At 38.5% G+C, this 288,358-nt stretch overlaps 7 protein-coding genes and 1 long non-coding RNA gene across 13 annotated transcripts; 2 read left to right on the top strand and 6 right to left on the bottom strand.

The window, feature by feature from the left end:
* Positions 1 to 5,423: 5,423 nt before the first annotated feature.
* Positions 5,424 to 40,194, bottom strand: SLC17A9 (solute carrier family 17 member 9). 2 transcript variants are annotated; one of them, XR_013484700.1, is made up of 14 exons: positions 38,961 to 40,194; positions 27,889 to 28,086; positions 26,339 to 26,478; positions 21,592 to 21,691; positions 16,878 to 17,008; positions 15,752 to 15,848; positions 15,197 to 15,293; positions 12,188 to 12,275; positions 10,184 to 10,218; positions 9,482 to 9,597; positions 8,541 to 8,596; positions 8,190 to 8,219; positions 6,617 to 6,881; positions 5,424 to 5,875 (listed from the first exon to the last, which is right to left on the bottom strand). XR_013484700.1 is itself a non-coding variant. In XM_020981555.2 (13 exons), exons 1-13 carry the CDS (start codon positions 39,116 to 39,118, stop codon positions 6,718 to 6,720), a joined length of 1,410 nt encoding a protein of 469 aa, XP_020837214.1. In that variant the 5' UTR covers positions 39,119 to 40,194; the 3' UTR covers positions 5,424 to 6,717. The 2 variants fall into 2 exon arrangements, 1 of the variants encoding a protein (XP_020837214.1); XM_020981555.2 differs by having other exon boundaries at positions 5,424 to 6,881.
* Positions 40,195 to 45,217: 5,023 nt separating this feature from the next.
* GID8 (GID complex subunit 8 homolog) lies at positions 45,218 to 58,961 on the bottom strand. Of its 2 annotated transcripts, none has more exons than XM_020981553.2 (5): positions 58,859 to 58,961; positions 56,954 to 57,083; positions 53,977 to 54,173; positions 53,624 to 53,821; positions 45,218 to 50,282 (listed from the first exon to the last, which is right to left on the bottom strand). In XM_020981553.2, the coding sequence occupies exons 2-5, from the start codon at positions 57,069 to 57,071 to the stop codon at positions 50,109 to 50,111; spliced, it is 687 nt and encodes a 228-aa protein (XP_020837212.1). In that variant the 5' UTR covers positions 57,072 to 57,083; positions 58,859 to 58,961; the 3' UTR covers positions 45,218 to 50,108. The 2 variants fall into 2 exon arrangements, with proteins under 2 accessions (XP_020837212.1, XP_020837213.1); XM_020981554.2 differs by lacking the exon at positions 58,859 to 58,961 and adding an exon at positions 58,476 to 58,767.
* Positions 58,962 to 59,082: 121 nt separating this feature from the next.
* On the top strand, positions 59,083 to 129,441 carry DIDO1 (death inducer-obliterator 1). The gene is given in 18 exon segments (XM_078149893.1): positions 59,083 to 59,429; positions 67,100 to 67,312; positions 87,914 to 88,766; positions 89,009 to 89,327; positions 90,189 to 90,401; positions 91,677 to 91,890; positions 106,782 to 107,265; positions 107,581 to 107,740; positions 110,010 to 110,126; positions 110,493 to 110,597; positions 111,062 to 111,194; positions 111,355 to 111,655; positions 111,657 to 111,896; positions 113,395 to 113,548; positions 114,333 to 114,422; positions 114,940 to 115,135; positions 124,047 to 125,491; positions 125,494 to 129,441. Coding segments are annotated over 17 exon segments (7,455 nt in total). The 5' UTR covers positions 59,083 to 59,429; positions 67,100 to 67,137; the 3' UTR covers positions 127,750 to 129,441.
* Positions 66,538 to 70,723, bottom strand: LOC144455875 (uncharacterized). Its single transcript, XR_013484701.1, has 2 exons — positions 69,979 to 70,723; positions 66,538 to 69,146 (listed from the first exon to the last, which is right to left on the bottom strand). It is a non-coding gene; the product is annotated as an uncharacterized LOC144455875 (long non-coding RNA).
* A 6,151-nt stretch (positions 129,442 to 135,592) lies between the features above and the next one.
* TCFL5 (transcription factor like 5) lies at positions 135,593 to 156,240 on the top strand. Its single transcript, XM_020981551.2, is given in 7 exon segments — positions 135,593 to 136,951; positions 139,466 to 139,652; positions 140,210 to 140,372; positions 142,382 to 142,491; positions 142,494 to 142,633; positions 149,856 to 149,997; positions 155,388 to 156,240. Coding segments are annotated over 7 exon segments (1,647 nt in total). The 5' UTR covers positions 135,593 to 136,169; the 3' UTR covers positions 155,511 to 156,240.
* COL9A3 (collagen type IX alpha 3 chain) lies at positions 156,241 to 209,882 on the bottom strand. The gene is made up of 32 exons (XM_020981548.2): positions 209,592 to 209,882; positions 208,037 to 208,105; positions 204,381 to 204,416; positions 202,916 to 202,987; positions 201,898 to 201,951; positions 197,940 to 197,975; positions 197,489 to 197,512; positions 195,836 to 195,889; positions 195,190 to 195,243; positions 193,897 to 193,938; positions 188,430 to 188,486; positions 186,795 to 186,848; positions 186,323 to 186,376; positions 185,433 to 185,486; positions 183,543 to 183,596; positions 181,939 to 181,992; positions 181,094 to 181,147; positions 179,444 to 179,497; positions 178,742 to 178,795; positions 177,880 to 177,924; positions 176,593 to 176,646; positions 175,985 to 176,038; positions 174,369 to 174,422; positions 172,762 to 172,833; positions 170,186 to 170,221; positions 168,305 to 168,349; positions 166,492 to 166,524; positions 165,581 to 165,727; positions 165,260 to 165,314; positions 164,163 to 164,345; positions 157,859 to 157,936; positions 156,241 to 157,242 (listed from the first exon to the last, which is right to left on the bottom strand). The coding sequence occupies exons 1-32, from the start codon at positions 209,655 to 209,657 to the stop codon at positions 157,052 to 157,054; spliced, it is 2,043 nt and encodes a 680-aa protein (XP_020837207.1). The 5' UTR covers positions 209,658 to 209,882; the 3' UTR covers positions 156,241 to 157,051.
* Positions 209,883 to 220,633: 10,751 nt separating this feature from the next.
* On the bottom strand, positions 220,634 to 240,727 carry OGFR (opioid growth factor receptor). 2 transcript variants are annotated; one of them, XM_020981546.2, is made up of 8 exons: positions 240,411 to 240,727; positions 235,177 to 235,314; positions 231,533 to 231,601; positions 229,905 to 229,983; positions 228,949 to 229,027; positions 227,233 to 227,299; positions 225,325 to 225,473; positions 220,634 to 224,073 (listed from the first exon to the last, which is right to left on the bottom strand). In XM_020981546.2, the coding sequence occupies exons 1-8, from the start codon at positions 240,543 to 240,545 to the stop codon at positions 222,858 to 222,860; spliced, it is 1,932 nt and encodes a 643-aa protein (XP_020837205.1). In that variant the 5' UTR covers positions 240,546 to 240,727; the 3' UTR covers positions 220,634 to 222,857. The 2 variants fall into 2 exon arrangements, with proteins under 2 accessions (XP_020837205.1, XP_020837206.1); XM_020981547.2 differs by lacking the exon at positions 235,177 to 235,314 and having other exon boundaries at positions 240,411 to 240,726.
* A 15,244-nt stretch (positions 240,728 to 255,971) lies between these two features.
* MRGBP (MRG domain binding protein) lies at positions 255,972 to 263,872 on the bottom strand. Of its 3 annotated transcripts, none has more exons than XM_078149892.1 (6): positions 263,300 to 263,872; positions 262,003 to 262,124; positions 261,252 to 261,329; positions 259,034 to 259,115; positions 258,469 to 258,543; positions 255,972 to 257,396 (listed from the first exon to the last, which is right to left on the bottom strand). In XM_078149892.1, exons 1-6 carry the CDS (start codon positions 263,562 to 263,564, stop codon positions 257,206 to 257,208), a joined length of 813 nt encoding a protein of 270 aa, XP_078006018.1. In that variant the 5' UTR covers positions 263,565 to 263,872; the 3' UTR covers positions 255,972 to 257,205. The 3 variants fall into 3 exon arrangements, with proteins under 3 accessions (XP_078006018.1, XP_078006017.1, XP_020837204.1); XM_078149891.1 differs by having other exon boundaries at positions 258,481 to 258,543; positions 263,300 to 263,627; XM_020981545.1 differs by lacking the exon at positions 261,252 to 261,329 and having other exon boundaries at positions 263,300 to 263,579.
* Positions 263,873 to 288,358: the final 24,486 nt, after the last annotated feature.

Raw genomic sequence — 288,358 nt, 5'->3', positions numbered from 1 at the left:
GAGGCTAGAAAGATAGATCAGGGCCAAGTTGTGAGTGGCTTTAAAGTGAAAACAGAGTAGGTCAGCTAAGTGGCACAGCAGATAGAGCATCCTCCCTGGAGTCAGGAGGACCTGAAGTCAAATCCGGCCTCAAACATATAACACTAGCTGTGTGACCCTGGGCAAGTCATTTAACCTCAACTGCCTCACCAAAAAAAAGGTGAAAACATAGGAATTTATATCTTATTCTATAAGTAATAGGGAACAGTGGTATTTAATTAGTAAAGGAGCATCACAGTCTGATCTATATTTAAGGAAAATCAATTTGGTAGCAATGTGGAGAATGGACTGGAATTAATAGAGATTTGAGACTAATATCAATTAAGAGGCCACTGCAATAGTCTAGGACAGAGGTGATTAGGGCCTGAACTAAGGTGGTGGCTATGTGAGCAGAGAGGAATCAGTTTCGAGAGATGCAAAGGTAGAAACACAAAGATTTGAAAATTGCTTAGGTTTGTGGGGTAGGTGCCATCCTTAAATGGAGGTTTGGGGAGTAGCTCTCCACTCCTGCCTTCCAATCAGATAGATCCCAGTGGCAGAAGGGATTGATTAGGTATGAGTACTAAGGCTGATGTGATCTTGCTTGACAGTGAGGTTATTGGTAGCAAGATGGAGAAATACAAAGGAGAGCAGGTGGGTGGGAAATGAGGAAACTGACATATCCTCTACTTCTTTTTATTAGGGCTGCCCTGATTAACATAGAATTGACTCTGTGAGGTCAACATTCTAAAAAAAGAAGTCCAAAATATAATGAAACAAGACTGAGAAAACCACACAAATAGAGCAAAAATTATTTGTCGATAGTTTTTAGATTTGGCCCATCCAAATAGAGATACCTAGAGGACATGTAAGAACCCTAAGAGATGATAGACAGGGTGGTAACAGTGATAAAGAGTCTATCAGTCAACAAGCCTTTACTAGGGACTTACCATATGGCAGGCACTGTGCTAAGAAAATCAAAAACAGTTATTTCCCTGAAGGATCTATATTCTAATGGAGGAGACAACATGTAAATAACCGTATACAAACAAGATAAATAAAAGGCAAATTGGAGTTAATCTCAGAAGAAAGGCACTAGCATTTAATGGGACCAGGAAAGGCTTCTCCCAGAAGGTGGGATTTTAGCTGAAACTTGAAGGAAGGAGGAAGCAAGTAGGTGGAGATGAGGAGGGATAAGATTACAGGAATGGGGGATAGCTAGTAAAAATGCCTGGTCAGGAGGTAAAGTGCCTTGTGTGAGGAATTGCCAGGAGGCCAGCATCACAGGACTTAGCATATGTGCGAGGGAGTAAAGTATATGAAATATAAGAAAAGGGCAGGTTATGAAAGGCCTTAGGAATGAGGGAACCACTGGGGTTTATTGAAGGGGAGAAATGATATAGTGAGACTTGAACTTTGAGATCACTCTGAGAGCTTAGTGGGGGATGAACGGGAGTGGAAAAACACTTGAGGCAGGGAGACCAACTAGCAATAAATAGTTGAAATAAATAGTTCGGGCATCAAGTAATGGAGGCCGGTATCAAGGTGGTAGTAGTGTCAGAGGAGAAAAGGTGGGGGCAAGGAGGTGGGTACAAGAGACATGTTATGAAAAGTAGAATTGACAAGTTTTGGCATTGATTATGAGGGAGGTGAGGTGAGCTCTGAGCTTGGAAGTAGAGGACGTGGGCTCAAGTCTTAACCCTGATATTTACTACCTGTTGCCATAAGCATGTCACTTAGCCTCTCTGACCCCAATTTCCTCATCTGTAAAGTGAATGTATTGGACTAGATGATGCCTGCCCTCATCTAGCTCTTATTCTATGAGAATATGAAATAACCTTTTCACAACATCAAATATAATTGAAAGAGCACTGAATTTGGAGCCAGGGAAATTGGGTTTATATTCAGGCTCTGTCTCAGCAGTGTGATCTTGAGCAAGTCATTAAACCTCTGTTTTCTGAACTGTAAAATGGGGATAATACTGCCTACCATAAGGGGAAGTTTCGAAAATCAAATAAGAAAAATATATGTAAGGTGCTTTTTAAATTTAAGTGCTATATAAATGCTATCATCATTATTATTAGTCCAATTATTTTACAGATGAAGAATTGAACCCCAGGAAAGGGAGGGGACTTTTCTCAGATCACATAGCCTAGATAGGAACAAAGGTCTCCTGGATCTCAGGTCAGTGCTCTTTTCCTTCTGTATCCAGCAGCTCAAATCCATTTCTATAAAACTTTCATCACTGATGGAGAATAAATACTAGTTGTATGCATGAGGAGTGGAATTGAAAGGACTTGGAAGAGGTGAGATCCTACTTCTGGCTGAGACCAAGAGAAAGAAACAGAAAAAGCTGGGGAAGAGGGAGGGGGAGAAACAGAGACAGAGAGTGTGTGTACATATGTTTACAGGTACTCTTCAGGGTACGATTCCAGAAGTAAGAAAAATACTCTAGGGAGAAGACAACATGGCAGAGGAGCAGTGGCTCAATCGTGTCCCTATTCACAGATTATCCATATTAGAGATTTGGGGGAATTTCCCCTCAAAAGAAATTGAAGACTCTCTCTCTCTCTCTCTCTCTCTCTCTCTCTCTCTCTCTCTCTCTCTCTCTCTCTCTCTCTCTCTCTCTCTCTCTCTCTCTCTCTCTCCCCCTTCCTCCCTCCCTCCCCCTCTCCTCACCCCACCTTGAGCTAACTCACTCCCAGAGGGAGAACTCACTTACCCTGAGTATCCTCTGATGTATTCTAATCCACATAACTTCTGTTGACTTCTGTTTACTATCAGCTCGGATAAAGAGGTGTATTTGCTAGTTACTATGTGTGACGGTATTTGTGGAGCTGGCCTTTGGTAGGGAGTCAAACCTTTGACTGTGTAGCTTAGGGCACCACTTCTTCACTAGAGATACTGACCAGGATCACAGCTTAAACCTAAAAATTATTCCCCTTAGACTAGAAATAATTAGTAAGGTAGATTTAAGTCCCCATCTCAGAGCAGAGCAGCTAGCTCCAAAGACCCAGTCCCCTGCTACCCTCCTGGCAGATAAGTGTGTGGAAGTTACAAACTAAGTTTCTAGGGAAGTTCCTGACACCCATTAGCTATTGAAAATCTCTTCATAAGAGGGGGTGGAATTTTGTTTTTCGTGAAATGTAGATAACTGAGAGGAGGGATGGAGTCAACTTCATTTAATGTCAAGGTTCTTCTCACCAGCAAGCCTCATTCATTGCACCCTTTTCTCCCCACCTCCCCCCGCCCAAAAAAAAAGCTCTAGAAAATGACAGTACTTTGAGAAAACAAAGCTTCACTCTAGTGGATCCAGAGGGAGAAATTTGGACTAAAAATTTAGGGTGCAGCCCCCTTTCTCATGCCTGGGTGCACTGGTAGGTTAGATTTAGTTAGAATCGTTACAACCATTACAAACGGAAGCATTCCACAAGTCAGTGCAATTACAAGCTACCAACTTATAAATCAATGGTACATCACAGCTAGAAGCAATCTGAGAAATTATTGCTTCCAACACCGTTTTAGGTAAGAAAACTGATGCCCAGAAGGAGGGCATTTACCCAAATCCTGTATAAAGTAAATGGCAGAGCTGGGGCTTTAACTTTGTTCTGTGCTCTTTCTGATATAATATGTAAAACCTGGTCATCTTCCCAAAGCACATGTGCATAACTGGATTTCTTTATAATTTAAAAAGTGACAAAATTTGTCTTTGGCTATTTCACAGATCCTTTCTTCACCTCCACCTTTCATCAAAGTGGAGTCTCTAACAAACTCACTGGCAATGAAGCGTTCCCTAACATCAGGGATATGCTGGAGGCAGCTCAAACCAGCTCATTAGAGCCAACCCTTAAACTTCCAGCTTTACACCTCAGAAATCAGCAAATCTTACAAACCAGGGCTTGATTTGTGTAGGGGTTTTTTGTCTAGATGTAAGAAAGTGATGGAGAAAATGTTAATAATGTGGATTAAATTTTAAAGTCTGTCATGCATTCTTCCCCCCTCCCCTCCCCGCCAAAGCTAGTTGTTAAATATTTACTAATATACCACTGCCTACCGGGGACTTTACTTTTTTAATGTGAGAGAGGACTCTAGAGAAGGTAACGTTTACCCTCAAGAAATAACACTCTAATGGTAGAACTTCATGCCCGTGGACCAATCAAAGAAATTAGGAATCCTTACGGTATAGTGGAAAGAACACTGGGGGCATCTAGGCGGCACAGTGGATAGAGCACCGAACCTGAAGTCAGGAGGACCTGAGTTCAAATCCAGCCTCAGACCAAACACTTGACACTCACTATCTGTGTGACTCTGAGCAAGTCACTGAACTCCAACTGCCTAAAAAAAAAAAAAAGAAAAAAAAGAATACTGGACTTCAATCAGAAATGAAATGACCAGAGTTCAAACCCTGCATCTAACATTTACTAGCTATGCAACCATGAGCAAATTAACAACTCTACACATCAGTTCTCTCATCTGTAAAATGGAGATGATAATAACCATAGTACCTACTTTACAGAGCTGCCTTGAAGATTAAATGAGAATTTATGTGAAGTGCTTTATATAAACATCAGCTATCATTATTCCTCAGGTCCCATAACATTGATGGTCATCTCTTTCTCATTTTGGTCCCACACAACCATCACACGTCACTAACAGAGGAACTCCAGACACCAGGACAGGTATATAGAGAAGGGAGATGGTATGGAGATAGATTTGGGAGCCTTCATAGTATCCTTCACATCATATTAGGTAAACAGTTTCTAGCACATCTCCATACACATAATAACTGTCTACATTCAAGAAGCAGTTTTAAAAAACTTTAGACAATACCCACTTTTGCCTAGGAACCACCTGGTCCTATAAGGGAACATGGGAGACTTGACAGTCTTTCGGAAAGGCTAAAGTCTAAAAAGCAAGCCCAGGACACCTCTCTGAAACAACTTTGAACCCTAAATCTTCAATCCAACTTTCTTCCACTGGATCTGCTAGAGTGAAGTTTTGTTCTCTCAGAGTATAATGGATCTCCTGTCATTCTCTAAAATTCTTTTTTGGGGGGGCAAAGAAGGGAAAGGTCTCTACTGGTGAGAAGGGTACATGCCCAAGACATCCACCTTAAGTGAAACTGAGTTCCTTCTGCTCCCAATCTTGTCCTCAGGACAGTATTCCACTCCTCCTCTAGGTTGTCCATATTTCATGAAAAGCAAATTTCTATCCCCTGCTATGAAGAGGAGACTTTCAATGGCTAATGGGTCCTAAATAGGAACCTCTCTAGAAACTTAGTTTATAACTTCTTCACACACTTAATGAAGTTTAGAAGTGATCTTTCTTCCTATGAAAAAATTAATTTGCAATTAGCCAAATGAATTAAAACACAGAGAGAGAGACATGAATAAATGAAGACAGCCTTGATTTTTACTGGAGTCTTTTAATGGCCACCATTTAAATAAAATTCTGTCTGCTTTATTGTTCTATGGCATTAATATATTGCTTTTTTTCTTCAAAGGAGGCTCAGCGAACATCTTCTGGAAAAATGTCATGGGTTCCCCAGTCATGAGGTTAGCCAGCATAATAGTCAGTTAACAAGAGACCCGTTAATAAAAGCCACATCATTTGAAACCACCTTTATTCTAAGGAGCTTAAAGCACACCTCCCTCAATGATCTTGGTAACCTCATAATGGCCTTTTGAGGTAGGAATGGGCAGCATGGTTATTATTCCCATTTTACAGATGGGTTAACTGTGGCACAGAGATAAGGAATGTCCTTCCCAAGGCCTTGTGGCAATCTGAATTTCCATTGAGGTGTCTTGGACTCCTTAAACAACATTGTTTCTCAGGGCCACAGATGGTTAGCTTTCCCCTGAAATGAAGAAAAAAAAACCATACAACTACAAAAAATTGATGTCTAGTTGGGTAGTACTCAAAGGACTATGGAGCCCCTATTGCAGAGGAATCCCATAGCCAGCTGCCATCTAGCCATGGCTTATCTGGAATGTCTCCTGCATTCTCAGAATGCAAAGTAAGAACACACACAGAGCCGCTGAGAGTGAGCGAGCAACAATGTGTGTATGTGTGTGTGTTGAATCCACAGGATCAAATGGGACTCACAGCTGACGCTTTTCTATTGACTGCATGGAACACAACTGGTCCAACTAGATCCGAACTGCCCTGGAAGCAGTGGAAAAGGTCCCCGGAGATCCTTATCTCTGGGGATTTCACACCTGGCTTTGACAGGCCAAAGTACTGCCGTTGGGGAAGGAGATCTGAGTAACCTAAAAAGGTCCGCTGTCCAAAAGGAAAAGGCATTTGGGGCAGCAGGAGAGATCAGTCTCCAATGTCAATGCACAAACTCTCTAAGGCCTGAGAATTCAACCCAAAAGTAAATTTTCCTTATAGGTCAATGGACTAGTCAAGGCCATACCTCCCCAAAGGTATCCTGAAAGATAACTTCACCTCAATCTGCATAGAGCAGGCTCTTACTGTGATCAGGTAAGACCTGAGGGTAGCAAATGACTGCAGTTAATATCTGAGCAGGTCTTTGCCTCTTCCCCATTTTCCTCAAGCCCACAATGTTTTTTCTTTCCCTCTGGAAAAAACCAACCTTTCCCCTTAGAAAACTGGATATTTTCCCCCATGAACAATCAAATGGGAATGCAACTCTTTGTTGTCCGAGTAGTCAGCTTCCAGCATGAGGTTGGGGACTTAAAGGTCTTCATAAGCAGAGCTGAAATCCACCCTCTGGGCTTCTCCAAATACCAGGAACATGCAGAGTCCTAGATTACTAATGATGGCCACAAGATTGAAAACTGAAGTCCAGGAGCCAGTAGCTTCAATCAGATATCCTCCTAGGCATACCCCAATAACACCTGAATCCAGGAGAGAAAGGAAGAAAGGATTTACAACTAAAATGACTCATGTCATCCTGGATCAAATACCTGCAAGGTTAACAGTGGGATGTGGAATCAGGTATCTGGGATGGTCCTCTCAGGGGTTTGAGATACGTTCCAAACAACTCTTAACTTCTGACATCTTCTATTCAGATCTGGGCACCAATGCTTTAGGGGGTACGTTGGCAAGCAGATCCAAGAAAAGGTGACTAGGATGGAGAGGTTTCTTGGAATTATGTCACGTGAGGAAAACCTGAAGGACCTGGGGATGTTAAGTTTGGAAAAGAGAAGACTGGGGGAGAGGGAGGAGAGACAGGACATGACAGCTATCTTCAAATATTAAAAGGCCTATAATGTGCAAAAGGGAGCCATGTTCTGTATGCTCTTCTGGAAAAGAGAACTAAAGCAAATGGATAGAAATTACATGATAGATATGTAAGAAAATACTTTCTAACAGCTAAAGCTATCACTTGCTTTAAAAATAATAAAGTATTCAAGCAGGAGTTGGATGATCCCCTGTGAGGGATTGCAGAGAAAACCCTTGCTCTACACGAGAAGTCACAGATAACTTCTAAGGTCCTTTCCAACCAAGGGTATGTTAAAGCCAGCTCAAACAGTTCATAAGAGCCCATTGGTCATTTCAGTTTAATCATTTACACCTCAGAAAATCAGCAAAACTATAAATCAGGACCCAATGCATTGATTTGTTGATTGTCTAGACTTAATAAAATGATGGAGAAATTTTGAATAATACATATTAAATTTAGAAATGTGCCATGGGTACCTTTTTCCCCCTAGAGAACTGATTGTTAAATATTGACCAGCACAATCCTGCTTCTAACTGAAATTCTAGGATAACAACCCATTGTAAGATGTTACCTGTGGTTCTCTCTTAACTTTGCTAGAACAAATGTCTATTTTTAGCTGATAAACAACCTTTCAGGGCAACAAGTCCCATGTGTTCACTGCCTGCTCCAACATTTGGATAAACATATAATTTATGCCAATGTCTGTGCCTCAGTCTGCAGTGCAAACGGTTCCTGCATCATAAGGCTTTCTGGGGTCCTCCAGAGGTCACCTTGTACATGAAAGTATTAACCTTAACCACATAAATGAAACAAAATGGACTGTGTTCACTCTGAGGATGAGGTCTCCAGACTGATTTCCCAGATAGGTTTGGTTCTAGAAGGTACAGTCACTTACAGCATAACTTTCATCAGTAAGTTAGGAAGGTCAGAACTCTGGCTGAGCTCAGGATTTAATTCTCTGAGCTGTGTACTTACTTACCTGCCAAAGCTCCAGCTGTGTTTGCTACGCCTGTGAGCAAGACAGAAAGAAAAGAAAAGTGATGGCAAACCTTTCTTTTGATAGTTATGGGAGTGTGCCCTATGTTGATGACCTCCCTGTTTGTGCTTCCCGTGCCCCCCCCCCCGGGTAGAGCAGCAGGGGGCTTGAATCCTTAGACACTGCCCCCCCCCCTCCGGTGGCCTTGCCTTCTGGGGACAGGCTGGGAAACAACATGGGAAAGGCCTCCTAGCCAAGGAATGATTATAAGGCTGGCTCCTTTGGGATGAATTCCTTCCCAGGGCTGGGGGAAACAACCATCTTCTCTATTCAGAATCAAAAATGCATCCTCACCAAATAAAAAGCCAGCACAAGATGGGGCCAGGTCCTGAATGTTAACTGAAATTCCACTATTGTAAAACAGAAAAGAAAATGAAGGTGAGTTCTGGCAGAATCGGAACAGTACATGCAGCAGGTGAGATCCCTTCACTTGACTAAACTTTCCAAGAATGATAAAGAAGAAAAATCAAAGGAAAGAGTGATATTAATTCAGTGAGGGAAAAATAACTAAAACAACCCAAAAAGACTTTGGCCACCCCAGGTATTATTATAACCTTAAATTTATTAGCAAGGCTCCTAGCTAGGTATATGTAGACCCTGAGCTCTAGTATAGCCTTTGACATTAATCTTCTTTGTGATCATGCGCAACCCATCGCATTTCTTGGTGCCTCCGTTTTCTCATCTACAAAATGGGCACAGTAGCTCTCAGTACAGCGGTGAAAAATTATGAGTGGAAATGACAGGAAAAAAATAGCAAATCATGTAAATGCCAACTGTAATGTTTGCATTGCAATTTAGTAGTCATTCACTTAAAAAGCAATGCTAAGTGGTTAATTCAAAAGAAATTATCTGAGCAAGGAAAAGAGAAAAAAAGGAAGAGAGAAGTCAGATGATGATGCATTAAATTATCTTTCAAAGATGCGATTCAACCAGAATATTATGGAATATAAATGTAAAAAAATCAAACCAGCCACATGGACAGTTTTCCCTTTCAAAACCCTCGTTTCAGTATTCATAATCTGCTCAGTGGCACATCTTAGAATTGAAAGACAAGTCACAACACCTAGAGATACATGGATGACTTTAAAATTCATCTGCAAAGTGCAATACACAGGTTGAGCACCAATCTATTGAGTACCTACTATGTGCTGATCACTGTTCTAGATGATGGGGGTAAACGTGAGCATGACGCAGAATAGATGACCATCTAGTAGGTAGAGAGAGAAGGCTCTTACCTGTGGTTAAAAGTCTGGAGTCCGATTGAAGCTGATGCAAATATAATAGATTTACAAAAGCTCCTTGTGTGACCCAGAAACAAGGCAAACACACTGGACAGGCCTAACCCCATTACCTGTTAGAGAAACAGAAAAGTTACTAGCACTGGCTCGGAGAACCCAGCTTCAGAGTATGAAAGAACTCTCCATCTTGGCAAGAGGGGCGGGAATAGGTCATCCTTAATTCTCTGAAACAACCTTCATGAGGAAAGCCAAAATTTCTCTGAATAGCAGGACTGCTCTCCTCTTGAGTAACTTCTCCATTTAGCAGCCGCTAGTGCCTCAGCAGACAGTTCCAGCTGCTGATCTCAGATGAGGAAAGAGGCAAATGAGCCTCATAGTTTGGTCACGAGGAAATTAAGTAGGAATTGCTCCCATTTTATAAGTAAACTCACTTATAGAGAAAAGATTGCTCAACAAGCCAGAATAGAAAGAAGGCCTTGAGTCAAAGCCTGTCACCTCATGTGTTAACCTCTCTACCACCCTTTATATAGAACCATAGGTGAACAAGACATCTGACTTATGCCAGATGTGCTACATGTTGACCTCATTCAAAAAGAGAAGCAACATTAGAAGAACGGATCCAACTATCAGGGAAATTCCCTGGGCCGTGAAAAGTGAGACAGGAAGAATCTGAGATAAAAGTCAAACTTTATTTCATACCTGCATCAATTTGCGCACAGTGATGGTTCTATAACCTGAAATTGGGAAAATGAGACTGTTACTTCATACTATATGCTACTACTAAGAATCTTTGATAAAAGGGAAAAAAAACAAAAAGGTATATCAGTGATCAATCAGGTCCTGACCTTTCTGAGGCCCCAGGGTATTCTGCTGGGAAATACAAAGCTGGCTGTTCAAGAAATTTTATGTCAGTATTGGTTTACACCTCTCCAAAAAAATGTAAACTCCTTGGAGGGCAGGTATTATTTATCTTTTGTTTTTGTATCCCCAGACCCTATCATAGTGCCTAGAACACAATAAGCACTTAAATGCTTTTTTTCATTCGTTCATTGCTGATTTGAATTGAGTTATACAAGTATATACATGTATGTACATATACACATGAGCTTATAAATATGGATGCATATGTCTGTTCAAGTTAACATGTCTGCAAATGCTTACATGCATGAATGTAAATATTTGATATGTCAAAGGGTCATGGGGATATGTGTGTATGTGTACCTCCACATGTCTGTTTACCATCATCTAGGAGTACCAGGATAACACAGTTCAGTATGACATAGATTTGGATTAAATGAGATGAGAGACTTGAAAGGGCTTAGAAAAGTTCCAATGTACAGTATTATTTTCATATGCCACAGGTCAAATCATGACAACTGATCAACACCCAGATGTAATATGATCAACCCACAAAGGTTAATGATGTCCTTTAATCCAGAGTTAGAAGAATTTACAACTTGTGGGGTTTTTTGTTTGTTTTGTTTTGTTCAGTCTGTCTAAGTCTTCATGACCCCATTTGGGGTTTTCTTGGCAAAGATCCTGGAGTGACTTACCATTTCCTCCTCCAGCTCATTTGACAGATCAGGAAATTGAGACAAATTTAGTGTTAGGGTGAGAGTCAGAGTCACTTGACCTGAGTCAGAGCTATTAAGTGTCTAAGGTCATATTTGAACTCAGGTCTTCCTGACTCCAAGCTCAGAACTCTATCCACTGTGCCATCTAGCTGCCCCAAGTTTGCAACATCAAGGATTTCCTTTAAAAAAAAAATCAGCTAGGAGAATCATAATCTTAAATTCATAGGGTCTTCCTGCTACCCATGTTTTTAATGACCTAGTCTAACCCTTATTTTACAGAAGAGACTGAGGTCAAAGAGAAGAGAAGTGACTCACCCAAAGCTTAAGCAATTGGTACTTAGTGGTTGGGCTAGGACTAGAATCAATATTTCCTAATACTTAATCAAGTCATTTTCCTGCTTCATCCTCCTCCTCCTGTCTTCAATATTTATGTGAGGATTTAAAGGTGAGGTGGAAACCACCCCCACTTGGCTCTGGTACCTTGACTAGGGAGGAACACTCTGTGATTAAATCCATAGCTCTCTCTTTTTCTATTAGAGCTAAATGGAGTGGTTTCCACCCTAGCCTTACAAAGGAAAAGCTTTTGTTTGCCTTCTCAACGAGTGGATGAGGGACGGGAAAGAAGGAAATTCACAACTCAAAATTTTTGAAAAATGAATGTGAAAAATAAAGAAATAATAAATGTTTTTAAGCCCAAATTGCACATAATAGAGATTCACGGTTTTGTATGATACACAGTATTCTCTTTATGCTCTTCTTCGTATGTGAAAATTTTCTTGTTTACTGATGTTCCTAATAAGAAAAAAAGACTTAAAAAAAAAAGGAAAAGCCTGTACTGCAGGCAGTATCTCTAGAAACTACTGGACAATCCTGTCCCTTTATTGCTGATGAGGGGTATGGCATGTCAAAGTGAAAGAGGTGCAGTCCAATTCTCTATGCTCTTCAACCAACAACTTTTCCTCAGCCCCAGCCTCTAGCTTTCAACACAACTGGGGAGAGAGGAGGCCTCGGAGAAAAGAAGATGCACAGAGGGGCTTAAGGGGAGGGTATATTTATCCATGATTGCTCTATCTCAGGAACTGGGGACCAAGCTAGCAGGAAGCAGGAGGGAGCAGCAGACAGTCCTTACCCTGACTGATGAGGTGATCCGAAAGAAACCCACTAAACACGCTGGTAGGGATTGCAATCAGCCAGGGGACGACATTGAACACCCAGCCCTGAAAAAGATAAAATAACCCCAGAGGGAAAATTAAGCAACCTTCTGGGAAGTCAGGAAGTCAGGCTACTAGATCAAATATTCAGAGCTTAGGCCATAGGCCTTTGCTACTGACTCCCCCTAGGTTTTATACAACAGGCCCTTTCCAGACTCCTCTGATCTTTTGAGTATTTTTTCCTACAAAAAAAAAAAAGCAGTCTGGGCATGGAATTGCAAGTTACAACAATGAGGTTAATGATGGATGGCCATGGCATTACCACAATGGTGTAAAAATACACAAGGCTGGTATTTAAAGGTGGGGGGTGGGGGTGGACAGGGTTAGCAGTGGGGTTATTTCGTCAGCACAGAGATTTAAGGAGAGGGTCCACATCAGAATTTGTATGAAAAAATACCCCAATAAAATTATGTTGTTGGTGGTCACACAGAAGAAAAGAGAGAGAGCTAGGTAGGACCCTGCAGCAGCAGATCAATGCAGTTGGAAAGGTGGAGGGTTGGAGGTTGGCATTTTCCTTATATTTGTGTCTGTGTACTTTCATGATTAACAACCCTTTGGGGAAGATGGCCAGGATGACAAGAGAGAGGGGGTGTGTGTGTGTGTGTGTGTGTGTGTGTGTGTGTGTGTGTGTGTGTGTGTTGTGTGTGCACGCCCCCTTATGGGTGATTTGTTGTCAACAGCCATGCTTATTTTAACACCCTGGAATCTGGGGACCACAGAGGAAGGTCTGTTTTAAGTTCAGCAGAAATGTTACGGCATACAGAAAAGTCTGAGATCCCTCCCCTCCCTTTCAGGGGACTGCCTGATCAGGTCTATCACTGTGGGGTAATACTCAGACAAACAAATTGTGTCCATCATCTGTGAGCAACTCAAAATAGGAAAGGAAGAATATAAGGGACCTTGAAGAATCACCAGCCCCCTGGGAAACACAAATAGAAGCTGGTTCCTGAACCAAGAGGACAGGGGTGCTGCAGGAGAGCTCTGCAGGGAGCCCACCGATCAGCAGGAGATACAGATTTCTTCTCTCATTGATCCAACTCTACTCTTCATCTAGAAGTCTCATCCTAATGCAGCTGCAGAAACAGGAGCTGTCACAAAGACGGCTACAAAGCCCAGTGGAAAAAGTTTTGATAGCAAATGTTCAACAATGAAATTCCCAAGTAGCTGCTACAAGAGTATAAGGTTTAGTTGCTTCGGTATCTATTCTGAGAATTAACATATCTTTGGACCTCACATTCCAAAATGATGGCATTGATGGTGACTGAGAGGGTATTAAAGTAGCCATAATAAGAACAGAAGCAATGGTTATAACAGGCTTAGATGTAGTACATAATGTTAGCTAAAGAAAGGGACTGGGATAAGGACTAGACCTGTGATTTCATTTTTATAGGGAACTTCCAGGTGAGAAAATTCCCTCTAATAAGGCAGGTTGGTACCTTCTCTGAAACGTATAGTCTTAGAGCACTGTTTGGAGCTTCACAGAAGCCAAAATACTTATAGAAGCATATTTTGTAATGGCAAAAAAAAAAAAACTGGAAGCAGAGTAGATGCCCCTCAATAGGGAATTAGCTAAACAAATTGTGACAAATGGATGTAATGGAATATTACTGCACTACTGCAAAAAAACCAAGAATGATGAATAACAAAGAGAAAAAATGAAACTGCTTACACGAACTGATTTGATGTGAAGCAAAACCAAGAAAACAATACACAATGACTACAGCAACATAAATGGGGAAAAAAACTACCATAAAACAATTGAAAATAAATGTATAAAATTATAAAGAACAAGTCTGTCCTCAAAGAAGATATATAATAAGACACCTCTCCACTCATCTGCAAAAGTGTGGGATCTCGGGGCAGCTAGGTGGCACAGTGGATAGAGCACTGGCCCTGAAGTCAGGAGGCCCTGTGTTCAAATCTGGCCTCAGATCAAACACTTGACACTTCCTAGCTGTGTGACCCTAGGCAAGTCACTTAACCCCAATTGCCTAAAAAAAAAAAGTGTGGGATCTATGGGGTGGGAGTGAGCACTGCATTTGATGTCGGATTTTTACAATGTGTTGTTCAATTTTGTTGGGGGGAGGGCAACTTCTCTTCTTCCTCTTTTTCTCTAAAAAAATAATCTTTGAGGGGCAGCTAGGTGGTGCAGTAGATAGAGCACCAGTTCTGGAATCAGGAGGACCTGAGTTAAAATGTGGCCTCGGATGCTTACTGCTTACTAGCTGTGTGACCCTGGGCAAGTCACTTAACCCCATTGCCTAGCCACAAAAAAAAAATCTTTGTTAAAGGGAATGACTTTCTGAGAAAGATACAGAAAACCTAGCTGAGTATAAAAACAAAAAATAACAGTACAATCTACTTTACAAGTGATATAAGAAAAAAACCTCTCCCCATTCCTTTGCAGAGGTATGGGGAGCTATGAGTGTGGCATATGATGCCAGACTTTGCTGTTTTGATCAGTTTTGCCGAATTATTTTTCTCTTTTTCTTATTTTAAAAAATATTTATTATTAGGCTGGCTCAATGGGAAGTGAAGAGAAATCTAGGCAACATAAAAATAAAAGAGTAATAAAAACAAATTTCTTAAGGGACGATGTCAGAAGCACTGAGAGGTTAAGTAATTTGCCTAGGTTACACAACAAGTATGGATCAGAGGCAATTTTCTTGGATTCAAGGCTGGCTCTCTAACCATTACACCACACTGCCTCAATGTAAGGTATATAAAGCACACATCATATAGTATAATAATAGACTGTTGGCCAAATACAACCATTGATCTGCGTGATGCCAGAATCAAAAGCAATTCCTTCTAATCCAAACATTTTGAATGTATCTATGTGTGTATTCCAGCTTCAGTTGACTGCTCTCCCAGCAAGTGGTAATTTTAATCCTTTCACCCACCCCTTAAGGAACAGGTCAACCTACCTTAGAGTTGGGGAAAGTTTCCTTAAAAAACGTTGGCAGCCAGGAAAGGAGGATGAAGAATGAGCTAGCAGAAGATAGCTGAGCAAATATGACTGCCCTGTAAGAGAAGAAACAAAAAGGGAATTGACAGGTCCAGAGGGCTCTAGGGGAAAAAAAGAGTGAATCCAACCGTACACCAAACAAACTGGCAGGTCCATTAAGTAACCAAAGAAAGGAGGTAGCAGTAGTGTGTTGGAGTTTGCCTAAAGTAACAGCCCACAAAGTTTCTGAAATATGTGTCCTTTGTATATAAATATATAACTACTGACTATCACCAGGACCTGAACTTTGAGTTATTTCTTCAATAGCAGGCATTTGCCCTGAGCCATGTATATATGCTCTGAACGCAGTTTCCCTTTTACCTGGTAGCACACCTTTTCAAAATGGCATACTCAGGCCAGAGACAGTCTGTAGCTTTGGTGCACAGAAAAGCTAACGGACTCTCCAAGGGACTGAACCCAGAACCCCAGTCCCCTTACCACTATATTCTAACCAACCATGCAAATGTTTACTCACCACACAGGAGGTCTCCGAAATAACTGTCTCCAGGGAATTTTTTTCTGCTTGGAAATGGAAAAGGCTTTTGCCAAAATTTCCAAGGATATTGCAAGTTCTGGAGGAAAGAAACATTTAAAAGTAAATCTTCATTCAGTACCATTAAATATACCATGTTTACTTGGAATTAATGGAGGTCATTTCCAATGAGGACAGTTATCATATATAATTGTGCAACCCCCAATGCACAGGAATAAGTCAATTCATGCAGGACATCTATACGCATTTAGTGGAAATGAATGCTCTTATTCACTTATTCAGGATGTATTTGCTGAGAACCTATTAAGAAACAGTAAACAGTCCTATCATTGAATTCATATTTGTGCCTAACTCCAGACCACTCGCAAGAAAAAAAATTGAGAAAAGTGAAACCAGCCACTTTATTAAAAATATCTCTTCCCCTAAGACCATGGAGAATAGGGCTGGTCCTTGGTTATTAATCTTTAACTACCCTTTTCACAGCAAATGCAATCTGATTTGGTTTTGCGATCCCCTAGAAATATTTCTTTTGTCCAGAGTCTTATAAGTGAACTTCCTATTCTAGATTTGGTAAATTTACAGGATAGGAACCGAACCCATGATTTAATTTATATAGGAAATGTCCTCTACCGAAAGGCCGGTACCTTTTCTGCAACTTAGAATGTTAGAGAGTTACTCATAGCACTAAGTAGTGAAGGGACTGTCTTAGGACTACACAGCTAGGATGTGTCAGAAGCAGGACTTGAACCCAGGTCTTCTGGCCCTAAGGACTTGAGCCTAAGTCTTTTGGGCTTCAAAGTCAAATCTCTCAGTTATGACAACTCAACTAAAGTTAACTTTTTGCTGACAGCTCCAAAAAGGCTCTTTTGTAAGACAACCTGAGCATCTGACCCCAGATGAAAGTTATCTTGTTGCAAAGCCAAAAGCACACTTGTCAGCAACCTCTCTTAGGAGCTCTTCCCACAAGAGGAAGGCACTCTGTTGCTTCAATTTATTTCCCTTCAGGAGCTTACCAACTCTGATGGGAAGATAGTAGCTGGTCCACAAGGTACCACCCTAAGAGACAGCATCAGAACTGTTTCTGGGGAAGGGCCATCTTGGGAATTACCTTTTTCCCTCAGCAGGTATCTGTACATAAAATAGACCCAAATCAAAGTGAGCACACCAGAGAAGTAGAAGACGCTCTGCCAGCCATACCAGTCCAAGAGGAGAGAGCCAGCTCCTCCTATCACCAACGTCCTAAAACAAGAAAAGGAAAAGAGATGGTTGTAAAAGTCACTAAATTGTTCATACCCATTGACCCAATAATTCTGCTACTGTATATATACCCCAATGAGGGCAAAGACATTAAGAAAAACTCATTATGTAGATCAAAAATCATAAATGACTTCTTATGGTTACCAAAAAAAAATGCTCTAGAAACAAAGCAGGTACCCATGGATTATGGAATGGCTGACTAAATTGAGGTATATGGAGGTAATGGAATATTATTGCATTTATGAGACATGATGATTATAAGGAATTCAGAAAAACATGGAAAGATCTGTAGGATTTCACCAGAGTCAGAAGGACTGTATATGCATTGACTAAAATAATGTAGTGGGTAGCTAGGTGGCACAGAGTGATAGAGCACCAGGCCTGGAGTCAGGAAGACCTGAATTCAAATCCAGCTTCAGACACTAGCTATGTGATCCCGGGCAAATCACTTAACCCTGCTTGCCTCAGTTTCCTCATCTATCAAATGAGCTGAAGAAGGAAATGGCAAACCACTCCAGTATCTTTGTAAAGAAAACCCCAAATGGGGTTTTTAGTCAGACATGACTGAAACAGCTGAACAAAAAATAACATAAAACACAAAAGAAACTAAACTTCAATCAAATTCCATGACCAACATTGGTCCAAGGAAACAGATCATAAAATAATCTTCCCTCTTCTCACTAGAAATGTGTTGGACTACGGGGGCTGAATGTCAGATATTTCAACTTAAGGCTATCACAAAAGGACATTTTACTGACTAGTTTTATTTAAATGATTCCCTTTGTATGAGAGGATACTATGTTGGGAAGCATGATATATCAGGAAATTACTGTGATGTAAAAGAAAATAATAAAACAAAGTATATCAATAAAACTTTTCTTAATAAAATAAAGAGGCTGCTATTAAATTTGACTTCCCTGTCAAAGTTGGTGGGACATTTGGATTTTCATTGTATTTCTATTCTCTATTTCTCTTGAGGTCCATGTTGAAAGAGATGATCAAATTTATATTTGTCACCTAAAGTCTCCTCAACTTCATCATCTCCATGTATACTTCAATATGGCTTTACATAGCTCCTTCAGTGACAAACAGAACACAGACATTCAGGGCATTTGAAAAATGAGGCTGGGAGGAGAACAATTTTTGGTATATTTAAAATCATAGATCACAACATTTAAAACGAGAAGCCCTTAAAGGTCATTCAGTCCAAACCTATCATTTTATAGATAAAGAAACTAAGACTCAGATTGGTTAAGTGTCTTGCATAAGGTCACAGACCTAGTAGATAGCAGAACCAGGATTCAAACTCGGGTTCTCTAACTCTAGATCCCTGTTCCTCTGCGATACCAAGGGGCCTGGGTCATTATCTGGCCCAAGGGGAAAAGAACTAGTTAATTCAAAAGGTGATGGTGTGCTCTGCACCCAACATGATCTATGCCTCTTGGAAGACTACAAAGTCTATACCGAGGGCTTAAAGGTGAAAACTGGTTTTCAAATCTTGTTTAAAAAAAAAAAGTGACTTTCAGACTTGGCTGACACCTTGGATGAGAATCAAGGTTTCAAAAAGTTCTGTCAGGCTAAAATGTTGGGCCAAATCAAAAGTCTTATTCTTGAGTTCAAAAAATTGAATTTGTAAGTATAAGATGGTAGAGGCATATAGGCATCAGTTTGTGTCATCAAGCATTTATTACATTTTTACTATGTGTGAGGTGCCATGCTAAGTAAAAAGATACATAGTAGGGCAAAAACACAATCCCTGCTTCAGGAAGTTCACATTCTAATGGAGGAAACAACAGGCAAACAACCATATACATACAAGACACATACAGTGTAATGGAAAATAATCTCTCAGAGGGAAAAGCTCTAACATTTAAGGAGATACGGAAAAGGCTTCTCATAGAAGGTAGGACTTTAGGAGAGACTTAAACAGAGCTAGGGAAGCTAGGAGGTAATAATGAGGAGGGAGAGTATTCTAGGAATAAGGGACAGCCAGTAAAAATGCATGGAGTCAGAAAACGGAGAATGGTGAGAAACAGCAAGAACACCAATGCCACTGGATCATAGAGTGTTTGGAGGAGTGTCAACTCCAAGGAGACTGGCAAGGCAGAACTGGGCCGGTTTATGCAAGAAACAGCAGAAAGGGAAAGACTGAAGATTAGTAAGAGAATGGGGATGATGAGGGAGAGAAGACAGAGATCTTGAGAAGATGGGATGTAATAGGATCAAAGGTGCACAAAGAAAGGTTTGCCTGAGCACGGAAAAGGGCTAACTCACTCTTCATGTGACATAGAAATGAAGGAAGAGAGAAGAGGGAAAGACATCTAAGTGATGTGAGATGAGGAGGAGGGGAGAAGAGGAAGCTTTTGGTGAATTGCCTTAATATTTTTCAGTGATCTATAAAGCAAGGTCTTCACCTGAGAGCATGAAAGAAGGAGATGTCCTAGAAAGCTTAAGAGCAGAATGAAAAGGTTTGGAATAACTGCTGTGGAGAGTGGGATGGTAATCAATTAGGGAGGTGTTACAAGGATTGCCTTAGAGCAATGAGGACCCCCAGCTGAGATTATGTAATATAAATTTATAGCGGACATAGCTCGGTTTTGCAATTTTCTCTAGCTCCATTCAGAAGCACATGAATAGAGTCAAAGGAAGTAGAAGGTGAGAGTAACCCAAGGTTGAGGCTTTATATAGAATCAGGGATAGGGAAGAGCTGATGACCTGGGGTGGACCTGAGGAGCAGAGGGAGTAGAGGGAAAGGTGAGGATAAAGAACAGGAATATGAGGAAGAGAGAAATCTGGAATGTCAGAACTCACGAATATGGAAATAAAAGATCTAAAGCTTTTAGTGGAATGCAAACTCAATATGCATCAGTGGTGTGACATGCAAGCTGAAAAATCTGATGCACTATTAAATTGCATTAAGAAACGTAGCTTTCAGGAATGAAAGGGGATAATAGTACAGCTATCCTTTGTCCCTGTTTAACTATATCTTCAGTATTGTGTTCGGATGGGGTGGGGGGGAAGAGTTGGGAGGTGGGCATGACATCGATAAACTGGAGAATGTCCAGAGGATAGGTGTCACCAGTCTCTTCAGTAAGTGTCCTGTGAGGATGGTTTGAGGGAATTCTGAATGTTTCATGTGAAGAAGAGAAAACTGAGAGAGGATATGGTCTCTTCCTTCAGGTACGTATGGACCTATCACGTGAAAGAAAGATTAACCTGTTCAGTGTTCTGCCAGAGAGCAGAGTTATGAGCACTGGGTAGAAGGCACAAAGAGGTAAATTTTACTAATTAGAGCAATCCTAAAGCAGGTAGTAGAGGTCTTCAAACAAAGACTGCAAGACCAACCATTGGGTAATTTGGGAAGGGGATTCTTTGTTCAATGTAGATTGGACTAGATGTCAGGTGTGTTCTCTTTCCAGCTACCAAATTCCACAAAATTTAGAATTTAGAATGCTGAATCTGGAAAGCATCTCAGCATCCAAACCCTTATCAACAGGTGAGGCAACTCAAGCCCAGAGATAGAAAGTTACTTGTTCAAAGTGAATTCATCACAGAACTCACAGTAGAACCCTGACCCCCAACTCCCAAGCCAGTGCTCAATCCACTGGGCCACCTTGGTGTGAGTTGTCTTAGGTTCTAATGCAAATGTAAGAAAAATCTCAATCCAAAAGAAAAATTTTGAAGTCTTAGCCAAAGGTCTGTTCAACCAATATCAAATACTACAAAATTTTAACACAGCAAACACCCCTGTAGTTTTCCTATAACACATTCCTTCTGTTTCTTCAGAACAAAGTATCTTAAGAAGCAAAATGATGCTGATATGACCTCCCCTCCCCCAACCAACCTGTCTTTCTCCAACTGCCCCCACACATGGTTGGGGCGGGGGGGTTTGTTTGTGCTTAAAAGAAGACAGAGGCTGAGACATTATACAGTCAAACAAATTAAACTCTAACTAGAAACCATGTGAAGCCCTTATGTCTGTCTATCTTCCATGCCCTATGGTCCTGCTGCCTCATCTATGCCGCAACACCTGCTGTCCAAAATCACATCAGGACAACTATAGAGGGAATTTGAAAAGAAGAAAGGGAGCAGGGAATGACCTACCTCATCTCACTTGGCACAGATGAAAAAGAGACAGATGAAGTGACGGTCCCCCCTCTGCCATTTGCCAACCAAAAACCCCCAAACCCTCCTGACACCAAGAGAGGGAAATGTGCATAAAGGAACTGCATTTCAAAGGGCATGAATAGTTTCAGGAACAAGTCTCTGTTTGTCTCCTGGAGCAACAGCCTCAGGCTTCCACATCTAAAAATGATGCCCTCCAGGATGCCTGTCATCCAGAGATGCAGATGTGCCCTGTGTTGATGTCCTTTGCTGCCACAAACAGTTCCTGGTATTTCTTCCCATGTGTCATTCTTGGGAGGCTGAATCGTTTGTGGCTCAAATTCAACAGCAGCTCTCTTGGCTTGAGGAGCATGACATGATTGCATGAACTCATCCTTCCTTTTTTCCTTTTGCCCTTCCCCCTAACCCCAGTATCTCATTACTATGCAAGTGGAACCTACCCAAACTGGGAACCTGCACCCACAGTGCTATAGGTGAACGCTCGCTCATTCTCTCGGACTTTCTGAGACAACAGGCTTGTCAAGGCAGGGAAATAAACCCCTGGAACGAAAAAGACAGACTAATCAAACCAAAGGGAAAGACTAATGCCTTCCCAAATCCTTCATTCTTTCATTCATTCATTCAACAAACATACATATTCATTTAATGTGGTTAGATGATTTGTCCTAGAGAGTACCTGGATGGGTTTAACCAGCTCCCCATTTTAAGGACGATTAAAATCATCATCATCACCATCACCACCCACCACCACCACCACCACCACCACCACCACCACACCACCACACAACAACAGAAATTAACATAGCACAAACACTGTTTCCCTCACAAAAAAGCTGCAAAGTAAGTACTATATGTGTTGTTATACCTATTTTACAGATGAGGAAACTCAGTCTCAGAGTAGTTAAAAGACTTGCCAATGGCCACAAAGCCAGGTAGAAGATTTCAACCCTGTCCTGAGAAAAGTAGGAAAAATTAATGAAGATCAGAGGACTTTCTAGCACCTGGAAACACAGAATTACTAACCTTTAAGGTGTTGTGGCCTTCAAGTGACTGCAAAACTATCAAGAATGTCACAGAAGGACTCAGCAAGACTGTGTGAGGAGTCTGAATGAATACCTGTTCTGCCTCCCTCCTGAGGCTGTTGTGAGACTCAAAACAATATAGGGACAGTTCTTTGTAAACTGCAAAATGTTACACATAGAGATCATTACCTCTAGTCACCAGAATGTTTGATAATAATAATTCCTCATAGGAGATGGAGCCAAGATGAAGAGTAAAAGCAGGGATTCGCCTGAGCTTTCCTAAATTCCCCTACAAACATTAAAATAACAGCTCAAAACAAATTCTGGAGTGGCAAAAACCAACAAAAGGATGGGATGAAACAATTTTCCAGCCCAAGACAACTTAGAAGATTGGCAGGAAAGGTCTGTTTCATTGGGGTGAGAGTAGAGTGCAGGCCAGCCAAGGCTGTACCTAGCAAGCCAGCAACAGGCTTTGGCAGTGTGTACATTTTGGCTTCCCAAGTTCTCAGTCCACAGAGTGTAAAGGGGTCGTACAATTGGTCAAAAGGAGATTACAGGGGACCTTCTGCTGGCATTGGGAGCAGGATTCTGTTGTATTGCCCATACATGGTTCCAGATCACAGTTCTAGGGCAAAGAAAAGCATGAGCAAGAGTGGGGACTCTGGTCATAGTTCCAGAGTGGAGGAGAATGTTTGTGGTCACTCACAGACCAGAGCACAGGCCAGGAAAGCAGTGACCACACCTCTCCTTAGATCATACCACCTTGGAAGAACTGAAACCTTATAGACCTCTAGAACTGGCTCTGAGAATGGCTCAGGACAGTGGCCCCTCCATTCTGGGAGCAGAGCATGACTTTAACATAAAGTTAAAGTCAAAATATAGGTTGGAAAAAATGAACAAACAAAAAAAAACTAGAAAAAGAACAAATCAAAAATCCCCAATTAAACACCAAATTGGAAATCCTGAAAATCTAAAGTGAGATTAATAAAATTTAAAGTAAGGAAACCATTGAACTAATAAATAAAACTAGGAGTTGGTTTTATGAAAAAACAACAAAATAGACAAACCACTGGTTAATTTGATTTAAAAGAAGAAAACCAGTAACTAAAATGAAAAGGGTAAATTTACCACCAATGTACATGAAATTAAAGCAATTATTAAGAGATATTTTGTCCAATTATATGCCAATAAACCTGATAATCTAAGTGAAATGGAGGAATATTTTAAAAATATAAACTGCTCTGATTAACAGAAGAGGGAAACAAATACTTAAATAACTTACTATCTTAGAAAAAAAAAACTGAAGAAGTGATCAATGAGCTCCCTAAGAAAAAATCCCCAGAACCAGATGGATCCACAAGACAATTCCACCAAACATTTAAAGAACAATTAATTCCAATACTATATAAACTATTTGAAAAAATAGGCAAAGAAAGGGTCCTACAAAATTCTTTCATGAAACAAATATTGTGCTGGTACCTAAACCAGGAAGAGCAAAAACAGAGAAAGAAAACTATAGACCAATTTCCCTAAAGAGTATTGATCCCAAAATTTTAAACAAAATACTAGCAAAGACATTACAGCAATATATCACAAAGATCATACACTATGATTAGGTGGGATTTATACCAGGAAAGCAAGGCTGGTTCAATATTAAGAAAACTATCAGCACAATTGACCACATCAATAACAAAACCATTAGCAAGCATTATCTGTAATGGGGATAAGCTAGAAGCATTTCCAATAAGATCAGAGGTGAAAACAAGGATGTCCATTATCACCACTGTTGCACAATATAGTACTTACAAATGTTAGCTTTAGCAATAAGAGAAGAAAAAGAAATTGAAGGAATTATAATAGACAATGAGGAAACAAAACTATCACTCTGCAGATGATATGATGGAACACTTAGAGAATCCTAGTTGAAATAATTAACAATCTTAGTAAAGTTGCAGGATATAAAATAAACCCATATAAATCATCAGCATTTCTATATATTGTCAACAAAGTCTAGCTGGAAGAGATCAAAAAAGAAATTTCTTCTAAAATAACTACAGACAACACAGAATACTTGGCAGTCTACCTGCCAAGACAAATCCAAGAGCTATATGAACACAATTTCAGAATACTTTTCACACAAATAAAGCCAAATATAAACAATTGGAAAAATATTAATTGCTCATGGGTAGGATGAGCCAATCCAATAAAAATGACAATTCTACCTAAATTAAGTTACTTATTCAGTACCATACCAATTAAACTACCAAAAAAGTATTTTATAAAGCCAGAAAAAAATAATAACAACATTCATCTGGAAGAATAAAAGTCAAGAATATCAAGGCAATCAGTGGGGAAAAAATGTGAAGGAAGGTGGCCTGGCTGTACCAGATCTTAAATTATATTACAAAAGGCAGTGATAATCAAAATAATCTGTTACTGGCTAAAAAACAGAATGGTGAATCAGTGGCATAGATTAACTACACAATACATGGTAGTAAATGATCATAATAATCTAGTGTTTGATAAATCCAAAGATCCAAGTTTTTGGGACAAGAACTCACTATTTCACAAAAACTGCTGGGAAAATTGGAAAGCAGTTTGACAGAAACTAGATATAGACCAACATCTCACGCCATATATCAAGATAAGGCCAAAGATAAGGAAAGAATTTGTGACCAAACAAAACATAAAGAGCATTGCAGGGTGTAAAATGGATAATTTTGATTATGTTATATTCAAAATTTTTTGCACAAACAAAATCAATGCAGACATGATAAGAAGGAAAGCAGAAAACTGGAAGGAAATTTTTACAGCAGTTTCTCTGGCAAAGGCCTCATTTCACAACTATATAGAGAACTGACTCAAATTTATAAGAATACCAATCATTCCCAATTGATAAATGATCAAAAGATATGAACAGGAAGGTTTTAGATAAAGAAATCAAAGCTACCTGTAGTCATCTTGAAAAATGCTCTGCTACTCTTGATTAGAGAAATGCAAATTAAAATAACTCTGAGATACCACCTCACACCTATCAGATTGGCTAATATGATAGAAAAGGAAAATGATAAATGTTGGTGGGGATATGGGAAAATTGAGACACTAATGCACTACTGGTAGAGTTGTGAACTGATACAACTATTCAGGAGAGCAATTTGGAACTATGTCCAAAGGGCTATAAAATCATGCATACCCTTTGACCCACATACTGTTACTAGGTCTGAATCCCAAAAAACTTTTTAAAAAAGGAAAAAGACTTATATGTATAAAAATATTTATAACAGCTCTTTTTGTGGTAGCAAAGAATTGGAAATTGAGGGGATGTCCAATTGGGAAATGCTGAACGAGTTGTGATTATAATTATGATTGTGATGGACTACTATTGTTCTATAAGAAGTGATGAACAGGATGCTTTCAGAAAAACCAGGCAAGACTTACATGAACTGATGCAAAATGAAGTGGGCAGAACCAGGAGAACACTGTACACAGTAACAGCGATACTGTATGATAATCAACTGTGAATGACTTATCTATTCTCAGCAATACAATGACCTAAGACAATTCTGAATGACTTACGATGAAAAATGTTATCCACTGCCAGAGAAAGAACTGATGGTGCCTGAATGCAGATCAAAGCATACTTTTTCTTTTTACTTTTTAAATTTTTCTTGGGGGGGTTTTTTTGGGGAGCAGAGTCTGTGTTTTCTTTCAGAACATGACTAATGTTTTGCATGATTGCACATGTATAACCTATATCAAATTGCTTGCCTTCTCAATGAGGGAGGAAGGAAAAAAGGAAGGAAGAAAATTTGGCATTCACAATTTTTTAAAAAACTATTTAAAATTGTTTTTACAAATTTTATAAAATTGGAAAATAAATATTTTTTTAAAATAATAATAATTTCTTATATTTAGGCAGCACTTCATAATTTTCAAAGCAATTACTATGTGTTTTCTCATTTGCTTACCAGTACACATCTATTTCCCATTTGTGCACAACAGTACAGAGTTTACTACGAAAACAATAGATTGACAGGTGTGATATAGTCACCTACATACATATTCTTTGTCTGGGTTTTGCTGGTTGTTTGGGTCAAAGCAGTTTATTAAAAAAGAAACAAATGGAAAAAAAAGTTTAAAAAAAAGCTACCTCTTAGAGACTCACCTTGAAACAACCCCATAAGTATTCGGGAAAGAGTCATAAAGACCAAGTGGGCACTGCTGATGTGGGAAAGCAATGGGGTGACAGCCGTGATGAAACCCCAGGCTGAGGCCGAGATCAAAATGACCTTGTCTCCTCCAATCCTGGAAGGGAGAGGAGATGGAATTTACATGGGAGGAAAAAGAGGGTGGCACAATCAAAGAAAGAGTAAGAAATGGAAGGAGACTACTCTCTTTTTTCCTCTCTTCTCTCTCAATCTCTCCTTTCTTCTCTCTCTCCACTCCTTTTTTCTCTTTCTTGTCTCCTTCACTCTCCTGTTCTTCTCTCTGATGTCCATCTTTCTGTCCATCTCTGTCTTTCTGTCTCTCCCTTCTCTCTCCTCCCTCCCTTCTACTTTCTGCCCATCTTCTCTCCTCTCTCTTGCTTTTCTCTTTCACTTCTGTCTCTTTCTCCCTCTCCTTCTTCCCTTTCCCCTCTCTTTTTTCTCTCTCTTCCCACTCTTTATTGTTTTTCTCTTTCTTACTCTTACTCTCTTCTACTTCTCTCTACCTTCTCTCACCTCCCTTTCCGCTTCTCCTCCTCTTTCTCCCTTTCCCCTCTTCCCTCCTTCTGCCCTGTGGTATCCTGTGGTTGAAATGACAAACGAGGAAATCTCAGATATATTGGGAACACTTGAATAAAGTGAGGCCATCTGAAGAAACTACCAAGACAATCATATACAACATGAATACAATAATGTAAGTAATAATGACATTAAAAGCATTTGAAATCTGATGAATTGTGATTCTCTCAGTCTTAGAAAAGTAGGAAAAGCACCTTCCTTCTCTTGGTTCCTCCTCTGTCCACCAGCATATATATACATGTATACATACATACATACATACATACATACATACATACATACATATATTTCCTTTACTACAAGGAAGGGGTTTAATATTCAGGGCAGGATTAAGGAATTAAGAGAAAATGACTGCAGCATAAAGAGAAGAGGTGACAATAAAACTTTTTTTTAAAGAGGAGCTGGAAGGGGGTACACAGTTGAAATGTTATAGCAGGTGAAGCCATCTTTTGTTCAGTCAATACCTCTAAACATCTAAACAAATCAGGTCAATCAGGAAATGAGAAAGCCTACAACTCTTCTGCCCTTTTATGTATTTAGGTCACTTCATGCATCCTTCCCTAACAAGATCTAAGAAACTATCTTTGGTCCCTTAACCTATAATTGCTCTAAATTATGAGGATAGCCTCTCTAATATGTCTTTATCTAGAATCCTTTCTTTCATTACAGTTTAAAAGGAAAATGACTACTTTTATTCTTAAAAAAAAAACCTTCCTGTCAAAACTTCCTTTCCTCTCCTGTTATATACTTCTGTTCCCTACCCCTTTTTTCCAACTTGATAAACATAAACCCAACTAAGACAAAGCTTCAGATGTCCTCATTCCCTAAAAAAATGTGGGGGAAATGGGGATTGGGTGAAAGAGAACCAGAATGAGGGAAGTCATCTCATGCCAAGCAATGGAACACCCAAAATGGGAAAATGTAAACTCACCGATCTCCAAGGTGGCCTCCCATGATCTGAGTTAGGCAGTAACCCCAGAAGAAGCTACTTAGCAAGATCCCAGACTGCTTCTTGTTCCATCCAAAATCTTCATTCATGGAGACAGCACAGATGGGCATAGTGACCCGGGCACAGTAAAGGAGACATGTTCCCAACAATAACATCACAGTCCAAACCTGGCATTCAGGCCTAGGAGAAGCAACAAGAAAATCAAGTCAGATTATTAGGACACCTCATCCAATTAAAAACAACTTGAATTGTTTTCTCTTTCACAAAGTAAGACATAAAAGATTAAAGTCACCTGATTTTTTTTCTTTAAAATAATGAAAAAAACAAACAAGAACCATCTCTATGGCACATAAAAATAAGACAAAGTGTATCTTCTGGGATTGCCTATTGGTTTATGTTGTTTCACAGGTTCTGTTGGCAGATCCAATTTCTAAAATATGAGCTGTGAGCTTTATCATCAATCACAAACAGATCAGGCAAATAGTAAAAGTCAGGGTAAACAGTTAATTGTCTGTAAGCAAACTATTAAACATACCATTTGAAGAAACCCTTTGAGAAAAGGAAAACTAGAGATTTATGTCTTTGTTAGGTCAAGAATGCATCATAAATCAAGTAGACATTATTTCTGGAACAAACACTCATTGGATCCTCCCCCTCACTGCTGAAAATCCAGAGTTTGCTATATTTAATTTCCATTTTAAGGAAGGTGACAGAAGCCAGAAAAATATAAAATTCTGGAAATCCATAAAGCAAAAAAAGAGAGAATGTATCCATGTAAAGAAACCTTAAAGGCACTAGTGGTTCCCAGGGGAAAAGGGTTCATTGCTTATGGAAAAAGGGAAATTGTTCAAGAAGTTTGCAAAGGTTAGTCACATGAAACTCATATGATCCTTGATTTGCACAACTTGGGGAATCAGAAGGGAATTCATAATAACCTAAAGGAACTGTCAGTGGGAAAAAGGAAGAACTGTCTCTGACAGAGGAAGGAGAGAGAACGCCATAACTATATTAAATTCTTAGTTATCACCATGGCAGAAAGAGAATTGAAATAGGAGTTAGGAGGCCTGCCTTTGCCACTAACTTACTATATTACATCAAATAACTGCTGTGTGTCTCAATTTATTTATCAACACAATGATGATAATGCTGCCTGCCTGCCTTAATCTTCCCAGGGGTTTTGTGAAGATTAGATATAATCATAGGACCACAGGATTTAGAGCTGGAAGGGACCTAAGCAACTGGAAAGGCAGCAGCACACAGTGAATAGATAAGGATGCTGGACTTGAGAGGCAAGAAGACCATGTTCGTTGACAGCCATTCCAATCTCTGAATCTGAAAAGCTGAGGAAGATGGGACATCTTGCTTTTTGAAGATAGAGGCTGGCTCTGTTTCATCTTTGTATTGTAATCCCAACACCCAACACCCAAAAAGCCCACTTAGAAAAATGTTTGCTAAATTAATATTTAATTTGGAAAAAATGGACTCAAATATTAGTCATACCTAACATTGCCACGGGTTACACAATTAGATATTTGCTTCAGAAAGATTACTTTGCCAGCTTGTTAGAGGATGGACTGGACTGGGGACAGACATGTGGCAAGCAGACCAGTGCAGCAGACCAAGCATGAGGTGATGAGGGCCTAGTGGTTGCCATTAAAAAAAATCATAACCTTTATTTATTTTGCACATATGTGGATATAATACAAATGTGTGTATATATATATAGTGTATACTTATACGTGTACATGTTGTCTCCCTTGATAGAATGTAAGTTTATTAACAGCAGAGACCATTTTTTTTGTCCTTGCATCCTCAGAGTATAGCACATGACTTAGTATATAGCAGATATTTATTAAGTGTTTGCTGAGTGATTATATTGCATATACAGGGTGGGTTTATTTTACAAAACAATAGGCACCTATGTTTTTAGACAACATGGTATTTTCTCAGGGGTCTCTCCTCTTCCAAAAGAGTCACCACCAAGTCTTCCTCAAGCTGTCCCTTTATATAAGTGGATGAAAACTTTCACATAACTGCTACTGAGTCTCAACAGCTCCCTTCTTACCCCACTTTTACCCTCCTTTCTGCTGTGCCCACTTTGAAGCCCAGATAGTTTGACTAGAACATTTCAGCTCTTTAGTAAATGCATTCCACTGTGAGTACTAGGTAAATATCTAAATATGAAGTGACACAGTAAGGATTGTTAGGTTAAAAAAAAAAAAGCTGGCCAGTTGAATACAAATCCTATGTGTCTGTGTAAAGTAGCAAACTGTTTCCAGCCCATCAAGTCTGGCTGGGAACTATAAGTTTACATGCACATTGTACCTTTATTTTCATCTACAAAATGCCCCCTCTCCCCATTGTGCGAGGTTCTGTTCAGAGGTGATCATTTGGTTTTCATCTGAGCTAAGCAGAATCTGGTTCAAATGAGGGCACCTGTTTAAAATTATTTGCCACACAGGCAAATATTCTACAGGCTAGAAGTACTATATGCTCAATAAAGAAAGAGTGAAAGTACAAACAAAAGCATATATTTTAGGAACCAGTTACTCTCATAGGATTTTATATCATAAAGAAAGCCGATGACACAAAGTTACAGGCTGTCATCAGCTATGAAGAGAAGTCGGTCTGGAATAATACTTTGTTTCTACCCTATTCCACCTCATCCTCCTAAAATTTAAGCCTAGAAACACCTTTGATAACTATAAAATAATAAAAATATATATAGATAAATAGAAACACAGAAAAGAAGGAAGGAAGGAAGGAAGGAAGGAAGGAAGGAAGGAAGGAAGGAAGGAAGGAAGGAAGGAAGGAAGGAAGGAAGGAAGGAAAGAAAGAAGGAAGGAAAGAAGAAAGGAAAGAAAAAAGGAAGGAAGAAAAATGTACTCCACTTAAAAAGGGGGGGGGAACCTTTTCAAATTCATGGCTATGTGATGAATTGATTATACCTACGATACAGATTCAAAAATCATGCTAGAATATTGGGCTTCAACATATATAATATAGGCACTCCGGAAAGGTCAATGAGAAAAAAAATATGAAAAAAGTAGATGTTTATCTATTTATGGCAGAGTGGAAAGAGTATTGGATTTGAAATCAGAGGACCAGTGTTCAAATTCTGGCTCTGCTTCTTATTTACCTTGATGACTTGGGCAAGTCACTTTGCTCTCTGGGCCTTTGTTTCCTCATCTGTAAAATAAGGAGATTGGACTAGATGATCTCTGAGATGCCTTTCAGATCTAAATATTTGGGTGAGGAGTCAGATTAGATTATCACAAAGGCTCAGAGAGTCACCTCAAGGCTGGAATCCTTGAGAGAGCCAGGAAGAATATTGGAAAATGAATTAGATTGAGAGTGAGGAGACCTGCCATTTACCAGCTCTGTGACTTTGAGAAGGTTGTTTAGCATCTTTGGACCTGAGTTTCCCCATTTGTAAAATGTGCTCATTGAACTAGTTGATATCTAATATTCTTTTCATCTCTGAAATTCAATAATATGTATACAATAAATGGCATTAAGAAATCAGTCCATTCAGAGGTGCTTTTAAGCAAAAGCCACACGGGTGAAAAAAGAGATGCCAATTTGAAATTCCTTTTGGAAAAATCACCAAAAAAAAAGGTCAGAAAAGTAGATCCATGGAACACATTGCACAAACAAAATATGGAAATAAAGACAGTGGCTCAATGTTTAGTAAGTTCAAGAACATAAACTAAAGGGCTCCCTATCTGACAAAAACTCCTTCATAAAATGGAAAGTAGTTTGACAGAAAATAGTATTAAACTATCATCTTACATCATATTCCAGAATAAGCTCCAAATAAATAAGATCTAAGCATAAAAGGTAACAGAATTCAAAATTAAAAGAGAATTGAAATAGTTATCCTTCACAACTATAGTTAAGGTAAGGCTTCATAGGCAAAGAAGGGTTAGAAGATATCAAAAAAGACAAAAGACAATTCCAAGCATATAAAATGTAAAAGCACTGCATGAAGTCGATGCTACTCAAATAAGAAGAGAACTTATTGAGTGAGAAAAAATTTTTGCATCAAATAACTATTTTATTGGATTGAGATTGAACCTGTTATTTCATAAATAAAGGGAACTGAAGGATGAGGAAACTCCCTTGGCCCCTGTAAGTTGCTATCTTCCCTATTTACAATCTTATCAAGTTGCCTAGAGTGTGTGACTTCGCCAGTGTCACACGGTCAGAGTCAAGGACAGAACTTGAACTCAGATCTTCCTGACTCCCAGGCTAGATCTCTGTTTACTAGTCCATGCTGCCTCTAGTAAGTCTGATATGCAAGATATACAAGAAATTGACACAAACGTATAAGCATTCCCCTAATCTAATCCACTAATCTTAGTTATCAAAGGAAAAAAGTTTTAAAAATAAGAAATTCAAATAAACAATTATAAGACACGATTCTCCAAATTATTAATAAGAAGTATATAAATTAAAACAACTCTGAGTTTTCACCTCACACCCTTCAAACTGTCAAAGGTGATAAATAGTAGAAAACTAGTCAGGGCAGCTAGGTGGCACAGTGGATAGAGCACCAGCCCTGAAGTGAGGAATACCTGAGTTCAAATTGGTCTCAGACCAAACATTTGACACTTACCAGCTGTGTGACCCTGGGCAAGTCACTTAACCCCAACTGCCTTAAAAAAAGGAAAAAGGAAAGAAAACTAGTCTATGTTGAACTATGGTATAAAAACAAGAAGCTGCAATAAAACTTTTTAAAAGAAATGAGTGAAAATTATTTTTGAATAGAAAAGATAGCTTCACAACCCCAATCTCACCATCCCTATCACAGAGAGATACTTTAGTCTACTAAGAAAACCTTGAAAACCAGAATAGTCCAATATTGTTCAGAACTCAAAAGTTCCATTTCTTAAACAGGATGGGTAGTTCAATTCCAAATCCAAACCAAACAAACAAAGCCGAAAGCATATAATCTCTATGCTCCACTCCCAAAGTTAATTGAGAGACTAGAGAAGAAAGTTAAGGAAGAAAGAGGTAGAATGCAGATTGCTGTTAACAGTGACTGGGCCTTCTCTCTATTTACAAGTCTTCCTCAATGGTGTACCTAGCTCCCAGTTTCTCCCACCATGAGGGGCCATCTTTACCTAGCTACGAAAATAACATTCTTAAAACACAGATATGATCATGTTATTCCTCTACTAAAAAAAAAAAGTGGTTCCCTATTACCTATAGGATTACAATGCAAACTCTTTAGCCTAACATTCAAGTTTCTCCACCATGTGACTCCAACTTACTTGTCCAGCTTTATTTCTTATTATTTCCCCATCATGTACTTATTCCTAGTAAATTGGACTATTTCCTAAACATTCCATTGGCAGTTTCCATGAATTTGCCCGAGTTATTTTGCAAACTGGAATGTACTCTTTCTTCATCAATACCTGTCAGAATTCTTTAAGGTTCAGCTCAGTGTTCTATTTCTTTAGCAAAAATCTCTGTGGTCCCCTCCAATTGTTACTAGTCCCAATCTCCCCAAGTAACTCTGCATTATATTTATCTGTGTATGTTTTATATCCCACCTTGTAGAACAGAAGTTCTTTGAGGGCAGAGCCTGTGTAATTTTTAGTTTTGTATCCCTAGTGCCTACCTATAAATATTTGTTGAATCTATTTTAACTTTTGGAATTGAGGTTCCAATTTTCTTTCTCTTGAGGACTGATTGGCTAAGGAAGTTCAAGGTTGTAAATGTAATAACAGAGTCCAAATGATCCAAGTAAAACATTTCCTTTTGCTTGAATATTCCAATACAAAAAAAAAACTTTCTTTCAGGGCTGGCTAGAACCTAAAATTCAGCCATGCAACTGGTCAGAGATTTCTGTTCTCTTTTATCTACAGCACTGTTGTTTCCTGGACCTTGCACTTTCTGTCAACAGCATGATTGGAAGAGAACATGACAACTGCCAGAGAATACTATGGTCAATTTAAGTCCTGCTCCACAAACAAGTAAAGTGGTGATACAGTGAGGGCAGTAAATGCAAAACTGCTGGCCAACCCAGGTGAAGTCAGGTGAAGTTGCAGGTGAAGTCAATTTCATTCACTAGAGTGAGCTCGTCACAGGACACACCTTCCACCATTTACTTTGGTCCTAGATTAACGACCTCAGTCTACAGGGTATTCTCTTCCTTCATCCTCCTTCATCAATTCTCCTTTCGGATAGTAGCCTCCTGATCTCACTTCAATGTCAAAGAAAAAAAAGTAATACTGTACTCTGAATTTTAGGCATGTCTGCTAGAAAAAATTTCATTTAATTTAACATTTATCTACTATCCAAGCTATGTCTAGCCAAACTGATACAGTCTCCCCATGCCCTTGGATATGCCCCTCCTCCAAGAGGGTTTGAGGTAACATTTATAGGAACTCAAAAAAGAAAAATTCATTGTATATTAAAATACAGTTTGGGGTTAATATTTCTGAACAGTTCCTCATACAGGTAGAACAATTATTCATTATTCCAATTCCTTCTTTTTTATATATAAATTAATTTATTTTTAGTTTTTAACATTTACTTCCATAAGATTTGAGTTTTAAATTTTCTCCCCCAACCTCCCCTCTTCTCTCCCCAAGACAGCATACCTATACATTAAACATATTTTCACATTAGTCATGTTGTAAAGAAGAATTGGAATTCCAAAACTTTCTTTAGGCACTCCCTTCAAGGAATGAATGGAGAAGGATGGATCATAGCACCATTACTTCAGGGGATGGGAAAAGACAATGACATGAATCAGACAAGAGGTATTCTTTGCTAAGAGTTTGGTTTCTCCTCTTTATCTATTTCCCTAAGCAAGGCTGTTTATTCTCAACCTCTTACCCACCTTTAGAGGAAGAGAGGAAGTGTGGAAAGGGCTATTAGATTAGAGAAATATCATTTCTTAATATTGTTAGAAAAGTTGAAAAGGAGGTTTTTAATAAGCTTTCACACCAAGGAATTCTGCACTGGGAATGGAATTATCAAAGGTCCCACCACAGCTTCCTCTAAACTAGAGAATAACATTCTGTTATCCTTGATTGCTATGACTAGTGAGTTGGCACCAAGGCCTGCTGCTCCTTTCTCAATCTCCTCCGACCACAGAGACGATGAGAGATAGCTGCCTCAAGTAATAGGTGGTTCAATTGTCTTGGAGTTAAAGATTGTGACCTTAAGTGAGGGGCAAGCCTACTACTTCTACTCTCCTTTGGATCCCTTTTTGCCCTGCCAGTAGCAGGCACTCAGGAAGTACAATTGACTCTTTTTGTAAATAACCTGAAAAGGATTGAAGAACTTCTAATATTTTCACATTTGGTTGGCTGTAAACAATTAGGACAACAAAAGCTGCTGCCTTCACGGTGTCAAAGTGGAAAGCATACACAATGGGGACCTGGGTCCTAAATCTGTCACTAACAACCTGAATGACCATAAGTTAATCATTTCTCTGCAGGCTACAGTTACTTCACCTGTAAAATGAGCATAATAGTGTTTACCCTAACTAGCTCAGAGGGGTGTTATAATGATCAAACAGCAATACCAGATGTTGAAGCAGCTTGAATCAATTAATCAATCATCAAGCATTTATTAAGTGACTACCACGTGCCAGGGATAGGTGGTAGAGATACAATGACAAAAATAAAATACTTACCCTCAAGTACCTTAAATTAAATAACATGTACTTATTTAATAAGATATAAAACTCATTCAAAGTAATACAAAGTCATACCTACCTCTTCCCCCCAGAACACTAGCAGCCTCATACAGGAGGTGATGCTTGGAGCCAAGCATGGAAGGAAACCAAGGATTTTAACAGGTGGAGGTAAGGAAGGGGCATATTCCAGGCACGAAGGACAGTCTGTCCAAAAGTACAGAGAAGGTAGAATGTTGTGTGTGAGGCACAGAAAATAGGCCAGTTAGGTGTGACTACCTGGTATAAACTTGGGCCAGCAATGTGTAGTAAATGTGGAAAGGTAAGCTACATACAGCCAGATTTTGAAGAGTTTTAAATGCCAAACAGAGAAGTTTGAATTTTAGTCTAGAGGTAATGGGGAGTCAGTGGAGCTGTTTGAGCAGAAGAGTGGCATGGTCAGACTTGCACTTTACACATATAATTTTTTGGCAACTGTGTTAGGTTGATGAGACGAAGAGGTGAGAGCCTTGAGAAAGGGAGGCCAAGCTACTGAAACAGTCCAGACAAGAGATGATTGAAGTCTCAAACTAGGATCCTGGGAGTAGAGAAAAAGGATGGATGCAGGAGATATTGTGCTGGTAGAATTTATAATACTTGGCAGCTGACTAGATGTGTGGGGTGAGAGAGGAGTCAAGGGTGACTCTTAGACTGTGAATCTGGGTGACTAGAAGGATAGTAGTGCCCTCAACAGAAATAGGAAAGTTAGGAAGAAGAGCAGGTTTAGGGGGAAATGTAATGAGTTCTGTTTTAGACAAATTAAGTTTGTGATTCCTAGGGGCCATTCATTTTGGGTGATGCAGTACTAAAGTTCAGAAAAGAGCCTAGGGCTGGATATGTAGATCTGGGAGTCATTTGCATATAGATGATAATTGAATCCACAGAAGTTGATGAAACCTATAAGCTGCTATACAAATGCATTGTGGTACTGGCATCACAAGATCATAGATTTAAATCTGGAGTGGACATCAAAGGCCATCTAATCCAACTCCCTTCTTTTACGGATGAGGAAATGTGCCCAAAGTAATTAAATGACTTGCTCAAAATCTCATATAGCAAGTGATAATGCTGGGATTTGAATAGAGGTTTCTAACTCCAAATCCAATGTTCCTTCCCCTTTATGATGCTGCTTTTTTTTTAACAAATATTTATAATTTACTAAATAAAGCAAATCTTTTTTTTTAAATAAAGCAAATCTTAAAGACAATACTTAGGACAGAATTAAATGTTTCATTCACACTTTGTGCATGAAACACCCAGGACCTATGAGATGAAATGAACGATTTACAGGGATTATCACAAAGCCCTGTAAACTGTCATATACTACTGCTTCAGGAATAAGCTATGTCACGTTCCACCTTGGGAACCCTACAATTGTGAAACAAAAGTGGTGAAATGAAGACAGTGGATAATCTGCCCAGAATCTAAATTATGCCTCAAAATACAACTCCACTGCCTTTAATTGGTTACTGGAAGAGAAAAGTCTGCCTCAGTTATGATGTGTAAACAGCAGCTGCCCATTCATTCTTCAACTGTCATTCTTTTTCCTCCCAATATACCTTTATTGCTCTTTCATAATTCATGTGTACTTTACTCATTTATGCTTTGTCACTTGTTTTGCCATTTTAATTTTATTTTGAGGGCTTTTCTTTAATGTATTGTCTGCTTTTCATTTCTGTATCAGTCTTCTAGAACCATTCCTACCCTCATCACTATCCTAATTAAAACGTGAATGTTGCATCTAACTCAATTTTCTAAAACTCATTTTTGTGAGTCTTGGGTTTGTTTGTTTAGAGTGTGTGTGTTTTGGGAAGGATGATTTGTAACTCATTTTGAAAACCCCCTCTGTAAAGCTTCTCTTTACCCACAGTGCCTGGTGTGTGGTAGGCACTTAAAAATGCTTGAATTGGATTGAATTGGTTCTTTTTACTATATAAAGTCTTCATTTTTCTGACACACAGAGAAGTTAAACAACTTTCTGTGGTTATAGCTAGATCAGTACAATTCCCAGGATCTGTCTTGGAACCTAAGTGTCTCTTCACAGAGAAAGTATTTAGAGTGTAGCAAGGTGCTGAGGGCTCTTCAGTGGAATTCAACACCAAACATTTCATCTAGAATTCATAGACTCTAAAAGGGCCAGAAAAGACCCTTAGAGATCAATCTCCCTCATTTCACAGGTGAGGAATCTAAGGTAAAGGGAGGAAAAATAACTTGGTGAAGGTCTCACAGTAAACTGCAAAGACTAGATTTGTATCCAGGTCAATCCACTACTCCTTTCAATAACTTTCTGCAATTTAACTTTTTAGTCTTATCTCTCACAGCTTACTTAACCCTCTGTAAAATGAGAGTATATATAAATGTTATATATATATTATATATACATATATATAATTTCTCAGGGTTGTGAGAATCTAATGACATAACAACATGAAAAGGACTTAGCAAATCTTTTTTTTAAGGCAGTTGGGGTTAAGTAACTTGCCCAGGGTTACACAGCTAGTAAATGTCAAATGTTTGGTCTGAGGTCAAATTTGAACTCAGGTCCTGTGCTCTATCCACTGCACCACCTAACTGCCCGCCCTCCCTCCCCCACTTAGAAGATCTGAAAGGTTATTCTTTCACTCACACTATCCGAAACTCGCTCAGAGTAGTGTTTTATCTGTACCAGCAAAGCCCCTTTCTACACTAAGTACTAAAAACTGTTTTTTAAAAAAAATTCGTTTACATATTTACACATATAATGCATACATGTATAAATGTGTATAGTACACATATAACATATGTGTGTATATACGTGTATCTATGCATATACGTGTGTTTACATATATACATATATGCACATATATAGAATTCAAGTTAAGTCATTCTCCAGAAATGTCTGCCCCTCACCCCTTCTACCTATCTATCTTTCAGAGGTTTGGGGTCCCAGAAGGTTTAAGCCTAGTAATTTTGCCCTCTCCCATTTTCTGCTATTTGCTTATCCCAAAAGGAGTGTACCAAGCCCCCAGGGTCATCTGGGAATAAAGGCCAGTTTGAGGAGCTGTCTGCATATAAATCTGTTGGGAGAGTAATTTTTGTAGGGTGAAAACAAACAAACAAACAAACAAACAAAACCCTCTACAAAACAAAGTTAAAGGAATTACTCCCCAGGGTTAATAATTGCCCAGGGCTCACACCTGTAGCTTTGCCACTATTTACATATTAATACCCTACTCTCTCCCAACGCGCACACACACTCTTTCTCTTCTAAAACTGTTACCCAGAAAACCATGACTTTTAAAACTACAGGGAAGAGAGGGCCTCAAAGGTCGGAAGGAGGCCAAGAGATAAACACTTCAGGCACTGGGCTGGTTCTTCCTACCTGGACCAATAAGTCTCCGCGCTGACATCTCTCTTCATCTTTTCAGGACAAGGTGCTTTGGACCCTAGCGGCGGTTGGAGCGACAACTGATGTTGGTGCTGATGGTGACAGTGGTGATGGACCGGTGAGGCCCCCAGTTTGCAATGCCCTGAGGCCATAGTCCCCTGGGGGAATGGAAGCAAGCTGGAGAAGCTCCTCTACGGATCTGCAGGGATGACTCGGGGGCGTTGTCCCATGACAGCAAAGCTGTATGTTGGCATAGCCAAGTCCAGCGAGCGTCCCAGGTAGTTTGCGGAGGACCAGTATATCTCCCGGGAGGCTGGGGCGGGGGGGGGGGGGAAGAAAGGTTGGGGACGGGCCGGCCAGTGCCCGGAGGTGCCAGCCCAGGACCAGCTCGGCCGCCGAACCGTCTCGTCCGCCTTCTGACACTCCCCCAGAATCTCGCGGGTCCGGTCCGGAAAGTGAGCCAGACTCCAGGGGAGCGCCGCGTCAAGTCCACGTGTCAGTCAGAGCCGCTCTTCCTGTCCGGGCGTTTCCAGGACGTGTCTCCCCCTGAACTGCCACAGCTGCAAAGTCCGGTTGGGCGGGGCTCCCTGCCAACTGGCTGCCTGGCTCACTCCAGCTTCTCAGCATCCACCTTCGGGGACAGCCAGCTCCAATGCGTTCCTGGGCTGAGCTGGGGAGCAATGAAGGGGCAGAGAGGACTGGGCCGTTTGGGGGGGAGGGGGAGGAATACGAGGAAGAGGCGTTCTATCCGCTGGCTGGCACGTTGCTGCAATTTCATAACTTGAAATATTCAAGAGCCCAAGCTGGTCTGTTTGCTTCCCCTCTGAAAGATGAGTTCGGGGACCGGGCCAGTAGGCTTGTAGCTGTAAGTGCCTAGCTCTAGATCTTCGGTGAGTGGGTTGCTTGTTTTAACTCAGTTTCTGTTACACGGTATTTGTTGAGGAGTTCAGGAAACAGCCTGGGGTGGGGAGGTGGGGGTGGAGGGCGAACAAAGTGGGGAAAGCAGGAGTTGCTGCAGAGAGGACTTCTAAGTCACCGAGTGACAGGAACATCCCTCATTTACCAGTGCCAGTATGGGAACTTGAGACGAGGAAAAACGGTGGAGAGAATCTAAAGGTCTTTCCTTCTAAGAAAGGGCTACTTTTTTTTTTTAATGTGATTTCACCGCTGTAGAGAGCCGCCTTTTTCTTTGGGCTTACCTAGTGCTTTCTAAAGTTCATTAAGATAGTCACATTTTTGCATTATGAGATTTTTTAAATGGCACAAGAACAATTTCCTCTTTTATTAGATATCACTAAATACTGAAAAAGAGGTCCGCTTTTGCTGAGGTTCTCTCTCCGCCCTCCGGGGTGGGGCGGGGGCAAGACGAGGACCTGTTACTTCATTGGTGCCGGGAGCTCCAGATGAGGACGTCCCTCCATCAATCTAGATCAGCACCTTCTCTGAAACTTCAGGTCTCGGAGTGGTTAAGGGATTTGCCCTGAGTCACAAAACCAGTGTGCACTCATATTTGAATCCAGGTCTGCCTAACTACCCACATTATACTGCCTCTTCCCCTTAAAAAAAAAGAAAAAAGCAAATATTTGCATTGTACTGTCGTCTGCCTCTGTGGATCCTTAAGCCACTGAATATTGAACTTTCCTGGAAGATTTATGCTGGGAGAGAAAAGCAATTCCCATTGTCCTTAACTAATCGCATGGCTTATAGCTAATAAAGTTTTACAAACACCTGTATGTTTTTAAGATAGCTAGTTTCATGGGCAGCTCAGATGTCAGCAACAGAAAAACTGCCAGACCTCAGGCAAAAATGTGAAGTTTCCCATGTCAGTCACCTACTCCAGTTTTCCAACCATTTCAATTATCCCTCCAAAGATATTCGGTATAAGATCTGTAGAAGTTGATAATGAATGAAAATGACATTCCAAAACCATTATCAATGCAACATAACATCTGAATTATTTCTCCACCTTTATCTATCAGCTCCTTGTGGCAAATGTTGCCACAGCTTGGAAGGTTGAGTTATTTTAATCCAACGAGTAGCAGTTATATAGACAGAAGTTCTCGAGTTGCAGTTCATAGTTGGTTTCCAAATATTAACATTAACATACCATTTGTACTGAGAACTGATACAAAATTTCTTTAAAAAATACAAGTATAAGGTAAAAATGGGTTTCTTGCAATGTGTTATTAGTGATTATTTAGCAAAACCAGTTATCAGCTAATTAGGGTTTATTTGAAAACAACATCATCCCTCTCTTTAGTTCTGTTCTTTGCTCCTTCCTATTGTTTGCCTATAATTTGTCAAAAATGGGTCTCTGTACAGAAATTTATTTAGGAAGGTGGTGCTAATATAAAAATTAGAAGTACCTGCTGATTACACCTTAATCATGCACTTTCCTCATGTTATCATTCATTTCAAAAACCTCTACCCTTTTAAAAATCCGTAACAATAGGCATAATTATTAAGATCTATCATGGTGGGGTTTTCTCAGAAAGAATAAAAACAAAAACCTTTGTAAGTGCCTTATTTTCTGTATACTCATTTATCACTCCCTCTAGGCTATACGGATAGATGTTCAATAAACAGAAAAATGCTCAATAACTATTTACTAAGTTACAACTGCCTCTGTTGTTATTAACAGTAATAAATTATAAGTTGTCAGATTAAAGCAGCAAAATTAACTTTTGGGAACTAGGTAATTATTTTGTTCTTACACAACTATCCAGTTTTGACAAGCTGAGTAGAAGAAAATGAATATAGGGTGCAGGAGACCAGAAATAAAAGGATTATAATGAAATGCCATCATAAAATAACACTGAAATTCAGAAAAGAAAAAAAAAGATCAGATCATATAAATTCGGTACAATTAATGTGATCTGTACACAGAACAAACTCCTGTTTTTGCACTAACTATGGATAGTATTTTACTTTTCAAAATAGTTTCATATGCATTATTTCAACCACCACCAATGGCTGGGTATTGCCTGTTTTAAAGATTAAACCTAGAATCTAATCACAATTCCAAGCACCCAATGTCAGACTCAAGTTAGTGGTAGAGCTGAAATTCAAATCTTTCTCCAGCAGTACCTAGATTTTGCTACTGGACTAGAAAGACTACTACAAAATGAATATAATGCCTTTCCTTACCCCTGATGGAGACATACATTTCTATATAAGGATTTGTTTTTTCCTGTAGATTGGTTTATAAAAAGTTCCCAAAGTCTTTATCAATTTTTTTTTAAACTGAAAGCTACTTCATAGAAAAAGTTTATTCAGATTGAGCTCAGGCAGATTCACAAATATAAATCAGTCCAGTGTTTTATTGATAGCCTAATCAGCTACAGTTCCTAATTAAGTTCTTTATGCCTAATTTTAACCATAAAAAACATTTTACTTCCATGAATTCTGAATTTGGAATAGAGGATCTTGGAAAATAAAAGGGACAATTTTGATTACATAAAATTTAAAAAAGGTTTTATACAAACAAATCTAATGCAGATAAGATTAGAAAGTTAACTGGGGACTAAAATCTTTGCAGCAAAATTTCTCAGATAAAGGCCTAATTTCAAGGATATATAAGGAACTAATTTAAATTTATAACAATGAGTCATTCTCCAGTTGGTAAATGGTCCAGAGATATGAACAGGCAGCTCTCAGGGAAAGAAACAGAAACTGTTTCAACATACTCATTCATAAGAGGTAAGAGGTAATGCTCCAAATCCCTATTAGAAAAATACAAATTAAGACTACTTTGAGGTTCCACCTCATGCCTATCAGATTGGTTAGCTGACAAAAAGGGAAAACGACAAATATTTAGGAGTCTGGGGAAAAAAAGGCACATTGATGCAATGTTGGTGGAGCAATGAAATTGGTACAGCTATCCTGGAAAGTAGTTTGGAACTATGCCCCAAAAGTTACTAAACTGATCCAGTTATACCACTGCTAGACCTATGCCTCAAAGAGATCAAAGATGAAAAGGACCTGTTTGTACAAAAACATTTACAGCAGTTCTTTTTGTAGAAGCAAAGAATCAGGAACTAAGGTGGTGCCCATCAACTGAAGAATGAATCAACAAAATATGGCATATGAATATAATGGAATATTGTACTTTGAGAAATTATGAAAGTTCCAGAGAAACATGAGAAGATGTAAAAGTTGATTCTGAGTGAAATGAGAATCAAAACAATTTATATAATATCACTGCAAAAATGAACAGCTTTAAAAGATTTAAGAACTCTAATTAGTGCAATGACCAACTACAATTCCAGGAAATTCCAGTAATGATGCATGCTATACATACATCTTGACAGAGAGGTGATACACTAAATATTGAGAATGATACATTTTTGGGTATGACCAACACAGAAACTTGTATTGCTTGATTATGTACTGTTGTTACAAGGGCTTTCTTTTTCATTCTTCTCCCCCCCCCCCCGCCGCCCCCCCCACCTCCCCACACCAAGGTGGGGAGAAAAAAAAAAGCTTGATAATTTGAAAAGTATTGGTCATGAAAGTGTTGTAGCATAAACTACTTACTGTACCTATGTCGAGACCTCATTCTAAGAAACAAAATGCAGTTGTGGTACAATAGCCTAGAGTACTGCATTTGCAGTAGGACGGCATGGGACAAATCCTAGCTCTGCTGACCCCAATATAAAATGAATTCCTTGAGTGCAGGATCTATTTTCTTTGTTATTGTATACCTAGCCCCTAGTATGCCTTTTCCATAGTAGGTGCTTAATAAATATTTGAACTTAAAATTTGTGATAGCATGAATATTTGAATGACTTTGGATAAGTCACTTTGTCTCACAGTCTAGTAACTTGTAAAATGAGGGTACTTAGAAACAATAAATAACATTTAAAATGGTTTATAAACATAAATTGATATATAAACCTATTGCTTTATGTCAGCTATCTTACTTTAGTCTTCAAATCACCCTTTAGCAGAAGTATTAACAGCCACTTGAGAGAGATACTGGTATGGAACTCCTGATTTCAAAGATTTGTGATTGAAGGGAACCTGGGAGGAAGTGGGTAGTTGTCTAAAAGACTCAACCTTCTACCTCTCAGTCAGCATCCCCAACAATTGATCATCCATTCCACTACTTGAAGACCTTTACAGAGGGAAAACTACTTCCCTCTAAACAGCCCATTCCACTCCTAAACAACTGTAATTATTATGTTATTCTTTTATCAAGGACAAATTTACCTCTCCAACATGTGTCCCTGTTAGTATTTTCTTGGGGCCTGGAACTTAGTCTTGGTTGTCAGTAAGGTAGTTTATTTTATAGGAGTCACCTTTAGGTCCTTCAAGCTTTCTTTCCTAATAGGTGCTATAGCCAAATGATTTTCATGCTGTTCACAGCCATTCATTGGTTTTTATGAATTATTCAATATTGTGACCGATAAATCCCATTTGATTGTCAAAGTGTCTAAAGTCCCAGTGGGATAGTTTATTTCTATTTCGTGAGCAAAGACTGGATCTTTAAAACCAAAAATCTACAAAAAAATTAAACAAGTTTTAAAAGCATGTTTCTAAATTTCAAAAAATGGGCAAGAATACATAGAATAACCAGTACACATATATTATTGCTACTGGATAAAGTAGCAATACTGGGTCAGGAATATCATCTTTGTAGATGAAATGCAGTGCATATTTTCTATTGCTTCCCTCCCCACTCCTAAATTAATTTTGCTTTGCCCTCTATAAAGTGATTTTTTTCATCTGGATTTCCCCACCCTTGCAGCACATCAGGTCTACTGCCCTATTTACAACAGAGATTCTTAACATAGTGTTCATATAGTTTTTAAAGTATTTTTATAACTACATCAGTATAATTTGGTTGTCTTTGTAATCCTATGTATTTTAATTCATGCATTTGAAAACATTATTCTGAGAAGAGATCCACAGGCTTCCCCAGACTACCAAGGGGATTCATGTACAAAAAAAGGTTAGGAACCCTTAATTTACAACCATAGTCTTTAAAAAAAAAACTTTTAAGCTACTGATATAACCTTAAGACAAACTTGTCTTACAACTAACTCAAAAGGAATTATATACTTAAAAGGTTAAGAATTGCCATACTGGGTCAGAAAAACAGTCCATATAGTCTAGGATTCTATTGTTACATAAGCAAAAAATCCACATCATAATCCAAAGTTTGGATATGATTATCAGTAACAATAAGTTACACTTATTGGAATAACAAAATTATACAGCAATATGCAATGAGAGAAATTATCAAAAGATAAAATTCAAAAAGGCAAGGGATTCTTTATTCCATTTAAATGCAGATTTGTTGTTTAACAACTAACAACATCTGCCACCTTATTTTCTTGAGAAGTAATCATAAAGAACAGTTAACTATCTTTAAGAAATACTAAACAGGTACAAAAACTATAGAATCGAAAAACAAAGGCTTAAAATCAAAGGGACAGATTTTAAATGTTAATTCCCACATAAAGGTCTACTGATAAGGAGTCCCAAATTTTCCTTTATACTCCAAGAGTCTTCTTTAAAAACAAATCTGGTTCATTTTGTAATCTACATGTTTTTACTCATCTTCAGCAGGACAGGACTTAAAAAAAATAGATATGTGCATTTCTCCCACAAGTAAATCTCATTACTTTACAAAATTTTCACATGCACAATTATCCTTCCAAGACCCTCAGTGCCCATTATTTGAACTTGTTTTTCCCCCTCTGTGGGAGTGCAGAGATTACAGGTGTCTAAACTGCCCTCTCAATCTCTCCATGAATGAAAGTTATCCTAATATTTAAAAAAAACCAGTGACATCTGGACACAAGGAATATGACATCTAGATGAAAAAACAAAGCATGTTCAAGTTATCCTACTATTATCTAACAGATATGGTCATTTAAAAAAAATAATCAATTATTAAATTACCACAGCTCAGTACATTGCCTCATTTTTATACTTTTGTTAAATTAAAAAAAATTTTTTAAAGAATCATAGGATTACAAAGGACTATATTAAAATGGTACAAAGATTTAAAAAACAAAAAGAGGGTGAGAAGACAAGATGAATGCTACTGAATAGCATCAATTTCCAAGTTGGAAGGGACCCCAATGGCCTTTAAGCCTAAACACAATCCATTCTACATTTCCCAAAGTGGTTAGCCAGTCTTTGATAATTTCAAGTGATGGGGAAAATACTACTTACACTTTTGTACTGCTGTAATTGTTTATCAACTTTTCCTTATATCAAGACTAAATTTGAAAATATCTTTCTTCTATCTCTTGAACTCCAGTATATTAATTTTTTTAACGTTAATTTTTCTTTGCTATTAGCAAAATATCTTTTTACAGAAGCAAAAACTGTATCCAAATGATTATTCCAACAAAGATGTGCAGCCTTACTATCAAATTAGAACTAGCAGTAAAGGAAATGAAACACTTAGCAAGGATATTAAAGGTGAAAAAATGGAGTAAAAAACTCCCACTGAAACAAAAATCACTAGAGCAAATTATAATCTTATATAGAATATAAAATTTATATGGTTTACATTATTAATTTAACAATACACTTCTAAAACATCAATTACAGTAATCATGTCAATGACATCAATCCACAGGGCATATTTAGCCATCGAAATAAATATTTCAACGAAGCAACAACTGACTTTGGACTTTTATCAAGGTTGAGACACTGCTAAAACTGAGTCTACTTGCTACATTAAGTGTCACCTAAATTTTCAAACCCCATTGCTTGTTACCTAGCTCAATTGTCTTAAAGATAAATAAATGCCCAGCAGACCACTCAATTCTCTCTTTTAATTTAGTCTTCTGTTTGTACTAAGACTTGATAGTGACAACCCAGCAGGGACACCCTAACCTATTTGCAAAAAGGTAATTAACATAGCACTTTAACAAAAACAATTAGTTCCCTCAGCTTCCCAAAATCAACAGCTTATAGATGTCATAGGAAAATAATGATACCAAACCATTGTATCTAAAGGCTTTCAGGTACTGCTTTGTATTTACAGTCAAAGATCATAAATTCTCAAGGAAAAGAATGAATATAAAATAAGTTTGCCTCTCAAAGGCTTAAAATGAAATCTCATTCCTAGGTTCTGTTAACTATTCTTATAACTATTCTTCGTTGGTATGTTATAAGTTTAAAAGTGGGGAGAAAGTAGCCTGATGAAACTAGTTTGAAGATTAGCTTTTCCTTCATATTTTTAAAACTGGAAACCATGTCATTCAAATGCAATAATGCTTTACTAATCTGGTTTGAAAGGATTTTAAAGCAGGGAAAGGAGTAAAGATTACTCTTCCTATAACTTCACAGTATCAGGAATATAACAAGCCCTAGAACACTTAGGAATTTTAACTTCAAAGGCACTTTCCACAAGCATATAAAGCCAAAATAAATGCACTGTAAACACTGCTACATTATCTAATCAGAACAGTGAGATCCAAATATAGAATTTTCAGTTGTTTGTACTATGAAAAAACTAAGATGGTCATAAAGAGTCAGGTATTCTATCAATGAGAACTATTAGTTTAAGATTAATTCAGAAAGATGCTTCCAATTCATTAATGGTAAAAATACAATTTTTTGTATTTTAAAAATGGAAAAAATAAAAGTCCAGGTTTCTAATTTTCATTAATGTCTAAAAATCAATGGATTTTTAATATAACTCATTAAATGGGACCACAAAATCCCAACAATTTGTCCATAAACACCTATTACACATTTCATGCATATGATTAAATCCACTCATGTACTGATGTCAAGAATATTTCCTGTGTGTATTTCTGTAACTATACATTTCATAGCCCCTACCATTTAAGCATATTTCAAATTGATTATATATATATATATTATTTATATACATAAGCTATCTTATATACACTAATAATAAAAGATACCTAAAGACTATACTTAACTATCTTGGTGGTTGCTTAAAGACTATGCAGCCCTTATCTTCACTCCTATCCTAATTTTTTCTTTCTCCTCCTAAAATTTTCATTTGGAAATTAAAATTGTCTTTCCATCCTAATTTATCTGGGTACAAAATCCTCAAATGAAATAATCCTATAATAAAGAAATGTAATGTTAAAAATACGAAAATGTTTTCAGGTATAAGTTGGTGGAATCAAACAGGTGAATGAAGATTCAAGAAATGAATGAACTTCACCTGACTGCAGCATTTATTCTACTGTGGTACAACCATGGCTGAAACACAGGGTGCAAAGTAAGAAAGCACCCTGGTACTTCATACCAACAAAATATAGAAGTTCAGCTTGTAAAAATTCAGGCTAGAGGAAAAACTTGACTTAACGCTGGTGAAGAATTACAGTTGTTTCATCTTTGCAACCTGCTATTACATAACATAAAACACACAAATAACTGAACACTAAACATTGCCAGATTTAGGTACTCCATAAAAACTGAATGTGGCAGCTTGGAAAACAATGTGAATACAATCCAAGTGAAACAGCAAAAAAATTGTAGATGATAGCAATACCAGAGATACTTAATTACAAATACTCTTGTCAAATATAAACCTTCACAAGTTAACCAAATAATCCAATTAAAAGGCAAAATAAGGAAAACAAGATTCCAAAGAATGCAATGTAACTATTAATGGCCACTACTTTCCATTAAACCTTAAGTGCCAATACAAATTTTTCCACAATGAATATTCAAAGGGAAGTTAAATCATTCTAATCTATAAGAAGACTTACATCTATTATGATATGCTAGTACACTGTAATGTTACTTTTCACTGCTCTCATCAAATTCATTCTGATTACTTAGCAGTCTAGAATACTTCGTGTAGTTTCTTATTAGCATTAATTTAGGAAAGTCAGTGCTCAAAGTACACTCAAACATATATTTATATGTCACAAATATATTAGCTAACTCATGTGTATAATTATGCTTATAGAAATTATACATACACAAAACACTGTGAAATTGAGCCATTATGCACTTCTAAAAGACTGCAATTCTATAAATGAATAAGAATGGGAAATCTATAGAGCTGATCAAAGAACAAAGAGGACTGGTACTCTGCAAAACTCTGTAGTACAACAGTTCCATAGATGCTAATCATTAGTTTAGGAAAGTTTCAGAACAAGTGAACTTCCTAAAAAGCCTCGTACCACTTTCATAAAAACACAAATGTTTTAAAAAATTCACCACCAGCACAAGGACTACTATCATCCCCACAAGAGGATTCCTGATGCATATGGAAAGAAGAGACAGATATGGTCATTTTTAAGGCTGCAGTTAACACTGTTGGTGTCACTGCAAAAATTCCATTGTGACAAAACTGTTATTAAAGAGATTAGAACGTCTCTCTTTAGAAGCCATTTTGGTCATTCTTCAAATCAAATAGAAACCTTTATTTTCAGCAAGACTGACTGCAAAAAAGATGGTTCATTGATCCATTGTGAATAAGTCTCTCACCATATAAAACACCAAAATATATATATATATATATATATATATATATAAAATTAAAACATACAACCCCTGCCCCCATACACACTCCCTTAGAAACCATACAACCCAAAAGAACAATACCAAAGAGAAATCAAACACAACGCCCTCACAAAAGAAGTCCTTGAATTACAATTTACAAGTCTATATATACATTTTTTTCCTATGCAAAAAAGAAAAGGGGGGGACCCAGAAGAAAAATGCTTGATGAAAACTTGACAGAACTTTGTGGTTGAGAAAATGCATTATCTGGCTAACATAACTTAACATAAAGCAAATAATCAGTGCTCTACAAATATTTTAAGTGTGAGGCATTCAGTTGAACTGATATTCTTTACTAATGCAGCACTTGAATGGCTACTAAACTAAAATCCTTCAGTGGCCAATCAGAAAAGCACTGGGATGTTAAAATGCAAAATGCAATTTATCTAATTCTTAAAAATGTATCATAGTGCATAGCCTAAATCAGACTTTCAAAGAGATAACAGCGCCTTTCAATGCAACATGTTTTTCCAGCATTTAAAAGGATCATTTCTCCCTTTAAGATGTTTGCTCAAAAAAAAAAATCAAGTCCTGTACTGTAGTAAAAATCTTTCAGTCACAGACTGATATAAATGAAGAATAATGTGCAGTAGTAAAATTGCTTGCTGTCCTTCTGCACATGTTTTACTTGGGTTCCTCAATTGTCCCCTTGCTGAGGTCTGTCATTTTGGGATATTTTACTTTCTTCTGGTCCAGCTCATTCTGAGCCCATAGTAGTAGCTTCAGTAACTTTGCCAACTTAGGTGTTGACTCACGATTTTCATAGTCTAGGACAGCTTGATTAACTTCACTCCATACCTAGAATAAAGAAGATTAGAACATAATAATTATACCATTAAGAACAAGCAAATACACTAACATAAACTTCACACTTCTTCCAAAAAACACCTTTAAAAAAGCCATTTGTTGAATAACAGCAAAAATTGAATGGGCATCTACTATATACAAAGCTGTGAGTCATACATAGATAGCCACAGTTTCTGACCAAAAAGAGCTTACAATTTAAAAAAAAGAAGTTAACACATAGGCACAAATAATAATAAAAGGAAAAGAGGGGTAAAATGGCAATTTGATAGACATAAACAAAGTGCTATAAGAGTTCAGAGAAGATAAAAATCACTTTTGGCTGATGTAGAAATCAGAGGGTTGATGAGGATGTGGCATCTAACCTGGGCCTAAAAAACAAGTTCATGATCTAGAGTAGAAAGGGACAAATAATCCAACCCCATCATTGTAAGGATGCAAATATTATATCTCAAAGAAGTTAACATCTAGGCTTTTAATATTCAGATATCTAAGACAGCATCATAAGCAGAGATTATAGCATGAGCAAAGCCCTAACGTGTAAAAGTGTGGGTTCTAATCAGGGAACTATTAACCTATTGTAGCTGGAATGTAATGCTCATGTAAGAAAGCATTAGGAGGTTGGACTGAAAAGGAAGTTGGGATCAGACTGTAAATGGATTTAAGTACCAAGTTAACAAATTTGGTTTTTATGCTGTGGGCAATACAGACGTGCTACAGGTTTTTGAGTACTAGAGTAACAGATAACAATTTCACATAAAAAATAATATTGTAGGGGAAGCTAGGTGGCACAGTGGATAGGGTCCCGGCCTTGGAGTCAGGAGGACCTGAGTTCAAATTCGACCTCAGACACTCGACACTTTATTAGTTGTGTGACCAAGGGCAAGTCACTTAACCCCAACTGCTCTACAAAAAAAATAAATAATTTTAAAAGTTCCAAAAATTAAAAAAATAAAGTGAATCATCTATTCAGATGATGAGCCTTTAATAAAAAGAGCTAAAGAAGTCTATAAAAAACAAACTTCTGGCCAATGCTAGCTTAGAGGAAGTCACAGTGAACAGATTTGCAATGAGGTTTATTAAAACTGTCCTGGCTTATGACTTCTCTGAAAGAAAAGATTTCATCAAAAAGACTATCAAGACAGAGAGAACTTATAAAGGCTGCTGACTGGTTTGTTCCAGTAAATTCAAAGATATGAAAAACATCAGCAAAAAGAATGTATTTCCTTTTCTAAATCTTTGTTATTTAAGTACTGTGTTAAGCAGAATTGACTGCTAACGTCGTGCCTTAAGTATTATGTAAAAATTTAAGTTCACCCTTTTAAATTGCATTTCTATGCAATTTTTATTAGTTGAAATTTTTGCATGCCAATGAATGTTTCCTGTTTTACAGTTATATATTTTGTACATTTTTGGTTTCTTTATATAAGGTAATGGACTTTTAAGATTGTTGTAGCTTTTACTGTGTTTAATACTAGTAGTTTGATAATAAAATATGTTTAATAATCAAGGAGAACAATCTGGCATCTTATGCATGCAGGATTTGGGTCACTGCACTATTGCTGGGAGAAGGGTAACTGACAAGTGACAGACAGAATTGAAGAGTTAAGAACAATAAGGACAGCTTCAATTTTTTCAATAACCTAAGAATTAAGGTCCTACGAGAAAGGGTCTTGTGGGAAGTTTTATGAAAGAAATGAGATAGAAAATCAATTAAGAACAAAAGAATTGCTCTGGCACAGAGTAGTTAGGTAACATAAATTAGTTATGTACTCAGCCAGCATGACTGGGAATTCCTCCTGCTCCATCAAGTGCCACATGAACAAGAGCAAAGGCAAATAGTGAGAGCTCCTGGGATGCAGCTTAGCAAGTATTGTAATTAAGGAGTCTACAATGTTTTTAAGTACTATGCTAGGTGCTGGTAACAGAAATATAAAATCTTTTTGCCCTCAAGGAACTTATAATTCTACTGAAATCAACTGGGTGGTTTAAAAAATAAAGTGGAGGCAGTGAGTTTAGGCTACTCTTTCGAGAACTCTGATGCTGAAATGAAATCTATCATTCATGGGAGCAGCAAGATCAAGGCAAATGTGTTTTGGATGTTTTTGTCTTTTAAAGTTTGGAAGACACAAATATATTTGTAAGCAGATTTTAAAAGCCAATGTCCAGAAAGAAAGGGATAAACAAAACAAAATGGAAGTGAGATAAATGTTAAAATAAAGTCTTTTGGGAAACAGGAAAAGGTTGGCTCAAGAACAAAGAAAAAGAGATTGATTCGACTGAGGGAACTGCAAAGTAAAGGACAAGACATCTGAGATGGAGAAAAGTTTAAAAAACTATCATCAAACGATTGCTTGATAAAGCTGGAGGCAAGACAATTTGTTCAGAATGAGTTTGCAGAGCTTGAGAAGAATGCACAAGAGTTAGAATACTCGTTATGAGAAATTCAATGGAAAGAAATGAATAAAAGACTATCAGGGAGCAATAAAGGGTCAACTGAGGATAACTGAAATACAATATATATTTTTTAAAAAACCCAATCAGTACTGTTTTGTGACTTTCTCTAGTAAGACTTTTTAAAGATAAAAGAGCAGGAAAAAATAAAGCACGTGGTGGAACAGGTTTATACAATCCTGGAAAAAGGCAAGACTGGTACAAAAGCAGATTAGATATAGTAATCCAAAAGGTTGGGGAGGTGTTAGAGGGAGTGGGAAGGAGGGAAGGAATGGAATAAAAGGAATTAAACGATGATGGCACATTCCAAAATAACTTCTATACAAATATGGTGCTCAATTTAAGAAACAAGAAAAAGGAATATATGATTCTTCTACAGAAAAGATAGAAAACCCCTAGTGATATAGAATTACAATATATATAATTCAATGAGAATTTTGCAATGAGGATAAAAATGTTCAGGGATTATGGAAGGAAAGCATTCCGCACAACATCAAACTGATATATTCTGGATTTCTTTTTTAATTTTTGAAAATTTTTTTCCAATTATATGTAATTTTTTTTAACATTTGTATTTAAAATTCCAAGTTCCAAATTCTCTCCCTCTCTTTCTGCCCTAATTGAGAAGGCAAGCAATGTGATATAGGTTATATATGTACAGTCATTACTCTGGGTTTCTTGAAGTTTAAAAAGCTAGGAAAAAAAGACTAGAGAAGGTATTACCACTGTCTAATCAAATAGTGTTGCAAGTAGAATTCTATATACTGTATTAACAAGGAATATCTGAAAAAACTGCTTTCAGAAATGTCTTCAAACAAAAAATTCACAAATCTCCTTTTTAATTAAAAAAAAAATCCCAAACTCATTTCACTCTTTATTACCTTTTGCCGTTGCATCATATTAAGCAAATCTCCAAAGGGTGATTCTTCAGGATTATCAAAGGCAAGCAAAGCCAAAGTGCGTTCCATTTCTGTCAGACATTCTCTACTTTCTTCTCCTTGTTCTGCCAACTGTGTCTGTGCAAATTCCAATGCTGCTTCTGTTTCACGCTGCCTAATCAGTTCAATCAAATGTTGTTGCTATACAAAGAAGGTTAAAAAAATCAGCTAAAGACAATATCCAGTAGTGACGCATTTTTAGAAGTAACAAGTTAGTTCTCACATATAATTTTACATACTGTCAGCAACTCTCACTAAATATCTTCAAGCTCAAGATGCTCTCTACTTAAACTTACCTGTAAATGAAAATAAAGATACCGATTTGTGTCTAAGAGCTCTGGATGTAGGCTATTTATCAATGCAATAGCTTCCTGAATCTGACCTTTCAATATCATCTCTCGGATTTTGATTCGTTCATCTAGTGTTTCTAGATCAACACTGGGCTCAATTCCAGATTCCATCCGAAACTTTTCTGCAGCTTCTTTAAACCCCTCTGAAATAGAAAAATATGGGTGTTAGTAAATTAATTAAAATTAATACTATAAAGAACTTTATCAGTTTAACACTCTCTCTCTCTTTTTTTTTTAGGCAATTGGGGTTAAGTGACTTGCCCAAGGTCACACAGCTAGTAAGCATCAAGTGTTTGGTCTGAGGCTGGATTTGAACTCAGGTCCTCCTGATTTCAGGGCTAGTGATCTATACACTGTACCACCTAGCTGCCCCTATAAAGAACTTTATCACTAGAGGCCCTTTTGCTTTGACTAAATGCTCTAACATCAACTAGTTACTTGATATAAAACTTTCATCTGTATTATTTCATAAGAATAATTTGCTTCCCCTAACTATTCCCTTCCTATTCCTCAAAAAAAATTCTATAAAAACAATTTGGAATTATTCTAAAAAAGTAAGTAAAATGGCCAAACTCTTTGACCCAGAAATCCCACTGCTAAGCCAAAGACAGAAAGAAAGGTCCCATACAAACTAAAATATTCAAAGTAGTAATTCTGTGGAAGCAAAAAATAGGGGTATTATTACTATTGAATGGGGATTGGTGAAACAAATTATGGCACATGAATATAATGAACTATTTCATTATAACAGCTGACAAACGTGAAAAATTCACCAAAACATGGGAAAACTTATACAAAATGAAGAACTTGGAAAGTAACACATAACTACAGCAATGTAAATACAAAGAGATCCATGTGCAATTATAATCAACTCCCCCCCCCAAAAAAATCTAGCCTTGGAGAATAGGAAAAAAAAATACATCTCTTTCCTTTCTTTGCAAAGGTCAGGGACCATGGGTCGGAAAACTTTTATGTATTGTTAGACTTGGCTGTTAATATTTTAGTTGGTTTTGCAGAACTTTGCCCCGCCCCTTTTTAATTTTGTTACAAAGGATGCTAATCAGATTGGGAAGGCAGAGGGAAGGAGTAGGAGGTTGGAGGAGATATATTCAGAAACTATTGTAATATAAAACAAAAGCTGTCAAAAAATATTTACAAGAAAAAATAAAAAGTTCTTTATGTGAAATACCATGACTTTCACAAAGCCAACATTGCATCCAAAGAATTGTAAAACTGGAAGAAATCTTAGAGATCATCTAGTCCTATCTAATTTTTATAGGCTAGCACAATTCTGAGCAGTTAAGTGACTTTCCCAAAGCCACATTATCTTAATAATCAGAGATTTCACAGCTTGTAAATGATACATATTTGCTTCACTGTACACTACTTTAAAAAAAAATCTTAGTTCATTGGCAAAGATCCAGAGAAGCCACAGATCTGGTTTCAGGTGATTAACACAAATTGGCTAAGTTATAGAAGTGTTTGCTCTCTCTCTAATAAGTTTTGCAGTAGTCATGAACAGGGGTGTTATTATCTGCTAACACCCCTACTTCTCAACATGCTTCAACAAATCATTGTAGCATCAAAGGTCAATTTCATTTTTTTTCTCTTTACTGTATTGGATAGCTTCAGGAAAGAGGTCAGACTAATTTAACAGACTAGAATAGGTAAGAGGCATTCAACATGTTTAATTTCCACATTAACTACATCAAGTCATCTTCCTTAAAAAAAAAAATCCCATGGGCTTACCAAGCTCAATTCAAACCTGCAAAGAATGTGGGAAATATTCTTTGGAAAGTAGACAGTGATCACATTTAGATTTTATGTCATGCCTTACCATAAGACTGGTCTATTACTGAAATGTTTTGGTCACACCAACTGCCAAGAAGACATAAAGAGATAGGGACTTATACTGATATAAGTACCCATACCACTAAAATCACTAGTTTTTAAAAAAATTTTTTTTAAAGTTTTATTTCTATGTAGTCAGACTGCATGTGTGATGAAGAAAAAATATTTTGAATGCTGTTCCAAAGTCAAGATTACACTCTCAGCAATGTATGCTTGAAGTTACTGTGTATTTATTTCCTGTGTATATGCTCCCATTCCCCACCCCCCCCATACCAAATACAATATAAGCTCCTTGAGAGAAGAAACTGTTTCATTTTGGTCTTTTCATCCCTAGGGCCTACTACATAATAGTTGCCTAGTAAGTACCTGTTGAACTGAAATGATTCTTTATTGAATTTCTAAAGTGTAATTACACAATAAGTGTCCTATATTTTATAAATAAAATAAACATCAGGATCCATGAGACCATGGAAAAATAGCAAAGATCAGGGCAAGTTTCTTTTTTAAAGAGTGAAACAGATTTGAAAAACAAACAAAAAGAATGAAACAGATTTGAATCATTTTAGGGGAAATATGCTTTCTGTATTGGCTGTTGACAAACTAACAATTTTAAAATAAAAAAATAATGAACCAGCATAGTAGTCTGCCTTTGCTCACAGAACTGAATTAAGGACATCAATAAATGGCTTTCAAATAAGGAAATAATTACAAGTTACATTTAGCATAAAACCAATTTTTTTTAGGGGGGGGTCTAGGGCTTTAATTTCATCTACATAGGGAAACTTTAGATTGCCTCCGCTCAGGCAACCTGTTTGTGACCAACAGGCTTAGAAAGCTAACTAAGGCACAAAGAGGTGAAGTGACTTATCCAAGCTAAGATCGGTAGTACTTGTCTCAAACAGGTGTCTTCCTAAATCCAAAACGGGCCACCTCACCATATAGAAACTGCCCATTTCCACAGGACCACTATAAAATTCTAAAATTTCACTACTAAATGATAAAGTTCTGCTTTTGTTTAAGAAAAAATGAAGAAAATTTTCAAGAATTTATGAAATGTCATTCTCCAAATTACCTGTAACAAGATAGTTCATAATGAGGCGGTTCATATCAGCTCTTTGTATATGCAAATTATTGAGTTTTTCCATCCACTCATCTTTAGTGATTTCATCGGGTTTTTCTGCATAACTCATTCTGAACTATTTCTATAAATAAAAAAAAATTAAGAAATTTGGTCATGAGTAACATGCATAAACTGGTAAAAAAACCAAACAACTTTACCATCTGGCACACACAGGAATAACAGATGTTATTTATTTACAGACAGATTAATGAAAGTTCTTATTCAAAAAAAAAACACAACACTAATACTTCTGATGAAAACTGTAAGTACCCAGAATTTATATGACCTTTACTGTGCAAGAAGTTTTTAAAAATTTCTGAAATTTATTCTACTTTCTTCAGTGTTAAGCACATTAACAGTTAAATCCAAAAGGACTAAATTAGGATCTAAAAATTCATATATTCAAATTAGAATTTTCCAAATATTTTGTAACTGCAGTATGGTTTTTTAAAAATTTTATACTGAAATTTGCATACTTAGATGCCTGGGAATTTTTACATCAAAGTTTCTTTTAAAATATATTTTAAAATTTTAAGTTCCATTTTCCAGAGATCCAAGCTCAGTGTTTAAAAATTAAACATTTAATTACTATTATGGTAACCATAATTTAAGAGTAAAAATTGCATTTAAACTGTTATATCTATTCTGAATAAAGAACTTTCAGTAGAGACATCATCTGAATTGTAACTACGGCATGACACCTTTCCCACACAAAATCTATTCATTTTTACATTTCCCAAATACCTTAAGATTAGTCCAACCAAAGGCATTACCACTAAGCAATTATAAAAACCACATACTCAATCTTGGACCAAAAACCTAAAGCTTAATTAGTTGGTACAAAAGTGAAGGACAAATAATTTCCTAGCCACCTTTCCTCGGCAATATTTATCTATCATCTTATAATTGAGTTAACTGCCTATACGTCCTGTCAATCTACGGGAACAGTAATCTTTGTAAGGAGTAAGAAGAGAGTTTCATCTAAACTCTGTATTTCCTCCAAGCAAAGTTTCTAATATAACATTTTAAGGCTTATTACAAAACTCTCCTCACAACAGCCCTTGAGTACAATTGTTAATGCTCCCATTTCACAGATGAAGAAACTAAGACTTAGTCACTAATCACGATTAGACAAGTAGTAAATGTCATAGGACCATAGATTGAGAGCTAGAAAGGACCTAAGGGACATTTAGGTCCAACTCCCTCAGTTTACAGATGAAGAAACGGAGAGTTGACTGGCCCAAAATCATCACATAGATACTAAGTGGCAGACCCAGGATTCTAACCCAAGTCCTTCGACTCCAAACCCTAGAAATTCAAGTCTCCTGTGTCTCCGATCACAATTTTTTACCCCAATAGACCAAGCCACCTTGCCAAAGATGAAGGATAAAAACGGAGATTCTCCCACCCCTTCTGGACTGGGATTCTGCCCACCCTAAACGTTAACACAGAGAAACACAGGAGGCTGCCTTACTTGGCTCCAGAGGCGCCTCCAGACATGCAGACTTCCTACCAGCAGGCGCCACTACCTTCGCAGCCATTGAGACCAAGCAGGCTCTGAGTGCAGCCGATAAGACTGCCCGGCCCGCCCGCCGCCGCTTCTCTTCGCCGCCCTCCTTCCTCCTCCTTCTTCTCATTTTAACTGCAAGGCCGGAGGCCCCGCAAGGCCCAGACCAGCCGCTCTCCCGAGACCAAAACAAACTGCGTCCTACAGCCCCAGCCCCGCCCACCGCGGAGGGCAGCGTCGGACTCTGTGAGCCCGAGGGCGGGAGGGACGAAGGGAGGCTGAGAGGAGGCCACCCTCGGGCCCGGCTTGCTGGGCCCCCCGCGGCCCCCTCCCCGCCGACGCCATCTTACCGTGAGGATCCCGCCTCCTTGGCTGCGCGGTGTCGGCGACGGCCCCTTCTCCACGGCCGATTCGAGGGAGGGGGTCGGGGAAGGGGGAGGGGGAGAGAGGTGGCGGCAGAAGCGCCTGAGGAGGAGGAGGCGGAGGCCGTAAAGGAGGGAAGATGGGCCGCCCGCCCCCTCCCGTTCAACGATCTCTCGCGAGAGTTCCGAATTGGCGACCAATGAAATCTTCCCATGAAGGGTTGGGGGAGGGAAGGACACCGGAAAGACAAAACCGTCGCTTCCGCCTTTACGTAGAAACTTTTTCTTCCTGCCCCCTTTACAACTCTCTCCCAGTATCTTCCCCAGAGGATCTATGGGAAGGGAAGCGAGCCAATCAGAGGACACTTCCGGAGGCCAAAATGGGCGCTGTGGATGGGCGTCGCGTAGTGATTGCGTCACCCAGTTTGTCTGGGTATGGAACGTCCCGGGGCCGGTAACGCTGTTAACTCCTCCCACTAACACAATGGTTTAGAGCCTGGAATTGGAGAGGAGGTCCGTGGGCCTGTGCTTGTGGCCTAAAACGTTGAGGAAAGAGCAGGTGGGAAGCCAAGGGATGTGGATTAATATCCCATCGTTCTGCTCAGCCGAAGAACGGGCCGTGGGTGGTAGGACCATGTCAGAGATCAGTGGCCCTTATCGGTCAATAACTGGGTTACAACCGAGTGGACAATCATTTCCTTCCCCCCCCCTTTTGTTTGGTAGAGGAGGGGGGGAAGAGTAGTTTCGTTTTTCTTCACAGCTCACGAATTGGCTCAACGCTTGGACAGAAGCTTCTTTCAAAGTCTGTTTAAATACTACCGATGCTACGTCTAGCCTGACCTTCCCCTCTCCTTCCCTCCCAATAGTCAGTGCCAATTCCTCGAAAGTACCATTATTTACTTTGCATATATTTTGTATCTACCTAAAACTTTTACCTCTCGCTTCCCTTCCCCCTCCCCCCCATTTCCAATGAAAACATCTAGATGGTTGGATCTGATATGTTTCTTTGTATCCTCTGTAGAACACTTTGCTCTTAAATACTCTTAAATACAAATGGCTCTGTTAACCCATTGGCTGAGAAATTCCCTTCCAATAATGTAGGTAGAAACGCATCCATGTCTTCTGTCCACTCCGTGTGACTCTTGTCCATATCTTCCCAGAAGACTTCCAGAGGTAAGGTCCATCAGCGTTGGAAGCCTTCCTACCTTCCTGGCTCCTAAAAATGGGACGGATGGTACCAATGGAACACTCTGATTGTCCATGTGTTCTTGCCTCTTTCTTACCAAGCAACTAGTCTGTCTTCTCTTCCTGCAACACAATTCCTTGATACCGTCTTTTACTCCAGATCTAAATTAGAGTTTCCTTGAATCCTACATTACTCCCTCTCACACCATCCAAACAGGTTGTCCTAGTTACTGGTCCCAAGGACATTCCCCTCTCCTGCCTTTGCATTGTCAATCCCCCATGCCTGGAACCCACTCCCTATGTTCCCTCTCTACTACTTAAAATCTCCTAGCTTCTATCAAAGTTCACTTTAACTAATACCTCTATGCGACCTTTCTTGATCAATCCAGCCTAAGTTGTGTTTCCCCTGTCCCATTTTTTTTTGTCTTTGTATCCCCAGTACCCAGCACAGTGTCAAAAATATGGTAGGAGTTTCATACTTTATTGATTGGTTTATAGAGAACATAAAAACCTAGATGTCATTCTTGACTCGTCACTTTCACTCCATACCCAATCTGTTACAAGGACTTCGGATTTTACTTTTGCAACATCTTTCAGATTTGCCCCCTTCTCTCCTAATACTGCCACCACCACCCTGGTGCAGGCCCTCATCTCCTCAGGCCTGGCCTATTGCAATAGCCTGCTAGTGGGTCTGCCTGCCACAGCTTTTTTCCTACTCCAGTTCATAATCCATTCAGCTGCCAAAATGATTTTCCTAAAGCACAGGTCCTACCAAGTCACATATGGCTTTTAAAAAGGTTTCAGATGGGCAACTAGGTGGTGGAGTGGATAGAGCACCAGCCCTGGAGTCAGGAGGACCTGAGTTCAAATCTGCTCTCACATACAACACGGGCAAGTTGCTTAACCCCATTGCCTAGCAAATAATAATAATAATAATAAAAGGTTTGGGAGACATACTTTCTGAGTAATTTAATAATTTTATTAGTAATGCCAGCATATTTATTAATAGGAGGGTAGTCATTTGGCTGCCTCTCTTAAACCAAAGATCTGCATGGTGGTGGGTTCGCAGTTTGAATGATCTTGGAAGAGTAGGTCACCTGTTCCTGAGGGTGGCAATGACCTTTGATTGATTAACAATTAATGAGAAAATTAATATTACAACAAGAAGCTTGGCTATATTATATTGAGTATCTTAGGGTATATGACTTGGTTCACCCAAATCTTGGTCAAAGAGACATAACAATTTCCATGTCACCTGTCTGACAAAAGAGATAATGAACACTCACAGACCTGAGTAAAAACAATGAGCAGGAATGCACCCATTAGCCTAAACTTAGAATTTCTTTTACTGTCTGATTAGATCTTGGCCTGGGTAAATCCTTGAAAGAGATTTCCCACACTGGCTGATTTCTGGATGAGAAAGTATAAAACATTGGTTCTGATTGAATAATTAGTTATTAATATAAGAGAGAAATAGTCATTTCCTCACACACATCTCTCCCTACCCACAACTCAATATATTCTAATGGTTCCTGATTTCTTAAAGATCAAATACAAAATCCTCTGGCATTCAAAGCCATTCATAACCTAACCTACTCCCGCACCTTTCCATCCATCCAATAAATAATTGCTTATGGTCTCTTCTATGTGTTTCTTAAATGCTCTAATCTTGTTTTCCTCTTCTTAAATGGCATCATCACTTGCCTTCCCATTCACCCTTCCCCCATTAAAAACAACCAACCAACCTTTTGACAAGTAAGCCATACTGAAATGAAACAATGCTGCATAATGTCCCTGGTTAAAAATACCTATTTCATTATGCATCTAAAATCTATCATCTCTGTCCGGCATTGGGTTCCATGCTTCATCTTCTGACTTCTGTAGTCTGTAGTTGAATTGATCAGAGTTCTTAAGACTCATATTTTTTCCCCTTTTTGATGTGGTTACTGTATAATTGTTCTGCTTCTGTTTATTTCACTTCAGTTCAGTACCATTTCTTTTGTCATTTCTTGGTAGCAATAATATATTCTATTGCATTCATACATTGAGAAGTATTGAAGCAAAATGACTAAAGAACTGGCCTCATTCAGAAAGTCCTTGTTTCTAGCACCAACTCCAACACAGCTTCTTAAGTAACCCTGGGCAAATAACTTAATTTCTTAGTTCTCTAAGCAGCTCTAAGACTGTACCTAGCAGAGAAGGTCACAATCTGCATCAGTAGAGGGGTTTTCTTTATCTAGAAGTTCCCTCTACCAAGAAAATCACAGGTTCAGTCCCTATCTTTAAATATACCATAAACTCCCTTGTTTTCCAGTTCTTTGCTACATTAAAATGTGTGTCTGTAAATATGGATCCTTTCCCTTTCCCTTTGATCACTTTGGGTCATAAATTTACTAAGTGGTATCAATGTATCAAATGTGGTACTCATTTCTTCTGAAGCAGTTGTATTCCATAAGTTATTGCCATATAGCGACATTGTTAACATGGTAGTCTTGAGAAGATGGGCCTTTTTTTTTTCATTGGAAATGAAAAGAAAGAAAATAAGCTTTTACACGGCACCTACTATGTGCCAAGCACTGTGCTAATTTTTTTTATTTTTACAAATATTATTTGATTCTCAAAAAAATCCTGTGATATGGGTACTATTATTATTCCCATTTTACAATTGAGGAAACTCAAGTGACTTTCCAAGGGAAAATTAATAAGTGTCTGAATCTGGACTTGAATTCAAGTTTTCCTGACTCCAGGCCTAGTGCTCTGTTATACCGCCATGAGATGCTCAAGATCAAGCTTGAAGCTTAAGGTCAGTAAAAGAGCTTTGCAATTTCCCAAAAGCAATCCAGCTTACCTCCTTATCTTGTTCATCTCAGGGACCAACTCATGGTTTCTCTTTATAGAATGTCCCAGATATACCCAATGATGGAAAAGGGTATCAATCCAAATGCAAGTTGAAGTCTAGCCAATAGATATTCTTCATCCAATTTGTCTGACTTGTGTGGATGGACAATCCAAACTCCTTTAAGTGATTACAGAGTGATTCCAGGCAGCACTGCAGTGCTCTGGTATTTGATGCTGATCATCGTAAGGACATCTACAAATAGCAATATCTGGAAGACCTCACCATCCACTGGGGATCCTTCTGTGGTCTAGACCCTACCCTGGATTTCCTCCATCGTAGCAGCAAATACCTCTGACAAATGTGTATCTTTTTGTACCTCTTCTAATGTTTGTCATCATAGGGTCATTGAATGGAAGTGTTTTCTACTGCATATATTCCAAGGAATTTTAAACGGTTTTGATGTATAAATAGAGATAGTTTCTAAGAGAGCACATTAGGTGACATTTTGGCTTATGAAATCAAATATCTTTTTTTTAAACAGACTATAAACAAGTTTAAGTTGTCCAAGCAAACACAATGGCACCTTTACTTTGCTATATGATTTACTTAAATGTGAAATGGTAAAAATGTGATCCATTAATGAATATTGCTTTTGAAAGGCCTATTGTTCCTTACCAGGACACTAATCAAAAATACCTTCAAATCATGTGTACATGATTTTCATAAATATTTTGTAATAGATGGGAGAATAGATAGGTTGGTAGTTACTGTTGTTCTCTTGGTTATGAATAAGTTGTACAAATATTATTGGCCCTTGTTTTCACCGTCTCTTAAGAGTATAGGATTATATGATATGTACAGATAGCTATAATATACAATAATATGTGATAAATGCACTGGAGAAGTACAAAACAATGTTATTTGAGGTTTGAGGAGAAGATTGTCATCAGTGGGCATCAGGGTAAATAAGTATAATCTTCAGAGTGGAGAGAAAAAACCCTCAGTTTCATAGTTGATCATAGATATATGATACAGATAGATATAGATATAGATATATAGAAAGAACCTCAGAGGTCATCTAGTTCAGAGATGGGAACCCTATCACATGTGGCCCTCTACGTCCTCAAGTATGGCCCTTTGACTGAATCCAAACTTCACAGAAACTCAGAGAGAAAAGTAACATTCTCAAAGTCACACAGGTAGTAAATGGTAGATCAAGAATTTGATCCTGTTTGCTCTGCTTTCAGAGCCTGCACACGGTTAACATTGGACCACATCACCTTTCATGTCAGAGGAACCTGAATTCCAAGTGTGAGTCTGTGCTCCTTACTATCAGTGTGGCTTTGATGAAGTCATTTCCTCTCTCTGGGATTCAGCATCCTCATTTATAGAATGAAAGAAAGTCTGTAAAAGTCACGTAGCTCCAAATCCTAAGAACCTATGAACTTCTGGCTAAGGGGATCAGGGAATTTTTCAAGGAGAAAGTTGTATTTCAAATGAGCTTTGAACATATATAGGTTGTCATCAAGCCAAAGCCAGAATACCCCAAACAACAGGCCAATATCATAAATTAATTCACTGAGATATAAATGGCTGATATTTGGAAACAAAACTTGAACCTATAGAAACTAGTCCCATTATTGGAATTTCAGGCTTCAAGAAAAAGATGTTCCAAAGTCATAGTATCAGAAATTTAGACCTAGAAGGGACATTGGGAGCCATATAATATGGTCCAATCCCTTCTCATTTTATGTATAGTCCATGTAAACCCAAAATTAGCCTTATCCCAACATTCTATTCTCACAAATAACTCTCTCCTGATGGTGTAGACACTGTCACTAGCTGATGTGCAATACCACTTAGGTCACAGATGAGAAGAAGGATTGAATGGTTGCTGTCCTGAGGGTATAAATTTAGTGCAAAATAATATGAACATGGGGGGGGTTCCACCATCCTCTACCAGGGGTGGGGAACTTGCACCCTCGAGACCACATGTGGCCTTCTAGGTCCTTGGGCACAGCATTTTAACTGAGTCCAAGTTGTACAGAACAAATCCTTTTATTAAGGGGATTTGTTCTGTGAAGTTTGGATTCAGTCAGAGGGCCACACTTGAGGACCTAGAGAGCTACATGTGGCCTCGAGGATGTAGGTTCCCCACCCCTGTGTCTAAACACTTCAAAGGAGGAAATCTCTGATTTAGATATGCTTGGATTTAGAATAATGATAAATTAATCTCTTTTTTTGGTAGACAATGCCTAAAACTCAAGAGTACAGTGTTATACTGACCTTTATCTTAGTTTAGACCCTTATTATATCTCTCAGGCTATTACAGTCCTCTGTAACAGTCTCTTACAAACCTACTTGGTTTCCCTACCTCTGTTCTTCTTTCCAATATGTTCTTTAATCATCCTGAACTATAAAATAACTTTCCCAGTTGCCTTTCTCAGAAACTTTCACTAGCTCTTCACTACCTGTAGGATAAGACACAAAAGCCTTAACCTCAGCCACCTGGCATTACTCTTCTTTATCTCTCTTCTAGTCAAACTGTCATACTAGATGGTCCACCTTTCAGACTGTTCCCATCAAAGTACATTACTCCCTCTAAATCTCTTGTTGAAACCCTTCCCTTCCTTTATGGAGGTGCTACCTCTCACCTACTCCATGAAAAGTAATATACTCCCAGCTGAAAGTAATCTATCTTCAAGTTTCTTTTTGCTGGTTTGCTTTTATCTTTTCTTTCTACCACATTATACCTTTCACTGTACATTTTTGTGTGTGTCTGTATATATAGAGATAGATATAGATATATAATCTCACATACAGAAATAGGTACCATGATTGCAGGGGTTCTTGTCATTTTGTATCCTGAAAAAAATGCAATTTCTTACACATAACCGAAAATCAGGTTTGATCCTAGAAGGGGTTAATTGCAGAAATTGTTTCTATAGGATTGCTTGGCTTCCTTTAAAAAATGTTTTATTGATGCTTTTTAAAAACGGGTCACTTCTTAATGACTCCCAACTTCTCCCTCCCTGCCAAAAAGAATCTTTTTGAAACAAAGTATATCTAAGCAAAGTAACCTAAAGCATGTGCCATATCTGGCAAAGTATGCCTAATTCTTTCAGCTGTATTTCACCTCTGCTAAAAAAAAGGGGGGGGGGAAGCATGCTTCCTTATCTGAAATCAGTGCATTAGAGTTTTGATGTTTTTCAGTGTTTTCTTTACATTATTGTGATCATGGTGTAATAGATTGTTCTCTTGGCTCTGCTTATTTCTCTCTACATCTGTGCATGCAAGTCTTTGCAAGTGTCTCTGAAATTTTCATATTCCTTTCTAATAATGGTATGTGAATATCACCCATTATCCCAAATACCACAGTCTTTTCAAAGTTTCCCTTCCCCCACAGTTCCTGTCTTGTGATTTCCAGTCAACAAAAGTGGACTTTACCCATGTCCAAGTACACAGTCCAAGTTCACTGATGAAAAACTATTACATGCACCACCTTCTACAGGAAGCCTTTCCCCAAATCGCACATAATTCTATTAACCCTCTTATTTTGTATTTATCATATATATGTGTCTGTGTGTATACATACATACATACACAGTGTTTGCATGTAGTTTTTTGCAAGTTGTCTCTCCCATTAGACGTTGATTTCTTTGGGGGCAGGGACTCTTTAATATTTCTTTGTATCCCCAGTGCTTAGCACAGTCCTTGCAACATATTAGGTTCTCGGTAAGTAACCACTTATTATGGGTCATTAGGTGGCTAAGTGAATAAAGCTCGGGGCCTGGAGTCAGGAGGATCTGAGTTCAAATGCGATCTCACACACAACACACAATACTTACTAGCTGTATGACCCTGGGCAAGTCACTTAACCCCGATTGCCTAGCAAAAAGCAAAAGAAAAAACAAAAAACAAAAAAACCCCAATGGAGTCAGGAAGAGTCGGACACGACTGAACATCAAGTGCTTATTGGCTGCGTGCCTGCCTTAAATACTACTTTCAAGATTTGATTAGGTAAGGCTTAAAAATCAATCTTTAATGAGCATAGAGTTTATGGAATGGACAGGAAAGGGCAGTATCCACAAACTACCACCAACTCTCTCCAGGCCACTAGATTGATTTTTTTTTATCTTCCTCATTCACAACCAATTCGGGTCTCATTGTAAAATGAAGGCTATTATTTTGATTCCTCGCTAAAGTGCGATAGGTTTGAGCGGCCAAGCCGCGCCCACAAAAGATGGCGTTTCCCGGAAAGGCGTCGTTCTGGGAGGAGAGGCGACCTTGGCTGGTACCGCTGCCGCTTCTGCTTCCGCCGCCGCCGCTTCTTCAGCCTGCGCTGCTGCTGGACATAGGCCGCTGCGGAGTCCGGAGGAGGAAAAGCCTGCAGCACAGTACCTGGAAGGATCCTGCAGGTAAAGAGCTGTGCTCCCCAGAAGGACAACAGGGGGAATTTTAAAAGTTTTAAACTCCCCCCCCGAAAAAAAAAATTTTAAACGGTCAGTGGTGGAGAAAAGGAAGGGGCCCCAAAGAGAGAAGGTTTTGAAATCCTGGAGGAGCCTCCCGTCTTTGCTTGGTTTCAGGGCCCCGGGGCAGGCGCCTCGAGCGGGCAGTCTCGCAACCACCCCGTCTGCGGAGGCCTTCCCTCGGCTTGTTTAGCTTTAATTTTTTTGACAAGTGAAAGGGAAAGAACAATAATCAGAATTCCGCAGAAAGGATCGTTGGGCTAGTCTTAAGCAATAAAAGATGAGATTCAATTTCGACCTTTCCTGTCTTTCAGAACTAACCCAAATGTGAAAAGAGCTACTTTTAGAACTTGACGTATCCCGTGATTTGGGGAGGGAGATCTTATGGAAACATTAGCCGATGTTTGTATAGCCGTACAAGGAGCCCCAAAATTAAACCTGTATTTTCCCCTCACTTCCTGAGATCCTGGCAATTAAATGAAAATAAAATAGGCATTTTGTTGCCTAGTTCACCTGTTTTTTTTTTCTGATGGTATTTTGGAATCTGCATATAGCTTTTGACAGTACCAGAGGTTTCTGTAAAGGTTTTTTTTTTTTAGAACTGGATTTTTATAAGGCTGATGTTCTGCTGCTACTTTGAAATTTTGCTAATTACCTTATTCCTTTCGTTTAAAAGAATCTCTGGATAAAGTACTCTTCTTACATGGACACAGTGTATGTAATAAATGTACACATCTTACAGATGGCCACTACAGAAAACCTGATGTCTCCTTGTCTGGGTTTCCTACCTTTGCCATACAATCCTGCTGACTACATTTTTAACGTCCCTCACCTTCTCTTATAGATGTTTGCATGGTGTGTATCTAATCTATGCATATTTAACATGGGTATGTATAGTAAAAGTATTGATAAAAAATTATTTTTACTTAATCTTTAAACTGTCTTGATACTCTGGGAATCACCCGTTTGGACCGCCTTTGTTGTGTATTTTATAAAATTTGTGCCTATGCTAACATCTCTTTAAAGGGCTTTTAAAATTAAACTAACAATAGCCACTAACTAACTATAGCTTTGTAATTTTCTGAGCCCTTTTTCTTGGGAAGGAGGGGTGTGTGAGAGGAGGGGTGTGTGAGAGGAGAGTTGTAGCTAGCCACACTCCTGGTGGGAGGAGTAAAATCTGGAAGAAACTGGAGCCTGGAGCTGAAAGTTTTTGCACCTAGGGCTCCTTTTAATTTGTATTTAAGGCCCACGCTTCTGCTCCAAACCTATTCTGGAGCCTTTGGAATAATCCATTGTTTTTTAAATGAAGGCTTGACTCTTCTAGCTAAATTTGAATGGCTAACACTTGCATGAGAACAGTTGGCTAATGTGGGTCCCCCCCAAGAAATCATTTACTTTTAGATGTCCACTTAACTCTGTTAAATCATTTGTATTTATTTGTGGATGGGGGGGGCCGGTTGTGCCCAGCAGGCATTCTTTTATGTATCTCTATACATTTCCCCTGATTCTACACCCCAAGAAGAAATCATCACTGAAGTCCATGGTACTAAGTTTTTAGCAATTCAGCAACTGTGTTCCTCACACGTTATTTAACTAAACATTTTCAGGCCTTTGACCATACCTTCTGTATAGATGCTAGGTAAGCTATTAAATATTTTGTTAAATATGAATGAAAAATGCATTCAGCAAAGTTAATTGACTTCACTTCCTGGCTGCCTTCCACTCCCAGTACTTTGTCCTAAGTATGTTCTGCCTCTTCTCTCGTAATTTCCATGATCCTTACCTGTGGGTGGAACATATTTTAAAGTGTAAGTTGTTCCTTGCATTACTTACCCTTGTAAAAGTTCCCAATTCTCATTCTTATATTCTGTTCACACCTTGTGGTCATCTGAGGACCTGAGTTGAAATCGAGACTTTGGGTACAATCATTTAACGTCTTTTGGGCTTTTCAGTGCCCAGTTTGTAAAATGATGAGTTGGACTTTTGTTCAATCTGTCCCATTCTTTCTAACCCTATTTGGGGTTTTCTTGGCAAAGATTCTGGAGTGGTTTGCCATTTCCTTCTCCAGCTCATTTTACACGTGAGGAAACTGAGGCAAACGTGGGGGGGGGTGTCACACAGCTACTAAGTGTCTGAGGTCAGATTTGAACTTAAGAAGATGAGTCTTCCTGACACCAAGTATATCACTCTATCCACTGCACCATCTAGCTGCTCCATGGGTTGGACTAGACGGCCTCTAAAGCCCCTTTCATCTCTAAAGCTGTACTTGTCATGTTTGATACTAGGGTGGGAACAGGAATCTAGAAGGAAGTCCAAAGGTACAAAAGGTTCAACAAGCTATGTGCTGTGCACTACCCAGGTTTGGAGGTAGATGAGGAGTGTTTTCATGAAAAACATTTAAAGTTAACAGAAAAAAAAATCTGCAATAATGTAGCAGGCCCTAGGAATCAACAATATCTTCTTGGGCTGGGAAGCAGCATGACGAGCAGGATTTTAGAAACATTAGTCTAGGAGTGGTTTACTGCCACTAGTCTAGGGAGATTTGTAAACTAGGTACCGACATGCCACAGAAGTGATTAAATTTGCAATTTACTACTGAATAACATCCCACCCACCTCCTACGGGATCCTGTTCTCCAGAGCTCTCCCATAATCCGAAATAGCCGATTTGGGGTTCACTCTTCTTTCCGGTCTTCCTTGGGGCGGGGGCTTCGCAGCGCCTGCAGTAGCTCCTCCTCCTAGGCAGGGGTCGCCGTGGTTCCGTTCCCCAATGGCTCCCGAAACGCATGCCTCGGCGCCGCTACCCCTCTTGCCGTCGCGCCTCGTTGGGCGGCGTAGTAGGCAGCCGCCCAGACTGCCCCCCCGGCCCATTAGCTGCATTCGGTAGGAAATGGCTGCGAGACCTGGGAGGCCTTGAGGCCCGCCGGTAAGTCACGACCCCGGAGCCCCGGGAGGAGGGCCCCAGCCCTCGCTGTGTGTGGCCGTCACAAAGGGAAGGAGGGAAGCGAAGACTCGGCTTCATCGGCCCCCTTACACAGGGGGCCTGCGCGGGCCTCGCCTCTCGGCCTTCGAGCTCGGGGCCCGCGGAGAAAATGGCGGCCGCCGCCTGCTCCCGGGCGGGGTAGCGGGCTGCAGGGCGCCCCCTTCTTGCCTGGGCCAGGGACCCTGGGGGATTGGCGGGAGTCGGACGCTTTCTGCACTCCACGCCCCTAACGTAGGGCTTCTCTGTCCCGCCCGGGCTTTCCCTGCTCAGCCTCCCCCCGCGCCCTTTTTTCTCCTACCTCCACCCAGCGTTTTCAGGCTTCTTCCTTCCGTGACCGCATCTGGCTTTCTAATAACATCATTATACCTAAGTAATGGGATTTGGTCCGTACGGAGCGGCAGCTTCTCGTGAAGCCCCAGCTTCCCACCAGCCCGCTGTACTGAGCCGCACCCACTTACCCCCGTCCAAGCTTTCTCCTGGACTCATTTTCCTGGCCTGATCGTGCGTGGGATTTGGGGATGGAAGGGTGGTCCTTGACCAGCTAGGTAGCCACACTGATTGTTAGAGGAGACATGAGTGCAGCTGTCCGATATTCAAACCTCTCACTTTTTGACGGGGAAGCTCTGTTTCTTTGTATGAGCAATTAAGAGGTTGTAACCCCACTGAGGATTTTCCCAGTCAACAAATCAACACAGCACCCTTGGGCTCTCTGGAAATACACTTGAATTATAAAATAGTTTCTGCCCTCTGATCTTTAGAGGGAAGACTTTTGGAATACTTGAGTTTGAATGGAGCAAGTTTCCACTGATTTTTTTTAAAAATGTTTAGAGAGAAAAGAATCAAAATTTGCTATATTGCAGTTACCCGCAACATGTTCTTGCGGAGAGTTTTGTTTTAATTTCCAACTTACAAAATTACCCAGAGTAAATAAAATCTTCATCCTTTACCATTTATTTGTCTTTTTTGGGTCTGTTGAATTGCCATAGAATTATGGGATTAGAAATAAAGAGCCTAGTAATATGTAATGGCCATAATAACCTAAGACCTTATGATAACTTTATGGGGCTAGTGTGTATTTTTTAAAATCTCTGAAATGTTCATTTCATGTTTCTAGTAAAACTTTAGACTAGGTCTAAAAGTGGTACATGCATTGCTAATCAGAATCACGGCTTTATTGCTCACTTTTCATAGCCTTTGCTAAATGACTGAACATTTGTTAATTTAGCCCCTGGATACAAATGAATTATGGTAATGAACCTTACTGGGAGAGGGAGATTGGAAAACTACTTTTTAGTAAAAAGTGAGCATACATATTTGTTATTTATAGTTTTCCATGAGTTTTGTTAATTTCATTGCTGCTGTCTTACGTATTTTAAATTATCTTGTAGATTGTGGGCTCAACACAATATTTAATTCCATCAGCTGTGCAGATGACAGTATAAACCTATATAACCAGTAACCTGTGGAAATCAATGTGTCTTAGTCCAAGAAGCAAGCAGTGTCAATACATGTTGTTAATAATTGTTTTCAAAATAAAATAAGTGAAGCCTTGATCTTCTTTACCTGCCCCCTTTTCCCCCTTCTTTCCCCAGGGTGTAGGCTACAGATAACCTGTTAACTTTTAATACTCTTTTTAAAATAATCTCATGAAAATCCAAAACCTGCTTCTGACTGCCTTTATTTGACTTTAGTCGATTTAAAAAAAATTCCTTTTATTTTCTGTATTGTAATAGCCCCATGATTTAGAATTCTTTTTTATTAGGAAGGCTAGAAATAAAACTGCTTCTGGTCTTTTTATAAGATTTGTCTGGAATTTTAATATGAATTTGTGGTTTTGAAGAATTCTTTATCCCCAATGTCCTTGTTTCAGGGCTTTGTTTTTTATGTGATGTTCCATTTAATCACCTAGACCTAATATAGCTATATCTAAATTGTCTATGCTCTCATATCTTTTCTGTTTTGTTTACTCCTAGAGGCCTGAACATGTTTTATTTGTAGGCAAATAATTTTATACTACTCTTTGGTTTTTCCCTACATCACCTTACTTCTTGTGAATACATCATATCCGAACCCTTTTGCTGCAGTTCAATCAAAATGCTTAGTGCATTAGGACACAGTAGGAACTCCCAACTTTTTCATCATTCTTCTGCTTGATAACTGTATTCTGAATTAGGTTTAAACATACAGTGGCATATCATAAACGAATTATCATGTATTGTATAGAATACATTCACAGAATTTCCTATTTTGTAATGATTTTTACTAAAGTATAGAAGTCAGAAGTTCGTTAACTGAACTCTGACTTTTCCCCCAGCCCAGACATGTTGTTCTAGGAAAAATAATTTAGTCATTCAAATTATGGAAACAATATTGGCATGTTAAGATGGAAGGAACTCTAGAAGTTTAACAAGTTCAGCTCTCTAATTTTAGAAATAAAGTAACCCCCCAAGAATATAAGTCAGTGTTAAGGGGGTCAGTTGATGGGTTCCTAAGTTGTTTATCAGGAGATCCTAGAAGAGACTAGCATCTAAGGTGGTGCTTTTTAGGGGTGGTCCATTTCCTGGATGTATGTTTTAAGGACAATCAATAATTGGGTGCCTATTATAAGTTGTAGCTGCATGTCATATGTACATATTTACTAAAATTGTTCATTTCAACAACTGTTAGTTGAGGTCAGAACCATTAGGTGTCCTGGGAGATAGAATTAGAAGGTAATAAGAAAAGTGCAAGGCTGCCATATGAATGCCAGAAGGAATGGTTCATATGAGAAGTGCTGTTATAGGAGTTTATGAAACAAATATCAGTGTTGGCTGGAGTGACCAGAACGGCATCTGTGGAGAAAATGAGGTTGGATTTGGATAAGTTTGTCAGGATGAGTCAGGAGGCAGAATTGGGAATGAGTGTGACCTGTTAAAACTCCATGGAGAATTTTGGGGACTAGTTATGCAGATGTCCTAATTCTAATAGAATTGCAGTATACAGTATTCCATTCTTTGGTAGTTATGCCAACCAAAATATAGTAATTATTATTATAGGTGAATCGCTTCACTCTGTAGTCCTATAGAATTACAGTTAACATTCAGCATCAGTTATTAGTTATTAGATAGAACATGAAAGCACTAAAAGAAACACATGAACGCACCAAAAGGTATGTTTATTCTTTATCACAACAGATAATCACAACAGATCTTATTTTATAAAGTTTATTCAGTATTTCTTTGCTACATATGTTTGGTGTATTTTGGCTGTTTTGGAGAAATTGCAAAAAATGGTTTTTCATACTGCCTAAATTTGCTTCATACTGCCTGACTTTTTGTGATACTTAGAAGTTAGTGTGGTACCTTTTGATAGGTGCAAGTACAGACTGGTTATAGTAAACATAGCATTTTTCAATCCATACATTTATTGAACACCCACAGTGTCTTCCAGGCATTTCGATAGTCTGATGATGACAAGACAAAACTAAAACAGTCTTGGCCCACAAGGAGTTTACATTAAACTTTCATGACCGTATATAGATGAAATTTACTAAATCTTGGTCTTGGTTATGAAAGAAATGACTGACTTTCTATAATTTAAATCCTTATCCAGTACTTTGAATGATGGTTTTGTAACACCTGGAGACCTTTCAGTGGATCTTGAAATAACATGTGCAGTATTATTTCCTCGGATAGAATGTAAGCTCTTTGAAGATAGGGATTTGGGGAGGGTTTTCTCTTTGCATTCCCAGGACTTAGCACAGTACTTGGTATTTAGTAGGGATTTAATAAATGCTTATTATTATTAGGCTAGGATGAGGGAGTTCTCCATCTAATACCATATTGTTAATTACCATATTTTTCTTGGAAATTTCATAATTGGGAGATAATCAGAATGAAAGTATATTCCAGGATTCAGCCCTCTATTTTAGTAGACTTTTAAAAACTTTTAAGTGGTATGCTAAATTAAAAGAAAAGTGTTAATTAACTTGGAATTTAATTGTTTAATTGGAACAATGGTAGCTAAAATAACATCATTTGTTGATAAGTACTAATTACCTTGAACTGTGAATTGGAGAGTAAAATTTCATAGCATGCAAATTGTGCTGTGGTCAGTCATAAGCATAGTGGCTCACCAGTTTTAATGCTTTTCATTTAGATATATAAGAATATTACCATTGATAAATATATGCTGTAACTGGGAGTTCAGGAAGATCTTCCAAATTTAAAGTGTTTACATACTTGTTCTTGATTCAGCTTTCACATTCTGGGTTTAAATTGAGTACACTTTGAATAAAGACAATTTTGGTCACTCTTACAAAGTGTTTTTGTGACAGTTAATTGGGAGTTGAATACTTCACTTCGGAAGGCAGAGAGCAAATTCAGAAGAATTTCTGAATGACCAAAAACCTGGTAGAGGAACCAGAAAAGTGGAAAAATAGTTACTGGAGCATTTCTTCTCTTATGTCTTATGTTAGTGAAAGAAGCAAATAGTAAAATACGGTGAAAAGTGGATTTTTGTATCATTAACTACTCTAAACCTTTTGTGAAAAATTACATGTTATAGTTTGAGAACCGATTTCTCAGTTCAAATAAAATTTGCTTTGAACTAAACCCTAACTTGTTATTAGGTTAAATCGGGGAAAACGTTTAAAACATTCTAATATTGATATAATCCTTCTCTCTCTGTCTGATAGTCCTTCCTCTTTCTCCTCTCCAGTCTTTTTTTCCTGACTCATAGTAGTCAGGAGGAGCAGCATCCATTTCAGGAGTTTTCCAAGAAGAATTTCCTCAGTGTTTACTTGAGAAAAATTGTATCAGGTAAAGAGCTTTAATGCACATAACTGTTAGGACACTCATTTGCATATTGCTAATCTGACCTTTTCTCATTTTGAGGGAGGGTTTCCTTAATTACAGACCATTGATTTTCCTTGATTGTGGAAAAGGACCCAGTGCTATGGATAAATCTCTTTAATTTGGCTTTGAAATGAAATACGTATTCTCTTGTACCTTTTAAATTGTTTTTCTGGTAGTAAAATTTTGTTTTTTAAACTTATCCAAGCAGAAATTTAAACAGTGATTCCACAATATGTTGAATGGTCAAAGGTAGATAGCCTAGGTTTAAACAAACTTGCTATAGATTTGACACAAGATGAATAATACTTAAAGCTTAAGGTTTTTTATACATAATAGTATTTTTGGACTAGGATTACTTTAGTATTTAAAACCATTTCAATATAATTCTGCATTCTGAAAAGGTCTTATCTTGGAAAATTGTCTTAAGTTTTTTATACGTGGAATTAAAATTGTTGGCATTTGTATCAAAGGATACATTTTATTTAAAAAGTAGCAACTTCATCAACACATTTGAAAGTAGACTTGATTTCATAATTTGGAAAGATAATCTCAACATATCAGTAAAGAAGTAGGGAGAAAAGACAGCATAAGGGAGCAATATAAAAAGCAAGCTTGTAAATTAGATTTTTATTCCTCACCTTACCTGCATGATTCATTCTCTTATCTCATGCCTCCCAGTCCAAAGGGTGTAGTGAAAGGTGCTAATGTTGTACAGCCACCCTCAACTAACCTAGGCTCTTAGCCTGGTAGAAGGCTGTTGTAGAGTAATAAGATGAGCATCTCTGAAACTCCCCTCTTTCCAACACGCAGGCTTACATAATGAGAAAGACAGTACCTGGCCAGGCCACCCAGTGAATTTAAGAAACACTTGGAAAAACTGAAGTTTCTGTTTTTCAGGTGTTTGCCCAAGGTCTAAATGCTGTCGGCGGAGTAGAGCTTGGGAAATGGCTTTGAACTTTGTGACAGCAGGATCATACAATATGGAGCCCGTTTTTTGTGGTTCCTGATTGACCTATTCATTATCCTTGTTTTAGTCTGCTAATTTGACCCTTCTTAATCCTGATATTTAGCATGCTATTGCATAATTTAAATGGCTTTTAAATATCATAATTAAATGCATTATTTCAAGTGTTAATTTTAATGGTTTGATATTAAATATAAACTTTGGCTCGTTTGTTCATCAAAGGTTGTATAAATATAGTTGGCATAGTTTCATTTTAAATTTTATAATAGAACTAAATGCATGTTTCCAATTAGCAGCAGGCTTTTGTTGAGTAATAAAAATATTTGAATTGATTGTAAACTAACAGGTTATTTTTGGGTGGTAGACAGTTTCTAGGAATGATCTTAAATTGATGTAATCATCCTCTTTTAAAAGTTTTATTGATGGTTTTGTTTTGTTTTTTTACATCATATTCACTTCCAGCTAGACTCCTTCCCAGCAGTCCCTCTCGTTACAAAAATAACGTGGATAGATATATATATATCTATATAGATATATAGATATATATATATTGTGTGTGTGTATATATATATATATATATATATATATATATATATGAGGGAAGGGTACTGGAGGAGGACCACTTCAGTAAAACCAGCCAATAATAGTTGACTACATCTAATAGCTTATGCAGCTTTCTACATCTGTTCTCCATCACCTCTCCAATGAAAGGAGCAAGGAGGAGACATTCTTTTCCAGAGCCCATCTTCATCATTATTATTACATAGTATTCACTTTGTTTTATTTTGTTTTTATTTACATTGTTGTAGTCATTGTATATATTGTTTCTTTGATTCAGCTTCATTCTGCCTCAATATATGTGTCTTGAATTCTACCCACTGGCCTTTTCTTAGAGAAGAGCAATATTCTGTTATATTCACATACCACAATTTGTTTAGCTATTCCTCAACTAATAACCCATTTCTTTGCTACCACAAAAGTGCTGTTATTAATATATTGGCATATATGGGATCTTTCTCTGTCATTGATAGTGGCAGGATTTCTGGGTCAAAGCACAATAATTTTTTAAAATCTTTTTATAGTATCTGTTTTCATATAGCCAAGTTTCCCCCTGTATCCTGCCCCTGCCAAAGAGCCATCACTTTTAACAAAATTTAAAAAGATGTGATGTGCAGTATTCTACCCGTGGACCCCATCCCCATCCACCTTTATCTTTTCATATCTCTTGTTTGGAGGCATGCATATTTTTTCATAATTTCACAACATTTAGCTTTGTTTTGTGGTGGTGGTTCCTTCCACTTACAATAATGTAAATGGAGTCATTGATTATATACTTTTCCTGGCTCTGCTGAATTTCACTTGCATCAGTTGATGTCTTTCCGTGCTTCATATTAGTTGTTTCTTATAGCTCATTTCATAACAGTTATGTAGCATGATTTGGTTAGCCATGGATGATTGACATCTACTTTTATTCAAGTTCCTTGTCACCAAAAAATGTGCTTCTACAAATGGTGTGGTGCCTTTATATATGGAGTCTTTCTTTTTTCACCTTTGACTTCCTTGGAATATATGCATAGCAGTGGAATGTCTGAGTCAAAGAGTATGGACATTTTAGCCACTTTATTTGCATGATTCCAAATTGCTTTCCAAAATGGCACCATAATGTTTCATTGATGATGCTTGATGTTTAAATATCCCCTTCAGTTTTTTGTTCTAGCTATTGATGAATTGGGTTGGGAGGGTACCTAGCAGATGGAGACAGAGGTAAAGCTTTCAATATTAAAATATAAATGAGGAGGTCCTAAAATTTTTAAACACTAAAATATTGGGGTTACCTTTAAGGAGGTTACTTTTAATGTGTAATTTTTGAATGTGTATATCACAGATAAGATTAAATATATCCAGGTTGGGAGGGGGAAGAATTGATCCAGAATTGGTCTTAAAACTCTTTCTACTTAACCATTTCCAGCCACACCCTCTCCTTTTACAGAGAATCTGGTAGTTCAAATATAGAGAGAATTTACCCTAGAGGGTCAGCTGAGGGAGGATTTACACAGACGGAAGCCAGAGAGAAAGTTGCTAGGGTCAGAGCCAAAGTGATAACAGGTAAGTTGGGGTAGCTAGTAGTTACTCTCTCTGCTACAACTTAAAACCAGCAGTCAACTGGGAGATACTTGTAGACCAAACAGAAAAGAACGTGATCTTTCAGAGGTCAAAAGTGGGGCTAAAAGCAACAGCCCAAAATGTAGATTATACTATACTAAAGAATTACAACTCCTAAAGTTCCGCAGCTTGATGAAAGGGCCTGCTGACTAAAGGGAGAGTAGTGACTAGTCGTGTATGAAAAGGGTAGTTTGAACCAAGTAACAAACTTATGTAAATCTGTACGCTTTTGAAACAACTTGTGCTGGACTATGTAGTATACAAGTAAAAGAGGAAGGGCAATATTGTGGAGGGTATACGGAAATGCCTAAGGGCATATCTCTTTGACTTTGAATAATGACTAATTGAGCTTCCTTATTATTACAAAGGAAAAAAAATATTCCCTGGTGGTGGGCTAAGTACCTTTTACTGCTGCAAAAGTGAGAACTAGTATAACAAAAAGGTTTGTTCTACCTCTTGAAATTCATAAGCGATTTTAAATGCATCCTTAAGTGCTGTGTGGGTTTTTTTTTTGGGGGGGGTTGTTGGTTTCAGAGCACAAGGCAGAATTAGTCTTGAGGGGCAAGTTAGCCATTTGAACCAGTGGGTTGAATATGGATTTGGAATGTGTGGTTTTCTTTGTCTCATTTTTTAAGTACTTGAAAAAAATACCGTTTTCAGTGTTTTAATGTATAACCTTTGTTTAGCATCATTTGGGTTTTCATTTTAGTATTATCTTTTCCTTTTGCACCTTAAAAATTGAAGCAAAGACACTCGTCACAGACATTTTCTATACCTAAAACTGCAGTCACTATTGGAAAAAATGCCTCAAAATCCCAGATAACTAAACATAATGCTGCATTAAAGTTTACCACTGACTAGCTGGAAAGGAGAATGGAAATAACACTGGATTGGTTTCTAGCTGTGCCACTAACTAGCTGTGTCCTTGGGCAAAACACCATATTTTTCTTGGCTTTTACTTGTATACCTATAAAAGTTGTGCTATATGACCTATAAGATCTCCTTCAGCTTTAAAATTTCATGAAAGTATGCTTGGAGTAGAAGTCTCCAAACTTTTCACACATTATTCCTCTCAAGGAAGAAGTCCAGCCCAAATTATCTACTTAACTGTTTCTTCCACTTAACACTCCAACTCCTATCTCCTGGCTCTTTGCCTAGGTGTCCCTCATTTTGGGATATACTCCCTGCTCACCTCTAGAATTCCTAATTTCCTTTCTGGCTTAGAGCTTCCACTGCCACCTTTAATTGGAAGCCTCTGTTCTCTCCACCCCCCCCCAAAAAAAAAACTATTAATGAATTCCCCTTTTAAATGATCTATTTTGTCTACACATATTTTTGTACATATTTTCTCTCACTGCTAGAAAGTAAGCCCTTTGAGGGTAGGGACTGTTTGAGTTTTGTTTCCTTATACCTACCTAACACAGCACAGCATCTGGCACATCACATGGTTAGGTTGAAGATACCTTAATAGGTGCTTGTTGATGGACTGAAATGTTTCACAACTTAAAAATAAGCTGTCTGGTCATAACAGTATCTGGCTTCTGGTTTAGGAAAGTTTTTTGAAAGTGAAAGTAAATTACATTTCTGGTATTTCTTATTGTAGTTTATGTGCTGAGTATGACCCTGGTGTATGATTCTGAATTTCCTGTCCCAATTATTTACCATAATAATTTTACATGATTTTTTTACTACAAATTTGATCATAGGTGAGTTCCCTTTAGTATCCAAAGAGAATTTGAACACCTGTCCCCCAGAATTAAGGTCTGACAAGCTCTAAGAATTAAGGAAACTAGTATTATTCCTGATTTAGGCACCTAAGTTATTCATTTACATGTGACTGTTCAAGTGTCATCCATAGCTGCAGTAGAATCGGGTTTGGTTAATCATGAAGCATCCTTTTTAAGGTTTAGTTTTAGAAAACATGTAGTAGAGCCACGAGAAAGCTACTGAAAGTATAAAACTAGTTTCAAGGCATCAATCAGTCCCTTTGCCTGCTCATTTGAACATTTTTGAAGGCAATTTTGAAAATGGGCAGCCACCAATGTTATGCTGATATAAAAATTGAAAATTTGAGATTTTGGTCAAATGTTTCTAGGTGTTTTGTTTCTTTCCACATTCCAGTACTTATTAATAAATTACGTGTGAACAGTCAGTTTTTTGCTTTTTTGTGGGTGACTGATAATAGCAAATAATTTAAAAAATTAAAAATTGAATTACTAGTCTTGACCCCAACCAAATTTATAAAAAGATTTTTTTAACCTGAGATCCACAGACCCCCAATAGATCATGGATAGATTTGGGGAGATTTATGTACTTTTATGGGCAAAACAATTAGATCTTTTTTTTCACTGGACTCTAACTGAAATTTAGCACTTTTAAATTAAGATTATGTAGGCAACAAACTTGATTCTGATAAGGGTGTAAGTTTCACCAGACTACCAAAGAGCTCCATGACAAAAAAAATTAATATCTGATCTAAAATATGATGTGCAGTACACTCAGTTTCCATTTGTCTGTCATTTGTGTCAGTCTATAAATGTATTCTCTTCAGGGCTTATGCCCTGTTATGATGTTTTTGTAGCTGTTACCTCTTTTTTATGTGGGTTTATAAAGAGGCTATTGATGGGGACCACATCAATAAGTAGAAAAAAACTGTTTTGGCCCTCCTCAGTAAGGTGGTGACAGAACCTATTTTTCTGCAGTTCCTCAGCTAAGATATCTGTAATGAATGACTTTTGGAGAAGTACTTTCTGTCTGAATGAAATTTTTTCTGATATGTGACTTGACGGTTTCTCACGTAGCACTTTGTTCATCAGATGTTTAGTGCACTTAACATGTCATATTTTATGATTATTTAATTGTGCCTCATCTTTTACTAGCCTGTAAGTTCCATGAGGAAAAGGTTAGTATTATCTAATATCTGTTAAGTGAATAAATAATTATAGATTGTGAGGGGGGGAAACTATTGCTAGTTTATGTTGAATTTTCTGAGATATTAGTGCATTAGTATGAGTTGTATTAAAGAGAAAAATGAGTGAATAATACACAGGTTAAATCACAATTTGATAATAACTACAAGTATTCTTTTTCATCTTGTCCTTGGCCTTCTTTACTCTGTCTCTCCCTCCCCTCTTGTAGTGTTGCTTGGGGTACCTTGTTTTTGGAAGAAAAATGGATGAGAATGATAAAAGATGGTAAGCCATTAAGAATTCAGTACACAATTTTGCCACCAGATGGGGCAAAATAATTTTTTTTCATTGTATCTTCAATAAGAAGTAGTAGTGTTTTGTTGCTGTAAAAATAAATGAAATTAATCAACCGTGTACAAACATACTTCAAGGGACTTTTTTTTAAAGCAGGTAAATATAATAGTGTCACAATTCAATTCTGCAAGTATTTATGAAGTACTTACTAAGTTTTGGCACTGTGCTGGGCACTGGGGATATAAAGAACAAAACATTTTTTTCATCAAAAGTGAGGTACTAATTTCCTTAGCTAACTAGGCCTCTGTGCAAACTATTTTGAGAATTAGGATGGACCTTCTGGTGGGGAATCTCAAAGACTAATTAGAATGAGTCCTACTTAATGACTGGCCATTGAGCAAATGGAATTGAAAACACTATTGTTTTTACAAATTTGTTGTAACTGTTGATTTGTGAAGTCAGCCAAAATTTATTTTCAAAATACTAGAGTCACATGGAATTATTTTTCCTTTTCTGATAGCTAGCTTGTCTGGTGAGTTGGAGATTCTGAACAGACAATTTGATAAGATAGTAGTTATTTCATGGAAGGAAAGAAGTAAAATTGTTAATAGCAATCAACCCCCTTAATTTTCATAGTTGATATTTTGTTACAGGAAGTGAAGTACAATTCATATTCTTTGCACAGGTATCCAGTGATCTAATGGGAATTTGACAAGAACTTGGGAGGAGATTGATGCTAATAATAATTGTTTTGGAGCATAGTGAGATCAGCTATACTTGATCAATAATTTGATTTAATTGTGACTGTAGTTCTAGGAGGAGCTGTGGATCAGTGATGCCTCAGGATGTTGTGCAGGTAGAGAAATTTGAGGGAGGAGGGGACTGAAATGCTTTGATTTTAAACTGCATAAAAATTGAATGTGTTTCTGAAAGAAATATTAGAAAAATGGTGTTCAATTTGTATGTTGATCATTTTATTTTAGGTTGATAGGGAAAGAAGGAATAAGCATTTATATAATACCTATTGTGTGTCAAGCACTGTAGTGCTTAAAAATGTTATTTAATCCTCAATAATCCTTTGAGGGAGGTGCTGCTATTTTCCCCATTTTACAGTTGAGACAAACACATTCTGTGACTTGCCCAGTGTCAGCTAGTATAAGTGTCTGAGGAGGGATTTGAACTCAGTTCTTCTTGATTGTAGGCCCATGTTTTATCTACTGTGCCACCTACCTACCAATGGATGTGATGCTGTTCGTTTTTGTGAAATGGTTTTCTCTTGCTTTATATCTTATGTTGTAATTTTTTCTAGTCGTTCAAAGCTTACTTAAGTTTAGCATAGTTGGCATAATCAAGAAAGAGATGGTCATAGGATTGTCAGATTTAGAGCTGTAAGGAGCATTTGACATAATTTTATTTATCTCCTCATCTTACAGATAAGGAAACTGAGATCCTGACAGGTTAAGTGATTTGTCCAAGGTCATATAGCTAATAAAATAGGAAACTCTGGCTATGAACTCTGTCAAGCCTGTAATTTGATGTTGTTCCATGATTTTACAAATTCTTAGATATTCTTTGTTTATAAGTTCCTTATTTTTAACCATAATGAATATAATTTTGTATAGTCCTTTACTGTAAGTAAAGTAACCTAAAATAATAGTGGCTATCTTAATTTATCTGTAATTTGTCCAAAGTAAAGCTACAGAGAAGTACACGAGATTGCAAAAGAGTAATATTTACTGTGTCTTTAAAAAGAATGATTTAGAATGTTACATAGTAGGTTCTAGAGTAACTAGGGGAGACAGCAGTTAAGGAGAAGGCAGTTGGAGTGAATCTGAGTAATAGGTAAGATGTGTGAGACCTGAGCTCCAGATAGCACTTAGTAACAGGGAAAGATATTGGTGGATTAAATAAGTTAAAAGGGTTTTTAAAGATTTGGGACTATTTTAGTAAGTAATTACTAATTTTCATGTTGGCTCTGTATTGTTCTTTAGAGTTTTGTGATCAAGTAGTTAGGGATATGTGGAAGAAAATACAGAAGGTAAATAGTGTAATGTTAATTTAATTGTGTTTAGGCAATCTTTTTCATAATAATCATGGGCATACTTTTTATTTCCATGATTAAAGTTATTTTAAAAATAATTTGGGTCTCTTCAAAACAAAGATTACAATTCTGAAAAGATTTGAGATGACAAATTACCAATTTCTTTGAAAATAGTAATATTTGACATTTTGATGATCATTAGATTTAAATTTGCAGTGTTGATGACTCACTCCACTTTGATGAAGAAACATTTTTATAATCACCCCAAATTAACTCCTTTTAAGCTTGTAATTTGGTCCTAACAAAAGTACCTTTCAAACTACCATGCTTGCAGAAATAAAGGAATGCTTGTTTATGTTGAGTATTGATACTTTACCATTGTGGATGACAACTTTGTTCCAGTCTCGAATTATTCATTTCTTTAAACATTTAACAGTTTTCAAACTTTTTGGTCATGGGACCCCTTACACTCTTAAAAATTATTGAGGAGCCCTGAAGAGCTTTTGTTTATATCAGTTACCTTTATTAAGAGGTGATATTAATTAAGTATTCATATTTATAGCTAAATATTTAATTTACAGGTCTTGTAATCTCTGGGGAAAATCCACTGTATGCTTGTGAGAGAAAAAGAAGGGAAAAGGCAAATAATTAATGTCTTGGTATTATTATGAAAATAGATTTTGTTTCATAGACCCCCCCTGAAAGGGTCTTGGGGGAACTTCTCAGGGGTCCCCAGACCATACTTTGAGAATGAGAACCACTGCCCTAACTTCCATCGTTTGTTGTCATTTCTCAAACTTACCATGTGCCCAGGAAAACTCTTGAGTAGGGGGTATTGGTGGTATGTAAGGTAATCAGAACAATGGAGTATCAATTTTTAGCCAGAGAAAGAGAAGACTTGATCGGGAAGAGGGGTCTTCAAGTATTAGGGATAAGGATTAGACTTGCTCTGCTTGGCTGCAAACCGTTAACATTTGAGAGAAACAGATTTAGGCTTTTTTAACAGTTGTAGTCTTTTGCAAATTGGGGAAGTAGTAGGTTAGCCTTCATTCTGGAACTTCAAGGAAAGACTAAGGGACCTTTTTCCTTATGTGTTTGTAGACAGAATTGTTTCATATGCAGATTTGACTAGATTACCTGAGTTACCTCTCAGTTCTTGAGTTTCTTGTAATCCCTTGTCTGTGAACCAGAGCTACATTTACCTTCTAATCTATCTGGTCTAGCGTTTCCAGATTAATCTTTTATCATGTCACGAGAACCTATAGTGAATTCCCTATTGCTTATCATAAATAAAAGGGATTCTGGCTTTCAAAATCCTTAATTTGGACCTATCCAACCTTATCTTCAACATGTATATTCTAGTCTTGTCAGTCTTTTTCTCTTTTCTCCCCCTCTCTTCTAGGTTATACTCATTCCTGTCTCTAAGGTATTATCCACTCTTTTACTGCTACTCCCAGTGAATACAAAAGGCCTTTCTTGGGGCAGCTAGATGACGCACTGGATAGAGTGCTGGCCCTGAAGGCAGGAGGACCTGAGTTCAAATATGACCTCAGACCAAACACTTGACATTTACTAGCTGTGTGACCCTGGGCAAGTCACTTAACCTCAATTGCCTTTACAAAAAAAAAAAAAGGCCTTTCTTTCCCTAATCTATATCCTCCATGTCCCTTTAAAATTCATTCTTCCTTTCCACTTACTCCAACCTATTTTTGATCTTTCCTTTCTCTTAACAGCTGGTGTACTCAGAACCAATCCTTTTGCATTTAATTTTTGAAATTATATTCTATTTTTGTTTCTTAACAATTTTGTAAACTTTTTGAGGATGAGTATGATGCTTTTATTTCCCCCTTCCATCACCAGCACCACAACCTCACACAAAGACACGCATATAACACTTGATTACATTGGTTACAGTTTTTATTGTGGTGGAAAATTATGTTTAACTTCATGAATACAAGGTTCAGAAGATTTTAAGTGATTCTAAAGGTGCTGTGTGGCTATTAAATGCCTATGGTGGAAGAATAGTTTTTGTAAACCTATTTTGATTTCTTTCAGGAGCTTACTTCAAGTGAAACTTTGGTTGATAGACCTAGATGCTTTGAGTTGACATCAAGACGAATCCTGTTTTGTTTGGGGTTTGGCTTTTTTTGTTGTTTAATTCTAGATTTGGGTGTGTGTTTTTCTAAGTCTTTCAGACTGTAAACATTTTGTAAATTTTGCTGTGTGGTTTTCCGCTTCTTTCGTCACTCTATTCCATTTTATTTAGAACTGCAGGAAGATATCCAGCTATGATGTTGAGTCAGATAAAGTGTGAAATGATAACGGTTCTAGTTTCCTATACCTAGAGGTCTTTATTTATTTATTTAGGCTGTTACCTTTTGTTAAGGAAATAAGTATTCCTATTTGGCTTTGAAATTTTTTGAATATCCCAGACCACAAGGATGTATTAATGTGGATTTTTCTCTTTTATGTAACTACTTTAGGCTGACCCTTATACTAATACTTTTTATGACTAAATAGATCTCTTCTAACAATTTACAACATACTTAGCAGAAATGAAAAAGTCTGCACATAAGCTTTGATTTTTATTTGCAATTATTTACAAAAATTGTCCAGATGCAGTTTATAGAATTAGAGAAATAATGTTAATTGATATACAAGATTCCTTTCTACAAAGGCTAGATGAACCGATTGCAAATAATTGTAGAGTGAGTTAACTTTAAAGAAGGATCATACTGTGATTATTTGGTTGACATGGGTAACTTAAATTAAGAGAATACTAGGGAATTAAATTTTTAATGTGTAATAGAGCACTGTGATTCACGTATTGGTGGAGATTAAAAAAAACACACCTTAATTAAGGCAGGCTCTCTAGTGGCTGTGGGTCCTGACTCACCCACAGTTTAAGAAGTGCTGAATGGTTCTAGAGTAGGAAAAGTTTAAGAAGCCCTGAGTAGGGTGATAATGACACATTCATAAATAACTTACAAAGTAATGCTTGATGAATTCATAAAGGAGTATGAACAAAGTCTTATCAATCAAGCATTTACTAAGCATCTACTACTGTGTGTCAGGGACTGTACTAGCCACTGGGAATAAAAAGATTTAAAAAAAAAATTAAATCTCCTCAAGGAACTTATGCTTGAAGAGACCACGTGTGCCTATAAGTATATGCAGAGGAAAGAAAAAGTTAATGGCTAGGATCAGGAAGATGAGCTTAAGTTGCAAATAGTGTCACAATGTGTGTGAAAGCTTTGAGTAGTGGGGATCAAGAGAGGCTTCCACTAGAAAAGAGTGGACATTTGAATTCGGTTTTAATAAATGTGTAGGAATTTAATACCGGTTCTGAGAAGTTAATATAATGATCATTTGCTATTAGCATTAAACTTAATGGATACTGAGTTGAAGTGAAAACCTAAAGAATTGAAATATCTAGAGTGTCTGTATGTTTATCACTGGAATGACTAACATTTATGAAGACCTACTCTGTACAAGGATAAGTGCTGAGGGGGAAAAGATAGATTGGGATCTCTTTCCTCAATAAAACTGCAGTTTTGGTGGGGAAGATAGGACACTTACACATAACTACAATAGAAATTTGGATGCAAATGCATAAGTACACAGTAAGAGACTATAGATACTCTGTTGCCTTCATCCCTTAAAACAGTTCTTGAACATGAGCAGAACAGTCAAATGTGAAGTGGTAATGGCTTGTGTTTTCATTATCAAGTATTTACATATACTATTTGTGGTGGACGGTTCAAAGCAAAATAACCCATCATCACAAATAAAGTTAATTTTGTATATTTTTAGGGTTACACTTATAGAACTCTGGTATTCCTGTGATGGAACATGCTGTAAATCCAGAATCATCAGTGGCATTTAAATCTGAGTCAAGCTTGGACAATATGGAAAGTAATTCCCAAGGTATTTACTTTTATTTAAAGTAGAAAAATATTTTCCTGTAATCCTCAAAATCCTATTGGAAAAACCTGAAAGCCAACTTCTGAACTCTAAAGTATGAGTTTAATGTAAAGATTCACTTTTCCGTGGATGAAAACTTGTGTTTCTTTTTTGGTTGCCTTTTGCACAAATGCTCATACATAGAAAATATTGTTCAGGATGTAATTTGGTACAAAGAAATATATCTAAATCCTGGCTTTGCCATTTACTGCATGACCAGCAGGCAATGCATATCATTTCTTTGGGCCTTGGTTTCCTCATCTGTAAAATAAGGGAACTAGACTAGATCACCTGGAGGTTCCTTTCCAGCCCTCTACCTGTTGTGTGCATGACATACTTATTAGAAACAAATCATTTTAAAAGATTAACAAATTCATAATTTTCGGGTTTTTTTTTTAGGTTTGGATGACAAAGGTGACCCAAGCAATGATGAGGCTCCAAAAGCAATTAAACCCACAAGTAAAGAGTTTAGGAAAACATGGGGTTTTCGCAGAACTACCATTGCTAAACGTGAGGGTGCAGGAGATGCTGAAATAGAGTCCCTTGATCAGCAACCACAACAGCAGCAACAAAGCCTCTCCCTTCGTCGAAGTGGGCGGCAGCCCAAGCGTACAGAAAGAGTAGAAGAATTTCTTACAACAGTTAGAAGGAAAGGAAGAAAAAATGTTCCTGTTACCCTGGAAGATTCAAGTGAACCAGCCTCCTGTCCAGTTACTGATGTTGAAACTGCTTCCGAAGGAAGTGTGGAAAGCACTCCTGAAACTAAAACTGGTCAGAAATCTGACTCCAGGAATGTTAAGGGTCAGCCCACTGCAGTTACAAAAGGAACAAAAGATGATGATGAAGATGAAGATGATGACACCTCTGATAGTGACAGTGATGGATTGACATTGAAAGAGCTTCAAAATCGTCTTAGAAGGAAGCGTGAACAAGAACCCTCTGAATTGACCCTGAAAGGCATACAAAATCGCCTAAGGAAGAAACGTCGTGAAGAAGATCCCACAGAAACGGTTGATGTTGAGGCAGGTAATACAGTGGAAACTGAGGTGCCCAGTAAGCAAGAACCTGAGACAGTGGACCAAATAGCTGTGCCCCAGGAGTCTAAAGAAGACCAGGATAGTAAGTTGGAGGGGAAAGCTCCTCAGGGAATCAAAGATGAAGAACCTGAAGAGTTAGTGAAGCGGAAACCTGAATGTGAGGTTTATGACCCTAATGCATTATATTGCATATGTCGACAACCTCACAACAACAGGTAGGTAATTGGTAGTTGGAAAAATGTATGTTTTTGCCTTTAAGTTTATTCAAGTGATAGAAAATTTCAAAGAGGCAGTCCTTATTGATAAATTCTGCCAGTTATAGGATGGTGATTTTAATTGAAAGTTAATTGATCTCTAAATGAGATTTTTTTTACCTTAATATTTCATTTCCATAAATTGATGCTCGTATTTGATTCTGGTTTTCCATATCTGATATATTTAAAAAAATTTTTTTCAGATTTATGATTTGCTGTGACCGATGCGAAGAATGGTTTCATGGTGATTGTGTAGGGATTTCTGAAGCTCGTGGGAGACTTTTGGAAAGGAATGGAGAAGATTATATCTGTCCAAATTGCACCATCCTGCAAGTACAGGATGAGACTACTTCAGAATCTGATCAGCAGGAAACTAAGTTTAGACATGAAAATGCTGATGGTACAGAACTGACAAGTATAGGAACAATAGAGCAAAAATCCAGTGAAGATCAAGGAATCAAGGGTAGAATTGAAAAAGCCGCCAACCCAAGTGGCAAGAAAAAGCTCAAAATATTTCAGCCTGTGAGTATTTTGCCTTAAGATTTTTAAAAGCTGGATTTTAAAGAAATGTGGTGTCAATTTCAGACTTATTAAAGCCTTCAGACTTACTAAAACTTATTAAAACCTTTATTATTAAGACCATTAGAATTAATCTTCATGAAACTGATTATCTGAAACTATTACTGATAAGTAAATGTAATATGGCTTAAATATAGCTCATTTCTTATTTAATGTTTTTATTAAACCCGTAGAAAAATGGGTATGCCACTGTTGCTGCTACTTTGTGACCATACTTGTCTCTGAGTAATTCTTATGACTTGTAATCTGCTTTGTCACAAAATGTCTTAGAGATGGGAGGACCACATTTTATTGTAGTTCCAGAAATAAGCTAAAATCATCATGGCTGTTAAGAATTAAAGCCACCTGGAATACAATTTTATATGTTCGCAAAAAAAGTCATAGTTTCATTATGATCTATGGCTTCCTTTTTTCTTTAAAGGATTTTCACATAAAATTTTCTTATTTTGAGGCCTAAAACACATAGTTTAAGCTATCAAAAGTGAAAAATAGGTTTTATTTGAATGAATTAGCTAAAACTATAAAATGATAAATGAATTTCTCTAGAAATTGCATGTGATTTTGTTTTTGGCTATTTGTGTATTTGCAAAAGTAAGTGCCAGAAAATGGGTAGGAGTATGAATAATTCAGATTGATAAGTAATAACTAAATGAAGATAAAGTTTAGTGATTATGATGTTGATGATATATACTTATGTGCTACTAGTATCACTTGACTGAAACAGAATAGTGCAAACATGATTTATAAAGTTCTTTAATAATTCTAATTATGCTATTCAAATATATTGTACGTTTCAATCTGCAGGTTATTGAGACTCCTGGTGCCTCAAAATGTATTGGTCCTGGTTGTTCCAGTGTGGCTCAGCCTGACTCAGTATATTGTAGTAATGATTGTATCCTCAAACATGCTGCAGCCACCATGAAATTTCTGTCCGTTGGCAAAGAACCAAAACCAAAAGTAAAAGAAAAGCCAAAATTGAAACCTGAAAAGTGCAGTCTTCCAAAATCTGGTGTTCAGGTAAGCTAGCTACTTTGGACAAACAAAAAAATGAAGTATGGTTTTTATTTTGAAGGAAAAGAAAAGCATACCTAAATTATTCACAGCTAATATTGTTTTAGCTAATAGTTTGACCTTCTCTACCAAGCTTCTCATCAGAGCCATCAATAAGGAACAGATACTAACTACATTTTAGTAGTTCCTTCCCCTGTCTGCCTTGTAGTCAAGGTGCTAATGCACTGGAGAAGAAGGAGGCAAAATATAGGCTCGGTAATATGTAGCTAATTAATCATCCCTCAGAGAATTGAAAATTATTATTTAATATACACAATGGATGGGTAGCAGATAATAAGCCATAAATTGTTGCTAGTTTACACAAGTTTGTCTAAATTCCTATTTATTTACTAATTACAAAAGTGAGACTTGGGGGGCAGCTAGGTGGTGCAATGGATAGAGCACTGGCCCTGAAGTCAGGAGGACCTGAGTTCAAATCTGGCCTCAGACCAAACACCTGACACTTAGTAGCTGTGTGACCCTGGGCAAGTCACTTAACCCCAGTTGCCTTTAAAAAAAAAAGTGAGACTTAACCATGTGATTTTAAAATAGGAAATTTAGAATTGTAAGGAATCCTCAAAGGTGTGTTTGCAAAGGTAGGAAGATGGATGGGTGGATGGATGGATGGATGTGGATATATATCTATGTATCCTAAAATCACAAGTCCTATATATATTAAATGGTCACTTAGCCTGTATTTGAACACTTCCAATAACCTCTGGGGGCATCCATTCTAATTTTGGACAGCTTTCATTTTGAGGAAATTTGTCCTCATGTTAAGCTGATCTACCTTTCTATTGCTTCTAGTACTACTCCCTTTTAGGGCCAAGCAGAAAGTTCTAATCCTTTCACATGGTGACCCCACAGATACTTAAAAACTTCAGTCGTCCCCTTTAAAATAGTTTTGATCTTCACCATCTTTGGCTTGTTCCAGTTTGTGACTGTTCTTTCTAAAATGTGGCATCCAAAATTGAACCATATTACTTTATATTTGGTTTGATCAGGGTACAGAAGGGCTGCCACTTCATTCTTCTGTACTTGATACTTCTGTTAATTGCAACCTAAGAGCATATAGCTTTTTTGGTTATTATATCACACTATTACATGGTGGTTTTACCTGATTGACATACCCACAGGAACAGTATAATAACAAACACTAATTGTAATGAAAAATTGAAATCAAGTATGTCATATAACTTTTAGCCATTTTACAAATAGTGATTGAGATTTTACATTATACAGGCAGGTATTAAAATTTCTTCTGTCCAGAAGAGGCCAGCTCCTGACAAAAAAGAAAACATTGCAAAGAAAACTGTGGTGACGACACCTAGGAATGAAGGACTTGTTAAGGAAACAGCTTCAGAAAGCAGCACACCATCCTGGGCAAGCGATCACAATTACAATGCAGTAAAGCCAGAAAAGACTGCTGCCATTTCATCATCACTGTTATATAAATGTATGTATCACACAGGGATTTGTCTCATCAATCCTTTACATTCTATTCTAAATAGCCACCCAGTTTTGGCTTGTCCAAGATTTGGAAGTTTAATCGTGTTTTTATTCTGCTCTTAAACACTTTCTTCACCTTCAACAATTCACATATATTTATGCATCTAAGGAGATTTTCAAGGTCCAATCCACTTCTTAGTCTTTTGTGACTTATTTGTTTTGAGAAAAAGAAAATGTGAACACACCGCACCCCCCCCACACACACCCACCTACACACACATACCCCACTCACAAAACATAGTTGTCCATACATGGTTGCTGAATGTTTGTCCTTGATGATTGAGTTCTTAAAACTATTTTCAGTAGGTGGTAAGTATAGTAATGTCAGCACATTTTGCCTTAATAGGTTCAACACATCATCCATGTTCATCAATGCTCAATACCAATAATAATTTTCTTGCTGTACTATTAGCTTTCTTCCACAAAAGTCCTCTAACACTTCATCGTGGTGTGGAGGTGACCTTGAGTTCTTGAAGGTTATGCCATTCAGTGGTGGAGTGCAAGCTCTGGCAGCCCCTACCAAGCTGGAAAGGCTTCGAGAGTGTGGGCCCAGCGACGGACGGACTGTATGTCTGCTGTCTAAGGACCAGCCTAGCTAAATTCGGAGAGGTTCTTCGCCAGATTGGCCATAGGCTGATGAGTTTTTCGGCCACAGTCACTTGCAGACCATCTACCAAGTCCTAGAGGGGTTGGGATCTGTGTCGGGGAAGAAAGCACTCAGACCAACAAAATCACAGATCTTTAAAATTACATTTAGCTTTTTTATTTTTATTTTATTTTTTGCACGTGTCAGCAGTACATAATCATCAGTTCTAATGATTTATACATTTTGGAAACTTTCTGCAAATAACCTGAAATGATATTCTGCTTATATTAGAGGTTTTCAGGTTTAACTTTTTATTTCTTACTGGGCAGATAAGAAGGTTTTATTTTTGAGTGTCTAATTCATATACTACATTTATTCACATAAACACTCAATTTTACAGAAGATTGATTATAGTATATATAAAGGTAAGTGAGTAATAGTGTTTTCTGAGTTGTAGCAAATATTAATGAAAGTTAAGGAAAAAAACTAGCTTTCTATTTTCAAGTATTTCTGGATTTCTGGCCCCTGCTTTTCTAATTCACAGCTTTTGGAATGTAAGAATTAAGTTCATCCTTACCTTACCTTCTGTTCCAGAATAACAAAATTACGACATTCAAATTCATTCTTAAAACTATTGCATCTTACATCTGTTCTGTCAACAGATGATATATACCTGTATTAGTTTACAATCTGACAGTTATTTTGGAAATTAAAAGAGGCTAGGCAAAGGGAAATAAAAGCACAATACACATCCACCTTGTTTTTGATGACAGACTCTGAAATTGCATCTGGTTCTGCTGGAATTTCATATCTGAATCCCTGAAAACCTGCCTGTGTTTTATTAACTGTTTATAATGTCAGGAAGCCATCTGCAGAGAGGGGAAAATACATCTTAGCTCTCCTTATTCCTTTGTTGTCTGTTCCCCATTTACCCTCATTCTAAATTCCTCTAAAATTGAGAGGGCAAATTCTCTGTTAAAAATTTGGAATCGTAAGGGACATTAGAGACCATCAGAATTCAGTAAGAGGAGAATTATGAGATGAGGTCCATCTCTACTTCTCTACAACCTCTTTAATCCGTCTTACCTATCCAAAACAAAAATTTTGGGGGGAAGGAGGGGGTTATATACTTAGACTGAGGCACATCTCACCTACATATGTTGTTTTCAGTTACCATAAATGAGTAGGAAAGTTCAGATAACCAGTAGGTTGAATTCTTAAGAAATATATGTACTGAAGACTATGAAATTACTAGAATTGGGGGAGAGTGGAGCATCTGAGGTGGGTTTTGAGGAGGAAAGGGTCAATGGAGAAGGGAGAGTGGGGCAAAAAGGGAGTGGGGTGGGAAAGGGAAGGTTGGTTATTATGTTTCTTGTTACTCCAGGCAGCATTGGATTTGAAGCTAGAAGACCTGGATTTGAATCTTTGTTCTGCTACTTCCTGTGTGACCTTGGTCAAGTCACCCTCACACCTCTGGGCCTCACTTTTTCCTCAAGTGTAACATGAAAGGGGGTGGACTAGATGATCTCTTAAATTCCCTTTCAGCCCTACATTTATATGAACCTACAAGACCATACCAGGGAGTAAAATACATAAAATCACTCATTGTGTGACTGCTACTAAACCCTTCTGCTCTTCCTTACATATTGGTGACCACCCATGACTTTTCTTTCCTTTTACTAAAACTATGAGATCTAGTGTGTTCTTTGGGATAACAGAACTATGGATTAGATCATCTTCAGTGTAGAATGTCTCCTATACATACAAGAGGGAGGAGGGGAGAGGGTATAGAATAATACCTCTATAATTATCAAGAGTATTTCCACTATTTACAGATTTTCCACCTTTATAGTTGACTAGCTCTCAATGCATATATTATAAAATTAGTAAGCATTTGAAAGCACTTTTTGGGGGGGGTTTGAAAAATGCCTCGATTTACTTGCTTCCCTAAACGGTGTTGAATGTGGGTTATCATGGCTGCTGCAACTATGAGTTCTGGGCCGCACATAGATGAGAAATTTATTCTTCTGGTGAAGAGGAACAATGATTCCATAAATTGAAACTTCTAATTCTACTGTCTATTTTAAAATTACTGTCAGAAGCAGTATGGCAAGTAGATAGAGAACTGGAAGATCTGGGTTCAAGTCTCATCTGACTGAAGCATATTGTGCCCCCTGTGGGAACTCTCTAAGACTTAAGTTACAGAGAAGTTCCCACCTGCATTGATAGGAGTTATCTGAGGGGGAGTTATCTAGTCTAATGAAATAACTAATATAGTCAAGAATATTACAATATTAAACAGTTAACATGAATAGTTTTTAAGTTTAGGATTTTGGTGGTAACTAATCCAAATGGCTGATGTGGGTCTTTTTTCCCTCATTTATGTGAAGTTGGTTTCTGTTTGTGTATCCCTTTTTGTTTCTTTCTCCACTTCTCTTATCCCATCATTTTGTAAGTCATAGAGTTGAAAACAATTTTCTTAAATTCTTGATACCTACATCCCCTCTGTAGGTAGTTTAGAACTTTAAAATCTCAAAGGCACATTTCTTTCCAACTTTTTTTTTTCTTTTTCCCAGTTTCATTGAGCTTATTCATATTGCTGGCATGGTGAACACACTGTTTAACACAAAAATGTACTTTAGACCACCTTCCAAAATTTTGCTTTGAATCTATGAGCTATCCTCAAAATGTAGGAGCCAGATGAATTTCTTTGCTTCTAAGAACGAAAAATGGGGGTAGGTGGGAAAGCTGCATGTTTGACAGAGGACATTGGACCCCACATTTACCCACGATCTACAGAAATGCTTCAAAGAATCATCTGGAAAGGTTCAAAGAGTGAGTTGTTCACGTCTGACCAGAACACATCTGGGCCCTGTATGTGGGGGTGGGAGGGAGTGCTAGAGGCCAGCCCTACCCTCCCTCTTGCCCAGTCTCTACCTCTGGTTACAGGGAGTGGAGCACAAGTTGGAGCAGGTACAGTGGTAGCAGAGGGCTCTGAGAAGCCCTAATGGGTTGGCCGCTGCTGCTGTCCATTGCCCCAAGGACTTCTTTTCAAGTTGCTGAGCTAGTAAAAGTGAATCTGCATGAGCTGGAAGAGTGAAGTGCGCTTCTGTAGTTGGGGTAAGATTTCGCTGAAAAGAGTAGGTGCCAGTGTGACTTGGCACATGGAATTTTCCCAGCCCTGATCTACGGTAACATTTTACATTTTTTTTTTTGAAAAATTTAAAAGCTTTACATACCATATTCAGATTACTTCTATTTAACTTAAGATAGTATTCCTTTTTTTTTTTTAATGTAGGCTGCTAAAAAACTACTGGAGGCAAAGCAATAAGGAAAAATAGATTTCCAGTGCCTCATTTCTGGTTGTCCCACTAAACTGAGGTGTGTCAATGAATCTTTCCCTTTTTTGCATTTTAGGGGACATGTTAAGTAGCCTGTATAAAACATTTATTCCACTGTTGAAATCTATTAAGTGGACAGCCTCCATTCGAAAACATAACTAGGGGGGTAGGGAAGTCTTTAAACAGGTTTCACTGAAAATGAAACTTATGTAATAAGTGATATCATATAAAAAATAATTTGTGGAAACGCAAGCATGATAAATAAACCTGATTGGTTTATTCGGGGTCTCATTTGGGCATATGGGTTGGTTGGTGGCAGCAACAAAATAAAGGTAATTTTGCTATTTGTGTGGAGTGGGAGGTTGGCTAGAAAGAGACTTTGGGGTTTATTGGCTTGGGCAGTGTATTGTAGTTGGGAAAAAAAAAACTAGACTTGGGTAGCCTGAGCACAGGAGACTGTGAACAAATCACTTCTGGGACCACCAAGTTTCATCTCTAAAATGAGGGAGATTAAACCAGATTCTAAAGCATTCTTCTAGCATCAGCATTTTTTTCTATTCAACAATCAGGCACCTCTGCACATGAAGTGCTGTATCTAGAACACTAAGGTAGTAGAATGCATGAGAAGTTCATAAACAATCTCATTGAGTTGACTATATATGGGATAAGTTAGGGCAGGATATGTATGAGAGGCACACAAAGTAGTATGTGAGTGTATTAGGAATTCATGGAGGTTGATGGGGGGAGGGCATTCAGGGAAAATTTTAATGGAAGAGATAGCATTTGAGCAGGTCTTTAAAAGATGGGTAAGAATTGAGCAAGTGAAGTAGATGAGGACATATTAGTTAAAAGAGGTAGGGAACAGAGGGAAAGGCAGGAAAACGGTAGACCAGTTTGGCCAAAATTGGAGGGAATGAAGGAATAGCCAAGAAAGGGGAGTGGCATGATACACTGGGTCTTTAATGCTGGGCATGGAACTTTTTAGACTTAAGATTTTCTTTAGTCCTGCCATGCCCCTAAATAATCATTGAATTTTTCTATTGGTAGATTATTTTTTTTTTCTGATAGAAGATTTAAGACCTTAAATATTTTCAGGTGGTAATTTTATATGATATACAAGAAATACTATAAAAATTGGCATTCTATGTAGAAAAAGGTAAAATAAGGCAAATTCACCAGTAACTGTAACAAATTGAAATCAGCACATTTAACCTATTTATGCCTCTCCTTAAATCATTTTTCTTTTTAATTCCTGAGGAGAGGGCGGTCTATACTGTACCTGTTTTGAGTCTTATGCTTCTTAAAAAGTAAGGTGATAACGTGTTTGCTTTAGGAATATTTAAAGATTAATACTTTAAAAACATTTTGATAAGTGTTCACAGAAATCTAGTAACTAGTAGTTCATGTTTTCTTGCATAAATGGGCTATTTACACTTTAAAGTAGTATCAACAGGAAGGCAGTTATATCCCTCAATTACAGCTTCTAAACTCATAGAAGCTAGAAGCAAACTTCTAAGTCTGAATTGTTGCCCCTTTCATTTACTTAAATGGAAGGTTGAGGGGCTTTCAGGAGGAATGAACCAGAAAGGGATTCAGGAGGAAGAAAAGGTAAATTATAGCATATTTTACTTAGTATCTATATAATATACATTAAGATGACATCTGGGTTTTTGTAGACTATCTCTTTTAGAGGGTGAATCATGCTATTTTAAAAACCCTAATTGTAGATGGTGACTCAATTTGAAACGATCAGTTAACTACATTTTATTAAAATATTACATTGTTTTGAACTTGGTGATGCTAAAATTGGCTAAAAATTGAAAATACTCAGATTAGCAATCAGTTTGCATCCCTGGCTTTAGACCTCTAAAGCATACAACCAATTAAAGAGGAGACCAGTCTGGGACCTTTATTTAGAAGATAAAATGATCAGGTTTTATTTCCATATTGTATTTGAAATAAAAATAGGTTGAAATCATCTGTATTAATTGGATATTTGTCCCAGTGACAGCAGATTTCAAAACATGACAGATTTAGAACTGAAAGGGAGAATGAAATTTATCTGGTCCAAATCCAAATCCCTAATTGTATAAGTAATAGTAATGACTAAGATTGACAAAAAAACAATGTGTTTTATGAGAGTTCATTTGATTATTTCTGGCACATAAGTAGGCCCTTAATAAATACTTGCTAATTGACCATCACAACAGTCCTCTGAGGAAGGTACTATTTTCCCTATTTTACAAATTGAGACATCCTAGTCCCAAAAGAGTTTAAGTGACCCAAGATTTTACAGGATAGTGAACAGAGCTAGGATTTAAATATCCAGGTTATCTGACTCCAGATGCTCTTTCACTAAAGCCTACTTTGATATGTAGTTATTTTTTTCCCCAAAAATACTGTATGGTAGAATTATAAAGAGATTGGAAACAGTGAATGGAGAATTTATTTGAGTTCCCTTCCATTTGTGAAGAGTGCCCATGTCACAGATTTTTAATCTGTGTTCAGATATTAGTTTATCCATGCATTCCTTGAATCTACTTTAGAATAGCTAATAAATAGTCAAATTTTTAAAAGAAAAGTTAACAGGGGCAGTATCGGGTAATGAAGAGAATAGGTCTGGAATTTAGAAAAACGTAGGAGTGCTGCCTCTCACATGCTGGCTATTGTATTCATCATAGTCCACTGCACAGAGTAGGAGTTTAACAAAGACTGATTAATTGACATACTGACTCTCTCAGTGCCCTAGGCAAGTCTTTTAAGACCAAAAATTACAGCATAGTTCGAAGTTCCCATTTTGCTTTTGGTAAGGTTTCTTCCCTAGGAGTTACACAAACTAAATCACTAATTCTGCCTTTTTATATGCAGGAGTTCGTTTAACATTTTATTTCCACGTAGGGTTTTAAGATTTTGAAACTTAGGATCTTAGTTGTCACAGAATATTTCAGCTTGAAGTCTTCTTAGAAATCACCTCATTTTATTTATGAAGAAACTGAGATTCAGAGAAATTAATTTCCTTCAGGTCACACAGGTAATTCCAGAAGTCACACTAAGGTCTGTCCCTATCCAGGGCTCTTACCACTTTACCATCTGATTTGGTATTTAACCAAAGAAATATACAGCCCTGATGCATGGACTATCATGTACTTCAGAGTTGATACAAATTATGTAAATTAGCACATTAAAAATAAAAAGTTTCTCATGGGTGGTTTTAAAATACAATAATTTACACTATATAGACTGATAGATTTGAAGGCTGTGAGTAGATCCAAGTTCACATCCTTGCTTTACCAGTTAACTTTGGCATCATGCTCAAGTGACTAGACTTCTTTGGGCCAGTTTCTTCATTTCTAAAGTAGAGAGGTTAAAGTTTTATGTTTAAAACCACTATACCAGAACTAATAATTCTAATTGATCTTTTTTCCTATTTGTAACTACCAATTAAGATGCTAAAGAAAGACCTGAATGAATATTGTAGTAGTAATTACTAAGATGTGGTTATTTTCCATTAAAATTGTTAATGTACTTGTTCCTCTCCACCCTGCCTTCATTGAATAAATTTTACAACAGATCTAAAAATCTTGTTGCACTGGTGCCACTTTAAATTAGTTGTTAGAATACAAGTTCTACATAATGCAGTCTGAGATATTGTAGTATAGCAATATGTAGAGCTGAATTTGGAGTAAGAGGTCTTAGGTTCAAATAGTTTAATTTGCTACCTGTTGAAACATGGATAAAACACACACTAGGACTCAAGAGTTAGATTAGATCTCTCAGGTCCCTTTTAAATATGATTTTTTTCCCCCTACTCACAATCCTTCAATTATTCCATGTATTCCCAAAAGTTGCTGATCTTTAATTATGAAGTAGTTACTTTGGGTGTGTTTCTTCTGGTGTTTGAAAAATTACTGAAACTTGAATTCTGTAATGCTCTTAACTTGAATTTTCTCTGTAGTGCTTTTAACATAAATACTATATCCCTTTCTAAAAATAATTATGTTTCATTGTCAGGAATATCAACTGTTGGTACTTAACTGTATACACGTACACCAAAGTCCTGGTATGACCTTATGGTATGGAGGTGACCTTGAGTTCTCTCAAACTATGCCAGCATAATGTAAACTCTAGTAGTTTTCTAACATGCTGGAAAACTTTCCAGTATGATACTGTATGTCCAATTACACCTAAGTTCTGAAGAAACTGGTCACAAGAATTTTGGCCACCCAAGTGTTTTTTGTCTTTGTTTTTAGCTTCTAACACATGAAGATTTTCTATTTAAGTGCAGAGTAACTTGTGATCTGCATTTGTGATAATAGGTTGGGGAATTGCTATTACATTAAACAGCTGAGATCATGAGGGTCATTTGAATTTTCTTTACAGAATGGCTATTGCCTTATTCAAGGGTTTTATTTTTTCCTTTTAAAAACTGAAATTGTAGTGGGAACCCTTTTTATTGAGACTTGAATCTGCTCCCAAAGGGATCTCATCTCAAGCTGAGACAAGTCTCCAATTCTGAGTGTTTTCCACCCTCTTAGTCACTGCTGGCTTTCTTCATTCCTATGAGGTAGACAGGTGACGAGCAAGTGAGAAGAGCTAACTAAAGGAGACATATTAAGACCACTATATAGAAACAACTACAACAAATCATTAACCTTCAAGATGGGTGGATCAAGAGACTACTAATTAGTAGAATTATTACATTTCACTTATATTTTCAATTCATTCTCTAGCCTTGATTCTTATAGCTTTTATAGTATACAAATAAAGGCAAAAGATTTTGAAATTCATGTTGTAAACCATTGCTACACTTAGGTCAACATTGATAAAAGATTGGTGAACAAGTGGGGACACCTGAATGAATGTTACATTTACTTAGTAAATTAATTGATCATGAATTTTCTAGCCCCCTACGAAAGAAACATTGATTGTGGATTGGGGGAGAGAAGGATTTAACTCAATTTTTTATCTATGCCTGTTTGGTTGGGATGGAAATTCTTAAAATTGTTTTGCTTTAAAAATTATTTAACATAAGATAAAAGTGAAAGTTTTTTACCAGATTTTCTGTTGAGTACTTTATTAATTTGGTTTTGTCTGCCTCTGAACTATCGTAACTATTCAAATGAATGTTAACTTTAAATTTGGCACAGTGCCAGAAATATTCTGCAGCAAGTGATTTTAACCTTAATTCTGCTGCAGTGGGGATAAGAAAAAAAAATCTAAGTACACATTTTTGCTTTGAAACAAAAACAGAGCTAAAATCCTTAATGCAGATCTTCATACAGTATTGAAATTTGTACAACCGATACTCATTTTTCAGTGATAATGTAGCATTGTAACAGAAAAATCTAATCTTTAGGGCTTACCTTCGTATTTTATCACCAAACTTAATTCCCTAAAGTTTGTTTCATTTTCCTCATATGCTTTCTAAGGAGTTGCTAGGGAGCTAAATTGGCAGTAAAGGTCTGAATAGTTGGCCTATTTCCACTGCCTTGTGAGGCTCAAATGAATAAACACTTTGTAAACTTCTATGTGCTATATAATAGTCTGTTACAGCTAATTTACCTTGTCACTTGAAATATAAAAAGCAGATTTTTGATAAAAGCCTGTTAAAAGTATACTTGACCTAGACACAGGAAGAGAAGACTTGGGTGAAAATCTCGTCTAAGACTTGTGTTGAAATACTGGGCATGTCACTTAACTTCTCTTTATCTCAAGTTTTGTCTGCAAAATGAGGTCAATAATAGCATTTACCTCCCAGGGTTTATTGTGAAAACACATTAAGATTTTTAAAGCTCTTTGCAAACTTTAAAGCACTATGTAATTGTTAGCTATTTGTAATTTTATTCAAAAAATAGTTTTCCTGTATTAATGGAAAGTAAACTGATTATAACATAAAATCCATGAAGCATATATTTAAAGCCGTCACAATGTGATGTAGAATGTTAAAGCTGCAAGATCCCGTCTTTATTCCCGCCTCTTCAAGCTTCTAGATGAGGAAACCAAGATCTGGAAAGTGAAGTGACTAATAGGTCAACACAGCTAGTCAATAGCAGACTGGACTAGTACCAGATTTGTAGACTCCTGGTATTCTTGCCTTTTTGCCCCCTAATTTTGCCTTCTTGCATCCAAAAATTAAAACTATTGGAATAAAGTTTTATTACACTTATTTAGGGAGAGGTTTATTTAGAGCTTTTAAAAACTTTATGTTACAGGGGACTTTGAATACTTTTTCTAAGGGATCAGAACTTTTTTCTAACCTTAAATATCACTCTATAAAGAATTTAAGACTGAAGGCCTCTTTTCTAATCATATCAATAATACTTTTAAGTCCTATGTGTTGTATTTGTGTTTGAAAGGGGTTTATGACAGCTTTGTTTGCAAAGTGGTATTCAGAAATTACAAGTCCATGAAATTTTTATCACATTAGTTAATGTTATTGATTGAAGTAAGTCAATAATACAATTAAGATCAGGTTGGTGATTTTATTATTTTTTTTTAAAGAATGTACTTTAAATTATTCATGGAGCTATTTTGTATTTTCAGATTCCAACTTAGTTATACATCTGAATCATGGCAGACTTACTCTTTCATAATGGAAGCCCATCAAAAGTATTGTTTTGTGGTATTTGAATATTCTAAGAATACTTTATTATAAAAATAACTCATCCATGGACATTTTCTTTCTACCTAATCTACCATTGTCTACATCACCATTTATTTAGCATCTTTTAAAATTTTAAACCCAGTATAAGGGTACCCACAACGTTTCATTATTTTACTTAAATCTGTAGTACCACATTACAGTACAGTCTTCCCCCATTTAGTAAAGACTGATTTAAATGTTTATAAGTAAACTTAAAGTATGGCATGGCACTTTCTTTTTTTTGGTTTTGTTTTGTTTTTGCTAGGCAATGGGGGTAAGTGACTTGATCAGGGTCACACAGCTAGTAAGTGTTGTGTCTGAGGCCGGATTTGACCTCGGGTCCTCCTGAATCCAGAGCTGGTGCTCTATCCACTGTGCCACCTAGCTGCCCATTTTAAAAGTCCACTCTCTTTTCTTTTTTCTTTCTTTTTTTTTTTTTTGGTGAGGCAATTGGGGGTAAGTGACTTGCCTAGGGTCACATAGCTAGTAAGTGTCAAGTGTCTGAGGCTGAATTTGAACTCGGGTCCTCCTGAATCCAAGGCTGGAGCTTTATCCACTGCACCATCTAGCTGTCCCCAGCATGGCACTTTCTCATTTGAGGAAGGTAGAGTTAATTAATTTTCAGAGTGGTGCCTTCATCTTTCTTTTTGTGGGTGGGATGAAGGGTGATAATTTTACACATTTTATATTTTTTAAGTCATCCATGAAAAAGTAATGTCAGTATTTCAGAGTGACATTGCTAAAATTCATAGATATAAAATGGAGAAAGGAATAATCAAATGAAATGAATTGGAAGATATTTGGATGCAGGTTAAGATGTTAGACTATAGTGTTATGTTTATGTTCGATGTTAGATGATTCTGATTTTTGATAAGTTGCACATTTAGTTCATAAAGTACTTTAATACTATATTCAAGAATAAAGAATCTTGAAAACATCATTGTCAAGATTGGAAGATAAAATTGCTGTTATTAATGAATAACCCCTCCTTCAGCTACTAAACTGAGCCAAAAGATGTCAAGTAAAAATTTTAAAGAAATTGGGTGTGAGGCACCTGTAGCTTCACACTTCAGCATGTGGACACAAGTGCCTGCCACCCCAACAATTTACAGATAAGGAAATTTTCATTATACACATAGATATTATTCTGTACATTTATAAGCAATTGTGAATTTAGTAAAAATTTGTTAATTTCCCCCCATTCTCTTCTCCTTCCTCCGCCCCCACTAGAAATCATCTCTTCCTCCAATCTGTTTTACCTTATGTATGGTTTTAAGCACATTCAGGGCAGAGGTAGTCACTTAATGGCTAGCACAATTACTGCCTGTTGAAATCTCATCCTGTGTTTAAAGATCAACTCTTTTTAATTAAAATATCACTTTTTTTTAGTTAAGCCTTACTGCCCCTCGCACTGTCTCCTCTCCAACCCCATCAGTAGCACTTTAATTTTCACCTTTTGTGGACACAGATTTCATTCATGTTTTATCTGAATTTTTGGTCATAAGACAGTGTTCTGCATGAAGTAGACAGCAATACTTTCAGTTGAATTTATTAGTGCTTGCTTTGTGCAGAGCATTGTGAATAAACATAATTTCTCTAAACCAAGGTACCTTGAAGATTACTGGAAATAATCTGAGTGAATGTGATTAAATATAGGAAGAAGGGTCTTTTAAACTGAATAGACAGTGTTGGAAAGTAGATTTCCTGGCACATTTTTGGTATGATTTCCAGTCTTTCTAGATGTTAGAGTAGTTTTGGAAACACGTACAGGCTACACCATGCTATGCAGGATGTTCTCTAATTTTATGTTGAAATCTTGAAATAGCTGTAATATGAAATGAAGTTTCTCAAATTAGAAATATCACTGTGCTATGGATTAGACTGCCCTCACATTCTTACAGGCTGTTAAAGTAGAAAGCAGGGCAGCATAATAATAATCTAAAAGTTGTTTGCATCAGGAAGAACTGAGGTCAACTCCCACCTCAAGCCCTTGACATGTGACCTTCAGCAAATTACTCATAATCCTCCAGACAACTTTTTATTCAGACTAAAGTTGCACAATCAGTGTTCCATATTGACAGAAGGATTCTTCCTCATCAAGGGTTCCCTATACCAGTGAAATACTTCCTCTATAACATAGATGCAAAGTTGGCTAGGTATGGTATGTGACTGGAGCATCCTAAGTGCCTTTTAAAAATTCATATTACTATGCCCATTTCAACCTATTTAATATCCAGCTTAACTTGAAGTAAGCCATTCCCCTCTGGATAAGATAGCAAAGCGCCCAAGAATTCCTATCTTCCTATGTAGCTTCCTTTCTGTGAAGCTGATACCAACTGAGAATTCACTGTTCACTGTCTGATTACTGATAGAATCAGCTTGCAGTTTCACCCATTATTTGAACTATGGGCTTCAGTTTCTTCATAAAATGAAGAGGTTCTCCTGGATGATAGGTAATATTCTTTGTAGCTGTGAATTAGGTTTTATTAGCCCATCCTCCCAAGTGTAAGCAAGCACCGATTTTACCTGGGTGCTATTTGGTCTGAAGTTGAAAATCCTTTCCACTATTTCCATTTCCCACTATTGTTTCCTTCTACCAATTGGCTCATTAAATGTATTCATTAAGACTGAAAGTATGAATATATTGCTGTATTTCACATAAGCTTTTCTGGTCAAGTCCTACTAGCAGCTATTTCACCAAGGATAAGACCATTTAGATTACACAAAACCTATGCAACTAATAGTATTTTGATTTGTATGATTTGTTCAGGAATATCCTGGATATATGCTTTTACAAGAAAAAAGTTGTTGCAGTAAAGCTAGATTTAATACAGTTGTTTAAATTGACAGTTCTGGCCCTATTTTGCTATAATCTTTGTTATAAAATTTAAAATGCTAGTTTCAAGGACAATTACCCACTTTCACTCCTCCCTATAATTTCATCTGCACTTAGAGATACTATATGGTGTATTGTATGCATAATATAGCAGACAATGGAGAGTTCATTTAAACAGCCCAGATTTCTCATCAATAAAATGGGGAAAGCATTATTTGCAATATCAAGCTAATTGAATTGTGAGGAAATGTCATAAACATCTTCAGAAGACTACATTTTAATTTTGATGTACTACAGGAAGACAGTAAATTTGGATAAATTATGTTCCCTAATATATAAGTAACATCTTAGATCTGAGTTTTTGATTCTGACACGTACTTTAAAAAAAGCTTTCCTTATGTGATACCTAATTCCCATATGTGGTTTATTGCACACTTGAATTTTTTAAGTTATATTGTAATTAAGATAACTAATATACTAATTTCCTTCTGTGGTAAAGAATCAAATCATCACATATGTAAAATATCCTTTTAAAAGTGGAATTGTAATAGAGAATTTTTCAGAAAGTGTTTTCACCTGTCCCATTAGCCTTTTTTGAATAAACTGATTAAAAATCAGAATTAGGAATTTATATATGTAAAAGGCTTTCAAAATGAGCTCTTGATTTTCTTAAATCCATATCTATGGAATTAAATTATTATATATATTCTGATAATGTGAAGTTTTTAATTTTAGAATTCCCTGGGGATTCTGATGAAGGTTATGCTTTTCTGTCTCATTAACTATATAAGATGGATAACATGTCAGCCTCAGAATAAAATAGAAAACATAGCATTTCTGACAGCCCCAAAGAGAAAGTGGTTACATTCGTGATTATTACAACCATTTAATTACATTATTTGTTACTGTTCATTTTAAAGTAGTGTACAATTATCCATAACTAAATAGGAATAATACATAATTGTTTCATACTACCATAGTTGTTAAATGTTATAACAATTTTCCACAACCTGTGAGAGATTTGAAAATTACTGGAACAAAATGTATTGGTCCAGTGTCCATATTTTAAGTGATTGGTATCTTTATATGGTAGCAGTTTGAAATCATTAGAGGTCATCAATTTCATGAAATGTCTATCTTCATACTACTTTTATACTCAGAATTGAATTTTTTCTTACAATTCTATCTGTAGCAGTACTAATGAAAAATGTAGATTTTGAAACTTTTCCCTTCCTCACATTTCCAGAGTTCTTTGCTGAATACTTATTGTTTAGTGTTACTTGATTGTCATTCTATGGTAATGGAGAAAAAAATTATAAAAAAAGTATTTTTTATAATTTTTTTCTCCATTACCATAGAAGAAATACATATTTTTAGTGATGTTCAATTTATTTGGTATGTTACTGCTTACCATGTTTTTTTTCTTTTGTAGCCATGAAAGAAGAGAAAAGGATGGAAGATAAAATGACCACACCCCTTCCTGTGACAAAGAAAGTCATTCCTTCAACTTCTGCTTCTGTTATTGGCAAACAGACCTCTACTTTGCCTAGAAACACAGTCCCAAAGAAGTCCCCTTCTTTTACTAATGCTTCAGTTACTAAGCAAGCCATTAAAAATTCACCTGGAGGCTTCAAAGGTGTCATCCCCAAAAAGTCATGGTTGTCTGGTAATCTGTCAGGCAGTGTTTCAAGTACCAAACAATCAGTATTGGCTTCTGCTTCTGCAGCATCCACTTCTAAAAAATTAAATGTTTCTTCCACATTAGCTGGAGGGCCTAGAAAACCAGTGCCATCTTCTGCTAGTCCTGCTTCCTCGTCTACTCCAGGAAAATCGGGAGCTAGTCCTTCCCAGTCACAACCTAATTCTCAAATTCGACAAAATATAAGACGATCCTTAAAGGAGATTTTGTGGAAAAGGTGGGATGTTTTGCTTTTTTTGTGTACATAACTTCAACTTATACTTGTACTCAATTGTGCTATTACCTAATAAGGTGGAAATATTGGAGAAATATTTTTTCAGTTCCAAATTAGTCAATTTTGTGTATCATGTATACTTTAATTTGCTGATAGCTTCTTGCCATGAAGCTAAATAAACTTAATATTCCATATGTTAACATTGAACAGATAGAAATTTTTTTGGCACTTAGTCCTTGGCAATTCCAAGTGTAAACCAGTCTAATTATGCTAAACTCAGTGTTTTATGTAGTCTATCTTTTGATTATTCCATCACAGAGTCAATGATAGTGATGACTTAATCATGACAGAAAACGAAGTAGGAAAAATTGCTCTGCATATTGAAAAGGAGATGTTCAACTTATTTCAAGTTACAGATAATCGGTACAAGAGTAAATATCGCAGCATCATGTTTAATCTCAAGGATCCAAAAAATCAGGTTTGTGTGTGCTCTTTGACTGTTAAAATATATTCAGTCATTTTTCAGTCATGCCCGACTCTTCATGACCCCATTTGGGGTTTTCTTGGCAAAGATATTGGAGTAGCTTGCTGTTTCCTTCTCCAGCTCATTTTACAGATGAGGAAACTGGGGTAAACAGGGTTGAGTGACTTACCTGGGGTCACACAGCTAGTAAGTTTCTGAGGCCTGATTTGAACTCAGGAAGATGAGTCCCCATCTCCAGGCATAGCACTATAACCACTGTGCCGCCTAGCTGCTCCACCTATTGGGATAATACTAAAGCAAAAATAAACCTTAATTTTTTGTTGTATTTTAGCTGAAAAAGTAGTAGGAAAGGTCCCAGAGCACTCAAAAAACACTAAGTGCTTAATAGGTGCTTAGAATAAAAAAATTGAAAAAGTACACTGCTTCTGCTTTCAGGGAGTTTACAAAGAATACTGTAGTACCTCTACACAGATAACTAGGGTACAAGGTAGTGTGTGATGGGGGCAAAGGAGACATCACTTTTTTTGGAGCATATGAGGAAGTATTTCAGAGATGTGATGGCAGTTAAATTGGGCCTCCATGAAGAAAATAATTTCAGCAAGCATAGATGGAGAAATACAGAACTATACAACCTTGAGTCTGGAAATGCATAGAGGCAAAAGGGCAAAGTAAGGTGGAGGAAATACTAAGACTCCACTTTGGAGCATGGAGTACACGAAATAAGGTGTGAAATTAGGTTGGAAAGATTCCTTGGAGTTAGATTGTGGAAAGCCTTAAGTTCCAGGGTAATTAGTTGGTATTTTGAACCATAGGGAAAAGGCAACCATTGAAAAGATTTTTAATGAGAGTAGAATGGTTACTTTGATTAAGGCATGTTAATTAAGATTAATTTGACAGTTGTGTGAAAGATGAATTGGCAAGATGAGAGATAGGAAACAGTCAAGAGGCAATTATAATAATCTAGGCAAGTGGGTAGTAGTAGTGAGAGTCTTAACTAGGTGATGAGAGTAGATAGGATAGACACAGAAGGATGTAGGAGTAACAAGATTTGGCGGTTGCCTAGAGTCACAAAGTCTGAATTTTTTAATCTGATTGAGGTGTTGGTAAGATAAAGTGTGAGGTAGAGAAATTGGTACGAAGGTCAGAGTTGGGTTTTGGTGGGGATGAGGGGCAGTCTGAGTCCAGCATGACGTTCAAGTCCAAGTGGAGATGTTTAACAGGTAGTTGCAAAATAGGGTTAAGAGATTAGGGGCATATCATGTATATTTCTGAATGACTTATATACAGATGTGGGAATAAATGAAATAATCAGAATAGTATGTAGAGAAGAGGACCAATGACAGCTTTTGCAGAAACAACTACTCTTGGAAGCAAGAATTACATAAATCAGTGAAAGAGGCCAAGAAGGAACAATCAGGCAACTAAAAAACTAAACAGGAGAACAAATATCTGCAGTAAGTATAACAGTGGTAGCTGTTATCACATAAAAGCAGTATATCAATGTTGCTCCTGTTAAGAACTTTACAGCCTAGTTGGATTTGTTATATAAATAACATAAACTTAGTCAATAAATAAGTAAATAATGAAAATTAATAACACATTTGTTATATAAGTAATAGAAATAATTGACAAGACCTGTTCATTTTAACACCTTTTCATTCTCGTTGCTACCGTAGTTCAGGTTCCTTACAATATCATTCAGTGGATATCACAATAGTGTCTTTTTTTTTTCTCTCACATTAGTTTTTCTCTGTCCAAATCATCCTTTACACTTGTCAAATTTATCTTTGTAAAGGACCACCATAATTAGAGCATTGTGCTGTTCAGAAATATTTTGTAGCTTCACATTGTGTATTCAATAAAGCAACCCCTTAGCCTGTCATTCAAGGCTTTCTTTGCCTTAGCCCCACTGCTGAACCCTACATCTCAGCCAACCTGGATCCAAGGATATATGTTACACCTTTCCATTTTGATGTTATTCTCCCCTGTTTTCACCATTGATCAATCAATATCCTCTCCCTTTAATAGCCATAATAATAAGTGCTATTTCTAACATGCTGCCTTCTTTGATCATCCTTTCCTGAAAGAATCTCCTATTATTTTGTCCAGGTTAGGACATGTATTGCTTTGCGCATCATTTGTTTACTTCTCCTACTAGAATTTTCTTCAGGGAAGTAATCATATTCTATCTTAGTATTGGTTTGTACAGTACTTTAAACATACTACCTCAAATATTTGATTAATATAAGACATTTCTTTATAGGGACTTTTCCATCGGGTTCTTCGTGAAGAAATCTCTCTGGCAAAACTTGTGAGAATGAAACCTGAAGAACTTGTATCTAAAGAGTTGTCAATGTGGAAAGAGAAGCCAACAAAATCCGTAAGTATGAATTTAAAATTTTAAAACTAATATTAGATATTTAACTATTATGTGTGATTGTAATATAATATACTTTAAATATTTTATCCTGTAACCAATGAAAACTTCTTGGTGTACTGTAAGGAGAAGTATACTGAGCTTGAAGTCAGAATACCCAGATTTGAATATTGTCTCTGCTACTTAATTAATTACTTGTTGTAACTTTTGGCAAGTCATTTAGCTTAAGATTCACTTTCTTCATTTAAAAGGAGAAGGGGAAGGTCATAATACTTATCCTCAGTACCTTTCAGGTTGTTGCAAGGATTAAATAATATAATTGAAAGTTCTATATGAACAATAGTTTTTTGTGTAATTTTTTCCTTTTAGATGATAGAATCCAGAAATAAATTACCGACTGAAAGCAAGAAGTCTGCCATGAAACAGGAAGCCATACCAGATATGGAAGATTCTCCTCCAGTGTCAGACTCAGATGTAAGTGTACCAAGTCTTTGTCTTATATTTAAAGAATTCATAATTTCTCTAGTGTGGACAGTTGAAACCCCTTCATACATAAGAAGACATTCATCACACAGTGTAAGTTATTATTAAATATTAAGGCAGGCTTCCTTCCAGATAGTGGTATTATAATAATGACAACAATAATAAAAATAAGCATTTATATAGCACTTTAAGTTTTCGAAAGCACTTTACAAATACCTCATTTGATCCTTACAACAACCCTAGGAGACAGGTGTTATTATTAATCTCTGTTTTGTAGATGAAGGAGCTAAAGCAGACAGAGGTTAAATATCCAGTATCACACATCCTCCAGAATGCTATCCACTGCACCCCCTAGGCACTAGGCACTGTACTGCCTCCTATTGGATGAAGTACTAGATTTTCATATTTAAACATGTAAGAATGGTTCAATTTATATTTTTGTTGTTATTTTTTAGGAACAAGAATTAGCACGAGCTGTGCCTGAAAAAAGTAGTGCTCCTCTTCTTGATGTTTTTAGTAGTATGTTGAAAGATACGACAAGTCAACATCGGGCTCATCTTTTTGATTTGAACTGCAAAATTTGTACAGGTAAATAAAATTTGGTGATCAGCTTTACATGTATGGAAAATTTTGATGGTTGTTAACTTCTTTTTCACTTCTTTGAAAAACTGTTATAGATTAAAATAATTTCACTTGGTTAGCATTTCGGTAGGTATCAAAAATTAAAGTTTTTTATTTAATTTTTCAGGTCAAGTCCCATCATCTGAAGATGAACCAGCTCCAAAGAAACCAAAATTGTCAGCTTCTGTTAAGAAGGTGGAATCAAAATCAAAATTTGACAGCTCTGGTTCTGGGTCTGTTTCTAGTCCTGCTGATGAATTAGTATCTGAAGCCATAGCTGAAAGTACTTCTGAACCAGAAGTTGAAAGTATTTCTCAGATGAATTTAGAAAGAAATTATTTTCCTGTACCACTGGGGCATGGTAATGCAGAACCATCTTCAGTGGAAGAAAGTTCATTATACCCAAACTCCTGCTCTGCTGGGGTTGTCTACTGTAACGGTATCTGGTAGGGACCCCAGAACAGCACTAAGCGGTTCAGCTGCTATCAATACCTCATCCACCCGTCCAAGCTCTGGCCCTCTGACTGACAAACTTCTGACTGGAGAAACAAAACAAGAAATACTCAAACCTGTTTTGACACCCACAGCAGTTCCAAAATCTATATTGGCCAAGCCATCATCTTTGCCAGACCCAAGATACTTACCAGTTCCTCCATCACCAAACATTAAGTATGTACTTCAGATAAAATCTTCAGTTATTAGCATTCTCAAATATTTGGTTTATACATATATACTTTGTATCTGTGTTTTAAGATTGGCTTAGTAGAATAAATGAAAAACTAGAAATTTGATAGTATAAAGTTTTGATGCTTGTGTAATTTTTTTTAAACCTAAATACAGAAGTTAAAGATTTGGTTAGAGAACAGTTGATGTGGAAAAAAGACAAATATTTCATACTGAGTCTGTAAAGCAACAATTTAGTTTCTGTTAAAAAAAACTCTTGCAGTCATATTTTATTCGTAGTAGTATAATGTCTAGGTCCTTGTACTTTGTATTGAATGAACAATATGTGTATTGAGGGCTATAGTTTTTAAAGGGATATTGACTAACTAGAACATCCAAAACACCCTGAGGCAATCAGGGTGGCCTTCGAAGCCAGATGTGGCTTATACCTGTAATCCCTACTGCTAGGGTAGGTTGAGACTATTGCAAAGCTGAGGCTTTTGAGTTGGTGTAACTTCCCATAGAGCTAAAGCCAGTCTGGTATCCACACTAAATTCAGTACCAATATGATTAGCCTCCAGGAGCAGGAGCTACTAGGCTATGTAAAGATGGATGAACTGGCACAGGGTTGACATAGAGCTGGTGAAAGCTCCTGTGCTGATAAGTACTGTGATCTTTTTTGTAAGTTGCCACCATATATCCAGCCTGCTCCACTTAGAGATACCTAGTCTCAAAAAAAAAAAAAAAGGTTGGCCTCCAAAACATGTCTTAAGAGAAACTGAAGACAATTTTTTTTCTGCTTTTTTTGACGAGGCAGTTAGGGTTAAGTGACTTGTTGTCAAGTGTCTGAGGCCACATTTGAACTCAGGCCTTCCTGACTCCAAGGCTGGGGCTCTATCCGTTGCGTCACCTACCTGCCCCTTGAAGACACTTTGATGTTTAACTTAGAAAATAAGATTGAGAAGATTGAGAATAATAGTTTTCAGATGTTTGAAATGCTGTTGTATGGAAGGACTAGATTGATTTTTGTGTAGCTACAGAGGGCAGAATTAGGACTGAAGTTTGGAAGTTCTAGAGGGGTACATTTCAATTTAATAAAAGAAAATAGTTTTGAAAAATTAGCAGTTACGAAGTGGAATGGCTTGCCTTGAAAGTTAATAAGTTTCCTTTCAATGAGAGTATTTGATCAAACTTGAATGACTGCTTATCCAATTTCTTATAGACATTATTCCTAGTTTGTGTAAGAGGTTGAGCTAGATGACCTTCTGTGTGCCTTAAACTCAGATTCTCTGATTCTATACATTCTTTAAAAATTTAATGTGATTTATTAGAAATTGGAACTGAAAAATAAAGAGTATATTTAATATAGCAAGGCTAAAGTATATTCATGCCTAGATTGCACCATGTAAGTTAGGTTTTTGATTTTTAAATTATCTTTAAAATCAAATAAGCCAGGGAGATGTATTAAATTGAGATTTTTTTTTCTTATGGTTTTGTTTTGCAGTATTCCAGAGTCACGATCCCCTCAAGAAGGAGATACTTCCCTCTTTCTCTCTCGTCTCAGCACCATTTGGAAAGGATTTATTAACATGCAAAGTGTAGCGAAGTTTGTCACCAAGGCATATCCCGTGTCTGGGTGTTTTGATTATCTCAGTGAGGTTAGAACAGACTGTACACTTATTTCTTTTTTGTGAAAACTTGTTCATATTGATATTAAAAAAAACCACACTCTTAGCTGAATAAAATGTAGAATAAATTCTTCAGTACTTCTGAGGAACCGTGATTTTATTAGTGTGGGCATTTCTTCTGCCAATGCAGATCATAACCCTCCACAATGTAAAATATTCCTTCATTTGCTGTGCTCACAATGGGTCTTCTCTTTATGGCAACTTTTTGGTAATAAGCCTATCTATTTTAACTTGTCTAGTCATAGTTCTCTTATTGGTATGGTAGGACCTGCCACCATTCTGCTGGAATGCCTTTTAGGTCTCAGGGTCACATCCATATCACATCAAAGCATTTAAGAAGGTTACTTGAGATATGCATCTTATATAAGATAAAAATTTAGAGGTATTACTAATATAAGCAATGAAGTAAAATGAAGTAAAAATAATTTCATTCACAGATTAAGAATTTGGTCACTAGAATTGTCCATCTTCTTTAAAGACAAAATCATATTTATTCCCATCTAGTCAATTCAGTAGGTATTTATATACCTGCTGTATGCCATTATTTAGGTACTATGTATCCAGTGGCAAGTTCTTCATCTTATTACTTTATCAAAAAATGCTAATGTTTATATTCCTTGCATGGAGCAAAGTTTTAAGTCAGTCTTCACTTTGCCTTAATGCTAAATAGTGATAGTTGCATGTAATAATTAAAGTACTGAGTAATTTTTTTATTTCTGTTTTAACTTAATTTTTCAAAATACTTCTCATTTAGGACCTGCCAGATACAATTCACATTGGTGGAAGGATCTCACCCAAGACTGTTTGGGATTATGTTGGCAAACTCAAATCTTCTGTATCAAAGGTATTCACTTGAAATCCATTCTGTGCAGCAGTAGCAAAAGTAGTATTTGTTAAACATGTTGTCTATTTTTTTACCTCTGATTTGGTTCATGTTTTGAGACCTCCCAAAGACTTACGCATGAAATACACATGAATTTTCAAGTCAGTCTTTTTAAAAATACCTTTTAAAAAAAATAGGCAATTTGTGTATGTTAAATGGCTTAACTGTTTTGTAGGGCATAGTGAAGTCATTATCAGCTCTAATGTGTTAGCAATACATAAGGTATTTCTCCCCCTCCATTGTGGGGGAGGAAGAAACTCTTTGAGACTTAACTCTTGGGCAATTTTAGCATTCCTACTTAATGAAATGTAAGGTCAACATAATTTTATAAACCAAAATCTGAGAATTGGTGATTGATGCTATATAAAAATATAGCACTTTTTAAAAGTGCAAAAATGTTGAACTATATATTTCCTTTCCAATTTTTTTAGAGTAGCACTAGGTCAACATTTTTTCCCTTATACTTTTTAAATTACAGGAGCTGTGCTTGATTCGTTTTCATCCTGCAACAGAAGAAGAAGAAGTTGCCTATATTTCTCTCTACTCCTATTTTAGCAGCCGTGGTCGTTTTGGGGTGGTAGCTAATAACAACAGGCACATCAAGGATCTCTACTTGATTCCACTGAGTGCTAAGGATCCCATTCCATCAAAACTCTTGCCCTTTGAGGGACCAGGTAAGCACAGAACTTCTGGGTGGCTAATAGGTACACTTAACAGCTCAAGAACTCCCCTACTCATTTTTAATAAGTTTGAGAGAAGGTAACATTAAAGTCCTCAAAATAGTAGTCCTCTAAAATTACTTTAAGAAAAAGAATGAAAAAAGACTCAATTGAGAACCTTGAAATGAAGTAAACATTAAAACTAAACACAAAGTACTTAGTGTTCCACCTGTAGGCACATCTTTATCATTAGCTTAAATAATGCTAGGAAAATGGTTAGAAAACAAATTAAAACAAAACAATCTTATCTGAATACTTTGTCATCAAGTCAGTGAAAATAAATCAAGGTTTTTCAAGCACGAGAGCCAGTGGAGCTGCTGAAGAAGAAAGGTAATGTTTTATATTAGTTTGTAGCTTATTGCGTCAGACTCATTCTAAATAGAACTTTCCTTTTTTTCTTGATATATTTGACTCAGGAATGAGCAAACTCCACAGTCTTTTTCAAAACCCCTTGAGGTAAGTTCTTTCAAAGTATTATCTATTTTCTGGAAAAAAAAAATTGGAATATCCAAAACAGCTTACAATTCCTGGCAATTACTTCTCAGTTGTTTTGATATAATAGTTTTTATCCTGTTAGACTAGTTGGAGTTTGCTCATCCCTTACAGGAATGTGAACCTGTGGAGGATTATTTGTGAATTAATCTCTGAACAGCTGTTAAGAGGGTATTAGAAAGGATTTTTACATTAGTTCTATGTACCCAACTTCATTTCCTCAAACACCAAATAATTAAAGAAACTAAAGTTAAGTAAGTAGCTAACTAAATAAAAGAAGACTAAATTAGGATCAGAGCATTACATAGAGAAGGCTCATAGACGTAAGAGGGTTAGAAGGGTCCTTACAGATGGTGAGAATCATTATACAGATGGTTAAACCATGTGGAAATACATACACATTAAAAATTTTCAGATGATTTTGTTTTTGGAAAAGGAATGCCTACAATTTTTCCTGAATTCTTAATGGCTGGTGCCAAAAAGTATATTACTATGATCAAAGTCAGCATTACAACCCAACCTACCTCTGGCCCCTAACAGCTTTTCCAATCCCCACCCCTCTATTTTTCCTGATTTCACACCCTCACTTTTTCTGGAAACTCTTACAGAAGGCCAATAAAATGGGTCCCATTACCATCCCCATTCAGTTGGTGGTGGCAGTAAAAATCCATCACTGTAGTGCTTAGGAGATATGTTCTGATCCTGCACAGTGAAAACAGTATATAGTAGGATTGCAGAAGAGAACTGAAATTGTATAATCTATTCAGTTCCCCTGTTTCTGAGTTCCCAGATTACATTCATCAGTGGAGACCTGATCAGAGATACCAAAGAACAAAAACTTGTGTGCCCTCATTCATATTTGGTTGGTTGGGGTTGTTTTTTTTTTTTCTTATTTGGGGAGCCATGTCCAAATATGAGTTATTGGTATGGTCATATCCAGGGATAAGTACTTACAGCTAGTGTTTATATTAGTTCTAAAGAATCACTCAAATGCTGTGGTTCTTTAAGTAAAATATATTTTAAAAGCAAAACACTTGGTGGCTTTATCTCTGCTAATATAAGGCGAAGAAATGCCATCTGACTGGTGAGTCAGAACCTGTGCTTCAGGTTCCCCAGAGTCTGATTCTAATGAAGAATGCTGGCTTTCCCGCTAGCCCATAAAAAGGAAAATACCTGCTTTCCAGTCCTGAAGTGTGAAGAAGAAGAAGCTGAGGGCTCATTTACCAACCATCTTTGAAGAACTTCTGGTCAGTCAGTAGGCTAGAGACAGCTTCCTTTAGATAGAATACAGTTTAATTTGTAAGTTTTTCTTTCCCCTTGGTCTCCGTAGTCTAGACATTTTCTCATATAATTAAGGTATGCTTAAATTGTAAAGGAAAATCTTTTGTATTTTTTTTTAAAAAAAACGTATCTTTGGGAGATAATAGGTTTTTGGTAAAGTTGCTAAACGTGTATTTCCCATATTTTTACAATTTTTTTTGACTGTAGATTCCCATGTACATTATTATTCACAGATTAATGATATATTTGTCTAAAAACATGAGTGGTTTTTTCTTCTAATGGGGAACAAAGAATTTTGTATCTGTAATCATATATGAACTTATGGAATCATTTTAAGATACTGATAGAAAATTCTTAAATTTTTTTTTCTCTTTTGGCTCTAAGAACTTCTTTGGAGGTCATTTTTCGCCCTCTCAGTTTTTGAGATGTAAGCTTTATGTGAGTGTCTAGGCACTGTTGCCTAGAAAAGCTGAAACTAGAGGAAGCTTCTAAAAATTGAGGTTGTGAAAACTAAAATAATGTTCATACATTTAAACTCCCCCTCCCTTTTTTTTTTAATTCTTAAAAATTAAGCTTGCCAGTTTCCTTACCTTCACTTCCACTATGATTTTTGGACTAAACCTGTGATTTCCATTAGTATAGGTAGCTCCCAGTGAGAAAACTTCTTCTATCAATATAGATTGCCAGCTGCTCTGCAATTATAATCTTAAAGAGTTGCGTGAGGCATTGAGAGAGAAAGTGATTTGCCCAGTCAGTATGTGTCACAGGCTAGACTTAAACCCAAATCCTTCTGATGCTGAAGCTAGTTTTCTGTCTACTACATTATGTCACCTTTTATAGTATACACATAAGTTTTATATATTAGCTTTATGCCTTTTATCCCAGGCCCAGCTATGTCTGCTAGACCCACCACTTAACCACGTTGTATTTGACTTTAGGGTTGTATAGAACTTATGGCACTCTTGTCGTACAAGAATAACAAATAGAGTTTTTAAAATATTTTATTAAATGAACCCTTTTTTGAGAATATTATTGGTGAGTGGTAGCTTTTGGAGGAGGTTTACCTCCACCGATAAAGTACTCTTACAGATACTTTTAAGGGTACTTTATCTGTGGAATATATTGTTTGTGTTTTTTTAATCAAAGGCTAGCTTTAGCTCCTTTAAAAGTGTGTTTCTATGCTGTGGTACTGTCAGATTTATTTAAAGATGGGTTTATAAAATATAGTTTTAGGAAATAGTTTAAAAAACATATTCTCTAGAAATTTGTCCTTTATTTTAAAAAGCTCACTCAAGTGAATTGGTAACTGAATAAAATTTTCCTTGACACTTGCTCATCCTCACTTTCTCTAGCATTCCCATGATCTCCATTTCAGATATAAGCACTGGTAGTCAACATAAGTTCCCTCTTCAAAAGAGTACCCTAAAAGCCAGGCAGTTACAAATCAGTGAGCCAGAGGATGTTGTTAATTCTTTTAGGTCACTCTTGTATTGGTGCTTATTTCCATGGCTTTTTTAATGCAAATGCAGCAATCACCTTGAGTCAGCTTGATCTTTCTAAAATGACTTGTACTACTTTTGGAAAATTTGAAAAACAACTTGAAAATATAACTTTTTTAATCAGATGAGTATGTTCTATAGAATTGGTCAAAGTATATAGTAAAGTTCACATTTTAATAAATGAAATTCTCTTAAAGTTTGCTTATATTTGACCAATATTCCTTGAATGGGACACTCCAGTGCACTGATTTCATTTTCCACAGTCTTAAGCTTCAATTTAATCCAATTTGACCTGAAATTGAAAAGGACACACTAGTTTAACACAGTATGCCAAACCAATACGTTGATATTCTGAATGTACAATGATAATGAGGCAATATAATGACTTAGGTTTTCAATCAGGATGTCAAAAGTTACAGTAACTTCTTGATGGGTAAGATGTGGTTAATGAATGGATCCCTCATCTAAATGTATATCTAAATTAGTGGAGAGAATTTTTTTTTTTTGTATTCTGACATTAGCTAAAAGATTCTGTGAGTGAAACTTTTTTCAGGTAAGCAATTTTTTTCAGGTCTTATGTATATGTATTAATGTGTCTGCACAAAGATTGTAACCAGACTTTTCAAATAGCATTAAATGGAATTTTTTGCTCTTTCTCACTCTTCAAAATCAATAAAAGTGTTTTATGGAAAGTGGTCACTGTCTCCTTAAATTTACATAAAGTAGGTCTTGGGTAGCATACATCCATGGCCTTACTATCAACAAAGTTTCTTGTTTCACACTCAGACTTTTTAATAAGCAACAAAAATTACTTTTCATATTAGCACATCTTAGTTATCAGAGTATAGAAGATGATAAATTGAGATTAAGCACACTTGGAGGCATTTAGGCATTGGACCTCTCCGGCATTCTGGTGGACTGACGTCTGAATGAAGACCACAACTTCTGTACTTTACCTGAACAGCACAGTGGGTCACATTGATTCCTTACATATCTTGGGACTTAAGAACTGAAGGTGACTGGAGGGAGGGGAGGAGACAAGTTCCACTGTCTGTTTTGCCATTTCCCTTTACCTTTCCATGTCATACTTGATATTACATGTAACTTTCCCACTCAATTTTTGTTTCAGCAGTGCAAATATTTTGTTTTGATGGGGTTCAGAATTACAAGTAGCGTAGTTATTTATGCAGTTATCCAATGGCAGAAGACAACCAATTAGACTTTGGGAGGACTGGGGACAGGGGGACAGAAAGAAGAAACCTTCATATCATTGTGATCACTTTAAATGAAGGAGAGTCAGTTATAAATGTATAAAACATATTAGGAGAATTAAATGCACAATCTTGTCCTTTTTAAGTATTTAGAACATACAGTAACCACCTTCAAAACTCGGGGGTTTCCCCTACCCCCTTTCAGTATGCCTCTCAGTAAGAATGATACCTGTTGCTTTGCTGCATAGGCCTGGTACTCCTACTTACCTTCACTTTAACTAATGAAATTAATCCATCCATGCCTTTGAAATAACCTGTGTTCAGATTGAGACTTCCTTACCTTGAACATCCTCAGTTTTCTTAATCTATACAATTCTCGTTTTTAAAATTGCTTGTTATTTTAAACTAGAAACATCCTCAGTGCAAACCTAAGTGAAACATCCATTAGATCTAAAATGAAAAGGTTTATACACATGATACATGAGTATTAGTCCTCTGATTTTCAAAGGGTTTAAGTAGGTGGGAAATAATAGCACCGACCAGTCTTATTTCAAAAGGCTTCTCAATCTTTTGTCCAGGAATAAGGAGTGTTACTTTATAGCTACAACAAGTTTGTGGGACAATTCTTCCCACTCCATAGCTTCATTTCACCTGCTTTTTGAATAATTCATAACAGTCCTCAAAAGGGAGGTGGTAAGTAGCATTCCTCATTTATATATGGAGAAAGCAAGTTTTAATTTTATAAATCCAAAGGGGAACATGACTTACCTGGCACTATACCAACTGAAGTTTTGGCTCCTGAGTCCTGGGGTTTAGGTTTCATCTTTTAAAAATAATTAGAATGTTAAAACTTTTTGTACCCAACTTCTATAACCTTTCAAAATATAAAACACTTAGTTCTCCCAAAATGCATAGGAGCAACAAATTGGAGGGGTGAGTGGAAAAGGCTATTAGAATTTAGTAAGGAAATTTGTCTAGCTAAATTAATTGAAGCCAAAATTAAATTCTCAGTTGTTTATCATATCTTCAAGGCTAAATCATTAACAGTAATTTGGAAAATGCTTTTGCATATCCTTTTGATCAGTTTGGAAAGTTATTGTTTTTATGAGTAGGACAAAAAGACTTGAATTAAAAGCTGTTAATGTAGATAATGAATCAACTATGTTTAGAGCATTTCATTTGCCTAAATGAGTCCAAAACATGAGGGGGGAAATGTTGAAGATGATTTCTTCTGTTGGTGTATTTTAAAGCATCTTCAATTTCTAGAACTAACTAGTAACTAAGTTGTAGCTTTTCAGAATTTTACATCTGGATATGATCTGTGTTAATAATAGAGGGAAAACTAGTGAATGCTGTGGATCTCCAAACTATTACAGTGAATATAATTTAAGGCTTAAAAAGTTTTGTTGTAGTAAGTGAAAACTTCCTAAGTATTCATTTAAAAGTTTAGTAAGTTTTGGGGATATCTCATTAAGTTTTAAGCTGAACACATTTAAATTGTATTTAAATGGATAAAAGGAGACCATATTTCAAGGGATTAAGGTCGAAGCTATTCTTAAATCTAGCATTAAATGAAAGAGCATGATCTAGAAATCACTAGTTTGAGGGTTTGTAATAATAGTTACTTCACCTGCTTAAGAACAGGTGACAGGTCATAAAAATAATTTTAATTACAAAGTTAAAATGCATAATAGCTTTTAAGTACATTCTTGTTATTCTAAAGTGATAATTTAGGAAGTAATCAAGTCATTCAATAGTATTACTCAACCATCATAGTTCTGGTAGGATGAGGATTCAAGCTAATTGGGAATGTGTAGCCAGGTTACCTTAAATTTTTGGTGTTTGGCCAAATGTTAATCTACAGAAAAATTGATTAAACAACTCCATTAATAATGGATGAGGATGTTATTACATCTAAAATAGAGTTTTTAACTTGCTAGGTAAAGTCCCTTTAGTTCTCAGTTCAGCATACTACTAAATTTTGTGTTTCCAGCTTGCTGTGAATGACTTATCTAGGCTTCAGTACACACATTTTGGACCTTTATGCTACCTAAAAATTACTCAAAATTTTTTTAGATTTCCTCTCTTTTGTCCTAGTCTAAGTAAAGTATTTGAGAGCAAGATTTACCTGTAATGTTTTCACTAAGGCTTATACTTGTGTACAGTGAGTGCCCATGTAATTACAATTTTTGTTTTGTTTTGTTTTTGTTTTGTTTTTCTTCTTAGGCAATTGGGGTTAAGTGACTTGCCCAGGGTCACACAGCTAGTAAGTGTCAAGTGTTTGGTCTGAGGCCGGATTTGAACTTAGGTCGTCTTGACTTCAGGGCTGGTGTTCTATCCACTGCTTCACCTAGCTGCCCCACCCACATAATTATAATTTGATTATTTTATGGATACCCGACTTTCTGATAAGCATTAGAATATGGAAGTATAGAAAACCTTCAGCTTCCTCATGGTAGATTTGAAGGACAGTTTGCTCTCTTCCCATTGTGTATTAACTTTAGTCTCTTAAAAGTGGGGAAATACACTAGGCTAAAACAAAATTTTCAGTTAGTATCAGATGTTAAGCATTTTTTAAGTGTCAAATTTTGACAGTACTAGTGTTTTAAAAAGAAAAAAAGAAATTAAAGCAAAAACACACAGCCCTCACCTCTTCATGTCTTAGCTAAAAAAAAGGAAAAGTTTAGTGATTTTGCACAATTCATTCTGAATTTTACCCAAAAGTAAATGCAAAATATATAGAGTATGATATTTGGTAAGTAGAGCCTGATTATCTAGTGTATCATGTATACTTACTCCTCCCTCTATATTCTGTTCCTTTTGACAAATTTGCAACACCATTAAAACTTCCATCAAAGAGTAGGCAGAGGAACATTTCAAAGATTTTTGTCTGTTGCACTGAAAATTCTGGTGAAGAGTTAGATGGGTAAAATTAAAATGGCTAAAAGTTGGTGCTTCTGTGTGTATAAATTTTATCTAACTTGACTATTCCTATAATATAGCATTTGTCCCCAGGAAAAGAGGTCTTATATGCATAGGATAGCATTTAGCTGAGAGAAACAATTTTTTGGTTCATCTATGATGATGATGCTACAGACCCACCACCGGACATGCCTTTTTGAGGGTTCCTCACCCCTATTTCCTATAATGAGGATTATTTACCAATCTAGTCATGTTTTTCCCCCTTATAAAACTAACTTATTTGAGAGTTATTTAGATTTAGGGATCATTTAGTATCCATGAAAGAATTTTCCATATGTCATCATTACTAAGATCATTGATCCATATTAGATTCAAATTCACCACCTTGAGTTCATTATTACCATTTTCTGAGATAATCAGCAAAGACTAAGACAATTATAAGTTTTTATGAAATTACAAAATGCTATCTGAAAAGCACAAAATGCTATCTGAAAAATATTAAGAATATTTCTTCAAACATAAAACATCTTGTCAATACTGAATTCAAGAAATCAACACTTTTACCTCACTTTATACACTATAGCATGTTTTCTATACATATATCTAATTGGCTATCAGTGTACTTTCAAAAAACAACTTTCTCCTGTACTGAGGAGTTAAGCTATTGCTTACCACTGAAACAAATAATTTTTTGCATATTTTTCCACCATTGCCCAATTTTTTAAATGCTTAAAGATTATTGAAGACAGATGGGAAAACCATTCACTGTAAATATTTATCTTAATTTGTAAGTACCATGTATTTTATTAGCCAAGTGGCAAATTTTAAAGTACTATATACATGGTAGCTATTATTACTATTATTGCTATGCCCTGGTTTAGGAAAGAAATTCATAATACAAGTGTATATTTTCAAGGAAGTTACTCAAGTATATTGGAGAAAGCTTTTTTGCTTTGCTTAATGAACAGATGCTATACAGTTGATTGAGAAGATATTCTATGTGATTTTTAAAATATACATTATTTTTACTTTTTAAACACTTTTATTGTATCACTTATTTTTTAAAAAAAATAAATATCAAGGGCATGACAAAGCATTAATTTAAGAAGACACTTGAGTATTGGAAATGTTTTGTGGTTATGACTTTTTTCTTATCCTAATGTGAATTGTTAACGTTTTGAGGCTTATGTTGACTAGTGACTACTTTAATGTGTTTTGTGTGCCAGAATATTCCTGTGATTTACTTTCCTTCAAGTTCTGCAAATATTACTTTAGTTTTCCTTTTGCCAGTATTAAACAATAAAAAGAGTGCTTTGTAATGTAAAACTGTAGAACTTTTCATGTGCCCACTAATAGTTTATAGGTAGAAATTTTACTAAGGCTCTCTACAAGAAGATATTATTATTAAATAATAAAACTTATTTTCCTGCATTCTAAAACATATTAACTTTTCTCCCCTAGGTCTTGAGTCACCACGTCCAAATATAATACTGGGATTAGTAATTTGTCAAAAAGTAAAGCGACCTTCAAATGCTGGAGAGTTGGATAAGATGGAAGAAAAACGAAGCAAACTTCAAACACAGGAAGAAACTGAGGTGTCAGTCTATCCCAAAGGAGTTACATCTTCTCAGTCTGAAAAGAAACAGTCAAAGTATCAGATTTATTCTGCAGATACTGGTGTCAGTACCACACCACCTGGATCGCCACCTCCACCACCACCACCTCCTCCACCACCACCACCACTCCCAGATCCCCCAGCGTCACCATCAGTATTAAAAATATTGTCATCACTTAAAACAGGAACTACAAACACCACAACTCTATCAGTTTCATCAGCAGCTATTACAACTACAACTTCCTCCCCTGGTAACTCATCTAGTTCAAAAACAGCTTCACCCCTAGAACACATCTTGCAAACTCTTTTTGGAAAGAAGAAATCATTTGACTCAGCTGCTAAGGACTCTGAACTTACTTCATCCTTAAACCAAGAGTCTAAGATAACTGTGGATGAAGGAGTACCAGCAACTCCTTTATTAGATCCAATTGTTCAGCAGTTTGGCAAAATGTCAAAAGATAAAACTCTAGAGGAGGAAGAGGATGATAGACCATATGATCCTGAGGAAGAATATGATCCAGAGAAAGCTTTTGAAACTCAAGTTACTGAAAGTGAAAAACGGTATGACCTTGAAAAACCTTCTGAAGTATCAGAGAGGGAAGATGTGGCTTATGACCCAGAAGATGAAACTATTTTAGAAGAAGCTAAAGTTACTATTGATGACCTACCTAATAAAATGTGTACAGATAGTAAAAATTCCACAGAAAGGACATCTGAATATGTGACTGATATCTCTGCTCCCTCTTCCTTAGTAGAACAACAAAAGATGCTTGAAGAATTGAATAAACAAATAGAGGAGCAGAAGAGGCAACTAGAAGAACAAGAAGAAGCACTTAGACAGCAAAGGGCTGCAGTTGGTGTTTCAATGGCTCACTTTTCAGTGTCAGATGCATTGATGTCACCACCTCCAAAATCATCTTTAACAAAGACTGAGTTATTTCAGCAAGAGCAACAAACTGCAGATAAATCAGATTTATCTTCAACATCAAATCAGTTAAGTCATGCAGGAAGCCAAAGTTTAGATCTAAGACAAAGTAGAGATCCACGACAGGCTAGACGAATAGCTACGGAAAATAATGAAAGTGAAAATTTGTTAAAGCCACTGTCCGGTTCCTCACATAGTGGGACACCTGTGAGAGAACCTCCTGCAGCTGTTAATATGGGTCAGTTGCCTACACCACCACAAGAAGAAAAAGAATTGAATCCAGTTACTCAGTTGGTATACAGTAATGATAAGTGGGTTCCAAGTGAAAAAGCTACTGTTATTCTTGATCAGGATGGACAAAATGATAAAGTGAAAATTCAGAAAATACATCCAAACCTCACTTAGAAAATGCACATCCATCAGTATCAGAAGTTTCATCTAAACCTTTACGAAAAGTACTCCTTCCAACACCTCCCAATACATCTTTTCAGACAAATTTCCCAGTGCAGAATGATGGGCAGACTTTTAGTTCACCAAGTGGAGCAAGCAGTCCTTTCTCAAATACGGTATTTACATCTCAGGAAAAATCTCTTAGTTCATCCCAATATGAAGACAGACGAAATCTTCAGTTTGCAGAAAAAAATGATTCTTCAGCTGCTCAGGATGAGGGAGAAAGAGGTTCACAATCCAAACACGATGATAACAGAGGAGTGCTATCATTTTCTTCATCTGGACAAAAAGGAGGCCCACCTCAATCACAGTTTCAGGGACAAAATGAACCTTCATCAAGGAATTATGGAGCAGCTTCAGGACCTCATGGACCCAACTTTCCAGGACCAAGGGGACCAACACCTCAGTTTTCAGAAGAAAATAATTCTAGTACGGAGGGACAAAGAGCACCTTCATCTACCAGGTTTGGGGGACAGAAGGCATCTATTCCTTCATTATTCTCTGGACAACATGGACCACCTCCTTTTGGTGACAACAGAGGTCCTTCTCCTTCTTATCTTGGTGGGCCTAGAGGAGTGGCACCATCCCAATTTGAAGATCGTAGGGATCCCCATGGAGAAAAAAGGGAATTCCAAGATTCCCAGTATAGTGAGATGACCAACCCTCCTTCACAGTTTGAAGGGCCAGAACAGTCTCAGTTTATGGGAAATAGAGGCCCAGCACCTTTCCCATTTGGAGGACAAAGAAGACCTCTACTATCTCAGTTTAAGGGACCCCGAGGAGGCCCTCCTCCCACTCAGTTTGGAGGTCAAAGGGGACCACCACCTGGCCATTTTGTGGGTCCAAGAGGCCCCCATCCCAACCAGTTTGAAGGGCCCCGGGGTCCCCATCCCAACCAGTTTGAAGGGCCCCGGGGACCCCATCCCAACCAGTTTGAAGGGCCCCGGGGACCCCATCCCAACCAGTTTGAAGGGCCCCGGGGTCCCCATCCCAACCAGTTTGAAGGGCCCCGGGGTCCCCATCCTAATCAGTTTGAAGGCCCCCGGGGTCCCCATCCCAACCAGTTTGAAGGTCCGCGGGGTCCCCATCCCAACCAGTTTGAAGGTCCGCGGGGTCCCCATCCCAACCAGTTTGAAGGTCCCCGGGGTCCTCATCCCAACCAGTTTGAAGGTCCTCGAGGCCCTGCACCAAACTTTATGCCAGGACCAAGGGTTATTCAACCACAGCAATTTGAAGAACAAAGAGTAAATTCACCACCAAGATTTGCAAATCAGAGGGGCCCAACACCCCTTCAGTTTGGGCCAAGGGGATCTGCTCCATTTTCAGAAAAAAATGAACAGCCCCCTTCAAGATTTCACTTTCAAGGACAATCTCCACAGGGTATGAAACCTGCTCCAAGACCACTACTTGAACTTCCAAGCCATCCACCACAACACAGGAAGGAGAGATGGGAAGAAGCTGGTCCATCTGCTTCTCTGCCAACAAATGTATCTGGACAGACCTCAGAATCAGACTCACAGTGGCCAGCAGCTGATTTCCGAGATGGCAAAAGTCATGAATATAGAAATCAAACTTTTGAAGGGAGACAGCGAGAAAGATTTGAAGGAAGCACTAAAGAAAAGTCATCAGATGAACCTGAAACCCAGCTCTCAGAAAACAGACAAAGCAGAGGTTTTGAAGATAGAAGAAGGGACCGAGATCATGGGAAACCTTGGGAAAGAGAGCGTGGCCGAAATTGGAGTAGAGACAGGGAAAGAGATTGGGATAGAAATAGAGATTGGGAAAGACACAGAGAAAAAGACTGTAATCGAGATTGGGACAAAAATAAAGAGAGGAATCAAAATAGGGATAAGGATAGGGAATCAGAACGCAACAAGGAATGGGATAGGAACAGAGAGAGAAGCAGAAATAGAGATCGGGACCGTGAAAGGGACCGGGACAGGAGACGGGATCGAGACAGGTCAAGAAGTAGAGACAGAGATCGAGATCGAACAAGAGAAAGGGACAGAGAACGAGACAGGGACCGAGAAAAAGACAGAGAAAGAGATAGAGGAAAAGACCGTAAAGACAGAAGTAAAAGTAAAGAGAGTAGTAGGGATTCAAAACCAGAAGAACAGAAAGAAGCTCAAAAACCAGCTGAAACAGAAGGTTCATCAACTTCTATTCAAACATAAATGTTTGAGAATAATTATACCCTGTTCTTATGACTTGTGTGTGTAAATATATGTACATATATATGGGGGGGAAAGACTTTACATGGGGTTTGGTTGTATATACTCAATGTTGCAAAAAAAAAAATCCCTTTTAAAGCCAGCCTTACAAAACGTGTTCAAGGAAAATAGTTTTTGAAACTGCTATGAAATTAGATGGAGTGGAACCATTCTGGACTTCAACTTAACTGTAATTTTGTGTACAATATGTTTTCTTACAAAATTTCACATCTTTACAATTCTGAAATGATTTTTTTACTTAACTCTTAAAATTTCCATTTAAAATTAATACAGAAATGGGAAAAAAGTCTATAAAAAGCATATTGCTTTTTTTCAGATTAAAAAGTTATGTTTTCCAATAACTTGACTGTATTGTAAACTTTTAAGGGAACTTCATTGGACCTTAGGAGCCATACCTTTACTTACATCTCATGTGTAGTATTTCTGCATAAAAAAATTTTTTTATAGGTTTCTTAGTATGTGCTTTACAAGAGGGTCATGTATTTCTGTCCTGTGCTGATTTTACTCTAGGTGGACTGCATGTATTTACGAAGTGATTGTGAAAGAACACAGTATTAGTAGTTTGTAATTAATGGAGTATTAAGAAATACAAAGCTTATATTAATGACTATCTTTTTTATGTAAAGGATAGCGTTCAACCAGGAAACAAACTAAAAAGAAAAATCTGACTTTTCCCCCTGATTTTTCTGTTGCCTTATAAAAATGCTGTTTAAAAAATCTTTGATAAAAGTAACATCTATGTGTCCAAGTAGAAATCTGTCAAGCTTTTAAATGTCAGTTCATTGGAAAATGTTTAAATGCTACAAACACAAGCAAAAAAAAAGAAATAAGCCAATTAAGGATATTTTTTAAGCTGTTTCTTTGGTTTGAATAATCAGGAACATTTTGTTTGTAGAATAGTGCTATTCAAGCAGTTCTTCAGTAATTTCTAAGCAAAATGTACCTAGCTTAGAATTGCTGATATTTGTCAGTCTACAGTATGGATGGTGTATTTAAAAGTTTACCACTGAAAATAGAAAAATATTTGCATAACGTTTATGAAAGTAAAAGTGATATAAGTTGAAGTACTACAAACTAAGTGGAAAGTTTTTCACTGTGAAATACAGTATACTGCTTCTTTTCATCTATTTTTCAATTACTAAAGTGTGAAATAGAGAAAATCTTGCTAATTTATTTGACTGTACAAATACACTTTGATAATTTTTTTATATTTTCATAAACTACTTTTGCAAATATAAATTAGAAAATATTATCATTTGCTTCTTGGAGTCTACTACTCCACTATACATCACTACAGATTTTACAATTTATATAGGCACAAATTTTTAAGTTCTGAAGCCATCAGCAACTTAGTAATTTGGATGATTTGTATTATAAACTAAGAGTTAGAATGTTAAATTACAAATAGGTGTAAAGCTCAAACATCTAATATGGTGTAAGTTTTTTTTAAAAAAAACTAAAATGTTTCTAATTTAAATATACAAATGTAAAAAAAAATCAAGTGTGTTTGTTTAGGTTTACTTGATAGAAATTCTGTAAATTGTATTTTATATTGCAAAGTATATCACTGTACATTAAAACATGGAACTTCATAGGTTTTGTTACTGTAAGTAGAATAAACATCTACAAAATGTTTATGAATCTGTTATCATTACCTTATCTCTACCACTTTTTCTAGAAAAAATTGGAGTAGAATGTAGTAATTTATTGAATCTTATTTTCTGGACACCTTTTCTAAATTTAAGCTTAGAATAGTGCTTCAGAATGCGAATTAACTTGAATATAAGACATAATTAAAATTTTGCTATATAGAAGTAGCTTATACAACAAAAAGTTTCAACTAGAATTTGACCAATCAGAGCTCTCACCCATAATAATCTGAAATTTACTCCATTGTTTAAAGTACAAGTAAAGGAGTACAAACTCATGTCATAATTAAACATAATTAAAAGAAACAATTTTAATCTGTTCTGGAAACAACATGGAATGGTGAAAAGAGCATTCACTTTGGAATTGGAGGACCTGTCTGGTCTCTTGTGCTTATTAAGTATGTCACTTAACCCTCCTCCTGGGCCTTACTTTGCAAATCTGTATTAGGGGATCCCTTCTATACAGCTAGGATATAATGATATGGTCTCCTACACCCACATTCCCTAGCCCCAGATACCTTACAAGATCCTTAATCATTGAAAAAAGCTTTATTAGTTTGAGCATAATAGGTTTTTTGTGGCAGGAAAGTGGACTAGTAGAGTCTAAGCAGACTTTGAAGAATAACATTTGATTCCCTAATTTTTTGCTTGGTTCATAAGATCATCAGTCTAGAGCTGGAAGGGACCTCAAGAGGCCTTCTTGTCTAACCCCATTTGATAGAGAAGCATACTAGTTTCTGTGGGATGTGAAAGTAGACAGTAATAATAGCTAACAGCAGTTTAAGGTTTGCAAAGCACTTTATGCAAATCATTTTTGATCCTCACAACAACCCTGTGAGGTAGGTACTGTTACATCAGTTTTACAGATGAGAAAACTGGTGATAACTTTCTTGTTGTTGGTGGCTGGTAAGACAGTCCTGGCTGCCTATGTAGTCCCCACCTCAGTAGCTTAAATTTTAGTAGAGGAAACCAAAAACAAGCCTGTTATACCTATTATATCTTATCAAGGAATCTCACCTCCGAAATCCAACTGAGAGCAAAATAAGGCCCACTTAAAAAAAATAGCAACTATTATAAATGTCAAAATCTACAGATCAAGCAACTTATATTTAGTTTGAGCTAATATATATATATATATATATATATATATATATATATATATGTATATATTTCAAATGGTTAAATTTATTTTATTAAGAGGGTTGACCCTCAGCAATATGGAAGATTAAGCCAGGATGACACATGACAAGGATTTTGGGTAATTGTGATTTGACAGGACTGGATTAATGATTTCATTGGCAATAAGGAACTCGGTGATAAGAAAACTATCAGCACCTCTGCAATTTAAAGTTTTAGTCTTATAGCCACTATATGTCAGAGATAGGACTTGGATCCAGGTTGGTCTTTTGGCAAGTTTTTTGGTCTCTTGATTTCTTTGCCATCTTAAAACATTATTGAGGAGACCCCTTCCCCAGAGAGCTTTGCTTATGTGGGTTGTATTAATATTTACTGTATTAGAAATAAAATGCTTTAATATTATAAAAATAGTTTTGACCTCAAGGACCCCCCTGCAGAAGTCTTAGGTACCACTTGGTGTCTTTGGATCACACTTTGAGAACCATTGCATGCTGCTTCACACACATATACATATATGTGCATATATATTCACATATATCCACACAGAAAATCAGCATTTTGTACTGAATTATGCAGTAGAAAATAGTGAAAAAGAAAGAAGCAATCAGTATGGTCTAGATAGAATAATCTAAGAGGCTTTACAAAGGAGGCTAGCCTAGAACTGGTCTGGGAACCAGAAGAGAGGATGAGTGGCTTTCAGGAAAGGCAAAAAAGCAAAGAAACATTGTAGGTATGTAAAGCAGCAGTGACTGAAACGGCTCACTGTTGGGCTCATCAGTGTCCCAAGCTCATCCCAAACTCCTTATGCACTCACTCCACCTATCCAGTTTTTGTAAAATCTTTTAATTTCTACTTCCCCCAACAGCTCACACGTCACACCCCTTTTCTCAATTCAGGCCCTCATCACCTCTTCTAATTTTCCGGAATAGGGATCATGTCCAAAAAAATACATATCTTAATTGGTACTCTGGGTCCATCACCTCTTGGTCTGGAGGTGGGTAACATGTTTTATCATGAATCCTCTGGAACTGAGGTTGATGGTTGCATTGATGACAGTTCTTAAATTTTTCAATGTCTTTATAGTGTTGGTATTGTATAAATTGTTCTCATTTAGATATCCATCAGTTCCTACAAGTCTTCCTAGCTTTCTTAGAAACTGGCCCTTTCCTTTCTTACAGCATAATAGGATTCCATTACATTCACATACCATAATTTGTTCACCCATTCCTCCAATTAATAGGTACCCCCATTGGTTTCTAATTATTTGCCACCAAGAAAAAAAAACCTTATGGTTGGTTGTCATCCTTCGTTCTCAAAGAGGACCAAAATGACATCACCATGTTACAGTCAAGTTGCAGTGTGTCTGACTGTGGCTAATCAGGGCAATATGAGCTCAGAATGCCTAACCACAGGTTGGGCACAAATAGTCCATATTAACATTTAGGGTGGATTCTCTAAATTTGTGCATCTCCAGTTTGTTGTTGTTGGGGGTTTTTTTTGAGCTACTACAGTTCTGTTATGTTAACAGCACAGCACCTTCTTTGATGCAGGTACACCATGCTGGGTAGTCCTTTGCCAGCATCTCCCATGTCATCTAATCAATTCCAGGTTTTTCAGAGAGACCTTGAGAGTGTCCTTGTATCGCTTCTAATGACCACCATGTGAACGCTTGCCTTGCGCGAGTTCTCTGTAAGATAGTCTTTTAGGTATAGGTACCTTTGGCATTCAAACAACATGTGGGCAGCTAAATGGAGTTGTGCTCTTCACAGTAGAGTTTGAATGCTTGGCCGTTTAGTTCAAGAAGAGACTTCAGTGTCTGGTACCTTATCCTGCCAGGTGATCTTCAGAATCTTCCTAACAATTCAGATAGAAGTGATTCAGTTTCTTGGCATGGCACTGGTATGCTGTCCAAGTTTCACAGGCATACAACGAGGTCAGCACAATGGCTCTGTAGACCTTCAGTTTTGTGGGCAGTCTTTTCTCTCACATACTCCTTCAGAGGCTCCCAAACACTGAGCTAGCTCTGGCAGTGGATGTGTCATTTTCATTATCAGTGGGTACATCCCTGGAAAGTATACTGCCAAGGTAAATGACCATCCACGGTATTTAAAACTTCTCCATTTGCTATAACCGAAGGTTCCATGTATGGATAGTTACAAATAGTTTTGTACATATGGGTCCTTTTGCTCTTTGATCTATTTGGGATACAGACCTAGTAGTTGTGTCAGTGGGTTAAAGGGTAAGGATAATTTAGTAACTTTGAGGTCATAGTTCCAAATTGCTTTCTAGCATATTGGAAATACTTTGAGTTGTCTAGACCAGGTTCCAACAATGGACCACAGCCTATTTGGTCAACTTTTTGCCAATTTGATGGGTGTGATGTGGAACTTCACAGTTGCTTTGATTTACATTTCTCTATTAGTGAAATGGGCATTTTTCATATGGCTGTTGATAGTTTGGGTTTCTTCCTCTGAAAACTGCTTCATCCATCACCTTTTCCCTCTAACTCCAGTCCAAACTCAGTTGCCAGGGTGATTTTGCAAAAGTTCAGGTGTGACCATGTCATATTACCTTCCCCCAATTGCACTCCAGGCTACTACTGCTCCCCCCATCATTCCAGCACCCCAAAAGGGTGTTATCACCCACTTTAGGAAATTCTGATCCAAGTCCTCATTTTACATATGAGGAAACTAAGACCCAGGGTGGTGAAGTGATTTGCCTAAAGTCACATAGACAGTAAATGACAGTGGTGAGATTCAAACCAGACCCTCTGATTCCAAAACCAGAGCTCTCTCTATTATACTAGGCTGAATTCTTCTTTTGCTGTCTTTACTCCCTTCCCTCCCCATGTATTTGGCTATAATTAAAAGGGTAGATATGAGTATCCTGGGCTTTATACTTGAGATTCCCTCCAGATTTTAGGAGAAAACTAAGAAGCCAAGAAAATGTATGTGTGTATACATGTGTGTGTGTGTATATAATTTTGGGGTTTTTTTTTTTTTTGGTGAGGCAATTGAGGTTAAGTGACTTGCTCAGAGTCACACAGCTAGGAAGTATTATGTGTCTGAGGCCACATTTGAACTCAGGTCCTCCTGACTCCAGGACAAGTGCTTTATCCAGTGTGCCACCTAGCTGCCCCTGGGTGTATCATTTTGGCATCTTTCTTTTAAGCTTTGTTAGGCAATTACATGAATTTGTAATCATGCTAGCTTTGTGCCTGAAAATTCAAAAGGAGTCTCTACAGAAGTGTCATAATATGATGATCAAATGGTAATGAGGTGCTTATAAAATTGAAAAAAATATTTCATAAAATCTAGGAACAAATTACTATTATTAACTTTGTTATCCTTAGATTGGAATAAAATACCTTCATGTTGCCACTTAAAAACCTTGTATGGGTGGGCATTAACACAATAAAACTGATGATGCAAGCTCCTAAGTAGTATGAAAGGGGAATGAAGTCAGTCAGTCAATAAACATTAAGTGCCTACTATGCACTAGGCACTGTATTAAGCTCTAGGAACACACACACACACACAGGCACTCGAGCTCGAAGGTAAAAGACAGTCTCTCAAGAAGTTCACAATCTAATAGCGGAGACAACATATAAAGATGTATGTATAAACAAGGTATATAGGTGTTAAATTGGAAATAATCAATCAACAGAGGGAAGGCATCAGAATTAAAAGCATCCTGCAAAGCCTTCATGCAGAAAGCACAATTTTAGCTGGTACTTGAAGGAAGCCAGAAAAGAGGAAATACATATCAGATAAAAATGAATCCAAAAGATTTGAATTTCTTTGAGAAAGAGTAGAAAGGGAAATTTACAAAAGAAAAGAAGGTTAAGTAATGAGTTTACCAGGACTTTAAAACAACTGAAACCCTCCCAGAGAAAGGCGACATGACTGTAAGACCAATGCTCTCTCTCCACACAACACAGACTGAAATTCATGTGCTGCACGTAAAACGTGTCGTCCCTCCGAGATGTCAACTAAATCTTTTTTGGGGGGGGGCGGGAGGGTGTCAGGTATGAAAACTTGGCTCTGCTGCTAAACAAAGTAACGGGGGAAACAACTTGTTTCTCCGCTTGGGGAGGGGGTGAGGGCGGAGGAAGGGGATGGGCTTTTCCAGGAATGAGGCTACGAGGTAGGAACCCTAAACTTTCCAAATGTGACCTTACGTCAGTAGAGGCTGGAATGCTGCTGCTGCTATTAATGTCAAGTTGGGGTTTGGGTTTTCTTGTTGTAGCTGTTTTTTCCTGCCAACTGGGCAGAAACCACACCGGTTGGCAAAGGCCAGAAGACCTTCCTAGGCCACCTCGCCCCCAGTCACTGGCTCCCCCAGCCCCCTCACTCCCCCGTGTCTGGAACAAAACGATAGCCCTCATCTCAAAGAAACCAGGGTCCCCGGCAGCCACTGCACGTGAGGCTTTCCGCTGTCCAGCCACGTGGCGTGGGGTAGCGTGATGTGACGTGCAGATCCGCTTTGCAGGCCTCCGGCCCTCCCGCACCACGCGCAGAAGCGTTTTCCCATCCAGTGCTCGTTTGCACCCACGCTCAGCAGCGGCGACCTGTGCGCGCGCGCTCGCCTCCCTTAGCAACCCGGACCTGCGGGCGCGCCCCCGCTCCCTCCCCGCTCCCACAGCGCCGATCCGTAGTGGGGCGGAGGACGCGCGCGCACGATCCATGCCCTATTTATCCCCGCCCCTATACCTCCCAGTCCCTTATCCCGGTCTCCTCCTCGGCTTTTCAATACTTCTTCCAGTCTCTCTAGTCATAAATCCCTGTCCCCCTCCCCCTTCCTTTTGCTGTCCCCTGAAACGGTGGCGGTCGCGGGCTGGTGGGTCGGGCGGTTGATCACTCCAGGGTGGGCGGGAAATGGAAAAAGCTAGGTTAGCCCCGCCCCCCCGGGCCACTCAGGCGGCGGGTAACGCGGGTGAGAGGGAAGGCATTGCTAGGGTCGAGGGGGAGGGGTTACCGTTAGTTAGAGGGGCGGGGCAGAATGGCGTGCGCACGCGTGCTGAGCTCTGCGAAGGGTGAGCGGTTTTCCCTCCCCCAACGGGAGCTTTTGCTCGCCTCAGGGGGCTTCCCGCGCGCGGCTCGCCGCCGCTGCCGTCCCGGGGTTTCTGGTGCGCGCCGTCCCTCCCTCCCTCGTTTTCTTTCTCCCCCCAGGCGCGAGCCGCCGCTCCTCCCTCCCTCCCTCTACTTTCCCTCCCCCTCCCTGACCTCCTCCTCTTCCTAGTGAGTCCCGACGCGGGGAACGGGGCCCCCCGGGCCGCCCCGCGCAGGCTCCTCCCCCACCCCCTCGCTCCCGTTGCTGCTGCAGCCGCCGCCGCTGTTGCTTCTGCCGCGGCCACGCCTTGTGGTTGGGGGACGTCCAGGTGACCAAACCAGGGGCGGGGCGGGGCGCCCTTGTCGGCTGGGGGGGCGGGGGGTTGGGACGAGCCCCGCCCCTCTCCCCGCCTCCAATCGCGGGGTGAATCTCATCCCCAGGCCGGGTGGGCTTGCTATTGTCCTCTGCTGAAGGTGACCCGGTGGAAGCCCCGCAACCCCCAGGTCGGCTCGGTGTTTGGAAGTCATGTCGGGTCCGGCCCCCCGAGAGCCCCAGACGTCTACCCCTCAGGCGGCTGCGGCTGCTGCTGCTTCGGCCGGGGCTGCTGCAGTCGGCGGCGCTGCTGCTTCCGACCCCGCCCCCGCGGCCGAGGGCCCTTCCAATGACACTTCGTTCGGGGAGCAGGGCCTGAGTTTCACCACCACAGACCTCAACCTGGTGGAGATGACGGAGATCGAGTACACCCAACTGCAGCACATCCTCTACTCGCACATGGAGGCCCAGGCCAACGAAGGGGAACTGGAAACCCGGCTAAATTCTGCCTTTTTCTCTGCGAGCAATCCCTCGAGCCAGGCTCAGTACCAATCCTCCAGCAGCACCAGCCAGCCCAGCTACTCCTCCAACAGCACGGGGAGCCAGTCAGTGTATCCGGTCATCTGCCAGTCAGGCCTGACTTCTGATGGCAGCTTTGTGGGCTCAAACCAGTGTCTGGGACACATTGATTTCCAAGAGCTGAGAATGATGCTGCTCAGTGAATCCAATTTACCTGTGACAGTTGCCAACCAGGTAGAGAAAACACCCAACAGTAGCTCTGTAGAGGTCACTGGCCACAGTGTGGTAAGAGTTAAGCATGGAGAAAATGTTGGTGGACCAAATAAAGAAAATATAGCTGTTGAAAATCTGGCTCCCCTGCCAGAAACTAGATCTAAATCTGCAGTCCGAGTTCGGCTGGAAGACAGATTCAACAGTATCCAGACAGAAATTCCCAGGTGCCAAGAGCCTCAGGAATCTGGAGTTACTCTTAACAAGTGTGTTTCAGATCTTTTTTTATTTTATAGATTTTTAAAAGTTGCTTCAAAATATATTTTCATGAATTTGAGTACAAAAATGTCAAGAACAATAATTATACCATAACATTTTAAAATCACTTATCCTTACATTGTGCTTTACAGTTTACAGAGTGCCTTCCTTGAATTCTGTGAGGTAGAGAGTGCAAGTATTATTATCTCCATTTTAAAGTTCCCTTCCCCATACCTGTAGGGGATGGGAAATTCTCCCTGTTTATTTAAAGAAAATTTAAAATTGATGATGCAGAAACTGAGAAGAGAGGTGAAGTGACTTGCCTAGGTTCACATCAATAGATAATAATAGAGGTGTATAATATTTTTAAGTTTTGCAAAATGCTTTACTCTTATTCAATCCTCAGACAGTCCTGTGAGGTGGATAGTATAGGTATTATTGTCCCCATTTTATAGATGAAGAAAAAGAAAAAGAACTGAGATGATTTACCTAGGTTCACAGGCCTGGGAAGTGGCTAGAGTTGTCATTTAGACGTAAGCTTTCTCACTCCTAGTCCCATGTTCTTTCCGGTACGCCACTGAAGCCTCACATAAATGTGTGAGTATGTATACACTTAATTTTTTAAAATCTTGTTTTTGTTAATATCATCTGTTTTTGCATCACCTTCATTTCCAAATACATCCCTTCCATACTGTCCTTCAGGGAGCCAGCCCTTGTAACAAAAAAATTGAAAAAGAAGGGAGAAAAAGAGTAGTTTTAAAAAGTCAACACAATAATTATGTCCAACAGTACATGCAAATTATAGTCTCTCATCTCTGCAAAGAGAGGAAGAATATTAATTTTTTCAACCTTGTTGGGGTGACGTTGGTCATTACAGTCACACGGCACTAAATTGGTGTCACTGTTTTGCTTTTTCTAGTTCTGCGTACTTCACTCTGTATTAGTTCATTGAGTTCCCCTACTCAGAATTCTTTATAGTCACCATTTAATATTAGAGTTTCATAATAGACCATTACATTCATATACCGTAATTTATCGACAAACTTTTTTTTTTTTTTTGGCAAGGAAATTGGGGTTAAGTGACTTGCTCAGGGTCACACAACTAGTGAGGATCATGTGTCTGAGGCTGGATTTGAGCTCAGGTCTTTCTGACTATAGGGCCAGTGCTTTGTCCTCTGCTGCCATCTAGCTGCCCCTATGTCATTATGTGTGTAGCCATTCTTTAATCAGTAGGTGTTTACTTTGTTTTTAGACAGGCACACTTAATTAAAATTTGTCATAACAGCTTCAAAGCAATGTTTTACTTAGTTTACTTAGTTTTAACAGATAATTCTGTTAAAGATAAAATCAAAAGAGGTAGTTTTGTGTTATTGTGATGTTAAAATGTTTTGTATATTCAGATTCTAGTACTTTTTAAAAAATTGTAAGGTTACATAAAACATCATATCATTTGTAGTTTGAACCTTTAGTCTATGGCAATACACAAAGGGAAACAAATGATTGAGGTAATTAGGTGATCTTGGCAAAAAATTATTTGCCTGAAAATATTTGGATATGTCAATAGAGTTACTATTTTGATGAGTCTTTCTCTTAACCCAAATAATTGCCTCAATTCTTACTCATTTTACATGGGCAAAAACAGCCATATAGACCCATTCAAACAATATTGAGGAACTTACTGTATAAAATTAAGTGTAAATGAACTATGAAATTATTCCTCATTGCATATATAAATATACATATGTGTGTATAACATATGTGTATATTACATGTGTATATGTATATGTATTTCAAACAGGTGATGATATAGTAGATGAAGGACCAACAAGCCTTGGAAAAGGAAAACTTAATTCAAGTCCTTCCTCTTAATGCATGCAAGGTGACCATGGGCAAGTCACATGAACTCTATCTTAGGCAAAACCCTAAGACTATTATAAACTGCTGATTTGTATCAGTGGAGAGTGTTTTCCACACTTTTGAAATCACAGATTAAAATAATCCAAAATCTATTAAGTTCAAATTGTCCAATTTATTTCTTGTATTTAACAAATTCAGTTAAACATTTGTTAAGTATCTATTACATGTAAGTTACTATTTCTAATAGTACTTTGGTCTACCTGCTGGGGTAGGATTTGTAATCAGCAGGGGTTCTCCAAACAGTTAACCTTGTCACTGCCCATTTTCACTTAAGCCTGGCCTTGTTCACTTCAGCCCTTCTTCAGTGGTTTGAGTGAAGATATAGAGCAAATGAAGGTAACAGATATGCCTTGAGTTGTTTGCACTGACTCAGAAGAGAAGAATAATGGAAACCTTTAAAATAAGGAATTAGAATGTCATGTCCCTTTTAGTGAAGAGTAAGGAGAGAGCACAGTCACTGAGCTAACTATGGTCAGTAACACTAACTGACCTGTAATTAGAAAATCAAATGTGATCTGTCAGTCAGTGGCTAAAATATGTCTGGAAGAGTATCAGTTGCATATTCTTGATTTGTTTTTTCTGGGTTGTCCTTTTTGTTTTGGCAGTTTGGTAACCCTTATTCGACATCCATCTGAACTAATGAATGTTCCTCTTCATCAGCAGCAAAACAAATGTACCACATTAGTGAAAAATAAAACTGCTGCTGCTACTACTGCTTTGCAATTTACATACCCATTATTTACTGCAAATGCCTGTTCTACTGCTGGGAATTCTAATCTTTCACAAACACAGGTAGGGAAAATGATTAGTGAAGCACTGAAGTACTAAGTTTTGCCATGGCCAAAGAATTCACCTAAGGTGGCCAACCTACTAGTGATGAGCCTTTCCATATTTAACCAGGCTGTTCCTTGGACAGCAGACACACTCTATTGCTAGGATCGTGTTCCAAGCCTTTCCAGCTTGGTAGAAACTGCCAGAGCTTGTGCTCCATTCATGTACTCCTTTAAGTACCCACAGTCATGTCTATACCAGAATAAGGCATTAGAATAGGATTTTTGTGAAGGAACTTTTGATAGATTTTATTAATCATTGCCTTAATTAGGCCTTATGGATTGTGTTCTTTTCATTGGATCTGATAAGTAACTTTTTAATAAAGGTATTTGGGGAATATTTTAGACTCCACAATATTTAGTTTGCAAATTTAAAGTTTCAAAGTTGTATATCCATAGATGTTGTTATTAGTATTTACTTCATGTTAAAGTACATTTTACTTGTGGCAGCAGAGAGGAGATTAAGATGCATATTGATAATAAAATTAATTACATTGCTATTCCTTCATTATATTCCAGAGTTCTAGTAACTCATGTTCTATACTTGAAGCTGCCAAACATCAAGATATTGGGTTACCCAGAGCATTTTCTTTCTGTTACCAGCAAGAAATTGAATCTACTAAACAGACTTTAGGCAGTAGAAACAAGCCTTTACCTGAGCAGGTTTGGATTAAAGTAGGAGGTAAGATATATGACATAAGATAACAGTCTCTTTCTTTGGCTAGGCTATGCAGTAGACAGTGTAAAAATTGCATTAGATGTTGGTTTTGTCACACAACGATTTCCCATTACTGGGAAGCCTTTTTAGAATTTTATCAGTGATTCCTATTCCTCTTTTTCCTACCTTTCCCATGTCCCTAAAGCGATCATTTTTCATATTTTGAGCATTCCTTCTCAAGCTTGAACGTTTGAATTGTGCTTACCTAGTATAGCAGTGTATTGACCTGTTGGGCTTTTTTTCTTTTTAATAGTGAATTTAGTAAACAGCTAATGATTTTTTGTAATAATAATTTTTATCTTCAAGTTGCTTAAAGCACATCATAGCTCTTTCTTTTTAGTTTTCTCTCCATCTCTAATTGAGGAGTCTGAAATCCTCTACAGGTAAATTGTCATTATAGCAGATATTGCAATGAGGTACTTAGTATAAAAAAAAGCTTTTTTCCAAATCATAAGTGATAGACCTTTAATAATAGTTTGGGGCTCTATTTCCAACAAGTTTTCTATGACAACTAATTCAGTAGAAGTACTTTCTTCTCTCGTAGAGTAATTGGGCTCCATACAATGAAAGTATGAGTGAATGTTCTTTGAATTATAGTTAAGAGCTACTGAGTTATAGCTGAATTCTTTGCAGCTCTTCTTTTGCCACTTTGCAGCATTTGTACTAGTAAAGAAGCCCTTTTGATGGGGACCTGTCTTCTAAAATTATGACCCTGAGATTTTTTACTTCATTTTGCCACATGGCATGAAAGTCTACCACTTAGAGATTCATTTGTGCTTTGACTTATGAAATATAAATCCCTATGAGATGCTTAAGTGGTTATCAGTCTTTCAAATCTTAGTGTGAATGAGGTTGATCAGATTGCTTTCTTCCTAATAAGAAATTGAGATTCATACTAAGAGAAAGGGAATTGTTATTGGGGATAAGTTAAAGAAATTTTATAGCTTGATATAGGTATAAACCTAATGCCAGAGTTTGGATATGCAGACATGGAACACTTAAGAGCCATGGTGGGAAAAAGCTCAGAAAGGGACATAAGATGATGCCAACACAAATTTGGCCTATTTAAAGTTTTGTCCAAAGTCAGTCTTATTTTTCAACCCTTGATGCTTCAAACATTTTTCATCAAGTCGGGGTGGAGGAGGGAGAGGCGGAGCTTAAACTTTAAAAACCATCTAATAAAACAAAGTTTCTAGAGCTTTAAAGAAAAGGGATATGATATAGGTGTTTGCCATACCACCTCTTGCTCTTACTATATCAAATAAGAACCAGGGAAAGACTGAGTTTGTTATAGTGGGAGGGAAATAATCCTATGGAATTCATTATATGAGACTTTTCTGGTTTCTAAAGAATAAGTGCAGATTCAATGTTAGTGTTTCTAATTAGTTTGTAGTAAGATTTTCTTTAGGGTAAGAAGGTATTATGTCTCATGCCCTTTAGGTTTTTGTTCTCTTTTCTAAAAATTGCAGGAAGAATAACAATTGTAGTAATATTATATTGTGCCTTAATAAAGGGGAGAGAAGGTGTTTTTCTTGTTTGGAGAAAGCAATTCTGTGTATTAGTTCTTCAGTTTTTATTTACTCTGAATACTAGCAAATGTGAACAGTTCCAACTTATGTACAATAAATACCTAAAGATTCTTTTAAAAATAGAAACTGGGATACAAAGGTATTTCATTATTAGTAGAGACATTTCAAATATAGTATTATAAAATAGACTTCAGATTTATGCTAGGCAGCCAACTAATTTCATTGCTAAAAGGGAGTTTTTACTACAGAAGTACAGTAGTTAACTTTTAAGTTAATTTATTAGTTTTGCATTGAGTTATATTCAAGCTACAAAATGTAAATTTTTTCTATTTTGTACTTAATACAGAATCTAATAATGCAGAAAAATCAAGGATTAATGTGTTAGGGATTCATTTTAAAAGAGAATAAAAAATTAAAGTACTACTTTTTTCTTGTTTTGCAAAGAAGAAGCGTTATGTAAACAAGCAATAAATAAAAGAAATCGCAGTCGAATGCGTCAGTTGGACACAAATGTAGAAAGAAGAACTCTTGGTGAAATTCAAAATGTAGGGAAAGCCAGAGCACCACAACTTCACAGGGTGCTTGGCAGTCTACAGAATCTGCACAATCAAGCCTAGGCGACCAGACACAAAGTGGGCAGCAAGGTGGACGCTCTCAACGCAGGGAGAGGCACAATCGAATGGAAAGAGATAGAAGGTGAGTAATATGATTTAGTAGATTTTGTTCACAAAATTATTTTAAAAGCATTGGTTCTCATAATTAAAGAGCTTTTGAATCATTTTCTGTTTATTAGGACCTTACCTAAAGGGTAGGCAATAATATATTTTTTTATTTAATAGTAGTTTTGGTAAAATGGTAAGAGATAAGGTTGAAAGTAATGGCTAGAATATTAGTAAAGTAAATTCATAGATTAAATAAACCCGTCTGTATTATTCATATTCCTAATCTCTTTCATCTTCCTTATGACCCTCTTCCTCCCATAATCAAGAGTTGGCCATTTTAATTAATTTTTAAAATTGTACTTATATTCTTCACTGAAGTTTGATTTCAGTGCATCATTCTAAAATGGCAGTGGCTCTGAGTTCTCAAAGGCTATGCAAGTCCTTCACACAGCTCTGGCAAATTCTTCAAAACCTGAAAGACTTTGGGTCTGGTTCTGATGACCATTTCTTGTCTGAGGACAAGCCAAGCTAAGTCTGGAGAATTCATCACCATAGTTCACTTCATATGCCACATTCTTCATTATGATCTACTCCCACTCTGCCTCCAACTGCTAGTGCCCTCTCTAACTCCCAACTTAACTTTGTACTTATTGTGTGTATTTTTTGTATATACTTATATATATACATGCTGTCTTCCTCTGTAGAATATAAGTTCCTTGAGGGCAAGGACTATTTAATGCTTGCTACATAATAAGAGCTTATTAAGTGCTTTTTGATTTATAGCAACTCATAGACTTCCCATGATATTGCTCTCTTGGTTCTCCTCCTACTTGTCTTAATCTCATCTTCTCAGTCTCCTTTGCTGGTTCAGTATCCATATCATGCCTCCTTACTGGTGGGTATACCTCAACTATTTGTCCTGGACTCTCACTTGGTGACCATATTAGCAGCCCTGGGTTTAAATATCCTTTTTATGCAGCTGTCCCTCAGAATTGTAAATCCACTCCCACTCTCTCTTGAGTTCTAGTCCCACATCTCCAACTGCCTCAAACTCAACCTGTCCCAAAACCTACCTATCTTCTGAAACTCCTTGTTTATGTCAAAAGTGCCACCATCTTTTCAGTCATCCAAGTTCAAAACACTGGAATTATACTTTCTAGACTTCTTACTCTCTCATCCCACATATCCATTAAATTGTCGCTTTTGTTTTCACAACATCTCTTACATCCATCCCATCATTCACATAGCTGCCATTCTGATTCATACCTCTTGCCTGTACTCTTGCAATAATCTTCTTAATTGGTCCCTCCCTCAAATCTTTCATCCGTTGGCCACAGAGATGCCAAAGTATAGATCTTATCTACATATGGAATAAATTTCATTAGCTCCCTGTTGCCTTTAAGGTAACATGTGAACTGCTCCAGTTTTAAAACCCTTCATGGCTTTGCCTCAACTTACTTTTCCAGTCTTAATATACATTAATCCCTCTCCCCAAATAGTCCAGCTAATAGTTCTTTTACAGTTCTTCACATATGATATTAAATCTTCAGTGTGTTTGTACTGTCCCCATGCCTGGAATGCATTTCCTTCTTTTCTTCTTAAAATCACTTGATTCCTTCAAAGGTCAACTCAAACACTACCTTCTATATGAAACTATCCTAATCTGTCCAATTGCTAGTGCTGACTTCTTTCAAATCTTGTATTTATCTTGTATGTACTTATATGTATACATATTGTGTCCCTTGGTAGAATGTAAGCTCCTTATGGGCAGATACTGTTTCACTTTTGTCTTTGTATCCCCAGTCATATAGAAGGGGCTTAATAAATGTTTGTTGACTGATTGATTGGTAGAGAGATTGCAGTCTGCGTTGGTGGAGGCAGTAGCCACATTGATGAAATCACAGATCCTTCAAGTACTGTCTTGTTTAATATTTGAACATATGATAATAGTTGCCTGCTGATGGCACTTAAAGGTTTACAGAGGACATATATTATCTCATTTGATTCTCACAACAATCCTGTGAGTTGGTACTACAATTATTATCATCATTGTTTTACTGATGAGGAAACTGATATTCAAAAAGATTGTGTCTTACTTAGGTTTACACAGCCAGTAAGTGTTGGAGGTGGGATTTGAACCTAGTTTATTCCTGGTGTCAAGTCTACTCTCCCCTCCATCACATTGCCATCTCTGGGTCTACTCTCCCCTCCATCACATTGCCATCTCTGGGTCTACTCTCCCCTCCATCACATTGCCATCTCTATATAAAGATATAGATGTATAAAAATTGTCACAAATTCAAAGCTGAATCTTCTTGTTCTAATGCTTAATTGAAGTAAGTTACATTATAAAGGGAGCTATATCAGGTTCATATAAGCTATAATTATTTTCATGGTAGTCATTGTACTTTTGCTTTCACAAGGACACCAAGTGTCTCGTGACATGTTTCTTCTTGCCTATGAGTATGCAGTGAAGCTGTCTCCAATTCCTCTGTATGGAGAGCTGTGAACCATAATTTCATTTAGCTTCAACTTCTTATATCTTCTGGTTTTATTACAGTTTTAATGGCAGTGTGGATGTGTTTCCTTCCTGCAGTCTTATATCAATTCAGTTGATTAACAAAGATCTTGTACTTATGATACCAGTAGTTAAGTTGATGTTTGTAGATGGCATGAAAATCGTGTGATTCTTAGTACCCTGTAGTCCCTTTTCTGTCATTTGGCTACCCTTACACTGTGGAATTGGGAGGAGGCTGCCTAGGACTGAGGACTATTTTGCTTTTTCTTTGTTTCATGGCTTGTCATGGCTGAAGAATTAATGAACTAATGGTCAGTCAGCTGGTGGTGAGCCTTTTGTGTCCTTAGCTAAACTGGTCCTTTGACAGTAGGAGTGATCTGTCATAGGATCGTATTTGAAACCTTTCCAGCCTGGTAGAATCTGCCAGAGTTTGTACTTCACTGATATACTCTTTAAGAACTCAGAATGTCCTTGAATCTTGATAAGGCATTGGATAAAGAGTTTTCCAGAGGATGAAGAAGAACATAACAAGAGACTTCTAAACCAAGTCAATATATGTATGTGTATACAAAGATATAAATATACACATATGTTCAGATGTATGTGGATAAATATGTATGTCATGATGCTCAGTGACTTCGTTATGAAGATGGGCATGGGGAAAGGGTTGCAAAATGTTTTGCAACAAATCGTTTGGAATTAAGAGAGTCTGAAGTCTCAAAGATAATTCCAAAGCATTAAGTCTATATTTCAACAAATACTTTCTTATAGGGAAAGATTTTTGAGAGGTGCAGTACACCAAAGAACTTCACAGAAAATGAAATTGACCAATATCTTATAGCAGTGACTGAGTCGTTTCTGAATTTGCATTCTTTGTAGAGTTGAACCATCAATTACCACAAAGATCAAAATCAACATCAAATTGAAAAAAAGGATAAAGCTAAGACAGCACCACATGCAGTTACAGCAACTGAAACCCAACCTATTTAAACAAGCTTTTGACTCTTAAAAATGGGAAATGACTAAAGATAAAGATATTGACTCTGATTATCATCATTTCTTAGAGAAAGACCAAACGCTATAAATATATTAAGAAGTTTGGATTTTTTTTTAAGTCCTAAAATTGCCTCATCTAGTGAACATGTTTAATGACCTAGTGAAGCAGAATGAAAACAGCCACCTTCAACATGAATTTTCAGTACAAGCTCACCTACAAAACATTATATACAAAGCAAAGGGGAAGTTACCTATAATATTGCCTCACAAAACTGTTAAATGTAGCAAAAGGGAAAATTAGTCTTCAGAAAGCTGTGCATGAGATCCAGTTGCACCAGTTCATCCCAAAAGCATTTATAGATGAAACTAGAAGGAAGATAAATAAAATTTTAAAAAGCAACAGATTTGCCAGCCATTTTATTGTGATCTAGGATTTTCATTGATTGCAGTAGAACCCAGTACATTTGGACTTGTTTCATCTCAGTACCTGATGAAGATGGAGAATTGGCACTTGAGAAACTGACATTGAGAAGAGTGGCTGGGTCTGCTGAAGCATACACAGAAGAACTCTTCTTGAGGCAACACAATTTTGGAGGCAACTGAAGAATTTTCAAGATTCATAAAATGGGAAAAATAACAGAAGAGTGGGGAAAAATCATTTATGGTACTATTACCAAGAAAAGACAATAGTATCAACAGTTACTGACTGACCCATTTCCCTACTTTATTATTCTGATGAAACTTTAATGAGAATGAAACCTATTAAGGGTATCCTTGATAAATCAAGTTTGAAAAGGGACAGGAAGACTCACAGACCATTTTCTAGGATATTGCTTCTTCATTCACACAACTGACCGAACAGTGTAGAGAATACGAGGTCCAACTGTATCTTATTACAAAAATAATTTGACTTGGTAGAGCAAAACACAGATTTTAAAATTCCATGTGAACAATGCATGTATTAAGATCATTTGCAATTCCTTTATAGATGTAACCACTGAGGTAATTTTGTTCAGTGAAATAATGATTATCAAGTGCAGTATAAAACAAGGGAAATGCCCTTGCCAAAGATTTCTTACTACCATCATTGAGGATGTCCTGAACAAACTCCAAAAGGAAAATTGAATCCCTGTGGATATTAAACTGATTGCACCAAGCTCCAGAATATTATAGGCTTTCCATAATGAGATTCATAGCTACAAAGGAGATTGGCAAAGAAATCTCCCTAGGATAAGCCAAGTGGATAAAGAATACATATTGCCCAGGTTATGACGTATAGGTGGATGGTCAGCCTGTTAAGTTAGTCACTACTTATATCCTGGATAAGGCACTACATGGACAATTTTTTGGGTCCAGAACTGAATAGAAGGAAGAGCATGTGCTTTACTGCATTTGGGAAATTATACACTGTCTTCCATGATCCCAAGCTGTTCCCTGACACACAAACCCACTTTTAATACCAATATTCTCCAGGTGATGCTGTGTGACTGTGAATGATGGCATACCTCAATGTCTGAAGAATAGTACTTGTGGGTGATCCAGAGAGCATTGGAGAGATTCATAGTGGGCGTGTTGTAAGTAGGCTGTGCATATTACCAATGATGACTTGCCTGCGAGAAGTACAATAAAATATCATCTAGAAAATGTATGCTTGGAAAAGGAGATAGGATTGTCATATAGCAAAAGTGAGTTATCCAGTTGGTTGGTTCATGTACAACACTGGTACCCATAAGAAGTTAAGGCCTAGGGTCAGCTAAGTGGCACAGTGAATAGGCCCCAGAGTCAGGAGGACCTGAGCTCAAATCTGGCCTCAGACACTTGACATTTACTAGCTTTGTGACCCTGGGCAAATCACTTAACTCCATGGCCTAGCAAAAATAAAAAAAGAAGTTAAGACCTAGAAGACCTCTTTTTGTTTTGTGCAAATCTTTCATGGTGGATTTACAGAAGGATATATGAACAAGAATCACCCAAACATGAGACATTTCAATATGCCACTGGTGGAAGGAGTACCCACGTTGATGACATCATGAAGACATAAAGGGCACAAGCATATATTAATCACTTCAGTTGTGTATAAGTAATTACAAATGTATCCTTTGAGAGGCAATGTGTCATAGTGGATAGAGGGCTGGCCTTGGACTCAGGAAGACCTGGGTTCAAGTCTTCTCTTTGGCCTTCACAGCTGGTGTCACTAGTGGGCAAGTCATTTAACCTCTCAGTGCCCCAGACAATTTTATTATACAGTAAGTTGCAAAAAAGTTGTTGACCTATATCAGTGGAAGGAATTTTCACACTGGGAGTGCTATGCACTAATGAAATCACAGGTCCAGACTTGAAAAAACAAAAACAAAACCCTTTTCCTACCTGGGTATCCAATTGAACCTCAGTTATATAGTTGTGCCTCTAGACCTAGTGAATTGCTCACTTGCTTTATGGATGTGTTTAGGAATATGCAGATTTGCAAATGGGGCCATGTTGTATCCATTTTCACAGTGCCAGCATCCTTAAGACTCTGGATACTGATGAACCAAAAATTTGGAAGTTACATTGTAGTCTAGAGATACAGTGCAAGTTAATTAAACTTTGCTTTTACTAAGTGATACTATAAATAAATATATTTCTGTAGACTGTGGATATCCTACATTCCTCATAGTTTTGTAATGTGGAATAATCTTTAGAGAGAAACTAATACTTCAGGTCTGCATTTAGCATAGTTGGGTTGCTGTGTAGTACCTTAGTACCATTATATATTCCATCCACCTGAAAAGCATTAATTAACCTCTAAAAAGTGGACGATTTTGGAAGTACTTTATTAATCCACAAATTCTACTTTCTTCAAATTTTATATGGATTAATCTAACCCTATCCAACAAACATTTATTAAGTGCCTCTTCTTTGCTGAGTTCGGATGAAGTAATCCATTATTTAAATATCAGTCTTTGAAAACTATAGTTTATAAATTGTTTAAAAGTTTAGAATGTTAGAAGAATCAACTTCTGTAATATCAGAGAAATACAAATTAATGCAGCTTTAAAATACTAACTTACAACTAGCACTATGTCAAAAATAATTGAAAATGCAATGTTGGTGGGTTTTAGGGAGACAGGCACTCTGCTGCATTGTTGGTGGGACTGTAGATTGGTATAGTTTTTTGGAAGGAGCAATTTGGCAAAATATAGAGTCGCAAAAGTAATCTTTGAGACAACTGGTCCTCAGCATTTCCATTCCTGAGACATATCCTAAAGATGCCATTAAAAGAAAAAATAATCTGTCTGTACAAAAAATATATTTGTAGATGGTTTATTTGTAATCATATATATGCAACAAATGGAGAATGTCTAACTAAATCATGCAATGTTAATGCAGCTGAGCATTATTGTGCTATAAAAATAAGTTTGAAGAATAAAAAGAAATGGAAATATTTATATAAAGTGATGCAAAGCAAGGTCAACACAATAAGAACAACAACATACACATTGATCTCATCTAAAAACAATAAAGACAACAACTTAAGTATACAAATAGATTGAGAAGGGGCTATAGAATACATTATTGGTTTTTTTTAAATTATGTTTTTTCAGTGAAAAATGTATATAGTTTTGACTTTAAGGCTTCAAATGATTTGTTTGTATTTGTTGAGAGTGTTAAGTTTATAATAAAGTTTTTTAAAAAGAAACATCATTTTAGATGGCTAGTTTTATTTAGTTTCTTTCATGACTACTTTGGGTTTTGAATGCAGGCGCAGAATTCGGATTTGTTGTGATGAATTGAATCTTCTAGTTCCATTCTGCAATGCTGAGACTGATAAGGCAACAACTTTACAGTGGACAACAGCATTCCTGAAATATATTCAGGAAAGACATGGAGATTCTCTGAAGAAGGTTAGTAATTAGGCCGAAGTAAATTTTCAGAATTTCACTCTGAAAGCCCACAAATAATTAAAAGTACTTGGCCTTCTTTATTTTACCAATTATTTTCAAATTGGGGTCCTTTATTATTTTCTGAAATATTGCCATCAGGATATTAGCTATAATATCAGGGAATAAATACACATTGTTACTTAACATTTGTTAAAAGTGAAATGAGAACTGTAGCTAGCTAACAATATGTAGCTAACAATACATCAAATTTACAAATAAAAACAAATTTAGAGTATGTTATCAGAGTTAATTGGTTATTAAAAACTACAAATTTTTGAATGCCTACTATGTGTAAGCTACTGTTAGGTACTCAGGGGATGATACAGAAAAATAAGTCAGGGCATTGCCCTAAGAGAGTTTGAAACCTAAATGGATGTGAGACATAAATACATAGAAAAAATTAACAAAAGAAGGTGGTAATTGTTAAGTATCAAACGATTGTTAAATATCAAAATAGTACAGACAGTAAATTTTCCCCAGGGGATCTCTTTTAAGAGTAATCTGGAAAGGCTTCAATGAAGTATGAGTCACAAATGTACATATTAAATGTGCTTGAGTTGTAGCATTTATCATGTAGATGGTATTTTCACTTACTACTGAATTTAGATACTAAAAAACAGTGTTTGAATGCTAAAGTTTGTATTTGGCAGTTTTGTCAACTCCTTTGTATTTTATACTGAAATTATTTTTGCTGAAGTGGTTTTATTTCAACTGTGCCATGTTTTGTGATGGTTATGTTTGCTGGAGATTTTGATTCTTTGCTTCTGCTACTCTGAGAATATGGTTGTCACTCATGCTAAGAATGATGAGCCCTGGCAGACCACACCTATGGGACAGTGATTTGTAAAATAGAATATAAACTTATTACTTTACATTGAAGGAAATACTAGTTTAATTACTACTGGACAATGCACCCCACTTTTGCATAGGAATTTGATTTGGTAACTAAAATTAGACATTTATTTAGCAAATATGAAATTGAAAGTATTAGAGATACATCTGACTAGATCATGGTAAAGCCTGATAGATCCCCCTCTTCCACTACAGGGTCTATACAGGCTACAGAGAAACCACCAACAGATAGGGCATCCTCTCTTGGACAGTGCTTGCTTGGGGTGATACCAACAGTTTGTTTCTTCTTCATCTTCCTTTTTATGTTGTCCATATTACTGTACAAATCTCATGAATCACACCATTTCATCCATTTCCTGGTTTTCATCTTTATAGTTGGCACACTTAACCATATTGTATGTTAGTTGTGTCGGATTTATGTCTATATAAAGTGTTATACTTATAACTTATAATTTATAATGTGTCTTGTCTTATGCTGTAGCATATTGATTCATGTTTATTTTTGATTAAGTGAAGTTTTTAATCCTTTTGAAACTTATCTTTCATTGGTTTAATAAACATTTTGGTGGTCAGTTTTACAAATCTACCAGATGTCCTTAATACCTATATAAGGGATATGGGATTCTTGCCTACTTTTAATAAAAATGGGAACTAGGTCATTACTAGCATTATAATTTGGTAATATGTATAATGCTTGCCAAACATCTGAAATTGGACACATATATCCACCTCTTCATAGCTTGTTTAAGAAAAGTTTTATTTTTGCCTCTTTTTTTTAAACAGTTGTTTCTTTATTCTCCTTCCACTGAACCTTTCCTTTTTAAAAGAAAACAGTTAAACAAAATCAACTGACACCGCAATAGCATTTCACAACATATACCACATTATTTATCTGTAGTCCCTACCTCTCCACTGAAGAGGAAGTCGAATTTCCTTATCAATTTTCTTTGTCCCAGATTATTCATTATAGTTCATCATAGATTAAGTACTTTTTAGTGCTATTTACATTGTTGTAGTCATTGTATGTATTATTCTCTTGGTTTTTCACTGTATCACTTTATATAATGCCTACCATATTTTTCATACTTAAGTTTCTCATACTTGTTTGTTACTCTTATTCCGATACATTCGTATACTACAGTGTAGGCATCTGTTCCCAATTAACGGGCAACCATTTTTCTTTCAGTTTTTTGCTACTAAATTGTGCTGTTAGGAATATTTTGTTTTATATTGTAGGACCTTTTTTCTGTCATCAACTTCCTTAGAGTATACTCAGTAGGGTGATCACTTGGTCAAAGGTTTAAACAGTTTCCTTAGAGAGTGTTCAGTAGGGGGATCACTTGGTCAAAGGTTTAAACAGTTTAGTGACTATACTTTCATAAATTCTAAATTAATTTGCAGAAAGATTTTTTTTTTTGGTGAGGCAGTTGGGGTTAAGTGACTTTCACAGAGTCACACAGCTAGTAAGTGTTATGTGTGTGATCCCAGATTTGAACTCAAGTCCTGACTCCAGTGCTGGCGCTCTATCCGCTGCACCACCTAGCTACCCCTGCAGAAAAATTTTGACAAATTCTTAGCTCTACCAATAATATATTAGTAAACCTCTTCAACATTGACTATTTCTGTTTTTTTTTTTATCATTTTTGCTAATTTGGTAGATATAAACTTTAAGCTTACATTTCCCCCCCTTTCAATTAGTGATATGAAACAGTCTTTCATATGGTTTTTGCCATTTGCATTTCTTCTGAACACTGTTCACATCTTTTGTCTACCTTTCTATTGGAATCCTCATATTGGGGCTTCTAGGTAAAATTATCTCTAAATTTGACCAGCAAAAATGATTAGCCATTTAGTGATGGTTCTTTAGGAATTAAAACACAAATAAAAATACATGTGTCTTTGGTCACAATCTTAATGACCATTCCATCTCACTACTCTTCCATGGAATTCAAAGGGATTTGCATGAATTAAGACTAGGAAATGTCACATGGCCAAAGATCATATTTGACCCAATTCTCATAATTATTCAAAGTATTACCAACAATTGAGGTTAAACTTCTAAATAGACTCAGAAGCTAGAAACTAAGAATAATAATGGGATTCTTATAATACTTCAGCCTAACTGTATAATTCTGGAAAGAACACTTAATTCTGTAGTTTAGTTTCTTTAATAAAATAAAGATGGCTTAGTTTATTTGTCTCCTACATATGAAGCAAGGTATTGTCAAAGTAGGGATAAATATTCTACATTTACATTTTCTACTATATAGAGATGTATGGGCATGGTGACAGACTTTGTATGTGTTGTCTGAGGACCATACCAGCTAAATTTGTAGAGGTTCATCACCAGAAGGTGGACAACCAGGTGATGATTTTTTTTGACCACACATGAAATTCTCTCCTAAAGCATGGAGAGGTTTCAGTTTGTTATCAATGAAAAGAGTACTTACTACATTGATGAAATAACATGCCATTTATACTACTAAGTCGTAGATATGTATTATTCCTGTTTACATGTATGAAGAACACTGCATTAATGTCATATCAGGTTCAGTCTAAATAAGAAATCCCATCTAATATGTGGGCCATTTAATTGACAGAATAAAAGCATAATTATAAAAATTAAGGCATGTTTGTACTTCAAGTGATTGATTTATGGCATTTTGGTTTACAGTGAACATTAGTACATTAGGGCAAATATACTTTGTTAACATGGGATTGTACATAAGCCATAGCTAATCTGTTTGCTAGTTTTTTGTATTGATAATATAAGGTAATAATATTTGCTTACTTGGAATTCAGCTTTAGTTGTGGGAATGAGTCTCATAATTACAAAATGTGAATATCAGCTTTAGTCACATGGCATCTTTCTTAAAGAATTAAAATAAGTTATTAAAAACCCTTCCATTAATTGTATTTTTTCTGCGTATAAGGTTACAATTATTAGAGAAAGAGAAAGAGGGAAATTAAATGGGGAAAACATTAGTAAACATCCATAGTCATATGCTTGGTTCATACTGTTGGTTAGGGTTTATGAGATCTTTTAGCTTTGCTCTGGCCTACATGCCCTAACCTGTATTGTAAAAATGCATGACTTTTTCCATCATGGTAGGTTGGGGTTGGGTAGAGTGCAGTACAAGTATGCGTAGATTGCTGCTCATCATCACCACTGAAAAAACATTTAGGATGCATGCTTTTTTGAGAGTAGATCAACAACAGCCTTTTCATGGATTTCATTCATTTCATCCAAGTTTCATTTTTCATTTTATTTTGTAGTAGTTTGTCATATTTAGAAGAAATTACCATTTCACTTTATCTGATATTTTCATTTAATACTAAGCACTGTACTGTCTTTGCAGAATATACATCTATAGACCAGATTTAGTGGTCCATTTATGTGTTTTGGTCTCCTGTTTTTTATTTGTTTGTTTGTTTGTTTGTTTTTAAGTACTTGTCAAGCAGTTCAAATAAGGTAAAAGCCCCTTACCATTTTAGAATTTTAATACTAAGACAAAATGTTTGGGATACCATCTGTCTAGTCCAACCTTCATATTTCACAGATGGGTAAATTAAGACTCATCCAAACTAAGGACTTATCCAAGGGCCAAATGACTTAATGATAGAGTAGAGACTTGAACCCAGGTCTTTTGAATCTCAGTCCAGGATTCTTTCATAATATCTCCTTGCAAATTCTCCCACACTTTCCCCAGCAGTGTTCAGTTTTGTTCATTAGCTGCCATTTCAACTTTCTAACATATATCATTTTACATGAAGGAATAATTCTAGTATCTTGTCTTAGAAGATAAAGTGTGAAATAATATGCCTTATCTTCAATTTCAGCAAGCTTCTGAAGCACTTTACATCAAGAGAAAAATGTAAAAAGAGTTCATACTTGGAGTATAAGATGTAATAAATATGTTTGGGGATGGGTAGGTAATTGGTGTCTAGTTTTTTGAAAGAAGATGGATTTTAAAAATAAAAAGTGCCTTCTGAAATACGAAACAGTGGTACATATAATCTATGTTAATTGTATTAACTAAGAATTTTGTACCAGTGTTTAACAGTGCTACTATAATCCTGCCTGTCAGTGTTATTAAGTGATTATAGTAATTGCATAGTGAAGTAGTAATGTGATACCTTTCCTAAAAACCAGTAACGAATAAATAGAAAAACTCCTATACTTTTAAGAATATAAATTACTTTTTCTAAATAGACAAAATGGCTTTAATTTTTATTCTTTCTAAGATTTGAACTAAAAACTAATCATAGTTTGAGAATTATAATTTACTTCTCATTTATGTGAGCATTTATTTGAAAAACTGTTTAATAAGCTCTGTTAACAGAGAATTTCATGTGTAATTTATATTAATATTAAAATGGCATTTTGTAAACAGCCTAAATGTTCATACTATTATTAATTTGAAGCTTAGTGGTTTTATATGTGAATGCTACTTGCATAAATTCAGTATATTAAATTAATTATCATTTCTTGACTTTAGGAATTTGAAAGTGTATTTTGTGGTAAAACGGGCAGAAGGCTAAAGCTGACCAGACCAGACTCATTAGTAACATGTCCAGTGCAGGAAAATCTACAGAATAGCCCCGCCATGGAGATCAAGTAGTTTGAACTGAATACTTAGTATTTTTACTAAATATATGGCTATCCAGGGATGATCCATATCTGTTTTCTACAATTCTGGAATTCTACTCTGATGGTCTAATTTTATATTGACAACATTTGTTAATGGGATTCCAGTAGTAGTGTGACTTACTGGCAAAATACATTTTGTAAAAATACATACCTAGAACATGAAATATTTGTTCATCAGTGTCCTCTTAGATCTTTGGGGGACCAGCAGCAACAAGAAAGCATCTTGACAATAATTAGTAAGTAATTCTTCAATTATCAATGAAATCCATCATGTTTTTCTAACATGATATGTTATAAAAATATCTGAACAATCTATTTGATTTGTGTTCATCCTTATTATAAGGTACATTGCTTTTATTTTATTTATATTTCAAATATGCCCACTTAGCAATTGGAACAAAGTTAAATTGTTCTTGACTATAAGTAGTTTGGAAATGATACTGTATTTGAGTTAATTTGCCAATTATCTATCCCCCTTGGAATTATATTTTCAGTCATACAGTACTGTTTGTTTGCATTGTTTGCAAACTACAGTACTGTTTTAAACTATTTTATCACAAGCTTTCCAAAAGTTTCTTTTAAAGCTGCTTTTGACCATAAATGATATACTGTAAACAATGGATTACTTATATGCACAGAATATTTTCATATTGAGAGTAATTGCTCTATGTGATAATAAACTACAGTGTTTTGAACTAAAATTCTTTCAGATTTGAGTGGCTTTATTTATTACAACAGATGACACCAACAGGCTTTAAAGTACATACAAAGTGACCTAAAATAAATACTGTAAAATCACAGATATTCATAAATTTGTAGCAATTTATTTTCAGGCAAAAATAAGTATTAGAGAGGTAAATCTGGCTAGAACTTTGTGTGTATAGGACATCACAAAAATTTTTTAAATTTCCTTTTATTTTTTAATAATACTGTGTCACCAGCTTAATATTACTGGATACAATGAGCTTCCTTTTTTTACTGGGCTTCCATTATAATCTTTGGCTATGTGCACAGTATTTGTGAAAAATTGAAGTTTGCTATGAACATGTTGCTGAATATCCTTTGTCATCTTATGGAAATATACAAAAATTCTCCCCTGAAAATTTTATTTACATACATTAAACCCCATTAGAAGTGTTTTAGATTTATTTCTTATGGCAAGTTGAGGTATGAAATCAAGTTTAATTCTTGTACACAAATAGACAATTATTATTATAGGGAGAAAAGATACTAAAAAGAATAGAGCCCTTCTACAAGTAGGGGGGGGTTTTGTTGCCATTAAAAGGTGTTGAAGACAATAGGTTAAGCTTTTTTTTTTCTTTTTAAGAAGGGCATATGTAAGGTATTGAAAATGTTTTCGTCATAGTGCTTCATTGAGCTGAATTATCATGTACAACTTTGAGCTCATTAAAATTAATAAGGGAGTACTGTCTATCTGTGGGACAATTTGTCTTTTCATAATTCAATGTTTACTCAAATATTCAGTCACTGGTCCATTTCCTTAAATTACATTTATGCACTTCTAGGGCCAGATTTTTCCCCTCCTCCTCCTATAACAGCTCCTTGACAGGCTGAGGTATCACAAATCCCTGGAGTTCCCTGAGCACCAATTGCACCAGGAATGCCAGGATCACCTGGAAACCCAGGTTCACCAGGGGCACCATCTCGACCATCTTTACTAGTTCCGGGAACGCCTTGAGGTCCTTAAGAAAGATTGCAAGGAGAAAAAGTTAGGTAGAGTTTGGATACAGTTCTTGCATTATCATTTAAGAAGTACTTAGCTTTTTTTTTAAACATAGCTCAGTAAGTGGTTATTTTGTTCCTGCTGTTGAGCCTTTCTATTTACCCTTTGCCTTGTTCACATCTTATTCAGAACTGACTACAACCACTCCATAGATAAAAGACATGTTTACTTATTGAAATTTAAATGCCAATTCAGACTCTAGGGTCAGTAGAAGGATTCCCAGGTTTGAAGAAGTTCTTTGGTAAGGACCTATGTAGTTAGATAATTGTTTCATAGTGTTAAAAATGCTTTCATAGTATTTCATAAAAATGTTTCATAGTATTAAAATCTAATAATTGTTTATTTTTATCAAACTTTTCAAAATGGTAAAGAGGAAAGTCAAGGGAGTTAAGATTTTAATCTAGGAATCATTTTATTTTTGCCTTTAAGAATTCTACCTATGCTTTGCCAAAGACAAAATTTTCCTCATAAATAACTACATTTCAAACAAATGTTTCATTTAAATATTCTGTCAGGAAACTGGAATGCTGACAGTAAAGCAATATAGCCTGTATATAGATGCAGTGTTGTCATACCTTGAGGTCCTTGATCTCCATCAGGACCATCAATGCCTACACCAATAGCTCCTTTGTCTCCTCTGTCACCCTGATTACCTGTATGGAGGTATTGTGACATAAAAATGATTTAAAATAATTTAACAAGATCTCAATAAATTTTAAATTTCCATAGTACAGTATTATAATGCCAATTACAGTTACTACCTCGGAGTGTTTGTTTTTACAGTGCATCTAATTTTCATAGCATTTTATATTTGCTGTCACTCAGAAGTCCTCCTCTAATGCGTCATTATGGTGTGGAGGTGACCCTGGGTTCTCTGAGACTATGCCAGTGAAGCATAAGCTCTGTCTGGAAAAGCATTGAATAGGGGACCAGCCTACTTAAGTTCAGAGAGGCTCATCACAAGAAGTTTGACCACCAGGTAGTGATTTTTTTCTGACCTAAGCAACTCATGAAAATGTCTGCTGTGGCATGGAGGTGCTATGATCTGTGTTGGTGAAGGAATATCCTCTCTGATGAAATCACAGATCTCTTAAAGTATTTAAATATTTAAACAGTATTGCAGACAACTTCACTTAGAGGAATAATTGTGGAATCCCACAAAATAAGATATTTGTTTAGTGTAATTTTAAGACATTTATTCCTATTCAGTGCCAGGGACCTGTTAATGGCACCTAATTGAAAATTCAGTGAAATGAGCAATACTATAAGTGACCCACTGCTGTAAAAAGAGAGAGTGATAAATAAAAAGCTCTTTGGTTTTAGTGGTGGTGTTTTTGGGTGGTTTTTGAGTATTCTGTGTCTAGAGGAAAGATGGAAGAATATACAAGTGAAGTAAAATATGAAGCACAGAGAACAAAGAGGCACTGAGACTTCAACAGAAGGTTTTGGGATATCCTCTCAATTGCCTTGGCATTGTGATTCAATTCACACATTTATTGTGATTCCTGGCACTATACTATAATAGCAGCTATAATAGCTATTATTTATAGCACACTTACCATGCTCCATAAATGCTATATGTGCTGGATGCCATACAATAATCTCATTTAGTCCTTAACAACATCCCTGGGAGGTAGGTGTTATTATTATCCCCATTTTACAGGTGAGGAAACTGAGATAAACAGCTTAAGTGACTTGCCCAGGGTCACACAGGTAGTAAATGTCTGTGGTAAAACTTAAACTCAGGTCTTCCTGAGTCCAGGCTCAGTGATTTATCCACTGTGGATACAAAGGGGAAAAAAATAACAATTCCTGCCCTCAAGGAACTTACATTTTAGTGAGGAGAAAGTATACTTACATACATACATATGCACACATAGTACAAAATAAATGGAAGGTACCTCATACGGGAAAGCACTAGCATCTGCAAGGGCTGAGAAAGGAATCTTGGAGGAGAAAGCACTTGGGCTGAGTCTTAAAGGGATCCAGATTCTAAGAATCTGAGGTTAGGAGGTAGAATATTCCTCATGGGGACAGGTAGTGCAAAGGCACAGAGATAGAAAACAGAGCTCTGTGCTTAACGAACAGAAAGTAGCCCAGTGTGGCTGGACCATAGAGTATGTGGAGTAGTAATATGTTAAAAGACTGCAAAGAAAAAGGTTGTAAGAAATTTAAATGCCAAACAAAAGTTTATACAGGGTGTCCCAAAAATCTTAGTCTCTGTTTTAAGTATTAATTTAGCTTTATTAATTTTTAATAAGTTTTAATAGCTTAACACTGCACAGAATTTTAGGACACCTTGTGTTTAATTCTAAAGGCAAGGGGGCAGGGGGAGGAGAGAGACAGGCACCACAAGAGTGTTAGTGAGGTGGGCAGGGGGAGGGTCATATTGGTCAAACCTACATTTTAGAAAAATCATTTTGGCAGCTGCATGGAGAATGGAATGGAGTGAGGAGAGAGATAAAGCAGAGAATCCAATTTAGAAAACTATTGTAGTAGTCTAGGCAAAAGGTAGTAAATGCCTAAATTAAGGTAGTGACTGTTGGTGGAGAGAGGGTGACATTTGCAAGAGATGTTGTAGAGAAAAGAAATTTGAACTTGGCAACAGAGTGGATATGTAATGTGAAGGAGAAAAGAGTCAAGGAAGACACTGAGATTGTGAACCTGGGTGACTGGAAAGACGGAAGTACCCTTAATAGTAATAGGGAAGTTTGGAAGAGGGGTAGGTTTTGGGGAAAAGATGAGTTCTATTTTGGAAATTTGGGTTTGAGATACTTAGGGGACATCTAGTTCTAAATGCCCAATTTGGCAGTTGGTGATGTGGGTCTGTAGCTCAGGAGAGAAACTAGGACTGGATAAATAGATCTAGGAATCATCTCCATTAATCATCATTGAACCCATAGGATCTGATGAAATCATCAAGTGAAAGCATTATGGAAAGAGAAGAATCTAAGATGGTCTTAAAGGACAGCCACAGTGACATAAATGAAGATCCAACAAAAAGATACTGCAAAAGAATAGTCAGATGTGGAGAACCAAGAAAACAGAATCTTAAAAACCAAGAGAGGAAAGAATGTCAAATGCTGCAGAGAATTCAAAAAGGAATAGGATTAAGAAAAAGTCATTAAGAGATCATTGGTGATCTCTGGGGGAAAGAATTTCATAGAATGCTGAGGTCAAGAGACATTGCAGAGGGTTGGAAGGGTGAAAAGAGATGGCATGGAGGTACTGAGTACAGATAGGTTCCCAGAGTTTAGCTGAAAAGAGGAGGAAAGATATAGGATAATATGTAGCAGGCATGGTAGGATCTACTGAGGGTTTTTTTTTAAGGATGGAGGAGACAGGCATATTTGTAGACAGCAGAGAAGAACCAGTAGTTGGGGAAGGACTAAGAGTGGGAATTATGGTTGGGACAATCTGCCAGAGAAGATGTAAGGGGGTGGGATCAAGGGTACATGTAGAGGAGTTCGCTCTAGCAAGTAGAAGGGCACCTGATCATAGATCAGATTGAAGGAGGAGATAGTAAGGGATGATGTCAGAATGTGTGAGGACAAAAGAAAGAAAATAATCCATGTCCCCAAGGATTTGTACACTACTGGATCATACATAGTACCCAACACTGAGAACCATTAAAGATTAGTGTTATCTTTCAACTGTACTTTTCAAAACCTTGCTGGAATAGTGATAGACAATTATCACTTAAGGCATCCTGCTAAGCCAAGGGTTTTTAATCTCTTTTGTGTCTTAGACCTCTTTGTCAGTCTGGTGAGGTCTCTGGCCCCTCTTCTTTGATTAATGTTTCTAAATGCATAACATAAAATACATAGGATTACAAAGGAAGCCATCTCACATCACTAAAATGCCATCACTGAAATGTCTTCTGCCACTTTCTCCTCCACCCTTCTCACATGAAGAAGTGATTCTTCTCCTTACTAAGGCAAACTCCTTTGTATACTCAAGTGACCCCATACTATCCTGTGGTGTCTAGTAGATTACTCCCTCAATCCTGTCTACTGGCTTCTTGCTTACTGCCTACAAACATGCCCACATTTCCCTCATCCTCAATGAAACCTTCACTTGATTTCTCCATCTGTGCTAGCTATCATCCTATATCTTTTCTCCCTTTTATGGCTAAACACCTTGAGAAGACTGTACACTATGTCTTCACTTCCCTGTCACTTTCTTCTCAACTCTCTGCAGTCTGGCTTCCACCCTCATTATTCTATTGAAATTGCTCTTTCCAAAGTTACCAACAATCATTTAATTGCTGCATGTAATGCTTTTTTTCCCCTTAATACTTATCCTTCTTGATCTCTGCATTCTTTGATGCTGTCAATCACCCTCTTCTCCTTGATACTCTTTTCGTCTAGTTTTTGTGACACTGCTCTCCCCTGGTTTCCTACCTAATGGTTAAGCTATCATAGCTTAAAACTGCTATGGAAGTGATTGTTGATAAATCAAAATAAATTAATTAAAAAAACTGCACTAAGATTTTTGAGACACCCTGTACAATTTCACTTGTTGATCTCTTCAACTTCTATGGATTCAAATATCTCTGCAGATGATTCTCAGATTTATTTGTCCAGCTCTAACCTCTTTTCTGACCTTCAGTCTCACATCTCTAATCACCTATTGGACATCTCTAACTAGATATCTTGTAGACATCTTAAGCTCAACATGTCCAAAACTGAACTTGTTATCTTTCCCCCCAAGCCCTCTTCTTTTACATCCTTCCAGTCATCAAGCTCAAAACTTAGATGTCATTCTCTCTCTCTCATCCCCCATACTCAATCAATTGCCAAGTCTTGCCATTTCTGCCTTTGTAATATCTCTGTACACCCCCTTCTCCATTCACACTGACACCATCCTGGTGCAGACCCTCATCACTTCATACCTGGACTACTGTAGTAGGGAAATTTTTTGGAAAGTAATTCTGTATTTTCTAATCCCGAAAATTTATGCCTTTGAAAAAATTATATAAATACATTTCCATAATAAATCAGAGTTATGCTGCCTGGAGCCATGTTTTTAAATGAAAATGTCCTTTAAATTAACTGTGAGTTTAATTTATGTATACTACTGACTTTGCAGTGATAAAATGAGGTAAATTTTAAAGACCATTTTAAAATGGGGAATTCAGAAATTCCAATAGTTTGGGGCAGTTAGGTGGCACAGTGGATAGAACACCAGCACTGGAGTCGGGAGAACGTGAGTACAAATCCAGTCTCAGACACTTGACACTAGCTTTGTGACCCTGGGCAAGTCACTTAATCCCAATTGCCCCCACCAAAAAAAAAATTTCAGTAGTTCAAATTATATTGCATTGTTATATTTTCCCTGTGTTAAGATCTCCTATATTGAGAGTTCTGCTAAGAAAAAGCAGCTCCAAATCATATTCTTTGGACTACACATCAGTGGTAGCATTCAGTGTTAGTTTTCTTTCCTACTCAGAACTTATGTTAAAAACAACAACAACCACAACAACAAAGTACCACCACCAAGACCTGAGTTCAAGTGCCACCTCAGATATTTACTAGATGTGTAAATCTGGGCAAGTCACTTAACTTTCCTCAACTGTAAAATGAAGCACCTACCTCCCAGCATTGGTGTAAGGATCAAATAAAATAATATTTGTAAAGCACTTTACACAGTGCTTGGCACCCAACAGGATCTATATAAATGCTAGCTATTATTATTACTATATATGTATGTATGTACATATATATTCTAATTTCATGTGTTTTTTTTGTTTGAATTAAAATTTCCTTAGTTCATCACAATCCTTAGTGTGTGTTAGGAAATTCAATATCATTTCTAAATATAGTTTACATGTGAATTTCCTAGTCTTACTTTATCTGGCAAGGATTTAGGCTTATTCAGTATTCAATATTCAGTTGTAACTAAGACATAAACTAATCAGTGATTGACCTTCAAAATAGGGATAGGGTGTGGGACTGTGATTGTACCAGTATAGGGAATTCCTGGGAGGAAATTCCCTCTATGAATGCAGATTGGCACCTTCTCTTCATGTCTTAGCTACTTAACCAGAGCACTGTGAAGTTAAGTGACAATGTGTGTCAGAGCCAGGACCAAAACCCATGATTTTCTGGCTTTGAAACTGTCTCTCTACCCACTGTGCCATGATGGTTCTGGTCTTCAAAATAGGAATTCATGTCAAGATTCTTCAAAGAATGTCTTAATTATTCTTCCCTATTTTGTGGAACTTTGTCTTTGTTTTATTATTAATTCATCTTTTATATTTTTCCCCAGATGATTTCCCCACAAAATATTCTGATGTGGTTTTGCAATTATTTAATTTTCCCCCAGTGCTTAAGATGCTGTAAAATTTGTTGTATTCAGGGGAAATAGAAAAGAATATAAGACATGGTCTCTTCCCTCAAGGAATTTACAAACTAGGTGGCATGTTTTTCTCATTTTATGTACATGTTAAATTAGTTCTATAAGTACTTGAGCTAAACCTTGAAAGAAATGGGTTAGCAGAGAAGAATGAAAAAGGCACTTCGGGCAGGAGAGCCTTCTGAGTAAAGGTCAGAAATCAGAAACATGGTTGTTTGGTTTGACTAGAATTATTCCAAACCACTAATTTACAAGAAATCATGATTTCTTCCTCCATGTTTTTCATCACTTCTAACAAATTCTTGGTTCCCTTGTTTATGGATTATTCAGACCCCTAATCTCCCTTTCGGGCCTCTTTTGTTTTTTAGTACCTTTATCTGAGAATATATCTAGGGTCCAAGAAGTGAGTGAAATGAAATATAGAACAATCCAACAATTTAGTGCAATTCTGATTTCAGGGGAACAGTTAAAGTTGGGAGGGTCCACAACGGAATTCACAGTATCAGCAGAGCTACAACTCACCTCTGGGACCTGGATCTCCTAGCTCTCCAGTTGGACCTCGATACCCAGGTGGCCCACGAGCACCAGGATGGCCAATAGATCCTGCTGGACCTGGAGGGCCTGGGGGACCAGCTGGACCAGGTCGGCCAATTGATCCGGGAGTTAGAGGCTTCCTTAAGGTAGCAGCTAACTGTGCAATTTGTTCTTTTTTTTGGGGGGGGAGATAGAAAACAGGAAAAGTGTCAACTTTTGTTTATGTACACCATATAGAAGAGAATTCATGTATATATTATCACAGATATTTTTAGAAAAACCATAAAAACCTTGTCCAGAGCCAGAATCAGTGTTATATTAAGAAATTAATCCTTTAAAGAAGGAAATGTTTTATGTTCTGTCTTTGAATCACACAGCCAAAACTAGTTTCCTTTTATGAATAGCATGAACACCTTTCAATAGAATTAGTGACAAGACTAAAAAAGACTTTGACTGGTTGTCTAATTCATCCTCAGCTAAATTATGTCAGCGCCACACATAAAATAGTATTGTCTTAAACAATTCATTTAAATTCAACTAAGACAACCTCTGGGAACTAGAGCAGAGATACACAAGTGAAACTAATTTTCTACTGTTTCTTTTATATCAGGACCTGAGTATTTTTTGAGGTCTCCCATTGAAACACTGCAACTAGTTACGCTCCCAGCAGCCACATTCCTGCCTAGGGTTCAATCACTATGATAAAAATAGCGATAACGATGGTGGTGGTGGTGATGCCACTATTACTACCACCTTACCTTTGTTTAACAGTTTACAGTTTTCAAAGCACTTGCATGTACATTATCTCATTTGATAAATACAATACCCCAAGGTAAGAAAGAGCAAGGCAGTAGTTATTCCTCACCTCACCTTACCCTTCTTCCTATCTCTGTCCCCACCAATAGTGCTAGCAAAGTTACCTTCCCTTCATTCTTCTCAGTTACCAGCTTCTACGTGAGCAGAAGCAGGAGGATGGGGAGTAAGGTTTTCTTGATTCCCAGTTATTCTGTATTTTGTTAAATAGGTGAAAAGAAGTGTAGATGGAAATCTGTACTTTACATAATTGTTCAGATCCTGGTACTCACCAATAATCATTCCTCCACACAGTTCCCTTATATGTTGTTCACTGGCTTCTTTACCCTGAAATCACCAATTTTTTTTAAAGCAAATAAGATCACAGATAATCGTTTCGGTACCCAGTGCACAATTCAACTGGATATATAACCTTTGGTCCTTGCAAAGGGACCCTTGTGTGTGTGTGTATGGGAAGGGGATGTGTGTAGGGGAGTGTTTAATCCTATTCCTCACAGGTCCAGGCCCTGATCTCCACACCTCATCTGTAAAGTCAATGAACATTCAGATTCCAATATGTACCTATTTTAAGAAAGAACAAAAAGAATACTTACAGGAACCCCAGGTTTTCCAGTAATTCCAGGGACACCTTGCACTCCTTGGAAGCCTGCTGGACCAGGATGGCCGGGGAGCCCTTGGACACCAGTGGTACCATTAGGACCCTGAATACCTTTAGGGCCCAGCTCTCCTCTACTACCTGACTGAAAAAAAAAGGTGGGGGGACAACAAAAACCCAGAAGGGGAGGGTCAGAATTAGAATATGAAAACTATTTCTTAATGTTTGCATACCTGTTTGTGAAGTACTCCTTTGCAGGCTTAATGCTTTTCTGAATATCAAACAAAAGCTTGGAAAATGTCTTTCATATCAATCACTCATAAAGCATGCTTACTAATTATCAGAAATTGTTCTCATCATGGACACTGACAACTGTTTGCTGAGCACATGCCATGTGTTGCATATTCTGAGCCTCACACATTTTTTGTTTTTTAATTTTAATTTTAAAAAGTTATTTTTAGTTCCAAATTCTCTCCCTCCCTCCATTCTTCCTTTTGAGAGGACAAGAAATATGACACCTGTTATACATATGAAGATATGACAAAGTTAAGAGCAGTCAGTGGTTTAATCCCAATCACTCCTATTTCCCTAAATAATTTCCCATCTTGGCTTTGTTTATTCTGGATTGGTTTATATTCAAGCAGTCATTTAACTCCTACATTTGGAACCCAATAAACCAAAGGTTCCTGTCCACAGGAGAATTAATCAAAAGGCAGGTAGCTGGTTAAGTGCAATCTCTCCCTCCACTCAGAACTACTCTTTAAAGAAAGAAAAAAGAACCATCATAAAATTCAGGAGATGATAGAATCCTTGGATCAAATCCTATAATCGAATCAGAAGTTCCCCAGAAATATGATTAACATGTGTACTCTGAAACTTTCCAAGTTCAAATCTTTGACAATCGCTTACCTCTCCTTTTTGTCCAACAGGACCATTAGGACCCTGGGGAAATAAAAAAAGGAGTGTGGGGATTAAGGGAGGAAGGAGAGGAGTTAATGTTTAAAAGGTTGCCTTTTTGTTGTGAGCTAAAAGCCACTGATGTGCCAATGTAGTAGAAACACATGAACCTAGTAATGGGCATATTGTCTTTTTAAAAACTACATTTAATTGATGCTTTTGCCTATATACCCCAGCCATTTCATGATATGAGGATATTCTTAAAAGCCACACTAGACTCCCTAGCACTTCAAGACTGTGTGGTTTGGGGGCATATTCCCATTTCTGATAGAGCATTGTAAAAAATGTTTGTTAGGTAGTTATTTGATTTTAAAAATGGATTTAGAAGTCAAACTAACAGTAGACTTGGTCCCTACAACAGCCGAGAGTGAAAAAGGCATGACTTGTTTGCGATAGACTTATCTTTCAAATGTAACCATCACTTTCATCATTAATACAGTTCAACAAAGGTAAGGTTTCCTAATTTACAATCAGTGATTTTCTCACTAGTCTCCCTTTTCTCTGTCCTCAGCAGCCAAAGGGGATTCAAGCTCAAATCTTCAAGTGCTATGAAGAATCTTTATGTATCTAATTCCTTAGCCTTGAAAAAGTAATTAATAATTATAGGGTGTGGGCCCAAGATCTTGAAAATTCATTGAGTTGTGATGAGGCTACAGCAAGTGCATGAAGGTAAAGAAACTTATCTATTTCATCCAAAGACACAGAGGAAATTTAATTACTATCTTTGAAATACTAATTACTTTAAAGTTGGATAGATTTTCTGAAATCCATTTTAGGCCCATAGTTGTTAACTTTGGGAGCACTGGTATGGATGAATTACTGTCCTCATGGCCAGAAACAGATCAGCTGAATTCCTCTTGGCTGTACAGTAACCAGTGGGGTTTATGTACCTTTTAATCTTCACAATGGGCCAACAAAGCACGTGCAAGAAATGTTTCTTTTATTTCATGGAACACTTAGCCAGAATTGATGGATTTTTGCCCATAACAAGAGAATCTTTTCTTACAATTAAAACTTCTTGCTTGAGTTAACTTAGCTAAGAACATCATTGACCCCTCTACATTGAATAGTTATTTCTATAGTGAAAAGAAATATATAGTCTATCTCAGGCATTTCACTTTGGATAAATTTATGCCATCAGGAAAACATCATTTCAGTGTTGTAATCATTTAGTAAAGTTCTTCTATTATGTGATTTATCATAATGTGCTTCTCAAAGGTAACATTTGCCACAAAAGCAAAGGCTACACCAGGTCCTGTCATACTGTAAAGGCTTCAGGTATAGCTTCACCACTCTCTGTCTCAGGACTAGCCTTGCCAAAAGAATCATCATCAGAAGATTGACCACTATTTGGTGGATTTTTTTTTTGGTCGCCACAATTTAAGAAGCCACCCACTAAGGCATGACAAAGTTATTTTATACATGAGTGGATGGAGCATCTCCACTGATGGAATCACAGGTCTTTTGAAAGATTAAAAATATATTCACCAAGAATAGCTTGAAACCTACTGGATCCTCTACTTTCTATTCCTAGGACATGTTCCACTATACCTAGACATTGGGTACAGTTGTCCAGTAAAGAGAAATGGTGTTGCTTATCATGATTCATTGTTACTACCCATTGTGAATTTCTGTGTTCTTACACTCAGATCTCTTTCTTTTGAATTCTCATCTACAAATTCCAAATTTCCTGTTTGAAGTTCCAGTTGGACTTGGATTGCTTCTACTGCTATTGGATTTTAAAGATGAATTTAATCAAACGTACCAGTTCTCCTTTGTCCCCAGGAAGACCATCAGCTCCAGCAATACCCTGAAAATGACATACCTCAATATTAACAGACCAAACTATGTGGAAGGATGGTCATCACTCTCATCCCAACTCTCTGATGTTAAGGAATTGAATGGTTTTCGTGAAACAAATTTAATACAAACTAAGGTCAATAACAACTCAGTCTCCGTAATGCATGAACATAGATTATTTGACAATACATATCCTCTATCATGATCCCATTTTACCAGGCCATTTTCTAGCTAAATTAGTTGGCGACCAGTTAGCTTAGACTTATATTGTTTCAGATTTGGTATAATCTGAGTTACAGCCAGTACATCTATTATTGCTATCGCCACCTAACTAGTTGGGAGTGAGGTAGGATTTCAAATCCAAATCTCCTAATCTTTTGCATATACGAAGGTGAAGGATCTGAGTTTTGGTCAGGTAGTCTGAAGGCAGGATTGGCAAATTGCAGCTAAGGACCTGGAGAGACAAGCACAAAACTTTCCCACAAAGGAATGAAGGGAGAAAAAGCTCTATGCATTCAAAGCAACTCGGTTCTTCCCTCCCTGTGTCTACTGTATTCTCCCAATCTGTCCTTTAGAGCTAAGTGGAGATGACCTAGAAATCTCTAATCACAATGGAAGTGTTAAACTTAAAAAAACCAAACCAAACCACTTCTACCTCTGCCCCCACATCAATGGCTGTGTGTATCATTGTGGATTTTTTTTCTGGGAATGGTTTGGACTAGCTGACCACTGAGGTCATTCCCAACTCTGAAATTCTGTGGTTCTGTGAACATTTATTTTAATTTACCAAAATGAAAATCAAATCTCTAGCTTAAGAGATAAGGATCCTTAATAATTCTCCATCAGTCACAACCTTCCTCTTTCCTTGCCCTCTCTCCCAAATCATCATTTTGGACACTGAACATTCAGTTCTATTTGTCAGCTATACCTTGTAAATTGGAATACAACCTAATTGGCTGTCTTACCAATTCTTTATTGGTCATTCTAGAAATAAAGAAGGCCCCTTTTTCAGTGAGCAGTAAGCCCAAAGATGGAGCCAGAAAGTGGACCGCAGGAAGAGAGGGAAAAAGAAAGCCCACCAAGCACACAAGTTGATAAAAATGTCCACAGTCATTCATTATCTGTCCTTATAAAATGTCTCTCCTATTCAACTAAACTAATTGCCCAAAATCGAGTCTGAATTAAGTCATGGATTTTGTTAAGAAAGAGCCAATACATTCTAATTCTCATGAAAATTTTCCTCAAACTTAGGAAACTCAGTTACATGAACTACAAAAAGGAATGGCAAAGTGTTTTGGGAGAGTAGTCATCTAGGAAAACCAGTCCAGTGATTATACTGAGTAAGGATGAGGCATGGTTTGCTGCAATGGTCTCAATTCCATATGGGTTGTATTATAGAATTATTGGAATGTTATAGGTTTGCTCAGTAGTTAAAACCTGGAGATGATGAAGCCAGAGCTGTAGTTTAAATTTGCATAAGGGAACGGCTAAATCAGTCTTTCTCCCCTGCTGGAGGATCACTATCCTAGAGGATCACTATCCTGTCAACAATGGTTCATCATCTTTGCCTACAAAGGACAGCTCCTTTATTAGGTGAATGAAAGTTTCCTCTTCATACCATGAGAGGGCGTCTGCCACTAAGTTGCAACTATAGAAACCCTAAGTACATAGTACCTAGCTTGCATCATCATCAATTACGATATTATTCTATTATATGAGATTGCAGCAACTGATGTCAATATGGCTATTTCCACTGAAGCTGAAGCGTGAAGTCCCTTTTAAAATATGATCAGCACTCTTTGCCTCCTGAGTGAAGACAAACAGGGATCTCAGCTCCTCCACTCACCTGGTTTCCTTTGGGACCCATAGCTCCTCCGGGGCCCTGTGGAAGGGAAGGAAAAGCAGCTGAGCTGAGGAATAACATCAGTTCCTAGTGTGGTAAGGGCATGGTCACTGAGCCAGGAGCCAAACTCACAGTCAGTGAGGTAGCCTCAGACCACAGAGCCCTGAGACCTTGCTGTTCTACATGCAGTTTGTGTTCCTAGGGGATTACAATAAGATTGAAGAAAATGTTTGACAGTTATTGGCGATGATTTCTTCCTTTTCCCTTTTTAATACAAAGACCAAACATATTCAGATTTTTCCCTGTAAATAAAAAATAAAGACAAAAAATTGTGTTTAATGATCATTAGCGTGAAGTTGAATAAATATGTCTTTTCCTTTAGCTAAACCTACCAGGAGAACTTGGCTCATATTGCTGTGCCTTCTTGAATGAAAGCAGTTATTGATATGTTCCTAAGCTTAGCAACCATCCTGCTTCTCTGGGCTTCTATGTCATCTCAGGGGCCCCTAGAGCTTTTGGGTAGTTTTTCCCAACCTCTGGAATGTCTAGCTTTTAGGTTAACAAAGGGCCCACTGTCCTAACTCCACAGGGCATTGATTTATACTGAACTTCCACCTTCAAGAATGAATCAAGGTCTGAAGCATGAATTTCCCTCCATCTCCCCACTTGTCTGCTACAATGTACTGGGAAATAGGTGTGTCTAAGTTTAGAGTGGGTCCATCGTGTCCCCAAAAGACATTCTTTTAAGAGAAAGGGACATTTTGTTCAGTGGGGGAAGGAGGAAATTAAGGTGTCTGAATTATTCTGAAATGCTTGTGAGATAACTCAGATTCATAATTTTTTTGTGTTACAATAATATTCCATTGTATTCCACTATACAGTTTGTTAAGGTATATCCCAATCAGTCAGAATTCACTTTATTTCCAGTTTCTAGCTGTTACAAACACTTTTTGTGAATGCAAAGAAATGGAAACAAAGTAGATGCCCAGTGATTGGGGAATGGCTAAATAAGTTATTGTACACGAATAGAATAGAATAGTAGTGTGCAAAAAGAAAGAAATGGATGTGCTAAATAGAGAGAAGCCTGGTAAGACACAGGAACTGATATGCAGTGAAGGAAGCGATACATATATGACTAAACCAATGGGATGGAAAGAAAACAACCAAACAATTGAAACTGAATGCTGTGAACTTAGAATGACAAAGTTGGTCCCAAAGAAGAGATATGAGAAGCTATCTTTTGGCCTTCTCTGTAGAGGCAGAAGACTACAGATGTGGAATACTTCATGTTGTGTCATTTTTTTAAACATGTTGGTAAGTTTTGATAAACATTTTCCCTCATTTTAAATTCTTTGTTATAAGCAAAGGGTGGTTCTGGGGGAGAAAGGTTATATCGAGAAATATGTATGATGTAAGAACAAAATATATCAGTATAAAGTTTTTTTTCTTCTTTTTATTAAGTGCTGCTATGTTGAAAGACTTAAGAACTCTGATCAGTGCAATGAACAGCCATGATTCTAAGGGACATGTGATGAAACATACTGCCCACCTCCTGACAGAGAAGTGAGAGACTCATGCATGTGTTTTTTGGATATAGCCAATGTAAGAATTAGTTTTGCTTGACTTATTTGTAGTGAGGGCTTTGTTGTTCTTTCTTTTTCAGTTAGGTAGGAGGAGAGAAAGAGAAAGTAAGTTTGTAGTTAATTGAAAAAAAATTAATTTTTTAAAAGTAGTACTTTAATTATTTTAGTATATATTTGCTATATATTAACATATAGTAAATTATATTTAGTATATTAGTATATAATATTTTAGTATATTCTGTCTCTTAATTTGGGTGTGTGTGTGTGTGTGTGTGTGTATGCTCTGAAATTGAATCTCCATATCAAAGGATATGAAGAGTTTAGTAACTTTTCTCTAATAATTCCAAATTGCTTCTGGAATGTGGGACACTAGTTTGGTCTTTTTCCCTAAGAGAAGTAAGTTGATCTGCCACAGTTATGATTGCCCTCAAAGTCCCTAACTATCATTGAAAGGGCTTTTGGAACACTGTGGTGTAGTAGAAAGTGAATATACAGGATTACAAGTCAAAAAGATTTAGGTTGGGGCAGCTAGGTGGCACAGTGGATAAAGCACCGGCCCTGAAGTCAGGAGAACCTGAGTTCAAATCCAATCTCAGACCAAACACTTGACACTTACTAGCTGTGTGACCCTGGGCAAGTCACTTAACCCCAATGGCCTAAAAACAAACAAAAAACAAAAAGATTTAGGTTCCAATCCTAGCACTGCCACTAACTTCTTGTGTGACCTTAGGCAAGTCATTTCCCCCTCAGATTGAGGAGTGGGTTTTTTTTTTTACTATAAAAAGAAGTTGTATTAGATGAGCTCTAATGCCCTTTCTACCTCTAATATTTCTATAACATCTCTAACATGTTGAATGTAAATATAAGGCAAAGAATTCACTCTCCAGTGCCTGTAAACTTCTCAAAAAAGGTGGCACAGAAGAAACAATTCATTGATCTCAGGGAAAATCACAATATCTCATTGCCTCTCTTATCCCAGAAGATTATTTCACCTACCCTGTCTCCAATACCACCTCTAAGGCCCTGAGGGCCAGGTAAGCCAGGATCTCCAATGCTGCCCTTCTGACCCTGTAAGCAATACAGCAGAGGGGAAGTTGGTTATAGACATTTCTGAAAAATAACTCCAGGGTAACAAAAGTTCCTTCCTAGATGGAGCTTATTCTCTACGTTCAGATTCATAACTCTAAAGGTAATTAACATAGGCACAAGGGAACACAGGGAGGGGAGGGTTGACCAACAATCCAAGTCTTTTTTTGTGTCATTTTATGAGTAACAAGGTTATATCCTCTTGGGAAGAAAATTTCATCTCTTAATGCTTCTGGATCTGGCATTTCTCCACTCTTACTAGACTGCAAGCCTCTGAGGATAGGCACAATGTCAGTTTTCATCTATTCATCCCCTGTGTTAAGCACACGACAAGGTGCTATCATAGATGCATAATAAATTTTTTATTTGAATTAGAAGCTATTATCCATTAAACCCACCACAAAATGAATTCCTTTGCCCTTCTCACCTGCCCCATTTATCTTACTACACAGGCAATTTTTGATTATACACGGAAATGTTGGAATGTTGGGGAGGGGACAGAGAATGTGACTGTTCTTCAAGTGCAAGTATGAAGGAGCAATTATAAATGACAGCATTCTTGCAAACAGCACATTTAATCCAAAAGATTAGATAATCCACAATAGTGGATAATTAGGAATAGCAAAACCAAAAAAAAATCATTTCTACTTGAACGCTGGGATACATTAAGTAGTATTCCCCTGGCTTCCTAATTATATTTCTCAGCCTCTGGAATCACCCCAGGCTCTGGTAAGTGGGCTTTACCTTATGTTGGTGGGATCCAGGCCTTTACCTCACTTCCTGGTCATCTCCAAACAAATCCACCTGCTCTCCAGTCATTATCCCTACCTCCTCCCCACTGGAAACTGAGATTCATCCCTGGAATCACTCTGGGCTCTGAAAGGTGAGCCCTTAAGTTTCCTGGACTGAGACTTCTCAGCCACCTCCAAACAGTGCCATTGTGTGCACACCCCTTGACTTACTCTCACTTCTTTCTAGCTTCCCTTTCAGTATTGTCTTCCCTCACTAGAATATAAGCTCTATGAGGGCAGGGATTGTTTTCTTTCCTTATATTTGTATCCCTGAAGCTTAGTGAAGTGCCTAGTACATAGTAAGTGCTTAATGAATGTTTTACCTATTCATTTAGCTATCTAAAATCAAGCTGCATTTCCAGAACACCCAATGCCAGGTGACTAGGGTGACTATATAGATTGGTCAAGGAAAATACATCTATTTGATATGAGGAGTTGATTGTGGTTACCATTTCTAGGAGTAGCCTGATCCATTGGCTCCTACCCTCCCTGACTTGCATCAGACTCCAGCCAGGAGTAGCCCAAAGCTCCAGCCCACTACTCATTCTTCCACATGCTAGGACAGAGCCAACAGGAAGGGGTCCCCCATACATTTTTGCCCTCCTCCCTTGACACCCAGCCCCCTTTTTTCCCACATAGGAATGAATGGTCCTTCCCAAATATTACTCCCAATATTAGGCCCAAATTCCCTACCTCATCCTTTGCTGACCTAATGACTTTACTGACCTGAAAGCCTCTGACTCCAGGGGGTCCTGGTGGGCCCTGTGGACCAAGCGCCCCCTGAAAGACACAAGCAAGAAAAAAACATTGTTAATGAAAGTGGTTCAGAAGCAGCCATTGAGAATGTAATGCAGAACATTATTTTACCATTTAGGTAGTAGAACCCTTTAGGCCATGGAAACCTCCAAATTCCTTAGCAAGACCCTTATCTGGTTGCTCAGGCCACAGCCCTCAGATCATATCTCTGGAAGCCTCCATTATGAGAAAGTTTGCAGATCATTATCATATCTAGATAGAGGGAGAGGGGTGTCCTTGACCAGCTCAAAAAAAAAAAAACCTCTTTCTCTTGCCTGACTTCTAAGATCCATCCCCCTCCCTGTCCTGTATACTCCCTATATAAACCCTGGCTCGACCCCTGATGTGTGCTGCTTGATTTGGATGTGAATATCCCTGGCAGCCGCGCGCTAATATAATAAAGTCCACAATTTAAAATTAGCCTGGGTGGTCAACTGGCTAATTTCTCGGTATAACAAGAAGAAACATAACAAATAAAGAACTTAATTGGAAAGAGGTGGGTCTCACCAGGGTGAAATCAAAGGGACATAGCAAAGGACCATTGCATAAAGGAGGAAGAGGTTGTTTCTTTACCCCTCCACTCCTAATTTGTTTAAAGATTCCTCGTAATGGTTCTCTGGGGTAATAACCTTTAACCCTGAGCCCCAAGAATATCAAATAGCTGGAGGACCATAAAATGGTGAAATAAATGACAGGTTGAAAGATGAGATTTCTTCAGGCTGAAAGAAGCTGAGATTGAGGTCTATAGTCAAAGAGGAAGAATGTAATACTACTTACCAAATCCTTGTGTGGATTTGGCAGATGTAATGACCCTTCTTAGAACTCAAAAGTTATTTTAGAACAAATTAAAGGCCATCTACTTGACACAGATGAAAGCAAATAGATAAGACTTAACACTTACTCCCCAACAGCAGGTATAAGCTGTAAATACAATGAGTTCAGGAAGGACTTTTGACAAAAAAAAAAGGAAATGAAAGAAATCCAGGGCCACTGAAGGGAAAATTGAGGGTAACTGGGACCTTTTTGACCTTTGAAATTATGAAAGAGAAGACAAGCTTAGTCTACCTGAACCACACAGTCAGAGCTGGAATGTTGGGCTCCCCATAGAAGGCTGTAGGTTGATCCAGGAGAAATGGTCACCAGGTAAGACCTTTCCCTAGGATCTTAACTGAAATGAGACAAGACAGCTTCTTAAGTGGTACTGGTTTCCTGGGATCAGAATGTAGGATAATGTGGGAATCCATGACTTAAAGACAATGACATCTCTTTACCCTAACACAAAGGTCAAAAGGAGGTGAGTCCACAGCCATTCAGAGGCAAGACAAGAAAAGAAAATAGCCTTTTTTTTTACTCCATGGTATTTCCTGGTCTTTTCAGTCTCCACATTTCCAACATGGAACCTGGGAAAAACTATCTAGGGGCCATGCTGAAAAGCCTAGATGCCTTCAGTGTGGTAGGCAAAGCGTCTTTGTTGTGGCTGCATGACTCAATGCTACTTGATTTGGCTTATATTTGTGAAGGTTAAAACTGAGTCACTTGTTACTCACTGATGATCCCCTGTGTCCAGCTTCTCCTCTCTCTCCAGGAACTCCAACATCTCCCTATAAATACACATAAAGGAGAGAATCAGTGGGGGTAGTTAACAACATGGAAATTACATAGCTGTAAGAATGTCAAAATTCCTTGCTTCCATTTCCCACCCCTCTGCCATTTCCCCCATCCATGTACCTCACCAGAATTAAGCAGGGAGGCAGACCAGCTATTTTCATTACCTCCTGCCAATGGGACCATCCAAGGTTGGCTGAGTTAGCCAGAGAAGTGGGTAAAAAAGGGATTGGAATAATAATAAAATAATAGCTAACATTTACATAATGCTTGAAGGTTTGCAAAGCATTTTACAAATATTACCCCATCCTCATAACAATCTTGGGGAAATGGGTACTATTATTGTACCCATATTACTGATGTGGAAACTGAGGCCAAGAGGTTAAGTAACTAGTCCAGGGCCACACAGCTAGTAAATGTCAGAGGCAGTCTTTGAATTCAAATCTTCCTGACTCTAACTCCAGTGTTCTATCTACTATACCACTTAGCTGCCTAAAAATAAATTATGTTAAGAAGTTCCAGAAGGGGAAGAAACAGTAAATATACTTACAGGCATACCAGGTTCTCCTGAAGGGCCAGCTTCACCTAGCTCTCCTTGCTTGCCCTACAAAGAGGAAAGAAATCTCAGCAATAGTCTATAGCTTCCTTTCTCCGTCTAGAGAGATGGTCCTCCCCTCCCAAATCTTTGTCTGATGGAGTTATATCAACGAGAATCATTAAATAACTCCAAAACTAGAAGTGACTTTAGCTAATTATAGCTAGCATCTATGAAGCACTTTAAGATTTGCCAAGTGCTTTACCAAGATTCTCTCATTTCATCTTCACAACAATCCTGAGAGGGAAATGCTATTATTGTCTCCATTTTACAGATGGGGGAACTGAGGCAGACAGGTTGTGACTTACCCAGGGTCACATAGTAAGTGTCTGAGTTCACGTTTGAACTCAGGTCTTCTTGACCATTCATCCAATGCTCTATTCACAGTGCGACCTAGGGATCATCTAATCTAAACCCCTCATTTTGCAAATGAGAAAGCTGAACCTCAGGATGGGGAAATGAGTGTTCAGGTTTACTTAGTTAGTAGGTGATGAAGTTGGAACTGAGATGAGACTTCTAGATTCTGAGCCCAGGGCTCTTTCTCCTATACCAGCAGTCCTCAAACTTTTGGTCTCAGGGCCCCCTGATATTCTTAACATTTTTTGAGGATTCCTTTATGATCCTAAAAATTACTGAGGACACCTAAAGAGTTTTTGGTTGTATGGTATTTACTGCATTAGAAATCAAAATGGATAATTAAAAATATATATTAATGTATTTAATGAATAATAAACTCATTACATGTTAACACAAATAACATTTTAAATTAAAAATAACCATATTTTCCAAAACAAAAAAATAGAAGAGTGGGATTGTTTGATGTATTTTTACAAATCTCTTTACTGTCTGGCTTAATAGAAGACAAATGGATTCTCATATCTGCTTCTGCATTCAATCTGTTGTGATATTGTTTTGAAGTAAACAAAGAAAATACAGTCTTACACAGATATGTAGTTGGAAAAGGATGAAACATTTTAATAGGCAAATAATATCTTATAATTATTATGGAAGTAGTTTTGACCTCTTGGAGCCTGCTGAAAGGGTTTCTGGAATCTTTTGGTCCCCCCGGTACCGACCACTGCTGTATACCATGCTGCCTTTAGGCAGTGGGAGAGACAGCACAAAATGGAATTTGGAGACAGCCTTCTTCCTTCATAAATGACAACTGGAAGCTTTGGTCATGATAACAAGCTTCCTCAAGATACAACCTTCCCATGACCATGGGAGAAAGGAACCACTTACCAGCTCCCCCTTTTCACCTTTGGCCCCAGTTCGTCCAGGCAGCCCCTGGACAGACAGAAAGGAATGCCAGCTGGTCAAAGAGTGAATGGGAACTGCTTTTACTAGTACTATCACACACCATTCTGAGCCCACATACATCACACACACTTCTGGTATTCGACTTTATACATATATATCTTGCCTCTTCAAATAAATTGTAGGATACTTGAGGGCAAGGACTCTTTATTTTCCCCACAGTGACTAGTACAGGACTGGGCACAGAGTAGCTGCTCAAATGACCAGCTGTTTATGGGACTTTAAATCAAAAACTCCCAAATCCTTCAAATTCTTCTCTTTGCCTAGTTAGCTGGGCACAGTGCCTGGCACATAGTAGGCACTTAATAAATGTTTGTTGGATTTAGCCTTAGGAGGGAAAAATCCCTCTATGGAACACATATCTCAAAGAAAGAGTGGTCATTAAAGAGTTGGTAATTTCTCCTATACATACCCCCCACCCTCACCTACCCCACCACATTATACACATATACTCAATGCCAGATATAAGAAGTCAATCAGGAAGGAAGATGAGTGTACACAGGGCTTACACTGCCCACCCCACCTTGTGCATGTACACATACATACATGCATATATACATTCTCCAGTCCTGCTACTAGTGACATGACAAGGTTCCAGAGATCTTGTCTGCCCTCTTGGCTTCCCACAAAAAAGACCCCGTAAATCTATGAAGCTTTTCTCAATGGCACCTGCCCATACCACTTACTTTACTGCAGGTCCCTGGAATAGTCAACATAGACACTCTTGGCCTTTCTTCTAACCCCCCCTCCAAACACTCCAATCCCTGAAGAGCTTGTGTATACTCACAGGGAGTCCATTGGGACCCTTCTCCCCAGGAGCACCAAATCGAGCTGCCTCACCCTATGAAAACAGAACAATTAGGAGAGAATATGAAGGTGGAGGGTAGGAAGGGGAGAGTTGAAAAAGCTCAGACTATGGAAGGGCTCACAACTGCAAGCAGGTAATAGCACTTAAAGTTTATCTGAGGGGTGGGGAACCTGCATGTGGCCTTGAGGCCACAGGTTTCCCATCCCAGGTTTATCTTATCTTATTCTTTTCAAAGGTGTGAGTCTCGAAGTCCCAGGTCAACCGTGAGCCCATTGAGGACAGGGAGTTTCTTTTCTACCTTTACCTAGCTCCCCCACAAAGGTGCTAAACATAGCCCTGGCTCCTCAGGCTATGCCAACAAACACTGGCTGAGCTGAATGGAGTGCTTCATAGTTCCTGCTTGCCCTGGTTCCTTTTCTGACCATTGCCAGGTTCAGACTCAACAGCCTCTCATCAGTCACCCACAGTTATCTGACCACACCATATAGCACATGCCACTGCCACAGCCTGGCACTTTATGAGTCTGTCCATTAAACATCTGGCTAATTCCTGGATTCTCTCCAGGGCTAGTCACCATCCCTCAGGACTAAAGCCAAATTTCAAGGCTGCTACTTGGCATGGTCCGAGGGAAGATATGCAATGGAAATGATTCAAGAGGAAGCATGGATGTTGACTACAGACCTTCTCACCGTCATATCCAGGGATCCCATCTCTGCCATCTTTGCCAGGCATACCCTGCAGAAAAGAACAAATAGCTGTCCTTACTCCCCTTCATTGCAGGGGTGGGGGTGGGGGACTGTGGATGGGGGATGTCTCTTATACTGTCAGTCATGGTTGATGCATTTTGATGAACTGCTATTCTTCTTTCTTTCAAAAATCTTGGTTGAAAGGGAGGTTTTATTGGTTAGAGGAAGAGGATAGATGAATATTTGGAAAGAAGGATAGATACCGGACCTGTCATTTTATTGGTAGAAGGAATTCTCTGGAGGTGAAATACCTTCTGTGAATGTAGGTCAGCATCTTCACTGCAACTGAGAGCCTCAGAGAATTTCTTGCTTAGAGAATTGAAATGTTAAGCGACTTTATCAGGACCACACAACCAGTGTGTCTCACAGTAGGGACTCTATCCACCATGTCATGTTGCCTTTCAGTATTTGGAAAGAGATGTGATGTAAAAAAAGAAAGGAAGGAAGGGAGGGAGAAAGTACCAAAAACAAGATTAATATTGTTAAAGAAAAATAAAAGGAACCAGCAGGTTCCAGACTTTAAAGTATGTACACTTCTCCCCTACATCTTTGCTTATGAAAATCTTGCCCAGCTCAAGGTCTATCTCCCTCCTCCACCTCAAAGCCTTTCCTGACTACCCCTGCTTTCACTGACCTCTCCTTTCTCAAATTTATCTGTATACCACATGCTTCGGTTCTTAATCATGTCCTATCCTCTAGTGTTCCACATATATCTTAGTTACTGAGGTAGGCTGTAAGTTTCCTGAGGTCAAGGACCACAACTTATTTTGTTTCCTCCATGGTAGAACTAAGTAGTGCCACCTCCCTACCCCAATTAACAGCTCACTGAATTGAATAAAACAGCTGTAAATACTAGTTATTTATAATCAGAGGGAAAGGTCCAGAAATCTGAGGATATCTAGCTCCTTAAGGGAGAATTAGGAATGCATCCAAGCATTTGTACCAACAGATGGGAACATAATGAGAGCAAAGCTTCTATTCCCATCCAGGAATTCTCAGTCTTCCTCATTCTACTCTCTTCACGCCTGCTACCATCCCATAGTAAAAAAAAGACACAGCCAAGAGTGTGCCTTCATAGGCTAAAGCTTAAGGAGACGTTTGGAGTAGCAGCAAGGGAAGAAGATGAGTAAGAGAACAGGGGGGAAAAAGAACAGGAGGGAGAGCAAAGAGAAAGAATGGTGGAGTTGGTAGCATTGACGATTCTAGAGAGGAGGTAACCCAGTTCCATGGCTCTCTCCTCCTCTGAATTACTCTGATGAGCATTCCCCATCTCTACCCCTCAACCCATGTTCAAGAAATACTACTCTGAAAGTCCCAAGAACATTTTTTTCATTGTGATTTCTGAGCTCAAAATACAATAAAATGGCTAAGTCCAAAACAGGCCTAATTTACATTCCTATTTTAAAGATATTTTGAAAGGGTATTGCTTACAGAAGATAAAATAATTATGCTGATACCAAAACCCACAGCCCAGCCAAAAGAATAAAATGTGCAAATATCTATTGTCTCTCTCTACATGGGCTGCCATTGCTACCAGGATATAGAGCAAGACTGTGACTATTTTACTGAAATAAAAGAGACTTACAGGCTCTCCAATAGGCCCAGCTACTCCAGGTAATCCTTTGGGACCAGGCCTGCCCTAAAAAAACATACAGCAAATTACCAACCACTTGGTACCCAATGAATAGTCAAACAAGCAAAGAAGATTCATACATTAGGGGAATACTGAGTCTCTGGCCAGAGCAACTTTGTGCATCTGTAGGATCTTCACTTACACCGACTTGGGAACCAGTTCAGGCCTATACTTTCTCTATAAATCTCCCACGGGTGAGGAGGGCATTCTGGCATATTCTGCAATACGATTGGCGCTAAATAACTCTCCCTCTCCTAATAATAATATATAATAGAATAACATATAATATGATCACTACCTTTGGAAACATTAGCACTGCTTTGCCTTTAATGAAGCCCCATGTTAGCTCAGGGGTCAGAGTACAAACCGAATGAGGCCAAGGTCATGAATCCAGTTCCTTCCCAGGAAAACGAGTCCTACTCTGTCTTCTGGCTACCATGCACTTCCTTACTCAGAGGTTCATGGTAAACCAAGACTTAATGAGTCTTACTGTCTTATGAGGATTACCAGGTTCAGAGAGTGTGTACAATATTGCATGCCATCCTTCTCAGCTATTGGGGACGAAGTTGGGGTGGGGGAAACCCAATCACTCAGAGTGAATGTTATACTGATGGGTCAGAAGCATCATCTTTAGAACAAAGCATTATTGCATTACTCAGTAAAGAGTTTTGATACCTTTTTTTTTAAGAGTCTGCAAAGAACTTTTGAGGAGTCAGTGGCAAAATTCAGCTGGTGAGAAATCACAAATTCTGAGGCCTGTCATGACACTGGAAAAATGGATGTCTCATTTAACTTACAAGGTCACCCTTGGGTCCACGGAATCCCTCTGGTCCCCTCTCTCCTCGATCTCCCTGAAAGTTGAGACACAGACCAAGATTATTTTCTAGGAATTGAAATATAGAGGAGAATGGCATAATTTTGCTAGCATCCTGGGAGCTACAACTGAGGTTTTTATGAGTCCCTCATAATTCTCAGTCTATAGTCAGCAATCAATACATTATTAGCAGTGATAACAACATTACCGTGAGTTCCAATAGGAGTCAGTAGTAACAGTAACACTATTACTGTGAGTATTAATGATAAGCTTGTATAATATTCTGATATTTCAAGGACCACTGTTTTCATCAGCATGGAAATTAATCCTCTCCACCAACTCAGATCTCCCAAACCTTTATAGATGGTTTTAAATTTCTATGCTGAAAAATGCATCGCTCTGCATCTAATTAAGTGCATTTAGTTATGCTGGTCATCAGAGCAAAGAAGACATAGAGTTTGTCACCCAGCCCAGATTGGAAGTTTTTCTATCCCAGGAAGACCTGTCAGAACTTGTGATTCCCTGGCATGGCCTTTGAGAACTCTAGGTCACCGCCAGACCGTGATAAAAGAGTAGAGGAGGACTGGAAGGGAAGGGAAAGGAAGGGAAGGGAAAAGAATTTTTTTTTAATGGAAAAAACAGTAATGATATTAACATAACCAGGCATTGTAATCCTAGGTAGTACTGATACTTAATAACAATATTACTCATAATAACATTTTTATTAAATGTGAATTATTTTGATGATAATTTATATTAATCATGTTAATAACAATAGCCACCAGTTAAACATTTTTTACAAAATTTGCAGATTCATTACACAACATTATCAATTGAGAAGGTGCCCTTTACTTCTGGTCACATCACCAGAGAATCTGAAAAGGTGATAATGGTATGTTGGAAAATGGTATTTGTGTGTGTGTGTGTGTGTGTGTGTGTGTGTGTGTGTGTGTGTGTTCAGGCCACATTAAGCTGAGCAATATTCTACAACTACATCTGTCATTTAAGCAGGAATTCTTTAATTCAATGTAGCCTATTTGGCTACTGTTATACTTTATAAAGGCCAGAATGAATATGAATAAAAATAGTCACCATAACATTATTCTGTCTTATTGGAATAACCAGCTTGGGGCAGTGTTTGGGTTTGTTTCTGCATGGGGATGAGAAAGGAAAGGAAGAACAGGAAAGAGAAGAAGAATGGGAACTGACCTTATAGTTCCCTCCTCATAATACTATGATAGGGTATGTAGCTAGGACTCCTGAGGAACTCTTACCCAGCTCAGGGACGATTTCCATCAAAACCTACCGGTCTGGAATCAACCATCAGACAGGGAGAGAGCTCTGATAACACTCAATTCTATCTCTGTCCCCAGGATGAACTATTGATGCTAATCCCCACATCCACGATACCCAGTTTGGATCCAAATTTTGTGTAGAAGTTTCCAGGACAGGCTGATGATTCTAACCTTACTTTTGATGGGGGAAGGGAGGGATTGTTAAAGCACTGGAAGCAAATCCTGGAGTTTGAGAACATGAGGTAGAAGAAGCAGAGTGAGATAGCCCTGTGATATGTAGAATGATACGTACAACTTTCCCAGGCGGTCCTGGAACTCCTGGGGGCCCTCGGAAGCCAATTGGTCCCTGTAAAGAAGATCCACACATTAGGGGGATACTGAGTCTCTGGCCAGAGCAACATTGTACAACTGGGAGACCTTCACTCACACAAAATCTCCCCAATAAGGGACCCAGTTCAGGCCCATACCCTCACTATAACTCTCCAGGGAGTGGAAAGGGCATTCCTGGTATATTTTGCACTATAACTGGCTCTAATTAGCTCTCCCCCTCCTAATACTAAATTAGCTAGTACTTAAGTAGCACTTCATGTTTTTAAGGTATTCCTTAATAAGCGCCGGACCTGAAGTCAGGAAGATCTGAGTTCAAATCCAAGCTCAGACATTTACAAGTCTGGACAAGTCACTTAACTTTTCTCTGTCTCAGTTTCCTCATCTGTAAAATGAGGATAATAATAGCACCTACCTCCCAGGGTTGTTGTGGAGATGAAATGACATGATCATTGTAAAGCACTTAACACAGTGCCTGGTACATAATGAGCCCTTTATGAATGTTGTTGTTGTTATTGTTTTCCTTAATCTATATTCAAGAATCAAATCTAGAACAAGTACTAGCTCTGGAATCAGAGGATCTAGGTTGAAATCCCAACCTTGATACTTACCACCTGGGTATAATTGGGTAAGTCACCTAACTTCCCTGGATTTCTGTCTCCCACCCTCTAAAATGAGAGGGCTGGAATAGATGGCCTCTGGGGTCCTTACCTATTCTTCTAGATCTATGATCCTTTAAGTCCTACCTCCTCTACAAAGCTAAGGTCTAGCCTTCTTGTAATCATTACCTATTTATCTTGTATATAGCTATTTATATGTATTTGTTTCCTTGTCATCTTCCCCCATTAGATTGTAAGCTCCTTGAGGGCAGAGACTGTCTTTTGGCTCTTTTTGAATCCCGAGTACTTAGCACAGTGTCTGGAACGTTGTAGATGCTTTATAGATGCTTAATGACTGACTAATCCATCCTACATTGATAAAGCATGACTACAAGCATAACATGTTCCTTCTCAAAAACCTTTGGTGACTCCCTATCACCCAATCAATATTGCATACAGTTCTGGGTGCTACATTTTAGCAATGACATTGACAAGTTGGAGCATTTCCAGAGGCAGGTGACCAGAATGCTGAAAAATCAGGAAAACATGCCCCATGAAGATCAGTTGCAGGAAATGGAGATTTTTAGCCTAGAGAAGAGAAGATGTTTAGGCTGGAGGGAGGTGGGAAAACATGATCATTTTCTTCAAGTATTTGCAGGCTACCACTGTGGAGAAGGAAATAGCTGTGTTCTCCTTGGCCTCAGAGGCCAGAAACAAGAACAATGGATAGAAATCAGAAACATTGATGTAGGCTTGACACATGGAAAAATTTACTGACAGCTGGAGTTGTCCAAAAGTGGAATGGGCATTTCAGGAGGTTATAGGTTCTCCATCGCTGGAAGCCTTCAAGTGGATTCTGGATGACCATTTGTTGAGGCTGTTGTTGAGAAGTGGCCTGTTTAGATGTACTTTTGTCAAATGACTTCTGAGCTACCCTCCAACTTTGAGATTCAGGGATGATTCTGTAAAGCTGTGCCGTGGCATCCAAGGCCTACCATAAGATGGCCTCAACTTGTCTTTCTAACCTTATTTCCTTCCAGTCTTTTAATGAATCCAATATTCCAGACAAATTAAACAACTTGCCATTCGCCAATCATATCAAAAAGGAGAATCCTGCACTAGGTGAGTGGGAAACTGGGCTTTCTTCATATTCTGAGACCATTCTTTGATATTACACATATGGAAAGAGAGTCAAAGGTATAAAGCAGGGTACCATCAGCCCAGTGCTGATGAAATAGGAAATAGGCAGTACTTACACGATCTCCAGGTGGCCCCAGTGCACCAGTCAGTCCCCTTAAGCCCCTAGGGCCCTGTAGGAAAAAGGAAGTAGATGAGACTGAAGGGACCAAGTTAAATGGAGAGGACATAGTGAAGAGCTAGGGAAGAAACAGTTGCAATAGATTGTGATGTTTGTGTTGTTTTAAACAAGGAAACTTTGAGGGGAAGACATCTTGCATGGGGCCATCTTGAATAAACCGTTGATTTTGCAGCTGCAAGATTGAAGATTATACAAAGGCCACTTGGCTCAGGGCCATGTGCAGAGTTTTGAAAGCATGGAATTCTTCTCAGGCTGGGAAAACAGGGTTTTCGTATCCAGGAAAGAAGCCAAGTGATTGAGGGAACTCTTTTGGTTAGGGATTGTCCAAAAAAGCATACACTCCCTAACACTGTCTAATAACCATGGTGGAGGAAGAAGGTCATCATGAATTGTGATTCTTTTTAGTCTTCAATTCCTGAGACTATCTGTTAAATAAAAGCTTTTGCCTTGATTGTAACAACTAGAAAATGAAAGTATCTTTGAATTTCCATAAATCTCATTTTTCACACTGGGCATCAGAACACAGGAAATACATTTTCGTGTGCCAATAAATCTAACTGATGCAGAGATGTTGTTCATGCAATCATTCTCTGAAATAAAAGGCTAAACAACAACACAATTCAAAAATAGATTACTTGTTCCTTCTTTGATGCAATGTTTGATACATTTTACAAATTACTATATTTGGCTAAAATGGCAGTCAAGGCTAGAGGGAGCCTTGGGAGGTGGAGAGTAGAAGGACCTGAAAGATCTAATTTTGAGCCCAGCTTAAGCTGTGTTACATCCCACCCTTCAGGTCATCTCATTTGAACCTTTCCCAGTTCTTACCTGTAGACCAATGGTTCCAGGAATACCAGCAGGCCCTGGGGGACCAGGATCACCCTGCAATGGAGATCACTGCTGGCTTAGAAAGGGCATAGTCACATGTCTATCTGACACATCTGCATCCCTTCATGAATAACTTCAATCCTTTTGTGAATGTTCTGCCTCATCCCACCCCAAAAGCACACCTCAATGTCCCCTTCCATACCAAAATGTACTCACCCTCACACATATGGGACATGATTTTGTTTAGTCTCTATTCTGTCTTCTGCTTGAGATTATGAGTTTACAGAGGACAAGGACCCACAATGAGTCATTTTGTATGCCTATCTTAGTGCCCCACACCAAAAAGTGCTTAAAGAGCCTGGACACTAAAATTATGTTGCACCCCCCCAGCAAACCCATTGTGCTATCATCTCCACAGGAGCAGCCTTCTTTCTTCCTCAATGATAGATAAACACAGCTCAGTGGCATTTACCTTCTCTCCATCTTTCCCCACTTCTCCTTGCTCCCCTTTGTAACCAGTGGGTCCCTGAGAGCGGAAAAGATAAAGAACATATCAGACTTCCTAGGTCCTAGGACTTCAGTACACCTTAGAGCTGCATGTCAATTTCTAACTGAGGCAGAGCAGAAGGGCTGTAGTAACAGGGGGTCCTCCATCTGAAGCCAAGCCCTAGAGAATACCATACAGTAAAAGCAAGCAAACAAGCAAACAAAAAGCCAACTGTAATAACAATAGCCTGAGTGTATCCCTTCTTTAAAGATGAAGAGACTGAGAACTATGAATAGTAAGTAGCTAGTTCAAGGGTTGCCCAGTTAGTTATTAGTGCTTAAACTATGTTTTCCAAACTCCTAGACCATTGTTTTTTTCCCTTATGCTACCCCAGCTCTCCTTTCCTCTGGGTGACTGATGTTGAATAATTGGATGTCAGCTTCATCCATACCTTGCTACTTGCTAGAAATCCATTTGGTAATAAATACTGCTTTGAAAATAGTTGTTGCATGTGGAAGGAGGCAGGGTTGGAGAGCTGTACTTGGACACAAAACCAGCTTCATTTCAACCTAAAAAGCTCCTTACACCTTGTTTTGGCCAAATGACAGTAAATCAGAGGTCTACACTTGTCAGATTCAATAATTCGATTAGACAGTTCCATAGCACCTACTATGTGCAAGGTACTATATTGTGTCGAGTATCATTTTTTTTTGAGGGGTCAGTGTATTGGTGCTGGTGGGGTCTGAACCTGTGCTTCTGATAGTGCTGGGGGATTCCCAATATGACAACTCTCTCTCTACCAATGCAGCTCAACATCTGATCTGTAATACAGAGTTAGCTGGGGCACTGGGTGTCTTGCCCAGGATCACATAATTTGTCTATGTCCAGTATTCCATACAAACTAAACATTCCAGACAAACAGGTCTTGAGCCTAGGTCTTCCTGACTCCAACACTAACTCTCTATTGACTGGAGACAAAAGAGAGAGAGAGAGAGAGAGAGAGAGAGAGAGAGAGAGAGAGAGAGAGAGAGAGAGAGAGAGAGAGAGAGAAGAAGGAAGGAAGGAAGGAAAGAAGGAAGAAAGACAGAAAGGAAGGAAGGAAGGAAGGAAGGAAGGAAGGAAGGAAGGAAGGAAGGAAGGAAGGAAGGAAGGAAGGAAGGAAGGGAGAGAGGAAGGAAGGAAGGAAGGGAGGGAGGGAGGGAGGAAGGGAGGGATGAAAGGAAGGAAGAAGAGAGGGAGGAAAGGAAGGGAGAAAGGGGAGAAGGAAGGGAGGGAGGAAAGGAAGGAAGGAGGGAGGGAGGAAAGAAAGGAAGGGAGGAAGAGAGGAAGGAATGTAGAATGGAGGGAAGGAAGAAAGAAAGGGAGGGAGGGAGGAAGGGAGGAAGGAATGAAGAACTGAGGGAAGGAAAGAAAGAAAAGAAGAAAAGAAAAATCCCTAAACTCTAAGAGCTGACATTATCTTGGATGGTTACGTCCCAGCATTACAAACACTGGAATGAACAGGACAGCTTTACAAGGTTACAATGGCTCCCTATTGACTCTTTAAGATTAAATCCTGCTTCCGAAGTCAGGTCTGTGACACCCAGCAATTGTATATCTTGCTTTGACCTGTGGGCTTACCTTGAATCCTGGCATTCCTGGGGGTCCAGGGGGTCCAGGTGGGCAGATAGCTGGACACTGCAAGAGAACAAGAGATCTAGGATCAGAAATTTTTCTTTTCAATCACCTCCTGACTGCAGAAAGACATAAAGAGCAAATTTGAGTCAAAGGTCTAGGAGCTTGAGGGCAGAACTAAGATGGCTTCAAAAAGGCAGGGACTCACCTGAGCTCTTCCTAAAACCTCCCTGAACAACTTTAAATAATGCCTCAAAACAAAATCTGGAGCAGCAGAGCCCACAAAATGATCGGATGAAACAATTTGAAACAACACAACTTAGAAGGTTGGCGGGAAAGGTCTGTTGCATGCAGGTGAGAGTGGAGCTTGGTCCAGTGCAGGCCACTCCCCAGCAAACCAGCAGCAGGCCTCGGGGGCTATTGAATCAGTGGCCCCAGTGGTAGTTTCTGTACCTCTCAGTTTGTAGACAGTAAGGGGATCAGACAACACGTCAGAAGCTTACAGGGGCCCCTTTGCCATCACCGGGGGTAGGACTATGTTGCATTGCCCATACTTGGATCTGGATCGCACTCCTGGGTCTCAGTATCAAGGCAAGGAGAAGCACTAGCCTACCAGAGCTCATGGCCACAGGGGAGCTGGGACCCTGCTCACAGCTCCAGGGTAGAAAAGAAAGCTTGTGGTCACTCACAGACCAGAGCACAGGCCAGGAGAATAGTAAACAGACCTGTCCCTACATCATACCACCTTGGAAGAACTGAAAACTTACAGGGCCCCAGAATTATCTCTGAAAACATCTGCACAAAATGCTTGAAACTTAGGACAGCGCCCCCTCCACTCCAGAAGCAGAATCCAACTTTAGCATAGCGTTAAAAGTCAAGAAACAGGCAGGAAGGGGCGGCTAGGTGGCACGGTGGACAGAGTACTAACCCTCGAGTCAAGAGGACCTGAGTTCAAGTGTGGCCTCAGACACATGATACTTACTAGCTGTGTGACCCTGGGCAAGTCACTTAACCCTGATTGCTGAAGAAGAAGAAGAAGAAGAAGAAGAAAAGAAGAAGAAGAAGAAGAAGAAGAAGAAGAAGAAGAAGAAGAAGAAGAAGAAGAAGAAGAAGAAGAAGAAGAAAAGAAAGAAACAAGCTGGAAAAATGGGCAAATAGCAGGAAAAGATCCTGACTATAGAAAGCTACTATGGTTACAGGGAAGATCAAAACACAAACTCAGAAAAAGATAACAAAGTCAAAAGTGCTACATCAAAAGCCTCAAAGAAAAATATGAATTAATCTCAGATCATGCAAGAACTCAAAAAGGATTTTAAAAATCAAATAAAAGAAGTAGAGGAAAAATTGGGAAGAGAAATGAGAGTGATGCAAGAAAATCATGAAAAAAAAAAGACTCAACAGTTTGGTAAAGAAGGCACAAAAAAATACTGAAGAAAACAATAGCTTAAAAAACAGAATAGGCCAAATATTAAAAGAGGCACAAAAATGCAATGAAGAGAAGAATGCCTTGAAAAGCAAAACTGGCCAAATGGCCAAAAATTCACTGAAGAAAACTCCTTAAAAGCAGAATTGGCTAAATAGAAAAAGAGGTACAAAACTTCACTGAAGAAAGGAACTCCTTAAAAAATAGAATTGACCAAATGGAAAATGAAATATAAAAGCTCAATGAAGAAAATAATTCCTTAAAAATTAGAGTTGGGGGCAGCTAGGTGGTGCAGTGGATAGAGCAATGGCCCTGGATTCAGGAGAATCTGAGTTTAAATGTGGCCTCAGACACATAACACTTACTAGCTGTGTGACCCTGGGCAAGTCACTTAATCCCATTGCCTAGGCCCCCCCCCCAAAAAAAATTTGAGTTGGGCAAGTGGAAGCTAAATGACTTTATAAGACATCAAGAAACAATAAAATAAAATAAAAATCAGAAGAATTAAAAAATAGAAGAAAATGTGAAATATTTCATTGGAAAAAAAATAACTGACCTGGAAAATAGATCAAAGAGAGAAAATTTAAGAATTATTGGACTACCTGAAATCCATAATCAAAAAAAAAAGAGTCTGGGCGTCATCTTTCAAGAAATTATCAAGGAGAACTACCCTAATATTCTAGAACCAGAGGGTAAAATAGAAATTGAAAGAATTCATTGATCATCTCCTGAAAAAGATCCCAAAATTAAAACTTCCAGGAATAATAAAGCCAAATTCAAGAACTCACAGGTCAAGGAGAAAATAGTTCAAGCAGCAAAAAAGAAATAATTCAAATATAATGGAGCCACAGTCAGGATAATAAAGGAAATGAGTACACAAAGCCTACTTCTAAGATGAATAAATGAATGAATGAAAAACATTTATTAAATTATTACTATATGCCAAGTACTGAGTTAAGCATGGAGGAAACAAATTAAAAAGCTAGATAGTGCCTGCCCTCAAGGAGTTTACACTTTAATGGGAGAGGCAACATTTATAGAGAGGAGTGGTGGGAATCACAGAGTAGTGAGTGCAGCAATAGAAAAATCTGTTGATACACCCTATCCAGAGGTAATTACAGTGTTGATTCGAATACAGAAGGATGACTTTCCACCAAGGAAGGCAGGAACAAACATTTATTAGGCATTTACTATGTGCTAGGAACTGTGCTAAGCATTTACAAATAGTATTTCATTCGATCCTCACAATAACCATATGAAGTAAGTACTATTATTATCTTCTTTTTACAGTTGAGGAAACTGAGGCAGAGAGAAGTTAAGTAACTTGCCAGGTCATACACCTAGTAAGTGAGGTTGGATTTGAACTCAGGTCTTCCTGACTACAGTCTATGTGCTCTATTCACTGTGCCACTTAGCTGCCTTGATGACTAGTCAAGGTTCAGACCCAGCCAGCAATGACAAAAAATGGGAGCAAATATAGGAAATCTGCCAGGCTCAGATCAGTGACCCTTAACTGAAACCACAGAAAGTTGGTTAGATGGAATAGGAGGGTTGATTTTCATAACCTTTCCTTCATTTTTTTCCCCCTGTCTTACATGGTGTGTATGGACAGACTTCACTTTAAGAAAACCCATTATTTCAGCATCTAAATTCTCAAGATAGATTGAGAGGGTAGCTAGTCACTGTTGGCTTTACAAAAGGATTTTTCATCTCACCAAGGACTCTTAGTTCTTGAAAATGGCAAGCTCTCTTGCATTTAAAACAATGATTTACATAAAGCTCATTCCCCAAAAATCTTTTCAGGACACAAAATGTCCATCTGTAGTTATGCAGCAACTTCCTCCCAGCACTCTCTGACTCATCTCCTTTCTTTTTTTTTTTTTTTTGGTGAGGCAATTGGGATTAACTGACTTCCCCAGAGTCACACAGCTAGTGAGTGTTATGTGTCTGAGGCCGGATTTGAACTCAGGTATTCCTGACTTCAGGGCTGGTGCTCTATCCAGTGCGCCACCTAGCTGCCCCTCATCTCCATTTCTCAAAGGAGTAAACTAAGGCTTCCAGAGGGTAAGAGAACATTCCAAAACACACAGAGCAAATTAGTATAAAAACCGGGATAGAAATCCCAATATCCAACCTCAGGGCTTTCTGACAATGATAGCTCACATTTCCGTCATATTTTAAATTTTTAAAAGTCCTCTCCTAACAATGACATGAGTTAGAGATTCCAAGAAGTACTATGCTCAACAAGTAAACATCACAAGACTTGTTATTAGGGAACTGAGGCAGTTAGGTGGCATAGTATAGAGCACTGGGTCTAGAGTCAGAAAGTTCTGAGTTCAGATTCTGCCTTAGATATTACTAAGTGTGTGACACTGGGCAAGTCACTTGACTTCTGTCCGTCTCAGTTTGCTCAACTGAAGTGAGGATAATAGTAGCACCTACCTCAAAGGGTTGTTGTAAAGATCAAATGAGATATCTGTAAAGTGCTTAGCACAGTTCCTGGCATATAGTACGTTTTATATATTTATTCTCCTTTTAATTTGTTTAATTTATTCCCTTTTAAATAAATTAAGTATTTATTCTCTTCCCCTCCTTCCCTAAATGGATGGTAGTAAGCATCAGGGCAGAACTCAGGTCTTTTGATTCCAAATCGGTACTAGTTGCCTTTCCTACCACAGGTGACTATTGCAATAACCATCAGGCTAGCCTGCCTCTTTTTTCTTTAGTACAAAGCAGGCAGATTAATTAGGAGTCCAAAAGGGGAGGACCAGTGAGAGAAGCTATAAAGTTCTCAAATAAGATGAACTCAGTTCTGCCACCAAAAAGCTGGCTATATTTTTTTGAAAAAAGTAAAGTCCACAGTTTATTATTAGCTCTCAAAAAGGAGGGAAAAAATTACCCTCCCCCAAAATGTTTTTTTTTAAATACACAGAAGTGAGGTGTTAACAGATGTTGTCATAAACAGCAGTGCTGCCAATTGAGTTTTTTCAAAGGGAAGCTGGAAATAGTTTGCAGTAGGGGTGAGAATAAATGAAGCAATATTTCTGTCAGTGGCACCATTTGATAAACTGATCATAGGATCGTAGTTTTAAAGTTGAAAAGAACCTCTCAGACCATCTGTTCCAGGTATTAAACACCATGGTCTACAACCTAAACTAGATTAAAATGTTATTGGGAAATATTTAACAAAATAAAAATGCAATAAAACATAAATAATGTTAATATGTGGTTTTCAAGTCAATATGTGGCCTGCAGGGATGATTTTGTAGGTTTAGTGGTCCATTTCTATTTGAATGACTTTGATACCACTGATTTAGTCCAAGCCCCCATTTTGCAAATGAGGAAACTGAGGGCTCAGAAAGTTTAAGTAACAGTTCTATATAGCTAGAACGTGAATGAAGCAGGATTCAAAATCAGGTCTTCCTTACTCTAGTAGAGTGCTTTATCTATCATGCCACCTAGCTACCTTGAGGTAAAAAATGAGCCCCAAGGTACATACTAGTATCTGGCAATCCTCAAGGCTTTTGTAGGATGGCCCAAAGACACCGTGTTTAATCCAACCTTGCAAATTAAATTTCATCCCATCTTTCTCCTCATGTAAGTTAGATAATGTTTAAATGTAACATTATATGCTCCTTTCTTGATACATTGTTACTCTAGCTGAGTAACTTTCTGCAAGAAGGATGCAACCTTAGCCTTACAAACATGGCAGACCATCTTCAGTAAGCATAGCACATTTCAGCTCCCTTCTTTTTCCAGGGGCCTCAAAACATTTTATATCCACGCTTCAAATGCCTCAGCCTTACTGATCCTCTTTGAGAAAAGGCAGACAACATCCTCTCCATTCTCCAGATTAAAAAAAGACATACAACAACAACATAGAGATATTAAATCACTTGTTCACGATCACATGACCAAACTAGGGCTGGAACCGAGACTAAAATCCAGGGCTCCTCACCTGGCCCTCTCCATTTGCCTGTCTCTTGGTTTCTGATGACTGTATACTTAGGCCCAAGTCAACCCCTCTAGAAAACAAAGAAAAAATCCTACCTGGAGGTCACCAGCACCATCAGGAAGAACCCCTGGGTGTCCCTGAAATTAAAAAAAAGAATTAGGGCATCAACTGAAGCATTCAGATCCTTCCCTCTTTGTCTCATTCTCCATTTCCACTGGAGACTCACCTGAAGACTTTGGAATTATCCTCAACATTGCTTCATTTATCTGCTTTCTGCCTTCCCAGTTTTATTATGAACTCCCCAATCAGAAGGACCAACCTCTTCCACTCACTGATTTGCTGCCATAGTGCCTACTACAGGGCTCACTACAGTGCCTACTACAACAAACCCAGTGACTGCCAGTGAGTTCTTATTCACTGATGAGTGGGTTGATTGAGTGATGAAGTCTCAAGCTAGGACGTTCTAGCATTCTCTGATCAGAGAGAAAATAGAAATAAGCAGGAGGTCTCTGAAGGGGGCACCCTCCACCCCTGCAAGTCTAGTCTCCAGGTACCAGGGTTAATTATGGCACAAGAAAATAAGTACAAGCTTGTCAGCCCATGTTTGCAAAGCTGTCTTCCCAAAGGGGATAGTGGTATAGTAACTCAGTTATCTGCCAGCAATTTCCTCTAGAGCAAAAGGTCTTACCCTGGGGTCCAGAAAATTGTGCTTTAAAAATTTATATATCTTGATAACAGTATTTCAATTTAATTTGTTTTCTTTATTTTATTTTATGCATTTAGAAACATTATTCTGAGAAGAGGTCCAAAGTCTTCACCAGATTGCTAAATGGGTCCATATCACAAAAAAGCTCAGAACACTTTCTCTAGAGAATGGGGATAAAGTGAAATCCTTCTAGTCACATCTCATACTTCTTGCCAAGGAGCAACACAGGGGGCTAACAAGCCTTTCCCATTTTGCAAATGAGGAATTTTTCTGTGGTCGATTGGATATGTTCCTTCCTGAAAGAATACAGGTGGCCTAAACTCCTGGACACAGCTCTATGTGTTGACTTATAACAAGTATTCAATAAATGTTGTATGAATGGATGGGTAAATGAAGGACAGATCTACTTGAACTGGGAAAGATCTCACCTCTGACACCCCAGACAATCCCTTTTCTTCAAGTCCTATCTTCTCCTAAGAATTAGTCTTTTTTCTTTCCTAGAGCCTGAGGAACTTAATACACAACTCATTGTCTAGGAGTTTGGCCTTAGCAGAAGAAAGAGATCCTGGGCCCATCCCAATATTAATCTTTTCTTCTGTCCATCTGTTTCTCAAACCCTCCACCTCTGACCATGAAAACCCTGGACTTTCTTTGCTCTCAGCAAGTCAGTGCTAGTACTTACGGGAGGTCCTGGAGGACCTGGGGGACCAGGAAGACCTGGGAGTCCAGATGGTCCCTAGGAAAGGGAAGAATCATGGCTCAGAAAGGGTACAACTGTCACTCTTAGGTTGGGAAAGACAAGCAACGATGAAAGTTCCCACTAATAATGACCCAACTTTCCCCAGTCCATTCTCTCTCTGTTCCAACAACAGGCTGATATAACTCCTGACAGGCCTCCCTCCCACCTTGAACATCTGTCTCACTCACTCACTCACATCCAGGCTTCAGGATGGTAGTTTTGCTCTACTGGTTGTTTCTTAGATTTGTGTCTGCATCAGCATAGCTCTTAAACTATGAAAATATACAGGTAAGGGACTGGATTTGTGCCACCCTCTCTGTATTGCATCCAGCCTAACTCAGCCAGGCACCATGAACAATGAGAAACTACAGGTTTTTTGATGATACATATGTAGATTGGTAGTATCCTGTCTGGTCCCCTAAAGTGGGGACCTTGTTGTATGTGTGTGTGTGTGTGTGTGTGTGTGTGCGTGTGTGTTTGCATGTGTATGTATGAAATGGCTAACCTATAAATACTTATCATTATGGTACAGAAATGCTAGTTTAACCCAGAAATATCAGCACGGTTCTAGCATAGGGTAGTAACTCACGGGTGGTCCACGGACTCCATTTCCTCCTGGGAGGCCACTCAGTCCAGCCTCACCCTGGAAAAAGAGAAAAGCAAATTTATCGGGACTTGCTTCTTTCAACTCTAGTCTTTTTTTGTTATTGGGGATTAGGGGGACATGGTTAGGGACCCTACTCTGGAGCTGTACCTGGGGAACTGTGAATGAATGAATAAATGAATGAATGAATGAATGAATGAAAAAAGCATTTAAGTATTTACTATGTGCCAAACACTGTGTTAAGCACTGAAGAGACAGAAAAATTGATAGAGCCCCTGCTCTCAAGGAGCTCACACTGTAATTAAGGGAGACAGCACATAAAAGAAAGTTCAACTACAGACAGGGAGATGAAAAAGCCTGCTAGTCCTAAGGTTGCTGCCTTGGGGCAGCTAGAAAGGTCTAGGGATCCATAGGTTATATCAGCAAGTCAGATGACTGCAGGGAATAGAGGCAGGTCAGATCAGCTCTGGTAGAACTCCATCTCCTAAGAAGGAATGAAGTTATTGATGACCATCTCATTCAAATCCTGTAAGCAGTAAGCATCCTAGGCAAAGGGTTATGGAAAGTGGGGAGGCTGATGAGTCTTCACCACCAGTGGTGATGAGTCTTCTCTCAAAGAGTTTGGATGGGTTCTGGGACAGCCAGGCCTGGGGGAGGAAAGATGGGGAAAAAAATAATAGGTAAAATCTCCACAAGTGATGATTGTTGTTTTTGTTCTTCTTTCATTCTCAAAGATGAGCAATGATATCATGAGGGTGATGCCTTGACTTGCCTGTTAATTGGATTTAAGTGAGGCAGAGCAAAGTGGTCAGCCTCACTCTTTCCTTTAGAGTCATTGAAGTCGAGGGGCTAGACAAAGGTCAAAACAATTGGCAATGGCCCAGAATTCAGCAGGTGACTTTGGCCTTTCTAAATTAAGGTCTTTCCCCAGTTTGTCTGAGGCCATACCCATTCCATGACTAAAGACTAGGCAAGAGTTGAGACAAAAGATGGCCCAATTTACCATTGCAAATATATAAGTCTGGGAGGAGAAGACCCTCAGAGTTTCTGGCCAGAATAGAAAAGAATTGCTATCTACACTTATTCTAAACCACCAAAAACTAAACGATGACTCTTTGAGGCTTGAAAGCCAGAGTGATTTGGGTTTAAAACCTAGTAAAGTAGTTCTATTTAAAATACAAAGAATTTTTTAAAAGCCTATCTTTTCAGAGCTATATTTCAAGAAATCAAAAATGAAAACTGTGTAGGGAAAAAGTAAATAGTCCCAGTTTTTTTTAATCAAAACAAACAAATAAATAAATTAAAATATTTATTTATTTATTCATTCATCTTGATTATTCTGCTCAGAGGCATCAGGTTGCATGGGAGCTGCCAACAGGCTAGAGACCTTTGGACCTGTGCAAGAGAGACATCAACTTAGTTCCTTCTCTGGCCGTTAGGAGCAGGAACTGAATTGGATGGACAGCTGATAGCTAATTCCAGGGCCTCTGGTTACTGAGAGATTCAACTAGTTGCCCTAATGTAGGATCCAGGGACTTTGGTCAGTCTTGACTGGTTGTTTGGAGATAACACTAGAGTCTCAGGGAGAGGAGGGGTCACTAAGAATATAAACAAATTCTCTGGGCTAGTTCTACTTACTGGAGGTCCAGGAAGTCCTTTGCCCTGCAAACAGGAAAGAAAAGGTAGAGGTTATTCAGAAAGTAGATGTTGAAAGGTTATGTAGCTGCTCATCTAGCTTTCTGATAAAATTGGAATTTGGGGAACAGTTCTAAGGTCAAGAGGAAAGATCGGGTAGGATTCAGGATGGGTCCTCTCCAGGGGCAGGGTATATGCTCTGGTGGACTTTCCCAGGAGTACAGAACAACTGGAGGTCAAGCCCTTGACATTTGGCTTTGAGGTCCAGCCTCTTAAGAAACTCTGGTAGGTCCAATTGGCAGTCTCAGAAAGGGACACAATTATCTCTGGGTTTTCTGCTCATTTCCCTTAACATGATTGCATTGCCAAGAAGGTGCTAACCATGCACAACGACTCCCACTAGCCTTCCACCAGGTCTTCCCTCAAATGCTACCTATAAGAAAGAAGTACTTACCCCCAGCCCAGGAGGCCCTGGGGGTCCAAGGCTACCCTGTGGAATGAAAACATTAGTTGGTGATAGAGCTTCCTCAAATGGGGAGGTTAAAGAAGCGAAACTTCAAGGGGGAAAAATCAATTTTCTCAATCTCTAGCCTATCTAGCTAGGTGGTACAATGGAGAGAGCATTAAACCTGGAAATCAGGAAAATCTGGCTGCGTATACTTACTAGCTGTGACCCTAGGCAAATCACTTCACTGCTGTTTGCCTCAGTTTCCTCACCAGTAAAATGGGTGTAATAATACCTACCTCTCAAAGTTGTCATGAAGATCAAATGAGATAATATTTGTAAAGCATGTGGCACAATGCCAGGCACACAATAAGCGCTATATAAATACTTATTCCTTTCCCTGTTCCGGGATATACATATCACATCTGGGCATTATTTTTTGTTTTCTAAAGGACTTTCATATCCATTATTCATTTGGTTCTCACCGCTACCCGGCATTTCCATTTGACAAATGAAAAAACTATAGTCTAGAAAGGTTAATTGGCTTGCCTGAGATGACATAGCTAATTAGTGACAAAGGTAAACCCTAGAACCTAGAATTCTTGAATTCCACGCTTTATCTTGTAATTTCTCCACTATTCAATAAAATTTGAAGTCTAGCCTCCAATACTAGGTGTTCTTATTCCGGTTTTTCCTTGTTTCCTCAATAAACCTGGAAGCCCAAACTATAATTTGGAGAGCAATTTGCTCTTGTAATTCCTGCCCTGAAATGAAAGATCACTGTCAAAGTCATCATGTGTTTAGTGGTTAACTTTAACCACAAAGTTAAACAGGTAGGTAATTTCAACCTTTTTTTTCTCATAGTTGTTACCTTGGGGAAATACTTTGGAAAAAGCAAAATTCTGAGTTGCTGAAAATGGAGATCTAGAAGGATTCAGGAGAATGGGCTAGATGACCTGTGGATGTGATGTGGTATGTGGTGCTAGGAACCCCAAAATGAAAGGGTACAGGGTGGGTTTGCCTTGAAAGAATTTGACCACTCAAGCCTGCTTTCATTCAGAGTAGTGAGGTTTTATTATAACACCACTTAGGTAGTCCAGATTCCTAAGGAATCCACACATATTATGAGGATGGAACTGATACTTTTATTCAGGAAAAGACTATGAGAAGATCTGGTTGGGATCAAGGAATGAAGTGGTCTAGATGGGATTAAGGAGTGTTAAGCAAGCTAATTAAGTAATCAAGGTGTGCTGGGGTGGGCCAGATGCCTTGGGCCTCTAGAGGCACCAGTGATTTGGGCTACTGAAATGTATGAGAATATTCAGGGAGTGGGTTACTTTCAAAGACGTGGTCTTTTCCTTTTAGGGGTTCAGATCCCATCCCCATCAGATGCCCCTTCCATTCCAGGGATTTCCCATTAGTAAGAGAGGGCACAAAGCAGGTGGGTGACCAGGAATCACATCTTGAATGAATGAATAGCAGTGGAACTTAGAGATTTTCCTCTTTTATCTTTGTGACTATAAGCTAGATGAAGGCAGGAGCTATGTCTTAGTTAAACTTTATAACTCCCTCTAGCACACAGTAGTGCTCTGCATATGGGAGGCACTTCACAAATGTCTGCTAAATGACTGAATAAAAGTTTAAAACCATTCACATGTTTGGCAACCTGGGATACCTCTCCTATGTTTACTCAGACAGTCCCTTGCACTAATATTGCCCTGCTCTCTTCCTACTCCTGCCATCTGATGAAGCTCCACCCCTCCCCTCACCCTGAGTCCTGAATTTACATTTGGAATTCTACCACCAAATCAATGAAGTCACTCTCATTGCACATTGTCCATAACACCCCTTAGTGGTTCCCATCAGGGGCTTCCTGTTCATACACTCTTTATCTACCCACTGCCCAAGTAGTAGTGGTGAAGTTGGGGGTGGGGGGAGAGGGCAGGGAAGGTTAGGAAGATAGCCTCTGAACTGGATGGAATGAGAAATTATTTTCTTCCTGACACACATTAGCTGAAAGTTTGGGCCTGATTGAGAACTCCTGCTGTAAGTAAGGGAAAGAAATCCCTTAGAGACCCCTGGTGGGGACGTTAGAAGGAATTAGCTTTATTTCTAAAGGAAATTAGTCCAGCTAATGCTTCCTGACAGCCTAGCCTGGAAGGCAGGAAGGAGGGCTGTTCAGCAGGTAATTAGAATAGGGTTTGCTTTCTCTCCTTCATGTGTGAGCCAAAGTACAAGTGAGAAGGTGTGTACGTGAAACCCTGTAAAAGAGTGCAAAGTGGAAAGCTTGGAGCATAGAGTATGAATGTTGGACTGTGTAAAAGGGAGCCAGAAGATGAATTTGGATGAGGGTCTTTCCTGACAAAAGGAAATGAGCGTTTGTAGTCTCATAGACATGGTGTGTGAGTGTGTGTGTGTGTGTGTGTGTGTGTGTGTGTGTGTGTGTGTGTGTGTGTGTGTGGAAATGGTCAGGATTTGGGCTCCTGGGAAGCCCATCAGTTCCCTAGCCATAGTTCTGTCACATCCTGATCAGTACAGAGGGGACATGGGTTCCTCAACAGGTCCTTGATTCTTCCCTCAGAAGCTTCCCCCAAATCAGGGGTGAGGCCTTTTCACTGAGTCCAAGTTTTACAGAACAAATCCTTTTATTAAGGTGATTTGTTCTGTGAAGTTTGGATACAGTCAAAGGGATGCACTTGAAGACCTAGAAGGCCACGAGTGGATTCAAGGACAAAGGTTCTCCACCCTTGGATAGGGAATTTCCTCACCTGGAAGTTCCCAATAATATTGAAATCAAAGGTCTGGAACTAAACTCTAAAATACGTATTTTTTTTTTAAATTAAAACGCTTGGGGCAGCTAGGTGGCGCGGTAGATAGAGCTCTGGCTTTGGAGTCAGGAGGACCTGAGCTCAAATTCGGCCTTGGACACTTGATACTGTGCAAGTCACTTAACCCCAATTGCCTCACCGCCCCCCCCTCAAAAAAAATTAAAGCTTTTACTGACTATTGCAATCTAGTACTGCCCATATTGCCTGTAAGTAGTCCTTATTCTTCTTTTTGGGTACCTATTCCTTATTTAAGATGAGGTACAATTGTAGTCACCAAACAGAGATGAAGGGAAGAAACAGGGATAGAACTGTCACTTCTCAACTGCCCTCCCAGCCATCAGCTGCTAGTGCCTCTAGGAGTCCTTTGCTACTCCCACTCTCCAACCCCATACACTGCTTATTCTTAGGAAGCTGAAGAAACAAAGCCAAAGCCGTGATGCCCAGAGATCCTGCATACTTCATCAGCAAGAGTTAAGTGAAGTGAGGGCTTAAGCCAATAAAAACAAGACTTTAGTCTGAGGCAGTCAGGACCAAGTGACTTTCATGCATAATAGCTTTGGAGAAATGTACATATGTAAGTAACTGGGCACAGAGGGAGGATTCTAGATGGAACTATCCTAGTATAGTTAAATCCTATCCTAAGGCACCAGATCAAGTGTCTCTCTGGCTGACAGGTCTGCAAGGCTATGAGGGCAAGCTACCTTTCATTCTCTACTCCAAGAGGGCCTCTTTTCTGCTTGCCTTCCAGTTGCCTTTCTTGTTCTCTGCCTTAGGCCTCCTCTGAGCTAGAGACCCTGAAGGCTACAGAGAAGACAACCACATCTACCCCTTCTTGCCTACCTCACAGGGTCATTGTCAGGAAAGTGCATTGTAATTGTGCATTATTAATTTTATTCCCAAATCCTGCAGCAAAATGAACTGAAGCCTGGCCCTTTATAGATATTCTGGGATTCACAGGGTCAAGGAATAATAGCTCAAGGCTTTCATGGATGATTAGGAATAAGGTTACCTCTTCTGTGCCCACTGACTATGTCCTGGGACTACTTCTGTTCTCCCCAACCCCTCCCACCAAACAAACAAACAAATTAAAACAAAACAAAACAAAACAAGAAGGCCACATAGACATTTCAAGAACTTACCCTTTCTCCCGGTGAGCCCTTGGGACCGGGGGGCCCATCCTGACCTGTCAGACCCTGAGGAAGAGACAGAAAAGAGAGGAGTCACATGGAGAGTACTCTGGTACATAGCAGTAAACTAGAGGGACAGTCTGCTATGTTTTCATTTAAAAATTAAACACCAAAGAAACCTCCAAACAGCAGAAAGCAAAAGTATTTCCCTGCCAATATTCCTGACTCTGCTGCAATTCAAGCAAAAAAGATTCCAACTTAAAGTTTTTTCTGGTCAGGCCCATGCTGACCTGACTGTCATAAATGGTACTTCAGGAGAAAGGAGATGGAAGAGGCATTTCTGCCTCTATATAAATACACAAAACACGACATACACCAATAAGCTTTTCTTAGTTTTCCATCAATGCACACTCTGGGAACAGGGAGAGGTGCAAGACAAACACTGCTTGTCTTTAGGGACTTACAGTTACTTTTGGAGACTAAAAACCAAGGTTATGGGGGTATCAGTGAGAAGACATTCCTTAAGATTCTTCACTTTAATATCAGTGGTGAAATGGTGCAAGGATGGGCAGGGAGAGCAAGAAAGAGAAACAAAGATGCCTGGCTTGTGCACCTATCTAAGCCCAGAATTTAAAGCTAGAATGGACCTTTGAGACCTTAGTCTCTGCATAATTAAGAGTTGGCTCAGCTCTACGCTTTCCAGGGAGAGGAACATCATGGTGCTTGTTTGTCCCGCCAACAATCTGCCTAACAATCACAAATCAGTGATTATTTGGGTCATAGCCCGAGCAGCTCCCAAACCTGGAGGTTTCCTGTGACTTGGCCCCAGCTTTCCCGCATGAATGGGCAGTGGAAAAAGAGAAATTATAACAAATTCCTGGAAGTTGCTCTGAGAGTTCTTGGGGCCCAAGCAAAGGAATTGGGTTCCATGCAGGGAAAGCCAGCAGCCTTTCCTGGGACGGAATAGGAATGTGGGGAGGGGAAGAGAGCCTCCATGGGAATGGCAAAAGAGAGAAGCTCTGATACTCACATCGACACCTGGCAGCCCAGGCAGTCCAGCTTCTCCAGGTTTCCCTGGTTTCCCTGGTGCTCCTTTGGGGCCCTACACAAGAAAGAAAGAAAGGGAAGAATGAGGAAGATGGTTTAGTTCTGTACGATGTGGCACATAGTGCCTGGCTCGAGGTGGGCACTTAAAGGTTAACTGAATTGAGTATGTCTTCTTTGGAACTTTTGCCCTTATCCCGTATCTCCTGCAGAGGCTACCAGGCAAACATCTACTGTTTTCCTAATTCCTAGACACAGACTATCTCTTCTAGAAAGAAAGGTCAGTTGTCACCTTTGCCTGTGCAACTAAGCCTGTCCCTAGATGCATTATTCTTCCCAGATTAAAAGGATCCATCCCTTCTTTTTCCTTCTACAGAGCTGTGCTTCAAACTCTTCGCTTCTGGAACAGCTTCCCAGAGTGCAGGAGGGTCAGAGTCAAGGAACAAGCTCTACCTTACTCTAGTCATGTTGTCTCTCAGTGCTTACATGCTCTAGATTTTCCCTTCCCCTTTAAGTCACATTCTTCAGTCTTTTTTCATGCATGTAAGCTGTGTCTCTCTATGCCATATCATTTCTAATGGTGGGAACCAGATTCCCTTTATTTGTGTATTTATTTATTTGTTTGTTTGTTTATTTGTTTATTTACCCATTTCTATCCCTTTCCTCTGGGCTGCAGTGCCTAAGATTGAGTTCTGAATCCAGCTGTTAAATGACTTTTAGATCTCAAAAGGTTTGGGCAAACCTGTTGGAGGGCAGGCAGCTCTTGTGTTGAAACCAGCTCATTCCCTGACCATAAAAAGGGTCCCTTTAGCTAAAGAGATTGAAACAACTCATTGCTCTAAGCAAAAATTTCCCAGTTCTTTTCACTAGGAGAATTTGAGGTCACCTCCCTTAATTCATCTTAGAAAAACAGGGACCACACTGCTCTCATCGGTGGATCAGATGGATAATAGAATGGGATCATAGAATAAGAGAATATTTGTAAAGGCACAGTGGCTAACATATAATAGGTTCTATACAAATACTTGTTCCCTTCCACTTCCCTAGGCAGTCTCTAGGTCAAAGAAAATAGCAGAGCCCAGGCATGAAGTCTTCAGCTCCCTAAGCCCTCCCTTTCTACCCTCTCACCGTCCTGCATTGCTATTTTCCTGGCCCCTTTTCTTGTCTCTGTTCTATTTTGAGGGCTCCTTCTTCTCAAGACATCCAACACCTATTACTCCTGAATCTCCTAGCCTGCTAGGGGAACAGAAATAGCCAGGTTAAGGACCAAACTGTCCTGCCACACTTGGCCCTACACCAAAGGAGATGTCCTAGGTAGCAAATTATTGTCCTCCCAGCTGATGTAGTTGAGCTCATTCTCCTAACATCTCCCCTCCCCCTCACCTGACTGAATATTTGTACCACCAATACCTGAAGGATCCTGGCAGTTCTTTTATTAGGAACACACTTACCGGGGGGCCAGGAAGGCCTGGAGGACCAGCTTCACCCTATGATAGGGAAAAAAGCAACACATGTCCAAAATGTTAAAGACAGACCTAACACAGTTTCCCTCTTACCTCTACCCATGTGAAATGAAGCTATATTGGATGCCCAAAGCCACCCTGGGAATCCCACCTAAGCTGCTTCATTGATGGACATGTTCTGTGTTTAATTCCTGTGCTTTTTTATCCTCAGAAAAGGAAAGGCAGGATCCTGAAAGATTTCTAGGACAGAGTCCTCCCTGACTAATCCAGAAATAAAATGCTGGGAGTCAGATATCACAGGTACAGTGGAGATTTGGGAGACTAGTTATGGCAAGCTGATGGCACAGACACTTCTTTGCTTTCAGGCTCCAGGATCTTCCCATTGATTGTCCCACTTATGAGAGAGGACTATGAATTGACTGATAGAAGGAAGGTGAGGATTTACAGCTAGGGGAAAGGTATGTTACTGTAAACAGAACAGCATGAAAAAAATGGTCCAGAAACAGAAACACTAAGGCACTGTTGGTCTAGCTGTTCATTTATTCTATCATTTTGGAAAGCATTTTGGAACTAAACCACCAAAGCTATTAAATATGCATACTCTTTGACCAAATGGTGCCAATACTGGACATATACCCTAAGGAATGAAGACAGAGGTAAAGATCTTACATGTACAAAAATACTTATAGTAGTATTTGTAGTATAGTAGTATTTGTAGAAATAAAGCTAGTGCCCATCACTTGGGGAATGGCTGAACAAATTACAGTATATAAGTATCATGGAATATAATGTACCATAAGACATGACAAAAATGATGGATTCAGAAAAATCTGAGGAGACTTGAATGAACTAATGTAGAGTGAAATGAATATAATAACTGGGAGGATGATTTACATAATGATCACAATAATGTAAAGGAAAACAACTTTGGAACTCTGATGAATGCAGTGACCAATCATGCCTTCAGAGGACTGAGAATGAAGCAGCTTCCCACCTTCTCAGATATAGCCAATGTATTGTTTGTTTTACTTGACTGCACTTTTTTTTTTTAAATTTTTTGCTAGGCAATGGAGTTAAGTGACTTGCCCAGGGTTACACAGCTAGTAAGTGTTATATGTCTGAGGCTGGATTTGAACTCAGGTCCTCCTGACTTCAGGGCCAGTGCTCTATCCACTGCGCCATCTAGCTGCCCTGCATTTTTTTTTTAAGAGAGGTCTTTTATTTGTGCAAGTGGAGTTGGTGGGTAGTATTAATGATGTTAAAAAAAAATGAAAAAAGGGAGGAAGGCAAAGAGAATCAATTAAACATTATATATATATGTATATATGTGTGTGTGTGTGTGTGTGTGTGTGTGTGTGTGTGTGTGTACAAGAGCAGAAGGAAGCTTTTAAAAATACATTTTAAAAACTGCATATAACAGAACTCCCTAGTTTCATATGCAGCCCTCTTTTCCATTCTTCATACATTAAAATGTGCATATTTGTTTATGTTTTAAAAGTTCACAATAAAAAATAAAATTCATATTTTTAAAAATGGCACAGAAAAACTGCAAACTATACCTCCTTTCCCAGGACTGTTACTCAAAGTGCCCAAACTCTTCCCTACCCCTCAATGATCAAAAATGTTGTAAATGTCAAAGCTTCTGTTCTGATAAGGAACAATATCTGGATATTTCTGAATATCTCTCACTGGCTCCTTTCCTTTCTGAAAAAATACTGGCCTCATTATATAATCAGAATAGGTAGCTATCTACATGATATGACTTTGGGGATTCAGGAAAAATCAAGATTTTTTTATACATATATATACACACACATATACACAATATTTGTTATGTTTTTTAAAACTATTTTTTATTATATTAGAACCACTGCCCAGAATAAAGACAGTAGTATATTACGGTGCAAATGTTTATGGGGGGGGAGGTACAGAATAAGGTCATTATAGTCATTATTAGCCATTGACATCTAAGGGATTAGTGCTAATGGAGGACTGAAGGTAGAAAGAAGGTTAAAGAAGAAAATATGGGTATACTGGCCTAGCAGGCTAATTAGGGTGGAGGCCCTGCACAGTAAGGCCACTAAGGGACTAAGAAGACTAAAACTAAGACTGAGAGACACTAACAAGGAGAAATGAGGGGACATAAGATGGAGGTCAAGGAAATCCTTTGCCTGGTTCACAGTTTTGCCAAGAATCATCCAGGATTCAATATGGCAGATTTGAACCTGATATTCCCAGAAGGCCAAGACCCGACTTGACATGTGGACCTTTTATTCCTTCCTATTGGATAAGGGTATTTCAGAATGAGCTCCCCACCTCACCCCCTTCCTGATTCCTTTCCATCCTGTCTGTCACAGTCTGAAAGCTTGAGGGAAACAGTCCTTTCCCTATGAGACTTGCCTGCTGTACACATAGAATAGGGGCTAGATACAGTTCGGTCTTTATTCCTTTGTAAAACCACAGAAGCTGCTGTGGTAAGAAAAACTGCCACCTTGAAACCTCCTTCTTGCTCAGTTTAGGGAGCCTGCTTTGTGGCTTACTAAACTTGGTGGTTTTACTAAAATGGGAAAAACCAAATTCCTCTGCCAGATCCAATGTCTGACTAGCAAAGACTTCTACAACAAGGGGGAAAGGAGGAGAAGGGGAAAAGGGGGCATGCAGAGAGAAAGGAGATAGACATGACATTTTCTGAGAAATTGGTGATAAGATTTTCAGGTGCCTATCTAGTTAGCAAGGCCTAGCAACCACAACTACCCATAAACATTTAGACCCTAAAACAAGATAGCAATTCTCTCCTGAGTTCATCAATAAAAGGTGTGTCTCTTAGCCTCTCCCTGAAACCTGCTAGTAGTAAACACTGTGGGCCTTATGAAGAGAACACACTGCAGTATCCTTGCCCCTCGACCCTCACCAAGGGAAAGAGTTTTAGTCTGAAGACTAGCAAAAAGATCTAGCTCTTCTCTTTTTTTGGAGACATATGTACCTACCTCTCCCCCAAAGCACAGCCTCACCCCACTACCCTCTTCAACGCTCTTTCCCACCTGAACCACCAATCCCTAATTCTTCCTCAGGTTAGAGATCAATTCCTCAGACAAATTCCCCCACAAGTACAAATTTTCCCATTTTAGAAACTTTATGGCAGGTTTGCCAATGTTTAGAAAATACTTTCTTTTTACATTTCCATTTTTTCACTTGTAAATTCTACTTACGGAAAATGATGATCTCCCAACAAGCTACCTTAGAGCCTGAGTTAACTCTCCTGCATCTTTCACCTTTGACTTCTCATTCACATTCTTCACTCCACTCCAAGAATACTCATATCTCCACACCCAGAGAAAGAAATATGGAGTCTGATTGCCGATGGAAGCATTCTAGTTGCTCTCCTATTCCTTTGTTGTTTTGTTTTATCGCTTCATCCTCATGGTTCCTCCCGTTAGTTCTAATTGTTCTTTACATCATGACTAATGGGAAAATATGCTTAATATGAATGTATATGTAGAACCTATATCAGATAGTATGCTGTCTTGGGAGGGGGAAAAGAAGCAGGAGGGGGAGAAAATTTAAAACTCAAAATCTTATGGAAGTGAATGTTGAATACTAAAAATAAATAAATAAATTATTAAAAAAAAAAAAAGAATACTTACATCTATGCCGTCTTTTCCAGGAGGTCCAGGAGGTCCTTGAGGTCCAGCAGGGCCCCGGGGTCCCATTTTCTGATAGGAAAAACAGAAAGATGGCATCAGGTAAAGGTCCCCCAAAGATAGATAATTTCCTGCCTCATTCCACTCACAGTCCAGCATGGTGGTCAGTCAGTCAGCCAGCTAGTATTTATTAAGCTCCTACTGTATGACAGGCACTGTGTTAAGTGCTGGGGATACAATGAAAGACAAAGAACAGTCCCTGCTCTCCAGGAGCTCATGTTCTAATGGAGGACACGACATGTAAGAAACTAAGTGCGAACAAGATATACTACGAGATATGTCAGGGGAGTCTCAGAAGGAAGGCCCTGCTGGGAAAGGCTCTTGCAGAAAGTGAAAGTTTAGCTGAGACTCAAAGGGAGTCAGGCAAGCTATTAGTCAAGGAAGCAGAAAAACTTTGCGGGTTGAGAGAATTCTTCATCTCAGGGAATTGACGAGACTTGGAGCTAAGATAACTTTCCCCTTCCCAGAGCAAGCCCTTTAACAGCCCTGCTAGGTAAACGAAGTCATCTAAAAGGATGATGGTTCAGCCCAAGCCTATGGCTGGTCCCCTGAGACCACCTAAACTTCCAGCAGAAGCAGGCCAGTAGCTGTTGAGATCCAAGGTGGGGGATGTCTGGAGGGCTGCACAATGCTGTCTGTGTGCCCTGAAAGAGGCCTCTCTGTCAAAGTGGCTGAGGTGTGGGATTTTTATTTTCATGCTTATGGTAAGAGAGAGCCTGTACTGTGGCATGGGCTCTGTGGGGAACCTGGTCCGGTGAAGCAGTCCTGGGAACAAAGGTCTCATTGTAAGCCTTGCCTGGAGAGCTAAGGCTCTGCTCTCAGGGGTTTCTCTAAAAAGTGGAGACAAAGAGACGCCTGGCAGGGGGATTCTGTCAGACACTAGGGACTCCCAGGTGACACACAAATTAAAGCCCTTCCTGGATGAGGTGGGCACTCATGAGCAGGGGTGGGAGAATTGCCTTGGGAAACGGGGGATTTCTTACATGCTTACTGGTATCTCCACTGAAGAGAGAAGAAAAGATTTTTGTATTTCTTTTAAAAGCTGCTGCTTAGGGTGAATAAAGTAATGTGCTTAAGCTCATACTATTTTGGGAGAGAGAGGGAGAGAGAGAGAGAGAGAGAGAGAGAGAGAGAGAGAGAGAGAGAGAGAGAGACAGAGACAGAGACAGAGACAGAAAGTTTTAATTCCACTAGTTTTGTTTCTGCAAATTGGTATGTTAGCTCTAAAAACGTCACCCACTCCCTCTTCCCACAAGATAGTTAGTCGTGGCCTTTGGATTGCAGAATGCTGCTATCCATCCATTCATCCATCCTTCCTTCCCTACCCCAGATAAAGTTTTCAATTCTCTCTTGAATTCTTGCTTTTTCATCCTGAGCAAATGAAAACTGGAACCGCCTACTTATTAACCCCTACCTTTACAATTAGGAGGAAAAGCAATCTATGCCCATGTTAGTTCTTTCTTTGCTTTGACCTCAAAGTAGACAAAAGAATGCTTACCTGAGCTAAGGAGGTAGCTACAAGTTGACTAAGAAAAAGCAGCACCAGGACAGAGGTTGCAGCCATGGCTCCTGCAGTTAAATTGCTACTGGCTGCCTCCTTTCCTGGTTTCCAGAAGGCTTCTCTCCCTCACCTTTCAGCGCCTGCTTGCACCAGCCAGTCCCTTCAGTGTCCAGACTCACCCGATATGCAGCTAGAAGCTCATAGCCAAGGACAGTCTTGCTGGAGAGTGGAGGCCAAGTTACTGAGGGGGCGGGTTGGGGAAAACAGGGGGCTGGCCAACTCAGTGAGTGACACTGGGCTCTGAAAAGATACCCATTCACACTCTTTCACACAAGCACTACATTCAAAGACCCAACAGGGCCTTTCAGAGCAAAGGGTGGGTCTTCTCCACGTAGAGACTGAAGATCAGGAATGTAAAAATAACCGAACTGAGTAACTATTGAAAAAATACCCATGAGGTCCTGAATGGAGGTTGGGAAGTTACAAAAAAATAAAATCAAGATGATTTTTCCCCCTTTTCTGCCATCCCACATAATGTACTCTTCAGTTTACATCCTCAGCAAACATTCTCTTAATCAGAAACTTAATTCCTTAAATAAAGAGCCCTTCATCACAGCACTATTTCAAGGGCCATCATTGCTGAAATATAGGGGAAAGCCCCCCAGGAGAGCCAGGTAATTCCCTTGATATGACCCAGAATAGCTGTATGACCTTGAGCTTCACCAAATCTCAGGATCTTTGGTGATGGTGGAGGGGCGGTGATAAAATTCAGACCTAGGAACGCAAAGGTTCCTGATCTACTTCTTTGTTTTTTTATTCTGAATGTAATACGCACCCACAAAAAAGAGAGACTATTTCCACGTACAAAGAAAAGAGGATTATGTGTAAAATCATGAATTTCTATTATGTGCAACTTGCTTTTAAAATATATATATATATATAAAATAAATTTAACATGTTATTGTCAAAGCTGTCTTGTTTGTGCTTCCCTCTGAATTTCCTTCTGTTGCTTTTTTTTTTTGACAACACAGGGAATAATCTTGCTATGTTTATTGGAATATGAATATATTTTAAATCAATATCTAAAAAAATCAAGTTACAGTTTGAGAGAAGACTTGGAGGTTTAGCCTTTAGATATCTAGCCTGGGCTCTAGCTGGCTTCACTATAGGCAAATAAGTGACCACATATACACCAATACTTTTAGTGATAGGTGTGCTCAGTACTGCAGCTATTTTTTTCTTTTCTTCTTTTTTTGGTCACACTATTGTTAGCCCTTTCTTCTTTTCCAAATCTCCCTGCTCACCTAAATTAAAAAAAAAAACCCAACACAATTCTTGTAAAAAAAAAAAAAGCCTAGTTAAGTAAAACAGATACATCCATTTTCCATGTCCAAAAAATGAATTATTTCATTCTGCACTTTGGGTCTATCACCTCTCTGTCAGACAGTGTCTCATCATTAGCGCTCGAGTCACAGTTGGCCTGACCCATTTCTGACTGTAAATAAGAGGAAGATCCCAATGCAACACAAATTACTGAGCATTCATTGTATCATGAGACCCTAGGAATGAATGTTAAACTTAGGCCCTCCTTGTAATCCTAGTTGTAAATAGCCAATGCGGATTTGCTTCTAATAAAACCTACATAATGATAATAAGTTATAGCACAGAAAAGTATTGGCATAATTCAGTTCGGCTTTTTAAAGAAAAACAGAAGATTAAGTCAAATAGAGGCTAGAGGGTAGCAGTCAAAAAGACTCTCATTGTTTCTCTAAAAACTGGGACTCCAAGGCAGTATCCATACACTGTGACTTTTTTTCCCCCAATACTCTTTGGTTCACAGGTCGAAGAATGTGAAGGAGCAAGCTCAAGTTATCTATGTGAATGACTCCCCCTCCAAATATATATACATATATATATGTATATATATATGTATAAATGTATATTATATATTTACAATATGTTATATAATATATGTATATATGCACATACAAATATACGTATATATGGAGAGAAGAGCTTCTTTAAAAAAATTTTATTTTATTTTTAATTTGTGGAATAAAACAAGTATTTCCATAACATAACATAATAAAAAAGATGATTGTGCATGAACCTACAAATCTATTATGTACAATTTACCATTCCTTTTAAATATATAATAAAGTTATCATTGAAAATTTTTATCTTCCTTCTCCCTCACCCTAAAGATGGCTACAATTAGACACAAATAGGTATATGTGTGTGTGTGTGTGTGTATGTAAAATTATTCTATACATACTTCTATTTATCAGCTTTTTCTCTTCAGATAATGTCTTTCTTCATATGTCCTTTATAATTAATTTGGGTATTTGTAATAGTCAAAATAACTTAATCGCTCAAAGTCATTCTTAAAACAATATTGCTGTTACTATATACAGCATTCTCTTGGTTCTGCTCATTTTGCTCATTATTTAGTGCAAATTTTTCCATTCTAAAATCATCTCATTATTTCTTACAGCACAGTAGTATTTCATCATAATCATATACCGCAAGTATATGTTCAGCCATTGCCCAATTGATGCGTGTCCCTGCAATTTCCAGTTCCTTGTTACCAGAAAGAAAGCTGCTATAAACATTTTAGAACATAGAGGTTCTTTTCCTTTTTGCCTAATTATCTTTGGAAATGGACCTAGTTGTTGCATTGCTGGGTCAAAGGGTATAGGTAGTTTAATAACTCTTTGGGCATAATTCCAGATTGTTCTCCAAAATGGTTGGGTCAGTTCACAATTCCACCAACAATGAATTAGTGTCCTAATTTTTCCACATCCCTTGCATTGAACTTTGAAGAAAATTAGACCTGCCAGGAGGAAGAAGAAGGAGTGCAAAGATAATCAGGTGGTAGATGAAATGTCAGGTATAAGGAAAAGCAAGGAAGACAATTTGGATAGAATGCAAAATTCATAGAGAGTAATGTGACAGAAGAGTTTTACAAGCTAAATAGAGGTATTCATATTTTATTCTAGAGACTAGAAGGAACGACTGCAACTTCTTGAGCAGGGGAGTGATATGGTCAGACCTGTGCTTTAGGAATATCAACTTGGAAATCAGGTTAGGGGTACATTGGAGAGAAGAGAGACTGGAGTCAGAGAGGCTGATTAGGAGGTTATTTCAATAGTCTAGACAAGATATGAAGACTGAAATTAGGATGGTGGCCGGGAGTGGAGAGGAGATGGATGCAAGATATTCTGAAGGTAGAGTTGAGAAAACTTGGCAACTAAATAGATATGGGACTGAGAAGAGAGAGAGAGGGAAGATTTAAAGATGGCTTAGAGATCTCTCCCTCTCTCTGTCTCTCTCTATCTGTCACACACACACACACACACACACACACACATGCCATTTGAAATCAAAAGAAGGCGATATATTGATATACAAAATATACTATAGAAAAGAAAAAGAGGACACAACACAGAACCTTGAGATGCAGAAATAAGGGATACGTTATGGATGGTTTACCCAGGACATTAGATGGGAAAGGGTGTCCAGACAGAAGAAACGTGAGAGGACACTGTCACAAAACTAGGAAAACAATCTCTAAGAGAAGGCAGTAGTCAACAGTGATAGATGCTGTAGAGAGGTGAATGAAGATTTAAAAAAAGATTTTTTAAAAAATCATTGGATTTGACAACTAATAGATCATTTGGTAATTTTGGAGAGGGCAGGTTCAGTTGGATAATGTCAGAAGCTAGGTTGAAAAGATTTAAGCACTGATCAATGGCCAAAGGGCAATCAAATTGTGCATACTTTTTGATCTAGCAATATCACTACTAGGTCTGTATCCCAAAGAGATTAAAAAAGGGGGGGGGAAGCAAAGGACCTACTTACACAAAAATATTTATAACAATACTTTTTGTGGTGGCAAAAAATAGGAAATCGAGGGGATGCACATCAATTGGGGGAAGGCTGAACAAATTGTAGTATATGATTGTGATGGAATACTGCTGTGCTATAAGAAATGATGAACAGGTAGATTTTAGAAAAACCTGGAAAGCCTTACATGAACAGATGCAAAGTGAAATGAGAAGAACCAGGAGAACATTGTACACAGTAACAGCAACATTATATGATGATCAACTATGAATGACTTAGCTGTTCCTAGCAATATAATGATCCAAGACAATTCCGAAGTATTTCTGAGGAAAAATGGAGTATCCAGAGAAAGTGCCAATGCAGTCTGAGTGCAAATCAAAGCATACCATTTTTCACTTTATTTTTTGTGTTTTTCCGCCCTTTTGGTCTGTTTCTTCTTTCACAATATGATTAATATGGAAATGTTTTACATGACCACATATATAACCTATATCAAATTGCTTACTGTCTTAGGGAGGGGGGAGGTGAAGAATGGAGGGAGAAAATTTGGAACTCAAAATTTTTAAGTGAATGCTAAAATTTGTCTTTATGTGTAATTAGAAAAAACAAAATACTATAAATTTTTTTTTAAAAGGAAGAGCTTAAGAAGTGAATAAGAGAAAGTGAAAACAGTTTTTCCTAAGAGACTGGCTATGAAAGGGAAGAAAGATATTCAATGGACTTTAAGGGGACAAGGGGATTGAGTGAAGGTTTAAGAATCTGGGCATATTTGTAAGCAGTTGAGAATGATCCAAAGGACTAAAAAAATTAAAATGGGGGAGGGGAGATTGAATGGGGCAACCTCTTGGGGATAGAAGATGGGATTAAGCCTCCAAGCAGGTAATTTGTGTTAACGTTTATAGGGAAATAGAGAATAAATTTATAGCTATATATCTATATACAAATATATAGATGAAATATAGATATTTTCTATGTATGAAGAGAATTTATAGAGAATAGAGAAAGAGCCGTCTCTTTCTCCAAGACCAGAGCAAAGGAGAGATAGAGTGAAGGATAATGTAGAAATTATTTGAAGTGTGGAGTTGGGAGGGGAGAGAAGAAGCTATCTTTGGCTGACCTTAATTTTTGTCAGTGAAGAGAAGTATGAGGCGAGATCCTTCGCTAAGTGGGAGGGATAAGGGTGACTTAAGGAAACAAGAGGTTTGGAACAAAGAAGAGTCGCTGTTGTTTGTTGTTCAGTCATGTCTGATTCTTTGTGACCCCATTTGGGGTTTTCTTGGCAAAGATACTGGAGTGGTTTGCCATTTCTTTCTTTATTTTATATTTTTAATTTAATTTAATTTTAAAGTCTGTTGTATATCTCTCTTCCCTTTCACAGCCAGTCTCTTAGGAAAAACTGTTTTCACTTTCTCTTATCCATTTATTCTTATGGAATAAAACAAACATTTCCATAATATAGTATAATAAAAAAGATGATTGCACACAAAATTGCAAATCGGTTATGGACAACTTGCTATCCTTTTAAAACATATAACAAAATTATCATGCAAATTTCTTTTTTTTTGTTTTTTTCTTCCCTCCCCCAACCCTTCCCTAGAGATGGCTACATTAGACACAAATATATATATATATATATACACACACACACACACATACATATATATATGTATATAAATATATATATAAAATTATTCTATACATACTTCTATTTATCAATTCTTTCTCTGGATGCAGATAGCATCTTTCATCATATGTCCTTTATGGTTAATGTTGGTATTTATAACAGTTAAAATGCAGTTTTTCAATGAAGAAATCAAAACAATTTATGGTCATATGAAAAAATGTTCTAGGTCATTATTGATCGGAGAGATGAAAATTAAAACAACCTTGAGATATCATTTTATACCCACCAGATTGGCTAAAATGATTGAGGGGGAAAGTGACATTTAGAAACATTATGTTCATTTTACAGATGAGAAAACTGAGGCAAACAGGGTTAAGTGACTTGACCAGGCTCACACAGCCAATAAGTGTCTAAGGCTGGATTTAAATTCAGGAAGATGACTCTTCCTGACTACAGGCCCAGCACTCTTTCCATCTCACTACCTACCTGTCCCTAACCGTTGCCCAGGGAAATGGAATACAGAGTCAATGAGGGTCAAGTAAAGGATTGAAGGTGTCACATAACACAAACTTATAGTGGATCCAGTCAGCCCAGTTGTGTGACTTCCTCTATCGGACATTAGCATCTTGCAAGTAGAGAGGGTGGGACTTATCTAGGGTTGGAACAAGCATAGATAGGACAAAGATTCAATTAAATAAGTATTTAAGTGCCTACTATGTTCCAGGAACTGTGTTAAGTGCCAGGGATATAAGTAAGAAAAAGAAAGACAGCCCCTGCCCTCAAAGAGCTTACCATCTAATGAGAGAATACAAAAAAAAAAAAAAGAGGAAGCTGAAAATGGGGAGAATGTGACCAGAGGGTACCAGGTGAAAGGCATGATGTTTTGTGGAGTTGAAACTGAGAAGAGCTGTTGATGGAAAGTGGAGTTACCTGGAAAGTACTGACCCCTTGATGTTGTTGTCATTCCTTCATTCTGGAAGAGGACCAAGGACATCAAGAAGGTGATGTTTGACTTGTGAATGAATTGGATATAAGTGAGGCAGAGCTTTGCCAAAACATCAGTCTCACTCTCTCCTCTAGGGTCATGGAAGTTCAGTGGCAAGACAAAGGTCAAGAAGACTGGTGATGGTTCAGCCCTCTAAAGGAAGGCTTTGGGAGATCAGTGCTCCACCCTTCAGCCCTCCAACCAGAAGTGCTGAGGAAGTGTTGGCACATATCTGTTTGCAGATGTTTGTGCACTCAATGCAGCCTCTGAAGCTGAGATGCAACAAAGTATGGATTGATTCTCCACTGCTTGTGCTAATTTTGACCTAACAATTAACACCAAGAAAAAAAGTGCTCCATCAGCCACCACCACCTCATCCATAGGTGGAACCATCGGTTACAGCAAATGGAGAAGTTTTGAATGCTGTGGATAAGTTCACTTACCTTGGTAGTGTACTTTCCAAGGATGTACACATTGATAGTGAGGTTGACGCATGCATTGCCAAAGCTAGCTCAGTGTTTGGGAGGGTCTGAAGGAAAGTATGGGAGAGAAGAGGTATTAGACTGACTACCAAAGTGAAGTTTACAGAGACATTGTGCTGACCTCCTTGTGTTTGTGAAACTTGGACAGTCTACTAGGCCATCCCAGGAAACTGAACTGATTCCATTCGAATTGTCTTAGGAAAACTCTGAAGATCACCTGGCAGGATGAGATGCAAGACACTGAGGTTCTTTCTCAAACTAAACTGCCAAATATTCAAACTCCGCTTCAGAGTCTGCTACAATGGGCTGGCCACATTGCTCGAATACAAAATGTATGCTTGCCAAAAAGACTATTTTACGGAGAGCTCACACAGGGCAAGCATTCACATGGTGGTCAGAAGAAGCAATGCAAGGACACTCTCAAGGTCTCTCTTAAGAACTTTGGAATTGTGTGACATGGGAGACACTGGCACAGGACTGCTCAGCATGGCGTGCCTTCATCAGAGAAGGTACTGTGCTCTATGAGCAAAGTAGAATTGAAATGGCACAAGAGAAATGCAAAATATATAAACTTAGACAATCCACCCCACAGGTTCACATGGACTATTTGTGTGGTAGAACATTTGGAGCTCGCCCTGGTCTTATCACCCACAGTCGGACACACTAAAACTTGACTCTAGCCCAGTGATGTCATTTTGGTGCTCTTCTAAAAACGAAGGACAACAGCCTCCAGTTAGAGGGGAGAGGCAACTGAGGGAGTAGAGAAGGTGTTGAGTATCAACAACTGAGAAGTCAAGGAACTCAAGGGCAAAGGACAGCATAAAGTTGCACTGGTTAATTTTGTGATCTGGCAGCAGCTAGATGGCAGAGTGGATAGAGTGCTGGGCCTGGAGTCAGGAAGACTCCTTCCTGAGCTTAAATCTGGCCTGATACTTACTAGCTGTGTGACCCTGAGCAAGTCACTTAACCCTGTTTGCCTCAGTTTCCTCAAACATAAAATGAACTGGAGAAGGAAATGCAAATTACTGTAGTTATCTTTCCTCAGAGAGTGGGATATGACTGAAAAATGACTGAATAGTAAAAACTTTGTGATCAAGACTGAAGGGAAGAAAATAAGATCAGAGCAGGAGCGATGATTTGGGAACTCACGGAAAGGTAGAGTTTGGGGAGATTATGACAAGGGTGGATGACATGTTTAGGAAGGAACAGGCATGTGGAGAAATGGATGGGAGGTTATGAACAGATATAGGAATTTCAAAATCATGGGTAGCAAAGGCAGAACTTTTGTGAGTGAAACACAAAACTTTGAGAGTAGATGGTTTTATTGTCTTTGTATTCCCAGAATCTAGCATGGTACCTTATGTATAGTAGGCACTTAATGTTTTTACATTGAATTTTGCTGAGTTAAAGGCAGAATACTATAGCTAGCATTTATGTAGCACTTTTAGGTTTACAAAATGCTTTTCTTATTTTATCTTCACAACCCTGTGAGGAAGGTACTATTATTACTCTCATTTTACAGATGAGGAAACTGAGGCAAATATCAGTTAAGTGACTTGCCCAGGGTCACCTAGCTAGTGTCTGAGGCAGGATTCACACTCGGGCTTTCCTGAATCCAAATCCAGTGTTCTATCTATTGAACCACTTGGTATTGCCTTCCTTCCCAACAGACATCACTCTACTGAGCCCTGAAGTTTGCTTCACTCCACCCTACCAGCAAGGTCTCACAATTAGCTTTCAAAATTTCCACAAATGCATTACTCACTTATGGTGACTGGGCCCCTTCAAACATCTATCTATGTATTGAACTGCAGGTCTAAATGACAGGCAAATGAGATGAATGTACTGTTCTGACCTCACATACCTCTACCTCAGGGTACATTTACTTTTTTCTCAAAATCAAATATTTGTTGTTTAGTCATTTTTCAGTTTTATCAGACTCTGCGACTCCATGAATTTTTTTTTGGCAAAGATACTAGAGTTGTTTGTTATTTCCTTCTCCAGCTCATTTTATAGTTGAGAAAACTGAGGCAAACAGGGTGAAGTGACTTGCCCATGGTCACAGAGCTAGTAGGTATCTGAGGCTGGTTTTGAACTCAGGAGAGGTCTTCCTGACTCCAGGCACACTATCCACTGTGCCACCTAGCTGCCCAAGTCAAATAGAGCAGTATCAATTTTGATGACCACCTATTATTAAATCATTAGCATCTCTGCTACTCCGTTCTGCATAGTGTATCCAGGTCCAGAGTACTTTACAGCAGCCTCTTCCAACTTGAGGCAGTATGATACATCTAAATAAAATACTGGTTTTGTCTGGAAGGGCCTGGGTTTATATCTTACCTTTGGCACTCGATAACAGTGTAGCCATCACAGGTCACTTAACTTTCCCATCCATAAAATAGGCATAATACAAATAAAATCGATCTCAAAGAGTTGTCCTGAGGCTCAAATATATTCTTTGTGATGGGGTCAGACAACTATCTAGAGCCACTACCATATACACTTTATCAAACCCCAAGTTTTACTTTGCAGATAATAAAAAGAGCTACTATTTCTATAGTGTTTGTAAAGCACTTTACAAGTATCTCAATTTATTGGTTTTTTTGTTTTGTTTTGAGGCAATTGGGGTTAAGTGACTTGCCCAGGGTCACACAGCTAGTAAGTGTCAAGTGTTTGGTCTGAGGCTGGATTTGAACTCAGGTCCTCCTGACTTCAGGGCTGGTGCTCTATCCATTGTACCACCTAGCTGCCCCCAAATATCTCAATTTAAAAAAACCCCTCACAATAACCCTGAAAGGTAGGTGCTATTATTAACCTCATTTTATGGATGGCAAAGAGGTTAAATGAATTGCCTATAGTCACCAAGACAGCTAGGTGGTGCAATAGATAAGAGTGCTGGGCCTGGAGTCTGGAAGATCCGAGTTCAAATCTGTCCTTAGACACTTAGTAGCTGTATGACCCTGGGCAAGTCACTTAACCCTTATTTGCTTTAGTTCCTCATCTGTAAAAGGAGGGCACATTAGAGAAGGAAATACCAAATCACTCCAGTATCTTTGCCAAGAAAAGCCCATGAACAAAAAAGTCCATGTGGTTAAGTAGAGTTGGACATGACTGAACAACAATGACCTCTTTCAGGTATTTTGGCTTAGTTGATCAAGTGTGGACATGGGAATCAGAAACATCTGGCTACATGAGCCTAACTAGTCAACATCTTCAGCTCTTTTTTCCTTACCTGTAAAATGATAAAAACATTTGTGTGGGAAGCATCAAATAATATAGGTAAAGAGCTTTGCGAAGTGTGCTCTTTACATATCTACATACAAATATGAACATAAACATACATAATCTTATGGTTCAATCCTGTGACTTTGGTGGTATGGGGAATTCCCACTGCAGCTGAGTAATTGCTCTAAGTCTGGGAGTGGTTAGGGGTGATGAGGTTAAGTTTGACTTGAACCCAGGCCTTGATTCTGAGACTAGTTTTCCATCCATTATGCCATGTGTCTCTAGAGTGCTATGTATCAACAAGTATTTATTAAATACCAACTTTGTGCCAGGACTTGTAGGCATGTATTATTATCATCATCTCTGCCTTTACCTCCAACTTAGCGTATACTTCAAACAACACAGAGAGCCAGGATGGTAGAGTGGGAAAAGTCCAGGATTGAAAGGGTAATAATGATAATACTTGGAAAAAATAGGCTTGAGCTCTTTGTTTTTTGCCGCCTCTGTATTTCTAGCACTTAGCTCAGTGCCTGGCACACAGTAAATTCTTAATAAATGTTAGTTGACTAACAGCTAGAATTTATGTAGCATTTTAAGGTTTGCAAAATACTTTACAAATGTTGTATCATTTTGGACTCAGAAGACATGGGTTCAAATCCCAGCTCTGACATGTCGCTTTAAACCTATCTGCCTCAGTTTCAAGTGCAAAATTAGTCCTAAACCTGTGATCCTGACTCACATGCTATTATTTGTCACCATGGAAGTAGATTTCAAGGTAATATCCATAAATGGGCTTCTAAAGTATCTCCCCCAATCTCCTGCCAATAAGCAACAGCACTCTACTCACTTATAAGAACAGATCTCAGGAAACACTGGCTGGCAATCATCACACTTTTATTAAAACACAGTCCATTTTCACAGCCATTAATTTGAAGAGGAAAAAAAATAATGAACCAGTTTCAAACACCTGCTATGGGAAAATACTCTTAATTCTACTTTAATAGCCCCTTTGCAAAAAAACAAACAAACCCCACAACATCCAATTTCTGACTGAGATTTCTTTTGCTCAATTAGTCACTGAACTAGACTGAGCAAGTTCCCCAGGGGATACTCATCACTGAAAATGAGAACCAGGGGAAAGGCATCCCAGGAGAGCACTGGGACAGAAACCTTGGCCAGGTTTGGTGGCTTCTCCTTCCAGCTGCTATGGAAAATGCACAATCTTGTCACTGTGGCTGGGAGAGAGAGAAAGAGAGGCCAGAAAGTGAGATGAGAAAGGGAGAGAAATATCAGAATGGAAAGAACAGTTCTAGTCATTTTTGGAAGCCAAAACCCAGTGCATATCATCAGCTCCCCAATACAGAAGCTTCATTGCACCAAACATTAGCAAGGAAGAGAAAATATCACATCACAGGCTCCAAAGTCCCTGGCCCCACAGCATGATGGTGACACTCCTCTAACTGCTGTTAGAGGTAAAGAACTCATTGCACTAATGAGCCACGTGCTTGCAAGGCTGAGTCGATAAAGGCTCCTGAGGGACCTTTCTTTCCTTCCCTTTTCTTCATGTCAACCCTGTGAGGTAAGTGAAAAATTACATATAGTTGTGGAGCAACTTGGTGAGCACAGACCTGAGCAGAGACTCTAACTCTTCATGTTAAACTGGAAGCGAAATCAAGCTGGGTCTCTCAAAATCCTAGATTGGGAAGTGACCACTTCACTCCTTTCCCTTTCCCCTAGCTTCAAGGAGGGATGTCTTGTTCTTAAGATATAGAAGAGAGTGGGGAAGAGGTGCATATATCATAGAGACCCTCTCCCTAACCATGCTAAAGCAGAAGAAAGAGGGGAAAAAAAACAACAACCCTGCTTTCTCCACTTGATTGGCTTACTCCATACTGGTAAGAAGGCTCTACATAATTTACAGGGGGCTGGAACAGAAGGCAAAGCAATGGATGATAGCACTGTTGTAAATATTTCCACCCACACATGGCAAAGGAGGATCTGTAAATGTACATACATGGAAATCTAATAGGCATCAAAAAAAGAACATGCAGAGAGGTTCAAGCTGTGACCGAAAGTCAAGGGGGTATCTCAGAGTTCCTTAGTGATTCGCCTAACCCTGCTTGGGAAATAGGAGTACAAAGGATAGACAGGGAGCTGGTCTTCACTATGAAGACTTGCAAGGGACAAATGACCTATTCTGAGTCTTAAAATAAAATGAAACAAAAGAACTCAAGAAAGAATCCTGAGCCACTGAGAAAAGTGGAAAAGCAGATGTCTCATGAAGTTCTGCAGCCAACAGGGAAGAAACAAAGAGCAAGGTCAAGTGTCTGCATGGGACACTAGAGTCCAGGTCTTCCCACAGCTGCTTCTTCTCTTCGCCTCATGCTAACCAGGCTGAGGACTAGCTTTCCAGGTTGGGTAAAGCAAGTCACTGTGATGGGATGAAGTCACTTTTAGTAAAAGGTCAAGAGGAAAAAAAAAGTCCAATTCCTTCATAAGGAAAGAGAGGAGCCAGCTACTTATCTAGCTAGGCCTTTTATCCTCAACAAAAGCTCAAAGTGATGAATTTATTCAGAAAAAAATGCCTTGACAAGGGGCTAAGAAATTCAGACTTACCATCCCCCAGATAAAAAGGAAGTGGGGATATTGTTATAGGATGTGAATTAAAAGGATATATACACACCCTCCTCCCCTTATCAAAATGATCACTTGAATTTCAAAGTCTTAAATTACTCCAATCAAAATCTATCAGTATTCCTTCCGGAATGGTACTCATCATTTGTTTTCTTGGTTTCCCCACAGCTCATTGTAAACGTGATCAGGCAAAGAGAGAGGCAGCCAGTCTTGCTTAGGGAACAGCTGGATGGCAGAAGGAACAAAAGAGTTCCATGACATCTGTCTTCCTTCTTCCTTGAACTTCAGGTACCATTGTAGGTTAAAAACTCATAAGCTGAGGGATCTCAACCAATTTGTCCAAAAGATGTCCATGGAAGAATACCTTTAAAAGGTGCTGAGAACCCCAGAATATTGCAGAATCCCATCCCATAGGGTCAGGGTCCTGAATTCCTTCCTTGCCTATCTGTGGTTCAGTGACTCACTGTTTACTCAGAATAAGGCCTTTCAACTGTGGTTTCACCTCCTGCCTTTTGTGGGACTTCTCCACCTGAACATTCAGTACCTGCTGCCTCTCCGGGATCAGGTCTCTTGGCTTCAGGCCTCTTTAGTTCAGGATTTGTATCAATGCTTCTTTTTTCAATGTGAACATATTCTTGCAGGTCTGATTGCTCAGGAGATGTACTGATGCTGGAGGAGTCAGCCAAGGGACTTCTAGATGAAGTTACAGGTATATTATCATGTTTTACAGTCTTTGCTTGTAGGCTTTTGGCTTCCCACCTAATGTTGCTCTTGTCCTCTGTTTTCTCAGCTTCATGAGGAATACCATTGGGTATTGGGAAGTAGATTGGGGTTTGTTCCACATTCTTTGCTGTCTCTACATGGTTTTTGGGTGCTTTTGATTCAATCCTCCTCCTCTTATTCACCTCATCATACATTTTAATCTCCATGGACTCAGGACTAGATGGTCCCCTCTCCCTCGGCAGGTCCTGGCTCCCCATTTCCTTAGATCCTCTCGAGGTCCTCAGCTTGCTCTGGCCAAGAGCACACTCTTCCAGGTTGTGGGCGATCTTCTCCACATCCGAGGTGCCTTGGCCTTGCTCCTCTTGCCTGAACTCAAGTCTGTTCACCTCATATTTCCTTTTCTTACTTTCCTTTGGACTCTGAGACCTTGGTGCCTGATCTCCAGCACTTTTGGCTGCAGCCTTCTCCTCCTGCTGGTCAGATGAATTCAACCTTTCTCCCTTTTTCATCTCACAACTCTGCAGCCTGGCACTGGGGTTTTTCTTGCCCATCTGCTTGTCTTTAGAGGCAACGCCAACCCCTACAATCTCTTCCCTTACCTGAGTTCTAACTTGGTCTTTCTCTATTCCAACCTCATTTTGGGATACACATGAACCCTCTTCTTCAAGACAGCCCTGCTGTCCAGGTTCGAATTTCTGAAGCTTCTCATGTGGCCCCCAGACAAATTTATACTGGGGATTAAAATTCTTCCAGGCATAGTAGACAAGTTTCCTGCGCTCCTTCTTGTTCCGAACTGTGAACATAAAGTAATCCAAGGCACTCTGCTTGACACTCGGCAAGCACTGATTAACAAGGATCTCTTCTAGAAAGAAACGGATCAGGGGCACCTGGTAATGTTCATAGCCCATCTCGCCCAGACACTTCAGGATTCGAGTGATACGAAGATTGTTGTGACTGTGCCTAGAAGACAGGATAAAACTCCACATGTTAATAGAAAGGAACAATATGAGTTCTTCCCAAAGCACTGACCAGAGCTGCACAGACACCATTAACAAGGGCCATGCCTGAGATGAGGCATAATTTAGGGGCCTTGGATTGTTCTGCACACAGGAAGTGTCTAATAAACGTTAGCAAAATGTTTGGGTTTAAAGTGTTAATACCGTTATATTACATGCTGCCCCTGCTTTGTGGCAGGGGTATGATGCTAATCAGAAACAAGTCTCTATCCTACTGTTTACCCCTCCACTGTGGGGTCCCAGTCACAAATGGGGACAGTCTAATTGATACACAGAAAAGACAAAGGTGGAATGCGTTTCTGCTTTAAGCCAATTGTCATAGGACCAAAGGATTTAGAGCTAGAACTGATATGAGAGATAACTAATCCAATCCCTTCATCTTTCAGGGGGAAGATGAGGTTCAGAGAAGTGATTTTTTTTCCCAAAGGACACATGTCCCTTTCTCTCCTCTTGTATAGTTACCACCCTAGTTCTGGTCCTTATCACCTTATCTGGAAAACTGCAACAGCTTTCTAACTGATGTCCTTCACTTCAAGTCTTTCATCTCTTTAGTCAATTCACACAGTTGCCAGAGTGATACTTACCATATATTTCTAACCATATTTTACCTTTCTCAATTAAGGGTCAGTGGCTCCCTCCTGTCTCTAAGATCAAATAAAAATGCTGGTTTGGTATTCACAATATGATTCCAGCCTCCCTCTACTGGCTTATTACTTATTACGCTCTATGTTCCCAAGTTCAAACATCATTAGTGATGGGATTTGAATTCAGAACCTCTAAGACAAAACTGGTGTTATTTCCATATACCAGGCATTTATAGTGTAAATGCAGGCCCAAATCTATAAACCTGGATATAGTATATTGGAAAGAACCCTGATGGAAACAGAATCCTGTCGCTACTACTTAGCAGTTTATGTGATCTTGGATAAGTCTCTTAACATCAGTTTCCCCATTTGTAAAATTAGGATAAGAATGCTTCTATGTTATGGTAATTTATGAACTACTGGGCAATTACTGTCAATGACAACTTAAATGTTTTTTTTCTCACTGAGAAGCACTAAATTTGCAGAATTAACCAGAGTACTCCATACTGGGTAATTAGAAATTCTGCTCTATGAGAGCCCCACCTCGAGATTAGAAGAGGAGAGAAAGGAAGGACAAAGATATGTAAGTGCCACCAGATTCAAAGACTTACGAGTTGAGGTTCTGAAATCTCTCCTGGTAGTTGTCAGCCTTTCTCACGTTCCCAGTTTTGTGATTTTCCAGTTCAATTCCATAGAAGCCCAGAATGAGTTCATATGCTTGGACGAATCTTCTCATGACCTCTGCAGATTTTTTAAATTCCTGGAACATATAAACCCCCTTCTCTATTAGGATGAATGGCAACAGCTCCCAGAGTTGGACATCCCCCATTTTACCTCTACACGAAGAAAATTTATCACAAGTTCATAGATCTAGCTTGAGTCAGAAAGGTCACAAGCTATCTCCCATGCATTGACTTCCCCCTTCTCTACCTTTTAGGACCTTAGGTTTCTTCAAAGCTCAGCTCTAACTTCATACATGAGGGTTTTCCAGATCTCCCTGGCAGCTGGTGTCTCCTCCCTCTCCCCCATCTTAGTTACTCTGTATTTATTTTGTATACATTTAAATGTTCTCCACTCCACCCACATCCCCATAGAATGTAAACTCCTTGAGAGAAGAAATAGTTTCATTTTTTACTTTACTTTGCCTAGCACATAGTAGGCACATGATAAATCCTTCTTGTTTGGTTGATTAGTCCAATTCTTTATTTTAAATAGGAGGAGGAACTGAGATCCAGAGTGAGAGAGAATAGATTGGCGCAGTCACACTGGTAGTAAATGACAAAATCAGGAATTTGAACCCAGATCCTCACACTCTTAAACCCAGGACTCTTTCCAATAAAGATCAGAAAACTTATTGGTAAATACAAATTCTGAAGACATTTGTTCTGAAATTTAGATCAACAAAGACAACTCAGTCTTACGACAAACATTAATTTGGATGAACTTCCTAACTTGGACGAATCAGTCTGGATTACTGAAAAGTCAGGCTCATATAATACTGTTAAATGCAATAAAAGAATTTCTTTATGTCCATTCAGTAACTCAGCCTCAACAAAGTGTTTTCTAACAAATGTTACCTAACGTAAAGGTATTTGTAATCAGTATACTGGCTGTGAGACTGAGTAATAATTAGTAATAGCAACAACACCAACAACAACCACAGATGACATTTCTACAGTGTTCTAACATTTACAAAGCACATTACATGCATTATCTCACTTGATCCCCTTGACAGTCTGGTGATGTAGTAATACAAGATTATCACCCCATTTTACATGTAAAGGAATTGAGGCCCAGACAGGTAAAACGCCTTGCCCTGCTCGTACAACTAGCAAATGAAAACATCAGGCTTCCAATCCAGATCTTCTTGTGCTAAGTGCTCTTACTCTGCTGAATAAGGATCACCCATGCACTGTTTAAACTACCCTTGAGTAGTTCCTAAAGTACTTAAAGAGTTTCTTCATATACACTGAACTCCTTAGCAAACCCATTCCTCACAGGTAGTAGTACTAGGGTATATTTCAATCTAAGCCATCTGAATCACCACTAACTTGGAAGCAATGATGTTTCAGAATATGTGATAAATCTTTCCTTTTTAGGACCACAGGATGAGTTCCTAGATTCCATGTTTACCTTTCCATCTAAGAATACCTGATAAAGGTTAATTTCCACCCTTTCCCCCTTGCTATACAATGGGCTTCTTTGGCTCAACAACTCTGCCCAGGGAACCTTCCACACCTCTTTTTGGGCAGAGGACACCAATTGCTTTAAAAACTAGTCTTTTGTCAAATAACATTGTGCTGAGAATCATTAGCGTCTACTCAGCCAATGCCTTTCCTTTATCAAGCCAGTAAGTGACACTTACAATTACACACACACACACACACACACACACACACACACACACACACACACACACACACACACACACACCACACTCCACAAGAGCAGAGGGTCAGCTTCTCTAATCACCTCTTCCAGAGCTGCAGAAACATGAACATCCCACAGAAATGCCCTACCTGGATTTCTCTGAGTGTCAAGGGCTTCGCGTGCCAATTCACTCCCCTCTCCCGCAAAGGGAACAACCTGAAGGGGAAACATAACTGCAAAGTCATCCAAAGTCACATGTGAAGGGGGGGCAGGGAAGGGAGGAAGACAAGGAGCTACAATTAATAATCCTCTAAGAGGAGGCTATGAATGGATCACTGCTATGGACTACTGACTCAGATCCCAGAGACTTGCCAAGTTATAGCATGAGGAATCGAGGAGGGCACTTGCTTCCATGAACAGGTAGGTTCACAGGCACTCACTTTCTATAGAAATGGTATTGCTCTCTCTCTTCCATACATAGCTTGTGCTTTCCTACCCTGGTACCTTCAGCCCTTGTTCCCTACACCTGCAACGTTCTCATTCTCACCCTCCTTGACAGTTAAATCCCTACCTCTCCTTTACACTTAATTCAAATACCACCTCCTTGACTGTTAATGACCTCCCCTTTCTAACTTCACAGGCATGTTGTACTCATTACACTTCTAGTCATCTATGCTTATAACTTATTCTTCCTGCAAGACTAGCAGCTCCACAAGGATGTGGAACAAGTCTACCCTACTTTGTATTTCTCCCTGTGCCTAGGGTGACACTGTACTCGCTATACAGTTAAATGCTTAATAAATGTTGGGTAATCCTTCCTGTGTGTGATTACCAAGGTAAAAAAGAATGAGAACTATCCACCTAAAGAGATGATACCACTACTGACCAAGGGAGATCTTGGGAACAGTAGTAAGTGTATGACTATTGGACAAATACTTATACTCTTTCTGAACCTCAATTTTCTTATCTGTAAAATGGAGCTAATAATACTCATATTATGTATCTTAACAGAATTCTTGTGTGGAATACAGTTATCCCTTCCACATCGTGGTTTCAATATATCGCTGGTTGGCATAAGAAATTAAATGGGAATTTTTTGGGAGTTTTGTGGAAGCCACAGATGACACACAAAGGCCAACAGACAACACAGGAAAAGTTTAGAAACTCAGAAATAGGATATACAAAATATATGTATAGTATTGTATAATACCAATATATTTTCTCTTTTAATACCATAATAATTCAGACTTCTTTTCTGGGATGAAGGGAGGGACAAAAAATTTTACATAGATTTTCCAGATCTTGGCACCACGCCCCTAACACCCCTTGAGGTGGAAGGGATAACTGTATGGTGAGAAAACCATAAAACATTTATGAAATGTGAGATATTATTACTACTAAATTAAAATGGTTATCATTTCCATATTGCTAGGGAAATGTCTGACTGGACAAAGGAGGTGAATTGGTCAGGAAACAAAGATTAATGGAGGAGGCTACATTGCACTGTGCTGGTAACCAGGTAATGTCAAAAGGTCTCCAGCTAGATGTGGTGGTAATCTTTGCTCCTGGATCTTGAGCTCGGGAGCTGAGCTACAGTGGATTAAACTAGCCAGGCATATGCACTAAGGTTGGCATTAATAGGGTAAGCTCTCAGGAGAGGGTAGAGAGGACAGTGCCACCAGGTTGTCTAAGGAGGGGTAAAATGACCCAGGTCAGAAACAGAGCAGATAAAGTGCCCGGGCCAGAATGGGATTTGGCCCACGAGTAGCCCCTGAACTTCCAGCCTGGATAAAATGGGGCAACCCAGTCTTAACAAAACAAAACAACCTCCCTCTTCCGTCACGTGCATAGGTTACCTCACTTACCACTGTATGTAAGAATGGTTGTCCTCCAGGATGTCATAGTCCTCCTTCCAGTTCTTCAGGATGTCCTCAATAAAATAGCCTGGGATACACATACAAATACCAGAAGTTACACAGCGGAGTCCATATCAGCTAGACCCACGGTGCCTTACTATGTTGGTATCTTACTTACTATGTTGGCTATCTATGACAGCCTAGAAAGATTCAGAGAACAGCTGGGCTTTTTTGGGTGTTTGCGAAAATTTTTTAAAATTGGGAAAATAATCTTTTTTGCCAAATGTTTTCAGGCTTTCATAGTTTTTGGTATGTTCAACTGAGAATTATGCCAGTTTAGTGACTTTGGGGATATAGTTCTAAATTATTGGACCAATTCAGAGTGCCATCAAAAAGTCACTAGCACGCCTCTCTTCCCTTCTTTATTCATCTTTCCCAAACTGACTAGAGTGAGGTGAAGCCTTGGAGTTGTTTAATTTGCATTTCTCTCATTTTTGTATTATACTCTTGTTAAATATAATGTAGCCATCACAAAATGAAACATACATAACAAGATTCTTTATTCTCTGTCTACTGTAATGTTTGCATTTTTTTCATGATTAAGTTTATTATTTTAAAAAGGTGATGCCATGCTACTCTTCCAAAGTATAGAAAAATCTACCACTAATGGTAATCTATACTAAAACAGCTTACAGAAGTTACTGGGGGGAAAAAAGCAACCTACATTTCTGCTGGTCTATGACAAGTGAAAGTGAGGAAACTCTCACTGGTCCTAGGACTCAGAAAGCATAGGTAGGAAGAGTGAATAAAAATGAATAGGCAAACAAACTTTACTACTTTTAAAGACACAGAGTAGGTGCTTTAACAAAACCATGGCTGATTGAACCACTGAGACATGGATCTCAAGAAGAGGACTCAATGTCGATGCAGGGTCATAGGCTGTAGGAGTTGAGTTAGACACGTACCATTGGGCAAGAAAGCAATTTCGTTTTTATAAAACTTCAAATTCAGCATTTCATCACTGGACTCATCATCTGTCAAACCCTATAAGAACAAAAAAATGTTAAGGAGATTGGTAAATTACCACACACTTTCTACTATTTCTCTCATTTCTCTTTAGAATTAGGCATCAATTCAACAAACATTTACTATGGGCCTATTACATTGTACTGGAGGAAAGAGAACCTATGTAGAGACAAATATAATACAAGACAATTTGAAGGAGAGAGTACTAGAAACTATTTCATGTGCAATTTGAGAAGAGAGTCAGGCGGGAGAATCAGCAGGACCTGGGTCAGTCCACTGGGATATTGGGCCCAGTGATCCAGCCTCTTGGTTCACTCTTGCCATCTTTCCTTTTTTACTCTAACTGGCCTATGCTTCCAGAAATTATGGCAATCCATCCACCCGTCAAGCACCTGTTATTTTGTGGGAACTCTTGTTATGGGAACACTCTCTGTGATGCAGATTGTAGCTAGTTTGTAACTTCCTTAAAGCCTTAGGAATTGTGCCTGAGGTTCAGAGAAGCAGAAGCATCCAAACATTAATACTAATTGCTAGCATGTACATAGTGCTTTAAGGTTGGCAAAGTAATTTGCATGAATTATCTCACTTGATCCTCACAACAATCCTTAGAAGTAGGTGCTTTTATTATCTCCATTTTACAGGTGAGGAACCTAAGGCTTAGGGAGATTCATTGACTTGCTCAGGGTCACACAGCTAGGCAGGTCTTCCTGACTCCCAAGTTTAGCATCTGGGGTAATGTCATGCCCCAAAAGCACTTCCCATGTGCCATGCACTATGTTAGGCTCCTAAGATACAAAGACAAAAATGAAGTGAGAAACTTACATTGTATCGGGGAGGCAACAAGCACAGAAGTATGTGTGCATGTGCTTGTCACTTTGTGGTGAGAAGGTATGAATGGCTGGATGGATCAAGCAAGGTTTTATGTAGAATTTTGAAGGAAACAAGGTATTCTGTGACACAGAGAAGAGATGCAATTGCATTCCAGGCATGTTATCGTTGCTTTCATTTGTTTCAGCTGTGCTGACTCTTCCTTGTGACTCCATTTGGGTTTTCTTGGCAAAGATACTGGAGTGGTTTGCCATTTCCTTCTCCAGCTCATTTTACAGATGAGGAAACTGAGACAAATGAGGTTTGGTGACTTGCCCAGAGTCACAGATCTACTAAGTGACTGAAGCTGAATTTGAACTCAGATATTCCTGACTCCAAGCCCAGTGCTCTATCCACTGCAGCCACCTAGTTGCCCAGGCATCGGGACAGCCAGTTAGAAGGCACAAAAATAGGAAATGGATTGTCGTGTGTGAGGAAGAACAAGAGGGGCAGGTTTGTGGAAGACAGTCATGTATAAGAGGTGCTTGGAAACGTATGACAGGAGAAAAGAGACCAGGGCTGGCCATAGAGATGTTAGAGGTGGAAGAACTTGTTCATGGTGATCTCTCGCATGACATCTCAACCCAAGTTTTCCTGACTCTGAGTCTAGCCCTGTAATCACAGTGCCTGTGGCAATAAGAAAATAATAATAACAAGACAACAACCGCCTTGAAAGGGAAAAGAGTCTTCAAAGACTTACCGGGTATCGACGCCTGTATCTCTGCATGTCCTGGACAGCTCTCCAATTTCGGCATCCTATCATCCGGCTCTAAAAAGGGAAGAGAGAAAATGAAATTCAATAGAAGGAAATTCAGGGCTGGTTACAATACCCAATACTTTGCCATCTGATGGGAACATTACCAAGTTAAGAGCCCTCAGCAGGGTTTACCTTCTGGTTTAGGATAGGAGTATCAGGAGCATTAAAGTGTAGCTGTATGAGTTACTTAACTGCTGTCTGTCTAAGCTTCCTCATCTGTAAAATGGTCATAATCACATCCACCTCCCAAGGTGGTCATGAAGACAAAATGAGATAGAATTAGTAAATTGCTTTCCAAACTTAAACCACTATATAAATGCTAGCTATTACTATTATTATTATTATGGTCATACTATTATTATTTCTGATCTCTCTTTATATTTACATAGCATTATAAAATGCTACTATTACTAATAGCACCTTTAAGGTTTGCAAGGCACTTTACATATATTAGTTCATTTGACCATCACAGCAACCCTGTGAGGTTTACAAGTGAGGAAACTTCAGCCAAGAGTGGTTAGGTGACTTGTTCAGGGTCATGCAGCTAATAAGAAAGGTACTTTCTAGATACTAAGTACTTTTTCAATCTTCATTCTCCTTGATCCCTCATTTGACACTGCTGAGTGCCCTCTCCTTGATACTCTCTTCTCTCTAGATTTTCAGGACAGTACTCTCCTGGTTTTCCTCTTACCTACCTGACCACTCTTTTTCTGTCTCCTTTGCTGGATTCTCATCCATATCACACCTTCTAATTGTTGAGTGTCTCTCAGGGTTCTGTCCCTCTGGGTCCTCTTCTCTTCTCCCTCTATAATACTTCACTTGGTGATCTCATCAGCTCCCATGGACTTAATTACCATCTCTATGCTGATGATTCTTAGATCTACCCATTCTGCCCCAACCTCTCTGCTGACCTACAATCTCACATCTTCAACCACCTTTCAGACACCTTGAAATGGATGTCCAGCAGAAATCTTAAAGTAAACATTTACAAAATGGAACTATCTTTCTCCCTAAACTCTTTCCCATTTCTACCTTCCTTATTAAGGTTGAGGGCAAAACCACCCTCCTTGTTCCTTCTATCCCCCATAGCTGGAAACTTAAAAGCCATCCTGTACTACTCACTATCTCTCATCCCTCCCTACTCCCCCTCGCCCCCATCTTGGCCAAGGTCTGTTGACTTCACCTCTATAACATCTCTCGAATGTGCTCCCTTTTTTCCTGACACCATCACCACTCACATTTTATAACTAGACTATTACAGTAGCCTTGAGTTTTTCTCTACTCCAATTCATTCTCCACTCAGCTACCAAAGCTGATGCCTCCATTCAGCTACCTGCCAATAGGAAGGTCTGATCATGTCACCTCCCTATTTAAGAAACTCCAGTGGCTCCGTATCCCCTCTAACTACAAAATCCTCTGTTTGGCATTTAAAGCCCTTCATAACCCAGCCCCCCTTCTACCATTCCAATATTCTCATGCCTCTCTCCCCACCACATACTCATCAACACAGGGACACTGGCTTCCTGCCTTCCACCTGTTAATTATTTCCTGTTTATCCTGTATATAGCTTATTTGTATATATTTGTCTACATGTTGTCTCCCTCATTATATTTGGAGCTCCTTGAGGGCAGAGACTGTTTTTCACCCCTTTTTAGTATCCCCAGTGCTTAGTGGCACAATGCCTAGCATATAGTAGGTACATTTAAAAAATACTTATTGATTATTAAATGCAGAATCTGAGCTCAGGTATTCCTGACATTGAAGTTCAGCACTCTATCCACTATGCCACAATAATATCACATGCCTGCTTCTGTTTAATTGTTGTTGTTCAGTCATGTCCAACCCCATGGACCATAGCATGCCTCATGGTCTGTGAGGTTTTCTTGGCAAAGACATTGGAGTGGTTTGCCATTTCCTTTTCCAGTGGATAAAGAATGTAAATAACTTGCCTGGGGTTACACAGCTAGTAAGTGTCTGAATCTGGATTTGAATTCTGATCTTCCCAACTCCAGGCCCTTCGCTCTATCTGCTGAGCCATCTAACTGCCTGTTTAATAGTTAATAATAAAAATAACAGCTAACATTTACAAAGCACTTAATACGGGCCAGGCACTGTGCTAAATGCTTTACAATTACTAACTCATTTGATCCTTGTAACAACTCTTTGAGTTAGATACTATTATTATTCCCATTTTCTAGATGAAGAAACTGAGGCAAATAGTAGTTAAGTGAATCATCCAGGGTAACAAAGCTATTAAGTGACTGAGGCTGGATTTGAACTTAGGTCTTCCCAAACCCAAATCTGATGCTCTATCCACTGTGCCACCTAGGTGCCTAAATATTTCAGCATAGTACAGTGTAGAGTGATGGATTTGGCACCAGAGCTCTTGAGGCTGAATCCTAGTTCTGTAATTTACTCTGGGACTCAATTTCTTCATCTGCTAAAAAAACATGAGTCAGTTGGACTGGATACCCTATAGTCCATTCTGGTTATAAATCTAGGATCCTACAAATCCTGTGAAAGGGTAAAAGCAGGCATGAATGTTCCAATTTGGAAGATGGTAAAACAGATACAAGGAGAGATCCAGTGACTTGCCCAATGTCACAATGTTTTAGTGACTGAGCTAAGGATTCAAGTCTCATGACTTAATAGTCTATCTGACTTTTCCAGAGCACCAGAGCTCCCCGTGATGGTCTGATAGTCTCTGAGGGCATCAGAATCACCATAAACTCATTGTCCTGCCAAAGGAATGATCCCTCTCAGCTTCCCCTTTGCAGAGGTGGTTCTAAGGATGAAATGAGCTCTGTAAATGCACCCCTCCCCCCTCTCTCTGAGCCCCTTGCTCAGCAGGCTGCCAGGGAGAGTGGGCGAAAGCCAAGAATAAAGCAGAAAGCTGGGAGCAGCTGAAATGAACAAACCATCAGGAGAATGGCAATGCCTCGGATTTTTCCAACGAGGGACAATGCCTCACTTCTAGCTGCTGAGAGCAAAACAAGACTCCCCAGCTGCCCCCAGACCCGTATCCCTATATCTCTGTTCTTCCTGGCATCAAGAGGAGACGGCAAATTTAAAAGGCAGGTCAAACCGCATTGCTACAAATCCCAGCATGTCTGGTTATGTCATCAAAACCAGAGACTCATAGAATTCTAGATCTAGAAGGGCCCTTAGAGGTCAGTTGACCCCACCCCTCATTTTACAGATGAAAAAACTGAGGTCAGAGATGGAAAATGACTTGCACACAGGTAGTAAGGTATAGAGCCAGAATCTGAACCCAGGTCCACCGACTCCAAATTCAATTCTCTTTCTCTTGTACCACACTGTCTCCCCACAGGGCAAATGTTGAACACAGAGGCCCCTAAAGGCAAAGCATGTGTTCTACCACTGAGAAAACTCAGTCAAAAAACCTCTTGAAACCTCAGTCAATGCCCTGGTCATTTCAATCATTATATGTTACAAAGGTAACAGATATAATCTAAGACTCAGGACCCTCTGGGACCATGCTTTAAGGGAATTTGACCCAGAGGTTTGATTGGTTCTGAATAAGTGATTTTGTGCATTTGAAAGAAAAAAATTGGAAGATGACCAACCTTTAGTTGATTAAAAGTTATCTGCAATTGTCGATTGAGATAACCCCAACTCAAGGACAAACTGACCCAAGATGTCCAAAAGCTGTAGTATTGCCACACATATTGGCAGAGTCTGAAAAGGAGAGAGTCCCATCTGGGCTGGAGACAGAGGATAACATGTTCATGCATATTAATAATACAATTTGGCATAAGGGGATAAAAATGACAAAATAACGACAGGAGCAGAGGGACTAAGTATGTACAAGTCCTAGAGTGAGGATACCATGGAGCACCATTTGGGTTTTGACTCAGACCCTTAGAACAGTTCAAAACCTTAGATTTTTTAGAACCTTAGAACCTGACTCACAAAACTTTGCAACCACAGAACATTATGGTTGGAAGACTGTCAGCTAAAGCTAATGTCTCACCTTCTACAAGAAGCTTTGCTGGTTCCCCCTTAACCCTAGGGCCTTCCCTCTGTTGACTGTTCGTGCATGTTGTCTCTCTCCCCTATGAGACTCCCTTGAGATCATACATTTCCTTTTGCCTTTCTTTGTATTTCCATTGCTTAACACAGCGTCTGGAATACAGAAGGGGTTTAATAAATGTGCACTGACTGATTGAATTGGAAGGAGTCTTAAATATCATGTAGTTCAACCACTCCTTTGATACATGAGGGGAATGAGGCCAGAGGCAGAAGTGATCTGAGGTGGAACAATCAGATAGTGGCACAGCTGGAACTCACATCTATGTCTTCTGACTCCTTCTGTTGGCCAGTGACTTCTGTGAGGAGATTAGTTTCTCTGGTCCTTGATTTCCCCATCAGTCAATAAAATGAGGGGCCTGGATTACAGGAGTAGTATAGCCCAGTTGAAAAAGCATTTATAGATGGAGAACTGGGTTTGAATCTGGACAATCTACTTATCATCTGTGTGATCTTAGGCAAGTCAATCTCTCAGGCTTCATTTTTGCAGCTGTAAAATGATGGGGTTGGACGAGATGCTCTCTTAAGATGTAAGAGCCAGTGAATGAGTCTCTGACTCCTGAAATCTATGTTATCTTATCTGTAAAGAGTTGATGCTTTTCAAAAAACTTCTGTTGCTCTGGAATGAGGGCCCAGAGGTTGAAGTTATAGGATCATAAATTTAGAGCTGGAAAGGACCTTAGAAACCATTGAGGCCAGTCCCCTCATTTTACAGAAGAGGAAATTTGAGTCCGAGAGGTTAGGCGACTAGCTCAGGGCTACACAGCTAGTGCCTGAAGCAGGATTTGAACCCAGGTTTCTTGACTCAGACTATTGCGCTTTAGATTATAACACCATGCTGCCTCTAAAAAAGGCATGTGTATGGGCCACTTGTGGCAGAAGTGGTTGTAGCTGTGGAACTGTAGGGCTGGCTGACAAGGACTCTTTCTGCTCCCTCCTTTCTGTTGAAGGCGGGACAGAGCTGAACACTTTCTAGATTTTTACTATCACTTTCAGAGGAGGGCTGTCAGTTACCATCTTGCTCTCCCTACTCCCTTAATAAGTCATACCCTGTCACAGTGTGTGAGCTGTGTTTTACTGAATACCTGGTATCTGCATGGGTTATATACAGCCTATACAGTTCTAAGTTTTGTTCAACATCTAGTATATGTGTGTGTGTGTGTGTGTGTGTGTATGTGTACGTGTGCTTTCCTCACACCCCACAGTAAATATCTGCTAAAAAAACGAATGAACCAGCAGTCTTGGTATGGTAGAATGTGCACTAAGCTGGAAGTAAGGGTCCTAGCTCCAAAGCTAAAGACAGCTGGGTTACCTAGGGTTAAACCTATCTCTCCCCTGGACCTCAGTGCCTTTATCCATCAAATGAGAGGAGCTCAATTAGATGATATGGAAGATCCTTCCATATTACTATTCTTTAGTGCTTATTACTTTCCAGATCTCAAGGAGAAAAAAGCAACACTGTATTGCAGGTGAATGATGGCAGGTGTGAGAAAGGAGTAAGGTTTATGAAGTAAATGAATGAAAAAAGCATTTATTAAATACTGTATGTCAAGTCCTATGTTAAGGGCTAGAGATAATACAAAAGCAAAGATAGTCCCTGATCTCAAGGAACTTATGTTTTAATAAGGGAAATGACACATATTGAAGTAGTAGCCAGGGAAGGGCATTTTGGACTTACTGTCCCAATGGAGTGGGATCCAGGGCAGAGTATACTGACATATATCTAGTAGCAATAACAGGGTGGATTTAATCAACAATTAATCAATTTAAGCAAAAATTATCAACAATAATTTAATTAACTGAAGGAAGTAGGTGGGGAGGGAGACTGTGGAGGAGATAGCCAGAAGGGAAGGAGTGAAGTAAACAGTGGCTGGTGCTTTTCTAAAACAATAAGTACTCTGAAGGTGGGACATAGGTCTTAGTATCCAAAACTATGAGGGGCCACTGCACAAAGTAGTTGCTTTAACAAAGACTTGAAGTACTAAAGTACTTACCCTTCTAGTTCTGATATTCTGTGACCGGATTCACATTTTCCTGTCTTCTAAAAACCAAGTTAATTTTACTAACTAAAATTAGCAGCAGTGTTTGGAAATACCTTTCTGACCCAACTTCTGGAACTGGGTAACTGGCCCAGTTCCTTATTGATAGCCAGAGGGTGAATCAGAGTGAACCTGGAGAAACCCAGAGAAAAGCTGACCACTAACTCCTCACCAAGTTTCTATTCCTTCTTTTCCCTAGGCCTAGAGATGTCTTTTTTTCAAAGTCCACTATACAGAACTACTCAATTCAGTAGGACAAAGATAGGTAGTACTGCTCTTGGGATCAGTACAACAGGATACAAAGTAGCTTGTGATAGAGAATGATACAATAAATAAAATCGCCAGTGACTATGATCTGGGCCTCTGTTTCCTCATTTGTAAAATACATACAATAATACTTGCAATAGCTGCCAACCAACCCACCTCAAGAGACTGCCGTGAGGAAAGCACATAATTCAAGGCACTTCAATTTCTAGGTTAAATCCTAGGGTCAGAACAGATTCTGCCCAATGCCCTAGAGCCTGCCTCCTGTCTTCAACAATGATCTCTGCTGATCAGAGAGATGACACTGGCATTTTGGCGATTATCAAGTTTCGACTTGTTTTAAATGGGAGCAGAGTAAAATCCAGAGAGGGACAACATGGTAGAATGAATATGGGGTCCAAAGACCAGGATTTAGATCTCAAAGCTACTTAGCTGTAGCTAATCACAACTTAGTTGTGATTTGGGGCAAGTCATATTACCCCTGCAAGACTGCAAGTTTCTTTATATGTTAAAATTAGAGAGTTGGACTATACAGTCTCTAACATTCCTTGCAGCTTAAAATCTATGACTGATTGACAAACACTTAAGGGCCTCTGTGTTCAGAGCTCTGTGATAAGCTCTGCAGGAGACACAAAGTTTATATAAGACATTGTTCCTGTTTTCAAAGTTTTCCAGTAGAATCAGATGCCAATAAAGATAACCATAATATGCAACATTACATGTTAAATGTGTCTAAGAGATAAAAATTGTTAGGTGAGGCCCAAGGAGGGGAAATTAAATGAGGTTAAGAGAGATGAGGGAAGATTATTATGGAGTGAATGGTAATTTTTCCTTTTAGAGATAGGTAGGAATTCAACAGGCAAAGGGGGAAGGGAAGACATTCTAGGCATAGGGATGAGCATGATCAAAAAAGCACAGAAAAGGTAAAGTGCACACTGTGTTTAAGGGAGAAAGTAGTCTGGTAGTAGTTAGAATGAATGATGAGTGGAAGACAATAACATGAAAAAAGGCAACAAAGGTAAAATGGCACCAGATTGTGAAGGGCTTGGAACGACAAAGGATTCTAAACTTACTAAAAGTAAGACACTGGAATATTCCTTAACGGGAAAAATATAAGTAGATCTGTGCATGAAAAGATTATTCAGGCATCACTATGAAAGATGGATTGAAGGATGCAATCAATCCTATAGGCTTGTACTGGGGGTGGGGTGGGGGTAATAAGGGAGACGAATTGACAAGACCTGAGAACTGACTATCAGATGTAAGAAAGGGAAGAGCTGAAGAAAAACCCAAGGTTTCAAACATGGAAGCTTAAGTGAATGGCAGTACTACAGAAATTGGATGCCAAAAGCAGAATAGGTTTGAGGGACAAAATGAGATGTTTAAGGCATTTTGAGTCTGAGGAGCCAGTAGGTCATTGGTAGGGGTCTTATGGGAAGTTTGAGATACAGATTTGGGTCATCTGTTTAGAGATGGTATAGTTGAAGCTATGGAAGTAAATGCAACTACCAAAGAACAGGAAAGAGAGCCAGACCTTTGGGAAAGACCCAGATTCTACTGCTCGGGTCTGGCTTTTGAAGCCAGGAAGAGATCTAAGGAAGGGGTGTTAGGAGAGGTATGGAACTAGAGGCCTGTGTTGTGTATGATGCGAAGGGAAGAAAGAGCATTGACACGTCAAGGGCTACAGAAGATGAGGACTGGGATAAAAAAAAAAGGCTACTGGTCTTTCAAATTTCGATCAGTCACATTCTCAAGGTCACACAGCTACTTGGTGGCAAAGTAGAAGTCCTAAAACATTCACAATATTCACTGTCTTCCTGTCTCTGTGTTTCTGTGCTTCCCAAACATGTGAGCACGCACACATACGCACACAAATATATTTAAGACAATGCAGACCTCATCCTGGGTACCCTCATCCAGGAAAGCCCATCACCAAAAAGCCCCAAACTGTCCAGGAAAGTTAACTTCACTTGCAAGATCTGAAAAGTCGAACCAGCCCAGTGTCAGAGCTTTCGCTGTGGGAGGAGTTGGGGTGGGGGCGGCGCGTATGCTGGGAGTAGCCCATGGCTGTTCCAGTAGCCGCCTCCGGCTCTCTAGAGGCTGAGGGCTTGGGGTAGGGGGTACCGGGTCGACAGAGCATCTTAGAGAAAAGGTGCTTGTACCTCAGCGGCAAGTGCCCCCAAATGAGTGTTGTCTGATTGCGGAGAGTGCAGCCCCCACCTAATATAGCCTACCCCACTCCGGGCCAAAAGATAAAGGCAGGCTGGCGGCGGAAGCGGGGGAGGGGGCAGCGTGGGGGCTTGGGAAGGTTTGGGGGGCAAAGCTGGGGATGGGGAAGACAACAGGAACAGAAGGGCTCCCTTGCTCGCTTCCTCTGTGGATTCCTCCCAGACCCACGCCCTCTGGACAAAGTGTAAACTCCTAGAGTCGCCCGCCCTCCGCAGGCCCTGGCCATTTCCTAGCTTTACCTGGAAAGCTTGGTTCCCGCGCTGCTGTTGCCTCGGCTTCGCTTCCTCTCTGGTTTTCCTCTCATCTTTCTCTTTTACCTGATCCTCTTCCTCTTCTTCCTCTTCCCAAGTCGAATCGCAGTCCTCGTCGTCCATGCTCCCAGCAAAAGAGGTTAAAAGCTCGGGTCACAGCTAAAACAGGGAGTGGGAGAAGGCGAGAAGGAGAGGAGGTGTGGAGGTGTGTTGGGTTCGAGGGAGGTAGTTTGGAGTGGCTAGAGGCGAAGAGACGCCGGCAGGAAAGAGAAGCGGCGGAAACGAAAGCGAAAGGAGGAGGGAGGACGCACTGAGGGGAGGAGATTTGAAAGGCGAGCCGCGGGGGAGGTGCTGCCTGAGCCCGCCCCTAGGGTGGGGAGAGCCGGCAGGGTTCATTGTATTCAATCCTGCTCCAGCGCACCCGTGTTTCGTCTGCTTCTCCTTAAGCATCTGGCCATACTCCTACTTGTAAGACAATTCGGGGGTCCTCAGCGCGTTTTCCCTGTGGTTTGCAATTGTTAGCTATGATATTTCTTTGCATATAATTATTATACTGCTTGAGTGAAGGAGTTGAGAATTTGGACTAGGATTTTCAAGAATGTCTCAATCCATGATGGATTTAATAAGCATACAGCATGTTACAGAGGACTTGGGCGCAGAGAAGTGGCGTAAAAACGTCGTCAAGGACGTGTATTCCAGAAAGGAAGGTGGCTCACTGGTGTCAATAAAACAGCCTGTGTGTTACGGTTGTATCCATGGAATATCAAAAGAATTGAGGAGACTGCACGGGTGCATTCAGTGGAAATCAGGAGGTCATGGACAAGCCTTTAGCAGACAGAGACACAGATAGAGAGGCAGAGACAGAGACAGAGAAAGAGGGAAAGGCGAATGAGAGTATGATGGAGAGCGTGCATCAAAGTAATAGAAAATGAAATGTTGAGGTTTGGAGGTGCTGGGACCCCAAATCATGAGAGGAGGGTCCCAAGCCTTCTTTCAGCCAAAAATAAGGTTTATTAAAAATCCACCATATTGGCCAGACTCTTAAGGAATATGAAGATCTGTGAGCTATTGGCTAGATTATAAGAATCTGAGACTTGGCTAGACTTTAATCACTAATGCAAGCAGGACAGATCTTAAGAATCTGAGCACCTTAATGGAGAAAAGATCAATCTTATATTCAGAAAGACTGTGGGAGGGATCCAGGAGTGGCCAAGTAGTCTGAGGTGACTGGAGGAAGGGGTCTAAGGAGGATCTGGATGGGAGTGGCCAGTGAACTGGGGTGAAGACATCAGCCAGGGGCCTGGACCATATGCCCAAGGGAGAATGGAGTCTAACTAGGAGTAAGGGTGGGAAGTGGACAGGGGCTATTGGGAGGTAACAGAAAGAATTGGGAGATTGGGCATAGCCACAATAAAAGGCCAGTTGAGGGGATTAAAGCCTCAGGCAAATGCAGAGATTTGGGAAAAGTCCAGGGATTTTCTTTTTTGGGGTCCCAAAGACATGGTCTTTTCCTTTTAGGGGTTCAGATCCCATCCCCATCAGAAAAATGTTTCAGCAAAATTTTCTTACTGTAAATAGTAAGTAGGAGGGAACGTTGGACTTTTTTTTCTCATTGGTTTGGTGTCTCTAACCAGTCTGTAAACTCTTAAATGAAGTGTTTTTACATTCTTAGGTATCCTCTACCAAACTCAAGGGTACTCAGTAGAGGCAGCTAGGTGGAGCAATGGATAGTGGGTTGGGCCTGGAGTCAGGAAGACAATGCCTAAAGCATTTACCAGCTATTTCATCCTTGGCGATCATCCTTAATCTTTCATCCTTAATCTCTCTGGGCCTTCATCTCCTAAGTAATGGAGTTAGATTTCCTTAAAGCTCTAAATCTTTGATCCTATCTATCCATTTTTCTATTTGTTTCAAGTATGAGTCTATTCAATTCAACAAACATTTATCAAGCACCTTCTATGTACAGGCACTGAACAGTGGATTTGAAGAGAAAAATGAAAGTCTTTGCCTTCCAAGAATTTTACATTCTATTGACAATATCTTTGCAACATATCTCAAATAAGCATCTTTCCCCTCCTCTGATACTCCCACCACTCACACTTCATGCCTGGACTAGTGGATCTGCTAGTGGGTCTGCCTGCCTAGAGTCTCTCCCTACTCCAGTCCATTCTCCATTCAGTCACCAAAGTGATTTTCCTAAGGGGAAGTTCTGACCATGTCACTCTCCATACTCAAGAAACTCCAGTGGCTTTGCATTATCTCCAGTATCAAACATAATCCTATTTGGCATTCAAAGCCTTTGTATCCTAACCACTTCTTACTTTTCAAGTCTTCTTACATCTTACTGTCCAGCAAGTACTCTTCAATACAGTGACACTTGGCCTCCTGGCTGTTCCATGAACAAGATACTATGTCTAAGCACTTTCTCTGTCTGTTTCCCATGTCTGGAATATTCTTCCTCCTCAACTCCACCTATTGATCTCCCTGGCTTCCTTTAAGTCCCAACAAAATGCCATCTTTTACAGGAAGCCTTACTCAGTCCTTCTTAATTGTAGTACCTCCATCTTATCATTTCTGATTTATCCTGCATATAGTTTAGTTGTACATATTTGTTTGCTTGTGGTCTCCCCCATTAGATTGTAAGCTCCTTGAAGGCAGGGACTGTTTTGCCTCTTTTTGTATTCTCATTGTTTAGGACAGTGCTTGGCACATAGTAGGCACTTAATAAATGTTCATTGAAAAACTGACAAGTTATTAAACAAGAACCATGTTGGGTTGAGGTGACCACTGCCATCATAGGGTAGAGTTGACCTCACCACTTCAAATACTCAACTGGATCTATCATCTCATCAATTAGGAGCTCTCACCAATGATACAGATTGCAATACATTCATGCTTACCTATCCCGTGCAGCTCTCTTTTCAGGTGAGGAGAGTACCAGTGGACCACTCTGCTTGTCTACCTGCCATCCCTTGATCTTGCCACATGACCAGCACTGGGAATACAAATACAAATACAGCTCCTGCCCTCAAGGAGCTAATGAAGACAACACCCAAAAGGAAGCTGCAAAGGGGGGATAAGAGAAGGTACCCTGGCACACACCACTTGATATATATTGTGCTAAGTGCTAGAGATACAAAGAAAGGGGAAAAAGTCCCTGCCCTCAAGGAGCTCACATTCTAATGGGGGGAGAAAACATGCAAATAATTATGTAAATACAAGATATATGCAGTACATTAGGTGTTTTCTTTGAACATTATAAACATTTAAAGATTACTCTCACTTTGACATTCATAGCAATCCCCCCACCTGTATTTAAAAAAAAAATTAACAGAAATCCCTCCTGCTTTCCACCCCATTAGAATATAAAATTAAAAAATTGGATTTCTTGCAACAAATATGCAGAGTTAAGCAAAACAAATTCCCCTAATGGCTATATTAAAAAAATATATATGTGTCTTATTCTGCAACCTAAATCCATCACCTGCTGAAAGGATGGGTTAGGGGGAACCATGGGAGGATGGAGGAGGAATGGAAAGGTTTGGAAGAGCTGCTGTGAAGAATGAGATAGTGAGATGATATGGGAGCTATAGGGAGTTATAGTAAGATTACCTAGCAGCAGTGAGGGCCCTGTTGACATTGTGTAACATAGATTTGTCAGAATTGTCAGAATGGTTTCATGATTTTTATCCATCTTGATTTAGCAGCACATGTGTTGGAGTGAAGGCAGCAGCAGATGGCGAGAGTGATCCAAGGCTGAGGTTTGGGTGGGTATAATTGGCAGTATGATAAGGGGGCAAAGGATTCACAGGAGGAGGGGAGTATATAGTTACATTGGTTCACCAAGGGGTCAAGATGAGAAAAATAAGAGAAAGTAGCTATGGTAGAAGAGATGACCTGGGAGAAAATTAAGGAATTAGAGGTTATGGTGTGGCCTTCATCCACAGGGTTTTGTAAGGGAAGGCTGAGGGAATGGTGAAAAATCAATAGATTAGGGTCAGAAAAGGGATTTCAGAATTCCTGAACATCAAAGTGGGATAATTGTGAATGTTGGCAAGATCTAGGGTGTGATCATCTTTGTGAGTGGCTGAAGTGGGGTGGGGGAGTAGCTAACTGAGTAGGCTGAGGAACCAAGTGGTTAGGGTATTTGAAGGAGAGTCAATATGTGTGTTGAAGTCCCCTAGTATGAAAGCAGTTGGGGAGGGAAAAAAAATTGTGAGTCTGGTGCTGAATTCATTAAGGAAGGAAGGGGAGTGACCTAGGGATCTGTAAATAATAGCTACCAAGATTTTGATTGGGTAGTAGATATGAAAAGCACAGACCTCAAGTGAAGAAAGATTACTGAGTGATAAAGGAAGGGGGAGAACCTGGAAGTGGAAATGGGGAGCAAAGAGTATTCCAACTCCCCAACTAGTGAGCTGAGGAGAATGAATGAAGGTACAAGTACTGGAAAGGGTGGCCAGGAAGGCTGTATCATCAGTGGGGAGTCAGGTTTCAGTGATTGCTAGAAGATGGAAGGAATGAGAAAGGAAAAGATTTACAATAAAGGGAAATTTGTTGCCTATAGGCTTTCCAGAGGACACAGTGGAAGGGCTGAGGGGAAGCTTGGTTGAAACTTTGGGATGGGATGGGTTGAGAGGGATGGGAATGAGGAATTGTGTAGTGGGGAATGGGGTTTGAGTGATGATCTAGGAGGTCAGAATCACTGAGATATGAAGGGTATAAACAGGTGGGAGAATGTTCATCACAGAATGCACCACTCCTCTTCCCAATGGAGGTTGAAGACTGGGAACAGAGACAAGTGCAATATGAGATGGAAGGTACATGGTCAAATGGTTAGAGGCCCAGCTTGATTACTCTTCTTCCCTCCAAAGGCTGGAAATTAGGCAGGAAAAGAATGCAGCTAGAGATGAAAGTCAAACTTGCACAGTAAGAGGAAAAAATCCCATTCCTCATCAATGTCCCTTTTCCTTCTCCCATAAAAGACAGGCACAGTAGGTGATGCAAGGCCTGAAGTCAAAGGGTAGGTTGCTCTTTTCTTGCACTAGAGGTTCTACATATTCCAAGTGGGAGATTGGGCTGGCAGCAGGAGGTGGAAGTTGCCTAGCATTGGCACAGATGGAGGTCATTGTTTTGGAGCTAATGGAAGAAGATTCCTGGCTTGGTCACTTGTAGCCTTCCCTTAGGGGACACACTGTACATACAGAATTATAGGATATGTGTGTGTGTGTGTGTGTGTGTGTGTGTGTGTGTGTATGTATATATATATATATATATATACATATATTCTATAAATTGGTATCAAGATACATATGTATGTATATATATACATATGTGTGTGTGTGTATTATATATATTATAAATCATTCTTCTGGTTTGCTCACTTCACTTTGCATCATGTCTTTTTGAAATAATTTATTTCCTCATTTCTTACAGCACAATAGCACTCCATCACATTTACATACCACAATTTATTCAGCCATTCCCCAATCTCCTTAGTTTCTAATTCTTTGTCACCACAAAAAGAGCTGCTATAAATCTTTTTGTACATAAAGAATCTTTTCCTTTTTCTTTGATCGTTTTTGGCACATACCTAGCAGTCAACTTGTATACCTGGGTCAAAGGGCATATACTGTTTAGTAACTTTTTGTGCATAATTCCAAAATACTTTCTAGAGTGGTTGTACCCATTAAGAGGTCTACCAATAGTGCATCATTGTGCCTGTTTTTCCACATTCCCCCCAATATTTACTGCTCCAAATCAATTAGAAAAATGCAGGTAGAATAGTTTTTAATTTCTACCACACATCCATTAGAGTGGCAAAGATTTTATACATACATGTAGGCATATGTGTGTATGTATACATGTATATGTATACACACATATATATGTATACAGACACCCCTATGTAAATGTTTTAATATATATAAATATATTTATATATGCTCATCACATTCCATTTGCTATATATTACTTTATATAAAACATTGTTATATATATATATATAATGTGACATTATATATGACATTATTTTCCATTTACTATATATATATATATCATATATACATATATACGTTGATATGGATATCAATCTCAATATATAAGGTACTATCAGTAGGAGGACAAGGTAGGGGAGGTTTCCTGTGGAAGGTGATATTTGAGTTGGTTCCTGAAAGAATCCAGTGAATCAAGGAGGTAGAGGTGAGGAGGGAGAGCATTCCAGCCAAGGAAAAGGCACGGAGTGCATGGATGAGGCAATATATTCAAGGAATGCAAAAGGATCCTAGTAAGGTAGGAAGGAACCAGGTTGTGAAAGATTTTAAAAGCCAAACAGAGGTTAACTGTTTACCTTGCCTATCCTTAGTTCTACCTCTGTATATCAATTCCATTCCATTCCATTCCATTCCATTCCATTCCATTCCATTCCATTCCATTCCATTCCATTCCATTCCATTCAATTCCATTCCATTCCATTCCAAACTGATTCACTGCAGCTAGGTGAAGCAGTAGATAGAGCACTGGCCCTGGAGTCAGGAGGACCTGAGTGAGTTCAAATCCGGCCTCAGATATATAACACTCACTAGCTGTGTGACCCTGGGCAAGTCACTTAACCCCAATTGCCTCACCAAAAAAAATAGATAGATAGATAGATAGATAGATAGATAGATAGATAGATAGATAGATAAATAGATAGATAGATAGATAAACCACCAAACAAAAAACCTCTTTGGTTAATGGCTCAGTCAAAAATGACTATTTATGTTCAATTCAATTTAGAATTCATTAAAAGGGTACAGTTTTGATACTATTGGGAGCTTCCAGTTCCAGACCTGACTGAAGTCTTTCCATTTGGCAATTTAGAAGAAGGTTCTATAAAACCAAAGGCAGGATTCTGAATGAATAGTCAATTATATTTTTATATGAACCCTAATTAGGGGTTTGAGTGTGTTAGGGCCCCTTCTTAAAGAGATGTTCTGGAGCTCCTGGCTCTACCCTCCAGTCACAGGGTCCAATCAGAGGGTCAGAGGGTACCGATGAGATGCAAGTACTAAGGTTGATTGAATCTTGCAGGATGAAATTTTCCACTGGTGAGTCAGTGGTGTGATACAACTCAGTGCCATGTTTAACAACAAAACTGGTAAGATGTTAATATTTAAATATGAACCCTTTACTCTCGTGGAAAATTTGGGCAAAGGGAGTAGTTCCTAGGATTTCTTATTATTTTTATAACAAGGGTCCAAGTTTCTAAGTTAAGTTGAGTTCAGTTCATCAGAGTGGTTGGAGTAAAGGAGAATGTGGAGCAGTTGGAGGGAGAAGTTATTAGTGACCAAGGGGAGGGTAGAACCAAGAGAAACAAGCTCTCTTCCAGAACTTCTACTGTTTCCTTCTTTAAGGGAGAATAAAATTCCTTAGTAGTTTGTTGCTGCTGCTATGCTTCCTGGTCCAAGAATTTACTATGCTTTTCTTACAGGGGGTGCAAAGATTTAAGTTTATAATGCTGCCTACTGAGCCTGGTCCAACCCATCTAGTCCTATCTAGTTCAGCCCTAGTGGTATACCACTACAGACTTCCAGATGCTCTGCTAGGGAGTTGGGGATAGGAATGGAAATGAAGAGAGAGACAGGGAGAGAGGAGGATGCTGAGTATGGCAACCAAGTCAGATGCTGGGAGTGGGGAGCATATAGATTCAGTTTTCTCTCCTGCTTATTAAAGAACTGGTAATCAGGCTAACTTTCTTGAACAGTTTGGAGTGCTTTACTGCCCAGGTGGGTTGGGTGTCTAGGTAATGTAACAGACTCCCTGCTTATACCCAAATCTCCCCTTCTGAGTATTCTCAGCCCCAACTGGAGTTACTGAAGAAATGTAATGACACTCTCCCAGTTTTTATTGCTCCAGGAGTGCTAGATGGACTGTGACACAGGAGTGTTTGATATATGGACTAAGTGAGGGTGCCAGTGTTAATATTTGCACTTAAATACGAGTAAGGCTTTTTTTCCTATTTTTAATATAAAAAATGGAATTTTTTTCACATCCCTTCTCCCACCTTCCCCTGAATAATTTTGTGTTACTTTGGAAACCATTGGCCTATGTGAGGAACTGTATACTCTTTAGCTTGGTGTTTGAGGCCTTTCATAATCTGGTTCCCACCTACCCCACTACCTTTCTTGAAACAAATTTCACTGACACCTTTTTTTTTTATACTGCAGTTATTTGTCAGGGAACCCCACCCTCGCCACCACAAAGCCACCTTGTAACAAAGAAAACCATTTAAGCAAAGTCAAGACACAGTAACTACACCTGACAGTATATGTAACTTTCCATACCCACAATCCACTACTTTTCTACTGAGGAGGGATGTGTATTTATTATCTGTCCTCTGGAACCAATATTGCTCATTGTATTTCATAGACTCATAGAGCTGGAAGCAAATTAAGAAGTCAACTAGTCCAAATTCCTAATTTTTACATTTAAGGAAACTGTGGACCATAGAGACTAAGTGACCTGCCAAAGTTCACACAGAAACTAAGTAGCAGGGATGGAAATTGAGTCCAGGTTTTCTAATTTCAGCATTCTTTCCACTGTAACACACTGCCTCCATTTACAATGAGTTGAACTCTCTTTTAGGGTTCTTTTCATATACAATATTGCTGCTATCCTGTGTACTATTCCTCGGTTCTGCTTTTTTTACTCTACACATCAGTTCATAAAAGTCTTCCTGCTCCAACCTACCAACCTTTCACATTACCACCTCTAAGAATTCTGTAGTTAAGCCATACTGGCCACTTGCTGTTCTTTATACAAGACCCTCTTTCCTGTCTCTGTGACTTTTCTTAGAGACTACATGCCTGGACTGCTTGTTCTCCTCACCTTTCCTCTTAGAATCTCTCATTTCAAGTGCCACCTTCTATATGAAGCCTTTTGTGATCTCCCCCAAATGTTAATGCCTTTCCCTACGAGCTATGCTGCATTTATTTTATATTTTATATACTTTGATATGTATGTCTCAAGGTATGTAAGCTCCTTGAGGGCAAGAACTTTTGTCTTTGCAACCCTAGTGTCTAGTGCAGTACTTGATATAGTAGGTACTTAATAAATGCTTGTTAATTATTTCATATTATTCATCTTCATAAACTGTATGTTCCAGTCAGTCTAGGTTACTAGCCATTAACTGGACTTGCTGCTCCACCTCCTGCCTCACCTAAGCAGTTTCCTATGCCTGGAATGTAATCTCTTCTCATTCTACCTCTCAAAATCCTTGCTTTCTTTCAAGGCCCAACAACACAGCTGTCACTTCTTATATGAAGTCAAGACTTACCTTGATACAGTTTTCACCCATTGCTCCTAATTCTGCCCCCTTCTAGAACCAAACAGAATGAACTAATTCATCTTCCCCATGACAGTCCATTAAATACTTGGGGACAACTATCACATCCATTCTTCTTCCCCTATAACCCTCTCCCTGCCACATCTTCTAAAAGCTAAACATTCTCAGTTTCTTCAACTGTTCCTCATAAGATATGGACTCAAACCCTTCTTAATATTCATTCTTTGTTATTACCTACACTTGCTTTCATCTTTTGTACATTTACTTTTAGAATACCAAGTTGATTGGTGAGTTCCTTGTCTATGCATATCCATCTCTTTTGACAATTTCTATTTTTCCTTCTCATTGAAATAATTTCCCTTTGTATCTCTAGTATTTCATTCTTGACCATCTCCAATACCTTCTCAGCTGATTTCACTTGTAGTGTTCATGGACTTCTGCCTATTCTTCCTCTGAACACTTTAGGAATATACTTTTCTAATGTCTTAGATTCACAGCACATTATACCTAGATTTCTTCTCCATTTCTATCACAATTTTGGAAAAGAATGATCACTCCCTATACCACTTTCCTCAGGGTTCCCATTATTTCTATCAATTCCTATTATTATGATATGGATCTAGGATTGAATTTCCTCTGGTTTCCTGAACCTTTTAAAGATCTTCTAACCTTTTAAAATACATCATTCAGGAAAATCATTAAGTTACTAGCTGTTCTGCTTTCACCTGAAGAGATCTAGTAGCTGTCTGTATAACTGAAGTCCCCCATCGGCATATTATGCCTTTGTGCCAGGCTTGTGACGTACCCCAAAATTCTCATCTTTCCTCTTTTTATCCAGTCAGCAAACAAGCATTTATTAAATACTTACTGTGTATTGGGCACTGTGCTAAGTATTGGGATACAAAAAAAGGTTAAAAACATGGTCCTTGCCCTTAAGGAGCTCACATTCTAACAGATGAGAGAACATACAAATAACTATGGACATACTATAAATAGATAGATAGATAAAGATGTAGATATATAGATGTATATGATATAAATGGAAGGTAATTTGAGCTGGAAGGCACCAGCAGCAGGGGCTAAAGGGAGTAAAAAACAGGGAAGAACCAGCTGCAGAAATAAAGATTTGCAGAGTCTTGAGGGAAGCCAGAGAAGCTAGGAAGCAGAGAGAGTATACTATGCACGGGGAAAAGACAGTGAAAAAGGAGATGGGCTGTTGTATGTGTGAACAGCAAGTTGGCCAGTGTAGTTGGATTGTAAAGTATGCAAAGTGGGGGAGGGAAGGATAAGAAAACTAGAAAGACAGAAAGGAGCCAGGTTGTGAAGAGTTTTAAATGATAGAGTCCTTTATATTTGATCTTGAGGTAACAGAGAGTCACTGAATTTTATTGAGTATGTGTGTGTGTGTGGGGGGGCTCACAATAACATGCTCAGACCTACATTAGCAAAATCACTTTGGAAGTACAGTGAATGGATGAGAATGAGAGGTAGAAAGACAACCACAAAGCTATTACAATAGTTAAGACATGAGGGCAATGAGGGCCAGCACCCAGGTACACACCCAGGTGTGAAGGGAAAGGAAGATACATGTGAAGGTAGAAATGACGGAGACTTAGTAAGAGACTGGATATGTATAGTAGCTTTCTTTGCGGAGGCAAAGAACCAGAAATTGAGGTGAAACCTATCAGTTGGGGAATGGCTAAACAAGTTGTGGTATCTGATTGTGATGGAATACTACTGTGATGTGAGAAATAAGCTGGTTGATTTTAGAAAAACATGGAAAGACTTGCATGAAATAATGAAAAGTGAAGTCAGCAGAACCAAGAGAACATTGTATACAGTAACAGTAATATTAACAAACAAATTATTCTGAGTACTATACAAACTCAAATCAACTACAAAGGACCTATGAAGGAAGATGCTATCCACTTCCAGAGAAAAAACTGATAAACAGAAGTATTCAAAGTATGATATCACATATATTTATAAATCTGCATCAACTGGTGGCCTTCTCTGGTGTGGAGTGTGGAGGAAAGGAGGAAGGAAGGCAATTTGGAACTTAAAATGTAACAAAAATAAATAAATAAAAAAATTTAAAACCCCAAGAGACTGAATAACTAGATAAGTGCAAATGAGAAGTCATGGTTGTCCCTGAGGTTTGTGATCATGGGTAATTAGGAAGACAGTGGTACCCTTCAGAGTAACAAGAAAGTTGGGAAAAGGGGAGAGTTTGGAGGGAAAGATGAGTTCTGTTTTGGAAATGTTGAGTTTGAAATACCTTTGGGCCATTCAATTCAAGACGTCCAAAAGGTGATAAGGCTGGAGCTCAGGAGAAAGATTAGGGCTAGATACATATATCTAGGAATCATTTGCATATAGACAACAATTTAAACCGTGGGAACTTATAAGATCACAAAGTGAAATTGTACAGAAGAGGAAGAGGTTTCAGGGCAGAATTTTGGGGGATAACCACAATTAGTGGATGTGACCTGGATGAAGATCCAAAAAAGAATACTAAGAAGTCAGACAGATAGGAGTGTAAAACATTGCAAAAACCTAGAGAGAAGCCAGGATCATCCAAGAAAAAAAGAATAATTAAAAGCTGTAGAGAGGTCAAAAAAGATTGAGGTTTAAGAAAAAGCCAGAGATCTGGCAATTAAGAGATCACTGCTAACTTTGGAGAAAGAAGTTTCAGTCAAATGATGAATTTGGAAGCCAGACTGCAGAGCGTGTAGATAGCAAGAGAAGAGGAAGTAGAGGCACCAACACGGCTTTTTTAAAAAGTTTAACTGAGAAAGGGAGAAGAGGTATAAGATGATGATTTGGGGGAAGGATATAAGATCAAATGATTGATTTTTAAGGAGAAAGGAGATGTGGATGTGTTTGGAAGCATCAAGGAAGGAGCCAGTAGAGTGAAAGATTGAAATAAATTAGAGAGGGAGCGGGCATGATAATAGGGGCAATGTGTTGGAGAAAATGGAATGGGATCAGATACATATATAAGTATTACCCTTGTTAAAGAGAAAGACCATTTCTTTTGAGAAAGGCACTGAAGGAGGAGAGAGTGGGGAAAGACATCTGAGATGTGAGAAATAATGACCTGGTTGATTTTAGAAAAACATGGAATGACTTATATGAAATAATGAAAAGTGAAGTCAGCAGAACCACTTCTTCTGAGAAAGGTATTCTGTAATATACTCCAGAAAAAAACCTCTTTTTTTTGCCTCCACTGACCACCACTCAAATGCTCTCCAATAAGCTTCCAAACTCTGGTTCTTGGATTTCTTCACAAAACATTCCTTCTTAATATATAATGCTATTTACCCCCCACCCCCACTCTTCCCCATCTTATTTCTTTTGAATTAAGTACAGTCAGTTCTGTTGTAACTTGATATGCTCATTCCTAAAAATCACCAAGCCTTGCAAAATCTCACAATAAAAAGCAGTTTATAGGGAGAACATGGTTGAGGCACAACACTCAAAAACTTTTATCAGTGACACATAGACGAAAAGATAGGAACCTAATGAAAACAGTAGTATAGTTTTATACATATCAAATGGTTAAGAAATACATAAATATTATAATAGTAACAGTAGAACAGTCTGCAACTTGCTATTCCCTGTCATTCCCAGAGGGCCCACGGTAGTAAAGTTGAGTTGCTGAGGGCAAGAGAGAAGCCTTGGTGGGTCTAAATTCCAAGGTTGGTGGAGGATGGGAGTGTGGGCTTATCCTGGTGGTAGAGGGTGGAGTTGGGAAGAGAATGGGGTGGACCAGCTCTCAGTCCACAGTTCCTATTGCACCAGAAGACAACATTTATCACATTACCTCGAATAAGACCTGGTTTGTGGAGGTGTGCATCAGGAAAGGCTGCAGCTTGTGAAGTTTTCTATGTTTTCTTGCTGTCTCTTGAGGATGGAATGTAAGCAAACACAAAATTCAGTTTATGCTTAAATTGTTCCCGAATATGTTGATCAGGTTGGAACAAATTCACATTTTTAAAACAAGCATTATAGTAGAACTGACTGTAAATTGATCCAAGCAATATACAATTCTAGTCACGAGGTTTCATTCCAAGTCTTAGTGATATCTGAGGTCACATTTGCCCCCCTTGTATTAGAGTATCTTTTTCTCCTTGTTTCTTAAACTTTGTTATCTGTGTAAAGACATCTGAGTCCAAGGGTTTTTTGTTTCTAATTCATTTCTTGAATTTTTCCTCCAGTGAATCAATGGGTGTTTGAATAGTAATTCTTCATTATAACTACTCTTTTTGGTATCTAACTTGGATACACATATACAGTCTCATTCTTATTTTAATTCCTTTCAATTTGATTTGCAAGACACTTGTCAAGTACATCCTTGCCAGGCTTTGTTAGATTCTACTCCACCCCTCGCCAGGAACCTGTGGTCCAGAAGCCCAAATCCTATCTTCGTGCACCACTTTCTTAGCTAGCTGTTTATTTCCCAAATCAGTTCTTCTCTTATGCATCCCTTGCCTTCAGTGGATAAATGAGGAAGACAACCTGTGCACTACCTTGGTATTGTTTCTTGTCCAACACCTCCTAATTTTTGGTAATACTTCTTAGATTCCTTCTGGCATTATCATTTGCGCCCAAATTTATTACTATAAGTAGGTAGCAGCCATCTATTCGGGCAAGTCTTGGTGGGTTCTCTATTATTTTTTAGATACTTCCTCCCAAGGAAGGTAACAAAACTAACTGTTATTAGGGCTACAAACAGGTGACCACCACTTCTCAGTCTTTTGATTCTTATCAAATGATTTCTCAGCTAATAGCTTCTGTGCTTCTACTACAACATTCTTTGGAAGACAAGCAGTTGTTTCCCTTTTACAGCATCCAGCTCCCTCTGCTTCTGGAAGGGTTTCAAATTTATTTTTTTAAGCTCTAAATATATCTCTCCATGTAATATTCTAGTGGGTTTAAGTTTCTCTACCAGGAGGTGGGTAGCATGTTTATATCCTTTGTAGCTACCGTTGTCACTGTATCAGTTTCAGTTGTTATTTCTTTTAGTCTCTGTATAAATCATTCTGGTTCTGTTTATTTCTTGGCATCATCTGTTCTTGCTTTTCCACAATTCTCCACATCCATTCCTTTCATCATTTATGGCTTAATAATATTTCATTTCATTCAAAAAGCCATTTCTCAATTGATTAAAAAAACCCCCTTTCTTTTCTAGTTCTTTGCTGTAGCAAGAGTGGTGCTACAACTGTTTTTTGTACACACGGGTCCTTTCCTTTTGTTTCTGATCCTTGAGTGATGTATCACTGGGTCAAAAGGCACATGTGCTTTATCGATTTTGGGGGCAGAGTTCCAAAGCTCTCCAGAATGGTTGGACTATTTCATAGCTTCAACAATGCATTAGTGTGCCTGCTCTCCCACATCCTCTCCAACAATGATTTTCCTTTTTTGTCATTTATGCCAAACTGATGGGCGAGGTGGAACGGCTAATTGTTCTAATAATGGTCTAAAGCATTTTTTTTTCCCGGATGGCTTATAGCTTCAATCTATCTGACCAACTTATGCCAACAACCAGCAGTCTTTCAATTCGCTTTACTCTCCAACTGTTTTACTTATCTTTTCTGACTTTGTCTAGCTAACTCTTATCTCCTTAGCTTTCTTCCTCTTTAGGTTCTTAATTCCTGTTCCTTCCCCTTTCTCTCACAGACCAGTATCTGGAACTAGTTTGCTCTTCAAATTTTCCTAATTTCTCCTCTCCAAATTCAGTCTCTGGCTTTGTTTACTAGATCAATGCCATCCCCCATACAATTTCTCCTTATTCAACTTATCCCTTTCATGAAGCCAGAAGTGGAATCCTCAGCCTTTTCTCCTTAAGGTAATCTGTTTCTGATCAGGGACTGATTGGCAAATACATGAATGTGCAAAACATGAACAATTTGGGTTTAGTAAAATTTTTTCCAAAGGTTCTGTGCATAGAAATGACTCCGAGTTCTTCTTAGTTATGCTTGGATTCAACAAGCTCTGGCAGTTGCTACTAAGCTGGAGACTCACCTAGCTAAAGTCCAGAAAGACATTTCACCAAAGGGTTCTCAGGTGAGAAATTATTTTAATCAGAATAATTTGTGAAATCATTTATCTTCCGAGGTTCAGAAGGAGTACAGGTCATTGGAAGAGGCACTGAAGAATTCACAAATCTTTTAAATATAAATTTAACCCACTTTGGTATTAATACCACAAGACAATTTAAGGAATTTTAGTACTTTTTATTCAGCAGTCAAACGAGGGTATATTTCAAATAAGCATTTTGTGCCATATCCAACGCCAGTTCAACAGACTAAGATTCCCTCCCACAAAACTGTCATTTATTTGGTCTGTCTGCAACCGTCTGCATAATAAATAAGAACTGCTACAAATGTTCAAAATTCCAGCATATAAAACCGAGCAACAAGTATCTCAAAATAGTCATGACCTTAAAACAAATTTCTCAGAAAAAATACAACACAAGATTAAGCTTCTGCAATATTATTTCCATATAAAACACTAGTAAAATATTTTTCTTAAAAATTAAATAATGAAATACCAAACCAATTATATACAGTACACACGAATGAGTCAAAACATCCAATTCTTGGTCTCTCTGGTGGCAAAAAGAGAAGTTCTATCACATTTTGTGGCACTAGAAAGCAATTCAGTCAAGACCCCTGACTCATGAAGCATTCAGTGAGAAAATGTTGACAGCCCCACACTTGACCTTAAGTGAACAGGTTTGACTGAAGTCTCCAAGAAGAGATCTTATGTTTACTTCAGTGGGTAGAAAATTAAAACTTTTTTTCTCCCCTGACACCGCAGCCAATGTTGTCTTTTAGGTTCACTGCTCCTAGCTCAGAGATAGCTATTTGAGAATAATGCTCTGCTTAGTACATGGTAATTTGTCCATTTGAAAGAGGTCCCCCTTTGAATCGTCTCCCTAGTTCACTTTAGCATTTGCTTTACTATGATAAAAAAAAAATATGTTTGATCCTACAACTGGTTTCAGATACCAAATCAAGGAAAACTGGTAAGAACCTAAAGGGTCAGCACATCTTTAAGAAATGAATTTTGACTTCAAAATCACAAAGATACATAAATAATCTTTCTATATGTATATCATCACAAAAGTCCTTAAGTACACACTTGCAAAGCTACCATTTTACCTTGGGAAATCTGAGAATCAGCTAGAATGCTCAACAAATATCCTACTGCCACCAAGGTAAGCCAGATTCTTTTCTGTATTCCTAGCAAGTATAGGATACACTTCTCAGCCTCTTCTCTCATGCTAATCTTTTCACGCTCCTTTCCCAATGATTAGCAAAAATGACAATATGTACCACCTGAACAATGTGTCCTTTAATAAAAACTTGTCAAAAATTCCTTCCACTAAAGTAAACATCAATTTTTTTTGTTTCCTTCTTATTCTTCTGCAAGTTATTAGCAATGGCCTGTCTATGTTCTTCGACGTTTGGCTGCACTTGGACTAGAGGGATTGCTGTTTGCATTTAAGACCTTTTCTGTGACCCGGTTGCGTTTCCTCTTGTCTGCACCTTCTTTAGATCCAGATTCTGATGAGCTCTTTTCTTTCTCTTTGCCACTGGACTTTTCAGCTCCTTTCCCCAAATTTCCTGAAGATGTAAAAACTGAGAAACAGAATTATTTTTGCTATTTCATTAACCATGAAATTGAAGTTTTTGAAAATATTTAGTATTTTAAAAAATTTCTTTCATATTTCAAGTGACCCTTATTACAATTAACATAGCTGCACATATAATATTCAGGAAATCTTAATGTTCCCTGATCCCTTCTCCGTCTCTCACTCTTGCTAAGCCATACTATATTCATACACTCTACTGAAGAATATGCCTGTCACTTTTAGTCTGAAAAAAATCTCAAGGTTATCCAACATTTTGGTATGAACATCATTGTCAGTTATCAACTAGCTATCCAGATCTTAACAGGGATTTTGCTGTACTGAATATTTCCACATTAAGTAGAGCCATTACTTGGCATCTATAAACATTTCTCTTACATAAAGAATTTCATTTTAAATATTTATTGTAATAGGATTTGATTGGAAGTAGACTTTAAACACATAACCCATGGCTAGTAGTATCAGCAAGTCATTCTTTACATTTACTTTTATATTAGCCCGTTCTTCTCCCCCACCCCATCTCCCCCAACATCACTACTAAAATATAAGAACCTGGTCAGTATAACACTACTGCAGAGCTAAGAGAAAACTATTAGCACTACTAAGAAGCTGCTCCCTTCAAGTCTTCTTTTGATGTCTCATCATAGCATCAAAATGATACTAGTTTTGTGAAAGCTGCTCCAAGGGGAGTGCAAGCTCTGTAAGGTTCTTAGCTGCCGGCCTTGAAAAGCCTTAACGAGGAAGCTGGCATTGAACTGATTGTGTACTTATCACCTGAGTACCAGTCTACCTATGTTTGGAAGGGCTCAATGATAAGTTGGCTGTGCCATTATACTACCACAGATCCTTGAATTATTTTTTTTAAAAGACACCTCTTTACAGTAAACAAAGATTCATTAGCAGTTGGAACTTATTCTCCAGATGACAATTTAAGACTGATGGGGGAAAAAAGACTAAGAGGTCAAATACTGATGCCAAACTGCTGAGCTGAATCTATTTTAAGTGATACAGCCTCCTGGATAAACCAGGTGAATGTGGTATGGCACAGTTTACATAATTACCATCTTCAGTACCAGTGTGTGGATCCACTTCTTCCTTTATTTCTTCCTTCACCTCATCTTCAATCATTACTTTTCCTGTAAAAAGAGTAAGTAAAAAAATTCACTGAGAATGTACTGTGAGAACTGATCTCTGTCCTGGGGGGTCTTAAAAGTTAATGGGGGAGACAAAGACAGACAAAGATCAAACACAATGATAACTACTGAGAGCTATACTTAAATTCCAAAGAAGTTCCCTAGAAAAACTTGAGTGGTACTACTTAAAGAGGTCCTATTTTTTTTAAACAAACAAAATCAGCTCATTCTTGAGCAACAGAAGTAATTTTCTAAAAGAAAACTAATATGAATGCAAGCTCTGTATCTATAAGGTCTGTCTTTAGAAGTGACAATAAATCATAGCAACTGTTACTATTTAGTTGCATTTTTATTGGGAACCAAGCAATTCTTGTAGGCTAGTGATAAGGATGAATGGCTTTAGGCTGGCCTGTTATACTTGGTCAAGAGCTTATCAATGTATAATATTCTTATCTAATCTTGGTAGAGACTTAACCCTGGAATTGATTCTTACCTTCTTTGACCTCTTGAATAATTTCTTCAGGAAGGATGAAGTTCTTCTCTGAATTAGGGAATGGAAGAATCTCAGACTCATGCTGAACATCAAATAAAGTACAGTTTTGTTTTTTAAAGAAACAAAGAAAAAAGCTGTCAATTTGGGCATATAATTCAAAATCTTTAAGAAAATGCCACCACTATTTAGTGTAAATACAACTAAAAGCCATTTACTGCTGATTTCAGTAGTATGAAAGTAATCTGTCATGAGCTGTGCATATTTTAAAATACTTATTTGCTTATCCACTTGAAACATGGATTTTAAAAAACACAAGGTATCCAGAAGAGGAAAAAAGGGACTAAAAAAAAGCTACAGAAAAAAACAAATTGAAGCTGTCTTTAAATATATTAAAAATATATTAAAAGTTATAAGGACACCACCCAGTTTCCTTTTGTAACTTCAGAGGCAAAACTGGTTTTAATTGCAGCAAGACTTTGTATCAGGATAAGTTTCTTGCCTACATATTCTACCATACCAAGAGAAACTGGTCAAAGCCAACAAAGTTCAGAGAAATGAGATAGAATGTCAATGCAAAGGGTTGGGGGCACCTATTCTCCAAATGCGCAATAACCAAAAACATTTGAGGAACTGTTGGCAGAGAGCATTGATGGATAAAAACTGGGAGGAAAAAAATACATATAGCAAACCTTAATTAAAAGAGGGATAGGAGAAGTGATCATAAATATCATGGGACAAAGAACAGGAATAAATGTGAACATGTATACGTGCCAAGAAGCATGAGCAGGTGATCTAATCAGAGATTGCAGAACACAGTGAATGAGTAAAGAAAAGGAGGAAACAAAAGAATTAAACCTCAGTTTGTTAAATAAACAGGATTTGCAAAGAAACTTACATGGTAAAGGAATTCATATGAGAAAAGTATTTTCAATGTTGCTTTCTACTCCTCTCCCATTTTGGTGAGCTAGGGTCTAGTAAGGAGCTGGGATTAGCACCCAGGAAAACTGAAGTTGGCTACTCAATGGACCTGGATTCAAATCCTGGCTCGATGTTTACTAGCTGTGTGATCATGGACAAGTAGCTTCTCTGAGCTTCATTTTCCTCACTATTTTCCCTCAAAAGGATAAATATTTGCACTATCTACCTCATAGGAAGATTTTAAGGAATGACTGATGATAAACCTTAACATACTATTAAAGATGTAAATTTTTTTGTTGTTCCCACTTCCTATAAGGTAGTCAGTCCTTCTACTACAGCCTGCTTGTTATCTGCCTCTTTCATAAATGTACAGAAAAAAGTGAATTGTTAACTCAAAGAATTTCACTCAACAAGTATATGTTATGCCCCTACTCTCTGCCAGGGACTGGGGATACAAAACAAATGGAAAAAGTCCTTGCCTTCAAGGAGGTTATGTTTTACTATAGATAATACATTTAAACAGATGACTACATATAGCTAAGCCAGACTTATGAACAGCACAAATATTGCTTTGTGATTTAGACAGCAAATCAGGTAAATAAAACGTCTTCATAATACTCAACACTTATCACAGATTCTATAGTTGCTGTGCTTATAATGTTCAAATATTCAATTTGGCCTGTGGGAAACTCCATCTACTTTTCCCCTTTTATTGATATTGGCCTATCACTAGTTCACTCAGCTGAATGGACAGCATATACCTAATAAAAGATTTTCCACAAACATGGTATGAACCAGGTCAAGAAAAGGGTACGGCATAATGTTTAAAAAGACCACCAGTTAAGTACTGCCATAGCTTCCAGAATAAAGAACCTAGCTACATAATGGCATACTGAAGCAGGTTATATAAACGTCACTGGCCTGTAGGATGCTAGGATCTGGCAATCAACCAAATGAAGGAATCCCAATTGAAGGAAGACAAGGGGTATCCTTATTAACATCACTCAACAGGTCAATGGCTTTTCAACACCCTATTATTTTCAGTCCCTAAAAAAATCTTTTGGGATTCAAAGATTACCTCGTTCCTCACTTTCTGAGGTCAGGAACTTAAATAAGAGCTTAACTGAGACACAAAACATTTTGTTTTTATTCACATTTTAACCTCACACAACCTCTGAGGCAGGAGTGCAAGTATTATCTCTCTTTTGCAGATGAAGAAAATGCAGCTCAGTAAATGTCAGAGTCCAGACTTAAACCAAGATCTTTTTATTCAACCCATGTTCTTTTCACTGCCTCATACCTGAACATCTTGGGATTCCATCTGGGTCAGCCTGTTTGGCTCATTACAATAGACTGTTCCATTGCAGTCCATATTCATCTAAGAGAGGAAAGGGGAGTACTGAGACAATTCTCTGAAAACTGTGAAGTTTTTTTCTTTTCTTTTTTTTTTTTAGGCAGTTGGGGTTAAGTGACTTGCCCAGGGTCACACAGCTAGTGTCAAGTGTTTGGTCTGAGGCCGCATTTGAACTGAGGTCCTCCTGACTTCAGGGTTGGTGCCATATCCACTGCGCCACCTAGCTGCCCCTAAACCTGTGAAGTTTTGATTTCCTTCCAGTAATTGAATTTGTGCAGATTTTTAGAAATTATGGACCATCAGCTTAGCACAGTGGAAAGAGGGCTCAGGAACACTGGGTTTTTAGTCTTGTTTTTGCCACTAACTAGCTGTACAACTTTCAGCAAATTCCTTTTCCTTTGTGGGTCTCAGTTCTCTCATCTGTAAAATGAGGATGCAAGATGATCTTTAAGGCCCCCTTCAAATTCTAACAATCTATTAATGGGTTCCAGCTAGCTGAGTTCAACTTCAAAAATTTTACTGTTTTAGCAACTATCCCCCTAATTATTTTAGGCAGTATTTCCACATACCCTATTTGCTTATTGCCAGGCATTCCTGTTTAAAAGTTTCCTTAGTTTGTGGGAATCATTGGGAGAACAGAATTAAATCCTCTCATTTTTACTTATAGCCCAACACTGTGCTGGAACTCACTCCTTACCAATGCTTGCATATCGTACATAGTACTTAAATGGTCCCAGATGACTTTGGAGGAGATCTGCCTCCCTATGTTCTGACTGAACTTGTCCCTGATGCAGATCATGTGGAAGTGCCGGTTCACACCTGTAAGAGGGGAAAACTGTTCATGAAATTCCACCTGTTGCTGACTCGAATATTCTTCCTTTTTTTGGGGGGCGGGGAGGAGAATTTTCATTTTACAACACAAGGAAAATGGCAGAACACAAACCTATAAAAACAACGGCTTTTCCCTCTGTTTCAGGAATGTTAGTTTTGTTTTCTTGGCTATAATTATGCTCAAGCACAGTAAGTATTCTCTCCCAAACTCCCTGACTTCATCCACACCAGCCAGTACATAGAGGTGCTCAATAAATCCTGGCTGAACTTAAGTCCTAAAACCAAGTGTAGGTTCCGAAAGGAGAAGAGCCCCAAATACTTAAAAACAAACACCACTACTCTCTCTCCTCCTCCTCCCCCCTCCCGCCCGTCCCCAACACAAGAAGGCTGGCCTGCGCTCAGGTTTTCCCATAAGGTTCCACCATGAGGGGCAATCCGCACTCCTCCCCCTCCCCAAGTTCCTAAAAAGAGATCGACACACACATCCTCCCTGGACTGGGAAAAGGAAAGGAAGAGGGAAAGGCGGGGGGGGGGCCGGGGGAAGCAGAGAGGGAAGACAAGGAGGAGACTCGGGGTTAGAGGGGTAGAAGCCCCGGGCCGGGGTGGAGAAAGTGGGGGGAAGGGCAGGGATGGAAAGGGGAAGAAGTTGAGGGGGACTGGGGTTCGGAGGGAGAAGCTGGGGGGATGGGAAGAGGGAGAAGCTGGGGGGGATGGGAAAAGAGTGAAGCTGGGGGGATGGGAAAAGGGTGAAGCTGGGGGATGGGGAGACGGAAAAGCTGGGGGGATGGGAAGACGGAGACGCTGGGGGGGATGGGAAGATGGAGAAGCTGGGGGGGACGGGAAGACGGAAAACCTGGGGAGGGGCGCGGAGGGGAGAGGAGGAGAAGCTCGGGGAGCTGGGGATGGGAGAGGGGAGAAGCTGTGGGTCAGGGATAAAAGGGGGGAGAAGACCGGGGGCTGGGGGCAGGAGACGGAGGGAGGAGAGCTCCCCGGGCAGCTTCCTAGAGGCAGGGAAGTGAGAGACAGACCCGCCCCTCCCGCCGGCCTCAGCCCCGGCCCAACGCCCGGCCGCGGCCGGTACTCCAGGCCGCGGCTCCGGCCGGGCCTAGGCTGCGCTGCTCTCCTCTCCGAGTGCTCCACCCTCCCTCCTCGCCCTCCCTCACCGACGGGCTTGTGTCCCAGCATGGCATGGAAGAGGCACACTTCCACCTCGGGGCTCCACACCACGACGTCCTCGGGCGGGCCCGGCGCCGACTCCACGGGACCCTTCTCACCACTACCGCCAGGGCCCGGGCCAGAACCAGGGCCGCCTCCCCCGCCCCCGCCGCTGCTGCTGCCACCTCCGCCGCCCGAGCCAGGGCCACCGCCGCCGCCGCCGCCGCCGCCGCCCCCGCCGCTTCCGCCGGTGGCAACCTCGGCTTCCCCCATAGCTCGGTCCGGACTAAGAGAGCAGCGCAGCTGCGGAGCGCTGCGCGCGCGGCCCCGGCGCCCCCTGGCGGCCGCTCTGCGCCGTGCGCGCCCCCGCCCCTGCGCCCCCGGGGCCGCGCCTCCCTGGCCCTGGCCCCCAGAGATCGCCGCGTTAGCCTGCTCCTGGCTGCTTTCGCCGTCGCCCCTTGGCCCGGCCGTGCCCGTGCCCGTGCCCGTATCCGTATCCGTACCCCGTGCGTTGGGGCACGGGCTCCTGTGGCCCGGACATGTTTCCTTCCCCGGCCGACAACTGCACTCGGCCTTTCCTGCGCTTTAGTTTCCCCAGCAGGAAATTCCCATTTAAAAACCTCGGTTTAAACTAGACTAAGAGAAGAAAACCCTGTTGTGAGCATTTATGAGGCTCTGCGGAAGTGGTGGTGGGTGGTGTGGGTGTAACAATCCTATTATTACCTTGGATGAGAATCAGTCCCTGATTAAAAAAAAAAAGCTGCAATATTATTCCCCCAGCATTATTCCTAGGGCAGTCATTAGTAGAAATGACCAGTGGGGAGAGTGGTGCATAGGTTTTAGAGCTGTTGAGAATCACAGAGATCACCTCCTAGTGCAATCGCTAACTTTGCGAATGAGAGAACAGGGTCAGAAAGGTTTAAGTGATTTGCCCAAGGTCCACACGAACTAGTCCCTGAGCTCGGGTCTTCTGATTCACAAACCAGTTCTCGCTTGACCCTATTCTTTCTAAACAATACTGCTAAAACCTTTCCTCACTTAGTAACCCATACAGAGCTTAATTGCATTGGAGGAGTAAAAGACGTCTCAGCCTTTGGTGTGTAAGAAATCCCTCCTTCCCCAGGCGCTGAGTACTGGGAGATATGAGATAAGGCTAATAGAAATGCAGAGAGAGCTGACGCCCAGGTGTTCAGCATTGCCATTTTATGTGGCTAGGTCTGCAAACCTAGGTGTGGAGTCATCATCAATAACAGTGTAACCCTTAGCAAGTCGCTTAACCTGTAAGTGTCCCAGACCAATAAGACCACATAATGCTGTTAGTACTGATTTGGAAAGAAGTCCTTCCCCCAGAGGTTCCTATATACATGAAATCATAGGAATTAAAAAAAAAATACCATGTCTTGGGCTAAGAGGAGACAGTGGTTAGGAGATTATTTTAATCAAGCGGCTTGTCTCACTTAGGCTAGTACATAGCAAGTAAAAACCTATGTCCGCAAAAATCTCTTGCAAAGTAGTTATGTTATAGCCTGAATTTGGTTTCAGCATCTCGTATTAGAAAATGCCAATTTACAAAACAGGTAAATTGGGAAGGTTACAATTAAACTCACTGAAGGAGTTCCCTAATTAGTTGTTAACTGATGTTTAAGTGTAGGGTGGGACATGTTGATGTTCAGAGAGCTTAACCTGTGTGTGCTCTGAACCCCTTTGGCAGTCTTCAGATGCCTATAGATCCTATATCAGAATAATGTTTTTAAATAAAAGAGAGGATTATGATATGATTATGGACCCCAAGTCAAAAACCGACTAAATTGATTAAGCTGAGGCAATCAATTGGTTGAATCAGAAATGAAGACAAACTATCTCCTGAGATGTTAATGTAATGAAATTCATTTCACTTGAACAAAAACATATTAAGGCTTTGCCTTAATTCTAAGGGAGAATACTTAAAGTTTAGATAAGAGGAGGTTAATTCTCCCATGAAGTTAGAAGTCTAATGAGGTATATATATGAATGGAGTCAGCAATACAACCAATAGTGAGTGAATTGAAAGCATTTATTAACCATTTAGTATGTACCAAACAACTGTTAAACCCTGGAGATACAATTACTAAGGCAAAACAATCCCCACCTTCAAGAAGTTTTCTTTATAAACATTTACTAAACATCTACTATGTGTCAGACATCGTTCATGGTGTGAGGATACAAAAACAAAAATGAAACATTCCCTGCCCTCAAGGAGCTTCCATTCTGTCAGAAGAGACTTGTTTAAGTATATGTGACATAGAGAAACAAAAACAATGTAACCTTGAGTGGGAAGGCACTAGCAGTTGAAAGGACCAGGTTAAGATTCCTGCAGAAAATAGCACTTAAACTCAGTCAAAGAAACATGTATGAAGAAAAGTAGTCCAATAAGGCTGTACTGCAGTGTTCATGGAGAGGAGTAATGGGTAAGGAGATGATGACAGAGATAGGAAGGTGCTAGCAGTTTATATTTAGTCCTAGAGGTGACAGGGAACCTTTGTCATTTATTGACTAGTGATGTGACAGGGTTAGATACATGCTTTAGGAAAATCATTTTTTGTGGCCATGTGGAAAAGGGATTGAAGTGGAGAGAGGCTTAGGGAAGGGGGACCAGTTTGGATGCTATTGCAATGGGCTAGATGATGAGGACCTGAATTGGGGTGTTGGAGAAGGGGATTATGCAAGAAATATTGTGGAGACAGAAATGGCAAAATCTGGCAACTGATTGGATAGGTGGTCCGAGTAAGAGTCAAGGATGACATTGAGGTTGGGAAGCTGGATGAATGGAAGGATGGTGGTACCCTTTAGAGTAATAGTGAAATTCAAAAGAGGATTATCTTTGGGAAGAGAGAGGAGTTCTGTTTTGGATATCCCTGAGCATGCCAACTAGAGCTCGGCAGAGAGAATAGGGCTAGATATATAGCTCTGGAGGTCATCTGTGTAGAGATGATATTTGAACTCATGGGAGCTAATGAAGTCACCAAATGAGAAAGTGAAGAGACAAGAGATGACCTAGGACAGAACTTTGGGATATAGCTGCAGTCCATGGGCACAACATGGATGATGAATTAGCAAAGGAGACAAAGAAGGAACCATCATAGGTAGGAAAAGAAGCAAGAAAGAAGTGTCATGAAAACCCGGTGAGGAGAGAGTGTCTAAGGTGAGATGGTTAATAGTGTCAAATTATGCATAGGTCAAGTAGGAGAAGGACTGAGAAAATGTCATTAGATTTGGCTTTTAAGAAATCACTGGTAACTTTGAAAAGAATAGTTTTAGTTCAGTGATGAGATCAGAAACCAGATTGTACAGAATCAAGAAGAGAATGATTGGAGATGAAGGAGTGGTACCAGGAGTATATGACCTTTTCAAACTGAGAAAGGGAGGAGAGGTAAAAGATGATAGCTAAATTCTATGGTTAGATGTAGGTAAGGTGTTTTGGGATTAGTGAGACTAATAAACTTAGTAGAGGTGTAAATTGGTCTAAACAGTCTGGAAATCCATTTGGAATTGTATCCAAATGAGACGAAAATGTACATACTCTTTGCTCCAGGGAACCCCTTGTTCGGCGGAACATGGCTTGAATATATATGCACATAATAATACACATGCTTATACACATTTGCATATATACATTTGTATACATACACACATTTATACATATATTTGCATATATGTGTGTTTTACACATGTATATACACATGCAGGACAACTGTGTTCTCTTTTACTATCGCTTGCTTTTTTCTTTTTTGAGGGAATTGGGGTTAAGTGACTTGCCCAGGGTTACTCAGCAAGTGTCTGAGGCCAGATTTGAACTCAGGTCCTCTTGACTTCAGGGCCTGTGCTCTATCCGCTGCACCACCTAGCTTCCTTTGGCTTGCTATTAAAGCTTAAATTTGCACTAAGACTTTTGAGACACCTCTGTGTATGTGACTGTGTGTATATAAGTATACATATACATATTATATACACACATATATAAGATCAGTGCTAGGAAAAGGGGGCAAGGAACTTGAGAGAACTGAGAATAGTGTAGGATTGACCTGGTTCACCAAAGAGTCAAGGTGGGAAAGATGGAGTACTAGTATAGATAGTTCAGGGGTAAAAGTCTGAAAAAGAAGTGAAAGGGGGCAGGAATGGAGGTTATGATAAGGTTGAAGAATAGTTAGGGATTATAAGGGAAAAGGAAAGATGGTATGATAAAAGATTATGATTAGATGAAGGAATTTCAGAGTTCAGGAGCAGGGAAATAGAACCCTTGTGGGTGATGGTAAGATCCAGGGTATTACGTTCATATGTGTATAGTGGGGTAGAGGAGTAAGTAATGGGAAATATATAAGGTGAGGAACTGGGAGATTAAGGTGCTTGAGGAATATCAACATGAATTTTGAAGTCCTTTATTATGAAGACAGGAATTGGGAGAGTAAAGAAAGACTGAAAGCTACCGCAAAATTGATTAGGTGATAAATATGGGTTTAATGAATGTCAAAAAGGAAATGGCATAATGGTGGTAGAGGGAGAATCTGCAGGTGGAGATGGGAGCAAGGAGTATTCCAACTCCTCCAAAATGACCAGCTCTGGGAATGGGGAGGGGATGAGTGAAAGTGAAATTAGTGCTGAAAAGGGGAAGGGGGGTGGTGAGGAAGCTGAATTATTAGGAAAGAATCAGGTTCAAAGAGTACACGAAAATAGAGTGGGAAAGGAAAAAGTGAAAGAAGAAAGGAAGTGTGTTACCTGTGGAGCAGGCATTCCTGGGAACTCAGTGGAAGGGGTGGATAGATTTTGAGTGGAATGTCAAGGGCATCAGAAATGGGAACAAGGGAGCAGGCAGTTGGGGATGGAAAATAGGTTAGAATAATCTTACTTTTAGTTCAGAATCACTGGAATGGGGAGAATATGATGAAGTGGGAGTATGTTAATTATCGAGGAATGACGTTAGGCAGGTTATCATCCTCCACGGAGCCAGACAATTGTAGTGAGGGTGGGTCAGGAATTCTAAGAGGTCCTTTCCATATTCTCACAGTCTCTGTGTGGTGCTCTAACTAAATAAGCAGGCTTATTTAGTTTGTCCTTTATCGCACAAAAATGACTAATCAAATATTCCATCCTCTTATCTCTTAGACTTTCTTCTCCTTGGTTCTTTTCCTACCACTGCTCAGCACCTGTTGAAATCTGCTTTTCTTTATTTAATTAGTATTAGAGAAGATAGATTGTGAACTCCTTCAGGACAGAGATTTTTGTTACTTCTCATTGTATGCCCAGCATTCAGCACGCAGTCTGGCACCTAGGAGGCACTAATAAATGCTTATTGACTTAATTTGAGAATACAAACCTTGAATTCGAAGTCTCTTCTCACTTACCCCAAGATTTCTGGTGACTTCAGTTCTGAAGGCAACTACTTCAATATTTGGCCACTGCCCACCTTTCCCTAAAATTAAGGTGTATTGAGGCTTAAAGAGAGATTACTTTCTTAACATCTTGATCTCATTCTTAGTCAAGATGGTTATACATGAAATGCCATGTATGGCAGACATTGTAGTGGAATGGAAAAACTACTGGACTGGAACTCAGGAAACTCACATTCAAGTCCTCATTCTACCACTGACTTTCTGTATGACCTTGAGCAACTGACTTTCTCTGAGCCTCAGTTCCCTCTTCCATAAATTGAGGGAACTGAATAAGCTTTAGAGGTAAAACCCTATGGTTTTAAGTTGTGGAGACACTTAAAAATACAAATTATTACATGAAAGCAAGTTATTCTAGTTATTTTATTGTTATTACATATTATCATGGGCAAGTCATGCCAATAAGAACAATATGAATATATGTGAGTCTTTCATTCCTGAAAATTCATTTAGAGTGTAATAGAAATTGACTGAGAGAATTCAAAGAATCACCGATGCTTCACAAAACATCATAAACATTCCATGCTGAAACAGTTATACTAATATATGTTCTTTTTTATATTCCTTTTTTCATTTCTTTTCCCACCCCTAAGCCCTTTAAATGAAACAAGAGATTTGTTGCTTAGAAGATTATGTGTTTCCTGCTGCTTCCCTTTCTTCATGACTGAATTCCTTTTTTTTTTTTTTTGTGAGGCAATTGGGGTTAAGTGACTTGCCAAAGTCACACAGCTAGTAAGTGTTATATGTCTGAGGCCACATTTGAACTCAGGTCCTCCTGACTCTGGGGCCAGTGCTCTATCCACTGTGCTACCTAGCTGCACTCCCCTCCCCCCAATTCCTTTCATATAGCCACAGTGACCATGTTCTCTGAAACAAAAATTGGGACTCATGGTCACATAAAAGATAGTCATTTTGTAAAACTTGTTTAAAAGTACATTTTATTTTCTGAAAATCAAAACTATCTTAGAAAATCTGGGACTTCAGGTCACTAAACTTATAATCATGATGCCTACCAACACAAATCTTGCTGTTTTGCTGAAAAATATGAAGCATATATTTGTCAAGTTAGTGTTATGCTTATTCATTTATTCTTCACCTATTTAACAATTGCTTACTGTGTATTATTCTCAACTCTGCAGGAAAATACAAAAATAATTAAGATATGAGTTCTGTCCTCATAAACTTAGAGGCTGCAGAGAAGGAAAATGTGACACCCATATAAATATATAATACTCTATTGTAACTCTAGTGCTGGAATATAATTTAAGAAGTGAACAAGAAAAGTACAAAATGGTATCTATGAATGTCTCCAAAGGAGAAACACAAATGATCAATAGCAACATGAAAAATGTTTAAACTCTCTAAATAATCTGATAAGTTATATACATTAAGTCTGTGATATATTAGTTTATACCATTACATTTTTAAAAAGTAAAACAATAGAATTCAGTGCTGATAGAACTGTGGAATAATAGGCATGTGATTGGAGATGTAAGCTGGTGCAATTGTTTTGGGAAAATAAGATAGAATTATACAATGAGTAACAGAACTGTGTCAATTATATATTGTATTAACATAGGGATCTTACCACTAGGACCATACCTTATTATTAAAAGAAAAGAAAAAAAATGATCTATATAAAAAGAATTCTAACAGCATTTGTTTTTCAATAGCAAAAAAAACCCAAACCCACCACAAAAAAACTGGAAACAACCCATACACCCATTTACTTGAGAATGGCTATACACGTATGTGTGGAGCATGTGGATTTTATTATAATTGATTACACTCTACTTCAATCATCATTATGAATCCATTTAAGCCTTCTAGAATAGTATATGGTGATAGTTATACAATAGTAATGATGGGTATGATTAGTACCTATGATTAGATAAAAAGATAGATCATATTTGGCTCATGGGGCACATATTGGACACCTATGGCCTGCAAGATAAAATATCAGTTCCTTACCCTGGCATTTAAGGACCTTTAAAATGTGGTTTCAGCCTTCCTTTTCAGTCTTATTTCATGCCATTCTCCTTCATACTCTTTGTGTGCTAGCTAAACTGGATTACTAGCAGGTGCATTAATATACCGTTGCTGAAATTGTGAATTAGTTTTTGAAAAAAATATACCTTAGAATTATTTGGGAAAAGTCACTGAACTATTCCTAGTCTTTGGTTCAGTGTTCACTACTAGTAGTACCACTGCTAGGCATGTATTCCAAGGAGGTTAAAGATCTCAGAGGAAGGGCTTCATCAGAATATTCATAGCAGCTTTTTGTGATAGCAAAAAACTGAAACAAAATGGGTATCCATCATTCAGAGAATGACTGAACAAATGTAATAGAATGCCATTCTACCATAATAAATACAGGATAGAAGAGTTCAGGGAAACTTGGGAAGATTTACATGAAGTGATAAAGAATGAAGAGATCAGAACCAAGAGAACAACATACAAATGTCCACAATAATGTCAAGGAAAACAACATTAAAAGACACTAGGTTCACACCTATCAGATTGGCTAAAATGATGGAAGGGGAAAATGACAAATGCTGGAGGGGATATGGAAAAATTGGGATACTAATACATTGTTAGTGGAATTATGAACTGATCCATTCTGAAGAACAATTTGGCCTTATGCCTAAAGAGTTATAAAACTGTGTATACCCTTTGACCTAGGAATACCACTATTAGGTCTGTTTCCCAAGGTGATCAGGGAAAAAAGAAAGGAACCTATATGTTCTAAAATATTTATAGCAGCTCTCTTTGTAGTGGCAAAGAATTGGAAATTAAGGGGATGCCCATCAATTGGAGAATGAATGGCTAAATAAGTTGTGGTATATGATTGTGATGGAATACTGTGTGCTGTAAGAAGTGATGAGCAGGTTGGTTTTAGAAAAACATGGAAAGACTTTTATGAAATAACACAGAGTGTATACAGGAACAACATCGTTCAAAGAACACCTGTGAGTGACCATCCTATTCTGAGTAATGTGATCATTCAAATCAGCTATGAAGGACTTATGAAGAAAAATGCTATGCATGTGCAGAGAAAGAACTGATATGTGGAAGTATGTATTGTATGGTTCCACATATATATCTGTATCAAATGTTGGCCTTCTCTAATGTGGATAATTGGGAGAAAGGAATACAGAAATAAATAAAAATAAAATTAAAAAAAGACACTAGAATTCAAATGAATGCAATGGCCCATTGAAAGACAAGGTAAGGTAGTGAAAAAGGTGTTGGATTTAGAGTCAGGAAAACTTGAGTTCAATTCCTGTCTCAAACACAGTAGCTGTGTGATGTTGGCAAGTAATTTACTGGAACAGAGCCTCAGTTTTCTTATCTGTAAAACAAGAGGGCTAAGACTGAATGATCTTTCAGGTCCCCTCCAACCCCAAATCTATGATCCTATGATTCAATATTAAAATATTAAATATCACAATATTAAAATATGTCATTTAATATTAAAACATATTCCTATCCTCTTGAATAGAGAGATAATAGACTATGGATGTGGAATACTTTATACATTGTCAGACACAGTTGATTTATCTGTTTTGTTAATCATTTTTCTTTGTTATAGGTGAAGGTTCTCTTCAGGGGATGTTATTAGAAGTAACAGTGATATGACCCCAACCCTCATATACAAAATACCATTGAAATACAAAACCTTGCCTTTCTAGCCATTCCCTGATCTCCTGTGTTTTCCCTGTGCTGTGCCTTTGTTCATGCTATGTACCATGCCTGAAACAGATTCCTTCTACAATTCTCCCTGCTGAGATCCTTTCTTTCCTTCAAAACCCAGCTCCGAGGTCATGAAGCCTTTCCCTTTCCTCCCAATCGGAAGTGAACCCTATCTTCCTGAATTAATTTGTAAAGTATTTATTAAGTACTTAGCACACTGTGCTAGTACAGCCACTGTGCTAAGCACTGGGAATACAAAGAAAATGAAAGCATCCCTGCCTTCAAAAAGCTTATTTCTATTGGGGGAGGAGAATGATACATAGATTGATGAATAAATGTGAAATATATTTAATCATTCATATGTTCCTGGCTTCTTCATGCCCTTATCACATTCTAAATTCTGTTGTGGACTTTCTGTTTATGTTCTATTATCTTATTAGACTATATGCTCCTTGAAGTCAGGGAGTATGCAATTTTCATCTTTGTATTTAGCATAATGCCTTGGACTTTTTTTTTTTAATCTAGATTTGTGATTTCATTGGTATATGGACTTCCCAATAATTAAATTCCCACTCAGTGCAGATCAACAACTATCCTGCAACTTACAGTGTTAGAAAACTGTCTGGGGTTGAGGAAACCAGATTGCTGTGCCAAGTCTGGGCTTCTTTCCCTACTCTTTGGTGTAGCTGAAGTTCTGTCCCCAGCATAGAGGAGATACTTAACAACAACAATACTTATTGATTGATTAATTGCTCAGATTGGGCTGCTCAGGATTTCAGCTCCCAAATTAGTGGTGCCTCTGAGCACAATCTACTTGGTGATGGGGTAGGGAACAATGCAGGAGGGCAGCAGGGGAGAGAAATAACCCCTCAACCACTGCTGTAGGACCATGCCTCACTAGAGATGATCTTACTTCCCCCATTCTGAGGACATTTTCTTTCCCTTGAAGTCTTGCCCTGCTAGGCTTCTCAAACTTTCTTATTTGTGATGGCCCAGAAGGGAGTAAGCTTGAGGACAGAGTGCCTCAAGCTCACTTTAAAGACTGAGAGGCCTTACTCTCTGTTTAGTTCCTGAATCATGAATTGAGGTACCACTGCTCTGGAAAGGGCTGATGCTCTAAAGGATGCCAAATTTCAACAACCTGGCTGAAAAGGATGCTGGACCAGGAGTTAGGGGATGTGGATTCTAGTTCCTAATCTGATTTTAACTCTGAGTCTCTATGTCCTTCTCTACAAAATGAGAGCATTGGACAAAGTGGTTCTGTCAGGTCCATTGTAGTGCTAACAGTCTTTGAATCTATTGGGCTTCATATCTGGGGTCCATTTGACTCCATTTTACCTCAGCTTTAGTTTCAGAGTCAGATGAATTTTCCTCTGGCACCTTAGACAAGTTACTTTTCCTCTCTGAGATCTCAGTTTCCTTCCCTATAAAATGAAAGATTTGGATTGAACGGCCTCTAAGTTCCCTTCTAGTGCTAAGATTCTAATAGATAGATGGTAGGAGGTTGTGCATTCCAAGTACGAGGGACAGCTTGGACAAAGACATGGAGCCAGGAGATGGAATGTTGGGTGTGAGGGTCAACAAGTTAGCCAGTTTTGGCTAGGCCACGGATTGTTTGAAAAAATGTGCATGTGAAAAATCTGGAAAGGCCAAAGGGGAGAGAAGGGTCAAGTCTGGTTGTAGCAGATGAAAAAAAAAGTTTAAAACCACAAAGAAACAATACATGTGCTTGAGGTACAGACACTCCCTGGGTGGTGAAGCAGAGACCAGCCTGCCTCTGAGGTAATGAGAAGTCATCTACCACAAATGAAGGTGAAAACAAATGGTCTAAAACCCCCAAATTGTACATAGTTTTATTTCTTTCCTGATAAATGTACTCTCTCCTAACTTTCTGGCAATACTAGTTTCTTTCCTGAAAGATAGAGAGTAGCTGGCAGGCAGGCAGCAATTTGAAAATGAAAGTGTTCCAGAAAAGACAGCCTTCACTTACCTGATGGCATCATGTGCTGCATTAAACACAGCTACTTCCTCTGTCAGTGATGGATAATCAGGTAATACTAAGAGGAGGCAATCACTTTCTGAGGAAACATTTTTTTGGTCTGACTTTAATCACAATTTTCCCCCTCCACAGAACCACAGAATCTCAAAGTTTAAAGGTAACTTAAGGGTCACCTCGACCGACTTCCTAGCCTTATAGGAATCCTCTGTTTAGGAACCTTAACAGATATATCCCCAACCTCTGCTGGAACATTTCCAGAGACAGGGGGCTCACTATGCTGTGAGTCAGTTGTCAGTCTGCTACATTGTTGGATGATTCTTTTCATTTTTTTTAAAATTGAAATGAAATATGTCTTTCTATGACTTCTTTCCATTTGTTATAGTTCTGACCTTTGGTCATAGAACAAATGGTCATAGAACACAGAACAAATCTGAGTCCTCTTATAGATAATAGCTCTTCAGTTATTTGAAGACAGGCATTATGGAACATTTCAGTCTTCTCTAGGCTGACCAGTCCAGTTCTTGGATAACATCATAGTTTCCAGGACCATTTCTGTTCTAGCCATTTTTCTCTGGATGCCCTCTAGCTTGTTATCTCAGTTGAAATGTGGAGCCCCGAAGGGGAAACTGGCATTCCAGCTGTGACCTGATCAGTGCAGCAATCTCCATTTGTGACTACAACATCTTCAAATTAATTCAGTGAAACCTTTGAAAGAACAGCTGCCCTCAGTAACCCTTTTCCCTTCTGCTTTCCTTTCTCTGTTTGAAGCACAGTATGAAGTAAAGTGGAATCTTCTTGAGGGAATACCAGGTCTGACTTTCAATGTGGGGTGCCATGTTTTCAGAAACTGAGGCAAACAGACGTTAAATGACTTGCCCAGGGTCACATAGATCAGATACGAATTCAAATTTTTTTGACTCCAGCCCTGGCATTCTACCACCTAGCTGAGAAGTAGATTTTGGTTCCATGTAAGGAAAAACTTATTTATTTATTTTTGGCTAGGCAATGGGGTTAACTGACTTGCCCAGGGTCACATAGCTAGCAAGTGTCAAGTGTCTGAGGCTGGATTTGAACTCAGGGCCTCCTGACTCCAGGGCCCATGCTCTATCCACGGTGCTGCCTAGCTGTCCCTTATTAAGGAAAAACATATCAACAATTAGAGCCATCTGAAAGTGGAATGGGTTGCCTACAGAGGGTATGAGTTTCTCATCTGTGGAAGTATTAAAGTGGAGGCTGAATTACCGCTTATTGGCAATGTTGTAGAGGAGATTTTTGTTTAGGAATAAGTTGGACTAGATGCCCTCCAAGGTACCTTCCAGCTCTGAAATTCTCTATTTCTTAGGCTCTCTGTGCCCTTTAATATAGAGGAAAAAATAACCTGATTGATCTGATAAAAACAAATCTTATGATACAATGATGGAGTTTTTTGAAAGCCATTTACTGTTATCTGGCTAGATTTTTCACACTGACTCAGTGGGCAGAATAATGAGATGCCTTTATCTTGAGAAGGTGATTTCTTATTGATGTGTCCTTTGTGTGCCTCTTTCCACTTTCTTCTAAATTCAAAGGTCTAATCTGCTCTCTTTCATGCAATAATATAAAGAAATTATTCTTTGAGTTAACAAGGTGAATGACAAATTCTTTTTCTATGAAAGTGTGTAATTTTATGTAAGGAGAAGAAAAGTTATCCCAAAAGTAAATTCCTTCTGCCTGCATAGTTTGAGCCACAAGTATCAGATAGCTGCCTTGCATTAGACAGGACTAACTCAACCCTCCCATGACAAAAAAAAATGGGGCCAATCCCAAGGCCTAAGATCCTAAATGAATCCAACTGCCATTTAGCTAGTAGACTGTGCTGCCTATACTTAGTTACCTCTTGTATAACTCATGGACTAGGCAAGATACAGCACGAATATCCTGCCCATCCTCACTCTCAATCAGGACAGTGTGTCCTGAATGTATCCCACCTTTCTCTCTGTTGTTAAAGGAATATAAGATAGTAGAGCTCCAAACTCTGAGCTTTGAAACTTTAGTAGACCTTATGATAACCCAAAGTCAAAACTAAATGTAGACTCTTGCTTAAAGGAGAGAAAGCTAGGATCCATTATAACTGTTTCTCAAGCTCTTCACAGATCACCCATCTCAAAAAAAGAAAGAAAAAAATGTCCTGAAAACCACAATAATGCATTTCTTTTCCCGCTGGAGCAGACCACAGCTCCTAGAGGACAATGCTTAGGAATGAGTATAGACAAAAAGCCTCACCTCACCACCTAGTGGCAAATATTCTGCTGGTGAGTTGCTTTGAAATTATTTGGGCTAGTCCCTGGAGTACAGATACGTTGCCCATTATTCAACTTGTCCTTAAATGCTTCTGCTGTTTGTAAGAAGTGCGGGAGCTTGAGGTCCCGTGACATAGCTTTCAAGAATCTAGGGTTACCTCCAGGCATTGAAGGAGGACTTGAGTAGGAGAAAGTTTACTTATATTTTACTTTCATTTTTAATGAATATATACTACATGACACTTTTGGGGATGGCCATGGAAATGAAACACACATTTATTAAGTGCCTGCTGTATACTAGGTGTTAGGGATACAAAGACAAACATGAAATACTCTCTGCCTTTGGGGAATTTATGTTCCACTGGTGGGTAGAATATGTATACATGTCAGTAAATATGAAGTATATACAGAGGAAATACAAAGGCTTTTTTTGGGGAGGGGGAGGAGAGAACAAAAAGTACTATGGGGGTGGATCATAGAAGGTTTCATTTAATAGGCAGCACCTGAGCTGAGCTTTGAAGAGAAGCAAGGGATTTTAAGACACGACAGTAAAGAGAGGGGAGTCATAGGGTTTAGCTTATTCAAAGACATGGGGGTAGGAAATAGAACGTCATGTGGGGAACAGTAAGAAGATCAGTTCGGTTGGAATATAGAGTGCATAAGGGAGAGTAATATGGCATCAGTCTGGCAAGATGGGCTAAGGCTTTAAATATGAGACAAATTTGTATTTTGTCTTGGAGATAAAAGGGAGCCACTGAAGTTTCTTGAACTAAGGACTGATATGGTTATTTACGACTGTGCTTTGGGCATATGAATCTGGGAGTAGGTTAGATTCGAGAAGGTATAAGCTAGACTCAAGCAGGCCATATTAGGAGGCTATTGCCATAGTCCAGGTAAAAGATAAAGGACTGTGGACAGAAGGGGATGGATGTGAGATATATTGTGGAGGTGAAATCAACAGGATTTGGCAACTAATTGGATATAGAGGAGGAGGGAGAGAGAAGAGTCAAAGATGACTCCAAGTTTGTGAACCTGGATGACTGGAAGGATGGTGGTGCCTCCAATAGAAACAGGGATGTTGGTACTGGTGGTGGTGGGGGCAGGATTTTAGGGAAAAGATACCAATTTTGAGTTGCTCATGGGCCCCATAATTGGAGCTGTCCAGTAGGCAGTTGATAATGTAGAACTGAAGCTCAGAAGAGAGAGAAGAGGGGCAGCTAGGTGGCACAGTGGATAGAGCACCGGCCCTGAGTTCAAATCCAGCCCCAGACACATAACACTTACTAGCTATGTGACCCTAGGCAAGTCACTTAACCCCATTGCCTAGCCAAAAAAAAAACCAACAAAAAAAAGAGAGAGAGAAGAATTGGAGACATGCATGCACCTATTCATGCATATACATACACACATATTTACTACACACATACACACAGGTATGTACATATGTATGCATATGTACAACACATATATGTATTGCATATGTGGATGTGGATGTGTATATTTGATGGAGCCCTAGGGTATATTCATTGCCTTGAAAATAATAACTTTTTTTGGGGGGGAGGGGAGGGCTGCTAGGTGGGGCAGCAGATAGAGCACTGGCCCTGGTGTCAGAAGACTTGAGTTCAAATCCAGCCTTAGACACTTACTAGCTGTGTGACCCTTGGACAAGTTACTTAACCCTGATTGACTCAAAAAAAAAAAGAATAGCTTTTTAAATCCTTGGCAACTAATATAAACATTTGACTCCTAAAATTCAAGGGTACCATGCCCAGTTTCATGAATATACTAAAGTCTTTGGGCCAGGAGCTAGGAAGATGATATTTCACTTTTTTTTTTTTTTAACACATAGCTCTTTTAGATAAAATTTGTACTATACAGTTTCCTATGATCAAGTAGTGAAAAAGGTGATAACTAATTCTGTAACTGTAAGTATTATAGGATAATAACATTTTAGGATGGCAACAAAGAAAACTTTTATGGGAAAACATTACAAAATGCAATATTTTAAAAAGGGAGGAAAAATTATTGGAGGGACTTTCTCAAGTATAAAACTTTATACATTTTTATTTATCTATTTTTTTTAGGCAATTGGGGTTAAGTGACTTGCCTAGAGTCATACAGCTAGTAAGTGTCAAGTGTTTGGTCTGAGGCCAGTTTTGAACTCAGGTCCTCCTGATTACAGGGCCAGTGCTCTATCCACTGCACCACCTAGTTGCCCCTGTACTTTTTTTTTTTACTCCTAATAGAGCCAGCCTAGCATCTCAGCTTTTCCTACCACATTTCTTATTAATATACTTTTGAGGTTCTCTTCTTAGAAATCTCAAAAATATGACAGATGAATGTCAAGTTTTTTACTCTCCAGAACAGTTGTACTTATCACTACTGGATAGAAAGATTGGATTATATGACATCCTAGGTCCCTTCCAATTCCTTTTTAGAAATAAGATTTATGTCAGGTGTAGTAGAACACGTGTATAGTCCCTGATGCTGGAGAGGCTGAGGCTGGCAAATTCCTTGAGTTCTGGAATTCCGAGCTGAAATAGGGCTAAAACCCTATTGTTATCATCATCATTATTAAATATTATATGTTATGTAATACCATACAGAACAGGATTGTTATAGAGTTATATTAATGTTATTATATATAGCAAATGTTATATAATTATATAATGCACTAATTATAGTATGTTATATGTCAATCATACTATATGCTACAATTATATATAGTTAATATAGTATTAAATAATTTATACTCTGATATGATGTAGTAGTTCTTTATACAGTGTTTTAATAATATAAATACAGCACTAATATAGTATTTTATGGCTTTCAAGGAACTTTAAAATATTTTCGTAATTTATCCTCACAACAGCTCTGTGAGGTAGGTGCAACTTTTAACCCCATTTATAGAAACTAAGGCTTAGATTCATTAAGTGACTTGCCCAGGATCACACAGCTAGTAAGTATCTGAGGCTTGATTTGAATGGGGGTCTTCTTAACGTCAGATCTAGCAATCTATGCATTGTGTCACTTAACTGTGGCTATTAACTATTTACACCAAGTTCAGCACCGATATGATGAACTTCTGGGAGCTGAAGGCCACCAGGCTACTTAAGGAGGAATGAACTGGCCCCAAGTTGGAAAAAAAGGAGCCAGTTAAAGTCTCTATGCTGAGCAGTATTGAGAATGAGCCTTGAGACCGAGTCTCCAAAAAAAAAAAAAGTTATTGACACCTTTTGATTTTATATCACAGTCATTTCTGGACAAACCACTGTCCCCTCATTACATCTACTCTTGGAATTTAACCATCCCTTGTAATAAAGAAAAATAGTTAAGCAAAAAGAACCCCCAAACAAGCCACAATATAGCGACTGTATTAGACAATGTCTGCACCATTTTGCCCCTGTAGTCTCCTGCTTCTACCCTGGAGGCATGTTTCATGTGTCTTAATACAGACTTAGAAAAGTTTGGAATACAAAGGAAACATGTAGCACACAATATGACAGTAAAACAAGCCAGGTTTTTGAAGGATAATACAATATGAAGTGCAGTCAGGGAGAATTATGGAAACAGGTCAGGTGCACTGGGTTGCTGCAAAAATTGGTCACATCCCACTGGGGCCTTAGAGGGAATAGAGACACCCCAAACCAGTAAAATCTGGTAGGTTTTTATAGGATTTTTATCTGGGTCTAGCAGGATCCATCAATGGGAAGATAAGAGGGAGGAATCTGGACCTGGGGATTGGTGCTGCTGATTCATGGTGCTGGGTAGGAGGGAAAGAGATCCTGGGGAATTAGTAGCTTGTTGAAATTCAAATCCCAGAAGCTTTGGCTCATTACTGAATTTCTTATTCTGACAGGGTGACTCCGAGGATTTTGAGCTTACCAGAGGCTTTGAGAAAACTGCTGGGCCTTTCCCTTTCCAAGATTCTGTTTTTGAGTTTTGCTGAAGTTACAGTGTATCTTTGCAATGTCATCAGGACACTTCCTGGATGGTAAGTATTATAGGATAATACTTCTAACTTCAACAGAGTCAAATATTATCCTTGTTTATCCTTGTATTCTTCATCCCTCTTGAGATTCTAAAGTCCTTTGGGATAGGAAATGAGGCATGTACAAGTGCTAACTATGGGATTATAGCCAAACAGATGTGAAGTGTTTTACTTTCATGTCTCAAGTTTGTCCTTTCCCTTTCTGAGAGAAATTTCCACATTATTTATAAGGAGAATGTTTACACTTGCCAACCCCCACCTGCCCTCCTTTTTCAGGATTTTAAACTCATTTACTTCAATTTGGAATAGTGTTATTCTTGCTCTGCTTGTTGGGCTTCAGAATCTGACTCAATTTCATAGTAATCAAAGATTCCATTTTCATGTCCTGGGACCTTTCTTTCCTGAGAGGTTTCAGTTCTTTAAAGAACTCATCATTTGTGTGTATGTGAGAGGATAGTAGGGGAATTCACAAGAATGGCATTTTATTCGCTAACAAAATGTTGATTCTTAGTATTTCTCCAGACATTTTGATTTAAGAATTGATGCATCAGGAAAAGGCAAGCCTTTTTGCCAAAACTCTGAAATGAAAATGGACATTTTGAGTCATATTCTCACAATGCTTTAGCTGCTTGCAGGTTAAAATTGAGGCTGTGAAGGAAGCAGGAGTATCTCTTTGCAATCAACAAGAAACTATTTAATAAACTAATACCTATTGAGCAAGATGGTCTTACGCAAGCATGGTGAAATGAAGAATTAAAGCAATGATCTGGATAATTCAGTGTTATAGACAAAATTTGGAAGAAATGAAATATCTAGATAATTGAGGAAAAAAAAATTGAGGATCAATTTTTTGTTTGTTTGAATTTTCCAGCCACTGAATTCCTGGGAAGAGAAGCTTTCTTTGGACATAATAATTTTCTTTTTAAAAAACGAATCCTAATTGATATCTTTTGTTTTCACATTATCTACACCTTCCAATAAAATCTCCTGCCCCTTCTAGAGAACCATCCCTTATAACTAATAATAGTAAGAATAATAACAATAACAACAAAACTTAGCTCATCAAGTCCTCAGATGAGAGACTTCTAATTTATTCCAGCTTGGGTCAAGAGCTTAGGATGCTATGGGGCTAAGAGGGAAAAAAGGAGATGGCAGAGAAGCAGATACTTCCTATGCTACAGAGTTATTCAGAAGTTTCAGGAAGCAGCTTTAAGGCAGATGTTGACATTTTGTATTTGAGAAACCAGCTCCTCAGTATGTGTGTGAAATAGTTTGCAAGAGGAGTTAATCAACAGGTTATAATTAAATTGGATAGGAAGAGAGTAGTGTCTTTTGGAAGAGTTTTGTGCCATTTCCTGTGATTATTTATGTGACTTGTGAGTCAGTTGCCGCACGGACAAATACAGAGATTGGGAGCCTTGGCTGTGTCCTTGGACTAGGTGTGAGAGACTATTTGTCAAATAAATCTTTAGCCTGATTGCTGATGTCCTTCTCCCAGTATTCCCAGTATTCCTCAGTTTCTCATTGGCAAGGAAAGAAATTGCCAAAAGTGTGTGTGTGTGTGTGTGTGTGTGTGTGTGTGCGCACGCTTGCCCCGGCCAAAGTAACTCATGGTGTGGGATATAATAATAATAGGACCTGCTGGGAGTCAGACTCTTTCGATTTAGCCTTGACCAACCCAAGTTTGCCTCCACACTATGATGAGACCCTGAAGTAGAAGACATACAGAAGAAGTGGAAGTGCTGGTTGTGGTGGTGGTGGTTGGAGGATGCTTTCCTCTCCACCATGCAGTGACTGAATTTTTTCTAAATCCACGTGGAAGTTTACTCTGTCAACATGGTTCTATTTACTACTTTCTGTATTATGGCAGCTAGAGTTCTGAACAATTTGCTTCATGTCTGAGTGTAATACTGATGCTCACACAAAGGAATGAAAATTACAAGCACTCAATCACGTTTTTGCTAAAACCTTGATGCTTCTTGTAACTGACTGTTATAGAGTCTTCACCAGAACACATCCTTATTCTAGGCAAGCTCTATTGTGGGGGCTGTGGAGGAGCTAGTGAAACAAATCTTTTTTACATTTCCTCCTGCATGGGATCTCCAGAGGAGAATCAATAGCATGAGCAGAGACCAGCTTCTTAAAGCTAAATTACATTCCATAGAATTGCCACCAGATATCAGCCTGGCACAGAAGTTGTGTTTGTTTTTTCTTCACTGCTTCCTTCCAAGGCCCACTCCCATGCAAGCAGCTTGCTACACACCTATGAGATGGACTACTCCCCTTTCTCCCTATGTGGAAGGCACTGTGCTAAGTATTGTGGATACAAAGACAAAAAAAAAAAACAGTCCCCTTCCTCATAGAGTAAGATTGTATTAGAGGACACACTATATCAACAAGTAAGCAAATACATGATCTTTTAAGGAGAAGGGAGCAAACATCAAGAGCAAAGATAACCTAGAAAGACTTTCCACAGGAGATGGCCCGTGAGCTGAACCTTGAAGGAAGCCAGGGTTTTTAAGAGGAAGAGGTGAGAAGTATTACAGGCACAAGCGACCTCGTGTGGATAGCCTTGGAGGCAGAAGAAACAGTGGTGAATTCATGCAATAGCAACTAGGCCAGTTTGGATGGAAGGTAGTGTGTGTGTAGGGAAATAAATAAAAAGGCAGTTAGGTGGTAGAATGGTTAGACCTCCTGACTTGGAGTCAAGAAGACCTGAGCTCAAATCCAGTTTCAGACTAGGTGTGTGACCCTAGGCAAAGCACTAAACCTCTATCTGCCTCAATTTCCTCATCTATGAAATGGAGATAATAATAGCACCCACCTCATAGTGTTGTTGTTAGGATAAAATGAGATAATATTTATAACATACTTTACAAACTTTTTAAGACCTATATAAATGCTAGCTATTATTAAATAATCATTAAACCCAGAAAGCTAAGATACAGTAAGATTTTTAAGGGTTTTAAATGCAAAGCTGAGGAATTTGTATTTTTTTAGAGCAGAAGTTGTTAATTTGGGATACATATACTCCCAAGAGGTTTATGGACAGATTTCAGGAAGTTCATGAACTTAAATGTGAAAAAAACCAAACAAACTACATCTTTATTTTCACTAATTTCTAACAGAAAATTTGCATTTCATATTTTTTTACTTTATTTTCTTGCCTTTTTTTCAATATGTCTAATGTGAAAATATAGTTTGCCTGACCTCATAGGCATATAAGGGATATTGTATTTCTTGCCTTTCAGTGGGTGGGGGGAGGGGTGTAGGGAGAGAGAGAATATGGAACTGAAAATAAAAATAATTTTTTTTTAAAAATTGCAATTGCAATTACAATTATAAATGTAAAAAACAAACCATTCTTTGGAGAAGGGGTGCATAGGCTTTCCTAGACTGTCAAAGGGGTCCTTAATACAAAAAAAATGGTTAAGGAAATTTGTCTCAGGGGCATTGAGGAGCTACTGAAGCTTCTTAAGTAGCAAAGTGACATGGTCAGACTTATACATTTAGAATATCCTAGAGGTACTAGGGAACCACCAAATTTTCTTGAAGAGGAATCACAGACTCATAGTACCAGAAAGGACTTTGGAGATCATTCTAACACCCTCATTTTATCATGACAGTGAGAAAATTGGGGCCCAGAGAGCAGAAGTACCTTGCACAAGGTTATAGAATTTGTAGAAATACTAAGGTTGGAACCCAGATCTTCTGCCTTCTCATTTAGTAGTCCTTCCTCGTAGTGGTAGGTGGAAATTCAATACACGTCTCTGTCGTTTCTCCTGTTTTATTAAATGATGCACATTGTTAATGTACCTTTTCTTATAGATATAAAAACAATCTCTCCTTCCTCCCTCCACTTCAGTGGCTGGAAATGTCTAACTGTGGAGTGCAATGACACTCTCTAAAGTGTCATTAAAGTTAGAATTTACAAATGTTTTATGCAACACTGAGTATTCACAAAATGAAATGATCTCCCTCACAAGGTTTGCCTCTATAGGTATTACCATCTTTCCTACCTTAAAGCAATTATCCACAGGACTTTCCTTTGATTTTGGCATAGACATAAATGCAATGATTTTCCAACTCAATGATACAATATTTACAATGAAATATTTATGATGAGTATCACTACTGAAGAAAGTTCATTTCTGTTACTTCTCTTTCTGAAAAACAGTTGGATGCAGGAGGTCACAGGTCTTTTCTTCCAGCAAAGCATCCTCTTACTTTATATGCTAGCACTGATGTCTGATGTCTAAGTCTGCTTAAGAAGCTCCAGGCCAAACAGGCACATTCATGATAAGTTCTGATGTTCATCTCAGAAGAACGTTAGGCAGATGGAAAGCCCAAGAACTCTACTTCACCTTTGTCTTTCACTGGCCACCATGGTCAAGGAATTCATCATTTAGTGCCTAAAGGACTAGTCAAGAGCTATTCTGCACTGAGGTAAGGATTGTCCTCACATAGCAGACATTGTCTCCTTTCTCAGTAATATTAAAAACTTGTGAAATGTGTATTTGGAGAGAGGGGAGAGGGAGATTAGTGATAATGCTACCAAAATGGGGGAAAAAGAGGAAAATTCAGAAAAGAAAAGAGGGTCCTTGAAGTATTATTTTTAATGCACAGAACATAACAGAAGGAGGGTAAGTAGGAAGCACTGATAGGCACAGCAGCTTTGAAAATAATGTATTGGAATTGTATACTTGGACAGGAAAATAGGAAGATTTATGGGTTCATGTATAATCCTCTTTTTCTACTTTTTTATATAGAAATACTCATCATCTTTGGTGTTTGTTAAGTTCAGAATTTTAAAAAATTTTTTAAAAATGGAAGCATTCAGATCTTTAAAAAAGAGAATCTGGGACAGTATCCATCAATATTGTGAAGAGACACACAAGCTAAAGAGGCAGCTTGTTAGGATGAAATTAGACTGGACTGAGAGGCAGGAGAACTGGGCTGTAGTTCCAGCTCTGGCACCAACTGACTACCTGTGGGACTATGAATAGGGCACTTATTCTCTCTGTACCTCAATTTCTTCATTTGTCAAATGAGGAATTTAGACTAGATATCTCTAAGGTATCTTCCAGATGTAACAATAACAATAACAAAACAACAACAATAATAATGTATCACATTTATAAGGCAGTTTTAGGTTTACAAAGCACTGTCCTCATTCTATGATACTGTGAAAGCAGAGATAGCTTTGCAGATTTGTTGCTGGAAGTCAGGGTGTGGTATTAGGTGAGTTTTTGGTAGAGATGAAACCCTCACAATAAATCTATTTTTAGGTACTCTGTTAGTCATGAGAATTAACCCCAAAATCTGAAGTAGTTTTGGAAAGAAGTTTAGTAGGTTGTTTGGTAGGGAAAGAGAGCCAGAAGGGCTATGTGATTCCCTTTCATATAGGCTCTGAGGGGTTTACATTACGTATAGGAGGATTTAGACAAGGATACCTACACATGAAGCATCAGAAAAGGCAGCTTGAAAGCAAGGTAGATTGAGTTTTTGTTGTTGTTCAGTATTTTTAGTTATGTCCGACTCTCCATCTGGGGTTTTCTTGGTAAAGATACTGCAGTGGTTTGCCATTTCCTTCTCTAGCTTATTTTACAGACGAAGAATGGAGGCAAACATGGCAAGTGCTTTGCCCACTGTCACACAGCTGTTAAGTGTCAGAGGCCAGATTTGAACTCAGGAAGATGAGTCCTGATTTCAGGACCAGCACTCTATCCACTGTGTCACCTAGCTGCTCCTAGGTAGAGATGGATATTAGTATATAAACCTTCAATAAAATTTAGACAAAGCTAAAACACAAGGGGAACCCAAAACATGAGCTTGGGTAGTTCTAAATCAAAACCTAGGTGAATAGATCCAGGTAGATCTAGGTGGATTAGTGAGATCCAGAATCTAGTGGAATCCAAAATTCCTTGTAGCCATCTCTGGCATTCCTGGAGAGTTACTGAGGTCATAGAGACATTCTGGGGCCAAACAATCTCTAGTCACATAAATTTAGATTTAAATGGTATATAATAATTAAAAGTTTTCTAAGCAATATAATAAAGCATTTCCCACACATCTTACTGCAGTATTGGATTCAGACAAGATGCATACTGAATTTATCAACTTTAGCTTGAATTTAATCAGGAAAAATAATAGCTTTTATTTATAGAGAGTTAAAAGTATGTGTAATATTTTGTAATCATGTCATCTGATCATCAAAACATCCCTGTGAAGTCTATTTCCTATTAGTTATCCCCATTTTACAGATGAGGAAATTGAGGCCTAGAGAATTTAAGTGACTTGACCAGGATCACAAAGCTGCTAAGTGCCTAAAGTGGAATTCTAACTGGAATCTTTCTGACTCCAATTTCAACACACTATGTAACACTGCTTCTTTAACCTTTTCTCATTACTACTAGTTAGTACTATGTGTATCTGTTTTTACTGTTTTCTCCACAAAAGAGATTTTAATTTGTTTCATTATCAATTCAAACCCTTTCTTCCTGGCCACCAGGGAATTGTTTCTTCCCACATGGAGTCAGCTGTATCTGCTTCAGTCTTATGATCATAAAATCCCACAGTTGTAAGGGATTTCTCAAAAGTTATCTTATTTAAATCATATCTGATCAGAAATCCCTACTCCAACATTTTCTACAAGAAGTTATCCAATCTCTGCTCAAAGATCTCAACTGATGGGGAACTTTTTACCTCATGAGCTTGCTCATTCCATTTTTGCATAGTTTTAATAGGAAATTTTCTCTTATACTGAGCCAAAACTTTCTAAAACATTACTCTGAAAAGAGGTCCATAGGTTTCATTAGACTGCCAAAAAGATCTATGACACAATGAAGGTTAAGAACCCCTGGTCTTTATCCCAAAGAGATCATACAAATGGGAAAAGGACCCACATGTACAAAAATATTTATAGCAGCTCTTTTTGTGGTGGCAAAGAATTGGAAATTGAGAGGATGCCCATCATTTGGGGAATGAATGAACAAGTTCTGGTATATGAATGTAATGAAATACTATTGTGCTATAAGAAATGATGAACAGGCAGACTTCAGAAAAACCTGGAAGGACTTGTATGGACTGATGCTGAGTGAAGTGAGCAGAGCCTGAGAATGTTGTACACAGTAACAGCCACATTGTACAATAACTAATATAGATAGACTTAACTCTTCTCAGCAATACAAGGATCTAAGACATCTTCCAAAGGCCTCTTGATGGAAAATGCTATCCACACCCAAAGAAAGAACTATGGAGTTTGAATGCAGATTGAAGCATACTATTTGCTATTTTTTTCTTCTGTTGTGTTTTGTTTCCTCTTTCTGGTGGTTCCTCCTATTGGTTCTAATTCTTACAACATCACTAATGTGAAAATATGTTTAATAAGAATGTATATGTATAGGCTATATCAGATTACGTGCTATCTTGGGGAGGAAGGTGGAGAGGGAAGGAGAGAAAAATTTAAAATTCAAAAGCTTATGAATGTGATGGTTGATAAATCAAAATAAATTAATAAATAAAAAAAGAACCCCATGTCTTCAAGATTCTTCTTCCAAGATCTAGATTTATGATCCTATGATTTTGCTAAACACAAATAATATGAAATAAATGTCTGTGCATTTCTTTACTAGATTAGAAGTCCCTTGAAGGCAGGGGCCATGTTTTACTCATCTTTCTGT

Source organism: Phascolarctos cinereus, unplaced genomic scaffold (genome assembly GCF_003287225.1).
Source record: "Phascolarctos cinereus isolate Bilbo 61053 unplaced genomic scaffold, phaCin_HiC Scaffold_2;HRSCAF=192, whole genome shotgun sequence".
NCBI lineage: Eukaryota > Metazoa > Chordata > Mammalia > Diprotodontia > Phascolarctidae > Phascolarctos > Phascolarctos cinereus.
The sequence above is the reverse complement of the archived record's forward strand: the minus strand, read 5'-3'. Positions and strand labels throughout refer to the sequence as shown.

Excerpts from the sequence above, each read along its gene's own strand:
- SLC17A9 (XM_020981555.2), bottom strand. The coding sequence starts at position 39,118 with ATGGCCTCAGGGCATTGCAAACTGGGGGCCTCACCGGTCCATCACCAC. Across the intron at positions 26,479-27,888 it reads GGAGGCCACCTTGGAGATCG|GATTGGAGGAGACAAGGTCA; the intron begins GTGAGTTTACAT and ends TCTCCCTTCCAG. Across the intron at positions 15,294-15,751 it reads TTTCGGAGACCTCCTGTGTG|GGCAGTCATATTTGCTCAGC; the intron begins GTGAGTAAACAT and ends CTTCTCTTACAG.
- COL9A3 (XM_020981548.2), bottom strand. The coding sequence starts at position 209,657 with ATGGCTGCAACCTCTGTCCTGGTGCTGCTTTTTCTTAGTCAACTTGTA. Across the intron at positions 186,377-186,794 it reads TGGGGAAAGATGGAGAGAAG|GGTGATCCTGGTCCCCCAGG; the intron begins GTAAATGCCACT and ends TCTCCATTGCAG. Across the intron at positions 165,315-165,580 it reads CTGGAAAACCTGGGGTTCCT|GGTAAAGAAGCCAGTGAACA; the intron begins GTAAGTATTCTT and ends TGGTGATTTCAG.
- MRGBP (XM_078149892.1), bottom strand. The coding sequence starts at position 263,564 with ATGGGGGAAGCCGAGGTTGCCACCGGCGGAAGCGGCGGGGGCGGCGGC. Across the intron at positions 258,544-259,033 it reads TATTCAAGAGGTCAAAGAAG|GAAAAGTAATGATTGAAGAT; the intron begins GTAAGAATCAAT and ends CTCTTTTTACAG. Across the intron at positions 257,397-258,468 it reads ACACACTGGTACTGAAGATG|TTTTTACATCTTCAGGAAAT; the intron begins GTAATTATGTAA and ends TCTGTTTCTCAG.
- OGFR (XM_020981546.2), bottom strand. The coding sequence starts at position 240,545 with ATGGACGACGAGGACTGCGATTCGACTTGGGAAGAGGAAGAAGAGGAA. Across the intron at positions 229,984-231,532 it reads GATACAGGCGTCGATACCCG|GGTTTGACAGATGATGAGTC; the intron begins GTAAGTCTTTGA and ends TTGTTCTTATAG. Across the intron at positions 224,074-225,324 it reads AGATTTCAGAACCTCAACTC|GCACAGTCACAACAATCTTC; the intron begins GTAAGTCTTTGA and ends CCTGTCTTCTAG.
- GID8 (XM_020981553.2), bottom strand. The coding sequence starts at position 57,071 with ATGAGTTATGCAGAAAAACCCGATGAAATCACTAAAGATGAGTGGATG. Across the intron at positions 53,822-53,976 it reads ATCTTTATTTTCATTTACAG|CAACAACATTTGATTGAACT; the intron begins GTAAGTTTAAGT and ends TTCTTTGTATAG. Across the intron at positions 50,283-53,623 it reads ATATGATGCAACGGCAAAAG|GTATGGAGTGAAGTTAATCA; the intron begins GTAATAAAGAGT and ends TCTTTATTCTAG.